This window comes from Podarcis muralis, chromosome 4 (assembly GCF_964188315.1).
Source record: "Podarcis muralis chromosome 4, rPodMur119.hap1.1, whole genome shotgun sequence".
Taxonomy (NCBI): Eukaryota; Metazoa; Chordata; class Lepidosauria; order Squamata; family Lacertidae; genus Podarcis; species Podarcis muralis.
Genome location: NC_135658.1, coordinates 41,833,674 through 42,069,424, shown reverse-complemented (window position 1 = coordinate 42,069,424; position 235,751 = coordinate 41,833,674). Strand labels below are relative to the sequence as shown.

The window sequence follows — 235,751 nt, the reverse complement described above, 5'->3', positions numbered from 1 at the left end:
TTTGTTTTGGCCCAGTTCTCTAATCTGTCAAGGTCGTTTTGAAGTGTGATCCTGTCCTCTGGGGTGTTAGCCACCCCTCCCAGTTTGGTGTCATCTGCAAATTTTATCAGGATGCCCTTGAGTCCATCATCCAAGTCGTTGATAAAGATGTTGAATAAGACCGGGCCCAAGACAGAACCCTGTGGCACCCCACTAGTCACTCTTCTCCAGGATGAAGAGGAACCATTGATGAGCACCCTTTGGGTTCGGTCAGTCAGCCAGTTACAAATCCACTGAGTGGTAGCATAGTCAAGACCGCATTTTACCAGCTTCTTTACAAGAATATCATGGGGCACCTTGTCAAATGCCTTGCTGAAATCAAGGTAGGCTACATCCACTGCGTTCCCTTCATCTACCAGGCTTGTAATTCTGTCAAAAAACGAGATCAGGTTAGTCTGACATGACTTATTTTTCAGAAATCCATGCTGACTATTGGTGATCACAGCATTCCTTTCTAGGTGCTCACAGACTGTTTGCTTAATGATCTGCTCCATGACATTCCATGACATTCTCTTATGTCTTTTTTTTAAATGAAACCGGAGTGTTAATCTACAAGTGTTATCAATGTAATGGACAAAATGTCACTCCATTTAAGGAAAGTCAATTCTATTACCACCACATCTTCACAGGCCTTCCAAAACACCTCCAGTATCATAAACATTAACAACCACTGGGAATGATAATCCACAATAAGGTACTTTTTACATCTAAAAGCTAGAGTCATTGCTCTTTCTATTTGAATGAGAAGGTGGGCTATGAACCCTCATGAGGAATTTATGAAAACAGAGCCAATATATGTTAAGAGTATGTCCTCTATTGTGTGATACTGTGCTTTCCTTTGTTATAAAATATATTGGTATAATAACAGCTCTTCAGCTGTTTAGATATTGATCTCCTCTTACCACACAATAAATGAGAGTTGTAGGTTTTGGCCTACAGCCTCAAACATTCTTGAATTCTAGGCGAGGCTATTTGCTTTTCAGATCAGGCAACTGATGCTGTTGATTTAATTACTGTGGGTGGTTGTTTGCTGTTTGAGTTTCATTTTTAATCCACAGGTTTGATGAAGGAAAGGTATGCTGGTTTAACACCACCTGGGGTCATCTAGAAAATAATTGTTACTGCTTCCTTGTTTGCCTGAACTGCTGTAAAAATACAAACCACAGCCCAAAAAAGAATTCAATTTCAATATATTTCTGTTTTCCAGGGCATTTATATGGCAAAACCTGCGTGCAACTGTCTGCATGTTACTTGAGCTAGCCTTTGGAAGATAAAAATGGAGGCACATACATTCAAAAGATGGATCTCAATGCATATAATTAAGGAGGTGAGATCTCTCTGTGTGTAGCAAGCATTGGTGGGTCATTTCTAACTTAATTTCATTTTTGCCATCCTGGTGCCCTCCAGATGTTTTGAACTACAGCTCCAGCCAGCATGGCCATTGAAGGCTTCTCTACCTGGTTATTTTGAGGGTAAGAATTTATTGTGGGGGCAGGATGTTCGAAAACTTTTAAAATTACGGTTCCCTGAACCTGACACAACTTTCACGGGAACAAAGTCTGAGGAACTGAGACAAACAGTGGTGAAAAGAGGTGCAGTTCTAGACCGCAGTGACAAAATAGAAACAGACAAATCACCAGGTCCAGAAAGCATCCACCTGAGTTCTTAAAGAATTCAAATGTAAAACTGCTGGTTTTCTAACATTAAAAAAAAAAACTTGTCCCTAAGACTCTACCTGAGGATAGAAAAATGGCCAATGTAAGTCCGATTTTTAAAAAGGTATCCAGGGATGGGATCCTGAAAATTGCAGGCAGCTTAGGAAAACAAATGGGCTAGCTGAGACTGATGGGAGCTATTTTCCAAAACTTATGGACAATACCAGGTTGGTGAGGACTGCTGCTTTATGTGGTTACTTCATGGGTGAGAGTTTGGGTGTGTAATTCTAATACAGTGAAACCTTGGTTCTCGAATGCCTTGGTACTCGAACATTTCAGCTCCCGAATGCCGAAAACCCAGAAGTAAGTGTTCTGGTTTTTGAATCTTTTCCAGAAGCCGAACGTCTGATGCAGCTGTCGGCTATTGTTTCCGGGGCACCTGCACCAAACGGAAGCCGTGCCTTGGTTTTCGAACATTTCGGAAGTCAAACGGACTTCTGGAACGGATTACGTTCGAGAACCAAGGTATGTCTTAAATGTGCTGGTATCTTGATATATGATGGGAAAGCATATGGAATTTACATCCAGATAGGAATGTGCAAATCCCCTTTGAGAAATTCTGTTGCTCCTATTTAAATTGTTTTCCTGGTTTCACTTGGATGTTCTGCCTTCGGCGGAATCTCTGAATTTGCTTCCAATGTGACATCATGGAAATAAAATTACAACCTAGGAGATTGGAAATCACTATCTCTCACACACAGCAATCCCAGAAGTGTCATTGGGGGGGGGGGCGTCAAGTCAAGACAGTCCAATATTAAATTTTAATTCAAAAGGAATCCCAGCTGTTCTGAAAATACAAAGTTTGTGAACATAGCAGAAACTCGCTCTTTATTCTCAGTCTCAACTTTCTTTCTGTGCTAGGGTGGCCAACAAGGAGCCGTACAAATACTGCTGGACAACAGCTCCCATCAGCCATGACCATTGGCCATGCCGGTTGGGGTTGATGGGAGTTGGAGTCCAAAAGCATCTAGAGGGCATCTTAGCTATTCCTGCTTTCTACACATTAGTGCTCAGCTCGGCAGCTCTCTCCATCGCAAAGGTTGGCTCTCATTGCACAGCAAGCAACGTTGTGTCATTGGCTGCTGAATCCTAGACAAGAGGGATGTACCTCCTTCCCGTTTCCCTTTGTTAATTAGCCATAACTTCAACAGCAGTCTATATTTTGCCTGATCATCCCTGAGTAATGTTAAGAGTGTTGTCACACCACTCTTCTGGAGGGTAGTAGTTCTTGCTCAGCCCTCCCACTCCTGCCCAAGCAAATGCTGTTTCATTCATCAAAACTCTGTGCCCTTCTCTGCAAACTAGCTAACAAATACTCCTTCCGCAGAACAGCTATTCTTCTCTACCTGCAGCAGAACACTCTTCCTACCAATTTCACAGAAAACAAAACTTTTGCTCTATTGCTGCATCAGTTCCTGACCAGCCAGCACTACCAACATCTTATTATTACTACTAGTAGTAGTAATAAGGGGGGGGGGAGGACTTGGGTAACTACCAACTGATGAGCTTGGCATTGATACCAAGAAACGTCCTAGAACAGATAATTCAGTATGTCTGTGAACACTTGGAAAATGATACTTTGATTACTAAGACCCAACATGTATTTCTCAAAAACAAGTCATGCCAGACAAACCTCTCTCTTTTATATATATATAGAGAGAGTTACAAGCTTGGTGGATCAGGGGAATGCTGTGAGCATAGTGTATCTTGATTTCATAAGGCTTTTGAGAAAGTCCCCCATGATATTCTTGTGAGGAAGCTGGTAAAATGCAGGTTGGACAAGGTAAGTGTTAGGTGGATTTGTAGCCACCCAATATGATCAAAAGTCAGAAAATCAAGCCTTATGAGAAATACTTAAAGGAGCTAGGTATGTTTCACCTGGAAAAGAGGAGAGTGAGAAGAGATATGATAGACATCTTCAAATATCTTAAGGGCTGTCACATGGAAGATGGAGCAAACTTGTTTTCTCCTGCTCTGGAGGGTAGGACTTGATCCAATAGCTTCAAGTTACAAGAAAGGAGATTCCAACTAAACCTCAGGAAGAGCTGTCTGACAATAAGAGCTGTTCAACAGTCATTGGAGGTTTTTAAGTTGGATGGCCATCTGTCATGCATGCTTTAGTTGAGATTCCTGCATTGCAGAGGGTTGGACTAGATTACCCTTGGGGTCCCTTCCAACTCTACAATTCTATGATTCTGTAGTAGTAGCAGAAATTATTTGTCGCTTTCCACAAATAAGCCTCAAATCCATAAAACACACGGAACTTTTCATCATCAGAAAAAGGTGCCCCAGAAGGTAATTTAAACTACTATTAGATATATTCAGAGTTCATAGATATGTAGCTGTAAAACAGAGGTACTTTATAGCTACAACACAATGGCACTGCACTCAGTTTACACAAAAGTCAATTACTTTTCCACATACTAAACAGTGAAAAATCAAGCCTATTGTGTTTTTTCTCTCTCATTTATTTGAAAGATGCTGAAATCAGAGGCTGTTTCACAGATCATGCAGATATAGCTAGTGAAGAGACGGGTTTTCTTTTGCAGTTTTGCTCCTTTTTGCATGCTTCAAGTCCTCCATTTGCATGTTGCTTATTCTTGCCTTATTTTTGATGGACTGATACACCGATTGATTTAGGCCATTTTCCCCACAATTTCCATTTTGTAGCAATTTAAGCTTTCATCTGAGGTGTCAGATTTAAGTCAAAGACTTCCTAAAAAAACCACCATAAAGCAGTCAAGTACCTTTTCCCATTAAAAAAAACCACCATATTTATTTATGAGGTTCACAGTAAATGTGTGATCAATGGTTTGTTTCAATGGGGAGTATCCAATTTGACTTTCATGTATGATAGTTAGATACTGTTTTATTGTTTTGTTGCTGCTGCAGCAGATTTATTTAGTTACATTTCCACGAGCACCTCTGTTAATTGCTGGCCCAAAGAAATCTCCCGTTTTCTGCACCGGGATAATGAGTTACTTCAGGCATAACTCAGGAGAGTGTCCAGAATAAAGAATTAGCTGAAATGATATGTGTGTGCACTCACAGTTTATGACCCTGAAATTTAGATATAAACAGGATCCCCAAAGCACTTCCCAGAGAAACATGAGACCCACACCCCTAAGTTTTCTTTGGATGCAGGCCTGGCCCCAGCTGTCAGCCAGGTTAGGCACTGACTGAGGGCTCCAGGGGCTTGGAGTGGCTCAATACTGGTCCAGCTTGTCAGCTTCATCATTCACCTTCCTCTGGATGTTTTCAGTAGTGGGCAGCAGTGCCACTTTGGAACAGCAGCCAAGCTCAACTCCTATCTGCGGTGGCCTCCCATCACTCTAAGGTGACCCAAATGTGATGCCCTGTCCATTTAGATCTATGACATGTATCCAGGTAGTGAAGCAGCACTGATGAATCAGACCAAAGACCTATGTAGTCCGGCATTCTGCTTTTATAGAACAGATGCCTATCAGAACCCTGCAAGCAGAAAATGAGTACAATAGCCCTCGCCCCACACACGTTCCCCACAGCTGCCCTTGGGCCTGGTTCGGAAGCTCCATCTGGTACAAAATGCAGTGGGCCAGACTGCTGATGGGGGCATCTGGCAAGAACATGTGACACAGTTGTTAAAGCAGATGCACTGGCTGCCCACCCACTACTGAGCAAAGTTCAAGGTCTTTGTATTTATTTGCGAAGCCCTGAACTACTTAGGTCCAGGGTACCTTAAGGACAGCTTGAACCTTATATCCCAAGTCAGTCCCTGAGATCTTCTGCAGGAGCACCACTGGTCATTCTCCAAGCTGGCAAGGCTCACCTGGTAGCAACAAGAAATAGATCCTTTCATGTCATCAGACCAATATTGTGGAACACCCTTGCCAACAAAGATTCAGTGGGCGCCTTCTGTTTCAATTTTTAAGCTCCTGCTGGAAACTTTTCTATTCCATCAGGACTATGCAGGCAATTTAGAATGTACATTTCCACAATAGCTGATGCCTGTTTTTAACTTTTTATATGGATTTAATTGTATGGCTTTATGTACTGTCCTTGTAAACCACTTCGATATTCTTTATGAATAGCTGTATATAATAATAAATAAGTGAACTTGTGTTCAGAGGCATATCACATTCAATACTCCACCACTGTGCATACTTTTAAAAACCTCTGTCATGTCCTTGTTTTTCATCTTGTCCTAAACTAAAAAGCTCCAGATATTATAAGAGAGTTAGTTGCTCCAGCCCCACCATCGTTTTGGTTGCCTTTTTCTGGATTTTATTCAGCTCTACAGTGTTTATTTTGGCAACAACCAGAACTTCACACAATCTTCCAATTGTGTGTGCATCATATATATATATAGGAGCATTGTGAAATTGAGAGTTTTATTTTCAGTCCTGCTCCTAATGAACCCTAACATAGCATTCACCTTGATCCTAAGATCTCTTTCCTTGTCATTCACTGTCAGTTCAGACCCTATTAGCATTTATGTGAAATTATTATTGCAAGGTTCCTGAACGTGTCCAACTGGCTAAACTACCTAAGGAAGAATGAGCCATATTTAAATCACAGCCAGACAATTTCTTGGGTTACTATTACCTCCATGGAAATTAATCGAGTACATGCAACATCTTCCCAGCTTGTGTGCTTGCAAAAGGAAGAACACTTTTATCACACTTCATATATTTTTATATATTTACTTCCTTACTATATTTATTTATATAAGGCCACCCAATAACACTGCTCTTCCAGCACATCACAAACAGAAAATGCAAAAATGCAGTTAAAACAAGAATGGCATAAAATTGCAACCTAAAAATGTGCAGCAGAAAGAAAAATAAAACCAGATAACTGAAAAACGAGGCAGCACATAAATACTGGCTGAAAATGGTAAATCACGGCTGAAACAAAGGCTGAGAGAATAAAAGGGCTTTCTTGGTGTGGGAATGGTGATAAGGAACACAACAGATAAGCTGCTCTGGGGACGACGTTTCATAAACAGGGTGTCACTGGTTAAAAGGCCTTTTCCCAAAAAGCCAGCCATCTCCCTTCACTTGGTGGGGCACCCAAATCAAGGAATCTGAACACGGTACTTCAAGAATCCTGGTCCCAAGCTGTTTAGAACTTTAACAGTTAAAATCTTGACTTGAAATTATAAATGGATTGGAGACCGGTGCAATAGGTAAAGCAAAGGAATGAAATTATCAAGTCATCTTAATACTCAGTTTTGGATCACCTATGTTTCTAGCCTATTCTCAAAGGCAGCCCTGCATACTTGCCTGGACTACTGGATCATGGCACTGCCCGTGAAGACTGCCTAGAAACTGCACTTAGTGCATAACATGGCTGCTAGGTTGGTGAATGGGGCAGCCCAAAGCGAGCATCTGTTGCCATTCCTGAAAATGCTACACTGGCTGCCAGCCAAGTACTGGGCCCAATTCAAGGTGCTAGTAAAGGGACCCCTGACCATTAGGTCCAGTTGTGACCGACTCTGGGGTTGCGGCGCTCATCTCGCTTTATTGGCCGAGGGAGCTGGCGTACAGCTTCCAGGTCATGTGGCCAGCATGACTAAGCCGCTTCTGGCAAACCAGAGCAGCGCACGGAAACGCCATTTACCTTCCCGCCAGAGCGGTACCTATTTATCTACTTGCACTTTGACGTGCTTTTGAACTGCTAGGTTGGCAGGAGCAGGGACCGAGCAACGGGAACTCACCCTGTCACGGGGATTTGAACTGCCGACCTTCTGATCAGCAAGTCCTAGGCTCTGTGGTTTAACCCACAGTGCCACCCGCACCCCAAGGTGCTAGTACTAGTATACAAAGTTCTAAATGACTTGGGGCCCAGCTACATAAAAAGCTTCCTCAATACTGACCATCTCATGCACTAAATCAACAGAGGAAGCCCTCCATGGTGAAGTGTGTCTGCCTCCCTCTTTATTAACATTCAAGGGAAATTTAAAAACATTCCTGTTCACACAGGTATTTGATGGTTGAATGATACTGACCCTGGCAACCTTGAAGTTCTTGGCTATAGGTGTGCAAGATTGGTTTTTGTTTTTTTAAAAAAATGTTCTTCAATTTATTTTATTTTTTATTTTATTTTTTGCTATTTTGCTGTTTGCAATTCCTCCCAGAGGAGGAGGAGAAAAGAAATTTTTAATAATAGTAATAATAATAACAATAACCACATTGCCATAATTTCTTACGTGCAGATTGATTTCCATGTAGGGAATTGTTATTATTAAGAAGCTGCTGCCATGCATCACCAGAACTGCGCTCCTAAGTTGCAAAGTGCCCAGAGCGGCACAGAGGGTAAGTCTGGATGATTATTATGCTGCCATCACAAAACTTCTCCTTTATACTCCGGCAGCCCTGGGGACCTGGGGGAAAGGAGTGGGCAAAGTTTATTAGAATCTGTGAACAGCCCACTGACTTTGCAAAGCCAGCCTAAAGCTCCTTTGAAGCATAAATCAAGAGAAAAGACGGCCTCTTAAGAGGATGGATGTTGAACTTGGAATAACGAAATATTTATTTAAAGATTCAGCCTCGCTGTAGAAAATAAAAGAGGACATAAACACTGAACACTCTATACGCACTGTCTCTAGCAAAGCAGATACTTTCAGCTAGGTTGTCACTCCTTTAATTTATGTCCAAGTAGTTACATTCTCACACTAAAAAGTCATGGGTATTTTTTTTTGTCCCTGAAAGCAAGACAGATGCTAAAGCCAATATGGATCTGCCACACTGACTGGGCCAACTTTTCCGCTTGAAATGGCTTTAAAGTATAGATCAGATTTACTTCTAGACTCCTGCTGCTGTTTTGCATTTTATAACTGATGTTTGCTCAGACATTTTCCCAGGTTAATGACCCCAGCTTTGCAAAATCTAAGCCCTCCTGTAGACAGCCACCCTAGCATGAGTTGGAAAGCTGGAAGGAATTGATTTTTCATGCCTGTGGTCTTCATTCCCCAAAATGGGATAAGCTCCTATAAGGAGAAAAAAGAAATGAGGTTCACATTTATATTGCAGATATCATCAGAGTATCTGGGAGAAGCTAGGCCAGCCCTACCATTAAGCAGAGTGAGAAAGTTGCCTCAGGCAACAGACACTGCAGGGTGGGAAGTAATGCCAAGGTGTCAGAAGACAGAGCTGTGGGTGCCATGTGACTTGCTCTGTGTCCCTAACCTAGCCTACCACCCTCAGCTGTGGTCAATGACTCTGTCCCATTTCCATTGCTGAAGGACAATTCCACAACCCATCCTGCCAGCTTCTGCACATGAAATTGGTGGTGGGGTAGAGAAAAATCTTGCCCTTCACCTCAGACAACAAAATGCCTTGGACATCCCGAAGGAGAGGATTTCCACAAACGTGCCAGAGACGAAAGATTTGCATTTGAAAGACCAATGCCAGGCATTGGTCCACAGCCTGTGAGATCTCAAACAAGTTTATAAAAGTGTATGTAGCTTCATATATCTTTCAAAAACAAAATATTTTAAACTGAGGTGACTTACAGATTTGTCATATTAATGTGTGAAGCTCCCCTCAGAGAGAAAGGCCAGGTGAGCTGCCAAGTAAAACAATTTGCAAGTTCCCTCTCTCCAGCGGCGGCCCATCCTGTTTAGCTGTCTGTACGGAAAGATTTCTCTGGGACTCAATCCTGCTCAAATGTCCTCATTCCTCCTGAGAATCATGATATGCATTGAAACGATCTTGGGCTGTGAGTTGCACATTATTCTTCCAGAATGCCACCTCCAGTGGGTTTATCATTCTTATCAACTCTGGTTGTTTTGTCCAATGTTTGGGCTGGGGTGATATCAGGTCAGTCATTCCCTGCACTAGGCTCCCTAATGGCCTCTTGCTCTGGGAAGTCTCTGTGGCAACCATCAAACAAAGAAGAGTCCACTCAGCAGGGTCTTGCTTGGTTCCGACAGCTACCCACTTCCTTCATGCTGGAGCTGTCCATACAATCATTCCTGGTAAGGAAGCTTCAAAAGTGTAGAGAGAGCTCTTGATCTAGGGAGCTGGACAACTGCGGTGTGCCTTGTCAACACTCATCTAGCACCCACACTCATGTATGCAAGTCCAGATCTTGCACCTGTATATTCTGCACCCAAGTCTGATTTTCAATCTTTCTCAGACTGCTTCAGTTCTGAGGCTGATCCTAAATATGCCTACCTGGAACAACCAATGTTGAGTTCATTGTGAATTACTTCCTAGAAAGCTAGTGTTATGAGGTGGGTTTTTTGGGGTGGTGTGGGGTGGAAATAGGCTGTATGAAAGATCCTTCTAACCCCTGGATCCAGCAAGCATTGAAATATAAGCCAGGCTACTTCCCGATTTTGAGACGATCGTCCGGGTGACAGGCCATTATGGAGAACAAAGGAAGATGCTCTGTGTGAGAGCATATGTCTGTGTCAGGTGGGGATCCTCCCTCAACAGATAAAGCGGAGTTTAGAGTAGAGTTTGCAGTGATGTGAGCTACAAGCAATGCAGCAATCTGGAGAGAGAGAGCAACGCTTGAGGGCAGCATTTGATTTCCCTGGTTAAGTGGCTAGGACCTCTGGAATTTCATACCGCTTGGAGACTGAGGTGGCATGCAACCATACATATGGCAACTCTAATTCCGTGTGTGTGTGTGTGTGTGTGTGTGTGTGTGTGTGTGTGTGTGTTTCTCTTTGCATTCCCCAGTTGTGATTTAGCCAAGCACTACCTGATACAGAAATGTACTGCTATGCCTTTTTAAATGGGAAACATAGGAAGCTGCCTTTGTTCCCATCCATGGGGTCTTTCCCAACCATGCCCAAAGATGCTGGAGATTAGACCTAGGACTTCTGCATGCAAAGCAGAGCCTCTACTGCTGAGCTATAACCCATCTCCGAATCTGTTCATTGTTTTTATACTGCCAGTTCTGTGAAGAATTTAGTGATTCGTTTAGGTAAGAGGCCAGTAGGACAGAAAGAGGCACAGTAGAGACCATGCAAGGAATTAACAGCTTGCTGTCATCATAGCTAAGCTTGTCATCATTATAGACATGGAGCATTCAAACATATCTCTACTGAACTGTCCAAGATAAGGCTATCTTGGCATTTGATGAAAAGAGTGAAGGATTCCTGTGGTTTTTCTTGCCGAGAATTTGCTTGGCCAGTTAACGTGAAAGAAAAATGCATTCAGATGGACTCCAATAAATGATGTGTGGTATATTACTGAGACACTTTCCCAGAGGTATCCAGATCATGGAATAAAAATACATTTATAGGAAAATACCCATTGAAAATTGCCAGTTACATTGTTTAGCCAGAGACTGAAGCTCCTATCATTCACAGCTGTAATTTACTAAACCAGATTTATGCCCACAGTGAGGATGTATATGTATGTGTGTATATACACATAACTGCATTTGGGAATATAGGGTGCATTTTGCTGCGTATCTCACAGGCCACACTGTAAATACTTTCTCTTTAAAAGTAGGTTATAAATCTATTATATAAGTGCACAAGGAGGGAAGAAAAACCCTCACAAATTCAGGACAATGAATAAGGAACTAAAGAGCTATTAAGGATTATTATATCATGGTGCCAAGTTTCTGAAATGCAGTCTAGAACTGGAATATGTGCACTAGCCACTAACTGGATTTTTTCTGTGCTCTCCCACAAAATTTCTGTGTGTGTACACAAACACACACACACACATGCGTGCTAATAGCAGTTGTTTAATAAAAAGAGCTATCCTGCTCAGACAGGATATCATTTCACAACAAGCAGCTTTGCCTTTGGTGCAAGAATATTGGGCTAACTTGAATTAAACAAGAATTCATAGATACCACCACAGTCTGAGCTGACCAAAGAAGCACCTTTATCAGGCTCAGGGAACAAATGGAATGCCTTTTAACCACACTACTCTGGTTTGCCAGAAGCAGCTTAGTCATGCTGGCCATATGATCCGGAAGCTGTACGCTGGCTCCCTCGGCCAATAAAGCGAGATGAGTGCCGCAAGCCCAGAGTTGTCCGTGACTGGACCTAATGGTCAGGGGTCCCTTTACTTTAATCCATACGAAGCATAATTTTTAAATTTCAGGACATGTAAGAAGAGCTAGTAATTCACAATGAAGGTGAAGTAACTAGGTACTTAAATATTATATTATATTATATTATATTATATTATATTATATTAATATTTATATTATATACGTAATTGAATTTAAGTCCAGTAGTTAATGAACATAACAACCAGCCATTGTGCACATTCCCCAGGCCTCCTGGATAATGTGCACATAATCTGTCCATGAAGGGGAAGTTTGCACATTTTCCCAACCAGCCTTCAAGAACATGCATATATTGAGAGAATTGTGTACATTCTCGGGTCATTGTGCATAATCTCTAACAGACCTTGGGATATTTGCATATCTCATTTGAATTTTATATGTTCTCCAGCCATTGTACAGAATCTCTTATCATGTCTTGGGAAATGCCCATTTCTTACCTGTATTTTGTACATCCTTCTTGTAATAGTCACATTCTCAGGGCATTATTCCATCTCCAAGAAACATGTCTTCTTCCCTCGGCATCTCTAGTTCAGAACTGTGCAATCTTTACACACACAGAGAGAGCTGGGCTGCTTCTGTCCCACAGTGTGATATTCCAGGGGCCACAACATACCTTGCAGTCACTTATCAGCAGGAGAAAGGGGCATAAACTTCTTTCTGCAGTCCTGCTTCCTTTTCAGAACTCATAGCTGTTTCCAGGTCAGCTGAGCAGCACAAGGGGAAATGCACCTTCTCCATGGCCTGTTTGGTATTGACAGGAAATGTGCACATTTCTCTCTCCATGGATAAATGATGTGCACATTCTCCATGAGGCCTGGGGAATGTGCACAATGATTGATTGTTCTACACACTGACTGCTCAATTTCTCCTTAACGTATAAACACACACGCTTAATAATTTATTTTTAAAATTTTATGTATCTACCACCCACTCACAGAAAACATCAAGACGGTGTAGAACTCTATATGCCAAAACCATAAAACATAAGCTACGTAAGAACAATACAAAGTGATCATAAAAATGAGTGCCTCATCTTGAAAAAGATGGGAACAACTTGAATAGGCCTGTCAGGATAACATATAATCAAAAGACAACTGAAAGTTAGCAGCAAGGGTGCCTGCCAACTTCTGCTGAAATATATTTATATTTATAAATATGAAACAACTCAAGGACCTGCTTGCACTGTGGAAAGAAGCAGGAGAAGTTACCACGTAATATGAAAAGTGTGTCAGCAGGAGTTCCCCATAGAACCACCGTATGATCCAATCAGGGAGAGTGTCAAGCTGTCACTTGTTTCCCGCACTGAGGAACCAGCTCCAAGCTGTCTCACCATGCAATTTTATGGGGTGATTGTGACATTGATACGCAATTATCCGAAAAGAGGGGCACTGTTTGAAAGCACCCAAATAGAGCTTATTGCACCCCCCCCCTCCCTGACGGTTCCCTTAAGTACAGTGACGGATTCTCAACCAAGAAGTTTGTCCTGCACATTCCCCCTCCCTCTTTTTGGGATGACAAGTTAGATAGTTATCCGCCTGGCAGGAAAATGGGTCAGATTGTCTCCATGTATACATTGCCAATGGGCGTGTAATAACAAGCCACCGCAGGGTGCCTTGCTGGTCAACTGGTTGGCCTGTATCCTTTGAGTATCTCTGTGCTTGGTGCATCTTTCCAGAACCTTTTGCTGATTGTCCTGATGAATTTTCAGGAAGACCATTCGCAAGGCAATTTTTCACTTAAACCACCACTAATACATAGGCCCAGCTGGGGGATTCTGCTAGCCTATCTGATTCTACCAGGTGCCTTTGTAAATCATTAATTCTTGGCAATTATCACATTAACAACAGGTAATGACCTTCAAGTAAGCCAGCTGGCAGATCTTAAAGTGCGCTTGATGACCAGTCTCAGTTTCAAAGAGTTCAGAAGATCGGTTTTCTCCCCCAGCTGTAGGGGTGAAATGGTGACTGCAACAAAAGGTCTCGGTCTCTCTCTCTCTCTCTCTCTCTCTCTCTCTCTCTCTCTCTCTCTCCCCTGTGTGTGTGTGTGTTGCTCTCCCCTGTACACACACATTCACATATACAAGCACATCTGGGGACCACATATATATAGAAGTGCTAGCTAAAAAAGAAAAACAGCAGAAGCAATACAGGAAGAGGCAGCCTCTAAGTGAAGTGTGCCTTCATGTTGTTTTAATGGTTTTCAGAAAGGCATGTGTTGTATATAGGTTATCTTTAAAGTCCTTGATTTCAAGAAGGGTAAGAATTAATAAACAAGCCCATATTTTGACAGACTTAGAAATTAGTAAATGCAGAGGTGTAGGAACCGTTCTTTGGATTATTAAAATGGTTTAAGTTGGTTTAGATACTAGCTATAGACAGGTTATGGGACGCGGGTGGTGCTGTGGGTAAAAGCCTCAGCGCCTAGGGCTTGCCGATTGAAAGGTCGGCAGTTCGAATCCCCGCGGCGGGGTGCGCTCCTGTTGTTCGGTCCCAGCGCCTGCCAACCTAGCAGTTCGAAAGCACTCCTGGGTGCAAGTAGATAAATAGGGACCGCTTACTAGCGGGAAAGTAAACGGCGTTTCCGTGTGTGGCTCTGGCTCGCCAGAGCAGCGATGTCACGCTGGCCACGTGACCCGGAAGTGTCTCCGGACAGCGCTGGCCCCCGGCCTCTTGAGTGAGACGGGCGCACAACCCTAGAGTCTGTCAAGACTGGCCCATACGGGCAAGGGTACCTTTACCTTTACCTATAGACAGGTTGTTATCCATTAGTCTCAAGAGACAATGGAGTGTGCCTCCAGGGCAGGGAGTAAAACCATTATGTTAGTAGAACCGAAGTGACCTCCCCTGGGCAGTGTGTATAGAAGTGCTGGGCTGTGCAGATGACAAGATCCCCATCTTCACCTCTATGATGTGGTCCAAAAGAAAGGAAAGCAATACATTTGGCACCAGCTTGGCTGCAGGAGTTGTTAGGAGGAGGCATACAAGGTGCCATCCAACCATCTTAGGGACTCCACTCCATATTTGTGGAGGCTTTACTCCACTCGGGTGGTGCTGTGATCTAAACCACAGAGCCTAGGGCTTGCCGGTCAGAAGGTCAGCGGTTCGAATCCCCGCGACGGGGTGAGCTCCCGTTGCTCGGTCCCTGCTCCTGCCAACCTAGCAGTTCAAAAGCATGTCAAAGTGCAAGTAGATAAATAGGTACCACTCTGGCAGGAAGGTAAACGGTGTTTCTGTGCTGTGCTCTGGTTCGCCAGAAGCAGCTTAGTCATGCTGGCCACATGACCTGGAAGCTGTCTGCGGACAAACGCCGGCTCCCTCGGCCACTAAAGTGAGATGAGAACCACAACCCCAGAGTCATCCACGACTGGACTTAACGGTCAGGGGTCCCTTTACCTTTACCTTTACTCCTTAGCCTTTTATTCTCCTGAAGATATCCTGCAAGGTAGTAGAGGTTCAGGATCTGAGCTTTCCTTCTCCTAGATGGACCATATGACCTTAGAGTGGTGCTGTGCAATGCCGGCTCAATGACCAATAAGACCAGTATCATCAATGACATAATCATGGGTGGAGAAATTGACCTGGCATGTGTAACAGAGATGTGGTTGGACACAATAGCTGGGCCTGTTCTTGCCACTGCTTGTTCACTGCTTCTCTTACACACAGCAGCCTAGGTCAAGTTTTGCAGTGATTTTTAAAGAAGTCCTAGTTTTCACCAAAGTTTTGACCAAACTGCGGGAGGCAGTGGAAGACAGAAGTGCCTGGTGTGCTCTGGTCCATGGGGTCACAAAGAGTCGGACACGGCTAAATGACTAAACAACAGTTTTCACCAGGTGTCCTATTAGAGGGACCCAACCTTCTGAATGTATGTTCTGGAAGCTGGGCAATAGGGGCAGTGCAGGATTCCTATTGAGGTACCAACTCCCTGCCCTCCCTACCGACCAAGGATTCCCTGCCCAAGCTGCTTCAGGTCATGTCAGATGAACCACTTGAAAATTGCTGAAAATTGCACTGAGTGGTTTTTCTGCTTGTAGCAACTGCAATGCTCTGTGCTAGATGTTGTGTACTTTTTAATTGTGTTCTTATTGCTTTTTTATTTCTTATATATTGTATTTTATTACAATTTGAATTCCATGGAATTCAAATTGTAATACAATAAAATACATTGTAAGGAATAAATGAAGCAATAAAAACACAGTTAAAAATCAGTATGAATGTTTAATGCGATGGATGTTCTGCTTCCTCTCTCCAGCCACATATCTACAGAAATGCCACAGAGTTCCTGAATGAAGTGCACACACCACAGCTTGGGAACCCCTGATTTAAATTATGTCATAATGGGGCATATGGGATGTCTCATTAACAAAAGGGCCCTCTAGGAAAGGAAGTATCTAGCTTACCTAGGGAGAGGAATCTGTGAAGTAAGATTGGACTCGTGGTGAAGACATGAATGGGAATTTTCATGACATGAAAGTGAAATGGGAAGGTAACAATAGCTGTGGAAAAGCTGTGGTAAGTGACATGCAGTGTGATCATTTTCCAAACTTAAATTTAGAAGGGGGAAAAGGTCTAATGGTACACTATGGGGCATGTGCTATTCTACATGTTTGATAATGCTTTAAATTTGAATGAAACAAATGCATGTAAAGACAGTATATCTGCAAAACTATTGAAAAAGGAGATTCAACAGATGTGAAGAAAAATTACTCTCAATGTGCACGTCACAGATGTGAAACTTTTCTAACTACGTTCTAGCGCATGCATGTAACACTAAAGCATAGATTAGTACTACATGTGAACCAATGTAATGAAGTGAGGAATCCTACAGAGTTTCCTCAGATGTTGGGGGGGGGAGGGCAAGGAAATAACAATGATTAATTGCCCATTATTTCTTCTGAGACCATGGGATATTTTTGCACTGGTCTACCTTAGAGCTGTCTACAACTAGGATTGGTTTTGAGTTTTTTTACTTCTATCAGATGGGCTTGGAAAGGTCATTCTGTCGTAAACAGAATACGGCTATTCTGTGGACAAGGAATGGTGCTCTCATTCAATAAAATGTCTGAAGGGGTTAAATGTGTCATCATCCTAGAGAGAATTTTTGGCATAATGGTCTTTTACAGAGCCAGAAAGGAAGATCAGGAATTCATACAGAGGCATTTGCATCTGAGATGGAGTAATATAAACCCTCAGGATATTGGCAGGTCTTTCTCTGCTGTAGAGGATACTGTCCCTTCCTTTATTGGAAAGCTCTTATAGCCAAGTTGCTACAAGGTTATCGCAGCTCCCTCTCTGGAAGTAGAGGGGTCTCTGCTTTCATTTCATAGGGAGAAGGCTGAAACGCGTTCTGCTTCATGAGGCAGCTTTCCATTGGAAGATTTGCTCTAAGGCATGTTCATGAAATGATCCACTGGATGCTGCAAAGCTGAAAACAAAGAGGAGGACGCATCTGCAATTACACATATAAATGTGTAAGTAACGAAATAGAGATTATCTCTGTTTCCATGGCAATCATTCTCTCAAAACAGCTGGATTGGCAGTTAAGAGGAATAGCTCCCAAAACTTAGGAAATAAAGGTCTTGTAATTGCATGAACTGATAAATAAGGAAAAGACACAGAGTTGCAGAGTTGAAGAGATCTCAGGAGGTCATCCAGTCCAGCCCTCTGCTCAGTGCAAAAATCTGCAAATCAAGATGCAACTATAGCATCCCTGGCAGACTGCCATCCAGCCTCTGATTCAACACCTCCAGCAAAGAAAAGCCCACCCCCTCCCAAGGCAAATCTGTTCCAGTGTCAAATAACCCTTACTGTCAGGAAGCTTCTCCTAATGTTCCAGCAAAATCTGCTTCCCTGTCGTTTCCACCCATTGGTTCTAGTCCTGCTCTCTGTGGCAAGAGAGGACAAGTCTGCTCCATCATCTACAGATATTTGAAGGCAGCTGTGAGGTCTCCGCATTGTCTTCTCTTCTTTTCATGCCCAAGCCTCAGGCCCATATGCAGATTGCTCCATGTCATATTCAGATTCTGTGCCCCTGTCCTGTCACAAGCTAGGCCATGTGGCTTGACATTCCCACATTCATACACCCAGAAAGACAAGCCTAAAGTCCTCTACAAGCTCCTGGGCAGGTTGAATGTATTCCTCTGATTTCCTTCAAGATATTACAACAGGCTTCCTCAACCTCGGCCCTCCAGATGCTTTGAGACTACAGTTCCCATCATCCCTGACCACTGGTTCTGCTAGCTAGGGATCATGGGAGTTGTAGGCCAAAAACATCTGGAGGGCCGAGGCTGAGGAAGCCTGTGTTACAGTGTGCTCAAATAATTTTTTTTTAAAAAAGCAAAACATCCAGAAACACATGGTCTAGTCCAGTGTTCCCCAACCTTGGGCCTCCAGCTGTTTTTGGACTACAATTCCCATCATCCTTGACCACTGGTCTTGCTAGCGAGGGATGATGGGAGTTGTAGTCCAAAAACAGCTGGAGGCCCAAGGTTGGGGAACACTGGTCTAGTCTATATAAGCTGATTTTACCTAGTGTGCCCCTGAAAAGAAACCAGCAGTGTGTTTCTGTGACTCTGCTAACATTATTTCCTAACAAGTAGAGAATGATTCTACAATAACAGAAAATAATCCCCCCAAAAGGATGTCTGTCTGTTGTGAAAGCAGCTCATGCTGCCTTATGTGATATTGAACTCCGCCGTTCCTTAGCCCTGTTTGTTTGTTTGTTTGTTTGTTTGTCTGGTTATTGTGGTTCCCGTGATCAACAGATATGTAGCCCACCCATGGTGCATGTTCCTCTCCTACAGAAGCTTAAGCCTCTTTATTTTGCCATATGTTTCCTTTCAATGCTACAGAGGAAACTATGATGGGTTATGGATACTTCCTGGAGATGAAGTGCAAAAGAATAGAGATGATTTCTAACTCTCTTCCATCCACTGCACACTCATGGGCAAAATGAATAGTGCCCCAGCTCCCCCTTTTGTACACTCAAAAGCTTTTCATTTCTCTGCAAGTATTAATTCAAGAAATATTTTCTGCCATGAGACCATGGCTCTTTAAAAGCACTCAAATTGGCCAGCACTATGACCGGTTTCGGATCCAACACAGATTTGGGAGTTGCTCTTTCACAATTTTGTCAAAGTTTGGGGGTTTGAAATCAAGCAGGATTTGAGTTTGCTGATGTCTATGGTAGCTTCTCTCTCTTACATCAAGGATGTTGGCTTATATTATGAATGTATGCTCTGCATTATTTTATTAATAATACTGCCACAAGTTTGTCTTCTTCTTTCGTTAGAAGAATAAACTTCGCAACTGAACTTTTGTTGAAGTGAAAATATTTATGGAAGAGGCAAACCCAACATTTGAAATATCCAGTTGTGATAGAAGGATTTGGAGGTGTAGGGGTGCCATATTTCAAAAAATTAAAATCCAGACACAAAAGTTGCTGACCCTTTTTCCCCCAACGGCCAAATCCCAAATATATCTGGTAAATCCTGGACATATGGCAGCCCTAGGGAGGTGCACCTATTCCAAGGAATGTTGTGAGATCTGAAGATTTTCTGAGCTGGTGATAGTTGATTTTATGTGGGAGGTCTCTGGCCCAACAAGACCAGACTTCGAATTGGGCAGACTATCTGGTCCAACTGTGGCTCCTGTTTGCTATGCAAGCAGGATTTTTTTTTGGTCAATTTTGCAAAAATGATAGGCTCAGCCGTGCATTTTCTTGAGCTCCTGGACTTCCAGTGTTGCAAAACAGAGCACCATTCTGAGAAAGGCCACTGACTTGGAAACATGGTCTCATTCGACATCATTATAACTATTATGTTGTACGCACACACACTGGTTGGTACTAAGACAGTCTCCAAGTACTTTACAATACAACAAATGCAATATTGTCTATATGGCAAACAACAAAACTGAGAAACTGCAGTGCAATGCAATGCAATGCAATGCAATATAAAACAAACCTATAGTACAATTAAATATAAAACAACAAAAAACCCAAAACAGAAATATAGCAGCACATCTGGGAAGCTTCTTAAGAGGCAGGGATCCCTGATGTGTGCCCCTTTCACAGTGCAGTGCAGAGCAAAACAGGAGGAGGAGTCTGTGAGATGAGACACGTACCTCTAAAAGCAGCACCATCTACATCATCCATCCTTATATTTGTACTTCTAGATTAGATATTGCCCCACAAAAGTTTGAATTCCGCTTACACTTTTGACAACATTACCCATCTGTTTCATGATTCAGAGAAGTGGTTTGGTGAAATTTCTTTGGCACAGAAACATCTTTAAGATGAATTTTTTACCAGTTCTGATGCTTGCAAAGTGATGTCGTTTTGTCTTCCATCTCCCTTAGCTTTTCTCCCTCTATGTCATATCCTACAGATGCCTCATTAGTGTGTCTGGACAGGTTAAGATTTTAAAAAGAAAAAAGGAGCCCCTGTCAGTTGGAAAACACGGTGCATGGCCAAGGAGAAAAATGGATTCTGCTTCCCACTCGGCTCTCAATAAGCTCAGCTAAAGAGCACAGAAACCATAAACCTATTGCATAGAGATGCAATGCTTGGACGTCCCTCATAGTGTATACTGTGTATAGGGATGAGCCAATTTGTCTGTTTTGGTTCCCTCTGTTTCTTATTTCACTTAAATTCAATTCTTCACATTTCCACATCAGTTTGTCATCATTGCATTTTAGTGCAAATTTCTCCCAATATACATGTTTTATTGGATTCCAATTCTTGACCATTGACCACGCTGGCTGGGACTAATGGGATCTGGGATTCCCATAATATCTGGAGGGCCACAAGTTTCACATCTGGGCTCTCCTGCCGCCGGACTTATAATCAAGCCTAAGCACATGTTGACTACTGAAACATGTGTTGACCCCTGCTTCCTTTCGCCACCATTTTTAACTGTGTGAAATTTTAGATCGCGAGCTTCTCAGGGCAAGGGCTTGCTCTCTTCTACTCTGAAAAGCACAATGCAATTGATGATACATTGATGAAAGAAACACCCTCGGATCCACACATCATCAACTCTTGAGAAATAGTAAATTCAACTCAGAGGGAAAGGACACTGACATAAAATACAGTGAGTAAGAAGGGAGGGACTCAAACACTCACTCACACCTACCTGACCTCTCAGAGTCATAAAAGTGAGTTCACTTCAGTGGAAAACATATCATGTGGTCAGTCTACAGCAAGGCACAGTTTTAAGTTTATTGGGGACAGATAACTGATGCAGGAAACTCCCAGAAAATGGCTTGCCCTCCTTCCTAGATTAAAAGGAAAGTGAGCATGGAGAGAAACATGTCCATGAAGGACGAGGCACTTCTTAGGGTTCCTTCTAAACATGAGAAACTCTCACTAGAGGTAAAATGATTCCAAATCATGGTATTGCAGGCAGCAGATTAAAACTGCCTCTTTTACTCAGAAGAATGAAAAACAGGGCCCATTAAATTTTTATATATACTCTCTTTTTTATTTTTAAAAAGAGGTGAGGCATTTCATCCCACACTGTCCTCAGACATCCAAATTCTTTGCTGGATGAACATCCTTTAAAACAGGGGTAGCCAACTCCCAAGAGACTGTGATCTACTTACAGAGTTAAAGACTGGCAGTGATCTGGGGGTTCAGGTCAAAGCTGTTGAGCTTTTTTGGGAAGGGAAGCCCTCTTTTGGGGGGTTCAGGTTGAGCTTTTTTTTAGGGGAGCCAAAGTAGTTGGGCTTCTTTGGGGGAGCCACTGATCTGCCGGTGATCTACCACAGATGTCCAGTGATCTACCAGTAGATCACAATCTACCTGTTGGACATGCCTGTTTTAAAACACGTCTGGGGCACTTCAGGGTGAAAACATACTCTTTTGGTGGGTGCTGAGATTAAGAGAGCTAGGAATCATCATGGAGAATTTGTAAGAGGACATTAATTAAGTGTTGTTCAAATATTAAGATAAGCATCTAAGCATTCTTGTTACTCATTGCTTGTTTAGGTCTATAGAGATTTCAACACACACACATATCCATATCCATATCCATACCCTCACTTACAACACATACTTGACTATTCAACTCCATGACTAATAACCATGCACATCAATTGGTTTATACTGTATGTGAAGCCATCAGGATTTATCGAATGCTTGCAGCGTGCTTAAACTAACTGTGTCCAGGACAGTCAAATTTTCCATTGAGTCACACACTCAAGAGATTCCCAACAAAGAAGAAAACTTTGGTCTGGTCTGGATCATTAAGGAGAGCAGCACAGAGATGGTTGTACATTTTGCCTTGTCAAACAATTATATAATAAAATTCCATTCCTAAGCATAGGACTCATATTACAGCTTTATGTGCCCCTGCCACCCCCAATTCATACACAAACTGCTTGAGAAGCCATTTGCAAGTGGCCTATACATGTACCGTATTTTTCGCCCTATAGGGCGCACTGGCCCATAGGACGCACCTCATTTTGGGGGGGGGGGAATGAATAAAAAAAATTATTTCCACCCCCACCCCCCAACGCGGGGCTGGGGCGGAGGAAGCCCGAGCTTCCCCCGACCCCAGCCCCCAGAACAGGTTGCTGCCCGCAAGCCTTGTGAGCCCGCGGTAACTCCCATCGGGCGCGCAAGGCTTGCGGATAGCTTCCTGAAGCCTGGAAAGCGAGAGGCTTTCAGCGAAAGCCTGCATTCGCCCCATAGGATGCACACACATTTCCCCTTCATTTTTGGAGGGGAAAAAGTGTGTCCTATAGGGCGAAAAATACCGTACTTCTTCAGGGAAGGCTGTGGTTTGGAACCTGCTTTGTTGTTTTGGGTAGTGGGTCTTCTCATTTTGGTGTTTTGGACTGATTTTACACTTTGGTGAGCATTTGAATCAAAACTTTGCTTTGGTTCATTTTCCAAAAGTTTAGATGACTTCTCCATTGATTAGAATGAAGAACAACAACAATTGCCTTTAACTTCTTCCATTTTTGGCAAGATTGGGGGGGGGGGAATCCACAACCTTAGTGGACTCTAAGACTGACTAATATCCAAAAACTTGATGCATGGAAGAGTTTTCTGTTTGTAAGATACCTTGAAAGTTTGAGCTATAACTTCTTCTTCTTCTTCTTCATTTGAGAGGCAGAATGTGTATAGGCTCTGATAGTACCATTTCCTGCAAAAGTGGAGGACACTGATCATACTTGCAAAGTCTACACACACAGGCTCATGCGCTGAGGAAACATCAAATATGTGGACATGGGGGAAGGAGAGAGGTGCCAGCATAAACAACCAGCTTCCTCTCCACACATCCATTCATACAAGTTAGAATGCCACTCTGTTCAGGCTTCTATGCACAAGCAAATTCAGAAACGCCAATGGATGCCATAACATGTACACAAGAAGAGCCTGCTGGATCACATCAGTGCCTCAACTGGTCCAGGATTCTGTCCTCCCAGTGCCCAACCAGATGACCAGAATCAGGATCCAATGACAACACCACTCTCCCTTCCTGCAGTTCCCAGCAACTTGTATTCAACTAGCATGCAGCCTCTGATTGTGGAGGCAAAGCCTTTGATAGCCTTTACCTCCATGGATTGGTTGAATCAGTTCGTTAGAGCATGGACAGGGACTGGCTGGATGGGAGGCACCAGCCGGGGAACCCCCAAGGGAAACACCAGAGGAGGACGGCTCAGAGCTAAGGTATTGGTGGAGGGACACAGAGGAGAGGTCAGGGGGAGAAGAGTGGGAGGAGGTGTTGGATGCTGAGGGGGGTAACAGGATTTGGTGAAGAGGGGGAGCCTGTGACTGGAAGCAGTTCCGACTCAGTGGCTGAAGCAGAGCAGGAGGGGCAAGAGGCTGTAGAAGAATGCAGGGAGCCTGCCTCTCCTCCTGTGACAAGCTCCTCTTCCCCCACCCCTTGTCTCCAGGGACATGCAGAATAATGAGTAGAGCAGAGATGAGAGATTTCCCATCACAGTTTGAGACTGCTTGGGAAACTTCTGGCAGAGGAGGATCCTTAGAGGGGGTAGAAGGTGAAGTCCTGACAACTGCTCTGTAGGGGCAAGACTTACTGGGAAGTGTTGCTGAGTCATATGCCATTTATTTGAATAAAAAGTTATCTTCTCAGTCAAACACCGCTACTCGCTCATTGACCTGCGTCTGACTCCAGCCCTGACACCTTGCAAATCTGCATATCTAGGTTTCATTTGACACACTTTCACTAGTGAATAGTGCATTACTTCTAGGTGCTGGCTCTCACGGCTGCCGGAAAGCCTTTGCCATCTTTACACCTTAACCCAGATATGTGGAAGCTCATTCTTCTTTTTACTGATTACTGAGAGGAAAGCCCTCTGCATGTGCTCAAGGGAAAACTTTCAGGATTGCCTCACATGTCCCAGGGCTGAGCCCTGACACTAAAAACAGATTCTGGCTCAGGGTAAGAAAAAGAAAAATTCACACCTAGGTACATGAAACTCATGTTAAATATATCCCTCCCTCTTGGTCTGGCTGATGGTGCAATCTTACTGGATGGGACTCAGCAATAATATAAAATGAACGTATCAGCTTTGAGTTGTTGTTGTTTACTTTCTCTCTGTGTCTTTGTGTAAAGGCTACAGCACTCTTTGCTTTCATTCTGCAAGTCAAATTTGTCTCCAAAATGCTGCTGTTTCCCCAACCAGACACTGTGCTTTTGCAATCTCTCTCTCCAGTTATCCTAAGGGGCTTCTCTCAAAAACCTCAGTCAAGACAGCTCATCTCAGTGCCCAGGAGCTTTACATAAGCAATGCCCATTAGCGTTAATGGAAGATGCTTGCATAAATCTCTCAGGCGAAGAAGGGAGAATAGACCCTTGGGTATATACACATGCATCAGCGCCAGAGTTCTTATCAGCTAAATGGAGGAAGATGCATTTGCACCTGCTAGTGTTCTGCTCCTTGGGCCTCCCCAAAGAAGCTTCTTGCACATGGCAATTCAAGAAGCAGCAAAATCCATTGTAGTGCATCTAGTTAAGTCAATTCTACAACTGTAGAATCCAGGGCAGCATTTCGGCACTGGAGACATGAGGCAGTTGTTGCTTGTATATCTCAAGTAGGAGCTGGAAGTCTCCCTATTCCCCATTCCCCATTGTGATCTTTGCATTCCAGAACAGTAAATTAGTGGAATTACTTTTGCTATGCAAGGTGGATTTGGGTGACTGGCGTCTCATTCCCACTCAGCCACCCCTCACCCCACAAGTTCTCTTGGGTGTGTACCAGATATTTGCCTGACTAGAAATAGTCAGAGGAGGCAATAGTCAGTTTTGCTGTGCAGTTGTTTCCTTTACATGCAGTATCACAATTCACCTGTCAATTAAACTTTGCTAGTGAGGATCATATGTTAGGACCACAGTCTCCATCGTCTCCCTTTCCATATTGATCAATGATGGAAATGAGTTGCCAATTTGTCTATTGCTCTTCTTGTTTATTTGTTATGTCTCTCACAATGTTATATTAGCATTAAACACAATGATAAATTTTGGTGCATTTGTTTTGTGGAACACCATTTTTAATGGAACTCTTGATACATGTTTTTGTTGGTTTTTTGCCAAAATTAAAAAGGTATTAAAATGAACTTTAAAAGAAAATTTTAAAGAATTCCTGCACAGTATAATGTTAGGTTAAAGAAATAAAAAGCCAACTACATCTATGGGGTCCTCTATTTTTTGCTGAACGCATAAAACATCCCAGCACAGTCTATTACAAAGGATGAATCATGGCTTAATAACCAGAGGAGTTCCCCCCACCTTTTGCAGACCACCTATTTAAATATTTAACTAGCAGATCAAGCCATTTCTTTCAAAGCTTAATATAGCAGACATGTCAACACATAACACACAAGGTCTATTTCATCCAATTCACATGGACATCTACCTTAAAAAGAAATCCTGTTCCAAAATTGCAGCAATGTTAATCTTATTAAAGTACAAGCAAGTAATGTTTCCCACGTTTTAAAATTTAGCACAGTTGTTAGCTAATATACCAGTGCAATGGGGTACTTGAATGATCACAGAAAGACAGTAGCAGGGGGCAAATTTACAGCTAACAGAACAGGCTTTCTAGGACCCTTTTCCTGCCTGTTCCTGTCCACATTCGTCATCATGAATGGACGGTGACAAGAGCAACTAGAGCTGTCTGTGCCAGAAGCTCAGTGCTTCTGGATGCACAACAGGCACAAATTCATCAGGTGATGCTTCTCCCTAGCAGGGATATGTGGTAAGAGCAAAGGCTGCACCCGTTGAATTTCTGCCTGTGAAGCTGCCACCTCTGGCAGGAAACAAGCAGTATAGTGATGCAATCATTGCTCTTTATCCTTGTTTGTGATCCGGACTTAAATTGCCCTTTCCTCCATCTGTATAAAAGAAAACAACAGACAATGAGGCTGATCTTTACATAAGGAAGTGATAGGGCACTATGGCACTGAATACCACTTGCTGGAAAAAGCAGGAGCTTGTCAGCTTTCCAGGAACATCTGGTTGGCCACTGTGGGAAACAGGTGCTGGACTACGTGGACTTGAGATTAGACACAACAAGGCTCCTCTTATATTCTTGCAGCTCCTTGACTGCATTTTCTCCTCCTATGCCCCTGTGAGATAAGGCAGATGGTGCAGAGACATTTCAAAAGTGAGGGCCAGAGGCACACCCTTCTCTTCCACTCAGAAAGGAAGAGATAGCAGCTGTTGCAAAGAAAGCGGAGCCACTCGACATAGATTTTGCTCCCGCGTCTACAAAGAGAATGCATCAAGCAGTGGAATGAACCGAATCCACCGGGGCCTGGTGACGTTTGCACAGATTCTGAAGGAAACAGTCTATGCAAATCTCAGAGCTGCTAACAAAGGAGCTTCATTAGTGCAAGGATTTCTGTTTGTGCAATGGGAAGCCCCCCCTTCCCCTCCACACACTCCCCTAATCTGATCTGGAGGAGGACCCCCAGAACAGGTTGAAGGGCACACACAGGGTATGTGGGGAGTCTGTAGAGTTCGAAGGAACTCCAAGGATCATCTAGTCCAACCCCTTGCAATGCAGGAATATCAACACGTGATTCCCCCATCCAGTTTGAAACCATCCTCAGGGAGCAGGAGGGGAAGTTCAGTTGCAAAGCCAGAAGTTCTTGAGCAATGGAACTACTTCACCAGATATTGCCCCTAATGTTTATAGTGGAGGAACAGTGTGGAAAAGGAAGATAAAATGATAGAAGGGCCAGACTCCAATACAGGGCTGACTCCAGGTTTCAAGGGTCCCATAGGTGGTGGCCCCTCACCTTTGTAATTCATGGGTGAAGGTCTCTGGCGCTTGCTGAAGTATATTGTCTGATAGCCCTAAAGAGTGCAATTTCTAAGAACGAGCAAAAAGTTGGAGAATCATGAAATGGATCCGACTATGTACTATAAGAGGGTGTACTTGACATCAGACACCCAAGCTTCAGCAAGGCGTTTCTCATCTCTATAAAGGCTCAGGGAATGTGGACTAGAATGAAGGTGGAGGCACATTTAGCTGAGACACAAAGTGACATCAGATTCAAAACGAGTATCCAAAGGAATCAGTCCAAAGTCCCACATTGTTCAGCACCTTCCTTAATGGCTTGGAAATAGGTTTCGTAAACTTGTTGAAACTGTTGGCTGTTTTGTAAACTTATTGAAGAGACTGGCAAAGATAGAAGAGGGTAGGCTACAGTTCAAAATGAGCTCCATAAACTAGAGAACGAATAATTATGACAAAATGGAACTTGACAAAGACAAATGTAAAGGATTATAAATGCTCCTTTATACGATGCAAAATACCCAGCTAGGCAATAGTACTGCCAAAAATGATTTAAGTGTTACGGCGGATCACTAAACATGAAACAAAGCTATGACACTCTGCTTTTTCAGTACCTGTGTTTGGGTAGAATTCTCAGTCAAACGTTAATCACTGCAACATGGAGACGTTCCCTATGAAGTCTGTGAAGAACTAGGTCTAAAAAGAATTCTCCAATATAAATTTTTGTGTTGAATATTCTCTAGATATATATGTGGATCATTAACATCTGGCAAAGAACCTCTCTGTTTGCTGCAAAAAAATGGCATGTTGCAAACACCTGCAACTAGGGGGTGTGCACAACCCCTAGGGCTTGCACAGACCAAAGTAGGATCCTTCTGACATGCCCTGAACACAAATGCAAACCTGAAAGGGCAACTCAGATGATTTAAAAAATGGTGCAGACAAGTGGGGAAAACAATACTCCCCCCCCCCTTATTTCCCCATAATGGTGAATGGGGAATACATGAAGCTTTGTTTTGCTGAATCGGGATTCAGATTTGGACCTGAACTTAATCAGGCAGCATCCAAAGCACCGTTTTTCAAAGTGCCAGGCTGTTTTTCAAAGTGCCAAGTTGGTGTCTGAACCAAATCTGGTGGTCTGTGCAGCCCCCTAGGGTGAATCCTGGCCAGTAACGTCATCTTTCTTTATTCTTCCAGCTCCTGCCACCACAGGAAAAGCCTTGCATGTTAATTGGGGAGGTGGGGCTGAGAGACAAGGAACAGAGCAGTCTGCTTAGGAACAAACTCTTCAGGATTATTGTAAAGCAACACTAAGATAAGTGAGAATCAAGCCCTCCCAACCCTTACAGTTTGAAGCCAGGAGCTAACATCTCTGCATGCTGAATTCACAGCTCAACAAAGTATGACGTGAAGAACTGCTTCTCTTCAACCAGGACCAAGTTAGTTTGCTACCGTCAGCGGTGGGTAAAGAAACCTTTTCCCAAGCATGGACATTTCCCAGGCTCTGGCAGCAGCTCCAAAATTCATTTCACCCTTTAATTCGATTTCATGGAGCAGAGTAAAGAGAGGTGGGGCGGAGGGAGAGGACCAAGGGGATAAGGGAAAGGGCATCTTACAATTCTTCCTTTGAATGCAGTGATGCTCTTGATCAGTGAGGGGTGGGATAAGTGGTTTCCATGGCAATATATTCCCAAATACACACACACACACACACATATTTGGCAGGGAAGGAATTCAGTGCCCTGTATTGAGTGTCAAATTTCAGCAAGAGCACAAGTCACTTCCATTTCATCATCTTCCAAAAAAATAAAAAATAAAAACCTCTGGCTTTAACTAGGTCACATTTTCTTACCAGAGCAGAAGCTGCTGCAGCCTTGCTCGGAATGGCTTAACCACCCGAGAAGAATTTCACTAAGAGGCGCCTTATATGCCAGAATTGGTGATAAAACCCCCTTCCCTCTGCTCCAGAGGGTGGGGGGGAGCCCTGTGTGCAGAGTGGGGGCAAAGCCTTTGGAATGGTGCCGTTCAACGGCGGCATTAGAACAGCAGTTTAAAACAATGACGCAGTCCCCCAAGGCAGGCCACAGCTGTACACACACTGAGCATATTTGGGGAGAAATGGGGAATGGGGAGAGAGAGAGAGAGAGAGAGAGAGAGAGAGAGAGAGAGAGATTTGCAGAAAGCCTTTATTCCGCTTCTCATTTCCCAAGAAAGGCTTTGTAACATATGCTATTAATTCAGTGTGAGTGGGTATGCAGGATGTTTAGTATACGAAGTAAAATTTTAGTTTCATCCCATTGATTTTTATGCCAAAGCATCCTGGGCAATGTTTCTGAAATGTATTTCACTTAGGATTGATATCTTTGCCCATTTTTGTAACTATGTTGATTTAAGTATCTGGCTGTTTCATTAAAAAAAATAAATTGCAGTGCAATCCCATCTTTGATTTACAATGGCTAGGATGAAGGTGGAGTGTGACTAAATCCCGTATAGAGGCTTAAACCCCAAGCTTCCGGTACCATTTGCCTCCAGACACATGTGGAAAAGGAAATGGGGTTGCACCCACTGGTCTCACCTTCAACCTTCACACATGCAACGGAGAACCTGCAAGTCACCCTGTATGAACACAATAACTGCACGTGGCTGGAACTGTCAAAAGTGCCTGGAAAGCAGGCACAATCAGGATTTCGTATCATGTAGCCACAGATCCATAGTATCACGTCAAAGTTGGTTGGCCATTACCGGTCACTGCCTTTTATGTGCAGGTTGGGCGGTTGCTTTATCTATGACAGAGGTGGCCCTCCAAAAGGCTGCTGGATTCCAGCTCCCATCAGTCCCCAGCTAGTGGTCAAACAACATCTGGAGGATGGTAGGTTAGCCATCCCTGGTCTATGGCATCTGCTTGTAACTGTGAATATGGCCAGTGGAATACCTGGTCTATGTTCCTATTGAGAAGCTTGAAGACAGTGGCACTGCTGGTTCCAAAGCTGTATGTGCACAGGGCAACTCAAGCCAGTTGCCTGCCTCAGGAGCAAAGGACAAAACGTAACCTCTCCTCTCGTTTCTTGCACAGAGTAAGCCAAATCTTACTTCAGCACTGACAATGGGTCAGTGTCTTGCACTGCAGGCTAACTTGGGGAGTGGGGGTTCAGGGCAAACCACATAGCTCAGTCATCTCACTGCTGTTCCCCACCATCTGCCACCAGAGGCAGCCATCTTACTCTGTCAACTGATTAAGTTGGTCTTGTCCAGGAGCGCAGGAAGGATTCTAGAAGCAAGCAAATGCTTTTCCATTTGCACAGCCTGGTCAGCCTGCATCAGTTCTGTCTATGCTGGCTGATCCCTTTCAGATTAGTAGCCCCCATCATCTCCAGGAAGGGCTGGGAACGTCCCTTGCTTGAAATCCTGGACAGCCCCTGCCAGTCAGTGAAAACAATACTGAGCTAGAGAGATAGTTGTGGATACCCAACAATTAGAGCCAATAAGAGATGCTATGGGGAGGCTCGCACGGTCCAAATCTGAGCATTCATTGCAGAGTGAAGTGGGAATGGCTTTGCTGTGCATCCAAATGTTCAGTCGTCTCTTGAATTTAACAGAGCTCTTTTGGCCTCCGCTATCTTATGGCAATGAGCTTCACACATTAATAATGCATAGGGGCCAGTTTTAAATATATTGCCTTTTAAAGACATTAAGGTCCTCTTGTGCCTCTATTATTAGAATGGGAAACAGGGTGTAGATAATTTACTTTCATTCATTATTTTTAATGCGTCTGCCATGGCCCTTATTCTTTGGCTCTGTAAATTAGGCATCCAGTATTTTCATTCCATCTTCATCTTGGGGGCTTTCCATGCTGATAGCACATGGCTTTTTCTCTGTCTCTGGCCACCTTCAGATTCAGCTGTTTCTTTGAGATAGGCTGAACCTGGCGCCCTTCAAATGTACTGCAGCTCCCAACCTTCAGATATGCTGACTGGCACTCTTGGGAGTTGTCATCCAAACATCTGGAGGCTGCCCATTTAGGGGAAGACTAGATGAACAGTCATAGTTCTACTATTCCTGGTGAAGAATCCTCAAGGATGTATACAAAGCAATTATAATACCAGATTGTGACTTTATAGTAGGACTGAACATTTCAGTTTGTAGCTTCAATGTACAGCACCCCAGTGGGGCTTTGCAGAGAGGTGAGGTTGCTGTCTTGATCACAGGCCTGTTGCTCACACTGGCCACAGTGAAAAGAGGATCAGGACTATCGGGGTTGATCCAGGCTGATGACCGTGAGGCTGGCTTGAGATACTGAAGTTTCCTGGCCAGCTCAGCCCTGCCACCTCCTCAAAATGCCCAGTTGAGGCCTTTCTGATGGCTCCCACCAGCCTCCAGGCCTGACATTTCCCAGCCTTAGATGAAGCATGCATGTGCAGCCTGTACATGTCTACTCTGATGCATGTCCCATTGGATTCAAGGAATTGTCCACACTTCCATTTGTCCCATGCCTAGATAGCACAAGTCTGAGCGGTTTTCAACTTCATCTGCAGTTTCTAGGCGTGGGTCCAAGCGATTTTCCACTTGCCCTATTCCTTTCCCAGGAAAAACTTGTTCTTTGGTGCTAAACTGGAGCAAGAGTTAATCCATAATAAACCTGAATTGCTGTTTGCTCTGATTGAGCACTAAAGAGCAGTTTTCCCCAGGGAAAAGCAGTGAGACAAGATAAAGTTACTCCCAGGTAAATGGGTTTAGGATTTGCAACCTAAAGCACATGTGTTACTAAACCTTGTTAGCTGTTTTAGATGGCGAGAGAAGGAAAAGTACTATACATGCTCAGTGTGCAGTTGCAAAGAGAACCAGATGCAGACAGATCAAAATAGACTTTCCTAGAGCAGAAAAAAGGCATTCATTTCAGTGAAGTCTATTTATCTGCCAAATTGTAATGTATTTCCAGCTGGTTTGGCTATGGCTAGGCTAAAAAGAAAATTCAGGATTATTATATGTTTTTTTTTGAAAGGCAAAACGTATTTATTTCAGTTTCCCTTGGCTCTTTTGGGAAAATGGCTGATTTATATTTGCTCAAGCTTTCAAGCAAATTTCACTTCCAAAAAAAAACTGGGCCAGGGAAGCTGCTTCAAGTTCCAAACAGCTGGAAATGAGATGGTGATGACAGTGAGGGAGGAGGCTAAAGTGGAAATCTTAATCCACTTCAAAACTGAGCTTTCTCTAATATAATACAGAAGCCCCTCGCATTTACATGTACCTCACATTTACAGGTTGGTGGCAGAGCCATTCATGGGATTACTGCAAGCTCAGCGTTGCTACTGCTAGTTGCCCACACCATTATTTGACTTCTCCGGTCATATGGCAATCTGCATCTTCCCATGTAGTCCAGCATTCTGTCCTCACATTGGCCAGCCTATGAGAAGCCTGTGATTCCTAGCAGATGGCATTCATGGGCATACTGCCTCTGACATCAGGTGTAGAACATCGTGTGTCCCAGTGGCCTCAGAGTGCAGCAGCCATCACAAATCAAAAACTATGGGAATCTCCAACTAAGGTGTTGGACCAGGTTCAGGGCCCTGAGCCTCCTGCTGGAGACTGAGAAACCGCTGAATCTGAACTGACAGACAGGAGCCCGCAAGGTGCGAAGCAGAACTGGTAAAGGTGTGCTACCTGGGTAGAGCCCCGAGGGCCAGGTAAAGAAACAGGGGCTGCACATTGGTCCCCTGGCCCTGAGATTTCCTATTTCTGGTCTAGCAGAAGTAGAGCTACCAGTGAACTGTCCAAGACAATATTTCCCTCCCCTTCCACTTGCAGAAGATGACTAGACTGGCAGTTGAATTGGATGGGACAGTATTCTGCACAGCTGAAGGTGGCAAACTAAATTAGGGGTCACTGAGCACGATACATGGTTCACTCAGCTCCATCTTCTAACACCTTTGTGCCATTTCCCACCCTGCAGCATCTGCTGCCTGAGGCAACTGCCTGACCCTTCCTAATGGTAGGGCCAGCTCAGAGCGATATATTTACAGGAGATCCGTGCCACATGGCTGCTGCCAAAAGCCACAGCCGTGCATCTCTTCCTCCTTTCTTCCTTGGTAATTCAAAACATTTTCCAGTATTTTCTAGTTTCTTTATCTTACTTCTTTACAGATATTAATCCCTTCCTTCCCAGTCCTTCCAATAACTGTTTTTTCCCCATTTGTTTTCTCTGTACTGTCTTCCACAAAACCAATTAAAGGCAGGTATTTTGACCAGTTTGCAAATCTCCCTTCCTCTTCTTTGAAAATGGGGGCTTATTGCCCCAGTTCTGCACATCTGAAATGATTTGGGGTGGGGGTGGGGGGCATAAGATCCCTTTACTACCACATAAAACTTGCCAAGCTAACAAATGACACTTTGTGAAAGAAGCTGCAGAGCTGTCCAGATGTCCAGAATAACAGTGACCTGATAGGAGATAATGATGAAAAGGAAACATCATCTCATGGTGCATTCATACCTCAAAAGCAAAAGTGGGCAGGGGAGATATATCAGTAGAGATAGAAGGAAACAAAACAACATTGCTAATTAGGGAAGAAACACTGGCCATTTCTGAACTTGACTGTAATGGCAAATGATAGATCTGTCACTTGACAGAAGGGATTCATTCAAATTGATTGAACAGAACTTTATAGTCTAAATTGTTGTTGCATATCATTAGAAGCAATTAAGGTGTTCACACTGTGCATCACTTACAGGGCATATTCCTGAATTATCTGTGAGCAGATTGTGTGTCTATGGATGTGCTTCGCAGTTGCTTAACACAGCAACAAAAGAAATTTTAACATGTGGCTTATTTGCAAAACTTATTTGCATTTGATGGAGTATGCGATGCTAGCCTGTGATAGCTTACGCCAGAATAAATTAACCTTCAAGACGGTACAATTCTGCTTTTCTTTTTGTTCCTCGAGAGCTCTCCTGTAAATAGCTATCAGCACCACATGAACTGTCACCTCAGGTAGATAATATTGTTTGGCTTCTCTGATTGGAACACATTAATTCTGTATTTTCCTTCCTTCCTTCCTTCCTTTCTCTCTCTCTCTCTCTCTCACTCACACACACACACACACACACACACACACACACACACAAGAGAGAGAGAGAGAGAGAGAGAGAGAGAGAGAGAGAGAGAGAGAGAGAGAGAGGAATCTATTCTTTTATTGCCAGCAAATACTCAATTGTCATGGAAATCCAATTTATGTGTTGTTGTATTTTAGAAAGGCTGGGAGTGTGTTTTTATAATGAATACCCCAATGGATCTTAGATATTCCAGAGAGGATTTAGATAACCTTAAGTGGCTTAAAGTCTGCAACATCCAGTTTTAATTCCTAGGAAATATCTGCTGGAACTGCCCAGTTATAAAGTCCTTTGTGAGAAAACTGGTAGATATAACAATTTATCTATCAGAACTCATGATGTGACCCCCATGACTGTTCTGTTGGGTTATCTAGATCAGTGTTTCCCAACCTTTTTTGGGCAAAGGCACACTTGTTTGATGAAAAAAATCTTGAGGCACACCACCATTACAGCCCCGTGACGTCAGCGCGCAGCGTCACGCCGGGAGGGAAGGGCGCCGGGGCGCTGCTGCTGCCGCCGCCGCTCCCGGCAGGCATGGGCCCAGCTGAGGCGGCGGCGGCTGTTGTGGTGGTGGCGGTGATAGTGGGCGGAGGAGGGGGCGGCGGCGGGGCCGAGGTGGCCGGCGGCGGCGGGGGAGGCGGCAGCGGGTGGAGCAGGAGGGCGGCCGAGGCCGGTGAGGGAGTAGGGTTGCCCGGGGCTTGAGGAGCCGTCGCCAGGATTTGCTGCTGCTGTTGTTGCTGCTGCTGCTGCCCGGACATGCCGGCCTCCTCCTCGTCCGCTGTCTCGCGCTCCTCCCTTTTGCGCGCGCTGCCCCGCCGCCGCCCCATTGGCCGGGTCCTGTCAGCTGATCCTGTGTGTGTGTGTGTGTGTGTGTGTGTGAGGGGAGAATGGAGAGAGAAACCTCGGCACCACCACCGCGGAGCCGCCCCCGGCTCGACACGGATCCTCGCCGCCGCCGCCCCGGCTCTCGCCACCCGACTCGCCCGCCTCCCTCCCACGGCACACCAGGCAACGTCTCGCGGCACACTAGTGTGCCGCGGAACACCGGTTGGGAAACACTGCTCTAGATATTAGACTTGAGGAGGGGAAAGAATCCGTACGAAATATAACATATACAGCACAGATATCTGCGGCACAAAAATGGAGAAACAGTTCCCCATCTATGATAAAGGAATATTTGGCAAAGCAAATAGGCTCCTGAAATTACTAAAAAGTGGTGTGGAAGACAAAAGTCATAAGAATTTTACAATAATTGATTTCTGTTTATTGAATATATGAAGAATAGATTTGGCATAGTTATTGACAAACATGGAAACTTTTCTATGTGGTGAATAATAAACATGCAAAAATAAATATTTGTGTGGTATATTTCCAACTATGACAGAGCTTATCTTGCAAGTATTATTGATATATTATTTATAAAGTTGTATGTAAATATTAAAAGTGAATCTACATAGTTTTAACTTATTTGTGTTGATTAAATCTTAATACTTAAAAAAAAGACTATCTGCTCAGGATCCAATTCATGGGACAGTGTGAGGTCTTTGCTCCCTGAGGTTAAGGACAAGATGGCTCCCATTCCACATACAGAAGCCAACTGGGCTCATAGCTAAATTCCCTTTGACACCAGTCATGGGCCAGTCTTCCACTGTACCCCAGCCAGTTTTGGACGGTCATAACGTATTGTGCAGTATACAAAGTTCTGTCCTTCAACAAACGAGAATGGCCAGAGGGCTTAGAAGAAAAATCACAGGGCTACCAACACTGTCCCACCAACGTTTGCTGCTTGGGTGGTCATCTCACTTTGCCCAATAGCATTTATTTTATTTGTTTATTTATAATATTTCCTACCTGCCCCTTGCCATAAGCTCCCAGAGCATGTTTCAACAATGTAATAATGCAACATTTAAATCAGTGAAAACTGCTCCATAACCGAGTTGCACACTTAAGAATGAATTTATTCTGTCACTGGGAGTAGATGGTAGTACAGAGAAGGCACCTCTAGATGAGAACTATCTTGAAACACCCCAGGTTTCAAACTCTGATGATGGACAACACAAATATAATTGTTTTTCCTCTGGTTGCCTTGATATCAAAGCTCTTGCCAGCTGTAGATTATTGATTGTAGATGCATTTAAAATGGCCAGGAAAAATAAGGTTTGTCATGGATATTATGCTACCAGAAATACTTATTTACAATATGTATACACCATCCAATAACAGAAAGTTTTCTGGACAGTTTACAGTAAAAGTGAAAACTACAAATTATACCAGGACCTTCTCCAGCCTGGTATTCCCTCCAGATGCTATTGCACTAAAACTCTCATTATCCCTGTTGATTTGAAAGGCATCAGGTTCGGGGAGGCTGAACTATACAAATTATCTCAACAAAAAACCAGCAAGAATAAATACAACATACAATGCAAGACAGAGAATTACAACAGTGCAAAATGTCTAAAAATCACTAATTTTTTTTTTATAAAACTAAGAGGCCTAGGAAAACAATAATAAAAACAGAAAGTTTCCACCTGGCATTCTGCTCTAACAATAACAAGAAAAAGCAATGTTGCATTATTTTTTGACATTTAAATGAAGATTATACTTCAAGGTTAGAAAGAAAAGCACCCACTATCCAAATACATAGAAAATTTTATTGCCTTTTCTACATTTGAACATTTATCTTACAATTGTCACTCTTATTTGGATACCTATTTGGTCATATGGCCTGTTTATACTAAGATATGTCTTTACATCAGGATTAATGTACTGTGGTCTAAACCACTGAGCCTAGGGTTTGCTGATCGGAAGGTTGGCAGTTTGAACCCCCGCGACGGGGTGAGCTCCTGTTGCTCAGTCCCTGCTCCTGCCAACCTAGCAGTTTGAAAGCACGTCAAAGTGCAAGTAGATAAATAGGTACCGCTCCGGCGGGAAGGTAAACAGCGTTTCCGTGCACTGCTCTGGTTTCTCCAGAAGCAGCTTAGTCGTGCTGGCCACATGACCCAGAAAAACTGTCTGCGAACAAACATTGGCTCCCTCGGCCAGTAAAGCGAGATGACTGCCACAACTTGAGTGTCGTTCGTGACTGGACTTAACTGTCAAGGGTCCTTTACCTTTACCTATTGATAAGGTGAGCCGACATAGTTTCTTTCTCTTATATCTTATTTTTAATATAAATATTGTGTGCTTTTAAAAAAACTAAATTCAGAAATTGACTTTTTATTTTTTAAAAAAGGTTGCCACACTTAACAAACTACAATCCAGAGCTCTGTTACTATTCATCCTCCTTACTTTTCTGCACCCACTGCAAGTGCATGAATGTTTGCTCAAAAAAGGAAGTTGAAATGAATTACAGGATTGTGGTCCCAGGATAATAGACTGCAAAAAAAAAATGGGAGGGGAGAAAATTAAAGAAGCTCATTGACTTCCACATCAACAGATGGAGAAACAAGAGACTTTGAGAAACAGCTTCAGGAAAGCAAAATTAAACATAACAGATATGGCTTTCATTAACAAGAGCAGCAGTAAAAACTAATTTTCCATGGATGCAAATGGTTCCTCTGCTTGCTCTGTAGCACGCCATTTGGGGAACTTGGGTATTATGTTGGGAGGGGGTTCACCCCGGTTCAGTCTTTTATTGCCACAGCTCTCCGAGTCTGTCAATATTTGTAAAAGAGCATGTGCATATCTCAGGAGACAGATAGGTGTGTATTGGATTTCCATGGTGAGAATGAGAAGAACAGACAGAAGCTGTAATGTAAGGAGCCCGAGGAGACTAGCAGGGCCAAGTAAACAGCCTTGTTTCATTAGACGAGAAATGAATTCCCACTTCAAGCTCCATGGCTGGAACAGGCAGGGGTCTCTATTGACAAGCAGAGGCATAAGTACACGTAAGCACGCGTCAGGATGTTGCCTTGCTTCACTGACAGACAATCCCCTTGACGTGAGCCAGCCACTTTCAGCCAAGAATAGTAACCATTACACAACTCTCCTGTGGGACAGCCTGCAGAGGCCGGGATGTGGCTGTTACTACGGTACAGAATGTAGCACATTGAAAACGCTCTCGGGGGGGAGAGAAAGAGAGAAAGAGAGAGAAGAAAGAAAGAAAGAAAGAAAGAAAGAAAGAAAGAAAGAAAGAAAGAAAGAAAGAAAGAATTATATCCACTTCCTTGAGGAAATAAGAAGCTCCAGTAACTGTCAGATTTCCAGTATCTTATTCTTTATTTACATTAAGACCCCTGAGTATAGGGTGGTATATACATCCAATTATTATTAATAATAGTAACAACACACAGGGCTTCACCTTTCCTACCTTCTGCCACCACTTTCGGAGTGAGTTTAATACTTGTCTAGTTATGTCTTGCTCTCTGCCACAATATTTTTGAATGATGGGCAGGCTGCAAAAAAATCATAGCATATTCACAATTTATTTTTGGCATCTTCTCAAGAGGCACAACCCTGCTTAAAAAGTCAGTTGTTAATACAATATTAGATTCATCTTTTGAATGTATCGATGAATTTAGATGATCCATAGTTCTAGTGCTAATAGCTATTCACAATAGTACCATTATGCAGAACACAAAAAACCCCCTGCAAAGGTTTTAAGGACATGTAAACACCATACATATCTATTTTAAGGAAGGAGAATGAAGCATAATAAAAGCATTATTTCACAGATGATTCATTTTTACTCATTTCTCCAGTCACTTCACTTGCACTTCAACCGCAGTAGAATATTCAAATTGTAGCTTCTTTCTTGTTTTATTGTTTTCTAACCAAACCTCCAGAAAGGGTCGTAGCTCAGGGGTAGAACACTCTCTTTCCAGGCTCATCCGAACCATGGAGAGCCACTACCAACCAGTATGGTCAATGTTGACTTAGATGATCTAAGGTTCTTAGATGGATGACGGGTTCTGCGATTGCCGGGCAGGCTGGGTTCAGGACCCTGGAGGGCTGCATCTGGCCTGCGGGCCGTAGTTTGAGGACCCCTGGTCTAATGGATTGACTCAGTAGGACAAAGCTTCCTAAACAATAGAGCTCCTGCTAGTTTTCGGATTTATTATTCAGTTTACTTTTGTCACTTTTCTGATAGGGCTATGTATTATACGCATCACACGAATGCACAGTAAAGTGTAAAGGCACAGGTCAATTCTGTGACCAGGGTAGCTGTCTACCAGCTCCATCTGGTACGCAGGCTGAGACCCTACCTGCCCGCAGACTGTCTTGCCAGAGTGGTGCATGCTCTAGTTATCTCTCGCTTGGACTACTGCAATGTGCTCTACGTGGGGCTACCTTTGAAGGTGACCTGGAAACTACAACTAATCCAGAATGCGACAGCTAGGCAGGTGACTGGGAGTGGCTGCCGAGACTATAACACTGGTCATGAAAGACCTACATTGGCTCCCAGCATGTTTCCAAGCACAATTCCAAGTGTTGGTGATGACCTTTAAAGCCCTAAACAACCTCGGCCCAGAATATCTGAAGGAGTCTCTCCACCTCCATTGTTCACCCCAGACACTGAGGTCCAGCTCCGAGGGCCTGTGGAACGCCCTCCCATCAAATGTCAAGAAAGCAAACAACTATCTGACATTTAGAAGACATCTGAAGGCAACCCTGTTTAGGGAAGTTTTTAATGTTTGATGTTTTATCGTGTTTTAATATTCTGTTGGGAGCACTATGGTTTCATAAACTAGTGGTATTTCATGTATTTTACAGACAGCATAGCCTGCACTGAGGAAGAGGTCAGGAGAAAGCTGGGTGGAAATAGCTCAGTAATACAGAATGCAAGAACCCCAGCTTGCTTTCCTAAGAACATATCAAAAAAAGGAGAATCTGATCAAAGGTCCATTTAGTCCAGCATTCTGTTCTCACAGTGGCCACAAGCTTCCAACTTCTGATTCCCAGTAGCTTTTCTTCATAGGCATACTGCCTTCAGCAGTGGAAGCAGATTACTAGTCAGGGATAATCTTTTCCTCCATGAATCTGTCTAATTTGTCTCTTCCCACTCACCCCCACCTAAACAAACAAACAACAACATATATTTATTCAAATCTAGCCAGGATCTTTAACTTAAACCTGTGGTTTAAGATCCCGGTTTGCTCCAAAGCTGATAACTATGGCTTTCCAGTTTAGACGTAATGAGAAATTACGGTTAAAGATGAGCATCTGGACACATTTTAGAGCATACAGTAAGGCATAGCATGTCAGACCATCTTCATTCTAGACCACAAAAGAAGAGTGTTGACATGTGGAGAATGTGGTAGGATGGAAGCTTCGAAGATGTGCTTTAAAAAGCCCAACTTGAGTGGAAAGTCAAGTTCCAAGCTCCTATCTTACTCTTGCTTGGCTTCAAAGAGGTGGGACATACAGAAGGAAGCTGGTGGAAAAAGAAACCATAAGATGAGAAGAGGAGAACAAGGTTATGGGAATATGCCTTGTAGGTTTTCCCAGGCTGCCTTGCCTCTTCCTTATCTCTCTTTCTATGCAAACATGTGTGTGCAGATCATCTTCACTCTCACATTAATAATATCCTGGAACTGATTAACTGCATTCTTTAATGCTTCTTTCCACAGAAGGATCGTCAGGAAAAGTGTATTTAGATACAGGGCATGCATTTACCCAAAATAGAATTAATCCCAAGCATTTGGATTAATACATCCCTAATACTGTGAAAGGTATCAAGGGGGGATTCTTTTATTTATTTATGCAAATATAGTTTTGTTTGGCTTGGCCTACCCCAGGTCTCATAGAGATCTCTCCCTCCATATAACAGACCTTCTTCCCTATGTCCGCCCAGACGACCCCAAACTCCTGAATTCCTTGCATATTTACTGACATTTTGATTTTTAATCCACTCAATCCCAGCATTATGTCCACTCTCTTTGCTTTTGCAGTAGACAATCTCGGTTCTAAGCCCACCCATGCCAGTAGTGGCTGGCATAGTAGGGCCGAGCCACAGAGCTGCTTAGGTTTTTGTTGCAATTCTGGCTTGCTTCAGTAAGGAGTGGATAATGTGCAGACTCACCACCACCCCTGCTACACCCAGCCCATCCAGTTAAGCTGCCATGATGGATAAGCCGCTCTGCCCCACTACACCAGCCACTACTGTCCTATGCCCCACCCAGCTCTAGAATTTCCTCTCAACTCAGTGTTTATCCCTAAGGGCCAAGTCTAATGATTAGGCTGTAGTCCTTTACAGGTGTGCCTGGGAGTCAGTGGTGCCATCAAGGGAACGGACATTCAAGGCCACACTCAGCAGAGTTAGCAGGACGACCTCCAAATGCAGCAGGGTTGACTTGCCACATTTCAAAGGAAGGGAAGCAGTCGCCTTGACAAGCTGAAGAGTAGGACCCCTGCAAGGCCAGCAAGTCTAAAATAGCTGCTCCGCTGATGGAAATCAGTCCTACGGAACTCAAGGCGGCTTACCTCTGCATAGGCATGTACAGGATTGCCCTGCAGATTAGTTATCCATTACTTAAGCAACCCAGAATTACAGCAAAGCCCTAATCAGACTTGAACAGAGTGAGAAATTAAGCAGCTTTGGCCCAGGGAGCCAAGAGAATGACAGAATTGCAACCTCGTAAACATTCTCTGCAGCATGCCCAACACTGCTATTATTACAGTCTTGAGCAGATCCAGTTATTTGGGGCGGGGGGGAGGCAGACAAAAAACCCCACTTTATTCCATATGTTCCTTCCCACATGCTCTGGTCGCCATCTGGGGCACTGATCCAGATTCCTTTCACCCTATGAAGCATGGGGAAAGAGGGGTGGACAGTAACTACCAGGTATAAATTCCTCCCTATATATTTAAAGAAATATAGGCCTTCTGCCAAAGAGGGCACCCCACATTAATTCAGCCTCCCAAGGACCAGAAGGGTAAATTAGGGATCAGATCAGGTCCATGATCTGACTCGGTGGGCCTTACTAACATCTATTGCCCCAAGCTGTGCTGCACAATTATAAGCATCATAAGTTTCTCTCCGTTTCATAGGAGTTCTTCCCAGTTAGTATGTACAGGACTGCAACTTTGATGCGGCTAATAGTCGCACACATATTTTTCAAGGGAAAGAAATGTCTGCTTCACTCCAATAAGCCCCCTATGTGATGCCATTATCGCACTTGGAACAAACCCCAGAATCAGTGCCAAAATCATGCAAACAGAAGGCAAGATGTTTCACTGAACATTTCAATTGCCTCCCAAGGATTCTGACCCTCTTTATGGAGCAGTGCAAGAAGTGAGCTTTCATAGTGTTGTGAGTTTTGGGTGTTAAGCTGTGTGCCAGACTCCCCAATCCCTGGATCCAGTGAGTGTTAGAATTTAATCAAGGCATCTAATTCTTGGAATAGCCAGGCCAGCCTCCTGGTGAGGCGATAGCCTGGGTGATGAGCCATTAAGGGGGATTAAGGGGATCAGTGTGAGATGGCAAATGGGTGTCCCCACCTCAACAGACAAAGCCAGAGTTTGGAGTTTTGTGACCTACAATCAAAGCACAACAAGGAGAGAGAGCCACAAATCCAAAGCTGTGGCTAAGGGAGAAGCAAGACCCTCTTTTAACATCTTTGTCTTCCAGGAGCACTTCTGATCCAAGTCTATCAGTGACTCTGACATCTTTCCATATCAGACAATGGAAAGCAAATGATGGACTCTGGCCCACATTCACCCACACTGCATTAACCTCTCCACTTCCATTGCTAAACATCTGACATTGTTCTGGCTCACACAAAATGAAGCCACAGACTCCCAAGGAGAGAACCCTGGAAGGCAAAGGCCTTTACAGAGGAGAAGGTAAGGGCTACATCTGTTTTCCATGAATGCAATATTTTATTTATGCACTCAGCTCTTTGGTTAAGTGAGCCTGAGGGGCTGAGAATCTGCATCCATAGAAGCTTTTAGCTATTGTCTTCTTGGATGTGGCTGGAAGTCTTGGAATGGAATGAATTGGAGCAGGACCCCTCGACAAGGCAACAGCAAATTGCCAAATGCAAGGAGATAAGAAACCCTGTTAAAAGGTCAATCTGTAGTGATTGCTAATAGCTCGGGGTGACTCACAAGCCACAGGAGTGGTCTATTTCTGATATTCCATTATGCCCAGTGTGGCTTGCTGGAAGATCTGTAGTGTGAAAAGGCAAAATAGAGCAAGTAAATCATTTCTTATTGATTGGCAACTGAGAGGCAATCCACTGACCATCTTGAGAATTCTTCCAAGGAAACCACCCAGAGAATAAAAAGAGGACTCGCTTGTTTTGGAAAGGCTTGCCGGTCTTCTGGGTGTAATTTAAGAACAAAAATTGAGAATCTGTGACCTTTGGGCTCTTCTGGAAATCTAACTTGAATGTTTTATTATTTACCAAAATGGAAACAAATCTCTGCAAGTTAGAGTAGATATGCCAGTTTGTTTCTAGGCCCAAATCAAGATGTTTACATTAGTATTCAAAGCCCTAAACGACTTACTCTTTGACCACTCCTGTTGCTTTTACACACATTATGATCTTGATGCCTTTACCTTGCTAGGGATGTTGCCATCTGTCTCTCTATTAGCCACTGATAGATCCTCACTCAAGATGCATTCCTGCTACTATGCAGGTGGTCCTGTTGCTACCCAAAACCTGGCCTCTTCACACAGCTGCTATTATGCAGACCAGTGGCTTGCCACACATATCTATGCTACTGTGTGGAAAACCTCCACAGAGGAAACTGGTGACAACATAGGAACCTTCCATACTAAGGATGCATACACACTATAACTTTACGCTGTGGGTAAAAGCCTCAGCGCCTAGGGCTTGCCGATCGAAAGGTCGGCGGTTCGAATCCCCACGGCGGGGTGCGCTCCCATTGCTCGGTCCCAGCGCCTGCCAACCTAGCAGTTCGAAAGCACTCCCGGGTTCAAGTAGATAAATAGGGACCGCTTACTAGCGGGAAGGTAAACGGTGTTTCCGTGTGCGGCTCTGGCTCGCCAGAGCAGCGATGTCACGCTGGCCACGTGACCCGGAAGTGTCTCCGGACAGCGCTGGCCCCCGGCCTCTAGAGTGAGATGGGCGCACAACCCTAGAGTCTGTCAAGACTGGCCCGTACGGGCAGGGGTACCTTTACCTTTACCTTTATTTCCCTCAAAGTATTCTGGGAGCTGTAGCTTTGCCCCTCACAACTGCAATTCCCGGCAATCCCTAAACAAACAACAGTGCCCAGAATTCTTTGAAGGAAAGAATGTGCTTCAAATGTGCTGTAGGGTTGCCATAGCTTTTTAAAAAAGCTACTTTTTTTACTAAATACACACACACACATTCAACACGTCTGACATGGGTTGCTATACGACCAGGTTTTCCCGGTCATCTTTACCGATTTTTGGAAATTCCATCTGGACATTATTTCTGACGCATCCCGGATATGTCTGGCAAATGTGACATATGGAAGCCCTATACAGTGGTACCTCAGGTTAAGTACTTAATTCGTTCCAGAGGTCCGTACTTAACCTGAAACTGTTCTTAACCTGAAGCACCACTTTGGCTAATGGGGCCTCCCGCTTCTGCCGCGCCACAACTGCACGATTTCTGTTCTCATCCTGAAGCACTATTTCTGGGTTAGCGGAGTCTGTAACCTAAAGCATATGTAACCTGAAGCGTATGTAACCTGAGGTACCACTGTAGTGCTGTGAAGGTATGGTGTGAACTACTACATGCCCCCCATCAACTGCTTTTGCCCAATATGTGCTTCAGCTGGGATAAGGCATGTGACCAAGGGAATCCTTGGGCTGAAAAAGATTCAGAGACACCTTGGCCTAGAGAAATTCTTGCAGTGATATCACAAGAAAGGTAGATGCTGATGGGCTATAACTGCCATCATAGCTAATAACTGGCCATGCCAACTGAGAGTGATGGAAACTGGAATCCAACTGCATGTGTTGGGTCCTATTCTGGCCTTGAGCAGGAGCTCATGGAGCAAAGCAGGCGGGTTATCGCAGCACCAAGGAGAGCTCCCAGAGAGCAAGGTTACACCCACTCCATACATTTAATGCATGTGGCTTCCCCCAAAGAATCCTAGGAACAGTAGTTGAGGGTGTTGGTAATCATAGTTCTGTGTGGGGTAAACAGAAGTAGCCAGGATTCTTTGCGGAAAGCCACGTGCTTTAAATGTATGGTGCGGTTACGACCCAAGTTGCTACAACAAAGGGTGGATGTAAATTGAGGTCTTTTGCCCCAGTTCACCTGTTCTATGCTCCATCTCCCTTTGTCAGGGCACAAAGTACTCTAAAAGGCCCAGTCCTCTGGCCTGAAGATGGGAGATCTTCCTGATGTGCTCTCTGCATCATTGAAAAGGCAAGGTAGTATAACAGTCCATCAGTTCCTTGGGTCTAGGGGAGGCCCCTGAATACTGCTGGACTCTGGGTGTCACATCACAGAAGGCCCTAGGTTCCTTACCCCTACCATACAGCAACCCAAGAAGCAGAGGATCAAACATGGATAAGTTGTTGCTTATCTTTATCCCATACTGGACAAAAGTGAACATTAAAAAAAAAAATCTTACAAAATTAGAAGTGTCATTTGGACTGCAAAATGCATTTGATCAGCTTAAATTCAGCCTCTCTAAATTTTGATGGGTATTTTTCTAAAACACATCACTTCACTGATGTCCTCTCCAGAGATGTCTTTATCCTCGGCTAGCTCTTGTTAAGACGCATCATTCTAGACATCATGGAGAAGCCCCAGGAGAGCCATTGAGTAAAAGCAAAATCACAAGAAACAACCCACAGCTGAAGCATTGAGATTTAACAGCATCGCTCAACGGCTTAGTACTTGGTTGCAGCGCTCTTGGCTGACTGCAAAATTAGGTTGGTGCCAACAGCCTAAGAGCTTTATATTCCATATTCACAACAAAAACTATGATCATTTTTGCTTTGGTGATGGCCTTTCTTTCCCTTGCCAGCCCTGGCTCTTCCCCTTGCAGGAAAATCCTCTCTTAGTTTGGCCATGTAGAAAATCCTCTATATGAGAATTCCAAAATTGGTGGGGATGAATGCTTTCCTCTTAAGTTACTCTCCTGGCAAGACTAGTGTCAAGGATCAGGATCAGGAAGGTCAGGGACTCACTAAGGTGAGACTGGCAGAGAACCCACCATTGTCATGAGACCCAGAGCGAGTATCCCATTTCCTAGTGGCAGAAGGTAAATCAGACAGGTCCACGTGCTGCACGTGCTTCAAGTGCAACTCCCACTGCAGAGGCAAGCTAACATTTCCCAGGGGGAGGGAGTCTGCAGAACTGTAATCCTCTTGGGATCTGCTCCCTCTAGTAAAGGTAAAGGGACCCCTGACCGTTAGGTCCAGTCATGACTGACTCTGGTGTTGCAGCGCTCATCCTACTTTCTTGGCCGAGGGAGCCGGCGTACAGCTTCCGGGTCATGTGGCCAGCATGACTAAGCCGCTTCTGGCGAACCAGAGCAGCACACGGAAACACCATTTACCTTCCCGCTGAAGCGGTACCTATTTATCTACTTGCACTTTGACGTGCTTTCGAACTGCTAGGTTGGCAGGGACTGCTCCCTCTACCAGAGGGCAAAAAGGAGAAGAGAGGGTTGGTGTTGGGATAAAGTTAGCCATTATGTCCCCACCCGTAGCCCCGACTGTCTCACAGCTGAGAATCAAATTTAAACTTGCAATAACTTGTCCAGAACTGGAGCTCTAGTAACCAATGGTGAAAATGAAAATCAGCAACAAGACCCAAATACATTACTGTGGATTTTCAGTGTTGGCTGGGTTGACTCATCGAATTGGAAGAGACCCCGAGGATCATCTAGTCCAACCGCCTGCAGTGCAGGAATATGCAGCTGTCCCATATGGGAATTGAACCTGCAACCTTGGTGTTATCAGTACCACGCTCTAACCAACTGAGCTATGCTGAGTATAAATACATTCTTATTTATGATAATTCACATAAATAGGAAGGTATGTGGAAACAAGAGTGCCTTTGGGCATTTGGGGTGCTGCTACGGATTAGCCACCTTTTAAAATCTGCAAGATAATTGCTTTGAGAAAGTCCCACACAGAGTCTCAGATTCAAGTCTGACATAACTGTGGGTTAAACCACAGAGCCTAGGACTTGCCGATCAGAAGGTTGGCGGTTTGAATCCCCACGATGGGGTGAGCTCCCGTTGCTCGGTCCCTGCTCCTGCCAACCTAGCATTTCGAAAGCACATCAAAGTGCAAGTAGATAAATAGGTACTGCTCTGGCGGGAAGGTAAACGCTGTTTCCGTGCGCTGCTCTGGTTCGCCAGAAGCGGCTTAGTCATGCTGGCCACATGACCCGGAAGCTGTACGCCGGCTCCCTCAGCCAATAAAGCGAGATGAGCGCCGCAACCCCAGAGTCGGCCATGACTGGACCTAATGGTCAGGGGTCCCTTTACCTTTACCTTAAAATCTGCAAGATAATTGCTTTGAGAAAGTCCCACCCAGAGTCTCAGATTCAAGTCTGACATAAGCCCTTTTTAATATGTTGTGGTACCAAATGAATGAGGGGGCAGCAGGAATATGCTCCCTAGATGACACCACACACACTGGCCACAAACCCCAGGCAATGCATGATGCAGCTTAGTCTGAATCGGGCTGCCTCCTATGCTCTAGGATTTGCAATTTGGGGGTGGGAACTTTGATTTGCCAAGGTTTCTATTCCCAAGGTCTTGAAGTAGCTACTTTCACACTCAGCCAATCACACATCAGCTGGGAGATACTGCTGGTGTGTGCAGTGAGGTCAAGTGAGTGGGCCTAACCCTGTGACTTCCCACTGGCCCCTTCATGCATTTGGTAATGAACACCCTAGTAGGGTTTTAATTGCAAACCATGCTTTTAATGTTACATGATTGGGTCTTGGGCTTGCATGCTCCTTCTTCCCTCTCCTCCCTCCCCGACATCCTGTTTGTGACAAAAGTAGAATTTGGGATTATTTCCAAATTGTCTTTTGCACCACGAGTTGCTGGCCCTTGGGCCACATGTGCCCCACCCACCCCAGTGGTTGCTCCAGCCTCTCTGACCTTTTCTTCAAGCTGAAAAAGGTTAGCCAGCCCTGTTTTACACACATCACAGCCTGCCTACAAATGAATACAGTCATACCTCATGTTACATTTGCTTCATGTTACATCTTTTCAGATTGTGTCCCGCGGGACCCAGAAGTACCAGAAAGGGTAACTTCCGGGTTTCACCGCTCGCGCATGCGCAAAAGCACTAAATCGTGCTTCTGCGCATGTGCACAAGCGCCAAATCACATCACGCACCTGCGCAGATACGGTGCTTCAGGTTGCGGGCTTTTCATGTTGCAAACGGGCCTCCAAAACGGATCCCGTTGGCAACCAGAGGTACCACTGTACTGGAAGCCTTCATCAAACTAGGGTTTTCACCTATGGTTTGTGCTGACCATAATTTCCCTGGTTCAGATGTAACAGCAAGCAAAGGTTTGCTTCTGAAAGGAAGAGTGGGAGAGAATCAGGCCTTGGCTGGGAAAGAGGGAAGACTAGGAGTGAGCGTGTGAGCTCAAGGTCATTCATGAGCTCCTATAAGAAAGCAAGAACTAATATCAGCAGCCATCACCAGGGCATAGCTACCACCTTCCAAGCCAGGGGTCAGCAACCTTTTTCAGCCATGGGCCAGTCCACTGTCCCTTAGACCATGTGGTGGGCCAGACTATATTTTGGGGGGAAAATATATGAACGAATTCCTATGCCCCACAAATAACCCAGAGATGTGTTTTAAATGTACATTTAAGTACACATTCTACTCCTGTAAAAACACACTGGTTCCCAGACTGTCCGCGGGCCAGATTGCGAAAGCGATTGATCCGCATTCAGCCCCTGGGGCTTAGGTTGCCTACCCCTGCTCCAAGCTATGGGAAAAACAATGGTTAGGGCTGTCTATCTGCCTGGGTTCTAGATTCCAATGAACAGAAGGATCTTTTAAAAAACAGGAAACCAAGTAATTAAAGCAGTCCTTTTCCAAAGGCAGTTGCCTCTTTAATGCCCGAGGGCAAAACATGTGCAACTTATCAAAACAGGTTTATTTACCAACATACATCAAGATAATCATAGCATAAAATAAATAACCACTTCTAGCTATCTCGATTCATTGTTTGACAATGGCGTAGAAGGTCAAACAAGCCTTGAAAGCTTGCAGTTACATTACAATGATCCTTTGTGCAAGATATCTTAAAAGCTCTAAGATGAATCGCAGCTGCCCAGACTTAACCGATGGGTGGGTAACCTACAACTTGCATAGGGTAAAGTGAAGACAAAGGATGGTATACAACTAGGTTTTCCTCAGAGTAGATACATTGAAATTAGTGGATCCAAGTTAGTTAAGGTCATTAATTTCAGTGGGTCTACTCTGAGTAAAAGGCCCAAGGGGCCTTATTTAAGGAGAAAAAGCCCAAAGTGTTGTGCAAGCAAATATGCCCTACTTCAGTGGCATGGAGAAATCAGGATCCTGAATCTCGTTAATGGCACCAGGCCTACAAAGTGTACACATCTTTTAATTGAAAATCCAGCAGGGCATAGAAAAAGGTTTGCGCTACAACTTTTCTCCACAGGACTCCCTGGTGCAATTTAATAGGCCAGCCACTAACTGTGGAGGAATTGGATGAAACAGAAGAAATAAAGACAATAGGTATTGCATGAACATTGATTACAAGCGACAGCGAGTGAAGATCCAAGGACTCCCTGCTTTCAAAACAGAGTTTTGTAGTCAGGTCAAGCAAGCCAGAAATGTGATTAAGATCATACAGGCCAAAGTTCAACATTTGCATCTCCCCCTGTATGGAGAACTGGAGCAAACAATAATCGGGGTTTCTGTGGACTGCCATTTCTTCCAATTCAGTAGTAAAATACAGGTTTCCCTGGGGAAAGTGGTGGGGCAAAACACCACCACCACTCAGATACAGAGCTGGATATCCCTTATCTGTTCCTAGAAAGCACAGCACAAAAGGAAGTGTGACTGAGCCCCAAGTTCAATGAGACTAACAGAGACCACATCTGCACCATCTATTTAAAGCAGTATCATACCATTTTAAACAATTAAGGCATCCCCCAAAGAATTATGGGGACTGCAATTTGTTGAGGGTGCTGAGAGTTGTTAGGGACTCCTATTCCGCCCCCCACCCCACCCCCCAGAGTTACAATTCTGAGAGCTGTTTAACTGTCATAGTCTCATTGCTGGGCCACAACGTACAGAGCTCAGTGGAGTGGGAGACCAGCCAACCAGACAGGTCTCTGAGGTGTACTTGCCTGGAGGCAGAGTCAGCATCCAAAGTTGGGTCCAGTCCTGGGGTGAGGCAAACAGCAATCCTCAAGGTCAGATGGTCCAGGGATTTAGGAATCCAATGATCTTGGGGTCAAGATGAGCAGGAAGCAGCAAGGTCATGCCAGGAACTACAAGCATCGCTTCGCTACAAACATCTGACTGCTCCTGGAAGCTCTGCCTAAGAAGGCTGAAGCCAGCTGGTTCTCATCAGTGCCTTCTCCTCTGTCTCCTTGAAGGCTGATCAGCTGCTGGTGGAGTCACTCTGCCTTCACCCCCTCCAGGCAAAGCTGACTCCTGGCCCACGACATTAACAATCAATCCCTCTTCTTAGGGAACTCAGGAATTTGTTGTTCTGTGAGGGGGAACAAGTTATAGTTCCCATGTTTCTTTGTGGGAAGCCACCATAATTGCTTAAAGTGGTATACTCCTGCTTTAAATGTTTTGGGTGGTATTCAACTAAGTTTTACTTAGACTAGACCTATTGAAATTAACGGGCCTAACTTAGTCATGTTCATTCATTTCAGTGTGTTTGCTCTGATTAAAAACCGAGTTGAATGGCAGATGGGGCCATAATTTGGATCTAACCATATATGCTTACTTCAGGAAACTCCGCTGTGACACTTCTCCACACACATTTACAGCCTGTATTTTGGTGGTGTACAAAAATATTTAATCTTTTAAGGATTGCACTTCTGCTAGAAGGGGGACCCCAGTGTTTCAGAAGGACTCCAGCCTCCTGACTGCTGAGTGGAACAGGCAGTTTCAGTGTCCTCCTTTTATATTTATCTTTTGAACAGCCAAGTTCTGCATTTTGTGATACTATGGTGATGACATATAAGGTTTTGGTATGAAGGGCTCGATCTAGACAAATCAAAGAAGCATTTCAGTTGAATGTTGTAAACTTTGTATGAGAAATCGGGTTGGCAAAAAGAGAACTTCACAGCGCCATCTGGTGTCACAATATTATAATGCATCTAGGTAAAGGTACCCCTGACCATTAGGTCCAGTTGCAGACAACTCTGGGGTTGTGCACTCATCTCGCTCTATAGGCCGAGGGAGCCAGCATTTGTCCGCAGTTTTACTGGATCATGTGGCCAGCATGACTAAGCTGCTTCTGGTGAACCAGAGCAGCACACAGAAACGCCGTTTACCTTTCCGCCAGAGCAGTACCTATTTATCTACTTGCACTTTGATGTGCTTTTGAACTGCTAGGTTAGCAGGAGCTGGGACCGAACAACTGGAGCTCACCCCGTCGCGGGGATTCGAACCGCCGACCTTCCAATCGGCAAGCCCTAGGCTCTGTGGTTTAGACCACAGCACCACCCATGTCCCATAATGCATATACAATGCATCTAAAGCGCCTTTTCTTTGCCAGTGTAGCTGAGTCCAAGGCCTGCAGAATTTTACTGGGGGGAAAGAAAACTAAGGCTAGCAAAGTGGACTGGGGTGTATGGGAGGAAATGAATCCATTCAATTTGGTAAAACTGTTATGTACTGAAGTTCTCACCCTGGGCCAGCAGGGGGATACTGTAGATAGTTTTCACTCAGGTCCACGTCAGTTATTTTAGGCAGGAAACCCTGGGTTGTTGTTGCTACAATGTTGACAGCCGGCTGCCTATAAAAGCAGGCCGGCTGAGCTGTTTGCTGTTCAGTTCTGTCTAGCTTACAAATAAAGAGCTGCTCTGGAGAAATCGCTGTGTCTGCTATGTTCGCCCAAAACAAAGATGCTCTTCTGCTATGAACATTCTACAAGTACAGAATCTGGTGCAGAATGGGGTTTTTTTTAAAAAAAACACACAACCTATCTGCTATACTGTATTTCTTAATTAAAAATTCAAGTTGTAGAGTTTCTCCCTTTTCAAGCAGCAACTGTAAAAGGCTCCAGCGTCTGGACTCTCCGCCCCTTCAAGGCCTTCATTTATGTTCATCCTTTATAAATACATTCCCCCACAGCCCCCTGCCAACCTTTATTTGTCTTCTGACAACATGCTTTTGACTTGCAGTCTCTTGGAGACTTTTTTTATGCTGACAGCTCTACACAATTGTTTAAAATTTTCTTGAGTTGCCAGTCTTTTTAATGGTTGCTCTTTACTGCTTTTAATGTGCGTGTTCTTTGTTTTATATTGCTGTGCATCACCCTGATATTTTGTGAGAGCGTGATATAGAAATACTGATACAAATAAAGAAAATCAATAAATAAACATGTCAGTCCTTGGAAAAATCTGTTTTCAAGTCTACAGATGCTCAAATGACAGATCCCTCCACCCTCCGCACAAGGAGTGGAAATGTAGATATTGTCTCTAAAGACCAGGCTCGATTTATGCTCCTAGCTACGTGACTCACTATCACTCAACAACTTCCACAAACCACAATCTGAGGTACCAATTATTGCACCTAAGTCCAATAGCACTTTTTAATGTTATGTGATAATGAGATGTGAAGCTACCAGTGTAAATGGAACCTGGTCTTTAGAGGCAATGGCCTTCTCCACATTTCACCCTGTTAATGCACTTTTCTGCCATTCGGATTAGACTGGAGTAGCCCACACCTGCACATATTTCAGTTTGCATATGAGAAGGTGCAACTTCGGTCCTTCCTGGTCGTACCAGCAGCCATTTTGTGTTTGCCTGTGGCTTCTGATTTGTTGATTCTGTACCAACAGAGCATGCATGCAGATGCCTGCACACTCGTCTTATTTTTTTTTTTATATAAAAAAAATATATCCGTCCCTGTGAAGTATGCAACAGCACACACTCAGGCACACACTCACTCAGCACACACTCAGCACACACTCAGCACACACTTATGGGACATGGGTGGCGCTGTGGTCTAAACCACAGAGCCTAGGGCTTGCCGATTGGAAGGTGGGCGGTTCGAATCCCCACGACGGGGTGAGCTCCAGTTGTTCGGTCCCAGCTCCTGCTAACCTAGCAGTTCGAAAGCACATCAAAGTGCAAGTAGATAAATAGGTACTGCTCCGGCGGAAAGGTAAACGGCGTTTCTGTGTGCTGCTCTGGTTCACCAGTTGTTAAATTTGCTTGTGCGTTTTCTGGTTTTGTGCAAATCTGAGGGATCAGTTGTCGGGGGAAGCAGAACCCTCTATTCAGGAGCACACCAGAATGACCGCTCCCCACATTAAATGGGGGGCGCCCTTTGCGTGGTCGCACACAGCCCCCTGGACCCTATGTGGCACCATTAACACAGTCTCCGCCTACCTCAGCCAGTTGCCCAATCCCGCCTGGAGAGGCGTTGCCAAGGTGATCAGGCCAGGTAGGGGGAGGGACCACCCTGCCCACACAATAGGGGGAGGATCTTACCTGGGAATCGTCAGTTGGCTCCAGAGCTTATCCCACCCTACCTACCCTCAGTTAAGACTTATTTTGCAGGTTAACCTTTTCTCCACAGCTACGCAGGCGCTGCTAAATCAAGGTCACTGTTGAAGGGCTGGAAAGGAATTCTCCGGCATTGGCAGGACTGCCTTTCCCGTAGCAAAACGTCACAACTTTGGTGGTATCAGGCCTTGGGCGGAATCCTTTAGTCTGTCTTCCCTAAATGGGTGTGGGCGTGTAGCGGTGACTCATGCTCCTCTTCTCTTTGCAGCAGTGATACCAGGGTTCCCCATTAAAGGGGTTGTTTTGAGGGGAAGCTTTGGCCGTACGCCGAGAGGTTGTCATTGCTCTCCCCTGTGACAGCGGTGTAACAGGGGCAGGCTCTCTCTGACGCCTGTATACAGGGGAAAGGCATCGAGACTGCTATTGTTGGAGAGTAGCATCACATGGACTACCCAAATAAATGGGAATGCGAACAGCTGCAAACACACACTGAACTCTGGTGTGGACAAGCCCAATATCTACAGATGGTCCCTTGAAAATGCAAAATAAATTCAGTGTCAGATCCTTCACCATGACGGTAAGCTCATTAATTCAAGACTATCTCCCAAAATGCTTCTAGTGGGGGCAGCTCCACCACATATGTAGGAGTACCTTTCCAGAAGACAAACTCTCCAACAAAGATTTCGAACCCATGTTGTCACTTGGGCCATAGAGTTCTCCCTAATATTGGCTGAGATGGAGTGGAAGACTATATAATGAGATATATATATATATATATATATATATATATTCCCCCATGTTTCAGATTAGTTCTCCTAATTCCTGCACCCATTGGGATATATGTCCCATGAAACTTGCAGTACTGAACTCTAATAATGTATATCTTAGATACTCACAACATTTTCCAGCTTTGAATACCAATGACTCAGAAAGTCACCAGGTGTCGGTTGCTGCTTATGCGTAAGAAAGCAGGTCTGATGAAGTTGCAACCAGCCCAAGATTATCTCTCCAAACACCTGCCATAGATGTACTTGAAATAAAGGTTTCTTAGTCTTAATATCAAAGTCTCATTACAATAAAGGCTATTTGGTTTCCAGATCAAATGCATTTGCCCTTGTCCTGACTAGGAAAAGTACAGAAATGGGAACAACAGGGACAAACCAGGCAATAGTTTCCATTGCTATTGTTTTCACATTTTTAATGTACATGCCAAAAATAAAAATAAGGGTTTCCTTCTGGCTTCTGCCTTTCAAGAGCCGGAAACAATAGTGCCATGACTTCTAAATGTGTGAGACAAGGTTCCTGTGCTCACCCATGCCTTACCACAGTCCTTCAGCAAAAATGGGAGATGTTGCCTTAGTTAAAAAGCACCCAAATACTGCTGGAGGTTAGATATTCCCCAACTACCTTGTCTCGATTTATTGTATAAAATGTACACACTCAGTGAGTTCCCAAACAGGGGCAACCCATACTGTAAATGGGTTGTTTGCATATCACAAGTGAGTCATTCACAACAGCGAGTTTCTGTTGTTGTTTTAAATGTATGCAATTTCCCCCAGATAGGGTAAATCTGGATTAAGGTGGCTGGGGGATATGGGCTGGCATTTTGGTGCCATCAACATCATGTGGGCACCGTGACAAAAATGATGCATGGGGAGCATCCATTCCACAATAAACACCCTTCAGGAAACGCCTTGGAGTTAGGCATTTATTGTGGAAACTAAAACTGTTGAAGATGGTTTGCCAGGATTTGGTGGTCCTTTTCTCTCTCAGGAATACATTTTTAAAATGAATATTGCAGTAGGTTTGTAACAACACATTGAGTCAGCGCGAGGGAGGAAGACGGTCTAATGAATTCAGCACATCACAGCTGCCAGTTTTCACGGCGCCTCATGAAGTAGCTGAGCTCTGGTCTGGTCAGGAGCTAGAAAATTCTTAAGAGTCCTGCACTTCATACAAACCAGGAAGCAGGAAGCCCTGAAAAATAGCTCATGATGTCACTGGATGCCAATCCCTGCCTAGTTCTGAAATTACACAGGAGGTGAGAAAAGGATATTAGAGTTACAACACCAATAATATATTTTGTCACAAATGCCTGCTTCCTCCTCCTCAGGGAGAAGTTGCAACTGGCTTTTCTCCCCAGTTTCCTTCTAAGCCACTCCTTGGGAACTGGAGGGTGGGTGGGTGTGGAGATCCACACAGTTCCCTGGTTTTCTTTTTTGACATTCTGTGTTGTGTGCCTAGTGTTTTCCTTAATATCTATTCGCAATATTCAACCAGAGCAAGCTAAATAAAGGTAAAGGGACCCCTGACCATTAGGTCCAGTCATGAACGACTCTGCGGTTGTGGCGCTCATCTCATTTTACTGGCTGAGGGAGCCAACATACAGCTTCTGGGTCATGTGGCCAGCATGACTAAGCCGGTTCTGGCAAACCATGCTTGCTTGAAACCCTGCCATCTTGCAACCTGTCCGTGCCCAAACCATTGAAAGCAAAGGTCTGTGTGCACAGAGTTGCCAACTCTGTCAGGCAACATCAACTTAGTGGCAGTTAGTGGAAACAGGCACCATGAAACCCAGGGAAAGAACTAATAAGAATCAGCAGCTCCGGCCCTGTTAATCCATCCTCCATCACTCACCCAACTTTATTACTCCTGTAAAGATCAATGATGCATCAGTATTACACTTGCATCCTTCCCTTCCTCTAGATCAGGATGGCATATATAGTGTCCCTACAAACACCTGCTGCCACCACCCACATTTTATCCCCACAACCACCCTGTGAGGAAGATTAGGTTGAAAGATGTCTGAAGTGATCTTCTTGGCAAAGTGGGGGTTTTAACTCTAGTCTTCCTCTCTCTCTCTCTCTCTCTCTCTCTCTCTCTCTCTGAACTGTAGAGTTGGAAGGGACATCAACAGTGAAACTTTGGTGGATGGGCAGGACGGCTCCAAGATTACCCAGCAAGCTTTATGGCTAAGTCAGGATTCAAACTGGACTCACCCAAGTCCTCCCCAACACTGATTGTTGTTGTTGTTGTTGTTTATTAACTTAGGGTAGTATTCAGTTAAGTTTTACTTTGAGTAGCACCACTGAAATCAGTAGCCATAACTAGGCAAGGCCTATTAATTTCAATGGGTCCACTCTGGTTAAAATCTATAAACTGCTCTCTGAGCAGCTCCTAAGAAAGTAAAGAATAAAAATGCAAGATTCCTCATAAGCAAGGATGTTAGTGCAAGTGTTCTTTTAAAGATAAGGAAGAAGCAGTGGAGCAAGTGATGTGTGGATTTCACAAGATGCAGGCTTTGGGCTGGCAATGTCCCACACATTCCAGGTGAGAGTTTTGCCCTACCCTTTTCCTACTTTGCCCTGCCCTGCCCTGCCCTGCCCTTTTACTGGAACTTCCTCCCGCACCCATCGGTGACTCCCAGCCCGTGAAAATGCTGTCCACCTTCCATTTGCATCCTACCTTGCTGTGTACATCAGGGTCAAAGAGACTGTGATTACATCATGTTTAATCCTTCAGGCTACATGAATCAAAAGAGCTATTGATACTTAATTCAGATCCAACATAATCAGGCAAGCCTCGACAAGTCTGCTGACATACACAGCATTAGCAAAGAAGACAACTCATGCACCTTCAGCAAAAACCAAGGATCCTGGAAAGAAGCCTGGCCGGCGCGGGGGGAGCGCGGAGGGAGGTATAGCAGGAACAAAGAAGGGGGTTGAAATACTTAGGGCAGGCATGCCTCTTCAGGCACACAGCTCCCCACCCCCAAGACATGCTTACAGGTGTATTGCAGGAAGCAGCCTCTCCAGTATAATGGTACCACACTACTGACAAATCTATGGCATGGAGGAGATTAGACCTCTTTTATCCAGCATAGAGACCGTGGCTCTAACAGCTGTGTGGCAGGCACAAATTCAACAGGCAAAGCTTTTGCTGCTGCGGAAAAAGCTGCACATGTCCATTTTCCGTCTGGGAGGAAAGAGGCTTGGTCAGAAAGACGGAGGCACACCTAGCTGGATGCACCACACATGCCTCAAAAACAAATGATGCACAAGCTTCCAAATCAGAGGGGACCAGATACAGTCATACCTCTTGTTACGTTTGCTTCAGGTTGTGCGTTTTCAGGTTGCATCCCGCGGCAACCCGGAAGTACCAGAAAGGGTTACTTCCGGGTTTCACCGCTCACGCATGCGCAGACGCGCAAAATGATGTCACGCGCATGTGCAGAAGCGGCGAATTGCGACCCACGCATGCGCACATGCGGGTTGTGTTCTGCTCATGTTGTGAACGTGGCTCCGGAATGGAGCCCGTTCGCAACCAGAGGTACCACTGTACTATAGATGATAAGAAGTTGCTCTGTACCAGGTCAGACCTTTGTGCATCTGAGCCAGTGCTGTCTAATACTAGGGGCTCTCCAGGGTCACAGGAAGAGGCTTTGCATCCCTCAACTACCTTATTCTTTTACAGCTAGGCACACAGGGATTGCACCTGCAAAGGATTTGTTCTGCCATGGAGCTACAGTTCCTCTCCAGATAAAGGAGGAGAATCTGTGTGTCTTTTGTAGTTGTAGAGAAGCAGGTATTTCAGCAAGCACTGTTTTTCCACCCCCACTTTCTACAGCAGTTTCTGTGTCTGAAGGATCGCCTCTTCCCATGCATGCCTCTGTGGACCTTGCCATCATCCCTCAAGGCCCTGCTCTCTGTGGCCCCATAAGTTGAGTTCAGATAGGTGGCCACAAGCAAAAAGGCCTTCTCAGCAGTGGCCCCTTGCTTGTCAAATGAGCTCCCCAGAGAGGCCCACCTGGCACCTACTTTAATGTCACTTCAGCACCAGCAAGAGTGCGGTGCTTTTAAAATCTCATCTCTTTTCCTCTGTTTTTATCCCTGGAATGTTTTTAGGAAGAGTTGTATGCTTCTTGCATGATTCTTGTTATGTACTGAAATTCTCACCCTGGGCCAGCAGGGGGATACTGTAGATAGTTATGCAAATGAAGGATCAAAAAGTGACGTTCAGTGATTGGATAGTTTTAGAAAATGGCAACAGTTGCATTGTTCTGGAGCTCTATATAAGCAGGCTGACTGAGCCCCTCAGCCTAGTTCTGTTCTGGCATCTGAATAAAGAAGAGCTGTTTAAAGAATCGCTGTGTCGTCTGACATGTTTGCCCACAACTTAACAATTCTCATTCTCTCTCTCTCTCATTTTATACTGATTGTTTCATTTTGCTTTTCAAGATTTGTGTTTCATTTTTGTTTGTGCTTTTCTAAGTATAAATTCATTGATATTGTATTATTACACTTTGTAGCCAAGATCGTTATACATCAAACAAGCTTGCTTGTCAAGAAAAAAAATAAGTGAAGCAGAAAGGGAGGAAAAGAAAAATGACACGTGAAGGAGAAAGGGGGCAACATAGCAAAAAACCTCTAAAGTACGGTAAAGGAAAACTATCGTTTACATTGTCATTCAATAAATGTAAACAAAGCCCACATCTCAATAAATCTGTTTTCTTGATTTTTATGTATTGTGTTTCTCTCCTACATATGTTTTATCATTAAGACAGTTTGTCAGGTTTTCCTTAAACAATCAATTATAGTAGGAAGTCTTTATTTTTTCCATTTTCATGAAATACACTGATTTGCTGTCTTAGCAGTGTAGTAATGAGCTGCAAATCAATATTAATGACTTCAGAATGAACTTTGGTGAGACACATGCACATGAATACACACAACAAAGATACTTTAAAATATTATACTGTATTAGCAGAGAACTTTATAGCACTTCATTTGTAACTCGGCAAGCAACTACTAATTATAATTGGGTCAATTTACTCAACATACCCTCCAACATTCCTCAGATAAAAATAGGGACATTTCTCCCTCCCTTCTCAACTGACCCTCCCCAACCCTGACCCCCATTTTTTGTCCCCATCCCCCACACAGAACATTTCCTATCAGAAGAAGGGTGAGTACCACTGGGACACAGTACACACACCCTCCTGAGAAAACCCCTTAATCCTCATTTTATTTTATTTTATTCTTTGGTAGATTTACAAAAAGAAAAGCACACACCAATCAATAAACACATTTTGTTTTATTTTAAAATTATATTTATGCTTTATACATTTCACTAATTTTACAGTCATTTTAACATTTCAAAACTTGATTTCTTATTCTTCTGGTAAGTTTCGCCAATGAAGATAACAAACTTTTAAATAAAAGAATGGAAATGGTTTATTGAATATTTACAGATCAATTGTAAACAGATAAGAACAATGGCAGGATGATTGCAATAACTTGCAGTTTCATAAGAGTATATATTTAAAGTAGAGGGGAAAATGAGCAAATGAAGTTAATTTGGATATGCAGAAGATATTAAAAATAAATTTAAGGAGCCGCATAAACGAGGGGGAAGGAAGTCAAGATACCAATAAATAAATTTTAGAAAGGGGCAAGATTAGGCGCACAAAGTGTTTGGATTTTTTTTTTCTTCTTTAAAAAGGAGACTCCTTGCTCTCTGCTTTGCTTCCCCTTTCTTCCTTTCCGGGGTGGCCCTTCCCTCTGCCTGCCCTTCAGAGTTGGTTTTATGTTCATTTTAATGAACATAAAGGCAAAGGAAAAGGGACCCCTGACCATTAGGTCCAGTTGTTACCGACTCTGGGGTTGCAGCGCTCATCTCACTTTATTGGCCGAGGGAGCCGGCATACAGCTTCCAGGTCATGTGGCCAGCATGACTAAGCCACTTCTGGCGAGCCAGCGCAGCACACGGAAACACCGTTTACCTTCCCGACGGAGCGGTACCTATTTATCTACTTGCACTTTGACGTGCTTTCGAACTGCTAGGTTGGCAGGAGCAGGGACCAAACAAGGGGAGCTCACCCCGCCGCGGGTATTCGAACCGTCGACCTTCTGATCAGCAAGCCCTAGGCTCTGTGGTTTAACGCACAGCACCACCCGCGTCCCTTTAATGAACATAAAACTATCCAAATGGAGTTCCAGCAGTAAAATAAACAAACCAACTATGCAGGGTTCTCGTTTTCTACAATCTAGATGCTGTAATAAGCAGGTTTTTTTTTTCTTGGGGGGAACGCAGGGGTATGCATACCCCTAAACATTTTGTGAATCTAAGTTTGGCCTCATTGAGGGGCAGTATTTCAATATGAGTAGGAAAATGAGAGAACCCCTACACTTTTCTTTTCTTTTTTTTTTAGAAAAAAGCACTGGTAATAAGAATGGAAGTTCTATACAGTGAATGGGAAAGACATCTAAAGCCCTGTTGGTTGAAACAACTGTTGTTCTTGTGCTCCCCCTACTGTTCACTTCTAGGTGTACACCCACATTTTTTGAATATTCCATTGCAGGGAGAGAGAGAAATGTTATTGGGTGGCTTATTTGTTTGTTGTCAGCAAACAAAGCTCCTTTACACTTGGTGCTCTGCTGGCTTTATTTCCCTTCCTGCTCTCATAACATGAGAGCAGCATAAGCCAGTAGTTGACAAGGGAGTTTCCTGCTGCAGAAGAACAGCCTCACAAGGGAGGCGAGACTGTTTGCCCTCTTTTTTTGAAAGAATAAAAGGGAGATATGAATTACAATCCTCAAAATGGGGAGCATGCATTCTTCAGAGAAGAAGAAGAAGAAAATCAGCCTCAAGATATTGCTACAGAAGAAGGGGAGGTCTGGCTTGTATTCAATTTCCTTCCTTTTTCGCCCCATGAATGGAACAGAACAGAAGCCACCCTAGCCGTAAAGGAAACCATGCTAACTGGCCAAGATACAGCAAATATGCTTTAAGAAAGCTACTCCATGCATGCTCAGAGGCATGTTTCTTTTCTTCGTTATTACTTCACAGATTTCAGGACTCAACCCCAATAGTAAAAACAGAGTTAGGTGGCTACAAAAGTACACAGAGGAGACCTTTCATTTTTATTTTGAAAATGTGTCTCATTGTCTTTTAATATTGTAATTTGCTATCTGTTTCATGTGTCCCAGGACTGATTGTAAATTTCTGACTCCTCAGGATTTCCCGCAGCTGTATTGTATTCTTAGTTTCCTTGATTTTGAAAACATGTCAGGTAGCCACAGACGATGCTGATGGTGTGAAAATGCATTTACTATTATGGGTTGGATCCAGACCTAGCCATACATACTTGGAACACATCCATGGAAATCAGTGGGGAATGAATTACTCATGATCCAACCCTGTATATTTCTTCCGTCTAAATGCTGCCTTTCTATTAATGTAGCCAAGGAAGTTTACAATTTTAAAATACCAAAATGAGAAAGAAGAATAGAGCATAAAAGCAGCAAATCCCAAACAAAGTTTTCACAGGCTGTTTGATAGCCCCTTTAGGAGCTGATGATATGGATCCTTTGATCTGGATTTTTCTCTTTGGCCTTCCTTCTAGCCGCATGTTTTAAATAGGCTCTTGGGAAGGTGTGAGGAGAAACTCCCTTTAAAGTTATTTCGAGCCATTGTTGATCTCCTCAGAAGCTCCTTGATGTAGCCTTCTTCCCTTCTTTACTAGTGCAAATCGTAGAAGTGCATACCTTAAAAATCTGCATTATCACAACAACAGATGAGCCATCGGTTTTGTGAAGGGACAGCTGTGTGCCATAGAGTGTGTACATCTTTGGCTACCATTTTGATTTTCTGCCTCTGCCTTGGGCTGACCCTGTTGATGGCTGCCACCTGCTGTTCAGCATCGCTTACACATGCTCAAGCACTCCCAAATCCACCACCGGGCAATATCTTTATTAGGACCAACCAAAACGCCACGGTTCTCCAAAACTAGATGTTATACACAAAGGGGGTGGAAGATGGCTGTTAAGCAAATTGGACTGGGTGTAGTAGTCATGGGGATCTGCAGTTAGACTTCATGCCATGATGGGAGACTGCAGACTGACTGGATTAGTCTTGGCTAGGTGGTGCTTGCGGGTATCAGGTTACATCCAGGATTCTGGGACGAAGCAGCAGCGGCTGCTTCCTGCCTGGCTGCATTCCAGATCTGTTTCATGCCGTAAGCAAAACACACAGCTTCCTAGTTAGGCAGAAAGCAGGATTAAGACAAAACGCGCCAGTCTTTATGTTAACAAAGGTGGAGATTAATTTTGGGTGGTGTGCGATAGAAGGGAACGTAAGCCTCAAAAATGCAGACTTCCTCTTCAGATTCGAAGAAATCGAATGACAATTTGATTCTACAACACAGCCCTTAAATTCTTTCTTTTTTTATTATTTGAAAGTATGTCCCATGCCGCTCAGTTGGGCTTAAACACCCTTGTCTATGTGTTTTATATTGCCTCACTCCAAAGCATTTTCTCACATTATGTACCCTAGTTGTAAGAAAATGGCATATTTCCACACTTAAGACCATGAATGGACTGTTATAGTTTGGGGAAACCCCGCTCCCAAACCCTAGAAATTAATAAATAGTAGGATTTTGATTATTTGGGATATGAAGGGGGAAATACCAGCTGCAGAGGAACTCCTGGGCTAACCTACATGAAGCAAGCTGGCATTAAGAAACTACAGGGCCATTCAAAATGCAATAGAACTGTCTTTCCTCACTGCCCTGAGGTGTGAAGAGAGAAGGTTGGAAGGTTGCCAGGATAACTTGGCGTAATGTGACAGGAGGAGTTTGGGGCCTTTAACATGAGGCTTGGAGTAGCTGATAAAACGGGGCAGAATGCAGCATCGCTGAAGGCAGGCTGGAACTCCAGTGCTTCACTGCTGGCGAAGAAGAGCCAGAGGTTTCTATGCACACACATTTCTCCATCAAGGCAAACAAGATGCAGTATCAGGACACATTCCAGCCAGGCATAAAGCGCTTGAGGACAGTGTCCGGAGCAGGGCTGGTGAGAAGCGTGGCCTGAAGAGGAGCATAATGAGAAAACATATTATCCACTAGATGGCACCATTACCATTTCCTTGTAACCACAAGATAAAACATTGTTGTGTATAGTGGTTTCAAGGTCAGTTAACCTAAGGACTTGTCTGCACCATTTCAGAATTCACCAGGGACTCAGCTGTACAGCCAGAAATAAAACGTTTTAAGTTAGTTTGTAAAATGCAATATACAAATGTGACACTAGATGGCGATGGAGAGCTATGGCAAATTCATTTTCTTTTTTTCAAAACATTTTTATAAAAAAGCACTTTCACAGTGTTTTCAGTATGTGTGTAGATACCACTCAGGTAGTAAAAGGCAAAAGATTTATATGATCTGAAGAGAAAACAGAGCTTTCTTTTTCTTTTTGAAAAGCAAGGATGTTTGATGCCTAATGGTTTTGGTTACAAATTGTAATAATAAAGGGGGTGGGAAGAAAAATGAAACCAAACAAACATTTCACTTTGTAGGTTGCTTGCTCCTTCCTCTTTTTGCAGGAAACACGTGATGTTTGTACTGACCAAGTGACATACTGGTCTATCTGGAGCTGAAATCTGCTTTTCTACTAACCAATAATAACAAAAAAAAGTTTTTTTCTAAATAAATTACATGCCCCTTTGCTGTGTAATGTGCATTTGCCATATCAAAGATTTGGGGTTATCCCATTTTCCCCTGCATCTTATCTCCTCCTCTGTGCTACTTCCCTACACTCCAGAGCACCAACAAGCCCAAAGCCTCATCTTTTCTCCTTGCTTCTTCAATTTGAAGAAGCTTTCCTTATTTCTTTTCCTCCTGTTCCTTAGCTCCTGTTGTTGCATGCTTACTTGTTGCAAGGCATTTGAAGCAGCAGTGTGCGATGCAGTCTAGTAATAATGAAAAAGCAATATGACAAGTCCCATGAAATACAAAAACAAAAAAACCCCACACACTCCTTCTCAGCTCATGAATTTCCCTTCTTTCTGCTGCAAGCAGTACATGTTGGAAAATTTGGTGTGGTAGTTGTAGTGTGATTGCTTATACCAAGTCACTGGCAAGATATTAGAAATAGACAATGTTACACAAGATGCGGAACAAAAGTAAACATGTGTGTGGTCCTTGGACAACAATATGTGGGAATATGGAACAAACTGGATAGCTATGGCTGTGGTGCACAAAACAGATTTGGAAAATGTGAATTTTCAGCTGTGGTGCAGATGAGTCCTAAATTTGCAATCCTGCACGGAACCGACACCAGGCTGATAGATGCAAACCAACAGCGTTCCTTCTGACCCCTGTGGGCCAAACCACATGGTGTGAATATGTCATCAAAAACCTCCACAAAAAAGACCCCTCTTTAATATGGATGTGCACAAGATTCAGCTGAAGCCTGAGCCATGAATAGAATTTGGTCAGTTGGGAGTGGGGATCCTGGTGTCTCCTAAGCTAGGTTGAGGCAGCCACTGATTGCCTTGGGTCAGGTGGCCCAGAACAATTTAGTGTTGTCAGGGTGAGGGGCATCAGGCGGGCAGGAGAGGCAGACACTGAGCAGGAAGAGGAGAGGTCAGGCAGGGGAAAGGCAAAACCACGAGAAGACCTAGGAGAGTAGGGACATACCTGACTGGTTGTGACTTTCACTTAGAACACTTGTGGTTGAAGGCGAAGGGCAGTGACCCAAGGAGAAGTCGTAGATTTATGAGCAGGAGGGATGCAATATCTGTCAACCAGCAGAAAATAAAGAGCCTGGAATGTCACTCCATGTTGAAGATTGTCACACCAAGAAGACAGACCAGGGTACCAGCTGAGTGGGTGTGCGGCCTCTGACCACATATGCACATAAATATGTACATAATTCAATTGTATGCCAGCTTTCCACAGTTCAAACTATGCTCCAGGCAGCTTACAACATGAAAAAATACATGACTGCAACGCAACAAAAATAGTCATAAACAATAAATTAAACAAGTCCTACATAAATCAAATCTAAACCTAAAATAAAGATACAAAAAAACAAGAGTAGCAATAACCTCCCGCCCCACAATAATAATAAAAAATCCAAACAACTCCCCAGCCCAAGAGTCTGTTCAGCAGTCCCAACTTGTGTAGCTGGAGTCAGTCAGGGCCCCCACCCTCCCAGGCTAGGTGGAAAACGGCCTACAAGACAGGCAGGGAGCAGGTCTTCCAGGACTCAAAGCCTAGGTGATACGGGCCAAGGCTTACTCTAGTGTCTGCATAGGATTAGTCCATCAGTTGCAAGCAGCAATCTCCAAGAGGCAGAAGGAAGCTAGCTCTTCAAGTGATTGACTAGAAATCAATGTCCCTAGGAAATTCAGATCACTACTACTGCTGATTCAAGGAGAGTTGTATGATTAGCACACCGTCAACGTAGATATGAACCACAATCATCATCAGATGGGTCACCAAAACCACCAGGACCTTAGTGAAGATCTTGGGTGTGGCCAAGACTGGTATTGGTGTGGTCTACAACTGAACCTCAAGAAGGGGTGATGACATTGTTAGAAAACGTCTTACTTGGTACCATTTTCACCAACAATTAAGCAACAGGGCCATGAACTCTTCTTTAAAGAGTGCAGCTTTTCATTCCTTTATTATATTGATGCCAGTCTGTGAGAATGAGTTAAAGGGTTTGCTAAACTGAAATTAACAGTGAATATGATACATCCCGTTTAGTCTAAGCCAATCTCTAAGCAGATCTGTTGTTTGCTTTCATGTTGCCCTCCTGCCCGTGTTTTACTTCTTTTGTTTGTGAGATTGGCCATGTCTGTTAGAAGATGCTCAGAGGCATACATCAACCAGAAGCAGGAAAGCAATAGAATAGGAATATTCTGGCTTATGAATGCCCACACACCGGTTTGCATATTGTTTGGGGAAATGTGAAATGTCTTTGCCTTAAAATGCAAACTGAACAGATTTTCTCCCCCCGCTGAGTGTTTGCTTGCCCTGCAATCAACCGCCACATGATGCCAACCACACCGGACCCCAAACAAATACTCAGCTCAGACATGATTCAAGTTTCCAGAGAAGATTGAGTACAGAGTGCTTCAGGGGAAGCAGCAGCCACTACTTCATAGTTCCCTTCCATCCTTTCATAAACAGTGGGCTGGTGGCATTGGTGGTGGAGGAGGAAAAGAATGGTGCCCCTGGGAGCAGCAAGGAGGAGCTTGGCAGAAGGGGAAGCAACTTCCCTCTGAAATGCAGGATGAAGCCAGTATCCCTTGGCTCTGGTGATGGGAAGGCAGACAGGTCAACACAGACAAGCACCCCACAATACTCTGTAGAGCTGAGATAGTGGAGAGCCTGCAGCCTGCCTCTTTATATTCAAGACAGTGAGTTACAACAAGGGAACCCTCCTCCTACTCCCCCAGTGTTTTCATTCGTAATCTGGAGTAAGCATGGTAAGATCGCTCTCTCTTGAAATGAGTCATTTCCTTTGATGCAGCCCTTTAGTTAGCCACCTGCAGGAAACCTCATCTGCAATAGCTGGTTTTGAAAAGGTAGCTGTGGATTGTGCCTGTCGCTCATTCATCTCCATGCAGCAGCTGGATCTTAAACTCCCGGTACGGATGAGACTTTGAGAAGGAACATCAACAGACCTGCCCACAGACAGACATATCTGGTGGTGGAAGGTTTTCTGAGTGGCTGCCTTTCAAAGAATGCTTGTTTGTCAAACAATACACTCCACGCATACTGCGGCAATCGCTCAGGAGACCTTCATCCCGGGGAAAAAGAGAGAGACCTCACTAAAATGAAAAGTGGTGGAGGACCTCTGCAGCTTTGGAAAAGAGACTGTGAGCTGGCAATTTGGCTGGGAGTTGGGGGAGAGTAGTAAGAGAGATGTGCTTGGGAATTGTGAAGTGGATGTGTGTGTGTGCAACTGTAGACCAGGGCTGGCTCTGCCACTGGGCAGTGAGGAAGCTCTTCTCAGGCAGCTAATTCTGGGTGCCCTGAAAGGGGAACAAATTGTTACCTTTTCTGTTATGTACTGAAGTTCTCACCCTGGGCCAGCAGGGGGATACTGTAGATAGTTTTCACTCAGGTCCACATATGCAAATAAGGGATTGAAAGTGACATTCAGTGATTGGATAGTTACAGAAAATGGTTACTGTTGCGTTCTAGTGGAGCTCTATATAAGCAGGCTGGCTGAACCCTTCAGTTCAGTTCTGTTCTGGCCTGTGAATAAACAAGAGCTGTTTGAAGAATTGCTGTGTCATCTGATATGTTCCCCCACAACTTAACATTTTCATTTTTCAAAAACAATCTTTTTATCCCCAGGGAGAAATGCTAGTTGGAGCTTCTTCCTCAGAAACCAAAATACCTTGGTGTGCCTTGGGTAGTATTGTATCTGAACTGCCGGCCTACTGTGGGGCACCAGCAATCATCATGTATTACCCAGATGAACATACAAAACTGGGCCTGACCTAATAATGTTTGGAACTACTGTAGTTCGGAGCAGACAGTTGTTTTATGGATCCAGAGTTGCTGTAAACTCTGTGGAGAGAAGCCAAAGAAGAAAGCCAGTATGAGGACTAGAATGAGATCAGCGCCCAAAACGGACAGGGCTTAGAATAAGAACCAATAAATAAATTTTGTGGAAACTTCTGTTTCTCTAAGTTTGCCACAGTGTTTTGCTGCCATCTAGTAGCAGATTTGTAAAAGTGCAGTTCATAAAATAACTTGTTATTTTGATTGCTGCCGGCTGAGCAGAATTATTTACGGTTGACTCTTTTATGCGCACTTACGAAATGCACATACAGGCTGAAGTAATACAGTCCTTAGAACTTCTGACAGCCTGTCCATCAGTAACAGTTGTTGTTTGCCCCCAAGCCTTTTCTTTTATCCTTAAGGAGTGAGCAGGGCTTCGTGGCAAGCTGGAAATCCAATTTCCTGGGCCCAGCCAGCAAAACAGAACAGGAAGATGGGAGGTGCTGGTTTGGTGTAATGCTTAGAGTGGTGGACTAAGAATTCACACTCACAGGGTACACTTAGGCCAGCCACATCTCATAGCTTCACCACCAGTGGAGAGTTGCCACAAGGATAAAATGGAGGACCAAGAACCTTCTACATTGTATTGAGCTCCTTTGAATAAATTTATTTAATAACCATATAATAAGAAACAGGAGCTTTGGGTAAGTAGAGCTGAGGAAAGTGAGATGGGAATGACTTGGCATGGTTGGTGCCACATCTACACGGTTAAGCTTTCCAGATGGTAGTTTTGCTATGGTAAGGAAGAAAACAATGGTACAAATAACTTTACTTTTCCACATTATGTTTATAAAACAATATTTTTATTAGTTAGGGTACAGCATTATTTTAAAAAACACCATAGCATGAATGCAGATCAAAACATTACAGAAGAATGAATCTCCCAGCCTTATATTGCTGTAATAGAGAGAGAAAGAATAAAGCAAAATGGCGAGCTGTAGCTGTCAGCTGAATTTCTGAAGCTATTTTATGGCTGTCTACACGTCTTCTCTAGTGCTGTAAACATGCAGCTTCCGACACATGAAGCAAAGTGGGATTCTAGAAGATCCTGTACGTTAGACTAGTACAAAGCTCAAGAGGCCTGTCAAGTAACGTGCGCCTAGTCATAGGACAGTCACCACCACAGTCACATCATGGATGGCAGATAAAGACATTAGGGCGATGGACAAGCAGGGTGCAAGTGGTACAAAACATCAGCAGATAAGGGGGCTACTCTGATGTGCTGCCACCGAGCAATCTTCTCAGAAGGGGTAGAGGAGGGGGCCTGTACATCTGGGCCCCTGGCTTGGGAATCAATGGTAAAGACACAGCAAACCATTTGGCTGGCACACGAGAAATACTAGCCTAGTCCCAGCCTTTTACTTTAAGTCTTAGAATCTCCCGGAGCATCTTTCTTCTAACCTTGGCCTCTGATGCAATATCAGGGCTGTGAATGACATCGCCTTCACTAGTGGGTTGGGTTTTTTTTTGAAGCCCAATAGTTAACGTAAAGCAATTTCACTTTATTCTAGATACTGTTGAACTCTGTACCCTAGCATGCTCTGCAGGAGGAAAACCCAGACTCCTTTCTCCTAGCAATCAGGACTTTCAAGTCACAAGGCCAAACGTCATACCAATGACATCCATGCTCATATGACATTCAGACACCATGGTGTGTTTTTTAAAAGCTTTTTAATTTTATTTTAAGGAAAGCGTTGTCCCCAGAATCCAACTGCAAATTCTAAAGACTTTTTATGCATAAGGCTTAAAGCAGGGCATGCATCAGTCAGGCTTGTGAATGTAAAGTCTATGATGCCTATTTGTGTCATATGTGCATCTTTTCTGCATTATCAAACATAGCTATAAATGGCAGGAGAGGCTGGAACACAAGCGAAGTTTCAACTTTGATAGCAGTCTAAAACAATGTGACTTATTGCTTAGTAAACATACCTGGCACACGCGCTGCACATCTAATTTACAAGGCCTATATAAGCCACAAAGATAGGATAAGAAGCCTTGAAATCATGTGTTAGATCTGAGTTCTAAAATAGAATAATTCAAAACATTTGTGTAAAAATGGTCTCATCAGATAGCAGTAACTGGATGTTCATGGCTCCTGGCATTGGCAGTATTGGTAAGAGGGGTTTTTCCAGTAAATGAGACATGACTCTGAAATTAATTCTAACGCAACTCAGTTCTGTAGCCATAGAGTGGGGTTTAGTCATCAGCATTTAATATTTATAAAAGGGTCCACACTGAACAAAGAGCTGTACGTCAAAACAAATGCATAACAAGTCCCAGCCAGGAGTTCACGATCTAATAATAGCTAGTGATGCTTAGAAGCAGAGACTGGCTTGTTTAGACAAGGACTGACTTCTTTTCAAAGGCAATGGAATGTCACCCAAAGCCAGTACTACTGACACACACAGGCTGCAATATTATACAAACTTACCTAGTCATAAACCTTGCTTCTGAGTACACATGAATGGAACTGTAGTGCCATTTTCTTTAGCCTCCACCAATCTCTGAAAAAAGAACATTCTCAGGGCCATCCTATACATGTCTACTCAGAAGTAAGTCCCCAATGCCATTTACTTCAAGGAGTGCTGCTACCTCAGTGTATGTTCATATAGGGAGCAAATAATGTCCCCTTTAGAAGTTTCTAGAACTTAATCCTAAAGCCTATCTGCAGAGTATATGCCCAATTAAAGACAGCAGAGTGGCTTGCAGTGTTTCAGGCAGCGGCAGCAAAGCCTTTCTATCAAACTAAGGGCCCAAAATAGCTACACCACAAGAAAAGAGCACCTGGAGAATCCCTCAAATTCTCCAGCCTTTCATCTGAAATAAGATGCAAGCACATCCACACAAAGGCAAGATGCAGGCAAGGAAAGAAATGGAACACCTGCTGCAAATTACAAAGAAGATACATGTGAACTGCTTGGAACACTCAAGAAAGCGCAACGCGTATTCAGAGAATTATCAAATTGCTTAGGCCAGTAGTCAATTTATGTTGAAAACTCCATCACAAATATAAAAACAAAATGCTGTTTCTGTGCTTCCTATTAGTCACAAACTGTGCACTGGAGCAGCTTCTTCAACCTTGTGCTCCTAGGTGTTGTTGAGACTGCAGCTCCTACCATTCAGGACCATTGACTAAGGTGGCTGGGGGTTATGGAAGCTGTAGTCCCACAACATCTGGATATCCAAGGTTGGAGCTGGAACATGTGCTGGGAAGCATTTTTGCATCATTCCTTTCAAAGGGGCACCCAGCAGTGGGCACGGGGATCCCTACTTTCTGCTAAAAGGTAGCTGGATGGAACAAAAACAGTTTAGATATGGAAGCTCGGTTTGTGTCAGAACTTGCTCCAGAAGGGGATGAGGTTGGGCATCTCTTTGGGCCTGTAAATTGACAAAGGGTCCACTGTCCAAACAGTGCCACTGATCTCACTTTCCACATTGTTTTTGTGCCTCATCTCTTCCAGGTAAAGGAATTCTGTAGATACCCTCCTTGAGGGTCCCTGAAATCTATGAGCCGACATCAGTTCATATAAACACCCAGCGTAATGAATAGGACTGTTTTTGACCACAAGAATCTGTGAAAGCTACTGTGATATGATTCCAAACATCCCAGTACAGAACTCAACACTTTTTCTGGAATTTTTAGAGCATTTCTGGTCCTCATTCCAGTATAAAATATGTACTTTTAGACTCCTGTATGATATTTTGCCTGTTGTGTGTCTGTGCCTTGACAGAACCAAAAATATTGGTGTTTTGAGAAGCCTGAAAATTGTCATAGAAACAGGAAAAATTAATCAGATTGTTTGAAGGTTAAAGGTCTTGCACATAGATCTGTCATATTTAATTTGAAATCTAATTGCTACATGGAGCGAGGATACCATACTTGCCCATAAGGACTATTTTTAGGTGGGTTTGTAGATTTGGCTAACTGTAGGCAGGTGTGTTTTTTAAAGGACACTATTATTATGGAGATAACATCATGGAATGAAGAAACACCAATTCCCAAGACTGTAGGAAGGGTTAAAGGGAACGCATCTGATCAAGCATCAATAGGATCAGGGAAGCAATCATCCACCGTTTCCAGGGCTTCAGTGTCAACCATGACTTCTCGAAATGCTGTTTCAACATCTTCCTCTGTTTTAGTCTCCAGTGCCAGCTTAGGTTGAACTGTAGGATCTGGGTCTGTCTTGTGCTCTGGTTTAAAACTCTCACAGGTCTCAGGACCTTTAAAGGAAGCACAAGTTAGCATTTGCTATAAAAATGAATTAACATAGTCTCAGATCTCAATCTTTACTATAATCTTCAAGAAAGTCTTCATCTCAGCTTTCCTTTTGCCGTTTTCTTTTTTAATTTTTGATTTATAGATTTATATCCCATCATTTAAACAGAAACCTCCTCACAAGGCAGTACATGACGTGTATCAACTAAATCAACATCATCATCATCATCAAATAAGAATGTAAGAAGAGTTCGCTGGATCAGACCAAAGGCCCATCTTGTCTAGCATCCTGTTCTCACAGTGGCCAACCAGATTCCTGAGGAAAACCTACAAGCAAGACCCAAGCACAAAAGTACTTGTCCCACATCATTTAAAACGTAAACAATAACACTAAAGCAATACAACCAAGTGAATGGTTGACAAATATATTGAAACAGCCATCAGTCCCAGTAAAACCTTATAACTACAACACAATCACAATAAAACATCTCACAAAACTTCGTCCAATTGAAATCATTATGGAAGAGCCCCAGTGTACAAGCGATTATTGTGGAGGAACTCTGTATGATTCCATTTGGCCATGTGGGGGCTGCTCTACATGTTACTCTACTGTTTTGTGGAATGGCCACCACACAAAAATTGTTGCATGTGGCTTTTAGAGGGTCACCGTTTCTGCATCCCTGAACTACGCAAATACATTTAGTCCCATACAGCTTTGCTCTTTAACAACAACAACAACAACAACGACATAACTGTACCTACTAGGATTGGGGGTGCTGGCAACAAGGGCATCTGTGGTTTCACAGGGGTCTCCATTAGGAGGACTCTTTGGTTCTTCACTGGAAATGGCAGACAGGGTTATCCCCTCATCCTTTTCATCTTCTGTTGGAAAGCATAATGAGAGACTGAAAGGGGGCAAATCAATTAATCAATTAATATGGGTGAGGTGGAGTTTTGGCTTTGTGGGTATTCCTTCACCAATGCTAATTGCTGTCTACTAAACTGCACCCGGCCTCTCCATAAAAAACCCAAAGCACCCCAAAAAAAATTCCCTGTACAATTGCCATGCTTCACAGAGCAAAATAGCAGGTGCCCTATTTTACATCAGAAGTGGCTAACCTGTGGCCCTCTACTGGATGACATCTCATCCAAGAGAACATTGGCCAGGTAGACTGAGGCTTTGGGGAGCTGAAGTTCAGCAACATCTGGAGGGTCACAGGATCCTCACTTTCACCTGTGCATTTATTTAGGATTGAGGAATTGTTCACATGTAACTAAACTGTTGATTATTTTTATGAGGATGGGCCAGTAAAGGGCACTAAGAGAATAAGAATTATAGGCAAAGAGGAGAAGAGAACTACAAAAATGCATACAGTGAATAGTGGGTATAAGCAGTTTAATTCCAACTTGTATGTACTCTAGGTAAAGAAGGGCAAGGTCTCCAGATGGTCTCCTGGTGCCTGGATTTTTTCCCATGTGGATTCTCCTAAACTTCAAGAACAAATTGTGGAACTGGTGCCTCTTGTTCTGGTGATGCCAGAACTGAGTTCTTGCCAGAGGCCTAATCATGCAAGGATACCTACAAAATGTGACACCTTGATGTCAACATCACCAGCATCAGGATTTTTGGTGCCTATAGGCAAAACTTATCATGGTGAAGCCTCTGTATCCCTTCTGTTCCCATGGCATATTAGGAGACCATTTCTAGTTGCAACAACCTACGTTAAGAGGAGTGTAAGGAGTTAGGGTGAAGGATTTTGAAGAAATATCAGGTAGGCATGATAAGAAATTTGGAAGATAGATCCCATGGTGCAGGGTCCCTTCTAACAGTTCTATGATGTTATGTGCCGAAGGAGCTGCATACCTACAAGATAGGTTAGGATCATATATAATAATAATAATAATAATAATAATAATAATAATAATAATAATAATAATAATAATAATAATAATAATTTATTATTTGTACCCCGCCCATCTGGCTGGGTTTCCCCAGCCACTCTGGGCGGCTTCCATAGAAACCAAAGATACAGTAAAATATCACAGATTAAAAACTTCCCTGAACAGGGGTGCCTTAAGATGTCTTCTGAATGTCAGGTAGTTATTTATCGCTTTGACATCTGATGGGAGGGCGTTCCACAGGGCGGGCACCACTACCGAGAAGGCCCTCTGCCTGGTTCCCTGTAGCTTTGCTTCTTGCAATGAGGGAACCGCCAGAAGGCCCTCGGTGCTGGACCTCGGCGTCCGGGCAGAACGATGGGGGTGGAGACGCTCCTTCAGGTATACTGGGCCGAGGCCGTTTAGGGCTTTAAAGGTCAACACCAGCACTTTGAATTGTGCTCGGAAACGTACTGGGAGCCAATGTAGGTCTTTCAAGACCGGTGTTATGTGATCTCGGCGGCCGCCCCCAGTCACCAGTCTAGCTGCCGCATTCTGGATTAGTTGTAGTTTCCGAGTCACCTTCAAAGGTAGCCTCATGTAGAGCGCATTGCAGTAGTCCAAGCGGGAGATAACCAGAGCATGCACCACTCTGGCGAGACAGTCCGCAGGCAGGTAGGGTCTCAGCCTGCGTACCAGGTGGAGTTGGTAGACAGCTGCCCTGGATACAGAATTGACCTGCGCCTCCATGGACAGCTGTGAGTCCAAAATGACTCCCAGGCTGCGCACCTGGTCCTTCAGGTGCAATATGAATAAAATCAGCTAAATGATCCTTGGTCCCTAAAACAAGAATGATGTAACCTTATGAGAAATATACCTTTGCAGAAATGCAGTCAAGTGTATAACCTGAGAGGCAGGCTGGGATATGGGCAAAGGAAACATGGAAAGTAAATATGAGCTTTATTCTGGCTGGTTGCAAAATCTGCCTAACTTCAGAATTGTCACTTTTGTCACAGAGTGTAAACAACTGCAGTTATAGGAGGAGCTTAGATTCATCAACAACAGGCATCCCCAAACTCAGCTCTCCAGCTGTTTTGGGACTACAATTCCCATCATCCCTGACCACTGGTCCTGTTAGCTAGGGATGATGGGAGTTGTAGTCCCAAAACTTAGACATGCTAGCCACATGACCCGGAAGCTGTACACCGGCTCCCTCGGCCAGTAAAGCGAGATGAGCGCCGCAATCCTAGAGTCGGCCACGACTGGACCTAATGGTCAGGGGGTCCCTTTACCTTTTTTTTAAATCTACAATAACCTATTTTTTTAAAGAATGTAACTGTGGTTACAGGCCCATGCATTGCTTACATGGGGAATAAATGCCACTGGACTTCTACGTAAACATGCAATAGGATTGTGCTGCAAAATACAATGCAAAAAAGAAGAGGGGAAACTGTTACTCACCCGCAGGCACTGGAGTGAAATGATGCTTGCTCTTCATGCAGCAGCATGTGATCAGTGAGGCAATAATGGCCAGAAGGAGAGCACCCCCTCCACACGCCACCATAATATACAGGAAGTGCGGGTGCTGCAACAGATCTCCTGATTGAAAGAAACAACATTGTTCTTAAGCAGTAAAGAAACAGGAGCAACCTAAAGACAGGACTCAGGGTCACCACAATGTCAAAGGTGTCTTTGCCTATAATATGCAAGGTGTGTGGGTTTTTTTAATGCAAATAATGTTCGTGGGGAGAAGACGACTGTTAGTTATCAGAATCCTACCAGGCATGTAAGGATGCTTCTAGACTGCTACTATTTGGGGGTGGCAAATTCAGGTTGCAGTCACACCCATATCATACTTTTAAAGCACATCTAAAGCATCTGACTTCCCCACAAAGAAGCCTGTGAATAGTAGTTTGTTAAGGGTGCTTTAAATCACTGGTCTTCGGCTGATGGGTTGGGACCCACTAGGTAATAAGCTACCCTTTGATCCTTCACATCTCATTTTACTTGAAATAAAATTTACTTACAAAAGAACATGGTTCACTCTGCCTCCCACTTCACTTAGATCAAACTTAAAAAACCCCACTTAAGGCTGGAAACATTCCATTGAAACATAATACAGTAATCCACTTTATAGCCTAGTATGCTTTGCTTCCATTTTATATTTTAGTTCCTAGGAATTGAAGTGGCTTTCAGTCACTAATATTTACATTTATTATTATTAAAAAATATTGTTATCCCCACCACCACTGCTTTTGGAAGCCAAGAGGTTCCTGGGTTCATTCTGAATTATGGAGTGCCAACAGGATTTTCCAGACCTGGTCCACTCAGTGTGGGTTGCCTGCTGTACCCCACCTATCTAGTTGCAACAAGGCCAGCCCTTCCATTAGGCAACACAATTTGAGTATCAAAAAAGGGCAACAACTTATTAGTTATTTAATTTGTTGTCATTGTATTTTTACAAAGGAGAGGTTTTCTGTCTCAGGTAACAGGATAAGTTGGATGGCCTTAGGGATTATGTACCTTGACTTGGTAGGAATTCATGGCACCATTTCCTGGTCAGCTGCAGACAGCAAAATGTGTTGTGCTGACCCAAATAGGTAGGAATTGTCCTCCTTTGTTATGTAAAAAACATACCCATAAATTCAAGAAAAAGGAGGGTCCAGAACAAAAGACCCAGCACTCAACCCCCCTCACCCATGGAGCATAGGGGATATCACCATCAGATGTATAGAAACTTATTCAGACAGACATGCAGTGCCCATTTTAAACCTTCATCACATGCGGAGGCCCCTGTTTGCTGATTCTTGCGGCTGCTGCTACATCTCTCTAGGTCTGTAAAGGTTGGAGAGTGCAGAAATAGTTCCCTGTGACTGAGGGGATTGAACTGCACAGTTACTGCACCATAAATATCAAAGCCACGCACGACTGCTTGCAGTTAGCAGTCTGTGAGCAACCCATTGACTGCAATCCATTCAAAACATTCAGGGGGCAATAGGTATCCAATAAATTGCATTCTCTGTTTGCTTGTTTTTATTTCAACTGCCTGGTCCAGGACATAGACATTAAAAAGCAAAATACATTGCCAAAATGATGAATGATTTACCCTAACCATGAATGTCAGGTAAAGGAGATTTTATTGTGAGCTACTAATATTTCTGGTTATTTTGCAATGAATATCTAGGCAAGAATCACAAGATGGGGCCAAAACGGAAGCTGAGCCTTGGAGCATTCAGCTAATTATGCTGAGGACTGCTGTGTCAGTTGTGGTGCTGGTAAGAGAAAGATTATTACATCAGTTTCAGATGTCTCTCAGTGACTTTTTAATGCTGACAGACCTATGCTGTCTAAAATGTTCCTTCAGCAGCCAGTCGTTTTAATGATTGCTTTGCTTTGCTTTTATTTTTATTTTACTTTTATTTTGTCATACACTGCTCTGATGTTTGTGAGATGGAAATGTGTGTGTGTGTGTGTGTGTGTGTGTGTGTGTGTGTGTGTGTTTCTGGGAAACATGTTAAAATATGTTGTAAGATGTATTCAGACATGTTTTTCCCACTTTAACATTATTATTAAGTTCTCCAATATACAGAGGAACAAGAAATAAATAAAAAAAGTTGCCCCCCTCCCCAAAAAAAAAATCATCACAGCCTGGAAGAAAAAAATGAGAATGCTGTATGGAACAAAGTAAATAACAAACCATCATTTTTCAGAGGGCCTTTCACCAAAAGTCTTTAAAATAAGCATGAAAAAGGAAAGAAATACCATCCCTCGTGTGTCTGTTAATTTTCTATTAAGGTCCAGAAATTAAATTTAATATCTAAAAGCTTTACAAAATCCCAATATCTGCATATGCGGGTGGGACCAAATGTCCATGTTCTTTCAGATTCGTGTAAAATATAAAGTCATTCCACATGGCAAAGTAATGGTCACTAGTGATTTGGCCTCCCATTAGCCCCTGTCAACATGGCCAAAGGTCAGGGATGATGGAAGGAGCTGTCCAACAATGTCTGGAGAGCACCCAGTAAGTAGGCAGGGGGCTGCTTCATGAATGAAGGAAAATGATTTTGTGTTGGTGAGTCAGAGAGACAGATCTGCTGATATATAAATTCAAATAACACGTTGAACACCCATAAGAAGAAGGTAAAATATAACTTACGATCGTTACCACCATTACATGACAGCTCAATGGAGGAGCTGCTGCAAGCGTTTCTTCTATGGCAAGCGAGCTTTCCCTGTACCCCTTTCCCCAAAATAATGCTCTTGCCACCATCTTTCACACAAGCATCAACATCATGTATTATTCTCCCATTCCGAGTCCAGTAAACTCCATCATTGAATTGACCATCTGCTTCACAGGACAAATTTGCTCTTCCATCAGGTAGACAATTGATATAAACAGCTGGAGGCTTCTCTAGGCAGTGGAAAGAGAACAACAAAACAGAGAGAAAAATGTTACCAAGACAGGACAGTGGGAACCATCATCTGAACCTTTCCTCTTTTTTTTCATTTAATCCCCTATTACCTCCTTCAACTATATATAACATTCAATGGATCCTAATGGATTTTTCCTGCTGTTTGCTTCCGGAGAAATTGAAAGCTCCTCATGGTCCTTGTAAACAGACCTGCTCCTCTACTAAAATTTACCATCTTCTAAATTGGGATTCCAGGAATCTTCGAAAGCAAATCACATGGATTGCAGGTTCCTATTCACTTTGTTTTTAGGGGTACCAGCCCAAGGGCATGTAATTAAGGTGCAATTCTGTATTGAAAATACAGCACAGGGGACGAGCACACTTATGTTACTTCAATCCGTTGCCATGCCCATGTCAATCAAACTGCCTTGCCAAACCATCAACTTCATTATGTGTTCACCATCAACTTCATCATGTCAGGAGCCACTAATGGTTGTGTGAAGTTGGTTCATGTTAGCTCCAGTCCAAAGAACGTGAGTCCTCTTGTGACTTGTTGAAGTCAAGCATACTGGAAAAAGATGGGGTGGGTTTTTTTGTTGTTGTTTTCCAGGTCAGAACAAATATATGGAAAATCTGGGTCACAATATAGAAGCTTGGCAAAGGAATATTTCTGGGGAAAACATTCCCATACAAAATGTGATTCTCGCAGTTCAAGTATGCATTTGAAGTAATGAAGGAATTGGTGTTTCCTTCTCCCTCTTTGGCAAGTTGTATCTTTGCTACTTAAATCCCACTTATGTGTGTACCATTGCCTTTGCTACAGCAGTTGCAGTTCTGCCTGTTTGCCTTTGGGTGGCACTTAAGAGTAATGCACTTAAACACTTGAATCATAAATGCATACCTTTCTTATGGCACTTTCTTCTGTTTTAACAAACTGATCCGAGCGCGTGCAGAGCAGTTGTGTGCTTTTATTACACTAACCAGAATAAATTAGCTCCCTCCTTTAACCTGTTGTATACCAACCCACATCTTTGAACGAAACCTACACTCCCATTGATCAAACCCTGTTTAAAAGGGATGTGGTAATTGTGATATTTTCCCTATGCAGTGCTTTAAGGTTACGAAATTAGAAGGCATCCGACAGCTTTAATATTTTTATTCTTGAAATATACTACGTTGCCTATAGCCTCAAATTTAAATTACGGGTGGAAACATTTTCACAGATCATTTTAGGTATCCCAACTGACAAATCAATTGCCCGACAGCCCAGCCCTACTGAGTTCAGGGAAGGGGGTGGTCTTAGTCCCAGGTAAGGATGTCTAAGATTGCAGCATGAATGTTGGAAAGAGCCTTTGCATCACTGTATCTCCTTGTCCATAAAGGGTTTACTTGTTTTCTGCTCGTTGTGCAGCTGTTAAAAGCCAAGGATCCTCTGTCCATACAATATGGAGAACATACCCTCCAACATTCCTCAGATGAAAATAGGGACATTTCTCATTTGCCCTCCTCGACCTCCCATTTTTGGACCCCCTGGCAGAGATTTCCTATCAGAAGAAGGGCAAAAGGGAGCCCATGGAGGGGCAATGGGATGCTCCCTCACTGGTGTTGGGACAAGCACCATTTCCTCTTCCTCAAGCTTGTTGGCAGCAGCACTGACAGGGGAAATATGGACATTCTGGGATCAAATCAGAAGTCGGGATGGCTTTCTGAACTCCAGGACTATCCCTGGACACTTGGAGGGTATGTGAAAACCTCAAAGTACAGTGGTACCTCTAGTTATGAACTTAATTCGTTCCGAAGGTCCATTCTTAACCTGAAACTGTTCTTAACTAGAGGCGGGCTTTTGCTAATGGGGCCTCTTGCTGCTGCTGTGCTGCCAGCACACGATTTCCTTTCTCAACCTGGGGCAAAGTTCTCAACTCAAGGTAACTCTTCCAGATAAGTGGAGTTTGTAACCTGAAGCGTTTGTAACCTGAGGCGTTTGTAACTCGAGGTACCACTGTACTTGGGTACTCTGAGACAGACTGAGGGCAAAGCACATAGCCTGTATGTGTGGCCTGCTTCTTCTTCTTCTTCTTCTTCTTCTTATTATTATTATTATATTCACATAGTGGAATGAATTATCTGAAACACTTGCGACAAGCACAAATTAAAAATTGGCATACCACAAAGCAGTTCACTTAAGGGAGATTTGCAATGCTGTGTCAAATCAGCAGGCCTGCTTGCTACATGCAGCGTCTGTCAGGTGGTGGTAGTTATGAATGACAGCTGAGTGTGAGAGGTGATGTCCACTGGCCTCTAGAATAGTCTCCAACTGCCCCGAAAATGCCACGACTGTCACGAAAGCCCTTAAGCCATCACAGCTTCTCACTTTTTCATGTCGAGTCCCGAATTCCCCTCTTTATTGAGCTACACTAACTGGAAATGGCTTCACGTTGGCGGAAGCAAGAGGAAGAGAGAGTTGCCAACTGAGTCACTTTCTCCTCCTCCTCCTCTGCTGCCATGTCCTTTGCCTCTGGGAGTCGGAGAAAATGGGGTGGAGTAAGAGGGAAGAGCGTTGTGCCAGGTCCAGGGGAGGGAGCCAGGTAGGTCAGCTGGCTAGCTAGCTGGTGGAGGAGCAGTAGCAGGAAGAGGAAGGAGAGAGGCAATGGAGACGACAACAGCAATGTCACTGCCATCCCTGCCCTAGGAGGTTGTGACTCTCAGCCTGGCAGGCCCCCAGTCACCCAGCCAGCCAGAATAAAAACAAGGAGAAAGTGTCAAGCCTGAAGAGAAGGTGGAGGCTGAAGGAGACCCTGGGCAGGAGCAGGCCCTGGGGGGCGGGTGTGCAGTTGGCGGTGTACAGGCAGCCCTGTGCAAGGCTGGAGCTTAAGGGAGGGGACAAGGAGATTATTGGGGTGAGGTGGGTCCTGGAGCTAGGTGGGTTTCAAGTGAGGTTGTCTGCCTCATGGAAAACTTTATTAAGAAATCTTAACCTGCACAAAACAAAAAAGTCCTCTCCCTCGCCAGCAGTGATATTGAAGTACAGTGGTACCTCAGGTTACATACACTTCAGGTTGCATACACTTCATGTTACAGACTCCGCTAACCCAGAAATATAACCTCAGGTTAAGAACTTTGCTTCAGGATGAGAACAGAAATCCTGCTCTGGCAGCGTGTCAGCAGCGGGAGGCCCCATTAGCTAAAGTGGTGCTTCAGGTTAAGAACAGTTTCAGGTTAAGAACAGACCTCCAGAACAAATTAAGTATTTAACCCGAGGTACAACTGTATAATAGAATGCCTCATTTTATCTGAGGCTTGTTGGAGGGTACGCTTTTAGTCATTAGGCTGTGACTCTCCAAGTACTGCTGGACGACAGCTGCCATCATACATGTTTTTGGCCCTCCAACATAAGCTGGAGGTCCACAGGTTCCCCATCTGTGTTTTAGGCTAAATATCACTGAGTTTAAGCTTAAATTAAAGTGCACTTATTTGTGGATCACAAATTAAGGCTGCATGCTTCCTTGGAAATAATTCCCATTGAACACCTATTTTCTGAGTGAGTATGCTTAGGATCACGCAGTGCGTTTGAAGCAGAACCAGCAATTAATCAACCTCTTTGATTTTGCCATTGTCAATTCCAAAATGAGGATGCTGACAACAAGGAATGGATAGATTTATGTCAATTTCAGTTTCTCTCAGCTACTCGTTTTTCCCATCATAAATTTAGTTCTCTATATTTCCACATCAGTTTGCCAACGCTTTTCAAAAAGTCCTCATGAAAATCTATTGGCTTGTTGATACAAATTTCTCTTTTGGGTAAGGAATTTCTGCAAGCAATTTCCCCTGAACACAAAGTAGTTTTGTATATTGATTTCACTAAGATATGAATATATTCTAGTATATGCACTTTTGTGCATATACTGCCTGGCTGGAGAACTGCTAAGCTGCAAATGAAAAGAAGTGCAGATTTTGAAGGATGTCTGTGTTTTGATTCATGCATTGTTTCAGAAAGTGCGGATTCGGTATAAAACGCAAACAGGTATTAGATGCAAATGAAATCAGTTCCCATGAAAACTGATTCCAATTTATCCCCCATCCCTACTTACCACACACTTTGAGCAAGAAAACTTCGCTGTCATTTCCAAAAGCAAATGTATATTTCCCCTCATCGTTTTCTGATAAATTCGTCATCTCTACAATCCCGTTCCTCAGGCACAGCCTTTTGTCACAATCATTGCAACAGTCCATCGTAAAATTCTCCGGCTTAGAACAGTTCGTTTCTTTCATTACTAGGATGCCACTTCGATTTTTAATTTCCAAAGGAAAAGAAACATCGCCACCAGCGTCACCAAAAAGCTGTTTGAGGTCCATACAAGTCACACCTGCAACAGTAATAAAAGATTGAAGTAGATTATTTTTTTTTAAAAAAAGCAGTTTATAAACACTATTAAATAAATAAATACATATTAAAAACCACAGTAAGTCTAATCAAAGAGGTAAGACTGTGGTCACAGAAAAAGATGAGCAACCTCTCAGTCGAAGAAAACATATGAGAACAGTATTCTTCGTTTTTCCTCCTTTTTAGCTCATAGCTTCATTTTATCTGAGTGAAAAGTCAGGGTGTGGGATGGAATCAACTCAATATTGGTTACTAAGACTGAAAGCCTTAATTCATGAAATAGTGCAGTTTATAATTTTTTATGAGTGCTGATCCTTTCAAAGGATACTTGATGAGCCATTGCTGTAAATAAATGACCTAAATGTAGCTTTTAATTCAGGTAACATTTAATATATTTTTACAAGAAAGTATGTGGTTTGTCGGTTGAATAAGTGTTGTTTTTCATGTAGCTTAAACTGTCACCCATAGTGTGTATGTATTTGAATTCATTACTCATTGGCCTCAAAAAACGTTAAATGACTTCATATGGTCCACAGATTTATACTGATTACACCATAGAATGTTTAGAAATGGAAATAATCACCACCTACTTAGTAGTTTAAGGAAAAAAAGAATCTAAGCAGTGTTTGCAAAACTGGATGAATTCAGGCTAGTTACTTTCCCTCACTACAATTCACTGTCTCCAAAATCAAGCACAGATATTGAAAAGGACTTGGAGTATTGTTTTCAAAAGGATTTTAAACTGGAAACCTATGTACATCAGACTTGATTTTGAGATGTTTTCATCAAGTATTCTAAATTATTTGTTCAAGGTCATGCCGAGAGACAAGAAAAGAATCCCGGAATCATTGTGTTGACCACCACCCCGCGCGAAAAGCCCCGCAACCTCTTATTTCTCTTGCATTTACAAATGCAGTACATCAGGCGACATGGTTGCAATTAGTTTATGAGAAAATCTGTCTTACTTTGGAGTGACTGTCCATTTTCATGCTTTGGCGGTTATGACACCAGTATTTCCCTGAGTCCCGTCGACTAGGAGAGGGGTGGCGGGGGTGAAATCTGAACGAAGAGGATCATTTCTGCTCACCTAGGCAAAGCAATGCCAATTTGATAAAAGAAAATTCCCACTTACCATCAGAAATGGTCAGAATCACCAGCACGCATGGCAAGGGAAAAGAAAGGCGGAAATCCATTTTAAGCACCTTCTTGCATCGTGTGCTGAGAAGAGGATCTGGCTTTGCTGTTAAACCAACGCACTAGTCAGGAAATGATGTCAGAAGCAGGAATTTAAAAAAAGAAAAGAAGAAGAGCATATACTGGAGGGATGCAAGACTAATGTACAGTCAAAACAAAGCAGAAGGGTGTTTGGTTGACTGACCTCATGCTTTAGCCACATCACCTTGATGATCTATTTCTATGGCCCTGTATGCAGGAACTGGGGTGTGTAAGAATAAGATTCAGAAGGGGTGGTGAAATAGTGCTCTAAGCAAGTCCATCAGAGCCAACAGGACAGAGCTAGCAAGAATCCCAAGCAAATCCTGATATTGTGCCACTGAAGCCCTTTGTTGACTGATATAAACACGAGAGTGCAAAATGCAAGGCAACATAAACAATCTAATCCCACTAACAGTAACCTTAACTTAATCATACTGAGTTGTATTCAACTACTGTATGTCATACGCAGAGGATGCCCATTGAAATCAACTAACTTTTACCCAGAGTAGACCTATTGAAATGAATGGCCATAAAGAAGTTGGGACCATTCGTTTCAATGGCTCCACTCTGGGCTGGCGAGGTGAATCCTGCCCAACAGAACAAGCTAGATTCAACCAACTGAAGTGGATTCAGACCAAAAGCTGCAGCGCATATCGGTAGTGTTTGTGTGTGTGATTACACTATATGCTTTGAGCATCAATGATAACTCAAAGAATTCTGTACCTTTGTAGATGGAACCAGCAGGACAAGCCCCAAATGCATGAGGTCTTCTTTCTGATGACAAATATTCAACCATGAATGAACTGTGCTGTATATGAAGTTAATCCAAAACTTTGGCCAATTTAGAAAAGATACAAATATGGCGCTCTATGTTAACTCAATTTGATACAGCAGCAGTATAGTGCAGTGGTACCTCGGGTTAAGTACTTAATTCATTCCAGAGGTCCGTTCTTAACCTGAAACTGTTCTTAACCTGAAGCACCACTTTAGATAATAGGGCCTCCAGCTGCCGCTGCACTGCCGCGCTGCAGGAGCACAATTTCTGTTCTCATCCTGAAGCAAAGTTCTTAACCCAAGGTACTATTTCTGGGTTAGCAGAGTCTGTAACCTGAAGTGTCTGTAACCTGAAGCATATGTAACCCAAGGTACCACTGTAGTTGTAGCATACATATCGCTGTGGAAGATTATCCTGTTGCAAATACCTCTAATAAGACTTTGCAGATACTCACATATGCCTCAGTTGAGAGGGTCATAGTAATGGCCCCCCCATATGTGTGTGCAATGCATGTGTTATCCCCCACTAGAAAAGTGCACTCTCACAAGAATGGCCAGGCCCAGCTTCACATTCAGCATTCTAGAGAATTCTGCCCACCCCCCAAAAAAGCTACCAAACTCTGTCTCTGCAGGGTTGGCTGAAGGTCAGGATAACTATTCTGTCTCTACCACACGCACATACAGTGGGACGGGGGGAGGGGAACCTCGCTGTGATCTAAGATGCGACAAAAATAGCCTTCTGTGAGAAAGGCAGTGATCTGAAACTTCAGACATCTGCAGGCCAGTGGAGAGAGAGAGAAAAGACATCTGCAATTAAGAAGTCACCCATGGGTGCACTTGCCCTTTATATATATTTTTTTAGACCAGAACCGTGCGACTGCAACCTATATGTGGACCCTACCATCCTGCCCTAAGTGAATGCACTTGATTGGGGAAAGGCTCTATATTGCATCCAATAATAATTCTGAAAAGCAACAGAGGGATGAGGAAGAAACCAGCTCTCACCATTTGGGAAACATCAATTTTAGGCTACTATTTTTTCCTGGTCATTTCAATGTGTTCAATATACATTTTATTCATGTTGCAAGTCAGATGCTAAGTTGGCACTTTCTCTCTCTGAACTTTCACTTTCTCTGTCCTGGTTCTAGACTTGCCTGGTCTTCTTCCTTAATTTCCTCCCGTGGCCCAACATATCAGTCTACATATGAATTTCCGCCTTCCTGGGATTGTCTCATCCTGGCATTCTTTCCAGCCTGACTCTTGCCCGGCATCCCTTTGCAGAGGAATCAGGGGAAGAACCTTGAGAAGGGGATGTCGAGTGAGGGGTGGAGCAAAGCCGAGTCTCCAGCCAGGATTTGAGGGATACCCATTGCCCTCTGGTGAGCTTCCGTAGCAGTGGTAACAGGCAGCAGCAATGCTCCAAAAAGCGCTGGGTGGGAGCTCCCAGAGTGGTGTAGCGTTTTCCCACGATGCTGCCAGCATGATGCTACACTGGCTTTGCAGAGAACTGTCATTGTAACTAGGTCTGACACTTGGAGCACCAGACCCAGAAGAAAAATTAAGCGGGTTCCAGGGCAGGTGACAGCAATGGGTCCTGCCATGGTGTTGGGGCCCCCAACACTCGCCCAAGGAGTCCAGGGACCAGCGCTGACCGTGCCTGCAGTGCCTTAGTTATCCTGAATCTGGTGTCCTCCACATATTGTTGGACTACAATTCCCACCAGTCCCAGCCACCACAAGCTGGAGGACACCAAGCTGCTGTTGTGCAACACAATTCACTTCCCCCTCTCGTGCAAAACCTTTCTCCTGTCTCACGTTCACCATCATCAGCTTGAACACCCAATCAAGTCCATCGCCTCCTCCACCTCCAAGTCTATCACACACTCCCTTTGGTCTTCCTCAGCCTTGCATGAAATGGTCAAGGTGAGACCACTGAGGCAGAGAAACATGAAGGAAGCAGTGTGTGGCCAATTCATCTCAGTCTTCCTCAGTCCCTGCTTGACTACCATCCTAAGATATCTATCCTGGGCTTACTCTTAGTAAAACCCAGGTCCACCACCCTCCAAACCCAAAAATACTTCTGAGGCAGCACAATGCATCCATCTGTCAAGTTTTGAGCTCTCTGCTCCACACTTTTTTGAGTTCTTGTTTGTTCTTTCCTTCACTTATCGCATTTATATCCCACATTTTTCTCCAAGGGCCTCAAGGTGGCGAATATGGTTCTCCTCTCCATTTTATCCCTGTGACAACCCTGTGAGGCAGCTTAGACTGAGAGGCAGCAACTCTCCCAAGGTCACACAGTGAGCTTCATGGCCCAGTGGGGATGTGAACCCTGGTCTCCTAGGGCATAGTCCAGGGGTCTGCAACCTTTAAGACAAAAAGAGCCACTTGGACCTGTTTCCGAAGAAAAAAACACCTGGGAGTCGCAAAACCATTGCGACATTTAAAGCATGCGCGCCGCTGCCCTCCGATCTCACAGCGGGTGGGAAGGTGACGTCGGGACGGTGTGTGACTAACGCACGCACCGCCTCCATGCGACGTCACAGCCAGTACAGCGCCCGCCACAGTGGGGAGTGTCAGGGCACACAATGTGCCTCCTCCCCTCGCTAGTATCCGCCCCGGAGCCGCGGCAAAGGTGTAAAAGAGCCACATGCGGCTCCGGAGCCGCAGGTTGCAGACCCCTGGCCTAGTCTAACCCTCTATCCACTACACCACACTGCCTCTCACAACTGTTGGAGCTCACTACTCAGTTGCTGCAAAAGAAATCTCCACTTTATGAATCTCTTTCATAGAGACACGCTTTATAAAAAGGAGTGGGAACTGCCAGATGCAATTTTGTTTAACACTCTGAATAGGCCTCAGCAACTGCGCTTTGCATCTCCTTGTTAACTTTCCTTCTGGGAATCCTGTGTTGTTTCTCACTCTGCTGCTGAAAGGTGGGGTGTTTGGCTGGCAGTTTGCTTGAAAATCTGCATGAGTCTGTCTACCTGGCCAGCCAGATAACAGAAGTCGCTTTTGGGTGGATTCCAGCAAGGGAAGTGAAACCACCATGCTATCACTTTCTTTGAGATTGAAAGTGAGACGCTACGGATGATAAGATTTCCCCAGTTGCATTTCATTATTGTGGGCTGACTCTGTCTCACACTCTGCTCTATGGTCTCATTTTGTATGGAAAATTTCTAATTAATTTTGGGAATTGCATGTGCGGAGTTTGTCCTCGTTCATTCATGTTAGTTTCTCTCTATCCACATGATCCATGCCCATAAGCTGTTGTAAACATTGAAACTTTTTTTTAGTTTGTGACTGAACGTGAGTGCACATCATTTGAAAAGCTGGGCTCAGATGAGAGGGAATGTGCATTGCCACGTACATCAGAAAGGCATACTCTGTATTAACCTTCTTGAAAGAAGGTTATGATTAAAATGAAAAAGGTAGTGAATAACCCAAGGCAGAGAGAGACATTACTTAAACACAAATAAGATTTATTGAGAAAAGAAAAACAGAAATTCGGACTTATAGGAAAATCAAAGAAACATAAATTATCTGTTTCCTAATGACTTGCTACAATCTTAACTATTTCTACTCTGACACAAGCTCTATTGAGTTTAATGGGACTTATTCCCAGGTAACTGGGGTTAGTTAGCATTAGCCATGAATTACAATGAACTACTTAAAATGTGTAAAAGTTCACACAAAGTACTGGGTGACAAGTCAGGGGTTGAAAGCTAAGAAGCGCAATCCAGATAAGCAAGAAGGCTCAAACTAGATTTCCAAGGGCAACATTTACAGTTTCAAGATGGCGGTTATTTTGGTTCACCTACCTTTTGAACTGATGAAGATCTGACAGGCAAGTTAGCAGCTTTTACGTTCAATGTGACTATTTATATGGTCAAAGGTGGCCTAAGACCACAGTCTGCAACCACAGTTCTATATCTTGGTCATTAATGAATGATTCTGAAACACTTTATACTTACGGGTTTAGTACTTAGCAAGGGGATGTGTGTTTAGTCGTGGTTTAGGCAGGAAGCAGAGTAAAAGCCTGTCGTATACAGATCTATTTTCAATTTGGGCTGAAACATTTGCTGTGAACAAGTCAGCAGGGTTTGCTTTTTTTTAGAAAATAAACTTTTGCTTTTCAATGCATACACTTTTAGTAACTAAATTACAATAAAACATGTTCATATGTCATTATATATATGGAAGATATATCCACTCCAGTCCTGTTGCAAAAGCATAGCATCAGCTTCTATAGCCTTTGATTAAAAGACTATAGAAACCTGAAGAATGACAAGTCTAGAAACTCATACCAACAGCAGTTTTAATAATGCATCCGCAATAGACAATAGACAAGGATAATTAATGATCAGGGACAATGCAAGAGGGAAAGTTGGATGATACACAATACAAATTAAACATTGCTTATTTTAATCAGAACAATACAGTACAGTTGGGTCTTAACAAATTACTATATATTATTGTATACATAAAACTCACCCCATTTGCTAACTATGTAATGACACTTTGCTGAAAGAGCAGTTTCTCATCATGATGAAGAGGTAAAATGGCCTTTTATTGTTTCATATTTGCGAGATTAAAATTAGTAATTAGGTTTATTTTTTAACATAAGCGCACTTTGAAAGCCTCTGCCTAAATGAACTGCATCTTCTGACAAATGAGATAGCATGTTAAATAGAATTGGGTCTCAGATGATTTCAGAATTCCATTGTCTCTTTTCCCATCATACATGTGGGCTGGGTCACTGGAAGAAATGCATATTTGTTCTCTTAATTCGATTGCATCATCAAAACTCTCACAGAACACAGTCCACAAGATCTGGAAGAATACAGCCGCCATCCCAGCAAACAGAGCTGTCACTCCTCAGTAGACTAGCACTACAACTCCTGACATTCATACACAGTGCTGGTGATAAAGCGTTTTCTTTCTCTGAACAGAAAAATAATATGTATACAGTCATACCTCGGGTTAAAGTTGCTTCAGGTTGAGCGTTTTCGGGTTGTGCTCTGCGGTGACTCGGAAGGAACATTACTTCCAGGTTTTGCCGCTCACACATGTGCAGACGCTCAAAATGACATCACATGCATGAGCAGAAGCGGCGAATCGCAGCCCACGCATGTGCAGACGCGCAGACGCAGGTTGCGTTCTCTTCAGAATGCGAACGGGGCTCCAGAACTGATCCCATTCACATCCAGAGGTACTACTGTACATCTATAAGATATTTCTCACCCTGTGGTCTCCAAACTTTCCCAGCTTTCCTGCATTGCAGAGGGTTGGACTAGATGACCCTGAGTCCCTTCCAACTCTATGATTCTATGAGTTCTCTTCTGATCTCCCTCTGTCTAAAACTAGGATGATGAAGAAGAAGAGTTTGGATTTGATATCCCGCTTTATCACTACCCTAAGGAGTCTCAAAGCGGCTAACAATCTCCTTTCCCTTCCTCCCCCACAACAAACACTCTGTGAGGTGAGTGAGGCTGAGAGACTTCAGAGAAGTGTGACTAGCCCAAGGTCACCCAGCAGCTGCATGTGGAGGAGTGGGGAATCAAACCCAGTTCACCAGATTACGAGTCCACCGCTCTTAACCACTACACCACACTGGCTCTGGATCTCCAGATGTTGTTGGAGTACAATTCCCATAATTCCTGATGGCCACGCTGATGAGATTTGATGCCCAACAACATCAGGAAGCCCCACATTTACCAACCCTGGTCTAAAAGAAAGAGTTGATTTTCTCTATACAAGACTTGCCAGAGCCAGAGCCAGCCCACAGATGTGGTGGGATTGTGCTTCTGCCTCAGGTGGCAGAAGTACAAGAGGCAGCACCCCATCTGACCCACCACTTCCACCACCACCAAATTTCAATATGAGAGAGACATTCCAGCGTGCAGTGCTGCCGCTCGCTGGGTGAGAGGGGGGCATTCCGGCGGTGGTGGAAGTGGTGGGGCAGGAATGGTGCAGGGCGTGGCAGGGGCAACAGAGGGGGGACAGGAGATGGCACATTCCCATTTCACCTCATGTGGTGAAATGGGATGCGCTGCCCCTGAGACTTCCCTATTTTACCACAGCTCCAATTGACATCTGTGCAGTGATCATGCTGCGAATGCTGGACATTTCTGCTGCTTTCACTGTATAGAGAGAAATTCTACCTAGTCCAGCTTTCAGTTCTCATAGTGTCCAACCAGATGCCTATGAAAGGCCCAGGAAAGTGCTGCTCTGCTCAAGTAATTCTTTCAGGCTCCCAACAGGGATCAGGTTGCACACTATGGGAACAAAACTTCCAAAAATTACTTTTGTAAGTGTCCCCAAATTTCATGGAGGCTCGATCGCAGTTAAGATCACTTTCAGCATATTTATATTTCAGACTTAAGCTGGTTTATCTGCTAGTCATTCTCCTTCCCCAGAAACCTGATGTTCTATTAAGATGGCCAGAATAATCAGAGAATCCTCAGCACAGTTCCCAGAAGGCTGTGGGGGTGTTAAACTAATATAAAACCTAATATGTTTGCAAGATATGTATGTCCTTAGACATTTAGCCAAGCAGTACAACCTCATCTGCCTATTGCCTTATAATTAGAAAAGTCCTAAGGTGCTCAAGAGATGCTCACAGCTAAACTATTTTAGATAAAAATGTGTCCTTCCTGTCTGCAGTGTGGTTCGGTTTTGGTCACTTACCTTGAAAAGTAGAGATATTTAAAAGCATGGGGTTTTCTGTGTTGGGAGCTGCTGCTGTTGCAGTCTCTTTTTCATTCCCAATCGAAAACCCTTGACCTTCTTCTGTGGTTTCTATAGCCTGTGGTTTCTGTAACTCTGGACTTGCAGTTGCTGAGCAAGAAAGCAAAAAGCAGAAAATACAACAACCATGGAAAGTAAATGCTGGGTTAACACAACATTAACATATAAGCATGTTGTAACACAGGAACAAACAAAATTTACTAAGTATAGGGGGAACAGGTTTTAGCATGATTACACAAGGTTTCTGTATACTATGGGGCTCACTCCCAGGTGAGTAGCCTTTTCTGAAGACCATAAATAGAGGATCCAAAATCTGCCTTGGGTCCTTTGTGGAGAGGGGAAAAACAGATTAGAAACAACAAGAAGATGCTTGGAAAATGTAACTTGTGGGACCTCCTGATAAATACAAAACCATAGTGGCCTTTTTCTGTGAGCATGTAGCTCAATGTAAGCCAGGTCCACAAGAGGGCCAAACTAGATAGGACCTGGGAGAAATGTGTGAAGCATTTCCTAACTGAAAAACTTGAATTGCAGGGGTGGGGTGCCCCAAATTTTGTCAAACCAGCTGCAGTGGAAGGGAGTGATGAGTTCCCCCATCACAATCTGCTAAAAACCACCCTCTTGTATCTGCTTTTTCCCCTGTAGGGAAATTTTGAGCCAGTTTTGACTGAGAAAACTACTCAAGATAGTAAAGTGTTTTCTCCCTTCTGCTACTGCTCCAATTACATTTGGAGGCAACAAGGGTGCATTAAAGGAAATTGTTGGAAGATACTTGATGTGCCTCCAGCTCAGGTCTAGTTGGACCCTCAGTTGCCCCCTAGGAGATATCATCAATTTGTCCCTTGGCACCAGGTCATTCCCAGGGGAATTGAAGGAGGCAGTGGTGCGCCCACTCTTAAAGAAAACATCTTTACATCTATCCAATTACCGCCCGGTTTCGAATCTTTTGTTCCTAGGTAAGGTAATTGAGAGAGCGGTTGCTGAACAGCTTGGTGGGTTTCTGGATGAAACATCGACTCTGGATCCACTCCAGTCCGGCTTCCGCGCTGGTCATGGGACCGAGATGGCTCTGGTCGCCCTAACAGATGATCTCTGCAGGCAGCTGGATTGAGGCGGGTCGGGGCTGCTGATTCTTTTAGACCTGTCATCAGCCTTCGACATGGTCGATCACGAACTCTTGGACCACCGCCTCGCCGACGTGGGGATCCAGGGCATAGTCCTTCAATGGTTGCACTTGTTTCTCTCTGGTCGGGGACAGAGGGTGGCACTTGGGGGAGAACTGTTGTCGCGCCACTCCTTGGTCTGTGGAGTGCTGCAAGGTACGATACTCTCCCCGATGCTTTTCAACATCTTTATGCGCCCCCTTGCCCAGCTTGTCCAGAGTTTTGGTTTGGGCTGCCATCAGTATGCTGATGACACCCAACTCTATCTGTCGATGGACGGCCATCCTGACTTGGCCCCAGACACACTGTTCAGATGTTTGGAAGCTGTGGCTGGATAGTTACACGGAAACCAGTTGAAGTTAAATCTTCGAGGACAGAGGTCCTTTGGCTGGGTCGGAACGATATGGGATTGGGGGGGGGGGCGACTCCCATCTGTTGCAGGGGCGTAATTAATGCTAGCACCATCTGTTAAGAGTTTGGGTGTAATCTTTGACACCTCCCTTTCCATGGAGGCGCAGATTGCTGCTATGACAAAGGCAGCATTTTTTCATCTCCACCAAGCTAAGCAGTTGGCTCCTTACCTCTCTTGCCCTGACCTAGCCACTGTGATCCACATGACAGTCACCTCCAGACTTGATTATTGTAACCCACTCTACGTGGGGCTGCCCTTGAGACTGACCCAGAAACTCCAGCAGGTGCAGAATGCCGCGGCGAGACTCCTTACCCCCGTCCTTGCCATGGGATCACATTTACCCGGTGCTATACCAGCTGCACTGGCTCCCGGTGGAGTACAGAATCAGGTTTAAGGTGCTGGTTTTAACCTTTAAAGCCCTATATGGCCTAGGACCCTCGTACCTACGGGACCGCCTCTCCTGGTATGTCCCACGGAGGATCATACGGTCTTCAAATACAGTGGTGCTCCGCAAGACGAATGCCTCGCAAGACGGAAAACCCGCTAGACGAAAGGGTTTTCCGTTTTTGAGTTGCTTCGCAAGACAAATTTCCCTATGGGCTTGCTTCGCAAGACGAAAATGTCTTGCGAGTCTTGCGATCCCCCCCCCCGCTTCCCCCCCTTTTTCTAAGCCGCTAAGCTGCTAATAGCCTTTTAGCAGCTCAGCCGCTAAGCCTTTAATAGCCGCTAAGCCGCTAAACCGCTAATAGCGCTAATCCGCTAAGCTGCTAATGGGGTTGCTTCGCAAGACGAAAAAACCGCTAGACGAAGATAATCGCGGAACGGATTCTTTTCGTCTTGCGAGGCACCACTGTAAAAACACCTTGGAGATCCCGGGCCACAGGGAGGTTAGGCTGGCCTCAACCAGAGCCTGGGCTTTTTTTGGCCGTGGCCCCGATCTGGTGGAACACACTGTCACAAGAGACTAGGGCCCTGTGGGACTTGACATCTTTCTGCAGGGCCTGCAAGACAGAGCTGTTCCACCAGGCCTTTGGCCAAGGCACAGTCTGACCCCCTCCTTCGGTATTCCTCATAGAACTCTAGCCCAATGGTTGCCATTAATTTGATTTTGAATTAATTTTAGAATGAATTAATTTTTAGAATGCATTTCAATTAATTGATTGTGATTTTATGTAACTGTGTTACTTTTATTGTGGTTAGCCGATCTGAGCCCAGCTTTGGCTGGGGAGGGCGGGATATAAATAAAATTTTGTTGTTGTTGTTGTTGTTGTTAATGTATGTGCTGCACTAGTATAAACCCTTCTGACCACCAACAGTTGCACTGAATTCTCTAGAGACAGCAGACATGATATTTGAAGTTCCTTCTCTATGTGTGTGCAATCCCCACCACCACTCTGCCCCAATACCAGCACTATGCATACACCTGTGGTTAAAAACAGTATCGCCAACCTCAATGAACACTTTCTACTGCAAGCTAACATCTCACACGCATTCTCATTTCAGCTGGTTTTAAACATTTCTGAGGATGAACAAATCCTTACATCAACTACCCTTGCAGCAATCTTTCTTCTATAATTCTACGTTTTGATTTCTAGCGGCTAACACTGAATACTGTTCAAACTCCTTTACCAAAATTGCTTAGGGCAAATGTCCCAAACAGTTGGAGCACCAGTTGGGAGGGTGTGGAGTGCTGGACTTGGACTAGGGAGAGGTGGGATCAAGTTATTGCCCAGTCTAGGTGGCCCATGAATGCTGCCTGAGCTCCTTGGAAGAAAGGTGGGCTAATGTTTAATATGAATAATAATAAGGAACAACAACAATTTTAAAAAAATAGCAACAAGAAGGAGCAGTTGTCATATCAGACCCATTAAAATACCAGTTTGCCCATGTCTTAAGATCTTCTGGAGAGATGCTGTTCCAAGTACTCTCTTTAATTGAGGCATGCTACTCTTTAAAAGAAAAAGAGGGCTTTTTTCTGCAGTGCCTCCTCAACCTTTGAGTGCCTTCTCAAGGGAGACATGACTGGATCTGGCATGACAAGCTCTCCTATTTGCTGTCCTATTTGCTCACGCATGTTAGTTTGGGGGAGGGAGGGAGGGAATGGTTTGTTTCTGTTTTTAGCTTTTGAGATATTTGTTTTGTTTCATTTATGTTTTGTTAAGCTGATTTGCTGATTTTAAGGTGTGTTGATAAATTGTCCAAATTAATTATATTCCTGTTTTTGGACCTGGCTCTGGAATCTTCTGTTGAAAGACGGTCGAGAAATATTTAAAATAAACATAAAAACTTAAAAATGAGTCATTGTGAGTCATGATTCACTTATATCTATTGAATTCAGTGGTCTACTCTGAGTCCGCGGCAATCCAATGACAAATAAACAAATAAATAAACAGCGGCTGCAATGTTTCAGTGATTAATTCATTAGACTAATGGATTTTTAAAGTATTTTAATCTACTAAAAGAGTGAATCAGGAAGCATATTTATTTATTTATTTAAATTGGTTCTTTAATGCGAGTTACGTATTAAAACTGTGGGTGGCAAGCAGGAATGCCTCTTCGAAAATGACACTTGCAATGGCATATTGGGGGGCGGGGACCCAGCCTGTGGGCCTAATGAGACCTACCATGCCTCTTCATTTGACTTGCAAGGCAGTTTTTGCCCAGTCAAGATCACCAACTCTACACCCAATTTATATGACATCACATATGGGGCAGTTCAGGGCATTGCTGGACTGAAAGAGGGGTTGCAACTGACTGGCCCATCTGCAGAGATGGAGGTGGCTGCCCATGGGAGGGAGGGAAGCACCAACTTGCAGAAAATATGGGGTGCCCCCTAAATAATGCTCCACAGAGTTGGAGCATATGGGACCAGCAGTGCAATTTGATACGTGTCAACTCAGAGGCAAGCCCCACTGAATTCAGTAAGACTTTCCCCCAGCAAGGCGTGTGTAGGGTTGCCACCTAAAGCACATATGGTGAATCAAGTTGCAGTAATTATAGTAATAAACAGCAGTTCAGATAGAAGACAGTGCTGCCCAGTGAGAAGATATGGCCCATTCACTCGCTGAATTAGCTTTGTTTCTCAGAGTAGACCATGACATTACCTTCTGTTCATGATACTGTTATAGGTGGGGGGAATTCCACCCACCCACCCAAAAAAACCCCTAGAAATTAATAAATGGTAGGAGTCTGATGATTTGAAGGGAAGATTGGAGGCCTGTGGAAAAGTACAGGCTAAGCTTCCTTCCTGTCACCTGGGATAGAGGCATTAACATGAGAAAAGGTATTGCTGACCCATCTAGGAAGGATCTTGGGCCTGGGCAGATAGGCAGAGGTTGCCATGGTGATGGGGTATGTATCTGAGGTGGCACACAAAGAGAGTCTTTAGAGAAAGGTGTGCTGGGAAGAAGAAGGGAAGAGCAAAGGGGGAGATCCATCTTGGGCAGGGGTCTGCAACCCGCGGCTCCGGAGCCGCATGTGGCTCTTTTATACCTTTGCCACGGCTCCGGGGCGGATACTAGCGAGGGGAGGAGGCACATTGTGCGCCCCGACACTCCCCACTGTGGCAGGCGCTGTACTGGCTGTGACGTCGCATGGGGGCGGTGCGTGTGTTAGTCACGCACCGTCCTGACGTCACCTTCCCACCCGCTGTCAGATCGGAGGGCAGCGGCGCGCATGCTTTAAATGTCGCAATGGTTTTGCGGCTCCCAGGTTGTTTTTTTCTTCGAAAACGGGTCCAAGTGGCTCTTTTTGTCTTAAAGGTTGCAGACCCCTGATCTTGGGCAAGCTGGTTGAAGGCTGACTGGGAGAGATGCCTTGCACTCCAGTGCTGCATTGCTGTGGGGAACAAGTAAGAGCTGGACTCCCTCCATGCAGACTGAAGGTGTAAATATGCAAATAAAACAGATTTCTTAAAGCAGGCTCCACTACAGCTTCAATTCTCCAGAGGAGCTCAAACCATTGGTGAATGCCTGAAACCCCCTGGAATCTTGCTACTGCTTGGCAGAGAGTGGGGGTGCCAAACAACCATTGTAAGAATATGCACAATTAATACTTTTTTGGAGTGGAGTTTAATTTATAAGGAAGGAAAACAGGCAGAACCATCACTTCTTTGAGGTGAGTAGTCTCCAAAACAACCAAAAATCCTTGCTTCCAGAAGCTGATCGGCAGTGCTTCAGAATGTCCTACTTACTAAGTGGCACTGTTCACATGAGTATTCTGCTCACTGAACTGTTAAATGCACTTGGTGGCAGCATAACGTAGTGTATGAATCACCCCATAATGAATAACAAACTAAACTTGGCAAAGATGCACCGACACGACCTAAATGCAAGCACAGTAAAGAAGCTCTGATAGCTTTCTGGTTTTTTATTTGTCTTTTAACTGGCACGTAAAACCATAAGAACTGCGGAAGAGTCTAGCTAGCTCCAATGAAACAGATTTATGTTATTGTCTATGTATTCTCTTCCATTTATATCCCATCTTTCTTCCACCCTGAATCCAAACATACATGTAGTTGCAGGAAGTCCCCAGTCCAGGAACCGACCAGAACTGAATTTCATATATTAATTTAGGCCTGCTTCACAAATCATGCTAACACAAACTATGTGTGAGTGTGGAGGCTCCCAGAGAGGAGATCGCAGCCACTTTGCTTCTCATCAGTTGTTTGGCCGTTGCACCAAACTGGGAGAGCTAAACCATGATCCTAGGTTTGTACAACACATCAACCCATACCATGGGGTTGGAAAATGATTTCCCTTCAGGCACAACTGGCCCAAGACATTTCCCTCCCCCAACCCCAGCAGCTGCACTATAACTCTAGAACTAGTCTAGAACTGGTTTTAACTAGTCTGAGAGGCATTCTTGTGTACTTGGAAGGTCATAACTGTTGGATGACACACGGCTTTGTTGGTGGCCTTCAGCAGAAACTTAGGTTGCAGTGCAGTGCCAGACTGTGGGACCTGGAGGACCCATGGCCTTCTTCTGTAACATATGGCTTGGCTCATTTCTCTCTGTTGTCCAGAGCTAAGGATTCCCAACAGAATTTGCTTCCTTCTGCTTTCTGCTTATGTGGTCTAAATTATATACACCAAACTTGAATCTCACTTATTGGTCTTTGGGCCCCTTTCTTCTTATAGTTCTTTGAACCAACCCCTGAGCTATCTCCAAACCAATTTGTTCCAGACCCGCACACCTTGATTTGCAATAGAAACCTATCACACCAGAACCACCTTTGTTTGTTGTCCTCACACAGTTACCAGGTAGAAAGGTCACACTTTTACGACCTCCTCCTATCCCGCCCTCAACTGCAACATACAGAGGTCTCTAGCAGTTGGGACTCCACAATCACAGTTCTGGATCCCATGGAAGCCTAAACACATAGAGATTAGTGTACACTGGTTTGGCAGCTGTAATACTCACATTGGTCTTGCTTTCTCCTATAAACTACTGCATAGTCAGCAACATTCTTCCTCCAACTTGTACGGTGTTGTCTTCTTGTTTTCCAGAGAACTTAAACCATATAAAATCAAAAGTGCGGAAATGGTTTTCAGTGAGAACTGAAAGCACACATTACTGGTGCCTAATTTTATTGCAGGGGTGCAGACACAATCCCATTTCTTCCTTTGCCCTTTTCTTCTCTAGAGCAAATGACAGATGGGTCCCCTCCCTCCTGCCCATTACAACCTTTGTGAAAAATGGCACAGATTTTAAGGGAAGCTTAGAATAAAGTCTTTCCCCAGAGGTAACTGGCTTTTCATCATATGTATACTGAAGAACCCTCAACCTGTTTTCTTTTTAACAAACTAGCTTAGCACTACTTAAAACATGGCCTGAAATATCCGTTGGCAACTTCCTCTTATCAGGGACCCTATGAAAGTTAAGAGGGCAGGAGGCACATGCGAGAAACGGTGTGGCCGTCAATTAATTGCTCACAAACCATCACGTGCTCATAGCCTTTCAGTGCTGGCAGGAGGAAAGGCAATGGATCCAATTATTTGTGTTTTCCCTCTTCAGAGGTTGAGTCTTGGTGGCTAGAGATGGGGGAGTTCAGTTCACATTTAAAGGCAAATCTATTAAATTCACAGAAGCAGAATTCACAGGTCCTTCCATCCAAAAAAAAGGTAATGAGACAGGGCAGATGGGCTTGATGACAGTATCTTCACCTCTTAAAAGATATCTACAGTCACTTGTTTTTTAATCAATGCATGCATATACTTGCTATCAATTAAGTTCACAGTCCTACCTAGTACACTGTGATTCATGTTAGTTAGTAAGCAAACAATTCAACAATACCAGCAATTATAAAGGGGATCTTCAGTTGAAAATGTCTTATTTTAGACTCAAGGATGTGGCTCTCCCTGGCATGTGCCAGAGGGCGGCAGAAGTCTGCATCCTGGTTTTAACTAGTCACAGTGCAGGGGACTGGAAGTGACACACTGCCCTGACACACTCACTGCAGCCTGATAAAAGACGGCTGGTCGGTTTGGGAGAGTGTGATAGCTGCAGTAGCAGCAAAACACACACACAAAGAGGGGGGGGACATGGAGAAAGAATTATTGACAAGTGCACAGCAACGAAGGACAGCTAAGAAGCAAGGAGAGAGAGAACCTCTGTCCCAGCGAAGCTGCTAGAAAATAATATTAATTGTGAGTGGGAGTCAGGGGAGAGGAGAAATCTGCAGCTACAGAGACAAAGCAGAGGCAGAGCGAGAGAGATGTGAGAGAACAGCTGTGAAAGAAAAAGAGACAGCTGAGGTTACAAACTTCAGTAGAGAGCCAAGAAAAGCTGGGAGAAGTTGTATGGGCTGATGTAATCGGAAACACCTGTATGAAACCTGGGGCAAGGAACCATTCCAGGTCTTTGAGACCTCCCGTGTGTTGGGGGGGGGTACAGGGGCTTCTTACATGGAACAGGAATCCTGACACACAATGTGTTGTTATGTCCGAACCAAGAACTGCATTCACTTCAACAAACTACAGTTTAAACTGAGCCAAGATCAGAAACCACTGTTTCAATAAACAGTGGTATCTGAAGAAGTGTGCATGCACACGAAAGCTCATACCAAGAACTAACTTAGTTGGTCTTTAAGGTGCTACTGGAAGGGGAAAAAAAATTGTTTTGACTATGGCAGACCAACACGGCTACCTATCTGTCAATAAACCATAGTTTGGCCCTACCCATAGTTTGGCCCAATTCAGATGTAACCAATTATGGTCAGCTTAGCTCAGGAAGCAGATGAAGATCTCTTCCTCTGATGCATGTTGGAGGAGGGCAGAGGACAGGAGGATGCTTGAGTCCACGTCTTGAGTAAGCTAACTCCTATTATGCTAAAGTACCGTATATTTTAGCATTATGTCCAAACAGGTGTTATATGCTGACCTCCATCTTGTGGTCTGTGTGTGTCAGAGAGAGAGAGAGAGAGAGAGAGAGATCCCAGTATGCTTGGCGTGCTTGTAAAAAAAAGAAAAAGATTAGGCTGCACATGGATTTTCATGACCATGAGATGAAAAAGGGTTTATTGACAAAGTAAAACAAGGGGTTGCATTAGACAACCATTGGTACCTTTTGAGTGAGTTCCCCCCATTATGGTAAGCAAGACAAGGCAAGGAGAGATTACCTGGCTTCCTCTTCCATTTTCCAACATGATATATACATGAGCCCAATATAACGAGAAAAGCTGCAACAAGAGCTCCTTCTAAGATGAAGAAGATTAAATGAGGCAAACGTATTGTCTTCTGTGGATTAGGTTCTAAAATTAGAATGCAATTGTGAAAAGAATTACCTATTTTAACTTACTTCTGACAGGTAGTTTTACAAAGAGCTCTGTTTGTACTTTTAATGACATGTGGCACTGTGTAAAACATTAATATTACCCTGTCAATTTATTTAATCTTCTCAATTAACTACCTTGCGCTTAACTTTTTCATCAATTAACCATGTATAATAAATGTTACATGAAGTCAACAGAGCCTATAACTTGACGGGGGCGAGGGCAGCACACAAAACTATGTATTGTCATACATTGCTTGAAAATCAGCTTCAGTCTTATACAAGCTTTCCTGGGAATAAGCCCCACTGAACTGAATGGGGCTTACTTCTGAGTAAGTATGCATAAGATTCTAGACATATCCTACCAACTCTACCAATTCTAAAATCTTTTCATAAGGAGCAATCTTAGTTAAAACCAAGTGAATTTGTTATCAGACTGAGAAATACTCTTAAGTCTTTAAGTCAAGCCACTAGCCCATCCAGTACAGTACCATCTGCTCTGATCCATAGCAGCTTTTAAGACCTCAGAACAATGCCTGCTACTTGATAGCCTTTTAACAAGGGTCTTTCTGCATGCAGAAGTATGTACTCTACCATGGAACTATGCTTTCTTCCTACAATACGGACAGCTTTGTTAAGTATAATTGTTTAATGTGCATTGAATTGGGGGGGATCTATAATGTGCCTATATTGCACTGGGTAGCATGACCAGAAATTTCCACTGAAGCTGAAGAAGAGCCTAACAATTGAATCATGAAGTGGGGATGTATGCCTGTGCCTCGATCACAAGATGTTTAGCTCACAGTCATATGAAAAGGATTGTATTGCAGGTCTATGCATATGCTAATCTGTAGGCATCTATCTTGGATGGGGTGCTTTCTTTGCTCCAAGTTACTGAAAAGAATGGATGTGTGAATCTCTGTCTCCAGCAAACAGCCTGGAGGCAGCAATGGAGGAGAGACAGAGCTTTGATTTCTAGCTGAGAGTACAACATATTTGTAATCTAAGATATTATGGTTTCTGCTGGGAGCAGTGCAAAAAATATTCATCTAACTGAAAGTAACTTTTATTGTTTTAAGCGTCAGTTTTTATTCATCCAGCAGATTACAAATGTGCAATATTAATAGTCTCAATAGGGTTTCCCACTGAAACATAACTTGGTTTTCATTCATCAGGTTCTCCCTTATTACATGAAGCAACACCTAGCACCTGTAATTCCAGGTGCTTTTTGATACACTGTGTAAGGAGGGAAAAATAATCTCTGCTAAACTATGAATATCATTTTCAGTTTTAGCTGCAAATCAACATTTCTAACAGTTTCTTAACAGTGAACGAACCCAATTTCTGTTGTGCCATTTTAAGGGACAGTCTACCACACTGTGGGCACATACTTCACAAAAAGTTAAGTGCCTGTAGGTTCTGTTGATTAGAACAGAGCAAGTCAGTCCAATTGGCTTAGCATGGCCTAAAGGTACATAATGTTGGCAATGGCATTAATAAAAAAATAGTAATATCCTTCTATTCAGTAAAATTGCCAATCTTCTTTTATTTGAAGGTAAGTGTTATTGTCTATAGGGACGCGGGTGGCGCTGTGGGTTAAAGCCTCAGCGCCTAGGACTTGCTGATCGCATGGTCGGCGGTTCGAATCCCCGTGGCGGGGTGCGCTCCCGTCGTTCGGTCCCAGCGCCTGCCAACCTAGCAGTTCGAAAGCACCCCCGGGTGCAAGTAGATAAATAGGGACCGCTTACCAGCGGGAAGGTAAACGGCGTTCCGTGTGCTGCGCTGGCTCGCCAGATGCAGCTTGTCACGCTGGCCACGTGACCCGGAAGTGTCTGCGGACAGCGCTGGCTCCCGGCCTATAGAGTGAGATGAGCGCACAACCCTAGAGTCTGGCAAGACTGGCCCGTACGGGCAGGGGTACCTTTACCTTTACCTTTTTAAGTGTTATTGTACTTTACTAAAGTATTTGCAGCAGGCTCTTGTCAAACAGAATGTATGAAAGATATACAGTTACAACAAAATTGCAGTACGTACAGTATAACTGTTCCAGTGGTTGGGTTGGCTATTGCACAGATGAACCTTGTAAATACTTGCTACTCATCTTAGAGCATGGGAATGCCCATCTAATACAGTGATACTTCTAGATACGAACGGGATCCATTCCGGAGCCGCGTTCACATCTAGAAGCAAACATAACTGGCGATGGCACGTCTGCGCACGTGCGCATCGCTTTTCGCCACTTCAGCTCATGCGTGTGATGTCATTTTGAGTGTCTGTGCATGTGCAAGTGGCAAAACCCGGAAGTAACGCGCTCCGTTACTTCCGGGTTGCTGCGGAACATAACTCGAACGCGCTCAACTCGAAGCGTATTCAACCCGAGGTATGACTGTACTCACGTGTAAGTTCCAGTTGAATTGTGTGACTGTACTGATGCACACCATCCTTGGTAAACACTTCTGCTGTGTACTGTCCGATATCCTGCACATGAGTGGGACACAAGCTCAAGCTGCCATTGTTAAGTATAAGACATCTCTTGCTGTCGTCTATGCAAGTTGTAATATTCTGGCTGTCCACCTTTCCTATTGTGATATTGCCCTTCTTCCAAATCACATCATGAAGGTGGATGGCTTGTTTCGTGATCTTCATCTCAAGGAGCATACAATCACCAAGTGTTCCTTTGGTGAGACTAAGCTGCAGTTTGGATTCTGAACACAGAGCAAAAATATAGTGGACATACAGTTTTCTTCGATCCTCAAAAATGTGTGCATTAAGTAGATTTGAAAGAATTTTGAAAACTGTTATTTCACTGAATTAAAGTATTTCAATTTCAGGGGTGCATTTCAAATTTCAGCCATGAAACTGAAAGCAAAGTAGTAAATGCAACTCACAGGGAGCTATTCAATTTGAAAATTATACTAGAACGCCTTTTAGCTGCATAATGTAACTTCTTTGCCCTCTCCCCTCCCCATGTGCCCTAAATCTGCTCCTAAATGTGTTCCTCTAACTCTCTAGCTGTTCTGGTTATTATACAGCTGAATGCTGCAAATGCATGGCACTTATTTTATAGGAATAACACACAGTCCCTTAGAGGGCCTATCTGATACTTACGTGTAAGCAGCAGTTCCTTTCCGTTTCTGTATTGAATGCGTCCATCCTCAGTATATGCTGCCACTGTATAATGCCCAATATCATCCAACTGGGTGGGACACAAGCTCAAGGTGCCATTGTTATAGATAAAACATCTTTTGCTATGGATTGTACAGTTTGCTTCATTCTGACCATTGATCATCATCCCAATCAAGGCATTGCCTTTCTTCCAAATCACATTGTGAATGTGGATTGCTGGGTTCCTGTTCTCCAGATCAAGGAGAATACAATCACCAAGCTTTCCACTGATGAGGCTATCCGTTTTGGATCCTAAGCATGTCAATAAGATGCAATGGGAAGACATTTAATTCGTTAACACCCAAATTGAACAAAGCATACCAATTCATAAAACTGTGATTTCATGAAATCAAAATGTTCAGATTTCAAGAGGACATCTAAAAATTTCAGACTCAAAACACAGCGCAAAAGCAAATTCAAATCTCCATAGTAAGTCATGGCTGGTAGAATTCATTTCCGAGCTGTAATCAACATAATTTCAAACTTTTTCAGAAGTGAAATATGACAGCTTTTAACATAGAACATCCATTTTTAGCATTCTTATCTGACATAATAAATCCCAGGAACGTTTATACCCAATATATCTTTTGTTTCTTTCTTTGTTTAAAATATTTTATCTCACTCTTCAATTATTCCAGGGTGGTTTACAAATTGGTCTTAAAATAGTAAAGTGCCAATAATTAATATCTATCATTTTATTGTAAGTAGTTGCAGCACCACCAGGTTTTATCCAGTTGGATTCAAAGAAACCAGGAGTGGATTGTTCAAAATGGTGGGTGTAGAATGCCCTCCTGAATCCAGTAATTGTGTCACTGGCTGCTTCTTCCAAACAGTCACTGCATGTTGAAATAGTCAACCCAGACTCAAGTTTTTCCAAGCTTACGGATGTGCCAGTATGGTGGGACCACCCCCATAAAATGCTGAAATCCCATTAGTATGCAGTGCTGCCCCATGGAGGCTGCAACTGTCATGGTTGGACACAACTACCTATCTACATGGTCATCTGATGCCATAAATAAGTTTGACCATGATTCCCCTCTCTCAGTAAAACATGTATAGAAAAAGGGGTATGAGCTCTGGCAAATCCTCCTTACCACCTGGTTAGTCACATGACTGTGTGTGCACAGTGGGAGATAGCCAGCCACTGTTCCTGCAGTACACTAAATTATTATTTTACATCCAAGCAGAGTTCTATGATAAAAGAGGTTTGCGAAATTTCAAAATGTTGGAAATGGACAAGAGCTGTCTCAGCTAAAGAGACAGATAAAAATACTTGAAGTAAATAAATAATAGGCCATTAAGTCTAACTCCTTGCCACTGGTCATGATTCTCCACACACTAGCACCCTGACCCCTGAGCAGTCCTGACCCCTGAGCTGACAACAAGCAAAGAACAGACTCAAAATGGACAAAGAGATAAATATCTAAAATGTTGTTAAACAAGCTATATGCTCTCTGTAACATGTTCCCTTTTCCAGGCAGTCTCACCAGAGTATTGACCTTTGCGTGGAAAATCAGCAGATTCATCCAAAGCCTTATTTGCTCGAATGCCATCACCAAAAACTGGACCAGAAATATAAAAATAATAACATTAAGAAAAGCTGCTTATCAAATGGTTCTTTGCACCATATGAATAGATAACCATAAATAATACTACAATCTTAAGGCAGAAATGTATTAGTTTTAGAACATGAACCTGGAGGGCAAAGTTCCTGTTTCCTAGTTGCTTCCTCATTTTGGAGTTGACACAAGGCTTTGGACATGGGCATCTCATGGACCAGTATGAAAGCAAGAATGCTGGATTGGATGAGAGTTTGGTCTGATCCAGCAAGGCTTTTCTCATAGTTTTATGTTACTATTAGAGACCTTACAACCAGCTCCAGATTTTCTTCCATCCCATCACAATGACAGATGTGTGGACTTTAATCATAATTTTTGACAAAAATATGTATCCTTTCTTTCTATATCTGTGATTTTTTTTAAGGCATGTTGTTTTTTAAACATATCTGCAATCTCATTGGCTTCAGTTTCTTTCTGCGATCAAAGCACCATTATCAAAATTACTTTACCTTATTGTTTTGTCCATTATCTTATTATATTGAAGAGATCTGGGGGAGGGGGTTGACCAATCTAGCCAAATACATTTGACTCCTCTTTTGCCGAAGGACTAAATAAGCAATTTCTAACATCAATAGTAATACTGTGCATTAAACTTTTTGGAAATTTAATTATGATTCACCCATTAAAAATGTATCCCATTCATATACCACTTACAGTTCTGCTTGTTGGTTTTGATGCAATTATAGCAGACTAAATCTTAGTACTCTGATATACGACAATCGCTGTCTAATCCTACACATAAGCATGACATACCAAGTCACTGACTTCCATGAAATATTTACTTGGTTGTAGTTCATTCACACTGCGAGAGGCAGTGGAAGAACGGAGTGCCTGGTGTGCTCTGGTCCATGGGGTCACGAAGAGTCGGACACGACTAAACGACTAAACAACAACAACAACAAGTTCATTTCACATCCAAGCCAAAAAGAAACTTACCTTGAAGAACAAGTATATAAACCATTGACGGGACAGGAAAAATAGAAAATGCTTGAGAGTTCATTTTGGTAGGATGCTGTAGCAGGTACATCAGAACACAATATCCTCAGAAACATCCCTACAGTAACAGAGCTTCCATAGCATTGCCTAGAAAAGATAAAGGGCTGTTCTGTCTTGATTTTAAACTCTACCTCCTAGGTTCAGTGTAATTTGTCAAAACGGAGAAGCATGGGAGAGTCGGTTCTTCAAAAGAGAAGCAAGGTGGTTTCAACCACTGTAAGAAATACTCTTGCAAATTGTTGGTAAATGTGTTGCTCACATGCCTGAATGTACAGAAATAGTACCTTGTAAGGCAAATACACGCGAGAGCAAAAAATAGAGATCAAAGATAAGAGCTACAAAGAGCAGAGAGATGTGGACGACAAGTCCATGATTCAGAGTGGGGAACCTGAAGCAAGTGTTGTTGAGTTGGGGTGTAATATTTAATGAGACTTTATTAATTAAAGTTACATCCAGCCACAGCAGAGCATTTTTACAGCTAATCCTATACATGCCTATATAGAAGTAAGTCCCACTGAGTTCAATGGGGGTTATTTCTAGGTAAGTAGACATAGCACTGATTATATAGATTCAAACTCAAATAAGCCAGTGCATTGTACCCCAAACTTGTTGACCAAACTGGAATGGTGATGTGTGAAATAGCAACCATATTGAGATAGCTAGAAAATAATGCAATGTACCCAAGAGTAGACTCAAATATTAGTTTTCTAATAAAGTCACTGACTCTGAGCAGACCATTTATTTAATATACTTTGAACTCTTCGTTCCACATAACCAATTTCCAGGCAATGTACAGCTATTAAAACATATTCTATTATAAAGCCCTATATGGCTTAGGTCCAAACTATCTGGAATACCACATTCCCTCATATGAAGCTGCCTGGGTTTTGAGATCTTCGGGGTAGGTTCTTCTCTTGGCCCCATCACCCTCATAGGCACACTAGGTGGGAATGGACAAAAGGGCCTTCCCGGCGGCTGCTCCCAGACTCTGGAGATTCTTCCTCCCTGGAGAATACAGACTGGCTTCCTCCTAATGTTGTCCTTCCGCCATCAGGCTTTTGGGAATTGACCGCTTTAATAAAGGGGCTGGTGCTGTGCTGTTTCTATTGCAATTGTTTGTATACCAGTATTTTAAACAAGATTTGATTATGTTAATGTTTAATTGTTTTTTAATGACTGTTCCCTCCCCCAATGTTTCTATGTTTTTAACAATTTCTTGTTTTTATGTATAAGCTGCCTTGAGTCCTGTCAGGGGGGAAAGGTGGGGTATGTGTAACAAACTAAATAAATAAATATTAAATAAATAAGCAGTAGTAGTAGTAGTAGTACAGTGGTACCTCGGGTTACATACGCTTCAGGTTGCAGATGCTTCAGGTTACAGACTCTGCTAACCCAGAAATAGTACCTCGGGTTAAGAACTTTGCTTCAGGATGAGAACAGAAATCGTGCTCCAGCGGTGTGGCAGCAGCAGGAGGCCCCATTAGCTAAAGTGGTGCTTCAGGTTAAGAACAGTTTCACGTTAAGAAGAGATCTCCAGAACGAATTAAGTACTTAACCCGAGGTACCCCTATAGTAGTAAAGAATTACAGTAAGAGGACCATTCAACAAGAACAGGTTAGACAACCCTAATTATGAACAAATTCCTTGATATTCAAATCTTTAAAATACAGACTCCCATACAGCAATACTGTAAACCAACCAGTTGCAATCCTGTACCGAGAATAAGCCTCACTGAACTCAATGGAACTTATTTCTGAGTAGAAATGCAGTGGGTTGCACTGTAAATCTAATACTGTGCAAGCACCAGGGCAAACAAGAAAACCTATGAGAAGAGAATAGCTTAATTTAACCTAGGGATATATGAATGATGTATGTTTACATGGTTGCCATCTAGAGGCCAGAAGGCAAAAGTGTGGGTTTTTTGAGGAAAAAGTTGGCACTGAGCATGCTCAAGGCCTGTGTTCTTGGGAGAGGTTCAAAGATGGATGCCAGAGTAAAAACTGTATAAAATAAACCAAGAAATAAAAGCCGCTCTAGTTCATCTTCTCACTGTAGCTTGCATTCACTGTTCTGCACTGGGGTCCACTTTGGCATACTGCTGTGGCTGCCTCCAGAGAAGCCTTTAGCGCTTCCTGGCTTCTTCTTGAAATTGCCCCATTTCTGCCCAAACTATTGCTGTAGCATTTGCTGACGCAATTGATTCCTGCCCTGTGTTCATATTATTATGAATGCAGCACTTGCATCTTACTGGCGGTGCTTGGAATGAAATCTAATTTAGCTAAAGCTTAATTCTGAGCGTCCCCTGGGGAACCAGCAGTAACTGTGTGTGTCCGTTACAAATGGAACTTTTTTCCTTACTTCGTTACTCATCGCAAAGAAGCACAGGGCAGGCTGCCATATTTTTCTCAGCATGAAGGGCAGCGTGAGGTAGATTCAGGGGTAGATCAGTCTCAATAGCAAAGTAAACATTGAACATCTTGAATACGCTGGACTAAAGCTGAGCCACTAAACACCAGGTACTGAGCTCTTGTGCCTCAACACCAGGATGGGGAATCCTCAATTTAATCTGTTGTACAGCACTAGCTGTTAAAAAATATTGAATTCACACTGTGCACACACATAGCTATGTGTATTGGGGGGGGGCAGTTGCTCTTTGCTCTGGGAGGGGAGCAATGGGGGGCTGGGCTTTTTTTCTAGGCAGCAACAGCTCCCTGTCTTTTTGTGGCTGTATGGTTCACAATAAGGTAAAGGTACCCCTGCCCGTACGGGCCAGTTTTGACAGACTCTGGGGTTGTGCGCCCATCTCACTTAAGAGGCCAGGGGCCAGCGCTGTCCGGAGATACTTCCGGGTCACGTGGCCAGCGTGACAAAGCTGCATCTGGCGAGCCAGCGCAGCACACGGAAACGCCGTTTACCTTCCCGCCAGTAAGCGGTCCCTATTTATCTACTTGCACCCGGGGGTGCTTTGGAACTGCTAGGTTGGCAGGCGCTGGGACCGAGCAACGGGAGCGCACCCCGCCACAGGGATTCGAACCGCCGACCTTTCGATCGGCAAGCCCTAGGCGCTGAGGCTTTTACCCACAGCGCCACCCGCATCCCCATGGTTCACAATACTCAGGATTAAATATGTCTTGATTCTTTATTGGCCAGGAGGTGTTGGTGCAAATAAAATAACTCTTCAGTAGGGAGCCTCTGAATGCAGAAAGGATTGTGCTACTTGCAATGATTGAAAATATTTCACCGGCTCCAAATCTGGACAGTACCTACACAAACTGTGTTGTACCTGTGTGACATCTCTTCGGAGACAGGATCTAGCCTGTCCACTTGCTTGGGAAAAACTCAAGCAGGAGCAGTGGTCCCAGGAGACATCCAGAGTCGAATGTCTGTATGTTCTGAATGTGACAAGAGCTTTAAGTTGGAGCATCAGACTTGGTCTTGCACCGGAGGATGCACTCTGGAGAAAAGCTCTTTAAGTGTACTGAGAGCTCACATCTCACTCGGCCCCTGAGAATTCACACTGGACAGAAACCATGTATGTGTCATGAGTGTGGGCATAGCTTCAATCAGAGATCCAATCTTACCAAACATTGGAGAATACATGCATGTGTGGAAAAATAATCAGTGCCAGCTCCGCCTGTAGCAAAGGATGCACACAGGAGAGAAGCCATAAAAGTGTCCAGAATGTGGGAAGAGCTTCAGCTAACCATCTCATGTCACTCATCACCAATGGATCCACAGTGGGGGGAAAGCCCTAAATGTGTGTGGAGTGTGGGGAAAGCTTTGAGCAGGGCTCAGATCTCATTAACCATAGAAGAACTCACACTGGTGAGAAACCCTATAGCTGCAACCAGCTATACCTCAGTGGGTATTCCAGCCTCATTAAATGCCAGAGAATTCATACAGGAGAACATTCGTATATGTGTGATGATGCAGGAAATGTTTCTGGTTCCAGCCCAAGCTTCTGCGACATCAGAAACACTATGCTTGACATAATTAAATCTGAATGACAAATGCCCTTTGGTGGTGGGCAAGGGGTGCTCAGGCAGTATACAAAAACTAGAACTGAAATATAATCCAGACAAGGTAGAGCTGATCATGCTGGGTAGCCTAAATACCTAGAAAAGGGATGGAAATGCCTGTGCTGAATGACTCCTCCACCACCACCAACAGATCGAGTTTGTAGCTTATGAACATTCCTGGATCTAGGCCTCTTGGATAGACAAGTCAAGGCAGTTTTATCAGCTTTGACTGATTTACCATCTGTACCCTTTTCTGGGGCAGAGGGTCCTGCATACTGTTCAGAGAATGTCCTGCTAATCTACCAACTGGAGTAATGTGATGTCCTCTATATGTAACTGCCTTTGAAAGCTGTGCAATTAGTTCAGAATGTGGCAGCCAGATCAATCTCTGTTGTTAAAACTGCATGTAGCACTCCAGTTCTGCAGTATGCTGAGATATGACTGAACATAGCACATCTGTGATCTGAAACCTTTCTTGCAGAAGAAAACAGGTGGACCAACACTGGGAAGGAACAGCAGGTCAGGCAGACTCACCATACTGATCAGCTGTAACAAAAAGCTGGGTTTGTTTCTTCATGCTAATGTGCTAAGTTCTAAAGCTGTGGCGTGGAATAGAAAAATTAAGGTGAAGCACATCACCAGGGTTGCTCTTAATATTGTAAATATTAAGTACAGGGGGGGGGGAGAAATTGCTTTATAACTACTTAGCAAAACTCTTTGAAGTAAAGCTGTTATGTACTGAGCTGAATCCTAGAACAATAGGATCCAGAATGCAGCAGTCTGATTGGTCCGCAGGAGCCACCCAATCCAGCTCCAGATGGAAGCGAATCAGCAACCTGATTGGCCTGCAGGAGCAGCCAATCAGGCTTCTGAAGGAGGTAAATCCGCAACCTGATTGGCCTACAGGAGCATAGAATCATAGAATCATAGAATCATAGAGTTGGAAGAGGCCACAAGGGCCATCGAGTCCAACCCCCTGCCAAGCAGGAAACACCATCAGAGCACTCCTGACATATGGTTGTCAAGCCTCTGCTTAAAGACCTCCAAAGAAGGAGACTCCACCACACTCCTTGGCAGCAAATTCCACTGTCGAACAGCTCTTACTGTCAGGAAGTTCTTCCTAATGTTTAGGTGGAATCTTTTTTCTTGTAGTTTGGATCCATTGCTCCGTGTCCGCTTCTCTGGAGCAGCAGAAAACAGCCTTTCTCCCTCCTCTATGTGACATCCTTTTATATATTTGAACATGGCTATCATATCACCCCTTAACCTCCTCTTCTCCAAGCTAAACATGCCCAGCTCCCTTAGCCGTTCCTCATAAGGCATCATTTCCAGGCCTTTGACCATTTTGGTTGCCCTCCTCTGGACACGTTCCAGTTTGTCAGTGTCCTTCTTGAACTGTGGTGCCCAGAACTGGACACAGTACTCCAGGTGAGGTCTGACCAGAGCAGAATACAGTGGCACTATTACTTCCCTTGATCTAGATGCTATACTCCTATTGATGCAGCCCAGAATTGCATTGGCTTTTTTAGCTGCCGCGTCACACTGTTGGCTCATGTCAAGTTTGTGGTCAACCAAGACTCCTAGATCCTTTTCACATGTACTGCTCTCAAGCCAGGTGTCACCCATCTTGTATTTGTGCCTCTCATTTTTTTTGCCCAAGTGCAATACTTTACATTTCTCCCTGTTAAAATTCATCTTGTTTGTTTTGGCCCAGTTCTCTAATCTGTCAAGGTCGTTTTGAAGTGTCATCCTGTCCTCTGGGGTGTTAGCCACCCCTCCCAGTTTGGTGTCATCTGCAAATTTGATCAGGATGCCCTTGAGTCCATCATCCAAGTCGTTGATAAAGATGTTGAATAAGACCGGGCCCAAGACAGAACCCTGTGGCACCCCACTAGTCACTCTTCTCCAGGATGAAGAGCAGCCTGGGATTAGCCAATCACGCGGGGCCCATTGTGTAAATAATGTATAAATACCTGTAGCTAGATGTTTTGGGGAAAGATTCATTCATTGCTACTATGAGCTGAATAACGAGCATGAAATTCACACTTGACTCCGAGTATATTTCACTGGCGACGAAGGTGGGATTCCACTGAGCTGACTGCCACGCACAGCACCGCAGCACGCCACACTGCTGCATCGCACCATGCAGCCAGGCTTCAGCACTGGGACCCAAGGAACGCAGAATGGCAACCGACAGCAGCTTCTTGCCGTTCAACCCAGCATCAGGAGACTGGGAAGGGTACGCCACCCGTTTCAACTTCCTCCTAGAAGCTAAAGAGGTCACCAACGATGCCACAAAGAGGGCGACATTCCTCAGCGTCTGCGAAGAGGAGGCGTTTGAAATTGCCCGGGCTCTCCTTGCACCTGAAGACGTCGCTACCGTTTCTTACAAAACAATAATGGAACGGGTAAAGGGGCACTTCTCGCCACAGCCCTCAGTGGTAGCTTGCCAAAATGCCTTCTACACAAAGCGGCAAGCCCCTGGGGAAACCATAACCGGGTTTCCATCTGATAAGAGAATTATGGCTTTCAAGACAGAAGGCCTTTTCACTCATGTCTTCTCCTGCAATGTGTAGAGATGGACTGGCATCGCACCCACTGATCTGCACCTTACCGTGAGTTCAGGACCAGTGAGAAAGGCTGCAGACTTCATTCAATGTGTGTTCTTAATTTAGGTCTCTCAATCAATTTCTAAGGGTTCTGTGATAAAGGCTTTCAAGCACCAAGAGAAACAGGGAAGGAGGGCGGGAGGTGGGCAAGACCCCTATCCACATCACAAACACTGGATATCAATGCCCCTTATTTTTCACCTGGGAATTCTTTCTAATACTACCATAGTAGTAATTTAGCTCAACCCTAGGACAAAATGCTTCTGCACTGCATTGTCCGGTACTGGCTTTTAAGCCACTCTAGACGCATGTAGCAATTTCCCCAGCACTTACACCAATCTTCAGAGCCATGGTTAGCGTTTCTAAGCAACAAATGTCAGGAAAGGGGAAAGGGGAACTTATTTTACAGTTGCCTCTCTAAAAAGCAATGAAAAATGCTGGCGTGATCCAAACTATATATTTACTTATAGGAATGCCGTATTGATTTCAATGCAATTTACTCTTAAGTAAGTAGACTTAGGATTACAACCTGAATACTCTGTCCGTCACGCTAGAAGCAATGTTAAGATGCCTCATGTCCACAAGATGGTGTTGTTATCTCAAGAATGTATTCCAACTGTGTGTGATAGTCAAGGCTACACAGGAAGCAAAAAGCTTCTCGTGGTCACTGGATAGAATATAGCCAACATACCTAAGGCATTTGTTGCAGTATTGGATAAATACTCCATCCCCACCCTCCATGAAACGTCTTTCTTGTGAACACTGTAAGCATAGTGTTGCAATTAACGTGAAATATGATCGCCTGCAACACGGCAGGATCTGCCATACCCCACATATTCTATCAGTTTATGACAAAACTAAATCAATCTGTGGCACAAAAAGAGGACAAGAGCTCAGTCAGAAATAGAAGTGGCAGTATACAACTGTGTTGTGAGCAGACTCTTCAGGAGCCTGCACAAATAGCCCAGCTATTTTTGTAACATTAGGTTTTGGCAGGATTGAGAAGCTGCTGGAACAGAAACAGCAAATGCATTTTATATATTTGTTTTAGATATTCTGCCTTCCTTCCACAAGCACTTTCAAAACAGCATACATAGGTTTTAAATGGTAATATTAAAGCACTGAACAGACCCAGACCTATTTAGCTTCAGCAAGGTTCCTGTATTATGTGCTTTCAGCCTATGCCCTGAGGCTAGAATGATAGCACCAGAAACATAAAATGCAACCAAAGGAACCTCCCAAATACTCCCAGACTAAACTGTTGACTAATCTGCCTTTCCTGCCTCTTATTGTAGTTGCTTAAACTAAGGTTGTAGTTCACTAAAAAGGGGTCGCAGGTGGGAATATTTGTTTGCAGGAAGCAGAGCAAGTGTTCTCAGACAGTGGCGACCTGCCAACAGTTCCTAATTTTTAAGTATTCCTTTTCATGCTGCTGCTGGCCTGAGCAATGCCACTTGGGACTGGCCAGCTTCGAGGCAGTATGAAATACCCAGTTCAGTTTTGGCTTCACTGCTTCCTCAGAAGTGCTAGAGCCCAGGCAGTGGTTACAGCAGTCAGACATCACGCTCAATTTTGTCTACTTAGCCCAAGCATAAAACAAGTTCTTGAGGATCATGTGCTACTTCTGAACTAGATCTGCCTTCCTAGCATTGTGGCAGATTCCTGGGCTATTGATGCTTTAGAAGAACAAAATGTGAACAATGAAGTAACTTTCAAAGCTGGTGTTTCACCCAACCTATTTATTGTTCAAATTTTCTGTTGCCTTATTGAATGGCCGCAGCCAATTACCAGAAAAGGAGTGATAGTGGTCCTTGTAGAAGTATAAAAGCAATGGCTATTTTCCCCTCTTTTGCACCCTGACTTTCTCATTCTAGGTCTGTTGTTGTCTACTAGTTGGCTTTATTAAGAAAAAAAATCATTGTCAGCAGAACCCAGGCTTGAGCTCTGCTTACGAAAGGACCAATCAGCAGAACTAGCTGAAGCCTTTATGGCTATAGTTCAACTGTAAGGCAATGCTGATACATCATATCAGACAACAGTGAAATAACATGGCACATTCTCATCACAGCAAAATCTACTAAGTTTCACTTTCAAAACAAAACATTAATCTCACTGGTGGCTCCCATTCCTGAATGAGAAGGACATTAAAAAAAAAAATACAGGAACTCCAATATGTTCCTCAATATTACCCTGCCCTCCTTAGTGCAGTGCCCCAGGTCTGAGTTTTGGATCATTTCCAGATAGGTGTAGAATTCATTTTGCAGTATTTCTTGAAAATGCCATTTCAAGAAGTCTCAGCATGGGAAGAAAGAGCAAATGGCGAGAGCCCCTTGAACCTGTGGCAACTTTCCCTGTCAAATCTAGGATGCAGAGCAGTACAAGTGAGAAGTCAGTCATATCAGGGAGGGAATATATATCATACAAGAAAGCAGCTCCCATAATACTGTGGGTTCAGAGATGACTGAGGATAAAAATATGGAGACACCATCTTTGCTGGGAGATCAGAAGATGAGCTTGGCAAAAGAAATCTTCTCCATGTTTCATTTCCTTGTCAACGGAGCTTCCCCTTTCCAAGGGGTTGACTGGAGGAGAGTAACTGGTTGGAACTAGCTTCTGCACAAGTTCTCTATTCACATGATGAAACAGACAAGAGTCTGAATATTATCAGGTGAGAACACACATCTTGGAAGCCTGTGTGACTCAGCAGTATCACTGTTTCTGTTTTCCAAGTCCATTAGCACAACTCTTCTACAACAGCATCACACCACGAGGGACATCCTTGTTGGGAACTCATTCTGAGGGGGAAAAGAGAGGCAGACACTGTGAAACACTAAATCACATCTTTCATAACATGAAGAGAAAAATGTATCCTCAGCAGGGAACAAAAACTGGGCGCTTGGCTTCTGCTTTCAGAAGCTTTCAGTAGCCTCTTACAGTGGGGCTTCCCTACATGCTAACTAGCTTCATGGTGGCATTTATCAAATCTTTCTATCTTTAAGCACCTGCCCACCAATCTCACAGCCTCAATATGAAGGAGCCAATTTGCACCTTCTGAAAGCCTGCTGGAAGACCCTTTGTTTTCATTCCTGGTTCAAACCATGTCCAGGGTAATTGTTCATTTAAGTGCGTCATCATGAGCTCAGAGTGCAGTTTCTCAAGGCTCCACACAACCTGCTTCAAGAAGGCGTTTTGTGGCATTGCCTATATTTAAAATCAACTGTTCATCCAGATTTCCTTTTGTGCTGTACTTTCCATGCACAGGTCCACACTTTAAAGCTCTGTGTCCAAGTGGTGTGGGGGTTTTTTGGGGGGGATCCCAGTGCTTTCCTTGGGAAAATCCACATTTACCACTGAATTTATACAAATGGCAATCTGCGAAAAACCTGATTGCCATTTGCTTCAATTCAGTTGTAAAACACAAGTTTTTCTGGGGAAAGCACTGGGTCAAAAGAAAAACCACTCGGACCTGGACCTGGAAAGCCAGGACCTGTACCCAGAAACGTGGCACAAAAGGAAGTCTGGATGAATCTAGATAAAAACCAGAAATCTCACCCCAAGTACAAGGGTCACAGCGGCTCCTTGTAAGCTGCCAGATGGCACTTGGACCTTCCTTTCTCCATCACCCAAGCCAACATATTTGCACTAACTGATCTTCCTCAGATCAATAATTCTCTAGTTATACATGTGTGCTCTCAGTACTTCTTTATGGCCAGAGCTGCCATGAATGTACTTCCTTTAACTGAGTGATCAGTGGGCAATTTTCTGACCGATCAGTCAAAAACTGCACCAGGCAGCCTTCTAAATTAATTTGGCACATCAGTGGATTATCAGCTAGTGCAAATAAACTTTTAACTACTCAACAAGTTATAAGCCACAATTTATTAAGAATGAAATATATAGGTTTTCAACTTTCCCATCCAGCAACACCAGTAGACAGATAGTTAACTGTTCCAACTGCTCAAAAAATAAGGTGAACAGATGCCACTTCCAAATGTTGTCCAGACTTTTAAAAGAATTGCCTTTCTACTCAGGTCACTAGGATCAAATCAAGCAACTATTGCTTTCACCCATCATCAGTGACCCAGAATTCATTTACGATTTACTAAAATTAGATTATTTTGCTTCCTTTCTTATTATCAACCCCTAACCTGCCACCTTCTGCTCAAGATATTCCTCTTTGTACTCCTCAGTTCTCTGAATCAAGGCAGGTTTTTTTATAATGCATTTTGTACTCAGATTCCAAGGCCTAAGACTGAAACATGAAAGTGGCCACGATTTTCAGGCTCCCCCTGCAACAGGTGTACAAGCAGGGCTGAGATCTTTCCCCAGTTGCAACTTGAGTAACAGAACCAGAGTACAAAAACATTGACTACGAAGCAGCCCTAAGTTGCCCCATCAGCCCAGAACCTAGCCACCCTGCCTGGTGATTCTTGCTCAGCCCATTTGGATCAGGAGTGTCAGACATGGCCTCACTGTTTTCTTGGGTTCTTTCTTCCTTTTCTTATCTGAGTTATTCAGGCTTGGTTGTTCTCTGCTTCTGTATGAAGGGCCTCGGCTCAACTCCCGTTCGCTGTATGGCGGCAGAGTGTCTTCCCCTTCCTCTTGCTGTGGAGGTTGTTGTTGTTGTTGTTGTTGCTGCTGCTGCTGCTGCCCTGGTTTGTAAGTGGATGGTGGCGACCAAGCATAGTATGTCCCTCCTCTCTGGCTGGATTGCGAGCTAAACTTTGAAGGTGTCCCGCCATGATCACCACCTTCATCATAGCTTCGCGATTTCCTCTCAAGGGCACTGGTAAGGTAGGAGTGGTCATACTTCTGACTCCCTCCCGGTGTCCGACACACTAGCCTAGGCAAGTGTTTCTCTTCGTGGGCACGTCTCCTGGGTGGGCTATACATCCAGCCCCGATCCGAATCTGTCAACGGCTCACGGTTTCCTGCCCTGTGCTTGCCATAATACTCATCGGATGAGTTTTCTGGGTGTTGCACTGCACCCCCACGTGCTCCTCTGGATCCTGTCCTCTCAAAGCGCCGGGGCTCCTGAGGGCCTTCTGTCCGACAGACGTGCTGACTGTAGGACTCGGCGAAGGCTGCAAGTTCATCCATGGAGACAGCCGGCACTCCCATGGAGAAACTCTTCCTTGAAAGCATTTCTGACTTGCATCTCTGCTGGCTGAAAGAGACGGGAAATGGTTCGTGTTTTTTGTTTCAAATCAGTAAGCCAGTCTTGTAACTGGACTTGCCTGCTCGTCTAGGGTGAGCAAGCAATAAACCCCAAGCGAAGCACCTGAATGACATATGCCAGCAGCCTAATATCCTTCTGCCTAGCAAAGGATACATACACACACACACACACACACACACACACACACGTAAATATATAGAATTGCTATCCCACACTTTCTCCCAAAGGAGCTTAGGAGAACAAACAACGGAGTAGTAAAAAGAATACAATTAAAATAAAGTAAAACATATTTAAAACATTTAAGAACAATGAAGAATATTTTAAAGCATGTAAAAACAGTCATATAACCTCACAACAACTAATAATTCCAAGGTTGTTGCGAATAGGATCTTTCACCCGTCAGGTGTTTGGGTGAACAGGCATTTTCAAAAATTCCTCTTCAATGTTTATAATGAGGGAGTGGGGAAAGAGAGAGAAACCTCCCCAGGGAGGGCCTTCCCTGGTTTGTTTTCATTCATGCTGGGAGAAAGTTGGGATAGAAAGGAAATAAATAAAGGAAATTCCACAAATGGGAAACCACTACTAAGAAGGTCCTGCTGTGGGTCAGCACCAACGAGGCAACATCCAGCGGCGACAGCATCAATCAGGGCTCCCCGCTGATTGAAGGACATAAACACACCCGGGTCCTTCAAGCTTTATTCACAGGAATTTTTCTCAAAGCCCTTCACCATCTTTGTCTTTGGACTCTTACTCTCTTCATTGTCATTCAAGCACCTCCCCCTGCCCCCTCCTAAAAAATTTGGACCGCAATAATTAGAAAGAAAAAAGGAGGGAAATCAGGAGAGCAAAAGGCATTCTCCCTCCCTTCCTTTTCTCCCCTTCTCCCAGGAGCTGCACTCACCTGAGCCTCAGGCTGCCCCTCTCTGCCCTGTAATCAGAGCATGTCTGTGGCCTGGATGTGCCACCTCCACTGATGACTCCTGCCCAGTATTCTGCATCACCATCCATGTCCCCTGAAGGGGGAAGCGGCTTCCTGCGCACCTGGCGGTAAGATTGGCGGAAGTTGGCATCTTCCTCATGCAAGGAGCTGAGCTCTGAGATGGTGTTATTGTCTGGGATGAAAGAAGGCACAGAAATGCTGGAAACCATGGAGATGATAAAAATAACTCAGAAGACATTGGGAAAAATAGCAATCTAACACTCATGGATTGTTGGAGAGCCTTCACATACCGGAACAGAATTAATTCCCCAAGAAACACTAGATGTTGTATAGAATATCTAAATATTGTATAACAGATCCATCCTTTCTGGATGGATGATTACCTGTAAAAAATTTTCTTTTATGAAAATAAACATTGTGTGTATGTGAGAGAGAGAACTATAAAAATGAGGAGGCTATTGGGTTGTTGGTTTTATTTTTATTATGTATTTGTGTGGTTTTATATTTTGATTTTATTCTGTGAACCGCCCTGAGACCCCCAGGTATAGGCCTCTTTTTCCTTTACCCTTTTTTAATTAAAAAATATAAACCAATCAAAAAAACATCAAAGCAGCGCACATAAAATAATTATCAATGCTACATAGATAAAATCTGCAATTTTAAAAAAGAGGATACATGACTAAATTATATTTCATTTCTGGGTAGGTTTGCTGAAATAAAGGCACTAAAAAGCATCTAAAACAGTATAGTGAGGGCATCTGCCTAAGAGGCGGGCAGTTCCAAAGCATAAGTGCTGCCACAGAACAAGACAGACTACAGAACAAACATTAAATGGCACTTGTAAAAGCACCAATTCAGGAAAACATGAGAGAAAAAGTGGATCCAAAGAAGGGAAAGGACCCCTGGATGGTTAAGTCCAGTCAAAGGCAACTATGGGGTTGTGGAGCCCATCTTGCTTTTCAGGCCAAAGGAACCAGTGTTTGTCCACAGACAGCTTTCTGGGTCATGTGGCCAGCATGACTAAACTGCTACTGGCACATGGAGGACCGTGACGGGAGCAACACCGTTTACCTTCCCGCCGCCGCAGTACCTATTTATCTACTCGCACTGGCATGCTTTCAAACTGTTAGATTGGCATAAGCTGGTACAGAGCAACGGGAGCTAACCGCATCACACAGATTCGAACCACTGACCTTCCGATCAGCAAGCCCAAGAGGCTCAGTTGCTTAGACCACAGCGCCACCCGCTCCCTTACAGATCCAAAGAACCACAAGGCTTGCTCTATGTGTCAGTGAGAGATGTAGTACTGTCTCTCACCATCAACAGTCTTTTATGTAAGAAAGTAAGAAGGTCTTGGAAAAGCATTTCTAACTTGGCGTGAGGGTCTGCAGCTCAAAAGGAAAAAGGTACAGGGAATCAACAGGACATGTTCCAGCCCCTGAGTGCACCCAAGTAGATTTTTTTGAACTCTTAATGCACAACCAATGTAAACACTGTATTGCTCATAAAGATTTGCATTTTTTCACAGGTACTCCTCCATAGCAATAAAACATAGGAGAAGCACCCTACTGTGTGTCAGAATTATACGCATTCTGTCTCACTCTTTCTGGAGTGGGAGATAGACCAGCTCTGTGTGATTAACTAAACTTAGCTTTTAAAAATGACACGCTCTTTCCCTCCCATCACCCCCATTGCCTAACCCACTGCACATAGTGACATCTGGATCCTAGGCATCCCAATCTGGAGGAAACCTTTTTATAGTATTTCTTGTGGGTGGAAATGGCAGCATGTTCAGTGATGACTGCTTGAGTACACCATGTAATTTTTTAGTTTTTTCCCCTCAAAGCTGTGATTAAAGTCATTCCTTGAGTCTGTCAAGTGATTGAGGCAGCTTGTGTATCTCTGACAGCCAGGACCAAGTGGCACTAATGGGCTGAATCTATTGAATGTGTATGCTAAAAATAGAGGGCAGCATTTTTATCTGTATTTTTTTTTTTAAAAAAATCTGTATTAGATGTATCTGAATGGACTTGATGAGTCAGTGACTTGGACCACCTCAGTGTGTAGCAATTTATTTCCTGCCGTCTTTTGCTAGAAATGATGGATGTGTACAGACATACATAATGTGGGGGTGAGCCCTATGTGGAAATGCACTCACTGTGTTTTTCTCTCCTGGACTGAACTCAGAAGAAACCATTTCTGTGTCTTTACAGCAGAAGGCAATTGTTCACAGTGCTGGTTGGTGGAAACTGATGGCATTACTAACTCACATTCCACCCCTTTCCTGAAGAACTTTTTTCAATATTTTAAAAACTGTTTCCAATTTTTTAAAAAAATGGCAGGGAGGGAGATGAATGTGGATGTGGTGCAATTAAGAAAGGTGGGTGCCTTGTTGAAGAAACATGTTACTTTGCATCCTGTTAGTAGCCCAGTCATCACCAAATAGTTTATATCAGTGCGATCACCATTACAGGTTAAGGGGACAGGGGAGTTTGCATTAACATTCCATTCTCTTTTGAATGCAACAATGTTGGGTTTTACTAGAAATAGCTGAACAAGTTCCATCTCTTACATCTCTCTCGCATCCTCCTCGATGGGTCAAACTGAGCCAATTCTTTCTCGACATAGTACAGCACCTTCATAGAATCTCTCTCTTTGTCAGCCTGGATTCGGTAGCCTTTCCGCACTGTTGGAGAAGTAGTAAATAACTGGTCAGTATGTATTCTTTCCAAAAAATAATTTTCAAGTCCTCCTAAACTAAGAATCAAATCAGGATGCCTAACGAGTTCCGAATTGCAGGGGAGAACAGAATCTTATGTGTTCGTTAACTCAAAAGCCACAGAGAAATTCACAAACAATTACACACTTCCAAACCCTGAAGGTTTCAGTGGAAAAGTCAACGCATTCTTCTCTGGCACTGAAATAAGTGGACCTTTAAAATATGGAACTATAAAGTGTGGAATCATGCCTAATTTGAATAATAGCAGTGAATGCCAGTTCCTCAAACATTGTGTTTATTGCCTCTTCCCAACAAGACTGTCTATGACGTGGTGCTTCTTCCAATATGAATGTCTCTTTATTATTACGATAAAACTTTATTCATCTTATCCGTTTATGAAAGTGACTTTTTAACTGCTAGTGACCTTGTTGGAAATTAGAGTGGCATTATACAGTCATCATCTCTTGTAGTCCCAGAGGTTATTTTGGCCTTTGGGTATCTATTTGGGTAGCTTGCATAATTTCTGTAATTGACAGGGAAATTAGTCATCCTTCCCCCCCCCCCAATTGCAGCTGTGTAGTAGGAAAAATTTATACCCTATTTTGTGGAATGTAGATATTAATATCAGAGTGAGTTTAGATCTGTTGACTGATCCCAAACAATTACGGAAGACACTCCTAAAATAAAAAATGAGCTTAATGGGACTTACTCCCAAGTAAGTGCAACATATTTGCAGCCTTAAAGAAATGTCTAGTGTGGTCAGTAAAGTTCTTGTGAGTCATTCAGCCAGGATTTGATTCCATTAGCTATTCCATATAAATCAGAGATGATTATAGTAACCCATGCAACAGTATTTATAACAATTGCCCATGCCTGGTACCTGAGAAGTGAGAGGGTGGGAAGGATTTAGCCGTGCTTTATAATGTATGCAACCAATTTAAAGTAGTTTCAGAGAAGCAGACCCAACACCATGTCCAATAACAATGAAATGAAAAATGCAGTGGGTTGTTTATTTGTTTTTCAAAGTATGTGTCGATTGAGCATCCTAGTTCAGTACAGCCATTTCTGTGCAGTGACATTTAAAGTGTGCACAAAACTGTGGTCTAACATGTTGGGTTGTTTATGATACTTTTCAGTTCAATATAATTCTGCTTTTGGTCAAATACTGATTTATCACTCCTCAATCTGCTCCAGATCTTTTTTACTAATGAAAAAATGTTTTAACAGTTCCCCTTAACTCATCCATTCTTATTTTGAGTGGAGGAGAGCAGAAATACACAGATTATTTAAACCCTTTTTTTCCAATGACTTTTCCAATGATCCCTCAAAAGGTCAGTACACTAGTACAAGGGCCCAGGAGCTTTATTGCCAGCATTTGGTCATCAATTGCTTTTTCAGGAATGTCATCTCAGTGCAGTGCTGCTATTACCAATTAGATTCTTCCTTCCGAAATGCCACATGTCGTTTCAAGAGCTAGTAGTACAAGCATTTGATCCTAAAGTATTGCACAGGACTGTTGATAAAGAACACCTGCCATTTTCTTTGGCTGCCTATCACTGATAAGCAAAAAGGCATGTAGCGCTAGCCTAAGCAAATCCCACTACGTTCAATAGAACTTGCTCCTGACTAATATCCATAGGATTGCACAAAGTTTTTTTCTCTCTCTTAATCACAGATCAGTACTGATTCAAGGCATGTGTGACATAACCAAAAGCACATGGAAAGATGCACTGGGCATGCTGCCACCACACTGAACACTTGAAATGGGGCATGGCTTTCTTCTAAAAAGTTCCAGGCAAAATATGTGGTGGGAAAAATAAAAAATACCATGAATTTTTGCTCATGAGTGGTAGAGATGAAACAGAGGTGCAAAAAGGATTTGTGTTTTTACTTCGCATGATTATGCAAACTCGCACATTTCTTAATTTTGATATACAACTGTCCATCAAAAAACATACAAAGAGGTTTGTACCTTATTTTTCAGGAAAAGTCACCCTTTCCTAATCTCGAAACTTTCCCAGTTAGAATGAGGATATCCCTTGGTTTTGTTAATTTAATTCCATGTGAATACACTTGTATACATTTTCCTCCCGTTCTGCTTCATTTGAGGGCCCTGCTAATATATTCTGACAAAGACCCAGAAAGCATCCAGATTACCACTTTGTCCTCCTGCGCTGGATTCACTTGCTGCCAAGGGAGGAAGGTGTGACTTCTCCATCAGGACAGCATGAGATGGGACTCCAGCCGCAGAGTGGACAGAGGGAATATAATAAGGCCCAGGGATTGATGTAACGGTTGAAGGGTATCCAGCCTTCGCAGCCTTTCCTGCTTCATACACTGGGGGGGAAAAGATAATAATTAAAAACGAAGCATTCACCCTGTAGTGCTTCCCATTTAACAGTTTGTAACTGCTCTTGATTTTAGCAACAGAAATTGCAGCAGCCAATTGATTCTTCCAAGGTCTTTTAAATGAGATGATACTGAACACATTTTAAACAAACAAGCTCAGTAAGTGTCATCAGAAATGTTTCATGTTTCAGAGATACTATGGTCTATATATCTTCAGCAGCAAAATCAGGTTCAGGTCATAACAAGACTTTCTATCAGGTATATTTCTGCAAAATAATCAGAGGATTTGTTTATTTAAAAAGGAGATTAATTAAAAATAATTAAACCACCGAGCAAACAAATGCAGAACCTAAATGAAATTTGAGGGAAATTACCCTGAAGCCTAATTAGCAAAGAGCATTCACCATGTAAATAGATTCTGTTTCATTTATCTTATAGCGTCATACCAGTTCACCTTTAATACTACTGGAAGTCTCAAGCATGTATTAAAAGCTTGCAACTAGTTGGCCAAAGATTCCAACTTATATCAGAATGGGATTAGGCTTCTCACAGCAGACACAGGTGTGCACTGAGCATTCATGTGATTGATATTTCTATCCACACAGTCACCCTGATCCAGCAAGATCTGTGTGTGGAAGAAAGCTTCTGTGCATGCAACCAGATGGATTTAAGATGCACACCTGGCTGCTCATTTACATCTGCATTGCTATGGACATCCAGTCACCATTCAACTGACTGGTCCATCTCTAGATTTATTTAACATATGTTCATTTGCTTCTGCTGTTGACTGAAGTCACTCACAAACATCAAGGAGACATCAAAATTCATCAGTAATTATGCTGTCACTTTTTTAAAAAAACAACAACCCACATTTTCAAAGTTAACAGTAAAAACAATGGGTTGATTCCATTGCTGGCTTTTGAAAATCCCCGTATCTACTGTATCTCTCCACATTATTTTCCTTCTGTTCAGAGGGTTCACCAACCCTCATGAGGTGTTTCCCAGAAGGAAAAAGCAGCTGCAGTAGAAGATAAGACCAAAATTGAGTGCCCCAGTTTGCACAGGTGTATTTGCTTACTACTGATAGAAAGCCACCATTGGATGCAAGAGACCCAAGGAAGCTGCCTTATACCGAGTCGGACCATTGGTCCATCTAGTTCAGTATTGTCTACACTAACTGACAGCAGCTCTATAGGATTTAAGAAAGGGTTCTTTCCCAGTCCTACCTGGGTGTGCCAGAGTTTGAACCTGGAACATTTTGCATGCAAAGCAGATGCTCTACTATAGAGCCCAACCCTATACAGATACATACTCCTCTCATCCAAACCACTGAAAGCCTGAACAAATAGAAAGGCCTCAATGGATTTTTCAAAAGGCTAGCAGTAAGGAATACTGATAATCCTCTTTCCAAGGGGCTGTTCAAAGGGTGTTTTAAAGCCTTGTAAGAACTAGCTGCTCAACTCCACCCAGAGCCCACAAGCTGAACATAGCTACAGCTGGATTAGAGCCAATCTATTTTGCAGTCACCCCATGGATGATTGACATCCATATGAAACTCTGCTCTGTGAAAGGTCAACCAATACACGTTTGGCTTCTCAGTTCCCAAGGCAATTCGTCAGCCTGATTTTAATGAGCAACAATACTTTAGGGCTGACAGCTGGATCCTTCAGTTCTGTGAGAAGCACAGGAGGAGAAATATCATTTTAGCAATGAATACGGCAAGGAAGATGGTGTATCTACATGAAAAAGTGCTTCACAATTTCATCCACATTGTGAACAAGTCACTCACGTGCCCGTGGACAGCAGCAGGTATCTGGGCAGCAGGGGCAGCGGACATAGCAACAGCAGCTATGAGGACAGCACTGGCACCAGCAGATCCCAACCAGGAGGAAGAAGAGGAAGACCCCCAGGATCACCAAGCCCACAAACACCCACTCTAGAAAGAGAGAGACGCAAATGTGTCAAAATGTTAGGACCGTTAGCCAGTTAAGACTATTTAGATTAATTCACTCTCTCTCTCTGTGTGTGTGTGTGTGTGTGTGTGTGTGTGTGTGTGTGTGTTTACAAAAACCTTGGAATGAGTGTCTTTGGGGAATACTAAAGGACATGTAAATTAATTGAATTTGATAAATGAAAACATCTATTAATGCTTAGAAGGAAAGGCCACCTTCAATATTTTTCACTCCATACAGGCAACCCCCTATTTATGCATGTTCAATAAATATGCAACCACGCACACACGCATCATACAGAACCTGGAAATGACCCGAAAACGTCACAAAAACATCACCAAAAGTGCAGAATGGGGCGGGGGCCCAGCCCCTTCATAAAAAACTGCCTCAGCCCCTAGGAGTCAGCACCTATGCTATGATCTATAGATTGCTTCCATTATACCTAATGTTTACCTGGAGACCCAAATAAAGCTATAATTATCCACAGATTGTACTGCCCCAAGAAAAGTAAAGTGCTTTTGCCCATCTCTCATAGCAAAAGCCAAAAAGCAATGGGTAGGCACAGACAGCAATCTACTAAGTGGTAAATGGCGGTGATTTTAAGAAAATAGCAGCTCCTCCATATAGCGCTGTACAGTTGTATTGTGTTCAGTTGTATGTGCAAGTTAGGATTTTCCCAGTAGTAGCAGTCTCCAGCTACACCAACATAGGGATACACACAACAGCTTTATATAAACAACACTGGAGTATCCATCGCAGCAGTAGATTGAATAATACCCTAAATCTATCTTGCCTGTAGGGTTTTTAAAATATCAACCCTCAAATACTACCAAACCGCCTATCCATGTATGTCTGGGTAGCTTTATCTGTGGGACGCTGCTGAACAAGAAACTTAATTACTTACCAAAGCTGCTTCTAGACTGTCGCTAATTTGCAGGTAGAATGCAACATAGCAGCTAATCCAGAATGTGGCAGCTAGACTGGTGACTGGGAACGGCCGCCGAGACCACATAACACCTGTGGTGTAGAGACCTACACTGGCTCCCAGTATGTTTCCGAGCACAATTCAAAGTGTTGGTGCTGACCTTTAAAGCCCTAAACGGCCTCGGTCCAGTATACCTGAAGGAACGTCTCCATCCCCATCGTTCTACCCGGACACTGAGGTCCAGCACCGAGGGCCTTCTGGCGGTTCCCTCATTGCGAGAGATGAGGTTACAGGGAACCAGACAGAGGGCCTTCTCAGTAGTGGCACCTGCACTGTGGAACACCCTCCCACCAGATGTCAAAGAGAAAAACAACTACCAGACTTTTAGAAGACATCTGAAGGCAGCCCTGTTTAGGGAAGCTTTTAATGTTTAATAGACTATTGTATTTTAATATTCTGTTGAAAGCTGCCCAGAGTGGCTGGAGAAACCCAGCCAGATTGGGGGGGGTATAAATAAATTATTATTATTATTATTATTATTATTATTATTAATGCAACATCATACAACCTCCCCACAAACAAATCAGAAAGAATACTCAATAAACAGCAGGCATCATAGAATCTCCCTGCAAACTTTGTGAAAACAAATCTGGATGAATGCTTGATGGACAGGTTAGTATGGAAGTGACCCAAGTGAATGGTCCCATGACTAACAACGAAGTCACCATTGTCTTTGCATGCTCCGTGTCACTTGCTAAAGCCCCGGTTGTTCTCCCCAATTGCTAGTTGCAAGCAGTTATGGGAAAGGTGGGGAATCAAGGGCACATGCACAAGCAGATGAATGCACAAGATGCTGTGGTTGAATGGGAAGATAAAGTAGAAGAAGAATGGATAAAGTGTTAGATGACGGAGTACCTGGCATAATCTCCACAGCAAAACTGGGCAAGAGATCAGCAAGCAGCCCTGTCCTGCCTAGAAAAGACAGAGGAGGGGAAAGAAGGAGAGAGGTTAGTACAGGAAAATCATTCCCTTGCCTTAGCATGAAGCCTGCTCTTATGTTATGATGAGGTCTCTATGCTAGGGATGGGGGAGACATTTGATTCAGTTTCACATTTAGAAGTGAATTCACACTTTCCAAAACAGTACAAGAACAAACCCACAGCCATCCTGCAAAATTCGCATTATTCCAAATTTTGCAATGGACTTTGCCAGCCAAGTAACGTGTTAAAAAAAAAAAGTACCTGCTGGAGCAAAGTGTCATAAAAATGCATATAATAGTGAAAATAACATACAAAATTTATTCTGTTAGAGAAAAGTACTACCAAAAAGGGTTTATTAGGTGAGATTACGTACAAAAATATTATTAAGAGAAATTCGCGCTAAAATGCTGATGAATTTTCATGAGGACTTTCTTTTTCAAAAAAGAAATGTGATATGTAAATGTGGAGAACTGAATTTAAGATTAGAAAAATGAGGAACTAGTATGATTCATGTGTGCTTTCTCCCCTTTCTTATTTCTCAGTGAACTGTACAGGAATGGATGCAGTTCCCTTTCTGCACATCTTTAAATTGATACTGATTTAAAATAGGTAAAGGGTAGATATATGAAATAGCTGCAGGAAGCACTGCTTCACGGGAGAAATAATAACTATACATATTACATTGTTTAGCTTCATGCATACATATGTCTCTTAATGAAACAAGACAAAAAAATCATTTTGGCCTAGACTTTCAGTATATATGGCCTATTCCTTTTGAGACTTTATTATAGGTAGCAGTCATAAATTCTGCATTGAGCCTGCATAGATTGCTTCCAGTTGACATGGAAACAACCTGGTTCAGCGGTGCTTTACAGAAAGGAAAGGCTTGACATTGTAAAACAGTACTGTCTGCGTACTCCACAATTGTGTTAGTAGCAACTTGGGTCATCCCAACCTTGACTGCCTCTGGTACTTTTAGAGATGTCTGGTAAAAACCCAGAGATGCAGGGAGTTGGGGATAAGGTCTCTTGAAGAAAACTGATATTCCTAAAATTAGCATTGTAATCTGGATTTTTTTGTTGCAGTTAAAGCACTGATAAGATCTCAGTTAAAATGGAAAATGCAAAGAGCTGAATGATTTCCACCATCGATCCTGGCTCTTGTGAATACCCCAGCTCTACAAAACATTGGCCCAATTTCAAGGAAAATGTAATTTTATCAGCATGGTAAGTAGTAACCTGTACAGAGTTTAACATTTTCACCTTCTACATTTATGCATCTATATTTTGTTACAGCTCTTGATTAAATGGATGCAATCGAACATTTTCATATCCAATTCAAGAGCCAGCTCATTAGCATGATTAGATATCATCCTGAGACCTGCAGGTTTCTTAATTGGTCAAAAAGTTAATCACCACAAGGAGCCATCCCAGTGTCAAAATAATCCACAAAATTACTGTGGATGACCTACAGTTCAGATACAAATGTGTATGAATTAAGTCTCTTGGCACTCAGAAGCTCCACAAGCGCACCATGAAATGGCAAGAAAAGGAGAGTCATCTTGAATACAGTGTTATGTTGCAACTTGCTCTTAGTAGACTTATACTGCAATCCTAATGCATCTTCATTTAGCAGTGCTATTGGATTCAATGGGACTTAATCCCACGTGACTGTCCAAATAAACTGCATGGACCGTAAGATCAGTCCATTTTGCTTTGCTGTATTTATTTAGAATCCATTCATTCATGAGAAAGGGCAATATTTTATCTTCAGGAAGTTAGAGGCCACTGGCTACAGGATTCTAGATACAAACTTGTCTCCACATCAGTCAGCCAGTTCTGCATTAAGCAAAATTTAGACTAAGATCACCAACTGGAATTCAATTCTTTCCTACTTCTAGTTTTCCCCATTGAATAAAAAAGAGGGCTATACTTATTAAGACTACAGTATATGTTTCTGGTCCCCTAACCATGAGGCTATTGTCAAAGCAACAATAAAAGCACTCTAAAGTCTAGTAATGCTTTGCTACCTGTTGCATTTCATCAAAGCTGCTGTTATATCACCACTGTAACATCATCAATCATGAGTGGCTCTTGGAGCCATAGTGGAATGCAAAACTGATTCTGCAGATAATGTGCTCACATTTCCTTATAACAATAATTGTTTCTATCACCAATAGTTTTCTTGCAACTATCTTTGGGCTGAACTATATGTTACACACATAACAAAAGGCCAGAAACTCATTTTCCTAGGGGAAAGCAGTTTGCACTGGAGAAGCAACGGAACGGGGAAGGGATCTTTAGCTCTAACTATTCAGAGTGCTTCTTCCTACCAAATCCTGCTCTCTTTTCTACTGCTATCCCTACAAGGTCCCAAATCCATGGTTTAAGACACCTGGTGAGGATACGAGCACTGTTATGCTGGAAAAGGGTGTTACTCCTTCACAGTGTAGCATTTTCTTGATCTAACTGTGCCCCTCCAAAGTTCCTATTTTCCTTGCTGTGGGTAAACATATGAAAGGTACCGATCAGGAAAATGGCATGGGCAAAAGGCTTCGAAACAACATGGCAGTCCTGATTCAATTCTCCCCTTCCCTTTAAAGAGAAACTAAACATTGGGAGATCTCATCACAAATCTCCCACATTTCATCTAGTTTGACCCTGAATGTAAACTGTACCTATTCCTTCATACACATTTAAAACAGCAAGTGAACTAAACACTGGTCTCAGTTGCATGTATGTTTATGACTTTCAGTCACAAAAAGGAAATATGTAGGGAGAGAAAACTTCTAAACCAGTCTTTTCTGGTGCCCTCCAAATGTTGTTGTTTTTTTTACTGCTAACCCCATTGTCCCTGACCATTGACCATTTTGGCTGGGGCCGATAGTTGTGGGCCAAAACTATCAGAGGCTACCAGGTAGGAGATGCCTGCAGATACCTGGAGCGTGGGGTCATGTTTTCTAGTTAGGGAATTGCTTGAGGCCAAGTGTGAATGCCTAAAGATCTGGAGAACTGAACATCCCAAGCACTCTCAAACTGTGATCTGGCCTCCAAAACAAAACAGATGTGGTAGCCAACCTACCAAGCCCTGTATTCCAGCACATCCTGTCAAAACAGTCAGATCCGCCTTGATTGCCAGGGACCATGCTGCACCCTCCACACTCCCTCACAGAACGGTTTACAGCCAGATTCCAGAATACAGCATACACTTCAGACAAAGCACACACACCCGCCCAAAGACTGTGTGTGTTTTGTTCTCGTCTCACAGATTTCTTCTCGCCCTTCCCTCCTGCCCACCACCCTGTCTAATGTGAAGAATTCAATCTCTAAAGGAATTCACTAAGCTCTCTCCTTGGGGGCTAGTTCAAAGCACGGGGGTGATCTGAACCTGATGACTTGAATAGTCCAACAGAAATTAAACAGCACTAAATAACTGTGCCATCGCCCACCTTTCAGCATTTTGATTCCCCCCTCCTTTTACACAAGCTGCATTAATTCAAAGATAACCGCTCTTCCCAATGCTGCGTAATTCCACCCCCCTTCACAGAACCTCCCCCTGATCCTAGTTTTTAATACCGGCTGTTAAGTAGGCTGCTGAAAAACACTACAGCTGACCCAGCCGCTCTTGTTCATACCAGTGGTAACCACAGCAACGGTAGGGGGGAGGTAACACATGGGCTTGTCATGAATGCTCGCTAATTGAAGGCCAACTTTCCTCCCACAGGGATGAGCAACAAGTGAACCAAAAATATATAACGAACAAGGACAAAAGAACACACTGGGTGAGGAAGGAAGAGGTCTGAATACCTCTTGGAAATTTTCAGGCAGAAAATTGAGACATTTTGCACATTTAGAAATTTGATAATCCAGGCGCAGGGCAGATGTGACACAAAAGGTTATTTTTATGGGACTATATTTGGGGGGGGGGATAGAAATTTGAAGGGTACAGTCAACAAATACACAAGGGCTGCCAGGATGCAGCTCTAATATTCTTAAAGGTTTTGGTTTCAGCAATCTGCTTGAGGAAACACACAAGTCTATTCCACTGCCAACATTCAGTTGCTATTTGCTTCCCAGTCACAGTGATGCAGAATGAGAGCATGAGCATTCAGGCTTCCAGCCAAGGGGCCAACAACATTTTTGGGTACGTCCAGGGGTACATTTGCAAAATGGGGAGTCTGCCATAGGTATCACACGCGCATTGCAACCAAGCACACACTGCAACCTAATCTATTGGCTGCAACAGAATGTCTCTTTACAATTTAATTTCAACAGGCAAAGGAGACTCTACAGGCACCCGAAAAGGCCTCTGCAGGTGCAGGTGTAGCCACAGGCGCCACAGTGGCAACCACTGCTCTAGCCACCAAAGTTGCTTCTGACCCTTTCCTCTGAAATTGCCATCCTTTGTACACTCACTTTTTCATGGGACACCTGCGTTGCATCATTACTTGCCCACTGCATTCCAGAAAAAAATGAGATGAAATTAGTAATTAAGATCTCTGTCTCTCTCTTTTCTTCCCCTGCCCCCAAACTGTGTGAGAGCAGAAACTGACATTGGTGTAATTAAAAGACGCTTGGGGTGGTTGTACCTTCCTCTAAAAGAGGCAGTCAAACCCTCCCCTCATGACCATCTTCTTTAAGAGATAACTTCCTCAGGTTAAACAGTGACCTGAGCAAATCTTCATTCCTGTACAAAGGTAAGCAAGGACATTTATTCACCTATTCTCGTAATTGTACACTGGGAATAGATCTGAGTCTGGCACTTAGTGGAGGTGCCAAACTCAGTTCAAAATCAAAAGCAGGAGAGTACAGAGAAGGAACAAGCTGGCAGGGGAAAATAGCATATTAAGCGATCCAGATAACAGATCATCCATCTTGGCTTCCTGTTTATTATTGCTATTTCTTGCTGGAAAGGGAACTGCAGACATTTGATAAATCAATTGCAACAGCAGCATAGATTTCAGTGTATTTCACCTCCCCATAAACATATTTTTATCTGTGCGGGCTCCAAGCCCTCCTGTTTTCATGTGTCAGTAACTCATAGCAACTATCCTCCTGCTAGGCTGACTAGATGGCCCAGTTTATTAGGATTGTCCCAGATGGTTATTTCCAAATGGCAAATTTGTCCTTGTTTCAATAATAAAAAGAAAATCTAGGACATGCTGTCATTGTCTCTATTCCCGCTGCACTGCTGATTATACCTTTTGTATAAGTACATCCAGCAGCTGCCTCTCTGCCGTTTCCCTAAATGCACCTGCTGCCTCTTAAACCATCAACGGAAGTTTGAGCGAGACACATAATCAAGTTGCAAGGAGTGGGCAGCAAAGTCCACAGAGAAGGAGCAGGCACTGATTTGGCATAGCATGTACAAAGCAGAGAAAAGAGCAGATACGGGAAAGTGTTAAAGCAAAGGAAAGATATGCTGATCCAAATGGCAGGAGAATAAATCAGAAGGGCAAACTCAAATATGGGGAAGGATGAAGAGAAGTTGTAAAATTTTGACAAAGGAAAAATAAATAAATGAGACAAGAGGTAAGTAGGTTATGGAAAAAGGGAAACATCCTATGAGACAAGACACACACAAAAGATTGAAAAAACACCATGGATGGTCAATGTGAGGGGGTGGAAACATGCAAATATAAACACAGTAAAATAGCAAGTGCAGCTAAGCACAGAACAGGAATTTATGATAACATTGTTTTTGGACATATTGGATTACAGCAGTCTGGTTCTGCAGCTCTCTAATGGGAAAAAGGAACGATTGTTCTTCTAGCGGTGGCAACGTGTGGCTATTTGGCAAAACCGTAGCACTCGTTGGGCCTCGACATTTAGACATGATCCCAAAACAGCATTAAAAAGTTGTAGAGAGGAAATGCGTCTCTTGTAAATCAGAGGGGCATCTAGGAAGCCACTGAGAGATTTATTGGGAGAGTGTGACCATGTAATGAATTCCTCTTTCCTCCCTCTGCTAGAAATAAACTTCTTCTTTTCTGCCCATCCCTCTCTTTCTTGTTTTGTCAATCAAGGGAAGAACAGCAGCAGCTATTTGCAGAGATCAAAGTTTTAACAAGCAACAGAGACCGCCAAGAAGGCTGTTACCATAGAAACCTTAGTAACGGAGGCCTTTGAATTGTGCCGGTATCCTTTGTTAGCAGCATGTGGCCGAGGCTGGCGAGTGAGAAGGAATGATGGGGAAATCTTTGGACAACAAGCACCACTTCTAAATAGCATTAAAGGAGGGGAGTAGGACTGGGCAGAGGAGACTCAAAGGCTGCTAACAGCGCCATGTGGGCTTGAGGCAGAAAGTGGGGAGGGGGGGAGTTACAGCACACTGAAGACGCAAACGGGAACTACCACTCCATCAGAAACAGGCATTCACAGATCATGACAAAAAATAAATAAGGAGTTACTTTGTTCTACCCCTTTCATATTACTACTATGTGTGCTATTCTGTTAAGTTTTACTCAGAGCAGGTCCATTGAAATTAATCAACATGGCAAAGTTATGTCCATTAATTTTAATACCACCCAATGAATACCACCCACTGTTTGCTTACTGATTTGTTTATAGGTGTCAGGAGTCAAGCCTGCAGCAGGATGGTGGGACCTTAGCCCTTCATATAAAGCAGAGATTCAGGCTGTGTGTCACACTATGCTCTTGCCAAAGAGCCAGAGTCCTTTGTTCTGAATTGGCCAAACTAATGAAACTCTAAGAAACACATGAGCAGTCTCCCAATGGCTTTTTATTGTTACTGAAAGGCAATAAGGGTCAGGGATTAGGTATCTGACTGGAGAAGATGCAGAGGAAGGAGTGCCTAACCCTTTCCCCTCAGGCCATTTTTCTCTATATACTACATTTGCACTTTCCGTCATCATGCTGCTGAACAAATAAACAACGAAGAAGAGAGCAGGCAGACAGGTGGCCCAGACAGGCCTTTCCATGCACTTCCTGCCAGACTGGGGCAGGAAGAATAGGGTGGGCAGACAGACACCACAGGGAGGCAGGGTGAGCAAACAGAGCAGTGGAACCGGCAGGCAGGTGGCCCAGGAAGTCCTTCCCAGATTCCTCCTGTTGTTGCTGCCATCACCACTGGTGTGGGGAGGGGAGAGGAATGATGGGAAGAAAGTTGCTCTCCACTTTGTCCTGCTGCCATCACCACCTTGTCAACTTTCTCTCCTTCATTCCCCTCCCCGCCCCACAGTGGCAACAGCGACAGAAGCAAAAAGGGATGGGCTTAGGGAGCTGTGAGGGGTTGAGAGGGTTTTTGGTGGCAAGCTGTGTGGGAGGGGGTTTGGGGCCAACTGCGAGGCAGGTGTTGGCAGTAGGTATGTTTGTGAGCAACACAAGCAGCGCCAGAAGTCCCTAGTGCAAGTGAAAGAAGGGGCAGGGAGAAGCCATGCCATGAGGAGAAACCCTCTTTGCATATATCCTTCCTGCTTGGACAGCTCCTTTATCAGGGAGTGTGTGGTGACACCACTTTTGAATGGTAGACAAACTCAGCTCCCATCCACAGTGGCTGCCCGCCATCTTAACTTCCCCCGAGTGCAATGACTGTCCCTGGCCTATTGAGATTGGACAGCCAAGTTCAGCTTCCATTCAAGAGTAGTACTGCTACCTGCTCTTTGGCCACCAAAGGACCCAGCAGCAGGCAGCTGGGTTAGGCCAATGAAGGACCCTACCGAGCCCCTGGGGCACTCAGCCAATGTCTAACCTGGCTGGCTGTTGGTGCTACGCCTGCTATTCATCACTAATCTCCCAGTCAGGATCAACATGAAGCAATAATATGGGCAGGACCTGCAAACAAGACACTTTTAATGATAGGCACGGGAGCCCCCAAAAGCTTCAATAGCACTTTGCCTGTTCACGCTAGAACAGCTGGTGCTGCAATTACATGTTGTTGCAAAAAGGGAAAGAAGCCCACCGCCACAAATCAAGTCTGAAAGAAATACGGGAGGGTAGACAACAAAGAAAATATTTGACTGCATTTATTTAGCAACATCATCTGGAATTCTCTATAAAAAGTAAATGGGTAGAGGATGGCAGTTCCACAGAAAAGAGTCTGTGTAGAAGCGACCTCAGACGCTATTCACTACAGCTGCTTGAAACGCAATTTCTTCACCCAATCTTACTTCCGCTGTCTGATCATACTCAGACCACCACTATTGATTTGGCAACCACAGGATCAGATAATAGGCCTATAACTCTGAGGGAGCAGGCAACAAGAGAGTCTGCTGTGAAGCCTTCTTCCCCAAACTACCACTTCCTCCACACAAGTCTTCACTTCTGCTTTGGTGACAGGGAATGGGATAAGACATCCACTCTCCAGAGAGTGCCAGTTGCTAATCTGCAGTTCAGCATTTCAGTGGACTATGTTGCGGGATAACAGCATCCCACAACATATCAAAGATACCAACACCTGTTTTAATCACAAATACAGTGGTACCTCAACCTGAAACTGTTCTTAACCTGAGGTACCACTTTAGCAAATGGGGCCTCCTGCTGCCGCTGTGCCGCCGCCGCACGATATTTTGTTCTCATCCTGAAGCAAAGTTCTTAACCCGAGGTACTATTTCTGGGTTAGCCGAGTCTGTAACCTGAAGCGTCTGTAACCCAAGGTACCACTGTAGTTGCTGATATATGATTGGCAGCTTTTCAGCAAAACAATATAAAATCAGTGGTTCTTTTTATCATATCTTTATCATATTTTAAGTAGAAATTCACTTGAAGGATTCCTCTAATTTTCGCATCCATATCACCTTGTCTAATGCATTTTTGCTGAGGCAGAAGATATCACTAAAACTGACCTAAAGTAGCATGTCATCCAGCAGGGCCCTCACCTCGCGTGGTGTCAGACTTTCCTCTCCACAGAGGCTTTTCACCCACTCTGCTTGCAGCTATTTTATTCTATCCTGTTCTGTTAAATATCTATAGGGTTGTCACATGGAAGATGCAGCAAGTTTGTTTTTTCCTGCTCTGGAGGCAGGAAACCAATGGATTCAAAGTTACAAGAAAGGAGATTCTGGATAAATATCAGGAAGAACTTTCTGACAGTATGAGCTCTTCAACAGTGGAGCAGGCTTCCATGAGAGGCAGTGGGCTCTCTTTCCTGGGAGGTTTTTAAGCAGAAGTTGGAGGGCCACCTGTCATGTATGATTTAGTTGAAATTACTGCATTGCGGGGGGTTGGACTAGATGACCCTTGGTGTCATTTCCAACAATGTGATTGTAAACGTATCCCATCAACACATACACAGACAGGAGGCATGAACTGATAAAGTAAGAAGGTGTATTTCCATAGCTGGTGATGACAAAACGACCCTTTCTGAAATCTGATGGTAGGGAATCTTCCCATTTCTTGTCCTAAGGGGGGGGGGAGATATTCTGGCCACCTCCAAACTGTCAGTATTTTGCAGGAGGGATTTAAATAACATGCCAGAAATTTAGGTTTCTGCAATTAAAATGTCAGATATTTGACTGATTAACAAGAAGACGTACAGTATAACCACCACACGCAAGCAGTGTGATGCCAGTGAGCAACCTTTTGATAAAGTCTTGGTTTTCTACAAATGCACTTATGAAAAATCTTGTGAAACTGCATGCTCACTTTTATATATCTAAATCAGAATATATGTGTTTCCTGCCTCAATCGGAAAGATTCAGTTGTTGCTCTGTCTTTATGATTAGTTATTTTCTACTTCTACAGTTTTAAGAAATATTGCACAGAATGAGCAAATAAAACTTTTGAAATAAATTTGTCAAGAGGCTAGTGAAGTAGGAATGTTTTAAATTATCTCAGTTATGTAGGATGACCCATAAACATCTATTTGCTCCTAAATAACCCATATTTCATGATTTTCAAGTGCTTTACTCTTGCCGCATATAAAGCTACCCTTCTCACATAAGTCCAGGGGATAAGGCAGCCCCCAAGGTGTTGCATAATTTATAGGCAGCCCCTAATCCCTTTCCTGTTCTAGTTTTGCATCCCCCTCTAAGGGAATAAGCCTCCCATCTGAATATCAGCAAACAGAAAAACAAAAGCCTCTCACTCTGACTCTCCAAGAACTAAGATATTTTATCTAAGCCTTTTCTACAGTTCATTAATAGTGGGATGGGGTTTAAATGTCCCAAGAAGCTACAGAACCTTGAACAAATGGTCGTTTCTAAGTGTTTGTTTTCTCCTTTGAATGATGAGAAGAATGCTAAGCATTGGCAATGAAATACTACTGGGTGTGCAAAAACAAAAAACAAAAAAATGCATTTTTATAATGTATTATGCACACATACAAGAATATATATATAGGGGACGCGGGTGGCGCTGCGGGTAAAACCTCAGTGCCTAGGACTTGCCAATCGCATGGTCGGCGGTTCGAATCCCCGCAGCGGGGTGCGCTCCCGTCGTTCAGTCCCAGCGCCTGCCAACCTAGCAGTTCAAAAGCACCCCCGGGTGCAATTAGATAAATAGGGACCGCTTACCAGTGGGAAGGTAAACGGCGTTCCGTGTGCTGCGCTGGCTCGCCAGATGCAGCTTGTCACGCTGGCCACGTGACCCAGAAGTGTCTGCGGACAGCGCTGGCCCCCGGCCTCTTGAGTGAGATGGGCGCACAACCCTAGAGTCTGTCAAGACTGGCCCGTACGGGCAGGGGTACCTTTACCTTTTTACAAAAATATAAGTAGTATATGTTTCTGGTCTTGGATCAGACCAAGTTGGAGCCAATCATTTGCTTCTGAGAAGCCCAAAGCAGGGCATAGAGACCCCTGATGCTGCCCTCCCCTATAACAACGGGTGTTAAAAATATTGGAATTTCAGCTCCGGTAATCCGAGCTGATATGGCCCATCTTCTTTGAGCCCACCCAGCAGAGCATTAAAACAACAAAGTCCACAACGGAAGGATGAGGCAGGTATGGGCTACATTGCTATACTTTATTACTAAGCTATGCAGAGAGCAAAGAAATATACATGTTCTCTCTATGAGAAGCAGAGAGCAACTGAACAAAAGAAACGAAAGAAACAAAGGAAACAAGAAACCAGTAACGTCACATCCCGTCTCCCTTTCCCGTGAGTATCCAACAGTATCTGGACTCTGGAATGTAAATAGTCCTGTGACTGCAAGCAGCTGCTCAGTGAGGAAACAGAAACTAACATAAGCTGCTTCTGAAGTGGAAGTTCCAATTATACGCAATCCTATGCATGTTTACGTAGAAATAAGCCAAACTGAATTTAGTTGTACTTGGCCCCGGGACTGCAGTCTTAGCCATTATGACTAACATCCTTTGATAGCCCTACTCACTCCTACTACACTGATATTTATGTAATCCCATCTAAACCCAAGGCCATTACCACACTTTATATACATTGTGTGTGACATGCACTACATCGTCTGCGAACTGATTTCATTGAGCAACCTCAGGTTTTAGGATTGTGAGAGCAGAAGCAGAGGGGAACCTCCTACCAACTAACGTGGCCAATTTGGGATTTCTGGAGGGCACCTGTGCAAATGGGTACAAAGAGCATACATGCTAAATGAACATGCTTGAGGAGGGAGTCAGTATTGGCGCAGCAGGTTTTATCTCATCAGGGGTGCCAGAAACAGGAAACTTCCAATAAATAGGAAAGCCCTCAGAGGCCTAGCCAGCTTCTTATTTTGGAGTATGGGATCCTTCTCTCTCTCTCTCTCTCTCTCTCTCTCTCTCTCTCTCTCTCTCTCTTTCGAGTCCAAGACTTTGTTCATCACAGGGTATCGCTAAGTGACACAAACATAATCTCTCTTCATCATCATAATCTCCCAGATAACCCCTCAGGTCCCTTAACTAGTTTCCCCTCTTTCCTGCCTGAACTCCAGTGTGGCTCAGCAATGGGCTGAACCTGACCTTTCTTCCTTCTTTCTGAATATAGCAGGGCCTCTTTGAACCTTGCCTTTGCCTTCTCTGAGACATGCTCCTACTCTTTGCTGCTCTCCTTTTCCCCTGCCGGCCACCCAGTGGGACAAACGGAAGCGCATCAGATGTCCAAACACCACAGCACTTCAGGTCCACCCATGTTTACATCTGGTTATTTCTGACCGCCCACATGATGGTTTAAAATAGAGTTGAGCCAAAATTATCTGCAGACGTATTAACAGTAGTCTGTGAAGTGGATCTAATGGAGACTGTGGAATCCAAAAGTTACCCTTCCGCTCATGAAACAGAAGGACTCCTTGCAGCAGAAGGTGACCTTTGGGTCCTACAAGTGACTTGTGGCTGATAGAACCAACATATGACATCCACAGTGAATCTGCTGAAAACATCTGGGAACTGATCAGGCACCACTGAAGTTGGATTTGCACAGTTCATGCTGTAGAAATTTGCCCCAAAGTTCCCTTCTGCTGCTTCCAGGGCTGCCATTTTGCATTGTAGTTTGAAGAAAAGGGCAATAGGATACCTGGCAAACCATTTACACCAATGCCACCATTTCAGGGGGGTGTTATTGTTTTTTAATATTTTTTTTGAACAACTGTTATTTCTCTGCCCAATTTTTCTAAGAATTTTAGACAGCTGTTTAAATTTTGAAAACAATGCAAAAGCTGTGTTTTTAACTTGTAGGCTATATTAATGAAATTCATTGTGCATGTTGGCACTGCAACGTTTAGTGTAAAAGTATTTTAAATTATGCACTTATTATTTTTGTTTTAATGTGAGCCATCTGGAGTTTCAAAGAAAACAGGATACAATCATTTAAGTTAACACTGATCTTGGAATACTGCTTCAGTGGAACTTTATCATTTAAATTTAGGAGGAAAGAATCTGGCACTCTCCATCCTTTGTTACATGTTGCCTTACAACAGTGCGTGGTGATTGCAAAACAATACTGGCTTGTATCTCTTTAGATCAGCTTCGCTCTGACACAAAGCAACAATGCAAGGAACAGAAAGAACAGAGAAGGACACCCAGGAAATGTTGCAAATCTTTTCACGTATAGACTAATGTCATGCATTTAAAAACAATTCCCAGAGTGGTTTACCAATAGCTCCCTCTTCCCAGAGAACTCTGGCAATTGTAGCTCTACAAGGGGCATAGGGGACCTCCTAACAACTCTCAGCACCCTTAACAAACTACACTTCCCAGGACTCTTTGGTAGGAACCAGATGGTATAACAGTGCTTTACATGTATGGCGTGGATGTGACCTTAGATAAGTACATAGAAATTAGTAGAGAAGTAGGCTGTGTTGAATGGAAAAGTAAGCTGAGAACATAGCTCACCCAGAACAAGCAGCTCCACTGACTCTTCCGTCTTGCCCTCCACATCATCAGGTGTGATAATGAGGCAGTAATACAACCCACTGTCTCCCCACATCAGTTTTCCAATGTGGAGGTCTGCATCTGAAAAACAATGTAAGAGAAATAGTAGAGTCAGAAACACAGAGAAAAGGTGAAGGACTAAAAACAAGGCTTTCACTAACAGTTGTTACTGGCAGGAGTGCATTTTTCTTCCTTAGAGAAATAAGCACACTCCAGTGAGCCACAGTGCACTCCAGAGAGTCAGCAAACTCTGCTGGACAGTGATTTGGATCCAGGAGACCAAATTCCTATTTACTGAGGAACACACCAGATTGTCTTTTCCACAATGAAAGTAGGACACATATAAACTTATATCACAATGCCATTTGTTCCCATGCCCTTCAACACGGAAGCAAGGTATAGGCCTATTCACATACAGGCTCCTGCCCCAATCCACATATACAACACAAACATCTGTAGGGAGGGGGCCTTCACATATAGCTGAACATGCAGTGGCTTCTTTGGAATCTAGGATCTGGGTGGTCAGGGTTCCAGATCACAAGAAAGCCTTCATGCAATGCAAAGTGATTGTGAATAATTTTTATTTCTTTAGGAAGGGACATACACCTCAACAACACACACGAAGAAAAAGATCTTCTATTTTACCAAGGTTTTTACAACTTAATTTTTGCTTATTGTTTTACACTGCCATTAGACGTTTTTACATCTAAGATCTCTCTGTCTTGTTAGTTTTCGTGTTTTATTGAAATTCGTACTTTAACTGTTTTGCAGGTTTTTAAAATGTAAACTGCCCTGGGAATATGACAAGAGTGGAATATACATGCCTATAATATATAGTATTAAATAAGCACACTGATCCTCGTAAGAGAGATCCAAAACACTGATGTAATTTTCTATCATTCATAATAGCCAAAGAAGCTTTCCCATAATTAATAAACTGCTAGGCAGGCAGTTACCATGGAGAATGGTGACATCTCTTCCCTTGTAGAATTCTCCAACTGTGACTGACGGGCCCTGCTTGGAAGCCACAATGCGGACCGTTCTTCTGCTGTCCACACAGTCCAAGTATGGATCCCATTCCAGGTTCCTCTTGCTCACAGCCTGCAAGCCTGCAGAGACCACTCCCAGAGCTTCTCCCATGCGGTCTTGGCAATATGATTTGAACTTCCACTGCACCACAGCTGGTTGTGTGGAGGAAGTTGAAAAGTGGCATCGAAGCACGACAGACTGAAAGAGCATGGCCACCTTTTTCTTTTCCGGCACCATGACCTGAAGCCCTTCAGTCACAGCTACAAGACAAAAAGTATGAACGTTATTGATTTGTGAGGTATCAACCATCTGTTCAGTGGTTCTGATCAAGACAGAATGTTATATGGGAGATTGCCATCTGCTTTTGGTGCTAAGAAGAAAATGTGCTGGAGAAATACTGGCAGCAAGGCAATAGTGCTATTTAATGCATCAAAACAATACAGTGGTACCTCAGGTTAAGAACTTAATTCATTCTGGAGGTCTGTTCTTAACCTGAAACTGTTCTTAACCTGAAGCACCACTTTAGCTAATGGGGCCTCCCGCTGCTGCAGCGCCGCCACTGCACGATTTCTGTTCTCATCCTGAAGCAAAGTTCTTAACCCAAGGTAATACTTCTGGGTTAGTGGAGTCTGTAACCTGAAGCGTATGTAACCTGAAGTGTATGTAACCCGAGATACCACTGTACTGAGCTGGTTCAGACGTCAAGGTAAACTGCAGTTTGTCATGACAGGAACAAGCCGCAGCAAAACTTGGCCTCACGTGCTCTCCAATTCACCTCTGCTGCAGCCACAGGAACATCAAAAGCTTTCACTATGGATGGTTGAAAATGTCACTTTGAATTTTTGGTTATCATCTTTCCAGTCTTACCATAAATTCAGTTCTCCATGTGAGTTTGCATTGTTTTTTAAGCCAACATGAAAATTCACCAGCATTTTAGTGCAAATTTATCCTAAGGTACGAATTTTTGCACGACAATTTTCCCTAATACAGTGCGTTTTTTTCTGTTAGTTTCACTTATATGTGCATTTTTTTACACTCCTTTCCTAGTATATGTATTTTGGACACTTTTGTTGGCTGAAGAATTGCCTTGCAGTTCAGACTTTGATTTTGCTAAACTTCCGAGGTTGATGTAAATAGCTATGCTGGAAAAACTTACAGATTTATTATGGGGAAAGGTATTACAAGCTTCCAAGGAACTAAAAAGCCTGGTCCATACACTATTTCCAAAGTAGTGAACATGTAGGTAGTTTATTCTCACTTAAATAAATGGGATAAAATGCTGAAGCCTTTGAATAATAATGAAAATTGTGTGGAATCAGGTCAGAAATGGAGTTAATCAATAAAAAAAAAGTCTAAACCTAACTCTGCAGGCTTGGGGAAATTTCACACCCTGGTGTTCAATCTTAATCCTACTGACTGGACCCACTTAAATTGATGAACACAACTAGTTTAGCTCCATTAATTGCAAGGATCTCCCCTGAGTAGAACTTTTTGGGATACTACCCTTTATATTTAATCCTAGCTTAACTAGCTGCTGAATATCATAGCATATTTATATGCTTATATTTATATTCTGCCTCTTAATTTCAGAGATCCCAAAAAATAAAGAATTATTTTTAAAAAAAAGAGAAATCTCTATACAATCACAAAACCCAGTTAATGTTTTAAAAGTGGCAGCAGTGTCAAACCACATTGAAAACTGAAATAGGGGTGGGGGCAGGTACTGTTGAAACTGATACTAATAGCCTGTGAACTAACCAAAAATCCTCATCCAGGTGGAAGGATGAGAGGAAGGGAGAAAGGAACAAGTTGTTCAGCCACTAGCAATCAGTGGAAATAAACATTTCTGATAATCTAACAATACATTTTCTCCAAGTGATAGAACAGCTGCATTCTATGCTGGCACAGTAGACCCCAAAGATGATGTATGGGAACTAATTACATGCATGGAACTCCATCAATAGCTTTCGCATTATCCCTCTTTATTATAGGGCAAATTTTCACAATGCAAAAAGTGCTGGTTGAAAGACAATGTGTTGCTCTTACATACATCTAAGGGAACAGCTGGACAATGCAAGCAATATCACTTGAGCCACCCCCATATGAATCTGCACCATTGGCAAAGCTATGGCTTTAAAAGCATCTAAGGCACCACTAATGCATACATGACTTTTCACAAATGAGCCCTCTGTTCCTGAAATATTTACAAGTCTAAATAAGGCAACGCAAAGAACAAGCTCACAGTTCAGAAGAAGAAAGGTGAGATTCCTCCTCATGGTGAGAAGGGATGAGGAATTGCTTGCAGAGATTGTAGGAGTAGATTTGAAAGAAAGAAAGAAAAACCAATTATAATATTAGTATGAACAGAGTGTGTTCAGGAACTGACAAAATACAGGAGGGAAGTTAATACAAAAAGTAGAACTGGGGAACTGATGTGAGCAAAGAAAAGAAGAAGCTCAAGTGAAGATTCAGCGGGCCTACAAAGTTTTTAAATGTCATGTTCATGTTAGTCTCTTTAAAGGCTAACCTTTCATTTACTGATGACTACTACCTGCATTCACTGAATTCCTGAGGTGAACAAACATATAATGGAAGCTTCAAAACACCAGACTCTTAACATGATAATTGTAACAATCAGAGGAGAACCTGACTGCATGCATCCACTCTAAACAGATGAAGATAAGAGGAATTAAATTTAGGGGGAAATAAGTTGTTGGCGAGACTTCCGGTCGGTGCCAGCGCTTAATGGCGGTCCTACCTCCGAGCTCCGGAGAAGGACTGCTCCGCAAGTTCGGGTCTTACCCGCTACGGCGAGTGGGGGACCCCTAAAATCTCAGGCGCGGAAGCCTGAGAGCAAGGAGACTCGGTGGGCACCTTTGCGCCCCCCGGTACTGTGAAAGAGCCTTTTTAAAGGCTCCGGAGCGGCATCGGGAGTGAGCGCGGTGCTGAGAGTCGCTACCCAGCCTGCGGAGTGAAGCCGCGTCGCCATTAGCGGAGAGCGCCGATTCCTTCCTGAAAAGAAAATCTGGACTGGATTCCCGTGAGTAAGAAGGGAAAAAAAAATCAGGAACCTTTAAAAATAGAAAATTTGGCTGAAACCGGGAGGGCAAAAAATAAGGAAGTCTGCCCCCCCCGGACTGCAGGAATTTAAAGCAACGAAAGACCTCGCTGCAGTTATTAGAAACTTAGTTGCGAACTGTCAAACCTGAGCTGTCAAAAGTATCTCTCCCCTCCAGATTGGCAGGAGAAGGGGGAAAAAAAGACAGTCTTGTGAAGATACTTTTAACTTAAAGGGAAACAAAGTTTTTCACTGCTCTGATCCCCGGGACGACCTGCCAGGACTTAACACTGGGAAAACTGTTCTTTAAAATAACTTTGAAGTGGATATAGACTATACCTTAAATGGTGAAAAATTTTTAAGACATTTAAGATTTGAATGGGACTTTGTTACTGACATTGGACTAACCAAATTTAAATTGGAGAAAAAGTTTTACAACTTTAATGGCGGACTTGAGATTTTCTACATTCGGCTTTCTGCCTCTTTGTTGTTTCTAACTTGGAAACTTTTAACTGCTCCCTCTTGAGGGCTAAGAGGGAAAAATTGCAAAGTATCTGACTAATAGTGGGATTTTCCATTGCAAGTTTTTCCTGTGAGAACGGCCTTGGGATATGAGTGGCACGGCAGAGGAGATAAGAACCAGATCTAAAGCTAAACTAACACAAAAGAAAAGAGGTTCAATCTCTGGCAACACAGTGCCTGCACCGGACAGTGTGACAGCAGCATCAATGGAATCTATGACACAGGCACTGCTTAAAATAAATCAATCCCTTGAGGCCTTAACAAAGCAATCTACAGAAAATTCAAAGAAATTGACAGAACTTACAGCAAGATTGGATCTGAATACCACATCAGTGGCAACAAACACAGAATCTATAAATAGACTGATCCAGGAATCTTCAGAAACAAGGAAAATTGCAGAGAGTGCAAAATCTGTTGCAGGTGAGACACAGGAAAGACTTGTGCCGATTGAGAAAAAGGTGAATGAGCATGAAGCGGCCCTCTCCTTACTGGAATTACAACGGAAAGAACGAAATCTGAAATTTAGACAGGTTCCAGAGAAAGAAGAGGACAATCTGGCGGAATTTCTCACAGAGGCAATTCTGGAAAATTGGCAAGGAGATCTGGAGGAAGATGAAGTGGGGATAACAACTGCTTTCAGACTTGGTAGAAAGCAAAGCAAGAAGTCAAGGGATTGTCTGATCACCTTTAGAACCAAAGAGGAAAGAGACAAGATATTGAACCTTCACTATCAAAAAGCTTTGGTGATTGGAAACATTCAAGTCCAAATCTTTAAGGACATCCCTAAATACATCTTGGAAGTGAGGAATTTTTATAGAGACCTTGCCAATTTGCTGAGGAAGAACTTCATACCCTTCAGGTGGGAATTCCCACAGGGGTTGTACTTTAACTACAAAGGGAAGAAAGTAAGAATAAGAACAGTACAGGAGAAAGAGTACTTTTTGGAGAGAAACCTAGAGGACCTACAGAAAGGTACGGTGGACCCGGCAAGAGAAGGACAAGGATTAACATCAGAAGGAGGAGGGCTGACGGACATTGCAAATCTATCATTTGGACTACCACAACCGCCAACTGAAGAGGAAGAAAAACTTGGAGCAGTCGGAGGATCAAACATCTAACAAACAAAATGTCTCTGCAACTTCTAAGCTGGAATTGCAACGGTTTGAACCATCCCAGAAAAAAACGACAGGTTTTCCACATTTTGAAAAGGGAACAACTGGATCTGATATGTCTACAGGAAACTCATATAACTAGAGCACACAGGAAATTGTTGGTGAACAAAAGATTGGGACAAGAATTTATATCTTCCGATAAAGTAAAAAAGAGAGGAGTAGTGATTTATGCAAAGGAAAAATTGGACCCAAAATTAAAATTTAAGGATGAAGAAGGAAGATACCTGGCAATTGAAGTACAGATCCAGGGGGAAAAATATTTGATAATTGGAGTATATGCACCAAATGATGGGAAGGCAGAATTTTTTAAGAAGTTGCATGAGACCTTACTAGATTATCTCGACTGCAAAATAATAATGATGGGGGACATGAATGGAGTGGTCTCTACAAATATGGACAAGGCACAAAGACAGACAATATCTAAAGAAGGAAGATTACCAAAGACTTTCTTCGAGATGACGGAAAATATGGACTTGATCGACATCTGGAGAACAAAGAATCCTCTCGAGAGAGAGGGAACTTTTTTCTCGGAATCTAAAATGACATGGACGAGAATCGACCAAATCTGGGTATCTAGTGTGATGGCTACAAAGATTAAAAAAGTAGAAATCTGCCCAAAAACCTGCTCCGACCATAATGCCGTAAAGATGGAAATGAAAATGACAACAACTGGATCCTTTAGATGGAGAATGAATGACTCCCTATTTAGAGATGAACAATTCTGTATAAAGGCCCTAAAGACATTGAAAGATTACTTCGAGATAAATTTGAGAACAGACGTGGAAAAAAGAACAATTTGGGACGCGAGTAAAGCTGTGATGAGAGGCTTCCTGATACAACAGAATTCAATCAAGAGGAAAAAGCAAAATGAAAGGAAAGAAAGAATTTTAGAAAAAATGAAGGAAGGAGAAAAGAAACTGAGGTCAAAACCAAAGTCTCAAGAAATTTTGAGAGAGATAAAATATTATCAGACGCAATATATGGAACTGACAAATCAAGAGATAGAATGGAAAATTAAACAAATGAGACAAAGGACTTTTGAGTCTGCAGATAAGTGTGGGAAGCTCCTTGCATGGCAATTGAAAAAGAGGCAAAAATTGAATTCAGTTACTTGTTTGGAGATAGAGGGAAAGAATGTTCATAAGCCAAATGAGATAAGTAACTGTTTCCAAAGTTTTTTTAGGAAATTATACACACAAGGGCCAGTAAACGAACAAGAAATAGAAGAATTTCTTAAAAATTATGGACTACCGAAAATTTCAGAACAGGGCAAGTTGATTCTGAATGAGAAAATAACAGAACAGGAAATAGAGGAGGTCATTCAAAAGGCACAACTGGGAAAGTCTCCAGGACCAGATGGACTGACGGCTAGATATTATAAAGCTTTGAGAGAAGGTTTAGTGCAACCACTGAAAGAAGTTTGTAATGAAATATTGGAGGGGAAAAAGGCACCTGAAACGTGGAAAGAGGCCTTTATCTCACTTATACCAAAGACCGAGACTGAAAAGAACCAGGTTAAGAACTACCGCCCGATATCATTATTAAATGTGGATTACAAAATTTTTGCAGACATTTTAGCAAAAAGACTGAAGAAAGTATTGACAGGTGAGATTCATAAGGACCAATCCGGCTTTCTCCCGGGAAGACACATGTTTGACAATGTGAGGAACATAATAGACATCGTGGAACTGTTGGAAATGAACATTAACAGAAAAGCGGTTTTGATCTTTGTGGACGCGGAGAAAGCCTTTGACAATATTTGTTGGAGTTTTATGAAAAAGAATCTCCAAGGGATGGGGGTAGGCCGGGGTTTTGAAAATGGTATAGGTGCAATTTATTCTGAGCAGAAGGCAAAGCTAATTGTGAATAATGTGGTAACGGAAGAGATAGCTATAGAGAAAGGAACACGACAGGGATGCCCTATTTCCCCCCTACTTTTTATACTGGTTCTGGAGGTTTTGCTAAATATGATTAGAAAGGATCAGTTGGTTAAAGGAATTCAGGTCGGAGTGAGAGAGTATAAATTAAGGGCATTTGCAGATGACCTAGTTTTGACTTTGCAACAGCCAATCACTAGTACAAAAAGAGTTTTAGAACTGATCGAGATATTTGGTCAAGTTGCAGGATTTAAGTTGAACAAACAAAAAACTAAAGTCTTGGAAAAAAACCTAACAAATGAAGAGAAAGAGACATTCCAGAATGAAACAGGTTTGGAGATAGCAAAAAAAGTGAAGTACCTGGGGGTGAATTTGACATCGAAAAATGTGAATCTTTTTAAAGACAATTATGATAAATGTTGGACAGAAGTTAAGAAAGATTTAGACATATGGTCAAGGCTGAAACTTTCCTTGTTAGGCAGAATTGCTGTTATCAAAATGAATGTATTGCCTAGAATGTTATTTCTGTTTCAGACATTACAAATAATAGACAAGATGGACTGTTTCAAGAGGTGGCAGAAAGACATATCGAAATTTGTTTGGCAGGGCAAAAAGCCAAGAATAAAATTTAAGACATTAACAGATGCGAAAGATAGAGGGGGTTTTGCCCTGCCGGACTTAAGACTTTACTATGAATCAGCAGCGTTTTGCTGGTTGAAAGATTGGCTGCTCCTCGAGAATACAGACATTTTGGATCTTGAAGGATTTGACAACAGATTTGGTTGGCATGCATATATATGGTATGACAAGGTAAAATTGCATAAAGGTTTTAAGAACCATATGGTGAGGAAAGCTCTGTATAATGTTTGGATTAAGTATAAAGACCTGTTTGAAAGTAGAACCCCCAGGTGGTTGTCACCAATGGAAGCAAAAGAGGTGAAAAAATTGAATATGGGTTCTAATTGGCCTAAATATTGTGAAATTATAGAACAAGATGGTGAAAATGTAAAATTGCAGAGTTTTGAGAAACTGAAGTCTAAGGTGAGAGATTGGTTACATTATCGACAGATAAATGAAGTATTCAAACAGGACAGAAAGAAAGGCTTCCAAGTGGAGAAGTCAAAATTAGAAACAGAACTGTTAGAACCCAATACTAAAAATTTGTCAAGAATGTACAACTTGCTGTTGAAGTGGAATACTCAAGATGAAATGGTGAAATCTAATATGATTAAATGGGCACAGGACATTGGGCATGACATTGAACTTGCTGACTGGGAGCAGTTATGGACCACTGGTGTTAAATTTACGGCATGCAATGCCTTAAAAGAAAACATTATGAAAATGATCTACAGGTGGTACATGACTCCTGCTAAGTTAGCAAAGATCTATCATTTGCCCAACAACAAGTGTTGGAAGTGTAGTGAAACGGAGGGAACCTTCTATCACCTTTGGTGGACCTGCCCGAAGATTAAGGCTTTCTGGGAAATGATCTATAATGAAATAAAAAAAGTTCTGAAGAGAACGTTTGTTAAAAAACCAGAGGCCTTTCTCTTGGGTATGGTGGGCCAAATGGTGCCAAAGAAGGATAGGACATTTTTTATGTACGCCACTACAGCAGCAAGAATTCTTCTAGCAAAGTATTGGAAGACGCAAGATTTACCCACATTGGAAGAATGGCAGACGAAGGTGATCGACTATATGGGACTGGCAGAGATGACTGGCAGAATTCGAGACCGGGGGAAAGAGGCGGTGGATGAAGATTGGAACAAATTTAAAGTTTATCTTAAAAACTGTTGTAATTTGGAAAATTAGGGGCTCAGAGTTATAAGAGATAAAGAACTACAGTTGTATTAATAACTAACTGAAGTTAAATACATGAAATATATTTAAGTTATGATCAGAGGGTTGCTGAAAAATCTTGAAACAAGAATGCAGAAAAGGGGTGGTACGGGGAAGTCGTGTTTTTGTTTGTTTATGTTTATGTCTTTGTTTTGTCTCTTTTTTATTTATGGAAAACTAATAAAAATTTATTATAAAAAAAAAAAAGGAAATAAGTTGTTGGCTTTGGCAACAGCACTTTCTGTGCAATGGAGATAACAGAAATCAGGGCGCAGGATAAGAGCAAGAGTAAAATGCACATTAGTCATAGTTTTTTGAGCCCTTATTTTGCCCATAGAAGCGTTGCCCCTTTTTTAATGAGGCTGTTCAAGTTTATATTGAAAGCTTCCAACTCCTAGAGATGCCGAAATCAGAAAACTAAAAAGCAAGGCCTGCACCTGATACCAATGACATGAAGCACCATACCATATTTGTATGTTATGTTAGGGTGTCTTTTTTCACTGGGGAGCAATTACTTTAGACTAGTGGTGTTCAACTGGCGTGCCTTGAATGATGGTTAGGGGTGCCGCGGGCAACAGTGGTCTCCTTCCCTCTTTTCTCCCCGCGCCCCATGCCCTCTCATGTCTTTGCCACTCATAGGTTTGTGTGGCTGTTTGTTGCAGCGGCCCTGACTACAAGCTCCCCAGACCAATGGTGTCTTTGGGGCTGGCCAGGGGGTGCTGGTTGCCAGGAGCTGAAGCAGCCTCGGAGTAAGCAAGCGAGTCGGCGTGAGGAGGCACCTCTCTTTGGGGCAGGAGGGTGGCTGCCCAGAGGACTCCTAAGGAAAGAGAAGGGGAGAGGAGGCTGAGGGAACACACCACAAGTGGAGGGTGTTTGAAAAGGGGTGAGGGGCTGCCAGCTCTACAGGCAAGGGGCAACATAACTGGGCTTCTCAGGCTTAGAGCATGTTTCCTCACAGGGGAGCCACAGGAAGAATGTAGTTGGTCAATGGAGCCTTTCAAAAAGGTTGAAAACCTCTGCTTTAGGCTGATGAACTATCTGTAAGCTAGAACAGGCCTACCACTCTAGACAAGGATAATCGTTTTGAATGGGCTATGGACCCAAGATGGTGTACTGGGAAAGCTGAGACCTACAGATGACAATAGTGGTACCTCGGGTTAAGTACTTAATTCGTTCCGGAGGTCCATACTTAACCTGAAACTGTTCTTAACCTGAAGCACCACTTTAGCTAATGGAGCCTCCTGAAGCACTCTTAACCTGAAGCACCACTTTAGCTAATGGTGCCTCCTGCTCCGCTGCGCCGCCGGAGCACGATTTCTGTTCTCATCCTGAAGCAAAGTTCTTAACCTGAAGCACTATTTCTGGGTTAGCAGAGTCTGTAACCTGAAGCGTATGTAACCTGAAGTGTATGTAACCGGAGGTACCACTGTACATGGTGTTCTGTTAATTTTTCTGCTGGGACGTTGCTGCAATAGGTGGCTCAGAAATGTTAGTTTTGCCTATCTAATCTGCTTCTTGACTTCCCCAGCTGAGAATTATTTTTGAAGAAAGACAGAGCTAAATTTTGCAAGTGTTGGTCTCTGTTTGAAACAAACACTTTAGGCCCTGCCTGCAGACAATGCATCTATGTTGTAGATGGAAACTAGAACCTTGCAGGAATGCACAGAGGTGAATCAGTTTCTGGTTTAAGGCGGTGCTTATATGTCCCTTGCATGACTGGACTGAACTGTACAGTACAGGATTATCCAGAGAGCAGCAATTGGGCAACTACCCTGGGATCTGTCCCCCACATACCAATGGCCACCACTGACAGCCCCACTGCCTGGCCAGCCCTGCCACCTTCTGCCCACACAACAAAGCTCTCTACTTCCACCCTTCCTAGAACAAGACATGGAGAGAGTAGATGAGAGGCACAGAGCCACATTGGTACTGTCACTGCCAAAGGGGCAGCAAAAACAAGAAAAAAACACCAGGAAGAGGACACAAACCTCATGGAGAAGAGCGAGGGGGCAGAGGGGAGATTAAGGCTGGAGCAGATAAACAGTGTGCTTTGCCCTAGCCCCTACAAACCCCAAAGGGCATTCCTGGTACTGCAAACCCAGGAAAAGAACCTCCTGCATGAAGTGTTCCAGGCTTAAGTTAATGGGGAGGAGGAAATTACTGGATGGAATTGTGAAATTTCTCAAAAGCTTTCTTCCTATGTGAGTGCAGACACTGAAAATGTTCCCAATAGAAGCTCTGTAGAGGAGCTGATGGTAGGAAGGTTTGTTCTAAACCAGCCATTAAAATGTTGGCAATATTGTGGTATTACTGATCTAAATCAAGGCTCCTGTGGTGTTTCTGCATAGATTTACTCCTGCACTTCTATAGGAAATTTATTCAGTACTTTGGGGAAATTCCTCAGTGGGGCCCAAGGATAATGGCAGGGCATATAAAATGTGGTGTTGGAAAGCTGGCTCTCAGGCTCCCGTATGTCATACGAAAGATTCTTTATAAGTCAGCATTGTTTTTGAGGCTGTAGGCAGCATTATCTTCTGTAGGGCCTGAGATCATACAGCAGGTGAGGCTTGCAGACATTCTCAGCCTGATGAAATAACTCCATAAAGAAATGCACTCTGGTGCTGCAATCATCTGTAGGAGTCCATACACAATTTGTGAAATGACTCTTAAATTTCTCTGTTGGTTGCCTCAACTTTCTCTGCCTCCCCCTTCCCACAATTTACCTTCTCTGATTTCATATAATGTCCCTCTATTGCCCTCTTCAGCTCCACTGTACTAGTTGTAGGTTTTGACAACTTTCAAGTAGAGTATCCATGTAAAATATCATTTACACAAATTGTAATGCAATAAAGTAATAACATTGCTCCCTATCACATTTTATAAATTTATTTATATTTTAATCTTTCATCTATGTTTTGCATCAAATGCACACCTTACAGTGCTGAAAAATTTATAAACTATCTGTCAACCTTCTACAATCCTATGTTCCAGGTATTCCTCAATCATGATAAAGTGTGAATTGCCCTGCTGCATAGCAGGGACCCACTTTCTGAGCCTAGTGAAAAATATTATGTTTTATTCTTACAGCTTTTGAGAATAATTCTACTCCTTTTGGAATGACTGAGAAAATGTTTTACATAAAATAAAACTGTCAATTATAAAATAAAACTGTCAACTGTTCTTTTGGTGTTATGTGCTTCACATTGTGGGGTATTACAGACTCCAATAACCTATTTGCAACTATATCATTTTACTGAAAAAGGAAAGCTCTTAGGGATGGTGTAAAAAAAATTATGTGCAAACAGTGTCATGCTTAACACCATTCCCTCAGGTTTTTTGTTTTTATGGCTGTCCCGGCACACATCTGACCAAAGCTGACTTGATGCAGTAAGTGTTTCTTATCACCAAGGGTTTAAAAAGACTCATTCAGTTACTAAATGTGTGAACAACATCACGTCTAGTTTGGTTCCAATACTGAAATGAAAGTGAATGCTAGAGACCACATGCAAGAAAAGTCTCCCTCCCAGAAACATAGAAAGCTGCCTTAAACCGAATCGGACCCTCTGGTTCATCTAGCTCAATATTGTTTACATTGAATGTCAGCATCTCTCCAGCGTTTCAGGAAGGAAGCCTTTCCCAGCACCTACCTGGAGATGCCAGGGATTGAACCTGTGACCTTCTGCGTGCAAGGCAAGCACACTACCACTAAGCTATAGCCCTCTCCCCACATGACCTCTCTGCAGAAGCAGCAAGGTAGGCAACGTTATATTGTATGCTTGAATCAGAGAATCAGAGAATTGTAGAGCTGGAAGGGACCACAAGAGTTATCTAGTCCAACCTCCTGCAATGCAGGAATCTTTTGCCCAATGTGGGGCTTGAACCCACGACCCAGAGATTAAGAGTTTCATGCTCTACCAACTGAGCTATCCCAGTCTGGTTTTGTTTATCCACAGAAAAGCCATAAACCCACCTCCTTCCCGCCTTTCTTAATAGGGTGCAAGAAAGAACCATTCTTACAATGGGTTGCTGGCTGTTGTGCATACAAAAGTGAGTAGGAACAGCCAAATCCCTCAAGTTTGCTTCCTGTGCTTCTTCCCATAATCTATTTGTGCAAATTCAATACTGCAAAGCAGCAATTCCTAGAATCTTCTGTAGCTTAGCACCAAGGCAACATCCTCCTCAGTATCTTGTAAAAGTGAACTGATGACACTCATAGAAATACTCATCTGACACATATTCCTGGGATTTCCCTCCCCTCTCCCCATTCATACATTAGCAGAGGATTACCTGAGGGCATCTTCATACAGGGCACCATTTCTGCATGGATGAAGGAAAACAACTGTGTATGTTTGCATACACCGTCATGTGTGAAAATTATGCAAGTATCTATTTTACTGTAGGTAACCATAAATATGGAAGTCTCTGCACACTGCTTTGAATGCAATAATTTTCCACAGAAAACAACCTGGAGAAAGAGATATGCGAGAAGCAAAGCTAGCTGCTGCCAAAATAACCTTACAGGAAATAGCAGCAATGAATTCTTTTTTTCTGAGGAAGTTCTACTGACCAAAGTAAGCAACTACTTTTCCATGAAGAAAGAGGAAATGACACTCTTTTCCCCTGAGCAAGCAGAACTGCTAATCCAACCAATACAATCTGTGTTTTCCATTGGCAAAACGTCATCTTAGCCTTTTCACTTAGGCTAGACCTCAGCACGCACATACACAATCTCTGGGGCTGGCCTGTTCTCCCAAAATTTCAACAGACATGATGGGCATTAACAGTCAGCAAAACTGGGCATTTCCTTGTGACCAAAGAGAGGCTTAAGGACCCACATGAGTGCCACCACCATAACCTGCTGGTCAACACACAGACAGCCCCATCATCACCCATAACTTCTGCCTGATTTTTGCAGGAAGCAAAAACAGCATCCTGACTCCAGCCAGCCTAGTTCATGCATGTGCTGTGCTATGCTGTGCTGTGCAATGCCAGGGACAGGATCCCTGGTGACTAGTGAGCTACTCAGTGCTTGCTTTAGTGTCCCAATTCTTGGTATCCCTTGGTGCAGGCTATCCTTGTGGTCTGAAAACTCAAGCAAGGCCTCTTTGGCTCCAGCTGGCATGCTTACGTTGCAGCAATCCAGAAATGGGATGGCTGGGTTAATGAGCTGCAGTGGCTCAGGAAAGGCAAGGTGTGGAAGTGAGCCCAGAACGGTTAGTAAACCAGCAAACTTCAGGCCCCAAATGATGGAGATGAAGGATTTGGGCTCTGTTTTTCAGTACAGCAGGCAGATATGCTGGAAAGGAAGAAACAGAAAACTCTTCTACATAGGGCACGTTTAGGATTGAGACCAGGGTGGGTAGCAAGCTTGTGGGGTGGGTGATATTAGCAAGCTCAAGGGGAGGATAGCCACATAGCTCCCTGGACTAGAAACCTCAGTTGAACAAATTCTCTGCAAGCAACTCTGCTGGGGGAAATGGTGGCCTGGGACCCTGGGAGCTAGAAAAATGAGCTTCATAAGCTGAGGGTTGCTTGGATGGTGACATTTGGATGTTTTTCTACACACACACCCAGTTGCAGAAGTGGTCCTGGGGGCATGTTTGGCACATGTAGCCAGAGAAGAGATTTCTATCGCTTGATGGGAAAGCTGCCCGTTTAACCCTGTCAATAGACTTAGAATCTATGGAAAAAAGAGAAGAACACCCCCTCAAAAAAAATTAAAAAATAATGCATGTGTATGAGTGAAATTGGGACATTAATCAGAGTTAGTGATTCAGAACCGAAGAGAGTACTGTAATAATGACTCTGCCTTAATTATCAATCTGTCTGTGCAGGTCATCTGCAAGCAGAGAGCTTTGCCTGGGAGCCCACAAAAACCTGCAGCGTACCTTGCCAATTCCGATGCCCCAATACATTTCCGAAAGATGTTTTCCCCCACATCCAACTAACTCCAAAGAAATCCAGGGGTGGCACCCTGGGGGAAAAGACAGCCACGCTAAAAACCCACACCCAGGCTGAGCTCGCCTGCTTCTGAATCAGATCAGGACGAAAGAGATTTGGGAGGGAAAGTGGGGGCGGGGGGGTGAAGTAAATATCATTTCCCCCCTTTAGAAAGAGATACGCTGCGGGGGTGTGGAGCAGTTTAGTGCCTGCAACACCGATAACGGGCACCTCAATCAAACATGCTGTTTACTATTTGTTCGACATTTCTAACCCCCTCCCTTCCGTGCCTCCCACTTGCTGAACAAGCTTGAAACCTGCTGCAACACGACACAAACAGAGCTGGGGGGGGGGGGGGAGAGAGAGGGAGAGAAGGCAGGCAACTCCTTTGGGAATCCAAAAAAGTTATTGATCCCCATGAAATCCCTTACCTGTTAGCCACAGCAAAGCAGTCCAGCCTAGTAAGACTCCATCCATCTTCGCGGTCTGTCCCTCCAGAAAGGAAAAGAAGGGGAGAGAGGGGGAGAAACCGGAGCCAGGAAAGTAAAAAATGAGGCTCCCCGCTACGAAGCGGCTGGCACCTCAAGTGTTCTTTCCCGTTATCTGCGGGTCTTCCGCCACATAACTCAGCGTGTGAATAGACAGAGAGTTCTGAATGGGAGCTACCATTCTGCTAAGGGGAGGGGGGCTGCACTGCCCTCCTTCGGGAATTCTGCTCCCTGCGTCGTAATTTATGCATCGCAGGCAAGACGGTGGCGGGGGAATCACCGTTAGTCAGCTGTAGTCCTCAAACCAAGCTCGGATTGACAATGGGCTGAAAACTTCCAAGGTTTTAAGTCTTCTCCTCCCCCGCCCCCCGCAACCAGAATTCCGAGGCTGCAGGAGTTTCTAAATCACATGGCTGCCCATTGAAGCTGTCCAGGAACTGGAGGGAGTTCATCACACTGGGCAGTCTTCGTGTTTAAGGACTAAGTGGTGTAACTGAAAGACTAGTGAGAACAAGCAGCCGGATCTAAGAATGTGTACCAACGAAGCTGAGGGGAAAGAAGGAGCATGTGGTCCCAAACCTGAAAAGGGATCTTCCTAGGCATGCAGAGAAAACACATATAAATGCTCAGCACCGGATGCATTAATCCTTCGCTGGTGCAGATATATATACTGTATATCCATCCACATGTGCAGGAACAAGATAGCCAAACACCATTAGTTAAAACTCCTCTTCCAATAAATGGCTTCTTATGTATAGTTTCTTACGGTTTTCACGTTATAGCTAGCAATAGAACAGCGCAGGCTTTTATCCCCCTGTTCTGTCTTATCTTATCTCTTATTCCCCCCCTCCCTTATCTCATTTCACTGAAGCTAATGGCAAAATCTCTTTGTGTTGTTGCAAAATTTAGCAGGAGTGTTTTTGGTATGCATTCAGATAACTATTTATATATCAATGATTTTATATTTACACAATTCTAAAGAAGATAGTGCACAAATATAAAATATATATGATTTGAACTTTCTGGACTATTCCAGCAGTGATCAAGGCACATCAAATACTTGCACAGAACACCTCTCCCATTCTAAATGGCATTGCACTTATCAACTACAAAATAGGAATGGCAATAGTTACCTCAGCCTAAAAGTCTGAGTTAACCTGAATTTTTTCCTGGCACAAACAGGTACTACCACTAACAATTAAATTATCAGGCTTGGATCCAGCCTTAGAATAATAGAATTGCAGAGTTGGAAGAGACCACAAGGATCATCTAGTCCAACCCCCTGCAGTGCAGGGATCTTTCACCCAATGTGAGGGTTGAACCCACAACCCTGAGATTTAGAGTTTTATGCTCTACCAACTGCTGTTTGATCATACTTAAGTTGCTAACTTAATTCCTTTGATTTCAATGGGTTTACTTGATGCATGATTAAGTCTGGATTCAACCCACAGAAAATTTCTGGCTCACTGAATAACAATTAAATGATAGATTGGGGGGGTTGCTAAATCATGTGTTACTTAAAGCTGCTGTTGCCATGCTCTTTACTAAAGGGTTTCAACCATAGATTTTTGCCTTCCTTGTTCTTCCCCAAATCACCGCCCTTTTCTGCCTTCATTCCCCCTCTGCTAGCAGAACAGAGATACACCCACAAAGCTTCTGTGACTAAAACATATTTCTATAACAATGTATTTAAAAGAAAAGTGTCAAAGAAGTGGTCCATTGATGGTCTACGTCCAACTTGTTTTGGATCTAAGGCATGTGGGATAAAATCCCATCTTAGTAATGGATTGTTTATGTGGCCTGCCTTGAGTTCAGCCTCCATTCCTTCCCTATAAAAGGTGTGCAACTGTGACCTACCTTGTGGATTTGCTCTGAGAATGCACAAGGTATAAACTATGAAAGATTTTCCATGAATTGTTAATCGTAATATCTGCAAATGCTCAACATGAAAGTGCTGTATTAAACTTTTATCTTTTGTAGCATCTGTCAAGTAAGCGGTGGAATGAGACAGCTGTCACTGTAGAAGAAAAAGAGTAACAGAAATCAGTCAGCTAGTTAAGCAGTTGGTTTCAAACCTAGGGAGGGAATAATGGTACTGATGCGGCTTAGTAGATAACTGTGTTAAATGAATCCTTTCTTATATATTTATACAGCACTTAATATAATCAATCAAGCAATTTACAGATGAAAAATGCAAAAAAATAAACACATCAAAGTAGCACACAATTAAAAAAAAATTAAAATTTCAGAATACCAATAAGCAAAAACTGATCAATATGTGATCAAAAAAATCTGCAGTCAGGGAAAGCTTCTCTAAACAGAAAGGTTTTCAGATGCCTCTTGAAATCACAGTTAATATATACCCAATTTCCCAAGTGTGTATTTCAGATGTTAGGTGCCACAACATAGAAGACCCTCTTTCGTGATGACACAGACACCCCACTGATTTCAGTATAGTCAGCAGGACCTTCTCTGAAGATTGTAGGGATCTGCTGGCACAAAGGCACAAATCATTAGGCTGTGGCTTACGTTTTCAAATCAGATGGAAGCTGGTTTGAGGAAAAGTCCATCAATCAACAGGATTTCTCAAGAAGCTACAGGATACATGGATTGTGGCTAACGTCATGTGTACTTGACTTCAGACAGTGGGTGTTGCATTGGAGCCAGAGTAAACAGTACCGTGATGTGTATGCAGCCTAAAGCTAAACTCTGCTGTTCTCCAAACACTTCAGCCTTGCCCTTTCTTTGCCATTCCTCCCAGATCCATTTTATGCCTTTAACTACAAATTCCACTGTGCAGTTCACCTACCACAATACCACATGTATGCAACCCCTTCACTTTCTCAGCAGAGGCATGAATCATGGCACCACAGTAACACATTTCATGATAAGAATGGAGTTAGACTGATTTGTACCAGCTGAAGACTGATTCCTTATTTTATGCATAAAATATTATCTGTGAAGTTCTGTATAGAACAGAGTCAAGTCTTCACAACACAAAGATACGGAATTAGATATTCCTTTTCTCTGCTTATTTCAACTATTTGTTAAACAGCAAAACCTAACTCGTAGCTCCTTGTTGGAACAAATCTGCAGATGTTTTCCCAAATTATAAACATAAGTATTTGGTTAATGTTTTCTGTATTTATTTTTTCCCTCCAGTGCTGGCAAGCAAACTTGGCAAAGACCACCTTTCTTGAAAATAAAGTTTGACTCATCGCTCAGGAAATATATTCTCAATTCAAGGAAGTGGTATTGTTCTGTGTGCAATGCTGATTTATTCTCACTTTAAAATACCCCTGTGTTCTGAGTTTATTATTAGTTAGGCTCTGTGTGCTAAGCACAACAAACAATTTAATTCTCCTAGTAGCTCAAACCACAGAACAGAATAGACCTTTGGCCTCCTTCTCCTCCTTTCTGACATTCATGCTGATTGCTCAGCTTAAAAATTAATTTGAAAACCAGAGTTCCATAAGCCTCCCTATGGAGGTATGAACCCGTCATTTTTGTGGGGAACAGAACAAGCACCTTCCTGACACACCATTTCCCCCAGTCCTGTTGTTTTGGTTCCTGACTTAGGTCAGGATGTGGAGTGCTAACCTGTCTCATAGCTCTACTTCCCAGCCAACAGCTGTCATCACCTGTTTATTTGTATGTCTGTTTATCTGTATACTTGTGTGCCTTCCCATTGTTTGAAAAAGCATTTGAATGGGCCAATGGAAGAGCAATACCACATTGCATACTTTTTGCTTCTGTGTGGCCCCATTCTATGGACCTTCAGTGATACTACAGAACAGAGATTCTTTTCTGTTGATCTGATAGGACTCTGTCCCAAGACGAGGGTGAAATCTACCAGACAAACACTCTTGTGTTTGTACTGTCTCAGTTACACTCCAGGCAGCTCAAACAATATTTTTCTTAAATTAGGGAGGGTTTGAGTGTTTTCCCCCTCTTTACAGTGATATATTTCTTCTTCTTTTTAATTTTCAGTAGGGAAAAAACATGTTGTTGTAAAACCTCTCTCTCAGTTACCGGCCAATTATTTAGTAGTGCACGTATAATCCACTATTGGGCCAAGAAGAACAGTTTTGCATTATTCAGCACAAGCCTGCATTGTATAATGGAGTTTAATTTTGAATCTCTCTGATCCCATCCCAGTCACCAATTGCAGTTCTTAACTGACTTTAAAGGATTTATATTTGGCTGATACAGGAAAGAGCATGATTGTCCTGGTGTGTAACACATTCCAATTAGACACTGATACTTTTTCGTAAACAAACCTCTGTTAGACCAATAAAATATATAAATCAAGTGTTGGAAATACCTTAGTCTAGCCTTTGCCAACCTGGTGCCTTTCAGATGTTTTGGACTACAACTCCCATCAGGCCCAGCTAGTACTGTTGAGGTGGCCAAGGCTAATGGAAATTGTAGTCCAAAACTTCTGGAGACCACCAAGCTGGTGAAGGTTGTCTTAAAATGAGTTGAGAAAGAATACCACACTAAATTCAATACCAAAACAAAACTGGGACTTCTGTGAACAAATGGTTTTGAACTGTTGATGCCCTTTTTGTAATAGTGTCCTAGCAATCTGCAAGAGCAAGAGTAATACAGTGCTATCAAAGTGATGCTGCAGACCATAAAAGCTGCTCTTCTGCCCAGTTATTCTTCCTTTCCCCCTAATTTATCAGCTTTAATCTCTATCTCTAATTTCTTCTCACTATAGTCATGTTTCTCCCTCCCCCCCCCCACCTCTCTCAACATGCTGTGACTCCTGACATCTGCACCCTCTATCTGCATAATCAGGCTTCCATATAAGCTGTCTCCATATGTTGCACTTTCCTTTTCTAAAGTTCCCACATGGTAGGAAGCTAAAAAGAAGGATGCAAGGCATCTAAGAATGCCATTCTAAACATGGGGGAATGATGGCACAGGGTGGGCCAGCATCAACACTTCACCTGCATGTCTGCAAATATTAGGAGCATAGGGGCACAAGCAACTTGTCCTAGGCTACGCTATGTCAGGTATAAGAAAATGGCAGCTTGAGCTGCAAGAAAATGGTAGGGTATACATCCCCTTACTTAAAATCTTCCCCCTTGAATCTTTATTTGATTCTTTGTCTTCGTCTGCACATCCCTACAGCTCACACTCTGGATTTACCTTGTAGCAATTTCCATAGAAACTGTGATTTCTATAGCTTTTTGAGACGTGAGGCAGCATTCAACAAATAGTTGCTGCTAAATTGCTTCATTATATTTGCTAAAGGCCAGCATGTCACAAAAAGCACCATTTAATACTGCAGTGACTTCATATTGTTCAGTCAGTTTCTTTAAGACTGCCATACACTATAAAAGCTTTCCTCTGCTAGCACTCCACATTGGAATCTCTCTTTCATCACTAGCACATTCACAACAAATTGCTGCTGAAGCACTTACGGTACTTACTTTGCCTCATGACAAATATTTTTGTTCTTGGCTGAATCTAGTCAATTTATAGTCTGCAGCCTTTCCTTTCCATAAGGCTCAGTAAAGTGGGTACAATCTGTCTGCATGTGTTCATGTGTGCCTGCATGTCTTTACGTGCTGCTGAGGTAATGAGTTGTAGAGGTGCTTCTGAATAAGGACAGCTTAATACTGACTACCATGTACTGGTGCAATCCAGGGCTCAGTGGTAGCCATTCTGAGAGCATGGATAGCATCCTTCTCCTGGCAGAGATGCACAGCCTGATAATATTTTCAGACTAGCTGCCACTGTTATGGAGGGCACAGCAAGCTTTCAAATTTAGATTATCTATTTTAACACCACAATATACAGGATAGGGTTGTAAGTGTTCGATCTCTGCTCCTATCTATCATCAACATATCTGGTTTTGTTATACTTGTATTGATAAGGCACCATCAATGTACACTGCACTTTACAGTAGGTCCTGCCTCCAGAATATTGCAGTCTACATACAGTATAAGCAATATAGGCTATGTTGGGAAACAGCAGAGAAAGAGAAGAGAGGGAGGGATGTGTTGGAATAATAAGGTATAAACTTGAGCAAATGCAGCCCACTATGCATTCTTGGACTTCATTTAATTTAGGGGTGAGTTCTACTGTGCCTAATTCAAATGGGAAACTGCAGAGATATGCATGGGGGGACTATGTATGACAATTACATTGGCAAATGATGAGGAATTAAGAAAACTCATCTGTAACATACCTAGCATAGGTTTTGCATGATGGCCAAAAATATCCTTAGGAAGTGACTCATACCCGGTCTTGCCTCTGTAGTACTTTGTTCTACATAACAGCTTTATATGATGCCATTACATAGCACCTAACAATTATGGCTTCAGCTTGCACTTTTCTGATGCGCTGAGGCAACTAGCAATGCTAATGCACAACAAGAGATTCTGCAGCATTGGTACAGCATGAGCCCAACTTGTTAACATTCACCATAAAAAAACTGCTGGAAATTCTGACTACGGTGTTCACTATGCAAAGCCCATCTGTACTGTGTGGGTACTGGGTTACAGATAAAAATAAAAACAAGAAAGAGTCAGACTAACAGATGTATTGCTGCATAAATTTGCATTGACTAGACTTCCTCCTCACCAGAGACATGAAAGGTTACTTTCAGATATATAGAGAGATATATAGAGATAGAGATAGAGATAGATATATAGATATAGATATAGATACACACACACAGCTACAGAACGGAGGGGACGAGTGTAACTAATGGGGCCAAACAGTCCTGAAATTCAAGAGTCTGGAGCATTTATGTGCAGAGCCAAAACAACAAAATGACCAATGCACAGCAGTAGACCCAGGTAATACTACACTATTTTATTTTCCTGTCTGCGGTTTGCTAAGTGAATATCTAGAGTCCCAATTAAAACCAAACTGAATATACTCAAGTTGGAGTTTCTGTTACTGTTGAAGTGTGGTTCAAACAAAAGATAACATTGAAGCTCCATTGGCAATCCCGACAGCTTTTTCTTTCTTAAAGAGTAGCCATGGGATCCCCAGTTTGGATCAGGGATTCAAATATTCCCTCTCTGAAGCTATTAGCCACAGAACAGGAAAATCTTCCCCACACTATGGCTGATTGCAGCTTCAGGAGGGGGGCAATAAACATTATTTGCATGGGGGCAAAAACAACAGAATGGGAAGAACCAGAGATCTGTTCAAGAAAATCGGAAATATGAAAGGAACATTTCGTACAAAGATTACCATAATAAAGGACAAAAGTGGTAAGGACCTAACAGAAGCAGAAGACATCAAGAAGAGGTGGCAAGAATACACAGAGGAATTATACCAGAAAGATATGGATGTCTCGTACACCCCAGGTAGTGTGGTTGCTGACCTTGAGCCAGACATCCTGGAGAGTGAAGTCAAATGGGCCTTAGAAAGCACTGCAAATAACAAGGCCAGTGGAAGTGATGATATTCCAGCTGAACTATTTAAAATTTTAAAAGATGATGCTGTTAAGGTGCTACACTCAATATGCCAGCAAGTTTGGAAAACTCAGCAGTGGCCAGAGGATTGGAGAAGATCAGTCTACATCCCAATCCCAAAGAAGGAAAGTGCCAAAGAATGCTCCAACTACCGCACAATTGCACTCATTTCACACGCTAGCAAGGTTATGCTTAAAATTCTACAAGGAAGGCTCAAGCAGTATGTGGACCAAGAACTCCCAGAAGTGCAAGCTGGATTTAGAAGAGGCAGAGGAACCAGAGACCAAATTGCAAACATGCGCTGGATTATGGAGAAAGCTAGAGAGTTCCAGAAAGACATCTACTTCTGCTTCATTGACTATGCAAAAGCCTTTGACTGTGTCGACCACAGCAAACTATGGCAAGTTCTTAAAGAAATGGGAGTGCCTGATCACCTCATCTGTCTCCTGAGAAATCTCTATGTGGGACAAGAAGCTACAGTTAGAACTGGATATGGAACAACTGATTGGTTCAAAATTGGGAAAGGAGTACGACAAGGCTGTATATTGTCTCCCTGCTTATTTAACTTATATGCAGAATTCATCATGCGAAAGGCTGGGCTGGATGAATCCGAAGCCGGAATTAAGATTGCCGGAAGAAATATCAACAACCTCAGATATGCAGCTGACACAACCTTGATGGCAGAAAGTGAGGAGGAATTAAAGAACCTTTTATTGAGGGTGAAAGAGGAGAGTGCAAAATATGGTCTGAAGCTCAACATCAAAGAAACGAAGATCATGGCCACTGGGCCCATCACCTCCTGGCAAATAGAAGGGGAAGAAATGGAGGCAGTAAGAGATTTCACTTTCTTGGGCTCCATGATCACTGCAGATGGTGACAGCAGTCACGAAATTAAAAGACGCCTGCTTCTTGGGAGAAAAGCAATGACAAACCTAGACAGCATCTTAAAAAGTAGAGACATCACCTTGCCAACAAAGGTCCGTATAGTACTGTAAAAGCTATGGTTTCCCCAGTAGTGATGTATGGAAGTGAGAGCTGGACCATAAAGAAGGCTGATCGCCGAAGAATTGATGCTTTTGAATTATGGTGCTGGAGGAGACTCTTGAGAGTCCCATGGACTGCAAGAAGATCAAACGCATCCATTCTTAAGGAAATCAGACCTGAGTGCTCACTGGAAGGACAGATCGTGAAGTTGAGGCTCCAATACTTTGGCCACCTCATGAGAAGAAAAGACTCCCTGGAAAAGACCCTGATGTTGGGAAAGATGGAGGGCACAAGGAGAAGGGGACGACAGAGGATGAGATGGTTGGATAGTGTTCTTGAAGCTACCAGCATGAATTTGATCAAACTGCGGGAGGCAGTGGAGGACAGAAGTGCCTGGCGTGCTCTGGTCCATGGGGTCACGAAGAGTCGGACACGACTAAACAACAACAACAACAAAGAACTAAACTCCCGTTCTGGTATCTAAATGTTCTTGAACCACAATCTAACAGTTTTATCCAGCATAGAGATGAATTGATAGGAAAAGCTTGTCCAGTTAAAAGTACAAGGAGCCCTCTCACAAAACAGGGTTGCGATCTTGAAATATAGTTTGCAGGTTCAAACCCAATGAGCCAAGATGACTTTGAAATAAGAAAGGGTGGGAGGTTACCCTCCAATACCAATAATTTATTCCAGGGACTGTGAATGCATCAGCCCAAATGCGTACCTCTCTCTTTTCTTGTGTGTTTAATCTTTATTTGAATGGGGGTGTATTCTTACTTTTCATTTGACCTCCCCACCACCACCACCATTTGCCAGTTTCATAATATGTTTCGATCAAGATAAATATATAGTGGGGCGTGCCAGGTCAAACTTAGCAAGCCAAGAAGGTGAACTTGGAAGAATTCCATGACTGGCTTGCAGAAATTCACAAGAGACGAACCTCTGAGGAGCAAACAAGCTCCGAGGCACCGTGGTGGGTGTAGGCCTCAGATCAAGACTTGCTTATTAGAAAAGCATTTCACCCCACAGCCCCATGAAAACACTCTACAACTTCCATGCGAATTAATCTCAAAGACGTGAAAAAAGAAGAAAGCGCTTGGCTCTGCCTCGGGTCACTTTAATTAATTTTTTTTTTTTTAAATCATTCTCATTCCCCTCAGCGAATCCCGGCTTCCCCCCGCCGCCAGCCAAAGGGCGTTCGGCCTCTCCTTTATAAGAGGGGAGAAGGGGAAGGAGGCGGACGTGCTGCTCCTCTCTGCTTCGGCCGTTTGCCCCGAGCGCGATGCCTAACCGCAAAGGCGCGCGCAACGCTTATTATTTCTTCGTGCTGGAGAAGCTGCCGGAGCTGAAGCGGCGGGGCCTGGCCGTGACGGGCGTGCGGGATGCCATCCCGTTCTGTTCCGACGACTGGGCGGTGAGCGGGGCGAGGCGAGGCGGGCCTCCTCTCTCTCGCCCTTCTTGGTCGGCGCGGGGAGCCATGTTAGACCCTCCATGGAGTTGGATAACCTGGTTTTGATTCTCAAGGAGGGAGGGGGACAAGTTGTCGATAGTTGTTACGTATAAGCTGTTTGGGGAATTTAAACCCCCCATAATAACCCCAGCTGAAGAATGAGTGCTGTAAAATACTTAAAAAAACAAGTGTGAGGTCAACATTTTCATTAATTAGACCCTTTTTACCTTACTTTTCCTATCAAAGACTCACGGTGGCTTAGAATGAGCAACTTTTTAAAAAAAAAAAAGTTTGACGCGGACTTTAGTAGAGCCTGTAACTACTATTGTAGTGATGGGGAGTGACTGGCTACCCTACCACTGGTTTCAGCCCTCCTTTTTTTTTTAAAAAAAAGTCTGTTTGTAAAGAAATGGTGGACTCTTGTAAGGTGCATTCCCCAAATGGGTTTTTTCCCCACTGCCAGTCATATGCACAAAGAGGCTTCTACCAAGGTTTGAAAAAGTAGTCATGCCATGCTATTCGCAATAATCCAAAAGGTGAAAGATTGGAGAAACTAGAAAGATGACTAAAGTCAGTGCATAGAAATATACAGATTGCAGATATACAGGTTGCAGACTTCCCAAATCCTCCCTTAAAAGTTGAGTTACTTAACTGTGGCTTTGAATTCTTGGTATGTGAACAGGGTTTACACCCTTTAGGTACAACAGTCTTGCTTCAGGTTATGCTACAAGCACCCTGGGATATATCCAACTAAGTTGTACTCAGTTTAGACCATTTGGAATCAAATGATTGACATTTCTTAACTGTACTCCAAGTCTGCTCTGAGTATGGCTAATATCGGATACCACTCATTTACTGGTGAGTGAACCACATTGAATTCTGTAGGCTAGGGCTTTTCTCTAGACAAGCTTGCAAAGTTCTGAGTGGTGGGAAAGTTGCTGAGCACAATCAACCCAAAGTTAATCACTTTTTAAAGTTAGGCTGACTTCTATGAGAGTTAAGATTGTTCTTAACTTTCCCAGTGGAATTACTGAGGCTTAAAAGCCTTAACTGACTGCATCGTGTTCAGTATCTTGGTGTTGTAGTGATGGGGGGAATTGCTTTAATTATGGTAGAGAAATAATGGCAAGCCCTTATGTTACACTGGTTTTACTTCAAGATGCTGACTGAGGAACAAAAAGAAAAGTATGCAGAAATGGCTCGTCAACGGAAAGCTAAGAAATCAGATGTAGCAACAAAAGAGGTGAATGAATGAATCTGGAATAGGGAAAATCAGTTTTATATTTTCAGAGGCAAGTTAGTAATTATATAATTATAGTATAAATTGGAAGAAAATCCCATTATAGTCTGTGGGAACAAAAGAAAAGTAACTTTGATGTGTTTGAAAGAAGGTTCTGAGTGAACTGGTCAGTCACAGGTGTTGTATAGTTGTGATTATAATGAGCCCTTCCAAACAAGCCAGGTAGGTTTTTACGTTGCAGCTGTTCCTGAAATAGGAGGATTGAATCCTTTGACAAAGTTTACATCCACACTATACATTCGAGACACGTGAGTTCCACCAAGGAATCCTGAAAATTGTAGCTCTGTGAGGAGTAAAGTACAGTTCCCAGGATTCTTCGGCGGAAATAAATGTGTGGTGTGGATGTGACCTAATAAGCAAACGTAACAATAGAATGCAGGGATCAACGTTTATAATTCAAAAACGTGAGCCTTAAAACTGGTGGTTGTGTTGTATGTTACTTTTTCTTCCTTCTTGTAAAAATAGATGGGAAGTCTGAATTGTAAACTTTCTAGTCTTGAAAATTGTGAGTTAATATTTAAATTAGATATATCACAGTGTAACTGAGTTTCAACTATAGATAATCCACAAGAAGATTGTTTTTAGCATATGATGGCGTCCAGTGATGCCTATTTGTTTGCACAACTGAAATCTGCTTGTGAAATTGGACTTTCCCTTGTTCTTCTTCCCAGTCCCCACAGAACCTGCTCTGGAAAGGTCCAAAATCCAGAGCAGATTTGCACTACACTAACTCCCACCCATAGGTTACAATGGAAGGTCTATAGGTGAGGTCAGTTCTTTTTTTCTAAAAAAAAATGTTTAGGGGTACTCTCATTTTGACTCAAGAAAATGACCATTTTATAGTTCAAATTGAGGGAAATAAATACAGTCATACCTCGGGTTAAAGACACTTCCGGTTAAATCTTTTCAGGTTGCGTCCTGCGGCGACCCGGAAGTAACGGAACGGGTTACTTCCGGGTTTCACTGCATCCGCAGATGCTCAGAATGACATCACATGCAATCGCGGCAGACGCAGGTTGCGTTCTGCTCATGATGCGAACAGGGCTCTAGAACGGATCCCGTTCACATCCAGAGGTACCACTGTACAGTAAATGGACAGAAGTAGAGATTCACAGAATATTTAGAGCTCTGCGTCCCCCCAGAAAAAAGTACTGGGTGAGGTTTCATTCCATCCTACTTGATAATATATAAGGTTGCTGCTAGGATTGTGTCAAGGTGCCATTTTTGTGAGGGGCAAACTTCATTAGTATTCCATTGTGGTAATTTGGACCCCTGCTGTTGGTGTGCCTGCACATCACCTATGTGAAAGTGGGAATTCATACAGATGTCACCTCGGTGTAAGACCAGTACAGTGGTACCTCAGGTTAAATACTTAATTCGTTCTGGAGGTCCGTTCTTAACCTGAAACTGTTCTTAACCTGAAAAACCACTTTAGCTAATGGGGCCTCCTGCTGCTGCCGTGCCACCGGAGCCCGGTTTCTGTTCTTAACCTGAAGCACTTTTTCTGGGTTAGCGGAGTGTGTAACCTTAAGCGTATGTAACCTGAAGCGTATCTAACCCAAGGTACCACTGTAATGAGGTGACTTCATGGCAGTGTGGTGTATGTTATGTGATTGGCTCATAGTTTGCAGGTTCTACAGGGCTAGGAGAGGGAAAGATTAGTCTTAGCAGTTTTAATTGGATACTACTGTAATTGCTTTCCCTTCGTTCATATATGATTAACTGATGGATTGTCTACACTTTTCATAGCCGCCCAGGCAAGTCCCACCACCTCTTCCCACATTTCCTTCCACACAAACTGAGAAGAGAGTTTCTGCTCCAAACCTCATTGGTCCACCTGGGAAGAGTGATAAAGGTAAATGATGGTTATATTAGTTCACCTGATCTGCCCAACCTTCAATGTGTTCATTGTGACTGGAGACTGTGCTAGCAGGTCTGCTTTTTGTTGCTTCCAGGAAATTGAGTGGTAATTGTGGTTACCCCAGCCATTCTGGGTGGCTTCCAACAAATTATAAAACCACAGTAAATCATACATTAAAAACTTCCCTATACAGGGCCGCCTTCATATGTCTTCTAAAAGTCAGGTAGTTGTTTATTTCCTTGACATCTGATGGGAGGGTGTTCCATAGGGCAAGTGCCACTACAGAGAAGGCCATCTGCCTGGTTCCCTGTAACCTCACTTCTCGCAGTGAGGGAACCGCCAGAAGGTCCTCAGTGCTGGACCTCAGTGTCCGGGCTGAACGATGGGGGTGGAAACATACCTTCAGGTATACAGGACCAAAGCCTGAGTGCAGGACAGAGTTCAAATAAGGAGGAGGTGAAAGTACTGAACCTGATGGAATAGAGGCAGTGGGTGATAGAGTATTGGGAGTGGGGACTCCAAATAAGAAACTAAAGCTGCTACAGGATTTGATGTTGAAACAATAAGTTATTGAAGCCCAATGTAATCCTTAAGAGTTGTTGTCTACATGTCTTGATCAAAAAGTTCATTGGAATATTCAGGAGCAGCATTTTGTGTCCATGACATTTTGGTCCTTCTGATGCTTATGGTACAAGCAACTTGCTTTGGTCTGATGGTTATGGTGACCCATGAAGTAGTTCTTAACATGGGCAAGTAGTTCTAGTTCTCCCAGATATTCCAACTGCTTATGCATTTTTTTTGAGTGACACTCAACTGCAGCATATTTGTGACAATGACTCATCATTTTACAAGCAATGTTGCAGTTACTGGCACATGGCACTGCTTTTAAATCATCCGTTCTTCCCTCTCCAAATGTATAAAACATCCAAAATCTCCTGGTGACTTCTCTGGTTATGCCTGCATGGCTGTCTGCAAGGCACTTTTTTTGGTAGTGATTTGTAAGCCACTTTGTTTTGTTTTTTTTATAAATTTTTTTATTAATTTTCCAACATAAAATAAACACAATACACTTCACAATACACAAACAAACAAAAGACATATAAACACGTATAATTTCATAACCTCCTTTTCTTAAGCTTGTTTCACCGACTTCCCCATGCCTCCCTTTTCTGCATCCCTATTTTAAGATTTTCTCAGCAACCCCTCACTTCATTAACATATTGTTCGCTTTCTTTGATCCTACCTCTCTTACCCAATCATTTACAGCTGTAATTCTATTTTTTCCAATACCCTTGACATTTTAACACTCATTAATTTTATAACAATTCTTAAGATAATCTTTGTACTTCTTCCAGTCTTCTTCCACCGTCTCTTTTCCTTGGTCACGGATTCTGCCAGTCATCTCAGCCAGTCCCATGTAGTCAATCACCTTCATCTGCCATTCTTCCAGCGTGGGTAGTTCTTGTGTCTTCCAATACTTTGCTAAAAGAACTCTTGCTGCTGTTGTAGAATACATAAAAAACATCCTATCCTTCCTTGACACCAATTGGCCAACCATGCCCAGGAGAAAGGCCTCTGGTTTCTTGTGAAAGGTACATTTAAGGACCTTCTTAATTTCGTTATAAATCATTTCCCAGAAGGCCTTAATCCTCGGGCACGTCCACCAAAGGTGATAAAAAGTACCTTCAGTCTCATTACATTTCCAGCATTTATTATTGGGCAAATGATAAATTTTTGCAAGCTTGACTGGGGTCATGTACCACCTATAAATCATTTTCATAATATTCTCTCTTAAGGCATTACATGCCGTGAACTTTATACCGGTGGTCCATAACTGTTCCCAGTCAGCAAACATAATGTCATGACCAATGTCTTGTGCCCACTTAATCATAGCTGATTTGACTGTTTCATCTTGTGTATTCCACTTCAACAGCAAGTTATACATTCTTGACAAATTCTTGGTATTGGGTTCTAACAATTCCGTTTCTAATTTTGATCTCTCCACCTGGAAGCCAATTTTCCTGTCCTGTTTGAATACCTCATTTATCTGAAGGCAATGAAGCCAATCTCTTACTTTAAACTTCAAATTCTCATAGCTCTGTAATTTCACTTTTCCACCTTCTTGTTCTAGAATTTCACAATATTTTGGCCATTTAGATTCCATATTAAGTTTTTTTACTTCCTTAGCCTCCATTGGTGACAGCCACCTAGGGGTTTTGTTTTCCAGCAAGTCTTTATATCAAGTCCAGACATTATATAGTGCTTTCCTAACAATGTGGTTTTTAAAACCTTTATGAGATTTTACCTTGTCATACCATATATATGCATACCAACCAAACCTGTTATTAAAACCTTCCAGATCTAAAATGTCCGTGTTCTCAAGGAGTAGCCAATCCTTCAACCAGCAGAAAGCCGCTGATTCATAATATAGTTTTAAGTCCGGCAGGGCAAACCCCCCTCTTTCTTTTGCGTCAGTTAATATCTTAAATTTTATTCTGGGCTTTTTGCCCTGCCAGACAAATTTAGATATATCTTTCTGCCACCTCTTGAAACAGTCCATTTTATCCAAAATCTGCAATGTTTGAAATAAAAACAGCATTCTTGGCAAAACATTCATCTTGATAACAGCAATTCGGCCTAACAAGGAAAGTCTCAAATTTGACCATATTTCTAAATCTTTCTTAATTTCTGTCCAACATTTCTCATAATTGTCTTTAAATAAATTCACATTCTTAGACGTCAAGTTAACCCCCAGGTATTTCACTTTCTTTGCTACCGTTAAACCAGTTTCGCTATGAAACCTCTCTCTTTCCGGAGCTGTTAAATTTTTCTCCAGTACTTTCGCTTTCTGCTTGTTCAACTTAAAGCCTGCTACTTGACCAAATATTTGAATTAATTCTAAAACTCTTTTCGTACTAGTGTCTGGCTCCTGTAAAGTCAATACCAGGTCATCTGCAAACGCTCTCAGTTTGTACTGTTTAGCTCCGACCTGAATCCCTTTAATCAGCTGGTCCCCTCTGATCATATTCAACAAAACCTCCAAGACAGATATAAAAAGTAGTGGGGATATTGGGCACCCCTGTCGTGTCCCTTTTTCAATATTAAATTCTTCAGTTACCACATTATTTACAATTAACTTTGCTTTTTGCTCAGAATAAATTGCACCTATACCATTCTCAAAACCTTGGCCTACCCCCATCCCTTGTAGATTCTTTTTCATAAAACTCCAAGAAATATTGTCAAAGGCTTTCTCCGCATCCACAAATATTAATACTGCTTTAGTATTAATACTGGTTTCTAATAATTCCATAATGTCTATTATGTTTCTCACATTGTCTGACAAATGTCTACCTGGGAGAAAGCCTGCTTGGTCCTTATGAATCTCTCCAACCAATACCCTTTTCAATCTTTTTGCCAAAATGTCTGCAAAAATTTTGTAATCCACATTGAGTAATGATATAGGGCGGTAGTTCTTAACCTGGTTCTTCTCAGTCTCAGTTTTTGGTATAAGTGTGATGTACGCTTCTTTCCACGATTCGGGTGCCTTCTTCCCCTCCAAAATTTCGTTGCAGACTTCCTTCAATGGTGATTTGTAAGCCACTTTGGAGGTTTTCTTTGACTGCAAAGCAGGATAAAACGTCATTCAGTAACTAAGGGAGTAGCTGAAAGTTTGCTAAGCAGGTTTAGAAGGATTCACTGCCTGTGACTAGCCACCAGTTGATATGTAAAGATGGTGTGATTTTGGTTTTTTGTACTTTTGCAAACCCAGGCTTTCCTCAAGCCTGTAATACTTCCCCTAGTGCATGGGTGGTGTAATGTGGAATGCGTAGGGATCCATACAGAATAAATTTAACAGAATGAGTTTTCTAGTATTACATAGGATTCACCGACACATTTAAAGCATTCGATCTAAGATGACACTTTCCAATTCTCTTGGTGTCAGCAGTGGCTTTGTGAGTTCTGAGGTTGCATCTCAACATCCCAGACAAGTTTCTGTGATGTTTTTAGGCTCAACTCAGGGAAAATGTAGTCTCTGGTCTACCAGAAAACTATATTTTGAGATGGCATCCATTGTTACTCAACTGCCAAAAAACATACGTAATTAAACAGATAATGTCTACTACTTTGTGGGGAGTGGACCACTGTTGACCACTTTTTCAATGTAGACACTGTCTTATCTGAGGTTTCTTAACCACTTTTGTATTATAAAGAATGATATTAGCCTTGGTTTTATAATCTGAGATTGCTGCATCGTTATAAGCAGACTGTTGTGGCTGTAGCAGGTTGGGGGTGGAACACCACATGACAATTCAAAACTTGGCTACATTACCTCTTTAAATCCTGTTTCCCCTCTCAAGGACACTAGTTTGCTACAAGTTGCTGGGAATTCTAACTGTGAGAGATAAACTACAGTGCCCAGAATTCTTTGAGAGGGGAAATGTGCTTTAAAGTTATAATGTGCATGCAGTCCTAGTCTGGTTGAGGGTTGCCTGGAAATTGGAGTTGCAGGTAAGTGACTTAGTTTCATGATTTTTTTTTCAGTGCTATAGGTGTACATTTTACTCCAACTATTTTACTTTTTTGTTATAGTAATAATAAACAAATACAGTGGTACCTCGGGTTAAGTACTTAATTCGTTCCGGAGGTCTGTAGTTAACCTGAAACTGTTCTTAACCTGAAGCACCACTTTAGCTAATGGGGCCTCCTCCTGCTGCCGCACCACCGGAGCACAATTTCTGTTCTCATCCCGAAGCAAAGTTCTTAACCTGAAGCATTATTTCTGGGTTGGCGGAGTCTGTAACCTGAAGCGTATGTAACCTGAGGTACCACTGTACTCTCCACTAATATTCTTAATACAAAATCTTGTTTCAGTTGTACTTGAAACCACATTCTTCTACCTGAATATCTTCAGCCATGGAGTTCTACCCTCTCATTGCAAACAACGTTTCCTTCCTTGCGAAATTGGATGTGTGAAGTATTCACTAAAAGACGGCATAATTGCAGAGTTTCATCATTTTTTAGATCCTGGTGAGCTTTTGGAATCAGAAGAGATGAAATTTGTCTTTCCCTGGGGGGGGGGGGGGGAGAAGATATGCAGGATTCTGTTTGTCCAGGACAGTTTATTTGTATGCATTCTTGCACTATGAAAAAATAAAAATGGCTTCATATAGTGGACAAAGCCACAATGACAGCATTACTTAATGAATAAATGAAACTTAACTGGAAACATTCCTTGTGTCAGCAGAAGACATGAACTGCCCAAATCAGTATGTTCGTATGTTGTGCATTTTTAATCTCTGTGTTACGAAAGATACATTATAAAGAAATAAAATTGTACTTCTAGATGAGTATTTGGACACTGATTTACTATTCTGTAGGAAAGCGGAAAATGGTGTATTATAACCATGCAATCCTACAGACAGCTTGGTATTGCATAAGCCTGAGTTCTTTTTGGTCTTTTGCAGGAGAGGTGCCAAGGGGATTTCGCTTTCATTGCCAGACAGCAAGTAGGTATTGGGCAAGAGATGTGAAACCTATGGATTGGCAGCATTTTTTTATGACCCACATATAGTCTTCCAATTATTTTTTAATTATTTTAAAGAACGGTTTTTATGCCAGATATCCTATGGCATTTTATTTGTATTTTGTTTATTATTATTTATACAAAATATTTTTATATCACCCTCATAAAATATCAGAGCAATATACAACAGTATAAAAACACAAACTATTAAAAGAAGGACAAAGCAATCTTTAAAAGGACTGGCTACTCAATAAAAAAATTAAAGAACAGTTTTAAACAACTGTATGGGCCTGTTTCCGTAACAAAGCTTAGTATGTCTTCCCAAGTAACATGTTGAAGTTATGCTCTTAACTGGACTCATATTCATGCATTCATTTAGGTTTCAGTCACTCACTTGTGTTTCCAGATAATAATGGTTAGACATTGCATACACCACCTTGCCCAAATCTTTGGGGATGGAAGATGAAATTAAAGTATCTGGACTGCTGTGTTAGTGGTGTTTGCTGTCTGGTTTGCCCTAATCTCTGCTTCAGTGATATTTTACACAGAGTAGTTCAATTCTTGAATACCCCTGCCTTAGGACTGCTGGTGAATGGCAGGCTATAAACGCATGTAAATAAATAGGATCCTTGGGTAATCATTTACCTTTCTAGACAGCTAGTGAAGTTCAACCATTGACAGGCCTTGACTGACCTGCACTTGGCTCAACTAGACATCTTGTGTCTAACACTGTTCCTTTACATTGGTGATAAACCCTATCTCACAGTGTTGTTGCAATGATAAAATACTTGAATAAAACACAGACAAGTTCTTGAATGATATATTTAGGTGTTTTTAGTGAAACTGATATATTAATCCTGCGAACTGTAACTAAAGTTAAAAGTACAAATGCGTGTGAAATGAGGTGTTTCTTCTGAAAAGCCCTAATAAGGCACTTTGATTTTCTTTTAGGTGATGCTACACATAGGATTCCCCTATCTGGCTTTGAGCTTGTAACTGCAAATCATTCCGTTGTGTTACGTGAGCTATACTCATTTATTCAGCCACGGTGGGGCGCCTGGCCACCTGTGTATTGTAAGGTATAATGTAACATTTTTAGACTTTAATGGCTCTCTGCTTTTCAGAAGAACTCAGAACAAAAATCTCTACCCACATGCTTCAGTTAGCCTTTTCCCTGGTTAGCTGTGGTGTGTGTGTATAAAAATATAGGTGACCTCACCTCAAGTAAGGTTGGAGTACACAGATGTTTTAACTTTTAAGCTGTCCATTGACAATCTCTATAGCATAAGGGCTTCACATAAAGATTTCCAGTTTTGAGGCCTTTCCTTAAGGATATTTCGTTTGTACAAAATGGTGTCTACATTCAACCTAAAAGAGCGTAGAGTTGTATTCCTGAATTGTTGCTTCTCCAAGGCAGACCAAATACCTATGGACAGTTCTTTTAGCTTTGGTCAGATTATGTACCAAACAGCTGTAGACAGGAAAAATTCCTGTTTCGGTGTTGGAGCCCTTATCAAGAATAACAGTTTTCTCGCATATCAGGAAACCTTAACCATAGAGGTCTTATAATAAGAATATATAGTATAGATTTATTAATTCTGTTGATTTGATTGTATAATGTATACTTAAAACTTCTTTTGCAGTCTTCTGACCAGTTTAGGGTCAACTGGTGCCTGCAGCATATGGCTAGAGAAGTGGGTAAGAAAATTTTCCTTTACAACAGGAAATAAGTTAATATTTAGATACAGTCTCTGCTGCTCCTAAAACTTACTTTTTTATAATAGGCACAGTTAATAATCTGGAGAGTCTCTGTGTGGAAGACCTTGTTGTGGAGCTGTATTATCAGAAGCTTCAAAAGGAGCCTTCCAAGGCATGGGTGTGTAACTCTCTGGATGCCTCCATGTGGGATTACTCCAGCAATACTAGGTATAATATCTAGCTCTAAAAATCATAATAACTGCTGTACCTCCCTGAACCACAGTGACTTGACTACTATGAGATGAGAGTCTGTTATGAGCAGGAAAAAATGTGATTGACAGATTCTCCATAGTTGTACATTACACAAAACTATGGCTTAGTGTCTGGGGCAACCCAGTCTGATGCGTGGGGTACAAATAAATTATGGTGCTATAAGCGTGCATGTTGAATGCTAATCTAAAGCCTTGCACTCAGTTCAGAAAAGAGTTTGAGACATTAAAGTAATGTTTAGACTTATTGAAATTGATGAATATGCTTGTGTTTGGTTCATTAATTTCAATAGGTCTGCTCTTGAGTAAAATTTGGTTAAAAACCGCTTCAGGTTACAGACTCCGCTAACCCAGAAATAGTACCTCGGGTTAAGAACTTTGCTTCAGGATGAGAACAGAAATCGTGCTCCGGCGGCGCAGCGGGAGGCCCCATTAGCTTCAGGTTAAGAACAATTTTGGGTTAAGTAGGGACCTCCGTACAAATTAAGTACTTAACCCGAGGTACCACTGTATTTGAAACTCGACATTCATGATGAAAGTATTATTTCTACTTAGGTGCAAGTGGCATGAAGAAAACGATGTAGTGTTCTGTGCTCTGGCTACTTGCAAGAAAATTGCGTGAGTATGAAAATACAGTGAATATGTTAGAATGTTTTTGCATCTTAAAACTATTTTGGACATTAGTTTAATATACAATGTCTGGGGTCGTCTTGTCTCTTTCAAGTATAACCTGTTGGTTCTTTTGGATATTCTTTAGTAGGCATTTTGTCGGCTGCATTTGAATGAAGGAGCAACTGATGTGATTTTGTGGCACTTCTGCTATTATAGGAAGAAAGGAATTTTAAAGATCCAAATAAAATAAAATCTATTTCTTTCTGATTAAGTTTTCCAAGTGTCACTTACTAGAGAGGTCAGTTGGGAAAAACTTCAGGTTTGCATTGTCACCAAAAAGGTCTCTGAATTTTGAGTATATTTCATGAGGAAGAATTTTTTTACCTTGCATTTGCAAACTTTGTTGTGGTTTATTTATTTTGGAGGAGGATGTGCCACACATATGCAGAGACCAGTTTTAACACACACACACACACACACACACACACACACACACACCTGGTTCATCCAAACTGGTTGCCCAAGGCCTTAACTAGAAGGGGCTTGAGAAGCAGCAACTTGTCTCTCAGACAACTCAAAAGATCTTCCCCTTTCTGCTGTCTCTGATAGGCTGATACCTGCAATTTAATAACCTGGGCCTCACTTACAAGTAGTTGTTTGGGAGGTTATAGTCTCTGCTCATGGCAGAGGGGTTCTTGAGGTCCCAGTTTCTGTAGGCTCCTGCTGCTATTCGCTTGGAAGAAGTTGCTAAAAGGAACGGCTTTTTATTGCCTCCTGGCTGATTTTCCTTCTTTAGCTCACCCAAGTTGGTTGCGCCCCTGCAGTTCAACCAATGCCTCCTATCACAAATTATGTTCCTGTATCCATGGTCTTGGTGCAGTATATTGTCAGTAGTATGTAGTTTTTAAATTTCTGTTCAGCTCGTGGAAATGATAACACATCTTCATGTTGGTGTTTTTCTGTCCAATATAGATACTGTATCAGCAATTCCTTGGCCAATATGTATTGTGTCCAGCTGACTGCATCTCACTTACCCTTGAGTGAGAAGGACTCCCAAAGCACAGCAAATCCTAAAATGGTGGTTCTGGATGCTGGACGTTTCCAGGTCAGCCTTGTTCATTTAACAGATTTGTTCTTCTATATCTTATCGGTAACATTTCTGGAGTGTACTTGGAAATGTAGGATGTAATCATGATATATGCTCAAAAATAATGATATAATTATATTTTACAAACACTTTTATTTGACCAATATGTCTGTTTAATTATGTGCAGAATATTAATACATCCATCAATAGGCACATTAGACAGATATTCCTTATGCACTATATCCATCTTTTCTTTGTATACAAGGATGTCCTGAAAACCTGGTGAATGAGTCAGTGAAAGAATATATCTGTGTGGGTGATCTTGTCTTTTTTGCATTACAGAAAATGAGGGCTGCTGAGCGCACTGGAAATGAAAGGTACTTCCAATCTCTTAATGAGGAACTAGGTGCTGCCTCTTGTACTGGTGAGTGATTATCTATGTTGGAAAATTAAACGTACAGTGGTGCCTCTCAAGACGAAATTAATCCGTTCCGTGAGTCTCTTCGTCTTGCGGTTTTTTCGTCTTGCGAAGCACGGCTATTAGCGGCGCTTAGCGGCTATTAACGGCTTAGCGGCTTTAAGAAAAAGGAAACAAACTCGCAAGAACTCGCAAGACGTTTCGTCTTGCGAAGCAAGCCCATAGGGAAATTCGTCTTGCGGAACGACTCAAAAAACGGAAAACCCTTTCGTCTAGCGAGTTTTTCGTCTTGCAAGGCATTCGTCTTGCGGGGCACCACTGTAATGAAAACGAGTTGCTGTTAGAATCATTACTAGTGTTTCACACCTGCATGTCTGTCAAAGAAAATGTGCCTGTATACTGTTAAGTCCAACACATTCTTTCCTGATTCTTTTCTGGAGTTTTGAGTGATCCTGCTGACTGTAGTCTACCACTAAAACATCTGCATAAAGGAAATGTAATGAAGCTTGTGGTATGTTTAAACAGTCACAGAATTTCTCTACAGTGATTCTGGCTAAAATTTTAAGAAGGCATTCTCCTTGAGTGAGTTGCTCCTCCACTCACGTTATAACTTACTTTTATCATTTATATACTGTCCTTTGTAGACCTCATGGCAGATTCTGCATTGATTTTATTTAGTTGAATATTAAAATCAGTTAAACCGTCAAGTTACTTACCTTCCTTGATAACAAGCATATTATGCATAAAGGGCCTGACAAAAGTTGGCATCTAAAACTGTAGGTTTGGCACCAAATGAATTTCCAAGGGAAGTGAATTTCAAAACGGGGGTGTTAAAACTGAGTAGTCTTGCTGTCAAGACACTAGGAGATCTCAAGTTACAGACTTGAGGAGGAAGATAGTCTTTCAGGTAACTGGGTCCTAGGCCTTAAAATGCTTAGTCTGTGGAGACTAAGACCTTGAATTTGACTCGGTAGCTAATTGGCAGCCAATGCCAATGCTTAAAGACTGGTGTTACATGGTCCCAAGACCTTGTTGATCACCACAGCTGCAACTTCAAAACTTTCCTCCTTCAAACTCATCAGTAGAGAAGCAAGGCTCTTTCTACCCCCATCTTCATTCCCCCCCCCCCACATTTTACCTGTTTAATTCTATAGTCTGTGCCATCTGAATACTTGCTGAATGCCATAGTGTACATTAAGTGCTCAACTTGTGGCAGCAAACTTCCTCCATGACGACCAACCACCATGTCATCCTGTGGTCACAACTGCTGTCTTTTCTTCCTAAAGCAAGGAGCATAAAGTAGACAACTGCTCCCATTGCCAGAGGCCTGCGAGATGAGCATTCCAAAACAGGTCCACAAGTGCCAGCTAAGTACTTGCACTCAATATCGGCACCCATTTTTGTTACAGATCTCTCTGCGGTGCTGCAGCTTCAAGAAGTGGTTGCTTGTACTAGGGCAATCTCCTTTAGCCACATGAAAACACCCACCTTGGCTTAACCCACCTTGGTATCAATCTTGGCTTTAGTACCGAAGATGGAGATTACTAGGTGTGGATCACTGTGCCAAGGCTATTTTGATAAAATAAAATGTGGCTCTTGCTATTTTATCAGTTCTCCATGATTATAAAGGCCTCAATTGAAAGCAAGAAACTGTAGGCTTTGCTCGGAAGGTAGAGCAAAACCTTGTGATTCCACTTCCCTTAGCAGTTTTATAGAAGCCACTTAAACTGTTGTGACTGTCCTGTGAGCTTATTTTTTGATATTTATGATAGAAAATATCTAGCTGTTGGTGTTGAGTGTAAATTAAGATTTAATTATGGCTTCTGTGTTATATATTGACACATGCATTGTTTGCTTAGGTCGGCATCCTTCAGGAGTGAAAACAACAGGTGAAGCAACAACTAGGCGTGGAAGAGGAATTGCCCGGTTTCTGGAGAGCGTCTCAAAGCAGTCCAGCAGTTAGACATTTGTAGTACAGTGCCTCCCATTCAGAACAGCTCTGCATATAATGATTCCCACCATTGTTGGGAATATAAATACTTTATATTTCCTTGGTCTGTCATGTGTTAAATATTATCTTTGTTTAATGAAAAAAGCCATTCTAATCCCATTGCAAGGGGTAAAATTTAAGTTTTTAAAATAACAAATGTTATTGTGAGTTGTGAAATATTATTTTTGTATGTAGGAATATTAGTAGAAACTTGAAATAATGAAGTCAGTAGGATAAGAGATTAGATAATGAAACCAGAAGGGCAACTTTGTGAAATGATGTCTGGATTTTTAAGTTCTGTTGTGCCTTTTCTTTAGAGCAAAGCCTATTTACACCTACTGGTACCTTACTGAAGTAAACCTTTGCTAAGGAACCAGTTGCAATTATGTTTTTTTAATAAGCTGTTATACATACATTTTTTTTAATAAGTGTTATACATACATTCAGTCATTTAGTACAGAAAGCTTCTAAAACTTAACCATGATAGACCAGCTTGTGTGTTTAATTAAACACTTCTTTCCAATTTGATTTGACATGTTCTGTCTGTATTTTGTGGTTCCAAATGTAGTATGGTATTGTCAAGTGCAGAAAGGGAAAACTCAAATGCTAAAGTTGTTTAAACTGAGATGAAAACAAATTTTAGATTGAGTTGTCTGAAGGACAGTCATGCACTGAAGAAACATGCAACTAGAATATAGATCTGTCAAAGTAACTTAGGGAAAATTAGATGTATGAAATGCATCCTTGCTTCCTTGCTGTGAAAAGGAATATGCTATTGGTCCAGTGGGAGTGGACATCAAATCCACTCCCTCTGACCCCCATCCCAATTGCAGATACTACAATTTCTGATGTCAGATTTGTGCCCTTTCATTTGCATAGAAACCAGTCTGCTGTGTGTAAAAGGCAGCAGGACATTGTTGCTATAAAAATCACATTGGAAAATGCACAGGTGAATGATCCCCTGTTAATTGTAGAATAAATTACTAAGTCGTGTTGCAGAGTTGACATCTGGATCTGCAAGTCAGGTTTCTGGATTTGCACCTTTACTGGCTTTTTGCTGGAGATGAGGAGCAGTTTTAGGTTAGGGGGCCATCTGTAAGCCAGTACAGGCCTGCTTCCAAGGCCAGTGAGAGGATGAGATGTAGATCATTGGTGATACATTTCAGTGATTTCAGCTGTGAACTACAAGCCACAAGAAGCGGTGGTCTGCCCTTTTCTGTTCTGCATCTGTCCTGTAGACCAGGCATGGAGAACCTTTGGCCTTCTAGAAGTTGTTGAACTACAACTCCTGGTCATGCTTGCTGAGGCTGATGGGATTTGTAGTTCAACAACATCTGAAGGGCCAAACCTTCCACACCCTTTCTGTAGACAACCATTGCTGGATACTAATTTGGCCTTGTTCAGCTGCTGCTGTCTTTTTCTACTTCTCATGGATATTGTAGTTAGAGGACTGCCTGTTATAAATTCTTTCATTCTCACTGTCAAAGTCCAAACAGATGCAATTGCTTCTGTAACTTGTTAAGGTCACAGTTCTTGCAACCGATTCCATTCCTTGCTGCAGTGAGGTTTCCAATGCATTAAAGTGTTTTGGACTAAAGTGGGTGCTGCAGTGCACTCATGGGTACAGAAATTGGCCTTATATTCTACTACTTTTATCTCTGCAGCACTTGAAGACAGAGTCTCAGGTATTCATGCAATATCTAGTCACCAGATATATATTTGCAGTACAGTTTCTTCCCTTTGTTATCCTTCAGCCACCATGCTTGCTTTGTACTTTTGCTACAAAATGGGATATACAAAGAACAAGTTTGTTGAGGCCCTTTTCTACGAGAGAGAGAGAGAGAGAGAGAGAGAGAGAGAGAGAGAGAGAGAGAGAGACTGTAGACACCTGTAGCTTCCTAATTCTTACAGAAGAGTGTTGAACCAAACCAGTAGGAAGTCAAGGGACCCGGCTGCAGTTGGGCATATGCTTGCATCAGGTGAAGGCTGGTTCAGCTGGTCTCGAGGTATCATGCCACCTCCATTCTGTCATTAGTTGGCCTATACTCACAGCTGTGTAAATAAGGAATGAGGAAGATAATCAGAAACTCCCCTAGCAATCTCTTGAGCAGAAGGCATCATTGTCAGATGAATCTCGGAGGCACCTCACCTCAAAGGGTTGTTCCACACAAGAGCTTACACTCCTACATGTATGGATGCCTCAAGCATATAGCAGCTCTTTGCTTCAAGGGTTTGCTGTACCAAATGGCAGCCCCTACCACACTTCTTGTAGCAGTGCTAATGATGCTGCCACTACCTAGAAATAACTGGCTTGGGTTAGCTGGGAGGAAGGAAAAGTTAGCTGCCACTGTTTTCTTGGGGCTTTCTAGTATCAGTGGGTGGGGGTGATACATGAAGCAGGCCTATGTATAGTCTCGATATTTAGCCCCATCACAACTTGTATGAAGTGCTGAGTTTGGGTATCTTCTCAAGTACTGTATCTGATAAGGAGCTTGGGGGGAAATGCTTAGTGTGCCAGCTGTGCCCATTCTTGGAGATGTCTGATCTGGCCACAGTGGCACATGCCTCAGTTACACCCCATTTAGATCACAGTAATGTCCCCTAAATGGGGCTACCTTGGAAAAGTGCTCAGAAACTTCAACTGGCCCAAAGAGCTTCAGCCAAGTTGTTGACTGGCGCTCATATAGAGCTACTGCCTTGTTACAACAGCAGCACTGGCTACCAGTCTGTTTTTGGGCACAATTCAAAGTGCTGGTTTTGACCTATAAAGCCCTGTATGGCTTAGGTCCAGGCTATCTAAAGGAAACTGGGAGAGGGTTTTCGAAGTGGCTGCCACCTAGAGAAGCTAGACTGGCTCCCTCCAGGCAAAGACTATTATTCCAGGAGGTCTTTGAGAATTGACTGTTTTTAAAGTGGTCTTCATAGTGTGCTGTACTGGAGGAGTGTAACCTGCAATTTAATAGGTTTTTTATATTTTTTAAAAATCCATATATAGCTTAATTCCTTTTTTTTAAAAAAAACACTAAATGTTAAGCTCTGTATTTTATATCTGTATTTGGTTTACTTTTTGTGACCTGCTTTGAGTCCCAGTTCTAGGGGAAAGGTGCAGAATGAATGAATGAATGCACACTCATTGATTTCAGGGTGAAAACTTGATGGAGCTGTAGTTTGTATCTTTTTAGGGAACCTCTCCCTAATGCCCTGTGTGTGTGATGAGGTAAATGAGTCCTTTATCTGTTTTTATACATTCCAGGATTGAGCTGTGGCACAAATTAAGTCCTTGGGCATAAGGCCTAAGGCCTAAAACGACTCAACTGGGCTGTGAACTAGTCTACGTTGCATAATTATCAGCAGCCAAATGTATAAATAAGCTGGGTCCATGTGCACCTGAAAGCAATTACAGGCAGCATCTTTGCAAACGAGGGAATTTTATTCCTAGCTGATAGCTGAGTGTGACAAACATAGAACTCACTAGCTTGTCATCTGAAGGAAGAGTCTTCTGTACAGCATGACAGCTGGAAACTTATTGAGAGGAGATCTGAGGAGGAAACTTTGGAAAGTGCTCATTTAGACTTTTGATTCAGATGCTATTGCTTGCTTGCCTGCCTGCAAGGTATTGTCTGCGATATCCATGAAGCCCTGATTTCCTGATAATACCCAAGCAGCTAATGAGAGTCGCTTTATAAACTTCTTTAAAGGAGTACAAAGAATGCTATTATTAACTTAACCTTGTATTATCTCTGTTCCCTCACTTTTCCCAAGCTCTGACTTAAAGCCTCGCAAGCTGTTGTAATTGCCACTTTCAGGCAATTCCACACCCCCAGGACAGCAGGTGAAGCCAGGATGTAAGTTTCTTCCAGATCTCCTTTTAGTGGAGCAGCATGTAGTACCAATTCTCCTGGTTTGTTGATGTGTGCATTTGTATGACCATCAAAGTTCTCTGCCCCAGAAAGTTCAAATGAAACAAGCACAATGTATTTGGGCTGCAATAGAAACCTATTACAGACCAGAAACACACACACATCCTATCTAGGGGTTGTCCATTTGTGATGTGAATGCTTCAGAAATTCTGCAGATAATTGTTTGGATTCTTGTTTAATTTGTTTAGAATTCTTGCTTAGTTTATATCCTAACAGGAAACACTTCTGCTCTTCTGTTCTGAGAACTTGGGAGGGTCTCCAGAAGCAGGAAAGTGTGTGTGTCCTGTTTAGAGAGAGCTTCCTTAGTGTAAAAATTAACCTCCCATATCTCATCGGACACCGCCAGTATGACTAAGCTTCCTGGATTTTCTTGGCTAAAGTTGTGCATGAAATTGTGGGTGTGCAGGTACTAGATACCAACACTACGCAATGATGAAAAGGGGCAGAAGGTGTTGATAAAAAAAAAGTGACTGTGATGAAATATGACAGAACTGCCCTAAATTTGGATCCTGTAAGTCTGGCAGCTTTCCAACTTGAATTCTCCATTGGCATGTCTGCAGCACTGGATATTACTGTATACCGGGTAGGGATATTGACCATGGTCATGTGATGAACTATAAACCATAACTGTCCCAGGGCTCAGTGTTACAAGGGAAGGTGCATTCCAGTTCCAAACCCATGTAATGGCAGCTCCTAAATAAATAATCAGGAATGGTCATTTGTCAGGTCTGAAATACACAGTGGAGGAAAGGTCCCTTTCCTAATGGGTACAACAAAGAAACCTCCAGCCAGATTGTGACCCTAAAAGAAACGACAAGTTCATAAAGGGCAGGACTTTAAGGTGGGAGGGGAAGTTCTTTGCCAGGAATTTAGAGGCCTTTCCATCTGATGCTACAGGATTGTGTCATCAGATTCTCTTTTCAGTAAGACCCACTTGCACATGTGTTACTGCTTCAGGAACATAAAGCGTTGACATTTTTATGTTTTAAATGTTGATTCGGCAGATTTCCTTTTCAGCTTTGTCCAGGCTTTCATTCCTTTTATTGCCTCATGTCATAATAAAGGATTATAAAGTTAGTAAGGGCAGCATCCCCCCCCCCCTTGGTATGATTCTGTAAGTCTGTTTTCTGAACTAGCCCTTGGGAAAGAGTGGAGCTAAAATGGAGCAGACAAAGCTTGTAATCTTTCTTAGCGAGTCCTGCAGGTCCTAAGCATCCTTTGCTGAAATGAAATTAATGTTTCAGTGCCCCGTTGTGAGGTCTGCTCTTAATTTGTATTTGACAATTAGGAAAAAGAGCATAAATTTACTAACTTATTTGAATAACAAAGATAGCAGCTTTTTGCAGAAATGAGGTATTTAGGCAAGGGCAAGAATAGTGAAGGACTACAGGGAACGCATTGCAAAGCAAGCTGTATGTTGAGAACAGAGTTCTGTGGTAGATGCCAAAATCTATCCACCCACCCAGCCTTTCCAATCCTTTCCAATCCTGACTCATTGCGTCTATTTCAAACTAGGTTAGTTGTTGATCAGATACTGCAATGATACACATCTAACCTCTATATAGCTTCGACTGTTCCTTGCCTAGACCCCACCTCTGTGTTGCCTACAGTTTAGTCACAGTGCACTCTGTTCTCTGCACTATGATGGTGGGACTGGGAGCTTTCCCTGTGCTGTACCTGGGGTGTACTAAAAGAAGAAGACTTCTTGCTTTGGGAATTAAGTACTCAAAGCACCAGAAGTACTGGCATGTTTTTAAAGATTTGCTGAATTTCCCCTCCTTGGCATCCAAAAACAACACACTTATCACCGAAAAATAGGGTGACTATATTTCGAATATGTAATTTTCAGGATTTTAAAAACTGCTAGAGGATGCACTAGTAAACTAGATTATACATTATCCAGTATGGCTGCAATTATATAGGCATGTTAACATAATGTAGACTGAGGGACAAGTACTGGACTAGAAAGGGGTGGAGAGAAAGCAGCTTCATTCAATGTAATTACTGTTTCTATTTGAGTTCAGCTGTGATAGCTGTGATAGCCAATGCTTAGAGTAGTGGTGAAGTGTCACTTTATTATTTTTTTAAAAAATGCAAGTTCAAAAACAGCAAATTTCAAAGAAAACACATCATTAATAACCCATGTATTGAAAATTTTCCAAGCAGCTGAAAATTAATTCTCCCCCAGGTGATTTTTTTTATTAAAAAAAAAACTTGTTAGCAGTATAATTGCACCAGCAGTGACAATGCTAGTAGCAAGCAATTTATATATTTTTAAAAATACATTCCAAAAGCAGGGAAAGTCTGATCCTTTCCTAACATGTGAGATGACTGCTTTTGTTAGCCATTAAGAGTGCAGAGCCATTTTAAAATAAAATAATAGAGATGGGGCATGTCTATGCATTGTCCAGGAAATGTGCATGACAGTCGTATCAAACTCCATAGAGCAGAAACAATAATGCACTGACGGGAATTAGCAGCTTCTGATTTGAATATTGAGGAAACTACAGTGATACCTCAGGCTAAGTACTTAATTCGTTCCGGAGGTCCGTACTTAACCTGAAACTGTTCTTAACCTGAGGTACCACTTTAGCTAATGGGGCCTCCTGCTGCCACCGCGCCGCCGGAGCACGATTTCTGTTCTCATCCTGAAGCAAAGTTCTTAACCTGAAGCACTATTTCTGGGTTAGCGGAGTCTGTAACCTGAAGTGTATGTAACCTGAGGTACCACTGTATAATATTCCGATAATAGCAACACAGTTATAATGGGTGTTATGTAGATGCTGCACAACAAATAAGTAACAGCTGGTGTCTTAAACTGCTCATCTAAAGGCTCTAGGTTTCTTGCATCGCAGTGGCCTACTTAGTGAAAAGTGAAATAAAAGATACCCCTGTTTTCCTATATACTGGAAAGTGTCAGTTCACAAAAATTCAAATCGCACCACGTGAAAACTTGAATGGAGTGTATATTGTCAATTTGACAATATAAGGGTTGTCCTGGAGTCCCCCTTCCTTTTCCATGTTAAGGTAACTGATGGGCAAATGGGAAAGGAGCTTATGAGTAGATATGCACCAAATGCGTATAAGGAAACAAGTCAGATTTTGCCTCCACAAACTTGCTGCCTATACTGTCTTGGAAAGCCACATGAGTTAAGGTGAAAGAGAAATATTTAACAACAGTCTCTCCCCCCCCCTCAAATGGAAATGCTCAACTCTGGCCCACAGCTTCTTAAACCTCCGGAGACACTTTGGAAATGGGTGGCCGTACTGGCTGGTGCCTGTCTTCCTCCTCTTCTTCCTCCTCGTCCTGAATCTCCTCTTCAGCAGGTCCCCGTATTTTTACCTCAGGTGGATGATCGCCATTTTCCGTCTCCCTAATAATTTGGCACAGAAGAAGATGGATTTTCAGTTATCTGTATTTCTTAATTTTAACTGATGACTTAGTATTATAGGAAAGAGATGGGGAGTGCAAGCCGGTTGGTTCTCCTTGATCTCTCAGTGGCTTTTGACACTGTCGATCATGACATCCTCCTGGAGGGGCCCAAGGAAGTGGGAGTTGAAGGTACCATATTAGAGTTGTTCTGTTCCTACCAGAAAGTAATACTAGGAAATTACTACTTGGCCCCATGGCTTTTGAGGTTCCATGAGTCTCCCTGTGGAGATCTGTGTGCTACCACCATTATGTTATGCTTTGCCCATGTATGTAAAAACAGTAATTCATGAACAAACCTGAAAGTGAGGAGTGAATTGGTTCTTGTTAACAACTTAACTTCAGAGACAGTTGTTTAATAATTTAGTTTGGCAAAGAGGTGTCTCTGGCCTACTGGGTAAATTTCCATTTGCTTAAGCTTTCCAGAGCCCCCTCGCATATGTTGTTTGTTATGCATACTAAAAAGAGGACTAGCACGATGTAAATGCTAGACACTTTAACATTAAGTCGTGCTACAAATCTATTTCTGAAGTCAATCTCAAAATATCCTTGTGTGCTTTCCGAGCCAGCTTTATTTTATTTACTCTCACGATTGCCTAATCTCACAGGAATAACCTCCATTTGGAGAATTCATATGGTATAAATCTCCATTTGCAACATTTTCACAGCATAATTTCAAAATTGGTAATATAAAATTGAGGCTTGCTGTTATGAAGCAGGAATTCACGAAGAAATGGTAAAGCCACATGCATTTAAACCTAATTGTTTATGTAGCTACCCTCAATGTTATAGTTTGTGGACCAAAAGAAAGTGTGTTTTAAACACCTCCCTGGTAGCAGGTAGGGATGGACATCTTGAGCTGATCCATTTTTCTTGCACACAAGTAGATCAGCAATTCCACTCCCATCAATTAAGTATGAATTTTTAAAGGGAAAATCACCCCCCCAAAAAAAAAAAATCTGCAGATTGAAACTGCTTTGGAACTATTTACCAAGGGATCCAAAGCCTTTCCTCATTCTTTTGTTTAAACCAGAGCTTTTCAAGCTGTGTGTCACAACATATTAATGTGTTGGCTGCAGTGTGTAGGTGTGTCACACAAATGCTCCCCACACTCCTCCTGGGGCTGAAAGGGGTTAGTTCAACCTCCGGTTTGCTAGTAAAATGAATTACTGTGTCACAAAATGATGCATGTTCAAAAAGTGCGTCACCAACTTGAAAAGTTTGGAAAGCTCTGGTTTAAACCATTTCTACCTGCTGCTAGCAGCTAGAAAGCTCAGCAGTTGCTGTGCTTGTTGGGGAAGTGTTGAGTACAAAGCTATTGGAAGGGACATGGTAGGGGAGTAGAGAGAGACGGCTGCCTCAGAGGTGCATGCAGTATGTAATTTCTCCATGCTACTTTTATTCCACCCCCCCCCACCTAATGAAAGGCACTCACGTCATCTCATAGTCTTTTTCCTTCCCATTCCTGCAGCAACAACAGTAAGCCACAACAGCAATAATAATGACAACAGCAACAAGCCCACCGACGACTCCACCAAGTAGGGCAAAATTCATGGATGCTGTAGAAGAAAATACTAGCATTAGTCACCTCATAGTTGAGAAACAAAATCTCTTCCTTTGGGGAAGAGCTCTTACTACTGTTCTCCCTCTAGCCTGAGGGTGGCTCTGGCTAAATATAATATGACAAATGAGCAACTTGTGAATGACAAGCCAGGAAGGGGGCTCATCTAGGTTGAACTAGATGGTTTCTGTAAAACAGGATTAGGGAAACTCTGGCCCTCTAGCTGCTGTTGGGGTCAAATGAATAACACAGAGTTATGTGAAAATGGTCACTCAAAACTCACACACAGTGGCGTAGCGTGGGGGGTGCAGGGGGGGGCCGGCAGCACCGGGCGCAACATCTGGGGGTTAGTGTTAGGGGGCGCAAATCCACGGGTTAGGGGGCACAAATTACTTGCCTTGCCCCAGGTGCTGACAACCCACGCTACGCCACTGCTCACACACCCCAAGGAAAATTACCAAGCAGTTTCTCAGTGGTTCACTATGGCAGTAGGGTAGTTTACTACTTAATTGGGGGGGGGGGGGTTCAGCACGTTGGAAATGGCAGCTGCCACCAAGAACAACAATAATGGAGGAGAATAATCGGGGGGGAATGCAAGGGGGGGCTTTTCTAGGGGGTGAGCGAAAATTTTAAAGAAATTTTCTCAGAAAAATGACTGCTTTACTTAAAAGCAGAATAAACAGGAAGTAACTTGCCTTTTGTCTAATAAACATGCTGATAAAATGGCACTGATAGAGAAAGCTGGTCTTTTTAAAAAAAATCATTTTTTAATTCACTGAAATAAATTTTATCTCAAATTCTATTGTATTAGTATTTGAATAATTTAAAATAGGTGGGAAGATGCAAGTTTAAAGGTCGCTTTAAAAGAAACACAGCTAAAATGTCATTTGGCCAGAAAAGTGATCAGTAGTAAAGGAGGTGTGTGAGGTATAGATGAATGACAGTAGACTTGTTTGATCAATATGCTATTACACACATCAAAACCAGCCTTTTAGGGAAAATAGATAGCTGAGTTTTGGTGATCTACCAATGTGGTGCTGTTTCCGTTTGTTTTCAAAAAAGAGGAAGAGCCTAGAGGAAATAGGGGGATGATTTGATGGTCCTATGTAGACACTCCCTAAAAAGTGAGCAAACGAAGCATGGCTATTAGGCAACAAATACCTAGGGTGGAAACATAATCAGAGCCATATGTCACCACAAAGTCTTGGGCTTATTCTCAACTGCAGCCACATCTAAGCTTTGCAACTAAGCAAAGTGAGTCTAGTTCTTAAAATGGGACGTGGGGTTGTTTAGGGACTTAAATGCTTTGCCGATCAGACCACAGTAGCCATGCTTTCTTTCCCCCCCACCCTTGCATGTTGCAATCTTACGTGGTGTGACATTAACAGTGATGTTGCATGAACTCTCTCCGATAGAGTTTTTGGCAAGGCAGATGTAGTAGCCAGTGGTGTCTATAGAGATGTTCTTCAGCATAAGCACTCCTGATGCAAAAGAGAAGATGCAAAGGGTCATCATTATTTAGCAGGTGCAAATAGAATCAGTGTCTTCAGCCATATTGCAGTTTTAAATCCACCTTATGTGGGGAGTCTTACGGACCCTGGATGGTGGTTTCATAGTGACCAGAGCATTGCCCAGGAGCCTCAGCTCTGGAAGAAGATGCAGGCAAGCCACACGTGTGGTTTTGCTTTACTGCATTTGTCACCATGTGTTCCCAAATGCAGTCCCTTATTCTGTTTTAGTGGACCAGTCAGTACAGGCGGCCATTGCTCCAATTTTATTCTTGCAGCAATCCATGAGATGGGTTAAAATGAAAGAGATTGACTGGCTCACTACTGAAGAGGGATTAGCATCCAGTTTAGTGCACAATGCTGGCTTTCTGATAATGCTTGTGACTGAGTTAGCAGTTCCACATTTCACACCACATAGAAACTAGGCGGGTCGTCGGAACAACACGAAACCCCATTTGTTCCGTGTTTTCATGTGACTGTAGCACAATTTTCAATGTTTTATGTACTTTACCCATGCAACTTGCATTAATCCTAACATGGTTACAGATACATGCAAGAATATGCCAGGCCTATCCTCCGCCCTCCATTACGGGCTCCAATTGCAGCAATAACTGGACCCTACTCTTTAAGTTGGGACGCGGGTGGCGCTGTGGGTAAAAGCCTCAGCGCCTAGGGCTTGCCGATCGAAAGGTCGGCGGTTCGAATCCCCGCGGCGGGGTGCGCTCCCGTTGCTCGGTCCCAGCGCCTGCCAACCTAGCAGTTCAAAAGCACCCCCAGGTGCAAGTAGATAAATAGGGACCGCTTACTGGCGGGAAGGTAAACAGCGTTCCGTGTGCTGCGCTGGCTCACCAGATGCAGCTTGTCACGCTGGCCACGTGACCCGGAAGTGTCTGCAGACAGCGCTGGCTCCCGGCCTATAGAGTGAGATGAGCGCACAACCCTAGAGTCTGGCAAGACTGGCCCGTACGGGCAGGGGTACCTTTACCTTTAGCTTACTCTTTAAGTTGCACTTTTCTAATCTTTCTTTGTAGATTTCTTGACTGACAATTTAATATATAAAAATATGGGCCAGAGTTAAATCGTCATTCTGAAGCAAAATGAAAAGAAAACAATAAACTAACCAATACCCCTAGAGATGGGGATTATGCCAGTATTTACAGTGCCTGACTGGGATCCTATTTTCTGGTGTAGTGGTGCCACCTATGGGCAAAACTAGTGAACAATGAGCACATTTTGCACACATTTTCTTTGCAAATCTTGAGCTATTTTAAGGGCTTACTTAGACAATCAAAACGAAGCATGTTTTGGGGGTGGGCAATCTGCATCCACAAAGGTTAGCTGAAGAACTATTGAGAAAAATATGTAGGCTACCTAAAGCAGAGTACAAAATGAGGTCAACAAAGCTTTTTTAAAAAAACCAAAGGCAGCTAAATTTTATATATATATATATATATATATGCAGGTTTTGGTGTCCTCGGGTGTCTTCCCGTGTAAAAGTTGGGGTGTCTAGGCGACGTTTCGACGAGGTCTCACTCGTCATCTTCAGGCTGGTGCTTTCGGCTTCTTGTTACTGGAACAGAGCAGGATCTCAGTGTTTGAGTTCCTATAAATACTGTTGAGGAGGTGTGGTGTATAGCCTCCAATGTTCTGGGCAGAGAGGAAGTTCCCAGGCTAGTGTGCCTTTTCTTCTTTTGTTCCTTAATTGCTTGAGGGATATCTTGAGTGATTTCTTGAGTGATATCCTGAGTACCACTTGGGTGGGTCATTATATATATATATCATCATATATATATCTCCAGCAGATGCCTAAAATGTCAATAGACTGTGAATTCCAGAGCAGTGGTTTCACCACACTACCATCACCTCCCCATAAATACACAACAAACATTACATGGTACAGTGATACCTTGGGTTACATACTCTTCAGGTTACATACGCTTCAGGTTACAGACTCCGCTAACCCAGAAATAGTACCTCAGGTTAAGAACTTGGCTTCAGGATGAGAACAGAAATCATGCAGCGGCGGCGCAGTGGCAGCTAAAGTGGTGCTTCAGGTTAAGAACAGTTTCAGGTTAAGAACAGACCTCCAGAACGAATTAAGTTCTTAACCCGAGGTACCACTGTATACATAAAAGTGTAAGCAGTTGAATAGGCCCTCATGGGCAAGGTGACCCCTCAACCAAGCTGGTTGCTGGCTATTATGGGCTTTATGTACTAATTAGGAAATTTTGAACTTGACCAAGTTACAAACCTGTAGACTGTGCAGATCTTTGAGGACAAGTATAATATGTGGACAAGATCTCGCTTCTGGTCCCCAAACATAGAGCCACACCCTGCACCAACAGCAGTTTCCCAATCAGGAGCAAGGAAAGCCTTATGTAGTGTGTTGCAGTAATCCAGTCTTGAAGTTACCAATACCTGGACTACTGTGGTCAGGCCATCCCAGTCATGGAACAGGCAGCTGTCGTATTTTAATTTAATTAAAATGGTTCAGTTGTTTTGTAGGTTTTAGCTTTATTTGCAATTTTATTTGCACACCACTTAGCTCTTTGATTAAGTGGTTCAAAAATCATCTAAATAAATTAAGTAAATAAATACCAGCTGAAGATGGTAAAGGGACGCAGATGGCGCTGTGGGTTAAACCACAGAACCTGGGACTTGCCGATCAGAAGGTCAGCGGTTCGAATCCCCGCAACGGGGTGAGCTCCCGTTGCTCGGTCCCTGCTCCTGCCAACCTAGCAGTTCGAAAGCACGTCAAGGTGCAAGTAGATAAATAGGTACCGCTCTGGCCGGAAGGTGAACGGCGTTTCAGTGCGCTGCTCTGGTTCACCAGAAGCGGCTTAGTCACGCTGGCCACATGACCCAGAAGCTGTACGCCAGCAGCGAAATGAGCACCGCAACCCCAAAGTTGGCCACGACTGGGCCTAATCAGGGGTCCCTTTACCTTTACCTTAAAGATGGTAAAATGTACCCCTTGCTACCAATGCCACTAAACCTCTAGGGACAAAACCTAGATCTAGGAACATGCCTAGGCTTGCTCCTTCAGAAGAAATGCAGCCCGCTTCAGAGCAGGCAATTGGCCAGTTTCCCATGCACCAGAACCATAGATCCATACGGCCTTTGTCCTGTCAGAAATTAGGCTCAATTTATTTGCCCTCATCTAGCTCATCACTGCATCCAGGCACCAGCTCAGCTCCTGTATGGCCTCTCCTGATTCGGATGTTATGGAGAAATAGAGCTGAATGCCATCAGCTTACTGACAGCATCCTGTCCTAAATTCCTTCATGACCAGTCCTGATGGCTTCATATAGATAGGAAATAGCATTGGGAATAAAACAGCTCCCTCCAGTGTCCTATGGCTTAACTGCCAGGGGCTGAAAAACAATCTGCCAATGCTACTCTTCGCTCTATAAATATGGCTAGAATAATGTAATACTGTGCCTGATATGCAGGGTCAAAGGTATCAAAAGCCACACATAAATTGCAAAGGAAGCAAGGTCATACTCCCCTTGTCCCATTCTTGATAATGGTCATCCATCAGGCTGACCAAGGCTGATTCAGTCCCGTCCATGGCCAGGTCTGAACTTGGACTAGAGCTCGATAATCTACACCATTCAAGAATGACTGTAAGTGCCCCATCATAACCTTCTCAGCCACATTTCCTAAAAAGTGGGCATTAGCAACTGGTCAGTAGTTAGTCCAAAGCAACAGATGGGGACGAGGCTTCATTATGAGTGGCTGCAGGAACCATCCCCTCAAGTAATGAAGCATTAACCATGTTCCCGACCAAACAAGTCTGCTACATTTAATAAATCAAGAACTTCATAACTTATAAACTAGCACCATATGCATTGGCAGCTAAGAAGATCAGGAGAAAAGAACTAGATAAAATAGTGGTCAACTGCAAAGGTGATTCAGACATTTAAGCTGGCGCATTCTACCTGAGAACCCCCTGCTATTATATCATATGCAACAAATAATTTCTAGGAGATGTGATTGTTGGTCTTTGTATTCACAGTGCCTGGTGTGTTTTTTTGGCTTTTATGGTTATTGTTGACTTTCTTTTTGTTTCCTTTGTGAATGATGTCATGGCCTTTGGCTAGTGCAATAAAGTTTATGATGATGATGAATAAACCAAGAGGGGCAGAGATCAAGGGGGAACAGAGGGTAGCAAGTATCTTGCTGACATCATTAGGCTGCATAAACATCAAGTGATCTCACAGCATCTCATGGGGTAGTGGCATTGGACACTTCAGCCAGCGCTACATCGGCACTGGAATCAGCATCCCAACGGGAGCAGGTTATGTTTGTTCAACATCAAATGCAAACAAATGTTTGTGGTTTCACATTAAGGAAACAGATATGGAGAGTGCAATGTTGCCCTGTCTTTCAACAATGATATAATCTGTTCCAAGACAGATGAGTGTGCTGCAACCTCCCACGTACCCAGCCTGACACATGTAGGCTTAAAAAGTCTGGATCTCTTAATTGCTATACAGGAACCCTGGTTGTGTCAGTGCCACAAGGGAGAGCTTGGAACAGGTGTGTGATGGGATGATGAGCTGCTTGTGCGTAAAAGCGTAGTCCCTCAGAGTCTGTGCACGTTCACAAACCTCTGTCTGTGACGGAGCCCCTCAGACATGGCTGCTCTAGTCACTTGCAGATTCCGACAGTGGTTGCTTTCGGAATCGTTTCCAGCATAAAAGCTCCTTAACGGAAACACGTCTTCTGGACTCACGGCGTGACAGTTTCCGGTGAGGCGTGGGTCTCCCTATGGGAGCTTCAGATACCTCCCCACTGTTCTCGCTGGAAGCGTCTCTGAGCCCTCCCTCCTGCTCGCATTCCCTCAGAGATCCACTCCTCCCCCGGCTGGTTCCTGCTTCAGCTGTTGAGTCTCTCCCAGCCTCCCTGAGCCCCTCCACCACCTGTTCCTCCGATGGCAGTTCCCTGACATCCACCTCCCCTCCAGGGCCCCCTTCACCCCCTCCCGTTTCCTCTCCTCTGGGAGGTGAGGAGGTAAAACCCCAAAAGGAATCTTCTTCATCTTCAGACGTCTCAAACATTTCCCTCCATCGGTCGCCGTCCCGGCTCGCTGAATCCTCCTCCTCCTCGGACTCTGTGAACCCCTCCAACTCCTCTTCTTCGTCGGTGGTGGCAAAGTATTCCCTCCGGAACCTCGCTACAGGCTGAGGCTTGCGTGGGAACCTCTGATGAAAAGTTTCTATTAAAACCTCGTCATTGACATCCTCTGCCCTGACCCAGGTGTTTTCCGACTCCGGTTCCCCTTCCCACATTACCAAATACTCTACTTGATCTCCCTTCCACCTGGAATCGAGGATCTCCGCTACATGGTAGCTTTGTTCCCTTTCCTCCATTGCTGGTCCCCGAGTGACCCTCCCTTCTCTGTCCCCTTTATACAGTGACAGCAATGACCTGTGGAAAACTGGGTGCAGCTTCATGTGGTTCGGTAACCGGAGTCTGAAAGCCACTGGGTTGACCTGTTGTGTGATTTCAAATGGGCCCAATCTTTTGGGTCTTAACTTTTTACAACCCCCTTTGAAGGGTAACCCTTGGGTTGACAGCCACACTTGGTCCCCCGCCCTAATGGTTTCACCTTCTCTCCTGTGTTTGTCTGCCTGCCTCTTATATTCCTCCTTGGCCCTGTCTAAGTTAAGTTGGAGCTGGCGATGGATCGCTTCCATTTCTTCTACGAACTGTTCGGCAGCTGGAACGCTCCATCTCTCCCCTTCCCCCCCTGGGAAAGCCCTGGGATGGCACCCGTAATTAGCCAAAAAGGGGCTCATCCCCGTGGACACGTTCTCCGCATTGTTGTAGGCAAATTCCGCCAATGCCAACTTCTCCACCCAATCATTCTCTCTGTCATTGACATAACACCTCAAATATTGCTGGAGGATGCCATTGGCTCTTTCCGCCTGCCCATTGGTCTCAGGATGCCGGGCAGTCGAGAAATTAACCTCTACCTGCAGTAAGCTCATGAGCTTCCTCCAGAACCTGGAAGTAAATTGTTTCCCTCGGTCAGAAACCACCCTCAAGGGGGCGCCATGCAACCTAAACACATTTTCTACAAACAATTTAGCTGTTTCTTCTGCCGTGACAGCATGTGAGCAGGCTATAAAGTGTGCCATTTTGGTTAACAGGTCTACCACAACCATGATGGCTGTTTTCCCTCTGGACCTTGGCAGATCAGTCATAAAATCTATGGCCACTGCTTCCCATGGTCTTTCTGGCCCCACCAATGCCGCCCCACCAATGCCGCCCCACACACCCAGCGGTCCTCTGGAATGACATGTCTTTCTTCGGGTGCTCCCTCCCCCTCCAAATATTCAGGTTTGCGTGAGAGAGCGTCCGCCCTAACGTTCTCTGGGCCTGGCACGTAATGAATCTCAAAGTTAAATTTGGAGAACTCCTGGGCCCACCTCAACTGCCGTTGGTTGAGCACTCGTGCCGTTCTCCAATACTCTAGGTTCTTGTGGTCAGTGCACACTTGCACCTTATGTTGTGCGCCAATTAGCAGGTGCCTCCATCTCCGAAAAGCCTCATGAATAGCAAGAAGTTCTCGATCGTACACCGTGTAGTTCCTCTCGGATTTGTTCAGCTTTCGCGAGAAAAAAGCACACGGCCTCCACTCTGACTCCTCCTTCCCTGGCTGCAGAAGAAGCACCGCCCCTATGGCTCTGTCTGATGCGTCCGTTTCGACTCTCATCTTTTTTTGTAAATCCACATGCAGAAGTTGTTCTTCAGAGGCGAAGGCCCTTTTTAGCTCCTCAAAAGCTCGCTCCGCCTCCTCAGTCCAAACGAATTTCTTCTTACTGCTGAGACAGTCCGTAATGGGCGCCGTCAGGTGGGCAAAGTTTCGGATGAACTTACGATAAAAGTTCCCAAACCCTAGGAACCTCTGCACATCCTTCCTTGTTTTGGGTGTTTTCCATTCCAGCACTGCCTGGACCTTGCCGGGATCCATGGCCAATCCCTTGTCTGACAGGCGGTACCCCAGGAACTCCACCTCCTTGGTATGAAACTGACACTTCTCCAGTTTCACCCACAGCCGGTTGGCTAGCAGCCTGCTCAACACTTCTCTGATGTCTCTTACATGTTGCTCCTCATTCTCAGAATACACCAACACGTCATCTAGGAAGGCCACACAATTCTTGTAAAGCAAAGGCCCTAGTACGTGGTTCATCAGCGATTGAAAGCACGCCGAGCCTGCTTGTAATCCAAATGGCATAACGAGATATTCAAATGCCCCCAAAGGGGTGAACATGGTGGTTTTCCATTCATCCCCTTTCCTTATACGTATCAGGTTGTACGCCCCCCTTAGGTCCAGCTTTGTAAAAATCTTTCCCTTCCGCACCCTGTTCAAAATGTCATCAATCCTGGGCATGGGGAAAGCCAGGGGCTCTGACACTGCGTTCAGGGCCCTAAAGTCACACACAAGTCTCGGCTTGTCCGTGTTTTTTTTATCCACAAAAAACACTGGGCTACCTCCCACCGCTCTTGACTCTCTGATGAAACCTCTCTTCAGGTTTTTGTCAATAAACTCTCTTAGCACCTGTATCTCTCTGTCTGACATGGCATACAACTTGCCTACAGGGAGCTGTGCCCCAGGCAGTAAATTGATTTGACAATCAAAGGGTCTATGCGGTGGTAATTGGTCAGCTTCCCTTTCGCTGAACACGTCGCTGAGATCTGCATATTGTCGTGGTACCTTCACTTTCTCCGTTACTTCCGTCCCTGCTAGGGTAGCTTGGGCTCCTGCTGAACCCTTTCCCTCCTTGCAGTGTTCTAAGCAATGTGCGGAGCCAAAGGAAACCACTCTCTGATGCCAGCCCACCAGCGGATCATGTAACGCCAGCCAGCTCATCCCCAAAATAATGGGAGCCCCTCCCAAGGTGGCCACATTAAACGCTATCAGTTCTGTGTGCCTTGCCACCTTCATTATCATTGGGACGGTCTGCAAGCTGACTTCTCCTCCCAACAGTTCCCTGCCATCGATCGTGGTCACCTGCAGGGGATTGCTTAAAGGGATCGTCCGTATCTGGTGTTCAGCTGCAAACTCTTTGCTCATGAAATTGCAGGAGCTGCCTGAGTCCAACAGCGCCTTTATCTTTAGAGGGTATCCGTTTTGCAACTCTAGTGACACTTCTATCACTAGGGCGGGTTTAGGAGGTTCTGGCGTGGGCACTTTCACTGCTCTTTGGCCTGGCTGCTGTGCCCCGACGGTGGCAGCCAGGCGTTGGCTTTTACTTGCTCCGGTATTTCCTCCACTCCTCCCTCCACAGCCCCCACCATCCCTTGCCATTCCTTCCTCTGGGGGCATACTCTGGCAAAGTGACCTGGCTGTTGGCAGAGATAGCATTTCCGGGCGCCTTTTCCCTCCTTCTTCCCCCCTTCACTGGGCTTTGAAACTGCGCGCGCGCGCGTTGTTCCGATTTCCATCGGCTCTGCCGGCGGGAAAGCTGGCTCTGGAATGTCTGGAATGCGGAACTCCTTGCAACGTTCCCCCTTCCCTTCCCGCCTCTCCAAAGCTCTCGCCTCCTGGCGCGCTCCTATGGTCAGCGCAGATTTGGTTAGCTGATCCATAGAATCCGCCCTGGGCCCCCGGGAAAGCTCATCTTTCACCGCCGAAGCAAGACCTTCTTCAAAAAGCATTTGAATGGGTTCCGCCGATAAGTCCCACCCCAATCTGTGCACCAGCATGGTGAATTCAGTCCAGTACTCACGGACAGATCGGCTTCCCTGCTTGCAAGCCATTAGCTGTCTGCGCACCACTCCCTTCTCAATATCGCTGGAAAACATGAGATCCATTGCACGAAAGAACTTCATTGTGTCCTTTAGGATGTCATTATGCGTTGCCATCAGGGGCCGAACCCAGTCCCGCGCCCCCTTTTCAAGATGCCCAATCATGAAAGCCACTCGCGATTCCTCGTCAGGGAATTCCTCAAACTGCACATTGAGAGCATATTGCATCTCTGTTCTAAAGGCATGGTAGTCCTTGGGGTCCCCCCCAAACTTCTGCACCAATCCTGGTACCTTTCTGGTGAACTGGGTGGTTTTCCCCTTCTTGTCTGCATCCTGCGCCCTTCTCTCCTCAAGCCTCGCCGTCTGCAGCGCCAGTTGGATCTCCAACGCTCGGTACCTTTCTTCCAAGCTTGGACCAGCTCCAACCCCTGCTTCTCCGGTTCCGGCTGGGTCACTCATGATGCCTTTTCCTGCACCAGCAGCTTACAAAGACTGTCGGAATGCTGTGATGGGATGATGAGCTGCTTGTGCGTAAAAGCGTAGTCCCTCAGAGTCTGTGCACGTTCACAAACCTCTGTCTGTGACGGAGCCCCTCAGACATGGCTGCTCTAGTCACTTGCAGATTCCGACAGTGGTTGCTTTCGGAATCGTTTCCAGCATAAAAGCTCCTTAACGGAAACACGTCTTCTGGACTCACGGCGTGACAGTTTCCGGCGAGGCGTGGGTCTCCCTATGGGAGCTTCAGATATCTCCCCACTGTTCTCGCTGGAAGCGTCTCTGAGCCCTCCCTCCTGCTCGCATTCCCTCAGAGATCCACTCCTCCCCCGGCTGGTTCCTGCTTCAGCTGTTGAGTCTCTCCCAGCCTCCCTGAGCCCCTCCACCACCTGTTCCTCCGATGGCAGTTCCCTGACAAGGTGCATCAGAGAACTGGAGAGGCCAGAGCATGATAGAGTCCTCCTTACCACCACTTGGCAGGAGGAGGAGAGAGAAGCAACTAGATTGCCCATTAATTACAAGCCCCACTGTGGTTAATGGCCTCATGGTGAACAATTGTCTATGTTCACCCTACATTAACTAATGTATGTTTTCGAAGTAATGATTTTAATCATTGTGAGAGAAGAACCAGGCAGTGAGCATGATTCTGGATTCATTGCAATCGAGCTAGCATGAAAGTCACAAGAGTGCCACTTTTGCCTTGTTGCATCCAGAATTTATTACAGTAAACTCCCAATTTATGTGGGGGTTACGTTCCAAGGCACCACACTTTTAAGTGAAATTGTGTATATTTGAAGCACCATGGAAAAAGCCTGCAATTACCCCCATTTCGCCCCCACCATGTTCCACTCCTTTTTGTGATGTCTTTGAGTCAATTCTGGGTTCACACATATCAGGTGTGCCTAAAACGGTTGCTGCCGTTGAATGAAATCAGGCATGAAGAAAATGGCAGAGATAACCAGTGAGAGATGGAAAACATTAGAATGGACAAGGGAAGATCGCATCTACACTGTGCTTGCTAGATAACACTTTAAGGACTAAATTAAAATGATGGTTTTTCATTCCTCTTTTTACATTAATAATCTTCAAAATATTTGCATGCATTTAAAAACTGAATACAGAAAACCGATTTTCACAAAGTACCAACATCTCACTGCTTACCTGGCGTTACTGTTCCTACGAGTGCTCGTTGTTTGTTTTCTGGATTGTAGCTTTGCCAGGAATATTCGGGTTTGGGGAATCCTTCGATAGAATTGCAGGTCAAGTTAATGTTTTGTCCGAATTCTGTGGTCCCTATAATTTTGCAGTCTGGCTTGGATGGAGCCACTAGATAGGAGGAAAGAATAACTTGAGCAAATTCAGCAACATAAGAATGGAAGCTGTTGTGTTGAGGAGAGCCTAAAACATGTTCTGTCTTCAGATCCCATCACCAGCAGTAATGCATGCTGACCTTCACAAACAACACTGACCCATTACAGTTTTATTCCAAAATCTGCACATCTTCACAATTTTCTTTAGGCACATAAACTGACTGGGTGGGGGCAACAGCTTAGCAGAAGTGCACGTGCACTGCAGAAGGTATCAAGTTCATACCTCAACTACTCCAATTTAAGGATCAATAGCAAGTCATGGGAAATATTAAAATTATTATTTAGTGAATTTATACAGTGCCCTTCATCCAATGATCATGGGTCAGTTTGCAACAAGATGAAATTAGACATCTGAATTTCTGGAGAACTGCTGTCAGAACACGTGGGTAGTGTTATCTGCTATAGAACAACTTCCAACCTTCCTCACTTCTTCATATTCCCATTGAGTGAAAACTTGGTTAAAATATATGGTTGTCTTCACCATTCTTTCCATTAGTACAGTGGAACCTCAATTTTTGAATGTAATCCGTTCCAGAAGACTGATCGACTTCTGAAACATCTGAAACGCAATATGGAAGCCTCAATACAAAAGGGAAACTCAAAACGGAAGCCGTGTGGCATGTTCGGCTTCCAAAAATACATTAATTCGAAAACCAAAGCAGTTACTTTCAGGTTTTTGACGTTCAAAAGCTGAAACGTTCAGCTTCCGAGACAATCAAAAACTGAGGTTCCACTGTAATGAATACCGACAGTGTTATTTTTATAGAAAAAGAGGTGCCAGAACTCACCATGAATGCCTCCCTTTTTCCCTTACAATAGCAATGGCGCCCTCCTGAGAGGTGCCGGAACTGAGTTCTGGTGAGTTCCGGGTGGGAGGAAAAGCCATGAGTACCAAGTCTAAGATCATCTATGGCAGGTATCTTCAACCTTTTCAGACCCAGGATCCATTTTTAACCTGAACATGCATTTGGGGACCCATTTCTTAATCTTTTACCATATATTTGCATGGTGGCAGTGCTCCTATCATGACTCACCTTAGATTAGGCTACAGTCCACTAGTGGGTCGTGATCCACCAGCTGAAGACCAGTGATCTGTGGCACAAACACTACATGATATCATCATCTAGAACAAATGTGCATGGCTGCCTTATGTTGCAGTGGAGCACAGTTTTAGCGATCCGATTACGCCCTGATCATTGCAAGCAGCACTTCCTGCTTGCTGTGCGCTGCTACTGAACTAGGGTGTGAGACTGGTATGTATACAAAGGGCAGAATGCCTTACCAAGGACCAAAAGTTCCATTGTTGAATGTGTCAAGGGAGGATCATCGCGAAGACGGACTGAGCATTCATAGGTACCATTGTCATTCAAGGTCACCTGACTGAGGATGATGCCAATGTCATGATTATTTGTATTGCTAGAGAAGTTCACCCGACCTTTATAAGCATCACTAATCCATGTTCCACCATCATCAAGGTACCGGTTAATAAATTCTGCCTAACAATAAGAGAAGAGTATCAGTTTAAAAGACTTAATTACTGTGGCTCAAATCTTTTGTTTGTCACTATAGTATTTTTAACCACGAAATGAACAAACAAAACACAAGGAGACCCAACCTATCCCTGTCTCCTGAATTGTCTCATTGCTGAGGCAGTTCAGTAGTAAAAACATATATCAAAAAATGCATTATAGTAGGGGAAGAAATCACTTTTAAGTGTGTACATTAGTCAAGAGCTGCATTACAAATATATGTTCATGATGATGAATTTTCATGAACAAAGCAAACACAAACTGCTGGAAAAATTTGGAGAGCTGAATTTAAGGCAGAAAAAAATGAGAAAGTGAGCAAACTGAAATTGACAGGTCTTTCCATCCCTACCTCTCAACCCTCAAGAAATACATTTTATGTACATGGTTGGCAGCAGCAGGGAAGATATGATCAGAAACTTATATTCCATGAGCTTAAAGTTGTTTTAGGGGCCAAGTCAATCTGCTGCATTGCCTCCAAACAATCAGTCAAACCAAATCCTTTCCTTTGGAGCCTTAAACATTAGTAGGCAATGCTCCCAGTGCACAATATTGTTATTCAATGGGACTTGCCTCCATGTAGTCATGCACAGACCTGGGGTACTGGACATTTAGTTGGGAGTTAACTCCGCTGAACACAGGCAGACTTGCTTTTGAACCATCTGAACCAGTACTGCTCATCCTGCTCACATTGAATTGAACTGGATAGGCCCTAGGGGATATGTGCCCCCATCTGGAGCCACCAGTTGCTATGCATGATTGGCGGCCTCTGTCAAGTGCTGGATCAAAGCCAAAGTGACAGCCTGATGTTATGTGCCACAAGACTAAAGATCTGGAATTAAAACAAAATTCAGGCTACCATCTGGCCCCATCCTCTTGCAGCCAAGACCAAAGGAACCCTTGAAAGGCTGCTCACTGACAGAGGTCAAAGAGGCTCCTCTGGTGTCTTGGCGCACCTGTTTCTTAACAGAGTGCCATTTTCTCCCAGACACTCATGCGTATCATATGCCTTGCACCATGGCTGCCCACCTCTTCTGGCATTTTCATCCAGGCAACAATGTCCCCCTTAGCTGGAGTAACAACAGAGCTTTCATAGGTACACGGTAGGGTGATATTATCTCCTTTCTTCACTTGCACTTGCTTCTGAGGTGTGTTTACGGAGAGGGCGTGAGCAGCTGCCACAACTAAAAAGAGAAAGAGAGGTCAGAAGGTCGACTGTTATCTTTGTCACTTTGACTGGAAAGCCAGTATGCATAAGTTAGGACGCCCTACTAAGATATCGCACACATCTGCATTCCACATCTGTATCTGCCTTCTGTAAGAAACGCGCTTTTTCGCCTGCTCTAGGACAGGGTTGGAGAAACGTTTTCCAACCCAAAGGCTGCATCCCCTTAGGACATAGGTACGCAGGGCAATCAATGTGACCTTTGTACAATAGGTTGCCTTCCAGCTGCACAAAAAACAGAGCTTTCTACATCCACGCCCACATTCCTCCATCCAGGCAAGCAAGAAGCATTAGTTCTTTCCAGTATTAATAGACCACAGATGATCACAAAGTGGTTTGCAGAACAATCAGTAAAACAATTAATAAAATAATAGTAGTCTGTGCATAGGGACGCAGGTGGCGCTGTGGGTTAAACCACAGAGCCTAGGATTTGCCGGTCGGAAGGTTGGCTGTTCGAATCCCCATGACGGGGTGAGCTCCCATTGCTCAGTCCCAGCTCCTGCCAACCTAGCAGTTTGAAAGCACATCAAAGTGCAAGTAGATAAATAGGTACCGCTCCAGCGGGAAGGTAAATGGCGTTTCCATGCGCTGCTCTGGTTCACCAGAAGCGGATTAGTCATGCTGGCCACATGACCCGGAAGCTGTACGCCAGCTCCCTCGGCCAATAAAGCGAGATGAGTGCCACAATCCTAGAGTCAGTCACGACTGGATCTAATGGTCAGGGGTTCCTTTACCTTTACCTTTAGTCTGTGCATATCACATCAGTTTATACAGTAAAACACAACATGGGGTGTGAAAGGATCTGGCAGAGCATCTGTGACTTCTCAGATATCTTATTTGTCCCTCCCTCCCTCCCACTGGCTTCCATGAGGCTGAGTTCTATGACTCATTCAGGGATGTACAGGGGGACAAGGTCCTTTGAACGTAAAGTTTTTATTGTCACCACACCCAGCTGACACATAATGCAGTTCCACTTTTTTTGCCTGCAACTAGTACGATAAGGGATGGCAGGTGGGAGGTTCCATCCACTGTCCCCCATAATTCAGTTTGCACACATAAAACCTATTGACAGTAAGAGAAGCTTGGCAACAGCTTGACCACCACCTACCTCTGAATTTTCTGCCACAAGCAAGTGATTAAGCGAGATGGCCCATAAGGCTCCCTACAACTCTATGATTCTATCTATTTGCATTTTATCCTATATCTTACATCCCTGAGGCACCTGTCCAACTTCCTGGACAGTCCTCCTATCTGTGGAAAAAGCTAGCTTGCTGTTGGTGGCCAAGGCTCTCAGATCCTCTCTCAGCTCAGGGAGCAAACAAGTGTGCCCACAAGGCTTTTTTTTTCCTGGCAGTGTACATTATTATGTTCTGAGGTAACTCAATTGTGCTGGAGAAACCGGTTCCTCCAGGGGTGGGTTCATAATCAGGTCATAAAACCAGCATTCAGAGAGAAAAAAGACAAAGGCAGAGAGAAAAAGTGAGAGAGCCCAACCCTTTTAGAGAAACTGCAGAGGAATGTCTCACTCAGAAAATTCCGCCCCCCGCACACTGAAATTTAAGTTGAGGGGAGTGTTTCTATAAAAATTCATATATGCCGAGAACCTATCGGAAAGCTGTATTTGTTCTGTAACCAAGGTAACCTGGGAACCCCTTGAACGTCTCCCACCTAATGGGGGATTTAGCTGAGCTTAAAGAGAAGGGGCTCAGGGACTAAGGAATGACTCCCAGTGTTTTTATTTAAAGCACATTTAAAAGACACCCCCCCAAAAAAATATATCTTGGGGAAATGTAGTTTACCCCTCACAGAACTACAATTCCCAATACCCTTAAATTACAGTTCCCAGAATTCTTTGGTTTAAATGTCTATGGCACTGGAATTTTCTCAAGTCTAGAGACCAGAAATTAAAACAAAACTAAGGCTACAATCCTACGTAGCCACAGGAAGCCAGTCCCATAAAACACACTTAGACTAATTCCTTTGTGTGCAAACACACATACATTGTCGCCCTAAGCCATTTTGCCACAAGAAATACGACAAGCGGCCGCTGGCAACAGGGACTGAAGCACGGTGGAAGAAGTTGGCAAGGAGGCACACTCAGAGTGAGCTTGGACAACCGGCAGGAGAGAGCCCACCCCAGTTCCTCTCCAAATCTGCTGCCAGAGACAAGTGTCTAATGATAGGGCTGGCCCTGCTTCCATAGGATCCAAATCCCAATACAACACCGAGGATATATAAATCATGGTGGGAGAGCCATACGCATTATATGGAATCTGGGGAGTACCAGGTAGCAGGTTTAAGGTAGCAGGTGATGAGAAAGGCCCCTGCTTGAGACCCTGGGGAACTGCTAATGGCCCGTCACAATTCTATCTGGGCTAGATGGACAAATAGTCTGTCCTGGTTTACAGCCACTTCCCGTGTTTTTCTTGTGCTGTGAATAGGGATGTAGGAGAAATCAGATTAATTTCTCATTTAAAGGCAAGCTTATCTAATTCACACTTTCTGAATGCAAACCAAACACAACATCTTTTTTAAAAAAACATAAGCTTAATACAGTAAATGACGACACATTTGTAATACAGTTATCATTTGAATTTTGCAATGCAAACCATGTAATGGGTAGAAAAATGCATACACATATGCATGTATGTATGTATACACACACAGAGAGAGAAATGCATATATTAGTGAAAATTAAAAAATGAATTCTATTAGAAGACATAGCTTTGCAACAAAGTGTATATATTAGGCAAAATTGCATAAAAATGTGTATAATAGGAGAAATTTAAACTAAATGCAGATGGATTTTCTTGAGGACAAAAAAAAACTTTAAACTGATATGGAAATGTGGAGCGCTGATTGTAAAAATGGAAAACTGAGAGAAACCAAAATTGACCCATTGCTAGGCATGAAGGCCTCACCCTCTGGTGTCCCATTCCCCCACCCCAAGCATTCTGCTTGACTTGGGGTAGCTTATTTTCAGGGAGAGAGAAAAGCTTTTCCTGGCAGAGCCACGGAGGGCTAGCTTTAGACATCCATGGTTGCAATGGCAAAATATTAAAATGTTGTGCTCTCTATCCTCAACTCATCTGTAACTGAGAGCTTTCTGAACTGCCTTCCCCCACTAAGCTCAGAACGTGAGTAGCTTAGGGCTCCAGCATGTAACTTGCATTCCTACCTGGCAACTGTGACCCCCTCTCCAAAGGGCTAGTTATTTAGCAGTGGGAATCTTTTTGGCACTTTATTTGTTTGCCATTCTTTTAGGCCACCCTTGATTAATTACATAGGAATCGCAGGGCAGTTTCCAGCATACATATAAAACAACATAGTATATCAGATAACCACATGATTTTGGTTATCCTATCGAGATGGGAAAATGGGGGAAACTTTGGAAAACAGATTTAAAATTCACCACGTGCTATCTTATAAAAGAAAACTTTATGAAAATGATCCACAGATGGTACCTGACCCCAAGCAAATTAGCCAAAATAAATAAAAATAACAGTAATAAGTGTTGGAGATGTAAACAAAATGAAGGAACCTTATTCCACATGTGGTGGACATGTCCCCAAATGTAAAAATTTTGGGACATGATTTATGAAGAACTAAAGAAAATCCTAAAACATACATTTTTAAAGAAAGCTGAAGCTTTTCTATTAGGCATTTTAATGATAAGCATCTCAAATGAATATAAAAGAGTGTTTCTTTACGCGACAACAGCAGCTAGAATATCAATAGCAAAATACTGGAAAAGTGAGTTAATATCAACAAAATACAAGTGGCAATTGAAGTTGTGCGAGTATCTTGAACTAGCCAAAATGACAGAACTAATAAGAAACCACTCAGGCGACAATGTAAAAAAGGAATGGGTTTGCTTCAAAAACTACAGTACTTGACTAAATATGGTTCCAAAAATAATACCTGGTTGTGCTTATATAAATTTCACAGAAATAATGGGGGGAAATTGATTTAAATAAAGGAATACAGATTATTGGTAACTAATGAGAAGTGTTGAAGCCGCAAAGGGATAGAGTCAATTAACTTATCAGGGATTCAAACAAGTTTAATGGAACAGAAAGAAAGTGATTGTAAGGAAAGAAAGCAAAGAAGAAATATTAATGCAATTTCTTTCTGGGAGCCTTTTGTATAGAATATTCAAATTACAGTTTGTATCCTTTGAACAATTGTGTGTATCTTTTAAATTCTTTTTTCCTTTTTTCTCTTATTTGTATTTTTTCTTTCATTTTTTCTCTTTTTTTCTTTTCTTTTTGTGTATTTGGGTGTAACTTTTAATTTATTCTTTTCTCTGTAACTTTCAAAAATGCAATATTTTTTTAAAAAAACAACATAGTATATCAGATAATACAACACAATGCAATATTTAAAACATCGCCCGCAAAAAGAGGGGCAATTCAGAATATACCAGGAGTTGGAGGCACCCAGTGAGATTTATCCAGTGCTATTTTTCTAGAAAAAGAAACTCACCATGAATGCCTCCCTTGTTCTCTTATAATGGCAATGATGCCCACCAGAGAGGTGCCAGAACTCAGTTCCGTCGAATTCTGGCTGAAAAAAAGCCCTGAATTTATCCAAAAGCCTAAGAGAACAAGTGTGCTTTAACCATCCATTGGAACTACACTACATTTGTCTCCACTGAGCCTCTAGCTCAGTGGTTCTCAACCTGTGGGTCCCCAGATGTTGTTGGACTACAACTCCCATCATCCCTCACCACTGGTCATGCTGGCTAGGAATGATGGGAGTTGTAATCCAACAACATCTGGGGACCCACAGGTTGAGAAACACTGCTCTAGCGGGAGGTTATTCTAGTCAGGATGCCACTACAGAGAAGGCCCTTACACATCACTTTGGAAGACAGGCAAACTAATAATCATGTACTGGATGAAGCAAAGATCACCAGTGTTGAAGCAATGATTCTTCAACATCAACTTCGTTGGACTGGTCATGTTGTGCGGATGCCTGATTATCGTCTTCCAAAGCAACTACTCTATTCCAAACTTAAAAATAGAAAGTGTAATGCTGGCGGTCAACAAAAGAGGTTTAAAGACTGTCTCAAGGCAAATCTAAAAAAATGTAGTATAAACACCGACAACTGGGAAACACTGGCCTGCGAGCGCTACAGTTGGAGAACAGTCTTTACCAAAGGTGTCATGGACTTTGAAGACACTCAGACTCAGGATGCAAGGGAGAAACATGCTAAGAGGAAGGCACGCTTGGCAAATCCACACCATGATCTACTCCCACCCGGGAACCAATGTCGCCACTGTGTAAGGATGTGTGGATCCAGAATTGGCCTCCACTGTCACTTACATACTCATTGTTAAAACTATGTTTATGGAAGACAATCTTACTTGGCTACGAGTGATCGCAAAAGAAGAAGAAGAAGAAGAAGAAGAAGAAGAAGAAGAAGAAGAAGAAGAAGAAGAAGAAGACAGAGAAGGCCACACTGGAAGGAACAAAAAGGAAGCAAAAGCCTACAAAAAGAGTCTTGCAGTAATAAGTCCAAGCAGTCATCATAAGGGCACTCAACAGTTTGGAGTGGCAACAGTGAAGTTGGCAGCCTTTAATGAAGTCATGCATTTGACATAGTTGATGAGGTAATTGCCATAAGCAACTTTTGATGAGGTGCTTTGGAAAGCCTGGGCTGCCCTGTGTTTTGTGAAACGTTTTCCTAATCAGATTTCTATATCTAGTTTGCAACAGGCAGGCAATGGGTTAATTTCCTAGGTGCCTTTTCTTTTACCGTTGCGCTGACATTCCCTGACTGGCTTGTAATCCAGTTTCAACATGGGAAGATCCTCGAGAACAAAGCATAATCGCTGCATTTTTTGCTGGGCTTTGACAACTCCCTGTTTTGTTCCATCCTGGCATGTCTCCTTCTGCATCCATTGTATTTCTTTCTCTTTTCTTCCTGTGATGTTCATCACATCGCTAACCGTCAATGCTTTTTTTAAAAAAAATAAAAAACCCTCCGTTGAACAAGCAAGTTAAAATAGGCTAAAAATATGAAATAAATTGGTTTTGGAAACTGATCAAATCGTTTTAAGACCAGCAAATGCAGATGCAGGACTTTAACAAAATTCCACAAATATGGGGGGTGGGGGGTGCCCTATACAATTAAAAGCTTAAAATATTAAGCTTATTTTATAAATTCCCTTGGATGGGTCTAGGGCAGGCATAGGCAAACTCCGGCCCTCCAGATGTTTTGAGTACCATTCCCATCATCCCTGACCACTGGTCCTGTTAGCTAGGGACGATGGGAATTGTAGTGCCAAAACATCTGGAGGGCCGGAGTTTGCCTATGCCTGATCTAGGGATACCCAGGAAGCAGGGGACTGAAAAAAAGGCTTGTTTGCTAGCATGATGAGCTATCAAGGCATTATGGACAAATAAAAGTAACGGAGCTCCAATATAATTATTTTTAAAAGAAAAACAGTTTTGGGAGGGGAGAGCAGGAAAGATGGGGTGCTTAACCCTTTCCCTGCCTGCTTTATCTCTACTACAAATCCTCCTCACTTCCTTATCCTGTCAGATGGGCAGGATGCAATAAATAAAAATTATTATAACTATTATGTCTAGAACAGGGCTTCAGGTTATTATTTTTTTCTATTGAGGGTCACATTCCCTTGGGGGTGTTCTTTTGGTCGCTACATGCTGGTGGCAGGTAGGAAGAGCCAAAAGGCAGGTGGTGAGAGCCAAAAATGAGTGGAGTTTACTGCAGGATTGTATGGATCATTTGTTCCCAGTGAGAAGCGGTCCAGAAAGCAAGAGTAGCCTCACCTGCAGCATCCAGAGAGCCCTGAGAAATGTGTGGTATGCCTGCTATAGTTTCCTGTATATGCCACCCACTCTCCTTGCCCTTCCAATTTTTCTGTTCAAAATCCTCTCCTCCCAGAGCTGTTCTTCTTTCAGAAGAAGGTCTTCACAACTTTGTCACATACCTTTGCACAAAATGCGAGTTTGGGGCTATGATCGGGCAAGTGGAAGCATGCTCATATTCGTTTGAGGATCAGCAGGATGATACAAGAGAGAGAGCGCTAGAAGTGTGTCCCAGTCACAAACGGATGTCTTTCGTGAGAACTTTAAACAGAAACTTTGTACTAATTTAAATATTTTTTCCCTGTAATTCTAGAAGGAAATCCATCATCGAGAGAGTCGATAGAAACTGTGTGCCAGGAATCCAGGGAGGCATGTCCATTCAGGGGTGTTCTTTCTGCTCCTACTCTCCATCAGCTCTCTATCTGGTCCTTGGGATTCTCCCCAGACCATACCCCCCTTCCCAGCCACATCCCCTTTCATCAGACCACAACCCTTCTTTGAGTTCTTTCGTCTGGCTGAAACTGGGACAATTGATTCTTGTTTGCCTGGATAAACAAGAGCAGGGGTGTGGGAATGGGCATAGAAACTAGCCTACTGTACAAAGGTAACTTTCACATTTGCTGCCATTCCCACTTTGGCCTTCCTCTGCCCACCACTGGCCTGTGGCTATTTGGGCTGAAAATAGTTCCCCATCCCTGGCATGGGACCTACAATGGAGGACCCTACAAAAGGCAGGGCCTTGATCACACAGAGAATAGCCTGTATCATACACAGAAAGCTATTGCACGGGTGTCTGTAGAGGCAGAGGCAGCAGGTACGGACAGTTTCTGGGTGGGTGGGGCCACGTTGCTGCTGTGTAAGCATATGAACTTTGCTCTGTTTGCTTACGACATTTTTATGCTGCCCTTCCTGCAAGGAGATCAGAGCAGCATACATGAATTCCTGCCCTCCATTTTGTTGCCTCAACAATACTATAAGGCAGGTTATGATGAGAAGGGTTGGCTCGCCAAAGGTCACTTGCCACGCTTCAGGGGATTTATGCCAGCTCGCCCCTGTGTCAAACATCCAAACTGCTGCAGTAAGCTACCTATTTGACTCTTTCAAATCATCAGTTCGACAGTTTTAGTATCAGAGTTCAATGAGTAGTTTTCAAAAGTTGCAAAGAACACAGGAGAAATACTTCAGCCAGTTGTTAAAACTCGAACAGAAAGAAAATGTTTAAAAAGTGAAAATGTGATTCAGTTTGGGGGAACGATGGTGTTTTATCACTTGATTATCACAAGTTTCTCACATTCAGGTTATGGTGTTTGCTCCAATTATCACATAACTAAAGGGTTCGTGATCTACTTCTGTCTTACATTCTAGGTGAATTCACTCTTTGTGTCTTAAGAAGGTGCCCAACAGGCACAAATCCCACAGTTAACATGGAGTTCATTTATTATGAAAGGTGCATCTGTTGAATTCTAAATGTTCACAGTTTCTCTGTAACTTATCTTGTACTGTATGTCTTCATCCACAGATGGGGAGGCAAGCATTTCAAGCAAGAGTGCTTAAATATGCAAGCGCTCTGTTTGAATCAATGTGAACAAAATCAGCGCAAGCATATAACCTAGCTTAGTTCTGCCCCTTTCCCTCCCCACCCATCTGAACCAATCCACAAAGCAAAACAACAAAAATCCTACTTCGGGAGGAGATGGTGGCAGGACCTCACTCCCACCCCAGTGACATGAGAAATATATTTTTCTACCAGGCACCATATAATCATATCCCAGGATCTTTGGGAGGAAAAGATGCCCCATGCATTGCTGCTAGCTAGTCCATTGCCTCTACCACAATCATCTCCCCTTTCCCCAAGATAAGGGTTTTTCTGCCTTAGGGAAGAGGAATGGGGTATGTTCTCAGCAGTGGAAGGCATTCCCATCAACTTGATCTCCCCCTGCCTAGAGAACTTGGCAATTGGCTGGACTTCCTAGGATGTCTGGAAGGAAATGATGCATTGCTAGATGTATGGAGCATCTCTTCACACTGGGAACCTGAAACTTGACTCCAGGAGGACAAGAGATAGTGCATCAACAATTGATACATGGGACATCTTTTCCTATTAGGAATCCTGGGACTTGTAGGCCTAGGTCCCAAATGAGAAAAGGTGCTCTGCAAATCATTGGTGCTCAATGCCTCCAACAGTATCTCCACTTTCTTCTTGCCTTGGGGAAGCAAGAGGTGATGAGAAGGCTGGGTCCTTGGTGGGAAGGGTGACAAATGATCCCACAGGTGTGCTGAGATTCTTTGCCCTCTCCCACTGTGGACCTTTAGCTGCATTGATGGGAGTGCCACTTAATCCTCAAGGTTAAGGCTTGCACGCTGGATAATTAAGATTAGCAGAGGGGAAGTTCTTGTAGTGTTCCAGTCAAGCACTGGGAAAAGCTGAACACTTCTAGGGTGAGCCAGTTGGTTGCTCATCCCTAGTGAGGTCGGCCAGAATTCATCCCACAGTTAAATGCACTTTAGATGCTCCTTGCCACACTTCCTATCATCTGAGTTTTGTCACCCACTATGTCAGAACAAGTCTTTATGGGTTTCCCATATTTTTGTGCCCAGGAATGGGGTACATGTTTTTGAATGGGGGGGGGGGAATAAAAGAAGTGACAATCTAGCTCAGAAAATACTGTAGTGTGTGCTGTGTCCCCTCAGTGCACAAATATCAGTAGCAGATTGCACAGAAAAGTGCTGTTCAGGTCATAGCCCAAGTCCCGCCAAGGTATCTAATCCTGAATGAAATGAGAGTATGCAACACTGTCCCATCCATCACTTATTCTTTTCTCTCTCTTTTTAATGCTGATCACTTTTGTGACAAATAGCCACACAAAGAGGTGTGAGCTTGCATCCTGTATTACTGTGGATTTTTTTTTAATCTATTCTACTGGGGAGCAGGGAAGGGAGGAACAATGCATAGTGTAGTGGTTAAGAGAGTAGATGAGTCAGGAACCCAAGCCCCCCCCCCCCCAATCCCATCTCCATCATAAATCCGTTAGTTATCCACCTGTGGCAAGCTAGGAAAGGACCATAACTCAGTAGTGCAGCAAATGTACAACAAGGTTCAACTTTGGCATCTCTGGATAAAGGATCTCGTGTACGGATTCTGAAGTCTTAGGGATCCACTATGAATTAGAGCAATACAGTACTGACTTAGGTGGACCAATGTCCTCACTCTGTGTAAGGAAGCTTCATATGCTTAGGATTTCTCCACTTAACCTAAGTGGAGAGACTTCATTCATTTAAGAAAACCATTTCAGAATGTTCCTTTCCTCGTGTCAATGCACTGCAAACAACTTAGGATAATTAAAATCTTGGCAGAGCAGTGTGCCAGGGTAGCCGTCCTGCTTCTGTGTTTCTGTATTAATCTAATGCTAGATGAACAGTTTGGCACTGCTGTTGCATTCTGGTAGCCCACAACATTAAGGGAATAATTTAAATGAAACATTAAAAAGTCAGCATTTATAAATTGGTGTAGTCCTAGGTCCTGTGCTGCTTAACCCTGGAAATATCACAAAGGTACCCATAACACTGCTTCTTCATCCACATTCTACGCGGCTGTTGCAAAGTACATAGAGGTGCCAATGGGGGGGGGGGGATAACATTTTCTCAACAGTAACAAAGAATTGTATGAGTACAGGGTCAGTGCAGTATCCCAGTAACAGAAAGACTTTATGGGAGACACCAAAATCCTGCACAACAGATTGGTATCTACTATAAATTTGTTGGACTGCAAGGCCTGAGATTTGTACGATGAAATATCCATGGGCACCTTCTCCCTGTCCATCGCACTAGCATACCACTGGTAGGCAAAAAGTACTACTCACCTGCACTGAGTATAAACCATGTTACTTCCTTGTTCGCCATCATGGTGCGCTTTTCCCCTCACCCAAGCAAACATCCAGGTAATGAAAGATAAATCTGAAGTTTGAGGGAAGGACAACCTGCCTTCCTGCTGTAGCCTGGACTGTCTCCCCTCTTCTGTGCTGTATGTGCTGTTTCTGCTTCCTTCCCCTTTCACCCTTGCTCACCTTCCCGCCCCTTCAAACTAGGAGGGCAGGCTGTGTTCTTATCTTTTCCCTTTCAAGCTGAAGGAAACTACCCTGCCTGTTTAATTGACCCTATCCGCACCTAAGCAAACAACCTATCATTCCTGATCCCTTCTGACAGACGAGTACACAAAGGAAGCAATAACGTATCACAAACGCCCAGGTGAAAGTGCTCGTGCAAGTACCATGAGAAAAATATTATGGTAAGAAGACCACACTGCTGCTGCTGCTGCAGGCACTACAATTTTTTTGGTGATTATTCAAGAGTGCTGCTTGCTTCAGCCATTAAAGACATCAAGACTAGGTGTTATCTGTGGCAGCCTAGCCTAATTTCTATTCATTCTGCTAACCTGACAGATGTGCTACAATATTTTGTTTATTCAGCACTGTTTTCATGTTGTGTGCTGTTAAAACACTTTCCACTTTCTCCACCCACTGTGCTGCAATTTACTGTCTAGGGTACATTTATAGCTATAGCTCAGAAAATCACTATTATGTTTCTGGAATCCTGGCTTTTCTTAATTTTCCTCAGGCACCACCTGTAGTTGCCTGAAACAGGGGCCAAAGGGTTGTGTTACCTCTCACAAACCCTTGAGAGATCACTGTATTGTTGCTATCATATATTTCTGCTTCACTCACATACAAGAGTACCAGAAATGTGTCCCTTTCACAATACATAAAAAGTTGAACTTTGGCGCAAGTTTGGAACACATTCTGTGTACACACAAGACATCACAACTATTTGAAAATTCCAGGTATGGAGTATTTTTGTGTCCATTGTTTGAAACTGAGGGCACTTCCAAACTGTCTTTATTTTTATGTAGGATTCTATCCATACAGAAAATTCAGGTTACAAAAGTAAAGCAGGTTTGGAGTTCCTGCGCCCATTTTATCATTACATCTTTGACTTCTTCATCTTTTAGGTGCCAATTTAATAATAATTTATACATTTTAGACAGATTTTTTTTTTATTTGAGAGGAGTTCTTTATCTAGTTCAGAAATTATCTTGTCATACCCATTTTCCATTTTATCTTGTTTAAAAATTCCGTTGAGTGGATGATATTGCAGCCAACTTACACCAATATGTTTTAATGTGTCATAGTCTTTCAGTCATAGTTGGTTATCTCATTCTTCTAAGACTGTACTTTTGAGATAAGGAAAGTGACATGTTCCAGTACCAACCTGGTAGGGTAGCCTAGTAAATCTGGGGTTCCCATTCTATTTCTGTCTCTCTCTGTTGCCACCACCCACTAATGTGGCGCCTAGGGCAAGGGGTGTGGGATTCTCACACCCTGACTCAGTATAAGGCATATTCCCATGTTCTGAGTTACCTCATGGGAATGAAAGAATATTAATCTCCTGAGGTCCCCTAAGAGGACTTTTTATTTAACCATTTGTCTTGTTCTGTGGTAATCCAAGATGGCTCAGAAGAAATGTGATGTGGGGTGTGTGGGATAAATGGGTAGGAAAAGCTTAACAGAAATGACCATGCCTTGTTGTTGTAACTGCTTGCATTGCAAAGAAAGAGGAAACTCGTGGTAATAAGTCAAGTTAAGAAATCACTGAGAGTAGCCGAAAGATAATGCCTTATAAGGTACTAGGAAGGTTTCTGAGTGACTCAGAATCACGAGGAAAAATGGAGAACAGTTAGAAAACTATTGAGCATGCTGGAAAAGGCTATGAATTTTGGTCAAACCACCCCTGGTGGAGCTAGAGCTAATCAGCCTGATCATGGGATGTATGTAATGGAGGGGGTACATATCAAGGGGGAAATATGAAATAGGCGGCCCGGGAAGTCTGAAAACTGCAGTCTCCTAACCAACAGGAGAATGTAGGAGGGAAATTTGGACTGACTATAGGGTATAAAGTACGGTACCTTTAATGTAAACAGGATAGGGCCTCCCTCTTTACAGCATGAGCTGGGGAGTTGCACATGCAGCGCTGTCTCAAGAATAAACAACGTTTGTTTTTGCCTGATCTCGGTGTCAGACTCCTTCTTATCATGCAGCAATTGATTCCCTCTGGGGAAGATCCCTGGGGCAAATTTGTCCAACAGGGAGAGGGGGGTAGGGATGACAAGGACTAAAATTCTGAGACAGGGAGGAAGCTTCCTTTCTGACCTCTGAACGGACACGGCTCAGGCGCCCAATAAAAACAAATAGCATGATTGCCCTTCATATATTTGGCCTATTCCACAGCCAAGTGAGGTCCCTCAATGGGTGGGGATAGAGTTAAAAAGCCCAAGCAGGGACTGCACTTCTCTCTCGGCAACCTGACAGCCAGTGCCTGGAAGTGCTATTATTAGAAGGCTGATAAAATTTGAGGCTGACAGTTGTCCTGCCCCTTTGGGAAGAAATCACAGCGAGGGAAGGAGGGCAGCGGCCCTTGTCCTGACTGTGATCCCGGCGGCCTAATTCCCTGCTCTTTTTTTGACTGGGTGCTTCACTTTACTGCTAACAAGGAACATTAAACTGTCAGGAGACGTACCCTCCCAGCAGAACCGGTAAGTTGCTGTGGGGCTTTCGTAGCTTCTTGCTTCGTTTGGTCTTGCTGGGTCATTGTGTGGTGTCAACAACTGCCACCGCCACCCTGCCTGCGGAGGCCTAGCTGCATTCCTGACATCTGAGACAAGCTGCAAGGGGGGCGAGAAAGGGGACTGTGTAAGGGAAGAGGCATCTTCCCTCGCGGCCTGAAATGGAGCAGGTATTTTTGTTGCACATTTATCACACATCTCCCCTGCATGGAGAAGCCTCAGGAAAGAAGTGCTGCCTCTCTAGACTTTGTCCTAACAACCCAAGAGCAGGATCCCAGGGGTGCCATTTCAGAGTGCTGTGGGGTGGGGGACCAAGTGCGATGGTAAGGCTTATAGGTCCACTCAGAAAATTGAATTGCAAAATAATAATAAAAACCTCCAGCCCTACTTTATTCTGAGCTACAATCTTAGCTGGGGGAGAGTCTCACTAAACACAACCAGAGTTACTTCTGAGTAGACATAGGGCTGCACTGTTAAGAGCATTTATTGTGATTTATTTTTATACTTCATAATAGCTATTACCTATGTGAACATTCACACTTTAAAAAAAAAGCAAAAGGATTTTGCTTTTAGAAGGCACTTTTAATGCATATGCCTATTCCACTAATCAGGGACCATTGGTTTAGGGTTGGATGTGATGGCCCTCACTTACCCCTCTGTGTGTATATTGGACCTGTGTATATCTTTGGACCCACATGGCCCTGGATTGCTCTCCCCCAAGAGGCAGCCAGCTCAGTTTTGCCAAGTGGGGTGGAGGCAGGCAGACTGCTGGGGACTGTGAGCCCAGGGATATTAACACAGACCTTCCAAATGTCCCTATTTTCCAGGGACGTACCTGATTTAGAGAAGCCATCCCAGATTCTGATTTGGTCCTGGAATGTCTCACATTTCCTTAAGATGTCTCTATTTTCATTGGAGAAATGTTGGAGGGTATGGAGTTATCCGACCCCTGAGCTGTCCGAAGGCAATCCTGTACAGTGGTGCCTCTGGATGTGAACGGGATCCGTTCCGGAGCCCCATTCGCATCCTGAAGCGAACGCAACCCGCGTCTGCGCTTGCACGGGTCGCGATTTGCTGCTTCCACGCACGTGCGTGACAGCATTTTGGGCGTCTGCACATGCGTGAGTGGCGAAACCCGGAAGTAACGTGTTCTGTTACTTCCGGGTCGCCGCAGAGCGAAGCAACCTGAAGCAACTTCAACCCGAAGTATGACTGTATGGGGAAGTTTTCTTTAATGTTTGCTGTTTCGTTATGTTTTTATATATGTTGGAAGCTGCCCAGAGTGGGTGGGGCAACCCCGTAAGATGTGTGGGGTATATATAGAAAAACTATCATTCTGGATTGGGACATCCCCATTTTCCTCAGAGAAATGTTGGAGGGTATGTTAACAGTTTCTCTAACTTCCATTAATATAGTGCTTCTGAAGTGTCTTGCCTCCTTTCCAGTGGGTGGTATCGCTTTATGGCAAACATCTCTTTGGAAGAGAGGCCTGGGGTTTAAAGTTGTGTGGAATCAAATGTTTGGTCTCAATTGCTTGGGGTGGTTTGTCGTGGAAAGGAAACCTCTCATATTTCACGTTCTCAGTCACACACAAACCCCCTTTCTGAACCACACCGATCTGCTTTTTGTAGCTTGGCAGATGGGTTGCTCAATGTGCCTCTGCCTTTTAGTACGTTCTGATCCTCCTAATCCCACCCTCCCCAATTCCAGCGTGTTCCCACAGCAACTATGGCAAGTGGTATGGATTCAGATGGTGAGCAGGTGGTGCCCGACGGAGAAGGCCCTGATGTGAAAGCCGTCCAGGCCCACTATCTTCGCAGTCCCTCTCCTAGCCGGTGAGTCTTTTGCCAAGTAGGCCTCTATATCCCTCTGATCACACGGAACAAACACCAGCCATTTTCTAGCCTTCCCCCCTTTTTAAAATTACCTTACGCTAACCCTGTGCATTATCCAAACCCTGAGCAAGGCAGAATTTAAAGGGTTCTTTCTTATTTCTTTTAGAAGCCAGGGTGGAGAGCTCATGCATTATTTAGCTAATCTAATTGGGTCAACTGAGGTTTTCCACAAATTCAAGTGTTATTGGGGGAAAGCATTATCAAAGTTAAGTGAGGCAGCACAGAGGAAACAGAGCCCACCCAAGCTGCCATCATTTGCATCAGCCTTTTCACAGTTCTTTGATTTGTTTGGATTCAAGCGTTTGATTCAGTTGATTGTACAAATTTGGAATCTTATGTGAAGCGGGATTTCTGGGTCTTGCATAGAGGCACGCCCAGTAATCCCAGTTAGAAAGCAGTAGTCAGCCCCTATCTATTTTTGAGATTTTCTTTATCCAGCACGTTTTGGTCTGCAAGAGAGAGCCTTCTTCAATGCCCCAAACCTGTGTGATCTTGCCTTTTTCTCATTAAAAGGCATCGCTCAGTAGATTTCGACCCAGTGTGTGGCAACTGTTGGTGTGGCGGGGGGGGGGGGAGAGTGAATTCCTTGCTAGGGATCATTCATTAAGAAAGGAATTAAAAATACAGCTGTTGATACCATCATGCTGTTTTGCAAAGCTACGGCATGTCCGCACTTGAAATACTGTGTGCCGTTCTGGTCGCCTCACCTCAAAAAGGATATTGTAGAGCCATCAAAGGTTCAGAAAAGAGCAACCAAAGTGATCAAGGGAATTTGAGCGAGTCCTCTAGGTGGAAAGGTTGCAGCATTTGGAACTTTTTAGTCTCTGAGAAAGGAAGGAAGGAGGCAGTGAGCAAAAGCATGGTCCAGTCTATATGAGTGTCTCAGTAGAACCTATTAATGAACATTTGTTACACTTAAAGACGTAGTCACAAGTAACCCTCACCCCATGCATTCACTGAACATGTAAAAGGGGCTCCTGTTTTCTGGCGTGTTCTTAGTTCCATTCCTTAGGGATATTAAAGGATAAATCAGGCTCTGTAGGCTGATTCATTTTTTCTTTTATCTGTTTCTGTTCCCATGGCTGATGATGAGACTGAGTGCTGCTAGCCAAACCATCTGTCTTTCCTGCAGCTTAGATACACTTGGCCAAGTTCAGTTTTTTCTTTGCATATGGCTCATTTGCATGTACATTGTTAATATGCCCTAAACCTACTTGCAGTTGCTTTTTTAAAAAGTTCCATAGTGTTTTGAATATGTACGTGAGGGCAGTCACTTTGACTTTAGATATTATTGGGGTGATCTGTGCTTTCTCTTTACCATGCTGCTAGATTATTCTTTGGGGAGGAGCAAAAGGGGAAAAGACCACCCACTCTCTTAGAGACGCACAAATCTATTTTGTGATTAAACAACTTAACAGTTAAATTCTATTCATATCTACTCAGAATGTTGTTTTAAATGGTATTTTCTCTCAGCCAGTTAAATATGCCTAAATCAGGGATGGGGAAAGTTTGGTCTTCCAGCTGTTGCTGGATTACAACTTCCATCATTCCTGACCATTGATTATGATGACTGACGCTGATGGGAGGAGAGTCCCATAACATCTGAAGGGCTATATATTCCCTAAATTATTGTGCCTGATTTTCAACGTTTTCAACAGGTGTTTTATTTTTCCTCCTGTAAAATATTGGAGGAATTCATGGTTTAAGCAACTCAAAATGCTTTTAACTAACATTTTTCTTGTTGTTGGCAGAGAGAGGCTTTTTATACCAGCCTGTTGTTCTTCACTATGGATCCAGCAGTCCTCAATAGAGATGGAAGGGCTCTCTGTTTGTTTCTTCACTTGCTCCAATACAACAGAGCTTCCAAACCCAAAACTCCTGTTCTTAGAGTTGCCGCATTTTCCCTGCCCCTGGCTGTGTACATCATACCTTTAAAGCTCATTTGAGCCACATTCTTTCCTTCCAAAAATTCTGGGCACTAGTTTGTTAAGGGTTTCTGGGAATTGTTACTCTGTGAGGGGTGGACTACAGTGCCCAGAATGTGCTTTGATGTGCTTTAAAGATACACAGCCATTAAAGGTTTCATGCTTTCTACAAATGGCATGTCAATTAGGAATTTGCCAGAGATAGTTTTCATATCCTTAGCTTGTAGAACAACCTTTTCCAACCTGGTGCCCTTCAGATGTTTTGGTCTACAACTCCCATCAGTGCCGACCGGCTTGATCATTGCAGAACGACCACTTGGTGGCTTCCTTCACACATCCATGAGCAGAAAGCTAATTGGATTTTCTGCATCAACACCTCAAACAGGTGGCTTTGAAAGTAGCACTATCAGTGGAGCAAAACATTGTCTCTGCTTCAGTTTCAGCATACTCAAGAAGGCAAGGGATCTCTTAAAAGTATGAGTGCTACTTGTATGTTTGCTTGTAATGCTGGCAGAACAACACCCTGCAGTCCCTTAATTACAGATCTTCGTTTAAGTTGAGGAGGCGTAACTCAAACTGACATCCTCTGGTGCTATAAAGGAAAAAGCATCTTTGTGCTGCAGGGTGTATTGTAGAGGATGGTGTGTCTAGATTTTAATGGTGAAATTCAACATTGCACTATGTTGATTGTTCTGCCAGGGCAAGCTTTAGAGCTTGCCAGATGGAACAATCAGGTGCTGTTCTGGGGGTTCTCTTGACCATTCCTAGCCAATTTTGGGGGACACAGAAGAAGGAGAGGGGGGAACCCTGTTGTACAAACTGAAGTCCTAATGCTGGCTTCTGCTGCTGGGATGCATGAGTTGAATTCTGCCCTAAGTAATCGATTTCTAGGCAAAATGGCAGCCTTAACTTTAAAAGGGCTGAAGCGGGGGGGGGGGGGGGGGGCAAAAACTTTGTTTACCTTTGACAGAGGCAATGAAAGGGCAATGCTCACACTTGCTACATAAACACCAGAGCTCCATTCCTGCTCTTTCCTCAGCCAGTCCCTCCAGCTTAATATGCATTAGCTAAAGCCCCAGCTCTCTGGTGCTTTGTACACTTGACCCCTAGACATCACAGGCTTCTCCCGGCCTTCTCCACTGCCACTGCCTTGGGAAGCTGGCTGCCCATATAACGTTTCATGGTCGGTTGCTATGGAGACCAATTTTGATTAATGCAGCTGTCAGGCAACCCTCTGTTTACAACAGTCAGAGACATCTGGACTATCATCCACCCTCTAGTGGATGAAAAGGAAACCTCTTCCTCTTCTGTAAGAAGAGACACAGGACTCCGTAACTTTACCACAGTGGTAACTGGAGTGTCACTAGAGGGCAGGGGGATTCGTGGCCTAATGCTTGGTCATTGCTCCTTGCTCTGTGCTCCCCTTTATCTCCAGGGGAGAGATGTGGGCTGATAAACCCCAGAGTCAAAGGGAGACAGCAGTGCATCATTTGCCTCTGAGCTGCCTTTGAGCTGATACCGGGTTCAACAAGTTCCTCGTCCCCACCTGCATTACTGTACATCAAAGAATATTACAAGCATTCTATTACAAAATCTGTGTATCACTACAGTATCTACTATGAGAGCATTCTTGCTCTTCATTTTGGAATAGGGAATGGGAGACAGTAGATTAGTTTATACAAACATTTTTTTGTTTTTGCTGGGAAATGCTTTCCCCCCACCGATTACTCCAGTTTACAAATGTGCCTCCATATGGTAAAATCAACATACAACAAAGGGAAATGTAGCATTTTCTGTAGATGAATTTTATGTTATAGTATCTTAATTCTGCACTTTTGGGAAGAGGAACACATTGATGAGAATGAATAATAAAAGAAGCATTATGGGGAAATTTAAACTTGTTTTGACATTTTTTAAACTGCTTGTGTGTATGCAAACATGGGCCATCTCCCAGCGTCACCCCCTTCCTGTTCTGCTGTACAGTCTCCCCTCACCCTCAGGCTGCTCTGTTTTGAAATAGTTGTGGAGGCTGTCAAAGGTGAGTCAAACAACTTGTAGAAGCTTGCCTCACATCGTTGCCATTTATTAACAGATATTCGGTGTTATCGGATACAGACACCGAGAGCATCTTCATGGAGCCCATCCATCTGTCATCTGCTGTGGCTGCTAAACAGATCATCAACGAAGGTAGGAGGCAGAAAGAAAAAGCAATGAAGACAATGAGTTTATGAGTTTATGAGTAAGGGGAGGCTGGTGAGTAGGTGCCCTCACTTTTGAATAGAGGAATAGACTGGATGATTTCTGGTCCCTCCCTCTCAACTCAATTATCTTATAATATCTGGAGACCATTTATAGAACCTCTGCTGATTAAGGTTACTTCCATAAACACAGTGTATTTTTTAATTGCTGTCCTTATGCACTCACTTTTTACAGAGATTCCATATGACATCATCTTTATTATCATCATCATCATTACCACGCCTTCTTCCCTGACAGGGACTCAATCACAGATATCAATACTAATCACTATTCCATTCCTGTGTTTTCCTGTATTGTTTAATTTAAAACATTTGCCATTTCAGCCTATCTAGTGTGTGAACTGGCAAAGTGTCACTGAAGCTTCGCTGAGCTACTGTACCTTGAATTAGAAGGTTTCTTCACCTTTGCCTCTAAATGCTTCCTATTTAGCAGGGTAATTGCCCCTTAATTAGTCAACTCCCATTCAACTGGGGAGAGAGGGCTTTAATTACTGGTTCCCTCTAATACAAAAAGAATAATGAATAGAGATAAATATTTAAAGCTTCCTACCATGGGTTATAGGAGCCAGCTAGTGAAGAGGCAATGTATTAGTAATGCTACTGCCAAACTGAACAAGAAGCAATCAGAGGCAAAAGACGCAAGGATAAACCTTCTGAGTACAGTTGCTGAGGACCTTTGCTGAACAGCCCGTATTTCCAAGTTAAATATTGTAGAAGAACCCTGGCCATGGGGTTGGGTATTGTTGGATATTTAATGCTATACTAAGTAGCACATGAATTTACCATTTAAATTCTATTCAGGGAATTCTACTCATTGTTATAATGAAGTGCCTTAACAAGGCTAAATGGCCTTGTATGAAAGCTACTCTAGTGCCAAACAACCCCTCTTGATATGTCTCTCTTCTACATTTTGCTAAACAAGACTCTAGGGGTTTTTCTTTTGAATTCAGTGGTGGTGCATCACAGCACACTCTGCAACTATAGATGAAGTGTTCGCCCTAAAAGCTAGCCAGGCTACTTTCTGCCTTCCATTCGTTATTGGAATGAGATTCTACTTAACTCTATATTGAAATACTATAATACAGTAGAATGCTATGATACAGTATTTTATTTGTTCTATAACATCTGTATACCCATGTGACTGAGTTCTATGGGCAGTTTATGGACTATTAAAAATACAAACTAAAGTTCAACATTTGCATGGCACTAAAACCAGTGATGAATATATAAATAAACACCAATGCGGCAGCTAAAACAATGTGAAACCAGCAAAGGGAATAACTTGGTGAAAAGTTCTAAAAGCACAAAACAGGTGTCTCCATTATAATTAAAAGGTCCGAGAGAACAAAAAATATATCCAGCTGGTACCTAAAACACCATAGCATGGCATCAGGTGAGCCTTTTGTGGCAAGGCATTCCATACAGGAGGGAAAGTCACTGAAAATCCCTTTCCTTGTCTCACTTCATTAGGTGGGGAAATCTGGAGAAAGTTCTCAAATGAAGATCACAAGGCTTAGGCTTACCAAGATCCCATCAATATGATTTCAATATTCAATAGTCCATCAAGATTATAGCTTGAACATTGATAGCTCAGATCAAGGGCCCAGGCACTTTGAGAAGATCCATACCATGCCTTTAAAGCACATTCAATGCACATTTAAAGCAGATGGCTTTCCACCAGAGAATCCTAAGAACTGTAGCTTCACCCTCATAGAGGTACAATTCCCAGCACCCCAAACAAATGACAGTTCCCAGGATTCTTTGGGAGGAGCCACATGCTTTAAATGTGCACTGAATGTGCTTTAAATGAGTGGTGTGAATCTGCCCTTTGTTGAACACTCATTGAGAAGCGTGTCAAAGGTAAAGGGGACCCCTGACCATTAGGTCCAGTCGCGGATGACTCTGGGGTTGCGGTGCTCATCTCACCGCAGGCTGAGGGAGCTGGCGTACAGCTTCCGGGTCATGTGGCCAGCATGACTAAGCTGCTTTACCATTGTCAAAGGTAAACAGGTGCTATTTTGAAAATGTAAGTGTTGTTTCATTCCAGAGCTGAAGACAAAGGAGGTGAAAGCAGATTCTGGGTGCCCAGGGATGCTAGAATCTGCAGAGCAGCTACTGGTGGAAGACTTGTACAATCGGGTTAAGGAAAAGATAGATGATACCAGCTTGTTCAACACACCATGTGTCATGGATTTGCAGAGGGCACTTGTGAAAGACCGTCTTGAGTCTCCAAAGGATGCCGTTGATGAAGTCTGGCCAAATGTCTTCATAGCAGAAAAGTGAGTAGGAAGACTGTTTCTCTATCATTCCTAGAGTTGGACTTCTCGCACTTTATTGGAGAAGAAGATAAATAATCCTAGGTGAAAAATCAAAATCTTTCAAGTGTCCCATCCCAAGATAAACTTATGTAAAGAATACCACTATAAAGGCAGAAACTGTTACAGACATACCTCATGTTGCGTCTGCTGCAGGTTGTGTGTTTTCGTCTTGTGTCCCGCGGCAACCCGGAAGTACCAGAACGGGTTACTTCTGGGTTTTGCCGCATGCGCAGAAGAGCTAAATAGCGTCGTGCGTGTGTGCCGACGCAGCGCTTCAGCTTACGTCAGTTCTGTGTTATGAATGGGCCTCCAGAATGGATCCCATCCATAACGTGAGGTTCCACTGTATAGGGTGAATATTATAGCCTGATCTCCTGCCTGCGTTCCTGTTAGTGACACAATGCATTCTTGATTTGAATGCAGTCAAGGAGATTGTACATACACCAGTGGTGGGAGATCAAAAACCCCTAAACCAAATTAATGAGGGAAGTCAGTTTCTTAGTCAACTAGTTGATGCTGTTTCTATTGCATTGGGGAATTGGCATCTCACATAATTGTTGGAATCTGAAAGTTTAAATTGGACAAGTGAAGATTCCTTTCCCTCCATCAGGCCAGAATTGTACTTTGCAGCCAAGGTGCAGCTGCCACTGAAACAGGCAATCTGATGTCTCTTCCTTCTATCACCTTCATAACATTTAGTTATGCAGAACTTGTAACATGGCATTATGACTTTTCACTTCCTTTTTCCACCTAATTGGCTGCCATTTGCGGGGGTGGAAAAAATTATAACGTGATGGCATCACACCATGCATTTTGCATTATTAAACGATGCCAGAGGGAAATGCACAGCCATTACTTTAAGAGGTCGAAAGGTGTTGACCATATTATGTAGTTCCAGCCTCCACTTGCCATGCCCTGATTCTCTCTGATTCATGGTATGAATAAAGCCTGCTTTAAGAAGAAGACCAGCCAATGTACAAATAACAGCTGCTGTCAATGCTGTTTTAAACAAAAGAGCATGAATTATAAATAAGGTCTTCTAATTTCTGAGCCATTTTTGTTCATAAAAAAAGCTTTTCCCCCAATGGTTGCTTGTCACAGTTTCCAAATGTCAAATCACAGTGATTATGACACAATTTGGTATATGAGTCTTTTAACATTTGCAGCCATCATATTTCCTTAACCCAGTTATTTCAAAATCCCAGTACATATTGGAACGAAGGCCTTATGAGATATCTTGATGGTGTTGCACTGGGAGAATCATTTATGTGCCTTGCAGATGATTTGCTCCCTGCATTTGCCACAGTGCCCAGGGCAACAATAGTAAACATTTTATCAGTGGGGCATTTATGACCCCAGTGATGAAGTGCAGCAACTTTCTAAATACCCTAACTGCTTGGTGGCTCAGCTACCCAGAAGGCAATCTCATTCCAAATGAGCATGGCCACTTATTACAGTCAGCAAGGGAGGCTCTCCTGTATGACCAATCAATGGTGGGGGCGTGGCTTGGTGAAACATTGGCGATGGCTGCTATAGTGATCCCACCTAAATTTTGTAACTTCCTTCCTCAAGAGGTCTGTTTATTTCCCTTTCTCTTGACTATCCATTGCCTGGTTATGACATTATTATTCAGGCAGGTATTTGATCTGCCATGCTAATGAACTTTTAGCAGACTGGCCCTTTTTTAGCTGGTTTTATATCCTCCTCCTGGCTCTTTGTTTTATTATTGTATCGCTGATGTTTCTTTAATTGATTTCGTAAGTGTTCTTTAAATGTGATGTTAGCCACCCAGAGTAATGTGGCTACACTAGAAAGGTGAGGTATAAATCTCCCTAATATAAAACACCGTTATGAGACTTCCAGAGATTTGTCATGTTGGCCTGGTGCACATGTCACTGTAAGCCAAAGTATAACTGGCACTGCACAATCATGCTGGTTCCCAAAGGGGAGCTCATGCCAACTCCACGTGGCATTGGCAGCTAAGTCAAGGTTTTGCTTAGCATACAATCCAAACTTGGGGTCGTGGTTAAACTCGCTAGTCTTCTACTACGATCTATGGCCAAAAACAAACCTTGGGATCATGGTTAAAGATGAGAGCGTTTAAGCATGATTGTGGAACTGGAGAACAAACAGTGATTAACTACTGTGCTGCACTAACCTAAACGGACCAGGAAAGCGCTAAGTTAGTGCAGTTTCCTTCCTGGCAGCCAGCATGTTTGCCAGGGCTGTCTTAAGCATATGTGGCACCAGGGTGCAAAGATCCGCCCGGCACCCCCCCCCCCCCCGGTTGGCCAGTCCCAGGCTCGCAAGAGGGCAGAGCTGGCCAGCCGCCTCAGCATCTCGCTGGCTCGATCGCCCTTGAACGCCTGGCGCAGAGCCACCCACAGCAGAAGAGCCCACTGTGGCACTCCGACTGATGGGCGGGCTCTTCGCTGGACTCAACTCTCGCACTGAGCAATGGTTTGTCTTAGCACTGCATGAAAATGTGGCCATTGTAACCTTTTGTGTTCGACCAGATAGTTAACACATGTTGTGAACGTGCTCGCACTTACAATACTATTTTAATCACCTGTGGGGTAGATCATTCATATTGCCAGTCTGCACAAACTTGCAGAGTTCCTCATCAACTCAACCTGTTTTTCTATTGCTGGCCTTAGGCTAGTTTTCAAATACTCAAGAAAGTAGACAGAATCTAACCTCTCTTCCTTTGTCTTGAAGGAGTGTTGCAGTGAATAAAGGTCGCCTAAAGAGACTAGGAATTACTCATGTGCTTAATGCTGCTCATGGCACTGGTGTGTATACAGGGCCAGACTTCTACAATGGCATGAACATCCAGTATTTAGGCATTGAGGTGGATGATTTCCCAGATATGGACATCTCTAAACATTTCCGGGAGGCTGCAGAGTTCCTTGATGAAGCTCTACTAACCTACAGAGGTATGTAGGGCAAACTGCACAACTTCTCATTTTCAGCTTCTGTTGGTTCATTATCATTTGAGAAGTAGGTATTAGGGCCGCTCATACACACTAATGAAGTTCCTTCTGCTCTTCAGACTGTGTTTTTAATGTTTCTACCATGGCAATGTTAACCATTTAGGAAGATGAAAATAAATAAGTACATTGGGTTGAAGCCAACTAAGTAATCTCAGAGTGGACTCATTGAAAGCAACAGACATGACTAACTTAAGTCCATTTTAAAGTTTCTCCTCTGAATATGGGTACCACCTTTATAATTTATACACATATAATAATGGAAAATATGTTTAATATGGTGAGGGGCAAATTCTTCCCAAGTTTTGGAGCATCGTTGTTCTTCTATGGATTTGCACCAAGCTTCACCCCAGTGGTTTATCAACATTAGCGAATATAAATTTGGGGAAGATGCAGGAGTGGCCTGTGTGGTGGGAACCATGGTACCAACACTGGTGTCACTTAACTGAGAGTAAGCCAGGCTGAGCTCAATAAGAATTGCTTTGGATTAGAATGCATTACAGCATATATTCCCCCATTTGCTGCTATGCTTAAAATGTTTTGAGATGTCTGTGACGAAATATATAAATTATGTATTTAACTTAATTTACCATGTTCCCAGTTTAGGTATTAATGATAAATTAAATCAAGACTAATGATGGCAGAACCCACCCACCCCCACCAACTATTTATTTGATCCAGAAACTGTTTCAGAAATAGACTATTACATACTTCCCAAATCCAGTGTCCTCCAGATGCTGTTCCCAGTATTCCTCTGGCAGTAGTTAACCACCTATATAATTTTACTTCTAGGAAAAGTCTTGGTCAGCAGTGAAATGGGAATCAGCCGCTCAGCAGTGCTGGTAGCTGCTTATCTGATGATCTTTCATCATATGACAATCTTAGAAGCCTTGATGACTATACGCAAGAAGCGCGCCATATATCCCAATGATGGCTTCCTGAAACAGCTCCGGGAGCTCAATGAAAAGCTATTGGAGGAACGAGAAGAGGAAGGTGAAGAAGATTCTGATGATGATACAACCAGTAGCCAGAGTTCTGTTGTCAGAGCTGGAAGCTCTTCCTTGATGTCTGGGAGAGAAGATTCTGGGAGCATCATGGGAGCCAAAGTCCACTCTATCATGGTGGAAGAAGAAGACACCACAAGCCTCCTGGGAAGTGTAATGAGTACCTCCTCTATGGGAAAATCCAGCTTGGTTTCCAAGCAGTCTACTCTTATCAGTGAAGAAGAAGAGGAACAACTCTATGAAGAATGGAGGAAGAAGCAAGGCTTGCCTGCAAAGGAACTTTCAAACAAGGATGGAGAAAGCAAACCCTCAGACCTTACATTTCAGGTACAGGAGGAATCTGAGGCGGATACGAGTCGGATGATCCAAGAGTGGCAGTCCAAAAATGAAAAGTACCAAATGGAAAGCTACTTGTTTCCCAAGGAGGAAGAAGGAGGTTCTAGAATGGGAGAAAGGCCATGTTCTGTAAATGATGTAAGTGAAACAGAAAGTGTGAGTAGCCAAGAGATCAGAATCTTGAAACAACAGCTAGAAGCAAGTGGCATTAACAGAATGAGGAGAGGGCGTACAGATTCCATGTCTACAGAAAGCAGCTGGGATATGTGGAATGAGAGGATGATGGAGATAGAGAAGGAAGCTTCTCGAAAATATCATTCCAAAACTAAATGTGGTCATGAGAATCCAAGGCCTGACAATGGAACAAATGGGAGGGATATGGATGAGGAAAGTATATTATCTGATACTAGCTCATTTTATAATTTCTGTCAAAAGAACAAAGACAAGCTTACTGCCTTAGAAAGGTGGAAAATCAAGAGAATTCAGTTTGGATTTCACAAAAGAGACTCAGAGGCCTCTGATAAATCAAAGGATGAAGATGGCAGCCAACAAAATAAAGAGGCTATGGAAGAGGAGAAGAACTTGTCAGATATCAACCTGACAGCTTACCAAGCCTGGAAGGCTAAACATCAGAAGAAGGTAGGCAATGAGAATAAGGATGATATTGTGGAGCTTGCTAAAGGTGAAGATTCTGCTTCTTCCAGAAGAAAGCAGAGGCGAATGGAGTTACTTGAACACTCAAAGAAAGTTCTGGAAGAAAGTCAGTCTCTCTGCAGCTGGGAGGCAGAGAGTACAATGAGTGGAAGCATCCCTTTGTCGGCCTTTTTGCCATCAACAGCTTCCATAAATGGTGCACAGGATTCTGCCTCAGTATTGAGCATGCAGACCAATCGCTCATCTTTCTCTCAGGCTAGAGGTGGTAGTGGGGCAATGTCAAACCATTCAGTAGCTACAGGTGTTCCCAACCTTCCTGTTGGCCCAGAAGACACTATATCTATAGCCAGTATTCAGAACTGGATTGCCAATGTTGTTAGTGAAACTATTGCTCAGAAACAAAATGAGATCCTAATGTTGTCCCGCCCATCATCGGTATTAGCTTCAAGTGTTAAATCAGTTGATGATGACAAGGCATCTCTGCTTGGTGCACAAAGTGGCTTATCACTACCTAACTCACTATTTCACCAGCAGGGCAACCAATATGTTGACACTCAGTCCATGCTGTCTTGTAACACCTCAATGAGTGGAAGGACAGGAGGATCCAGCTCAGGCAGGAAAGTGACACAAACAAGCAAGCCTCTTTACAGCCTCTTTGCTGATGAGGTTGACTTGAAGAAACTTAACAGAAAGGAAAGGGAGATGCAAACCGAGATGAGAGAGAAAATGTCAGATTACCAGACCGAGAAGCTTATCAGTGACAATAAACGTAGCACTTTATTTAAGAAGAAGAAGATCAAGGAAGAGGATGAGGATGAGAAGGCAGAAAATTATGCAGAAAATGTAATTGGTGGCCTTAGGTACCCTTTAGAAACTCATAACGACAGGAGTGACACAGCATCTTCTTTCTCAGGCCAGTTTGCCAGAGCAGGTGCTATAAGGTCAGAGGTAGAAAAGAATGTAAGTAAGTGGCTCAGTGGCTTGAAAACAGAAGAAAAGTCCTCATACCAGGACTTCTCTGATGCTAGTGGAGAAAAATACAGGAGATCATCATTCAGAGAGGTGGACACTGAGGCTTCTAGCTATAATTTTTGCAGATCTCAAAGAGAAGAAATTGATCGCTCTTCAACCTTTCAGTGCAAAGATGACTTGCAGAGAACCTCCTCGCGATTTTCCTCTGCCTCTGCACAAGAAGATAAGGCAGCTCGCACATTTACACGGTCCAAATTCAGTGAGACAAGTTCCAGAGAAGAAAGTCCAGAGCCATATTTTTTCAGGAGGACACCAGAACCATCCTGCAGCTCAGAATCCCCTGAACCACCCACCAGGAGCCGGATCAGGTCGCATCACTTGGAAGAGCGCGAAGAGGAGTCCAGTTCAGACATGTCTGAGTTTGGAGCCAAGAGAAAGTTCACCCAGAGCTTTTCAAAGTCTGAGGAGAATGCAGAGAAAGAAGAAAAGGTAGAAGAAAGAAAAGAGTGTTATGCATCAAGGCAGTTATTCAGACACAGGCAAAGCATGCGCAAGGAGGAGGAGGAAGAAATGGATGATGATGCCATAATTGCTGCCTGGAGAAATCGGCAAGAAGAAACTACGGCAAAGCTCCGTCGAAGGAGAGAGGAGCAGAGTGATAGAGAACAAAGTCATGCCAACTCCATGTCTCCCCCTCCCATTTGAAAGAAAACTTCCACAGTGCCTACGAGAAACCAAGACTAAAATGCCCCTCTGTTTCATCAACCTCCATTGCATTTCCTATTACCCTTCCCAGAACAGAGCACTGCATTAATCTTACAGGTATTCTCTTATCTTTAATTCTCAACCTGAGATGAAGATACTAATGACAGTGGCTCTTCCCAAGAAAAAGGGGTTGTGTCAATAGTCAATTATTGGTGTACAGAAATGCATCAAATTGTTTTTGAGACAATTTCTTTAACAAAACAGTAAACATTAACAATAATAATCAAAAGAAACAACAGAGGCTCAGCTAATTTGCTTCAGATATTCATTTGATTCTGTTTACTGCAATCATTGAAGAGTCACTCTGGGTTTGGTTTCCCCCCCCCTTTCCACCTCATCATGATTAGAATTGGAACAAAATCAGCAGCCTTTGCCACTAGTTTGAAAATGTAGCTGCTCTTACAGCATATATGCCCTGTTCCCTTGTGGATAGTACAATTGAACTTATATTATTCCTTTCCTTCTAAATCCCAAACCACAGAGCCTTTTCTTTCTCTTGTGTGTATCAATAGAAGGGAAACTACTGAGAGAATAAATGTAATGTTTGTTCCCATGACAACTTGTAACTGAGCAAAATATCAATCATTGGTCACATGGGGAGATCTTGTTTAAAGGTTTTAATTTTGTTTGCTATAAAGGAGACAACACTAGATAGAACAAATTACCTTTGGAACAAAACATCAGGCCCAGCCTTAGAAAACATATGCTACAGTGGTGATTATCCCTTTTAAATGTAAATCCAGGCTATATATTGGTGTGTGCACATTAAAGGGAAGAGAGTCACATCTGTTTGTTTGCTATGGATCATGGAATCATAGAATTGTAGTGTTGGAAGGGACCCCAAGGGTCATCTAGTCCAACCCCCTGCAATGCAGGAATCTCAGCTAAAGCGTCCATGACAGTTGGTCATTCAACCTCTGCTTAAAAACCTCCAAGGAAAGAGAGTCCACAACCTCAGGAAGGAGACCATTCCCCTGTCGAACAGCTTTTACTGTCAGAAGGTTTCTCCTGATGTTT

The 235,751-nt window shown here is 43.2% G+C and overlaps 5 protein-coding genes and 1 pseudogene across 12 annotated transcripts; 2 read left to right on the top strand and 4 right to left on the bottom strand.

Annotated features, from left to right (window-relative positions):
• Positions 1 to 68,895: 68,895 nt before the first annotated feature.
• Positions 68,896 to 84,255, bottom strand: LOC114595956 (uncharacterized). The gene is made up of 6 exons (XM_028726867.2): positions 84,134 to 84,255; positions 82,709 to 82,984; positions 78,365 to 78,619; positions 75,670 to 75,807; positions 73,093 to 73,212; positions 68,896 to 72,335 (listed from the first exon to the last, which is right to left on the bottom strand). The coding sequence occupies exons 1-6, from the start codon at positions 84,192 to 84,194 to the stop codon at positions 72,151 to 72,153; spliced, it is 1,035 nt and encodes a 344-aa protein (XP_028582700.2). The 5' UTR covers positions 84,195 to 84,255; the 3' UTR covers positions 68,896 to 72,150.
• A 4,219-nt stretch (positions 84,256 to 88,474) lies between these two features.
• On the bottom strand, positions 88,475 to 108,466 carry LOC114595955 (uncharacterized; annotated as a pseudogene). The gene is made up of 8 exons (XR_013392563.1): positions 106,805 to 108,466; positions 105,737 to 105,811; positions 104,193 to 104,501; positions 103,481 to 103,789; positions 100,933 to 101,064; positions 98,736 to 98,825; positions 91,680 to 91,829; positions 88,475 to 89,748 (listed from the first exon to the last, which is right to left on the bottom strand). The product of XR_013392563.1 is annotated as an uncharacterized LOC114595955 (transcript).
• A 6,732-nt stretch (positions 108,467 to 115,198) lies between these two features.
• On the bottom strand, positions 115,199 to 158,174 carry ILDR2 (immunoglobulin like domain containing receptor 2). 5 transcript variants are annotated; one of them, XM_028726859.2, is made up of 11 exons: positions 157,678 to 158,174; positions 145,081 to 145,136; positions 142,766 to 143,098; positions 141,771 to 141,890; positions 128,472 to 128,528; positions 126,469 to 126,615; positions 124,488 to 124,667; positions 122,184 to 122,297; positions 119,573 to 119,783; positions 117,913 to 118,659; positions 115,199 to 116,287 (listed from the first exon to the last, which is right to left on the bottom strand). In XM_028726859.2, exons 2-10 carry the CDS (start codon positions 145,112 to 145,114, stop codon positions 117,927 to 117,929), a joined length of 1,929 nt encoding a protein of 642 aa, XP_028582692.2. In that variant the 5' UTR covers positions 145,115 to 145,136; positions 157,678 to 158,174; the 3' UTR covers positions 115,199 to 116,287; positions 117,913 to 117,926. The 5 variants fall into 5 exon arrangements, with proteins under 5 accessions (XP_028582692.2, XP_028582690.2, XP_028582691.2 ...); XM_028726857.2 differs by lacking the exon at positions 145,081 to 145,136 and having other exon boundaries at positions 157,678 to 158,171; XM_028726858.2 differs by lacking the exon at positions 145,081 to 145,136 and having other exon boundaries at positions 117,966 to 118,659; positions 157,678 to 158,167.
• A 9,185-nt stretch (positions 158,175 to 167,359) lies between these two features.
• On the top strand, positions 167,360 to 182,897 carry MAEL (maelstrom spermatogenic transposon silencer). Of its 3 annotated transcripts, none has more exons than XM_028726852.2 (12): positions 167,360 to 167,574; positions 168,770 to 168,853; positions 170,660 to 170,765; positions 175,644 to 175,799; positions 176,237 to 176,278; positions 177,247 to 177,374; positions 177,939 to 177,993; positions 178,080 to 178,221; positions 178,818 to 178,880; positions 179,847 to 179,979; positions 180,304 to 180,385; positions 182,239 to 182,897. In XM_028726852.2, the coding sequence occupies exons 1-12, from the start codon at positions 167,443 to 167,445 to the stop codon at positions 182,340 to 182,342; spliced, it is 1,227 nt and encodes a 408-aa protein (XP_028582685.2). In that variant the 5' UTR covers positions 167,360 to 167,442; the 3' UTR covers positions 182,343 to 182,897. The 3 variants fall into 3 exon arrangements, with proteins under 3 accessions (XP_028582685.2, XP_028582686.2, XP_028582687.2); XM_028726853.2 differs by having other exon boundaries at positions 167,541 to 167,639; XM_028726854.2 differs by lacking the exon at positions 167,360 to 167,574 and adding an exon at positions 167,660 to 167,800.
• Positions 182,898 to 188,344: 5,447 nt separating this feature from the next.
• Positions 188,345 to 217,085, bottom strand: GPA33 (glycoprotein A33). Its single transcript, XM_028726850.2, has 7 exons — positions 216,862 to 217,085; positions 205,969 to 206,123; positions 204,696 to 204,909; positions 203,205 to 203,369; positions 192,651 to 192,761; positions 191,155 to 191,278; positions 188,345 to 189,663 (listed from the first exon to the last, which is right to left on the bottom strand). Exons 1-7 carry the CDS (start codon positions 216,902 to 216,904, stop codon positions 189,519 to 189,521), a joined length of 957 nt encoding a protein of 318 aa, XP_028582683.2. The 5' UTR covers positions 216,905 to 217,085; the 3' UTR covers positions 188,345 to 189,518.
• Positions 217,086 to 219,408: 2,323 nt separating this feature from the next.
• Positions 219,409 to 235,517, top strand: STYXL2 (serine/threonine/tyrosine interacting like 2). Its single transcript, XM_028726849.2, has 6 exons — positions 219,409 to 219,587; positions 221,328 to 221,452; positions 225,530 to 225,624; positions 227,743 to 227,974; positions 230,732 to 230,949; positions 231,796 to 235,517. The coding sequence occupies exons 2-6, from the start codon at positions 221,346 to 221,348 to the stop codon at positions 234,672 to 234,674; spliced, it is 3,531 nt and encodes a 1,176-aa protein (XP_028582682.2). The 5' UTR covers positions 219,409 to 219,587; positions 221,328 to 221,345; the 3' UTR covers positions 234,675 to 235,517.
• The last annotated feature ends 234 nt before the right edge of the window (positions 235,518 to 235,751 follow it).

What these genes read in the sequence shown, in the direction of transcription:
- LOC114595956 (XM_028726867.2), bottom strand. Translation starts at nt 84,194, where the DNA reads ATGGATTTCCGCCTTTCTTTTCCCTTGCCATGCGTGCTGGTGATTCTG. An exon ending in TTTCACTCCAGTGCCTGCGG is followed by an intron (nt 73,213 to 75,669) that starts GTGAGTAACAGT and finishes GCTTTCCAACAG; the next exon opens with AAGATGAAAAGGATGAGGGG. An exon ending in TGCCAGCACCCCCAATCCTA is followed by an intron (nt 72,336 to 73,092) that starts GTAGGTACAGTT and finishes CTTCCTTTAAAG; the next exon opens with GTCCTGAGACCTGTGAGAGT.
- ILDR2 (XM_028726857.2), bottom strand. Translation starts at nt 157,723, where the DNA reads ATGGATGGAGTCTTACTAGGCTGGACTGCTTTGCTGTGGCTAACAG. An exon ending in TGCTGTGGAGATTATGCCAG is followed by an intron (nt 126,616 to 128,471) that starts GTACTCCGTCAT and finishes CTCTCTTTCTAG; the next exon opens with AGTGGGTGTTTGTGGGCTTG. An exon ending in CTGCTGCTGTCCACGGGCAC is followed by an intron (nt 124,668 to 126,468) that starts GTGAGTGACTTG and finishes TTTCCCCCCCAG; the next exon opens with TGTATGAAGCAGGAAAGGCT.
- MAEL (XM_028726852.2), top strand. Translation starts at nt 167,443, where the DNA reads ATGCCTAACCGCAAAGGCGCGCGCAACGCTTATTATTTCTTCGTGCTG. An exon ending in TCATCATTTTTTAGATCCTG is followed by an intron (nt 175,800 to 176,236) that starts GTGAGCTTTTGG and finishes GGTCTTTTGCAG; the next exon opens with GAGAGGTGCCAAGGGGATTT. An exon ending in GATTACTCCAGCAATACTAG is followed by an intron (nt 178,222 to 178,817) that starts GTATAATATCTA and finishes ATTTCTACTTAG; the next exon opens with GTGCAAGTGGCATGAAGAAA.
- GPA33 (XM_028726850.2), bottom strand. Translation starts at nt 216,904, where the DNA reads ATGATGGCGAACAAGGAAGTAACATGGTTTATACTCAGTGCAG. An exon ending in AATGGAACTTTTGGTCCTTG is followed by an intron (nt 203,370 to 204,695) that starts GTAAGGCATTCT and finishes CCTCCTATCTAG; the next exon opens with TGGCTCCATCCAAGCCAGAC. An exon ending in CACTGTTAATGTCACACCAC is followed by an intron (nt 191,279 to 192,650) that starts GTAAGATTGCAA and finishes TTTCTTCTACAG; the next exon opens with CATCCATGAATTTTGCCCTA.
- STYXL2 (XM_028726849.2), top strand. Translation starts at nt 221,346, where the DNA reads ATGGCAAGTGGTATGGATTCAGATGGTGAGCAGGTGGTGCCCGACGGA. An exon ending in TAAACAGATCATCAACGAAG is followed by an intron (nt 225,625 to 227,742) that starts GTAGGAGGCAGA and finishes GTTTCATTCCAG; the next exon opens with AGCTGAAGACAAAGGAGGTG. An exon ending in AGCTCTACTAACCTACAGAG is followed by an intron (nt 230,950 to 231,795) that starts GTATGTAGGGCA and finishes TTTTACTTCTAG; the next exon opens with GAAAAGTCTTGGTCAGCAGT.